The sequence below is a fragment of the Sminthopsis crassicaudata genome, chromosome 3, assembly GCF_048593235.1.
Source record: "Sminthopsis crassicaudata isolate SCR6 chromosome 3, ASM4859323v1, whole genome shotgun sequence".
Taxonomy (NCBI): Eukaryota; Metazoa; Chordata; class Mammalia; order Dasyuromorphia; family Dasyuridae; genus Sminthopsis; species Sminthopsis crassicaudata.
In genome coordinates, this window is record NC_133619.1 from 544,434,725 (window position 1) to 544,723,082 (window position 288,358).

At 34.6% G+C, this 288,358-nt stretch overlaps 3 protein-coding genes across 14 annotated transcripts; 2 read left to right on the forward strand and 1 right to left on the reverse strand.

Annotated features, from left to right (window-relative positions):
• The first annotated feature begins 5,255 nt into the window (after positions 1 to 5,255).
• On the forward strand, positions 5,256 to 125,808 carry MTMR2 (myotubularin related protein 2). 5 transcript variants are annotated; one of them, XM_074304463.1, is made up of 16 exons: positions 5,371 to 5,568; positions 18,320 to 18,482; positions 51,189 to 51,294; positions 75,189 to 75,264; positions 78,263 to 78,357; positions 78,482 to 78,592; positions 80,010 to 80,111; positions 81,371 to 81,454; positions 92,686 to 92,835; positions 93,696 to 93,884; positions 106,386 to 106,571; positions 110,590 to 110,796; positions 117,858 to 117,950; positions 122,223 to 122,336; positions 123,139 to 123,315; positions 124,381 to 125,808. In XM_074304463.1, the coding sequence occupies exons 2-16, from the start codon at positions 18,478 to 18,480 to the stop codon at positions 124,540 to 124,542; spliced, it is 1,857 nt and encodes a 618-aa protein (XP_074160564.1). In that variant the 5' UTR covers positions 5,371 to 5,568; positions 18,320 to 18,477; the 3' UTR covers positions 124,543 to 125,808. The 5 variants fall into 5 exon arrangements, with proteins under 5 accessions (XP_074160562.1, XP_074160565.1, XP_074160566.1 ...); XM_074304462.1 differs by lacking the exons at positions 5,371 to 5,568; positions 18,320 to 18,482 and adding exons at positions 5,644 to 5,740; positions 6,128 to 6,208; XM_074304461.1 differs by lacking the exon at positions 18,320 to 18,482 and having other exon boundaries at positions 5,256 to 5,568.
• CEP57 (centrosomal protein 57) lies at positions 117,842 to 183,085 on the reverse strand. 6 transcript variants are annotated; one of them, XM_074304468.1, is made up of 14 exons: positions 182,830 to 182,999; positions 171,428 to 171,584; positions 150,945 to 151,124; positions 150,265 to 150,386; positions 145,824 to 145,940; positions 145,252 to 145,329; positions 137,357 to 137,464; positions 133,469 to 133,546; positions 131,601 to 131,845; positions 130,354 to 130,498; positions 128,523 to 128,733; positions 122,574 to 122,691; positions 120,037 to 120,115; positions 117,842 to 118,094 (listed from the first exon to the last, which is right to left on the reverse strand). In XM_074304468.1, the coding sequence occupies exons 2-12, from the start codon at positions 171,546 to 171,548 to the stop codon at positions 122,672 to 122,674; spliced, it is 1,425 nt and encodes a 474-aa protein (XP_074160569.1). In that variant the 5' UTR covers positions 171,549 to 171,584; positions 182,830 to 182,999; the 3' UTR covers positions 117,842 to 118,094; positions 120,037 to 120,115; positions 122,574 to 122,671. The 6 variants fall into 6 exon arrangements, with proteins under 6 accessions (XP_074160569.1, XP_074160567.1, XP_074160571.1 ...); XM_074304466.1 differs by lacking the exon at positions 182,830 to 182,999 and adding an exon at positions 182,193 to 182,445; XM_074304470.1 differs by lacking the exons at positions 117,842 to 118,094; positions 182,830 to 182,999 and adding an exon at positions 182,193 to 182,445 and having other exon boundaries at positions 120,042 to 120,115; positions 131,601 to 131,725.
• A 98-nt stretch (positions 183,086 to 183,183) lies between these two features.
• On the forward strand, positions 183,184 to 207,646 carry FAM76B (family with sequence similarity 76 member B). Of its 3 annotated transcripts, none has more exons than XM_074304474.1 (10): positions 183,184 to 183,615; positions 184,362 to 184,426; positions 184,770 to 184,824; positions 185,802 to 185,957; positions 186,717 to 186,916; positions 190,086 to 190,133; positions 190,732 to 190,812; positions 191,475 to 191,610; positions 194,319 to 194,420; positions 207,519 to 207,646. In XM_074304474.1, the coding sequence occupies exons 1-10, from the start codon at positions 183,529 to 183,531 to the stop codon at positions 207,546 to 207,548; spliced, it is 960 nt and encodes a 319-aa protein (XP_074160575.1). In that variant the 5' UTR covers positions 183,184 to 183,528; the 3' UTR covers positions 207,549 to 207,646. The 3 variants fall into 3 exon arrangements, with proteins under 3 accessions (XP_074160575.1, XP_074160573.1, XP_074160574.1); XM_074304472.1 differs by lacking the exon at positions 207,519 to 207,646 and adding an exon at positions 196,133 to 199,006; XM_074304473.1 differs by lacking the exon at positions 207,519 to 207,646 and adding an exon at positions 196,133 to 199,006 and having other exon boundaries at positions 191,478 to 191,610.
• The last annotated feature ends 80,712 nt before the right edge of the window (positions 207,647 to 288,358 follow it).

Genomic DNA, 288,358 nt, shown 5'->3' on the forward strand with positions numbered 1-288,358 from the left:
CTCTGAAAACTGCTTTAAGGAAAAAAACTTTTCCTGTCAGTTTAAAATGGCCAAGTTCCATTTACTTACAAATTAGTACAACAGGTTAAAAAGTTTAAAATCACAAGCAAATTTTCAAATAATCAATTCCCAAATTTCTTAATCATTGTTCTTAAAACAATCAGCAAAACAGACTAGGAGATTTTTTCAGGACCCCTGACCTCGGAGAGAAGTTTGTTTCACCTTGAACATTTTTCCCTCCCAAAATCCAAACAGAGCTTCTCTAAACTTCCAAGCCCACTTAGTGCCTTCTCTGCCTAGATATTTCTTTAAATGTTAGCAGACTGCTAACAAACTGCTAAGTTTGATTTAGTTTATTTGTTAACATTGTAAGTTATGTTTTATGGAGTTATCTAACTATTCACTATATTGTGAATCTTAAAAGTTTTGAAGAGAACTGGAAAGAATGCAGGTGATTTATGAAGGATTCATTTCAGAATCATACCTAATATTCTTAATCAAATGTTTGTTTGTTTTTCTTCCTGAGTTTCAATCAGATAAGGTTTTATGACCCTCTACTCTAGTAGGCTCTGAAAACTGCTTTAAGGAAAAAAACTTTTCCTGTCAGTTTAAAATGGCCAAGTTCCATTTACTTACAAATTAGTACAACAGGTTAAAAAGTTTAAAATCACAAGCAAATTTTCAAATAATCAATTCCCAAATTTCTTAATCATTGTTCTTAAAACAATCAGCAAAACAGACTAGGAGATTTTTTCAGGACCCCTGACCTCGGAGAGAAGTTTGTTTCACCTTGAACATTTTTCCCTCCCAAAATCCAAACAGAGCTTCTCTAAACTTCCAAGCCCACTTAGTGCCTTCTCTGCCTAGATATTTCTTTAAATGTTAGCAGACTGCTCTTCTATAGTTTTCTATAGTTTTTTTTTAACTTTCCAAACTTTCAAATCTTTCAATCTATGTTTTTATTTCTTCCTTTCTCTCTCTTTTCTTCCCTTTTCCCCACAAGACTATTACTGTTAGCCAGAGAGAGAGAGAGAAAGAGGGAGGTTTTTTTTTTTTCCAACTTCTTTCCTTTTCTGAGCCACTCTTGAAAGAATTACTTCTCTGAATACATTCCACTTCAATTAAGCCTGATATTTTTCTAAGCCTGCAATGCAGAGGCTGAATTCTTATCTCTTACAAGCTTGCTAATTTTTAACACAGAACAAAATGCAAAGCAAAAAAACATATACACACAGATACATGCAGAGCTCTATTTTCACTTTTTCCATTAAAAAAAAAAATTCTGTTGCTTTTGCTTACAAATTAGTGCAACAGATTAAAAATGGGCAATTTTATCTTAAATCTTTAATGGGGCTCTTCAACCAACAGACGAACAATCATACCAGAAACACGGGGCAAGAACCACAACCAACAGAACAGACAATAATCACACACAGACAGAACACAGAACACATATTATCAGGGAACCAGATTAGATTGGACCATCACACAGCATGCTGTGGAGGTCAACAAGAGCTTTGATGTTGCGTCCAACTTAGCCACTTGTTTTAGGAGCACTCACCAGACCAGGCAGGTGGCTGCAGGATAGTCAGGCAGCTGCCAGGGCCCCTCAAGATTTTATTAACCAGAACTGGCTTTCAGGATGCTCTATGCCAATTTTGAACCAAATTCAAAAATTTGGGTCTCACTTGCCTGGTCTGCAGAAAGAGATTTCTGGAAACTGGGGCCGAGGAAGGTCTCTCGGTGGCCACCTCCTAGGATCCATAACCTCTTTTGCCCTACAGGGAGGGGGACTGGCTGTTAGACTGAGCCAAAGGCTTATCTCGGTGGGACCTCCAAATGAAATGGACAGACATGAGATAGACAGCTCTGACCAAATTATTCAATTTCATTTATTAGCTGGCTGGGAACTGATCCTGCTAGACAGGTTAGTAGAGATCAACCCCGAACCTTTAGTGAGGTGCACTTTTAAGCCCATTTGCCACATCCTGGTACAGCTTTGTGGTTACAATTTTTGGCAATCACTGACACAGTTTCTCATTTACAATGGGGAAGTGTCTGGATGAGAGTGAGCACACAACAGAACCTTTTTGCAATGTAGACACCTACTTCTCAGAAAGTCTAAGGTCTTATGAACCAGGGGATGGGGCCCGTCTGAACATAACATTTCCCTTAATTTAGTTTAAGCAACATTTTCCTATAAGCCTGAGGCCCCTTGACCCAGGGATGAGGGGGCCAGATTTTGTCCACTTCACAATAAAGTGCTATCTCAATATTTGCTAAATGAAAGAATGATCTCTGGGGATTACTAGTATTACAAATTATTCTGTAATAACTTGGCTAGAGAATGAAGGGATATCTGACAATTCAGTCTACTCCTTTCTTCTTACCTTCTATTCATTTACCTCTTTGACATTATTTGCTATGTCTTTGCCATCTAAATTTGTTTTCATTATTATAGATTACAACTTGAAAGATCCTTAGGAGTCATCTAAATCAAGCTCATTTAATAGATCAGGAAACTGAGCTTTAGAAAAGTTAAATGACTTGCCCTTGTTTATATTGTGCATGCAATAAGTAGCAGTCAGATTTATAACTTAGACCTTCTGGGCTCTAACTTTTTCACTCAAAACTTTTAGTGATGAGCAGCATTTGGTAAACCAGTGTAATGCATCTAGATATGTAAAAAAAAAAAAAAAAAAAAACTTTTAGGGGGCAGCTAGGTGGCGCAGTGGATAGAGCACCAGCCCTGAATTCAGGAGGACCAGAGTTCAAATCTGACCTCAGATACTTAACACATCCTAGCTGTGTGACCCTGGGCAAGTCACTTAACCCCAGCCTCAGGGGGGAAACCCCCCCCAAAAAAAAAACCCTTTTTGATTTGCAGTAAATGTTAAGTGTTAAGCTGTTTAACTTAACAGTTTGACTAAGTCTAGATTGCAGTTCTGTAATTTTCTAATTTGATTGTCTATTCTAAAAATGACCTGGGATATAAGACCACGAAACAATTGAGAATAATTCTGGGGGAGCAGCTAGGTGGCACAGTGTATAGAGCACCGGCCTGGAATTCAGGAGGACCCGAATTCAAATCTGGTCTCAGACACTTAACACTTCCTAGCTGTGTGACCCCAGCCTCAGGAAAAACAAACAAACAAACAAACAAACAAAAACCAAAGAGAATAATTCTGGGTTTTATGATTGACAAATGAAAAAGTTGTTGTTAGACAAACTATGAGAAAAGAAAGCTATGATCAAGTGGCTTTCTCCCAGATACACAATATAGAAATGACTAAACCAATAAGAAATTTAAAGTGAATCCAACTTCCAACCCAAATTTATTAGCTCTGACTTGCTCTCAGAAGATGTTGAACTGATTTCCAATCTAGTAGTCTCTTGGAAACAGCAGATTATTATAGAAGAAGATACCATTTGAAAGGCATTGATACTCAGTGGTTACAGGGTTCTCAAAGTGCTGCCGCTGAGGGTGTTTATGCAGCCGTTGGGCTATGGCAAATGGGCTGAGGGCGGAGCCAGAGTGTGAGCTTTTGTTTTTACTACAGTCGGGCCCTCCCACAGCCTGCGGACAGTGACCTGGCTCCTATTTAAAAAGTGTGAGGACCGCTGGTACAATATCAAATGTTATTAGTTTTGTCCACATTTAGAATGGAATCAGTAACCAGATCTCTTTTCCAGAGCTCCTTGGTTTTCTTTCTACATTATCTTTTCACAAATAGGGGATAAGGTCTGGGCCAGAGATTTCATTGATACACAAATTAGGAAACTCCCTCTACCTAGGCAGGTTAGCAATTTCTTTGTTTTTGTCTTAGATTTCTTGGAGTGACTAGCCCCAGTCTCCTCAGAACCAGTATTTTTTCTTTACGCAATGCTGGAAAGGACCTTGTGGGACTAGATGGAATAACAGAACATGGTAGCAGTGACTTCAGCCTGAAGGGGAAAAAAGTGAAAAGGGGAAGGAGTGAGGCAGGGGGAAGAAGTGGAAACAAATACTAAGCTATATTCTGAATTCCCAAAGCTGCATGGCACAAACAGGGTTCTGACCGACCAGTTCCTCCACCCATCACAGTGCAGTAAAGCTTTTTTTTTTTTTTTTTTTTTTTTTTTTTTTGCCAACTGCGGAAATAAAAATCATACTCCCGAATGGTCACCTTTTATTCATCAGCAAGCTGCAGGGTGGAAGGGGCAAAATTCTTTGTGTTTAAACACAAATACATTCAGTATTAAGTATATGCCGAACAGAACTACTCGGTCTGGATTATGGATGTGTAGTTGTGAGCTCAGTTAATTTTTGTGTCTTGTTGACTTTATACTAGTAATGGAAGTTTAAAAAAAAAAATCAGCTGCCCAATAAAGTACTTTTGGATTAAAAAATCACGATGAAAAAATCTTCCTATCATGAAAGTACAGGTCCGCTGTGCAATTTTCTGACAGTAATAACAGCTTTCCCTCATTATCACTTCAAAAGATGAAATTTCAACTGTTCACTAACAGCCGAAGGCTGCATCGGCGGTGCTCTTCTCCCTCTGGCTTCCTGGGCCGGGTCGGAAGAAAGTGACTGAGGGCAGCGCGCTCCCGGGCCCACAATCAATGCCTGGCTATCTCCCGGCCTTCCTCCTCGGGGAAGGAGCCAGGAACAGTCTCCCTGAACTAGAGACGGCCCCATCCCCAGGATGTATTAATTTTTCCGTGCATCACTGGCGTCCTCCCTCTCTTGTATTGCTTTGTGGACAGGAGATTAAGAAGAGGCAGGAAGGACGGCGGGCACCAGCGCGGAGGCCCGGGGGTTTTCTCCGGGAAGTTTCTTCTCCACGTTTCTCCTATTCATTCCATGTTCTCCCTCATCAAGCCCGACCACTCATCCCGAGTCACTGAGGCGGCGCAGTTCATGCTATTTTGCGTTCTTGTTGGATTGTCTCAGTCGTGCCCCACTCCCCCCGCCCCGCGGGAGGGTCTCTGGGTACAAGTATTGTAGTGGTCTGCCTTTCTTCCGCTCATTTTTCACAGAGGAGGACACTGAGGCAGAGGTCACACCTAAGTGCACGTCTGAAGCCAGGCTGGAACTGAGTCCTGGCTCCTGGCCGCGCACCGAGCTACTTCGGACGCCTCACTTCAGTCCAGCTACACGATGTGATCTTTCTCAATCCCATTCCCGCTTCTTCCCCGCTCTTCCCTCACTCGGAGCCACCCCCGTCCCCTCCCTCCCGGCGCTCTCTTTCCCAGAATGCCCCATCCTCCTCGCCAAGGCCTCGCTTCCCACCTCCCACCCGCAGACGGGAATCCAGGGGCGGGGATGGGGAGGGCGCTCCGGTGGCTCCCCCCTCCCCCCCTGCAGCCCCGGCTCTCTCGCGGTGCAGTCTGGGCGAACATGGCCGCTTCCTGTCTGCGGCGGGGCTGGAAGGCTCGGGACTGACCGCGGCTCCTCCCGCAAGCTGCCGTTGCCGCCCAGCCTCGCACTCGCCTCGGCCGCGCCATGGAGAAGAGCTCCAGCTGCGAGAGCCTGGGCGCCCAGCCCGCGGCCGCGCGGCCGCCCAGCGTGGACTCGCTGTCCAGGTGAGTGGGCGAGCCGGCGCCGGGAGGCGGCGGGGGCCGCCCAGCCCCAAGGAGCGCGGAACCCGGCCCGGCCCCGCCGCCTCCCGCTGTTCCGCCACCTCCCGCTGCCGCGCCTCCGGCCCGGCCCCGCCATCCGGGGGTCCAGGGCGCCGCCCGCCCCCCGCTTCCCGGGGTACTTCTCCCTCTCCTGTTCCCTGGCAGGGACCCTCCCATGCCAGCCTGGGCATCTCACACATTAACAAGCCCTTCCGTCCTTCCTTCCCCATCCCTGTCCTCCTTCCTTCCTTCCTTCTTTTTCCTCCTTTTCCAGCGTCATTCTTTCTTTCCCATCCTTTTCCTCCTTCATTTCTTCTTCCCCATCCCTTTCCTCCTTCCATTATTCTCCCCTATCGCTTTCCTTCTTCCTTCATTCCTTCTTTTTCTTTGTTTCCCATCCTTTTCCTCCTTCATTCCTTCTTTTCCATTCGTCCCTTCCTTCTCCTCGCGCTCTCCCAAGAAACTATTTACCCTGCTTCTGTTAAGGGTTGTCATGGAAACTCCCTCATTTTCTAACTCCCAGGCGCAAAACTTAGATTCTTGAGCATCTTTGACCCCAGAGGAAGTGAATGGAGAAGGGAAACCCCTTTATAGAATGTATCAGGTAGGAAAATGAGAGGGCAGTTTTCCTTACCCTCGGTCCCCATTTGATGGTCTGTGTAATTGATAAGATTTTTGTTTATTTCGAAATTTTGGAAATGTGAGAGAAAGCCTTAGATTAGTGAGTTGCAGATTTCCAGAGTTTTTTGTGAAAAATAACTGATAGTTATGGATCATTAAAATCTTTTTGTGTCTTGAGATAGTTTTTTTTTTTTAATGGAAAACTAATTAAAACGATACATTAGTTATATTAATTATAAAAAGGTTTGGGAACAACCAGTTTGCAAATGGATCATAGACATTATAAATTAGGATCCGAATTTTAGAGCTCAGAATTACATTAGAGACTAGTTGGTTCAGGTCTCTCATTTTACTGCAGAGGAAGGGAGACCTAAAGAGGCTTGCCCAGAGTTAATAAGTAGCTGAAACAGGATTTCAATTGATGTCTTCCTGATTCGAAGTCTAGTGCTTTGTCATTCTATTTGCTTGTGGAAAAGTGGTGCAAAAAATGAAATGTCAGATATTAAACTGTGCATTTTGGAATTTTAATTCTGAAATTGTTCTGGAGAGTAAGAACTTATCCTTCTTTGAATTTGATTAATTTTTTCAATATTAGCATTACGTATGTTTAAAAATAACTTTAAAAATCACTAATAACTAATAAAATATTTAGAAATATAACTGCAGATTTAAAAGTTACAGCTACATAGGCAATATACAGATTCCAACTGTAGTTTAGAATTACCTAGATTATGATTTACTTTGTGTAGTACTTTATAGCTTATTACCTTATTAGATCCTCACAATTTAGCCTTTGATGCTTACTATCTATTAGAACTTGGGCAATTCACAGTTTTCCTGTGCCTTCAGTTTTCTGACTGGCATGGGTTATCTTTCTATTCACATGAAACACATCTGAAGGGTTAACCTAGATGGCTTTGAGTTCTTTCCAATTCCATCTTTTTGGTCCTATTCCCAAATTGTAAATATGAAAACTGAATTTCAATGAAATTCAGTGAACTTGCCCTTGATCTTACAGCTGGTAAGTGTTGGTGGCTAGATCTTAACCTGTCTTCCAAGCTATGCTTTTTTGAACAACTACAGTCTTTAGTTGAACCTCATGTGTGCATATTTGTTTAGTTTAAAAAAAAAATTTTTGATGCTTACCCACCTGGAAGCTTGAGGTGTAAAGCTGCTTCAAAAAGAAAACCCTTTGCTATTCTTGATAGTGTTTAAATGAGTAGAACTTTTGTCTGGGTGTAATCCCATAGAATCCTAAATTTTCAGTTAAGGGACTTCAAAGGTTATTAAACTCATCCTTTATCTAAAGTAGCCCTCTTTACAGCATACTCAACAAATGATGATCCAGCCTTTATGTCTGACAACCTTCAGCAAGAGGGAACATACTACTTTCCAAGGCATCTTGTTGTACTTTTGGACTACTCTACTTGTTAGGAAATTTTCCTTTCATGAAGCCCAAATTTCTTTTGTTGCAAAATTACTCCTTGTTCTGCCTTTGTGGGCCAAGCAGGGTAAATTTAATTTTTTTATCCATGTGAAAGCCCTTTAGATACTTCTATACAGCTTTCATGTCTCTCAAGTCTTTTTTTTTTTTATCTTGCTGAAAATTCTTTGTTCCTTCATTCATGTCCCTTTATCTGAGGCCTTTCAGTGTCCATTCTCTGGACATTTTCTTTCTTTTCTTTTCTTTTCTTTTTTTTTTCCTGAGGCTGGGGTTAAGTGACTTGCCCAAGGTCACACAGCTAGGAAGTGTTAAGCGTCTGAGACCAAATTTGAACTCTGGTCCTCCTGAATTCAAGGCTGGTGCTCTATCCACTGCACCACCTAGCTGCCCCTCTGGACATTTTCCAACCCATCAATATTCTTCTTAAAATGTGGTGCCCTGAAATTGAAAACAACTCTGTAGATATAAACTAATCAGGGCAGAGCACACTGAAACTATTACCTATTTAGTACTGAACACTATGTTTCTCTTAATGTAGCTTAAGATCAGATTAGTTTTTTGACTGCTGTCATTTTATGGACATATTTTGAACTAGCAGTTCACTAAAATACTTATATTTCTTTTCTTTTTTCTTTTTTTTTTTTTTTTTTTTAAAGAATTGCTATTTAGCTATGCCTCCCTCATCCTGTACTTAGGGTTGAAAACAGACTTCCTAAGTATAAAACTTTATTTATATTTACTCCTGTTTTATTTCATTTAATTTTATTTGGTCAAATTTTTTATCCTGTTACGATATTTTTGGAATCTGGTTCTGTTATTAGTGTTACCCTTCCTAATATTATGCCTTCTGCAAATTTGATGATTTCAATTCAATAAATACTGAATATCTACTATATGAAAGGCACTTTGGGGCTCTTGGATTATACAAGGACAAAAATAAAAAGAAAACTATTTTGGCTCTCACGAAGTTTATGCTCTATGGAGTGGGGGGATGCATCATGGACGTGGAAAGTAGGCAGGAGAAAAGACTAATAATTACAATTGGGAAGATCAGGGAAGACTTCATGAAACATGTGACAACTCAATTGAGCCTTAAATGATGTGTTACTATGGGCAAGTCACTTAACCCCGTTTACCTCCTTATTTTTAAAATGAACTGGAGAAGGAAATGGTAAAGCACTCAGTATTTTTGCTAAGAACATCTCCAATTTGAAAAGAATTGGACATGATTGAAAACTACTAAAGAACAAAACTACCACCACCTATCATCTTAGAATATTAGTCATGATGGGGTTTTTAAAAATTTTATTTCTTAGTACATCATTGTAGAACATATTGCTTAAATGACATAGTTCAGTGATAACTTTCATCTTTTCATAACAAAATGTTAGGATTATCCCAAACAGAAAGCTCTTTGTGTTTACAACTGGTTTTTATCTCCTGTCCACTCAAATGACTATAAAAGGGTTTTTTAATTTGGATTTTGATCTTGAGAAAATAACTCTTCAGTTCTTCTTAATATCCTACTTCTTCCCTTGTCCCTTCTCCCCCCTCCCCCCATGTAACCTTTCTGTAAAATGTTACATACTTAACCAACTATTTAGTGTCCAAATAACAAATTGATTATTATTTGAGTAATTTTGAGTATTTGAATAATTTCTGAGTAAGGACCATAAGTAAATTAAATGTATGTAGCATAGTTACTAAGACCAGTAGAATGTAAGCTCCTTGAAGGGATGGTCTATGTCAGTTTTGTCTGATAAGACAAAATTGATATCCTAGCTCCTAGCATAGTTCATTACATGTTATGAATATGTGTTCTTTTAATTTTCTTATAATATCACTCTATGTCTAAGTCATGAACCCATTTCAACTTTATCTTGGTATAAGGTGTTGGTTTAGTGCTTAGTTTCTGCCATACTAATTTCAGATTTTCCCAGCATTTTTTTTTTTTTTTTTGTCAAATAGTCTTTGGGTTTATGAAACATTAAATTCCTATAGTCATTGACTGTTTTGCCTGTGAACCTAACCTATTCCACTGATTACTCTTTCTTAGCCAGTACCAAATGATTTTGATGTCAAGCAGCCACTGGTTCTTGAGGAAACAAGTCCTTTTTGATTGGTAATAACATACAACTTCAAGATTCAGGCAAAAACAACTCTAAAAAACAAAATCTTCCAAACTCTCTTTTTAAGCAGTCCTCTGATTCTGTGAAATACTTGTATCCTTCTTAGGTTCGACTCCCAGAAATATCTTTGAACTAGCTCTCCTACTGGTGCTTTTGCTTTTGATAAATATAGATCTTGTTTCATCTCTGTAACATCTTGTAATTTATTTTCTTTTATTTGTAGTTGCCCTCCCTGCCCACTTCTGCCTCTTTTGTCTTTCAAACTTCCATGTGTTAATTCTGGGGAGAGTCCATCTAATATAGTTCCATTTCATTTTGATCAGTTTTGTAGTTTAAAAGATTTTATACCCCAAATGAGAAATAGTCAAAAGATATGAACTATTTTCAGATGAATTAAAAACTACCTGTAGTCCTATTTAAAAAATGCTCTAAATTACTATGGGTTAGAGAAATGCAAACAGAAACAATTCTGAAGTACTACTACATACCTTCCAGATTGGTCAAGAAGACAGGAAAAGATAATTATAAATGTTAGAGGGGATGTGGGAAAACTGGGACACTAATACATTGTTGATGAAATTGTGAATTGATCCCATCATTCTGGAGAGCAATATGGAACTATGCCAAAAGAGCCCTCAAATTGTGCATACCTTTTGATCCAGCAGTGTCCCTCTATTGGGTCTGTATCCCAAGGAAATCATAAAGGAGGGAAAAAACCCAATATGTGCAAAAGTGTTTGTAGCCCCTCTTGTTGAGGTGACAAAGAATTGGAAAATGAGTAGATGCCCATCAGTTGGGGAAATGGCTGAATAAGTTGTGGTATATGAAAGCAATGGAATATTATTGTTCTATAAAAATGATGAACAACCTGATTTTAGAAAAAGTCTGGAAAGATTTAAACAAACTGATGCTGAGCAAAACAAGCAGAAACAGTGCATAGTATGCAGCCAGATTGTGCATTGATCAACAACGAAAGATTTGATTGTTAGTGCTTCAGTGATACAAGTCAGTCCCAATAAACTTTAGATGGAAAACTCCATCTATATGCAGAGAAAGAAATGTGGAGACTGAATGTAAATCAACTTATGCTATGATCATTTTTTTCTTTTTCTTCTCATGGTTTTTCCCTTTTGTTCTGATTCTTCTCTTCCAATATGATTTATAAGGAAATGTGCTTTTTAAAAAATGAATGTACATATATAACCAGAAAATTAAATTAAAAATAGGAAAGGCAGAATATCTAATGCATTTCAGAAAGATGCTATCTAAAAAAATTGTAAAAAAATTTTGTAGTTCTAGAGGGAAGAACAAGGACTAGCAGGTGAGAATTATAAAGAAGCAGAACTCAGCTTAAAATTAATAACCACGTAATGATTAGCACTGCCCCCAGTATGGGATGGGCTGCCTTGTTGTAGTAGAAAGAACACTGAATTAGTTTCTCATCTGTTGAAATAGGGATAACAATACTCTCATTAACTTTGTCACAGAATTGTTATTGAGAACTTAATAAATGTGTACTGAATTGAGCTTTTATGAGATTCATAATGTATTCTTTGTCACTGGAAGCAATCAAACCTGGATCACCATCTGTCATGTATGTTGTAAGAGGGGATTGCTACATGGAGTAGGAAAGAAAGTAAAATTTCCAAGACCCCTTATTACTTTGAATCTTGGATTCTGTGGATCATTACAAATTACATCTACAAGTTACACTTGCTCTTAGATCTGTCTGTTGGAAAAATGTGTATATACATGTGTTGCACACCTATAAAATAAAGAGCTGAGTGAAGGAAGTGACTAATGATACTTAGTTTTCTGATAGAAAGTTTTAGGTTGCTTGAAATGTTTTTGTCAATTAATAAATATGCTTTTTTTCTTTGAACTTACTGTTTAATTCATTGCACATTGAAGTGTTCTTCATTTTTTTTTCTTGCAAATGTGCTTGGAGAGCACTATCTGAATAAAGCAACATTCTGACTTCTAATATGACTTAATAATCTGTTGAGGCAGAGATTATCCAAATATCAGAAAATGTTCTTTTATCAGCTTCTCTTCTTTTACCAAAAGGATTTGTGCTCTGAGTTGGGTGTTTTTTCAGTTGTGGTAATAATTTGTGATGTTTCATGTACACATTTTTGTCTTTTTCCCTTGTATTATTGGCAGCCAATCTGAATTAGTGGTGGAATCAGTGTTGCCTGGAAAAAAAAAGTGAAACTGACTATTTTATGTAGGAATTCAACTAATGATGTTGGCATAATTACTACCATGTTCCACTACTGAAGTTATTTATGGACTGAGGATTAATTTTACTTAATCAAGGATTGTTAAAAGATTTTTAAACTTTATTGAAAAAAATTTAATAGTATAAAATTATTGTTGAACAATAAACAAAGTTATAATTAGTAAAATGATTTACCAAAGTATATAACTTAATATGAAGTTGAAATTGTGTCTCAAGATTATAATGTCTGAAACTGGATTTGAAGTCAGATTGTCCTGATTTCAGGACTGATGTTCTATCCATTGTACTACCTAATTGGCTACTATCTTTTCAGTGTTACATGTTACTCCCCACTATGAACTTTACATTTCAGCTACACTCATTTACTTACTGTACCTCACACATGACAATCCATTACCCAGTTTTGTGGATTTTCACTGGTTGTTCCCCATACCTGCTGGAATGGTTTCCACAGCATCCTAAAAGTTTCATCTTTCCTCTGAAGGAAGCCTTTTCCATTTTCCTTTTTGATCCCCTCCTTTCCCAAGTCCCATTCCTATGAGATTATCTTTCATTTACAATATATGTTTTGTATGCCCATAGTTACTTGCTTGTTGCTCCCTGTAGTAGAATGTGAACTTGAGAGTAGGGGAAATGTTTTTCTTTTCTCTTCTTTATATCCTTACCACTTAGCACAGTTCCTGGTACAAAGTAAGCACTTAATAAGAATAAGTGCTTGTTCTGGAAATTGAAAGGATGCCCACCAATTGGAGAATGGCTGAATAAATTGTGGTATATGAATGTTATGGAATATTATTGTTCTATAAGAAATGACCAGCAGGATGATTTCAGAGAGGCCTGGAGAGACGTACATGTACTAATGCTAAATGAAATGAGCAGAACTAGATCATCATAATAAACTTCAACAACAATACTACATGATGATCAATTCTGATGGATGTGGCTCTCTTCAACAATGAGAGGATCCAAATCAGTTCCGATTGATCTGTCATGAACAGAACCAGCTACACCCAGCTACACACTTTTTCAACTCTTTCTGTTAATGTTTGCTTGCATTTTTGTTTTTTTCTTCTCAAGTTATTTTTACCTTCTTTCTAAATCAGATCTTTCCTGTGCAACAAGATAACTGTATAAATATGTATACATATATTGTATTTAATATACACTTTAACATATTTAACATGTATGGGACAACCTGCCATCTAGAGGAGGGGGTGGAGGGGAAGGATGGGAAAAGTTGGAACAGAAGGTTTTGCAAGGGTCAATGTTGAAAAGTTACCCAGGCATATGTTTTGTATATAAAAAGCTCTGATAAAAAATAAAATAAAAAAAAATCAAGTAAAAAAAAATAAGTGCTTGTTGGCTGAACTATCATAATTTGTTTTTTTTTTTTTTTTTTTTTTAAAGCAGATTCTTAAGGTAGCATTTTCTTTTCTGAAGTTTGAGTAATAGAAACCAAGAGCTCATGGTTTACATATGTTTACTAAGAGCTGGTATGCAATGGATAGAACCCTGTGCCTGTAGTCAGGAATACCTAAGCTAAACTTTGACTTTAGGTACTTGGTAATTGTGACCCTGAACAAATCACTTAATTTTTGTTTGCCTCACTTTCCTTGACTTGTAAAATTGGGATAATAATATCTATCTTGCAGGATTGATGACAGTGGAAGGTGTATAGTAGAGGCTATATAAATGCTTATTTTTTTCCCATTCACCCCATCTTAAAAATAGGTCCTTGATGAATTGTGTTAAAGATTTTCTTAAGTATTATAACGAAACTGTTCTATGAGACAAACACCTTCTCCAATATAATTTGGATTTCAGTCAGGGGAAGGAAATAACTTGGCTACAGATGTCCAGAAAGTGTTAAGTTTATCTTGAAAAGCTGCCAAAGCAGTGCTCTTTTGAAATCATGCAGGCCAAAGGTTACATGTGACTCAGAGTTTGTCCAATGGAAACCTTCAGTTCTTAGTGGATACTATTTTCCCTTTTTAAGAAAAATAGATTTAAAATTTGTGAGGAACCTCATGATCTTAACAAAGAAAAAAGATGTTAAGTTTTATTTGTCAATTGTAGAGAAGCTCTTAAAAAGGAAATGGTCAGAGATATTGAATAATTTTTAAAAAATAATGTCTGATTTCCGTAGTAAATCACATTGAAAACAGAACTCTGAAAGACGACCTTTTAATGAGAATAACCTGTTTCTAATCCTATGATTATATGATACAGTTAATTAATATTTATCCATTTTAAGGTGTTTCTATATAAGATTAATAATTATTCATCTTAAAGTGTTTCTATATAGTATGAATTTTTTTCATCACTAGAGACCACTAATGAGCAAGCAGAGTTATTTTTCCACAGCTGAAGCACAAGGGACATATTAGTAATTCAATTTGTAGTTTTCCTTTCAAAGTGTCTTGGAGTATTTGATGTGATATTTTTGGATAATTAAAAAAATTATTATGCTTTTTATTTTCAAAATATATGTATAGTTTTCAATGTTCACTTTTGCAGAACCTTGTGTTCCAACTTTTTTCTTCCTTCCAACCCTTTTTCTTAGACAGCAGGTGATCCAATATGTGTTAAACATGTGCAATTTTTCTATACATATTTCCACAAATATTATCATGTACAAGAAAAATTAGACCAAAAACAAAAACAAAAAAAAAGCGAGCAAACAACATCAGAAAAGGTAAGAATACTATGTTTCAATCCATATTCAGTTCCCACAGTCCTCTTTCTGGATTCAGAAGGCTCTCCTACAAATCTATTGGAATTGACCTCAATCACCTCATTGTTGAAATGAGCCAATTTCATCAGAATTGATCATCATATAATCTTGCTGTTGCTGTGTATAATATTCCCTTGGTTCTACTCACTTCATCTAGTATCAGTTCATGTAAATCTCTTCAGGCCTCTCTGAAATCACCCTGCTATTTTTTTTTTTTTAGAACCATAATATTCCATAACATTCACATGCCATAATTTATTCAGCCATCCTGCAACTAATAGGCTCCCATTCTGTTTCCAATTCCTTGCCACTACAAAAAGGGCTGCTATAAACATTTTTGGTATATGTAGGTCCTTTTCCCTTTTTGATGATCTCTTTGGGATACAGACCCAATAGAGATACTGATAGATTAAAGGGTATGCACAGTTTGATAGCTATTTGGGCATACACAGTTCCATATTGCTCTCCAGAATGGTTAGATCAGTTCACAACTTTACCAACAATGTTATCAGTGTCCCAGTTTATCACATCCCCTCCAACATTTATCATTATCTGTTCCTGTCATCTTAACCAAGGTGTGTAGTGGTACCTCAGAGTTGTCTTGCTTTGCATTTCTTTAATCACTAGTAATTTAGAGCATTTTTTCATATGATTAGAAATGGTTTCAACTTCATCTGAAAATTGTCTGTTCATATCCTTTGATATTTAGCAAGAATACAATGCCTTGTATAAATTTAAGTTACATCTCTGTATGTTTTAGAAATGAGCCTTTATTAGAACTTTTGGATATAAAATTTTCCCCCAGTTTTCTGCTTCCCTTCTAATCTTGTCTGCATTAGTTTTTTTTTTTTTTGTACAAAACTTTTTAACTTAATATAATCAGAATTATCCATTTGCACTTCATAATGTACTCTATTATTCTTTGTTCTTCAAATTTGCTTTTAGTATCACTCTTTATGTTTAAATCATGAACCCATTTCGACTTTATGTTGGTATAAGGTATTAAATGTTGGTCAATACCTAGTTTCTGCCATACTATTTTTTAAATTTCCCAGCAATTTTTGTCAGATAGTGGTTTATCAAACACTAGATTACTACAGTCATTGACTATTGTGTCTTGTGAATCTAACCTATTCCACTGATCAACTATTATTTTTCTTAGCCAATACCTAATAGTTTTGATGACTGCTATTTTATAATATAGTTTTAGGTCTGGGACAGCTAGGCTCCTTCATTTGCAGTTTTTAAAATTAATTCCCTTGAAATTCTTGACCTTTTGTTTCTGGTAAGTTTTTCAGGTGATTCTAAATATACTATCATATCATCTGCAAAGAGTAATGATTTTGTTTCTTCATTAACCACTTTAATTCCTTTAATTTTTTTCATGTCTTATTGCTAAAGCTAACATTTCTAATACAATATTGAATAGTAATAGTGATAGTTTCACCTTGTTTCATCCCTGATTTTATTGGGAATTCTTCTAATTTATTTCATTACATAGGATGCTTGCTTATGGTTTTAAATAGATGCTGTTGATCATTTTAAGGAAAACTATTCATTCCTATGCTCTCTAGTGTTTTTTAAAAAATAGGCATGGAGGGGCAGCTAGGTGCCACAATGGATAGAGCACCAGCCCTGAAATCAGGAGGACCTTAGTTCAAATGTGACCCCAGACACTTAATACGTCCTAGCTGTGTGACCCTGGGCAAGTCACTTAATGCTAATTGCCTCAGCAAAAAAAAAAAAAAAATGGAAAAAATAAAAGTAGGAATGGATGTTAGATTTTGTCATGCTTTTTCTGCATCTATTGAGATAATCATATGATTTTTGTTAGTTTGGTTATTGATTTAATCAATTATGCTAATAATTTTCCTAGTATTGAATCAGCCTTGCATTCCTGGTATAAATCCTGTTTGGTTATGGTGTATTATCCTGGTGATAACTTGCTGTAATCTCTATGTTAATATTTTATTTAAGATTTTTTTCATCAGTATTTCATTAGGGAAATTAGTCTATAATTTTCTTTCTCTTTTTTGACCCTACCTGGTTTTGGTATCAGCACCATATCTGTGTCATAAAAGGAATATATAAAACTCCTCTCCATATTTTTCTAAATAGTTTGCATATTATTAGAATTAATTGTTCTAGGGGGCAGCTAGTGGCACAATGGATAGAGCATCAGCCCTGAAGTCAGGAGGACCTGAGTTCAAATTTGGTCTAGACACTTAATACTTCCTAACTGTGTGACCCTGGACAAGCCACTTAACTCCAAATGCCTCAGCCAAAAAAAAAAAAAAAAAAAAAAAAAAAGAACGAATTATTTTTTAGATGTTTGTAGAATTCACTTGTAAATTCATCTGGTTCTGGGGTTTTTTTCTTAGGGAGTTGATAAATAGTTTGCTCAATTGGTTTTTCTAAAATGGGATTATTTAAGTAATTTTTCCCTTTTCTGTTAATCTGGGCAGTGTATTTGTAAGTGTTCATTTCATTTAGATTATCAGATCCTAATTATTACTCTAATTTCCTCTTCATTTGGTGGAAAATTCATCCTTTTCATTTTTGATACCAGCAATTTGATTTTCTTCTTTACTTTTTCTAATCAAATTAGCTAAAAGTTTATCTATTTTGTTGGTTTCTTCATAAAATCAACTCTTAGTTTTGTTTATTAGCTTAATAGTTTTCTTACTTTCAATTTTACTAGTCTTTCCTTTTATTTTCAGAATTTCAAATTTGGTATTTAATTGGGGGGTTTTAATTTGTCCTTTTTCTAGCTTTTTTAGTTGCATATCCAATTTATTGATCTTCTCTTTCATCCAAGTAAGCAACTAACAACATAAAATATCCCCTAAGAGCTGCTTTGGCTACATCCCATCAATTTTGGTATGTTGTGTCATTATTATTATTCTCTTTTATAAACCTCAAACCTTTTTATTTGGAGAAATGATCACTCAGGAACTGCTTAGTTAAAATTGTGCTCTTTTTAATGTATATAATGATGATAGTAACAACAATAATGATTAACATTTATATGCCTATTGTATTCCGGGCACTATGCTAAGTGCTTTACAAATATCTCATTTTATATAGAGAGAATTGACTTAAATTTATAAGAATTCAAGCCATTCTCCAATTGATAAATGGTCAAAAGATGTGAACAGATAATTTTCAGATGAAGACATTGATACTATTTCTAGTAATATAAAAAGGTGTTCTAAATCTCTGTTGATCAAAGAGAAATGCAAATTAAGATAACCCTCAGGTACCACCATATACTTCTCAAATTGACTAAGATGACTGGAAAAGATAATGACGAATGTTGGAGGGGATAGGGAAAATTGGGACAGCAATATATTGTTGGTGGGCTCATGAAGTAATTCACCCATTCTGGAGAGCAGTTTGGAACTATGCCCAAAGAGTTATCAAACTGTGCATACCTTTGATACAGCAGTGTTACTACTGGGCTTGTATCCTAAAGAAATCTTAAAGGAGGGAAAGGGATCCACATGTGCAAAAATGTTTGTGCCATTTTTTTTTTTTTTTTGTAGTGTGGCAAGAAACTGGAAACTGAGTGGATGCTCATCAGTTGGAGAACAACTGAATAAACTGTGGTATATGAGTGTTATGGAATATTATTTTTCTATAAGGAATGATCAGCAGGATGATTTCAGAGAGGCCTGGAAAGACTTGCATGAACTCATGCTAAATGAAGTAAGTAGAACCAGGAGAACATTGTACATAGCAACAGCAACATTATATGATGATCAATTCTGATGGATATGGCTCTTTTCAACAGTGAAGTGCTTCAAGCCATCCAATGTTAATATGATGAACTGAGCCATTTGTACCTAGAGAGAGCACTATGGGACTGAGTGTAGATCACAACATAATATTTTCACTTTTTCATTGTTTGTTTGCATTTTGTTTTCTTTCTCATTCTTTTCCTTTTTGATTTGATTTTTCTTGTGCAGCATGATAATTGTGGAAATATGTATAGAAGAATTGCACATGTTTAACATATATTGGATTACTTGCCATCTAGGGGAGGGGGGAAAGGGAGGGAAAAAATTTGAAACACAAGGTTTTGCAACGGTGAATGTTGAAAATGATCTACATATGTGTTTTGAAAATAAAAAGCTTTAATAAAAGTTTTGTGAGACAGTAAATGCCAAAAAATGAAAAAACAAAACAAAAAAACTAAATATCTCATTTTATTCTTACAACAAATATAGTGTCTAACATAGTACCTGGTATTTAGGAGGTGATAAATTGCTTGATTTGATTTTATCTCTAAAAATTATTAGTTACTCTATTGTACTTTTGTTATATTAAAAATTCTATTAGAATGTTATCAGAAATTCTTTTCTGCATTTTGTTTTTAATAGCTTTTTCATTGATAATTTTTAATTATTTTTTTTTTATTTCCAAATGTGCTAGTCAATTAAATTTCCCTCTCTTCTTTGTGTTTGTTTTCCAGTGCTCACTGGAAAATAAATCACAAAAACAAATCTTGTAGGTATCTACAGTTTGAAGTGTTCAGAAAAGAAAAGATTGATACATTTTCTGGTAGCTAAATTCTGTTGCCTAATATATAAAGGTTCTCTATCTACAATATCAGTTTCTTTTCAAGTAGCCCATGGTCCTAATTCCATAGTATTTAGTTTTGGTTTCAGTTATGTCTGACTCTTTGTGACCTCATGAACTGTAGCATGCCCATCCTTCTATCCTTCTCTCTCTCAAAGTCTGGTCAAGTTCATGTTCATTCTTCCCATGACATTATCCATCTCACCCTTTGCTGCTCCCTTAATTTTGCCTTAAGTCTTTCCCAACATCAAGTTCTTTTCCAATGAGCCCTCTCTTCTCATTATGTGGTCAGAGTATTTAAGCATCAGTATTTGACTTTATAATGAAAACTCTGGATTAGTTTCTTTAAGGATAGACTGATTGATTGCTCCAAAGTCTTCTCTAGCACCACCTTTTGAAAATACCAATTTTATGGTGTGTCACTTTCCTTATATAGTCCAACCTCACAGACATATACTGCTACTGGAAAAAACCATACACTTGAATAAATGGATCTTTGTTGAAAAGGTGATTTCTCTGCTTTTTACCATACTGTGCAGATTTGCCATAGCTTTCCTTCTAGGGAGCAAGTGTCTTTTGATTTCATCACTACAGTCACCATGTGCAAGGATCTTTGAGTGTAAGAGTATAGAATCTGACAAGGCTTCCTTATCTTCTCCCTCTATTTGCCTGGAAGCGTGGGGACTGTTTGCCTTTAATGTTAAGCTTCAAGACAACTTTTATATTCTCTTCTTTCACTCTCATCAAGATGATTCTTAAATTTTCTTCATTTTCTGCCATCAGAGTGGTATCATTTGCATATCTGGGATTGCTGATATTTCTCCTGGCCACCTTAATTATGACTTTGGATGCATTCATCATGCCATTTTGCGTGATATGCTCTGCATATAAATTAAATTTTTTTTAAAAAAGATGACAATAGGACTTCTGGCCAAGATGGCGGCGTGGAGGCAGACAGCTGCTTGAGCTCCGCGTTTTCTCTCAGGACTTACTTCATGACAAGCCTCAGAGTTAATGCTTGACCGGAAAAGAAACCCACAAATAATCACCAACAGACAACATCCTTGAAATTCGTCAGAGAAGGTCTGTGTTTGCTCGGGGGAGGGGACGAACAGACTGGGTGCAGACTGAGGGCAGGCAAGCCAGAGCCAGACAGACAGCTCACACAGCTCAGATCGGAGGGAGGGAGGGGTCCGATCTCTGCCATTTCTGCAAAAAGACTTTTAGCCCAGTGTGGATATTCCGTCTTGGCAGCAAGCCAGGAGCAGCAGAGAGAGTGTAATCACCACTGGAGGTGAAGAATAAAATCCTGGAAACCTAGCATCTCTCAGACTGGCCACTCCCAACCCCAGCCTGGAGTGACTCAGCCCCTTCTCAGAGCGCAGACTCAGCGCAGCCATCGCTGTCCTGTTAGTGGCTCTCTGCTGCCCTACCCCCAGTCTGTAGAGAAAATCCATTAACACCATCCAGCCCCATCCCCCCCAAAACAGACCAATTGTTTCTCTTGTCAATTTGTTTTCTTCAATTCCCCTCTTGACAAAATGAACAAAAAATTCAAAAAGGGCTCTAACCATTGACAGCTTCTATATGGAGAGAGAGCAGACTTCAAACCCTGAGGAGACTAAAAGCAGACTGTCCCCAGAGGAATCCCCTAAGGGGGATATGAGCTGCTCCTCAATACATAAGACTCTCATAGAGGAAATCAAAAAGGCTCTCACAAGAGAGCTAGAAGAGAAATGGGAAAAGGAAAGGGAAGCTTGGAAAGAGAGCCTGGAGAAGTTATACAGAGTGGATAAAGAGATCAAATCATTGAGAAATAAAATTAGTGAATTAGAAAAGGCAAACAACTCCAAGGAAAACAGGATTAGTGAATTGGAAAAGGTAAACAACTCCAAGGAAAACAGGATTAGTGAGCTGGATAAAGAAATCAATTCTCTAAAAAATAAAATTGATAAAATGGAAAAAAATTCCATAGAAGAAAAAAACTCACTTAAAAACACAATTGGACAATTAGAAAAAGATATAAAAAAAGTGAGTGAAGAAAATACATCATTGAAAATTAGACTCGAACAAGTAAAAATGAATGACTCAAGGAGAAACCAAGAGGTAGTAAAGCAAAACCAGAGAAATGAAACAATTGAAAAGAATGTCAAGTACCTTATTAGAAAGAAGTCAAAGAGGTAAATGGAATACTAGAAAAGTTTGATATGATAGATCTTTGGCGAAAGCTAAATGGAGACAGAAAGGAGTATACTTTCTTCTCAACAGTTCATGGAACTTATACAAAAATTGATCATATACTAGGGCGTAAAAACCTCAAAATCAAATGCAGTAAGGCAGAAATAGTAAATGCATCCTTTTCAGACCACAATGCAATCAAAATTACATTTAATAAAAAGCCAGGGGAAAATAGACCAAAAAATAATTGGAAACTAAAGATTCTTATACTAAAGAATGATTGGGTAAAACAGCAACTCATAGACATAATTAATAACTTCACCCAAGAAAATGACAATAATGAGACATTATACCAAAATGTGTGGGATACAGCCAAAGCAGTAATGAGGGGAAGTTTTATATCTCTACAGGCCTACTTGCATAAAATACAGAAAGAGAGGGCCAACGAATTGGGCTTACAACTAAAATTGCTAGAAAAGGAACAAATTAAAAACCCCTAGACAAACACAAAACTTGAAATTCTAAAAACAAAAGGTGAGATTAATAAAATTGAAAGTAAAAAAACTATTGAATTAATTAATAAAACTAAGAGTTTTGGTTCTATGAAAAAACCAACAAAATAGACAGATCTTTAGTAAACCTGATTAAAAAAAGTAAAGAGAAAAAGCAAATTGTTAGTCTTGAAAATGAAAAGGGTGAACTCACCACTAATGAAGAGGAAATTAGAAAAATATTTAGGAGCTACTTTGCTCAACTTTATGCCAACCAATTCGATAACTTAAATGAAATGGAAGAATACCTTCAAAAATATAGCTTGCTCAGATTAACAGAGGAAGAAGTAAGTAGTCTAAATAGTCCCATCTCAGAAAAAGAAATAGAACAAACTATTAACCAACTCCCTAAGACAAAATCCCCAGGACCAGATGGATTTACATGTGAATTCTACCAAACATTTAAAGAACAACTAACTCCAATGCTATATAAACTATTTGAAAAAATAGGGAATGAAGGAGTCCTACCAAACTCCTTTTATGACACAGACATGGTACTGATACCTAAACCAGGTAGATTGAAAACTGAGAAAGAAAACTATAGACCAATTACCTTAATGAATATTGATGCTAAAATCTTAAATAAGATATTAGCAAATAGACTTCAGAAAATCATCCCCAGGATAATACACTATGACCAAGTGGGATTTATACCAGGAATGCAGGACTGGTTCAATATTAGGAAAACTATTAGTATAATTGACCATATTAATAATCAAATTAATAAAAACCATATGATCGTCTCAATAGATGCAGAAAAAGCATTTGATAAAATCCAACATCCATTCCTACTAAAAACGCTTGAGAGTATAGGAATAAATGGACTATTCCTTAAAATAATAACGAGCATATATTTAAAACCTTCAGTAAACATCATATGTAATGGCGATAAACTTGAGCCTTTCCCTGTAAGATCAGGAGTGAAACAAGGTTGCCCACTATCACCATTACTATTCAATATAGTACTAGAAACGCTATCCTCGGCAATAAGAGCCGAGAAAGAGATTCAAGGAATTAGAGTAGGAAATGAGGAAGTCAAATTATCACTCTTTGCAGATGACATGATGGTATACTTAGAGAACCCTAAAGACTCTGCTAAAAAGCTATTAGAAATAATTCAGAATTTTAGCAGAGTTGCAGGATACAAAATAAATCCACATAAATCCTCAGCATTTTTATACATTACCAACACAATCCAACAAAAAGAGATACAAAGAGAAATTCCATTCAAAATAACGGTCGATAGTATAAAATATTTGGGAATATATCTACCAAAGAAAAGTCAGGAATTATATGAGCAAAATTACAAAACACTTGCCACAAAAATAAAGCCAGATTTAAATAATTGGAAAGACATTCAGTGTTCTTGGATAGGCCGAGCGAATATAATTAAGATGACAATACTCCCTAAACTAATCTATTTATTTAGTGCTATACCAATCAGACTCCCAAGAAACTATTTCAATGACCTAGAAAAAATAACAACAGAATTCATATGGAACAACAAAAGGTCGAGAATTTCTTTTTTTTTTTTCTTTTCTTTTTTTTTTTTTCTGTTTTCTTTTTTCTTTTTTTTTTCTTTTTTTATTATTATATATATATATTTTATAATATTATCCCTTGTATTCATTTTTCCAAATTATCCCCCCCTCCCTCTATTCCCTCCCCCCGATGACAGGCAATCCCATACATTTTACATGTGTTACAATATAGTCTAGGTACAATACATGTGTGCAAATATCATTTTCTTGTTGCACAATAAACATTAGAATCCGAAGGTACATGCAACCTGGGCAGACAAATATTAGTGCTAACAATTTACATTCACTTCCCAGTGTTTCTTCTCTGGATGTAGCTACCTCTGTCCATCATTGATCAACTGGAAGTGAGTTGGCTCTTCTTTATGTTGAAGATTTCCACTTCCATCAGAATACATCCTCATACAGTATTGTTGTTGAAGTGTACAGTGATCTTCTGGTTCTGCTCATTTCACTCAGCATCAGTTGGTTTAAGTCTCTCCAGGCCTCTCTGTATTCCTCCTGCTGGTCATTTCTTACAGAGCAATAATATTCTATAACCTTCATATACCACAATTTACCCAACCATTCTCCAACTGATGGACATCCATTCATCTTCCAGTTTCTAGCTACAACAAAAAGAGCTGCCACAAACATTTTGGCACATATATGTCTCTTTCCGCTCTTTAGTATTTCTTTGGGATATAATCCCAGTAGTAGCGCTGCTGGGTCAAAGGGTATGCACAGTTTGATAACTTTTTGGGCATAGTTCCAAATTGCTCTCCAGAATGGCTGGATTCTTTCACAACTCCACCAGCAATGTATTAGTGTCCCAGTTTCCCCACATCCCCTCCAACATTCATCATTATTTGTTCCTGTCATCTTAGCCAATCTGACAGGTGTGTAGTGGTATCTCAGAGTGGTCTTAATTTGCATTTCTCTGATCAGTAGTGATTTGGAACACTCTTTCATGTGAGTGGATATAGTTTCAATTTCTTCCTCTGAGAATTGTCTGTTCATATCCTTTGACCATTTATCAATTGGAGAATGGTTCGGTTTCTTATAAATTAGGGTCAGTTCTCTATATATTTTGGAAATGAGACCTTTGTCAGAACCTTTGTTTTTAAAAATATTTTCCCAATTTGTTACTTCCCTTCTAATCTTGTTTGCATTAGTATTATTTGTACAGAAACTTTTTAGTTTGATGTAATCAAAATCTTCTATTTTGTGATCAATAATGATCTCTAGTTCTCCTCTGGTCAAAAATTCCTTCCTCCTCCACAAGTCTGAGAGGTAGATTATCCTCTGTTCCTCTAATCTATTTATTATCTCCCTCTTTATGCCTAAATCATGGACCCATTTTGATCTTATCTTGGTATATGGTGTTAAGTGTGGATCCATATCTAATTTCTGCCATACTAATTTCCAGTTTTCCCAACAGTTTTTTCCGAATAATGAATTTTTATCCCTAATGTTGGTATCTTTGGGTTTGTCAAAGATTAGGTTGCTATATATGTATCCTTTTTTGTCCTTTGTATCTAATCTGTTCCACTGATCTACCGGTCTATTTCTTAGCCAATACCAAATGGTTTTGGTGACTGCTGCTATATAATATAGCTTTAGATCAGGTACACTTAGACCACCTTCCTCTGAGTTTTTTTTCATTAGTTGCCTTGCAATTCTCGAAAAGGTCGAGAATTTCAAGGGAAGTAATGAAAAAAAAATTAAATGAAGGTGGCCTAGCTGTACCTGATCTAGAACTATATTATAAAGCAACAGTCACCAAAACCATTTGGTATTGGCTAAGAAATAGACTAGTTGATCAGTGGCATAGGTTAGGTTCACAGGGCAAGATAGTGAATACAAATAGCAATCTAATCTTTGACAAACCCAAAGATCCCAACTTTTGGGATAAGAATTCATGATTTGACAAAAACTGCTGGGAAAACTGGAAATTAGTATGGCAGAAACTAGGCATGGACCCACATTTAACACCACATACTAAGATAAGATCAAAATGGGTCCAAGATTTAGGCATAAAGAACGAAATCATAAATAAATTGGAGGAACATGGGATGGTTTACCTCTCGGACTTGTGGAGGAGGAAGGAGTTTGTGTCCAAGGGAGAACTAGAGACCATTATTGATCACAAAATAGAACATTTTGATTACACCAAATTAAAAAGTTTCTGCACAAACAAAACTAGTGCAAACAAGATTAGAAGGGAAGTAACAAATTGGGAAAACATTTTTACAGTTAAAGGCTCTGATAAAGATCTCATCTCCAAAATATACAGAGAATTGACTCTAATTTATAAGAAATCAAGCCATTCTCCAATTGATAAATGGTCAAAGGATATGAACAGACAATTTTCAGATGATGAAATTAAAACTATTTCACTCATATGAAAGAGTGTTTCAAATCACTATTGATCAGAGAAATGCAAATTAAGACAACTCTGAGATACCAGTACACACCTGTCAGATTGGCTAAAATGACAAGAACAAATAATGATGAATGTTGGAGGGGCTGTGGGTAAACTGGGACACTGATGCATTGTTGGTGGAGTTGTGAAAGAATCCAGCCATTCTGGAGAGCAATCTGGAATTATGCCCAAAAAGTTATCAAAATGTGCATACCCTTTGACCCAGCAGTGCTACTACTGGGCTTATATCCCAAGGAAATACTAAAGAAGGGAAAGGGACCTTTATGTGCCAAAATGTTTGTGGCAGCCCTTTTCATAGTGGCTAGAAACTGGAAAATGAATGGATGTCCATCAATTGGAGAATGGTTGGGTAAATTATGGTATATAAATGTTATGGAATATTACTGTTCTATAAGAAATGACCAACAGGAGGAATACAGAGAGGCTTGGAGAGACTTACATCAACTGATGCTGAGTGAAACGAGCAGAACTAGGGGATCATTATACACTTCAACAGTGATACTGTATGAGGATGTATTCTGATGGAAGTAGATATCTTCAACATAGAGAAGAGCTAATGCAATTCCAATTGATCAATGATGGACAGAATCAGCTACATCCAGAAAAGGAACACTGGAAAATGAGTGTAAACTCTGAGCATTGGTTTTTTGTTTTGTTTTGTTTTTGTTCCCAGATTATTTTTATCTTGCGAATACAATCCTTCCTTTGCAACAACAACAAAAAAATTCGGTTCTGCACATATATATTGTACCTAGGATGTACTATAAGATATTTAATTTAATATGTATGGGAATGCCTGCCATCTAGGGGAGGGGGTGGAGGGAAGGAAGGGAAAAACTCGGAACAGAAGGGAGTACAAGGGATAATGTTGTAAAAAAAAAAATTACCTATGCATATGTACTGTCAAAGAAAATGTTAGAATTATAAAAATTAATAAAAAATAAAAAATTAAAAAAAAATAAATAATTATTTGAATTTTAAAAAATAAAATAAAAATAAAAAAAGATGACAATATATAGCCTTGTTCTGCTCCCTTTCCAATTTAAATTCCCTCTTTGGTTCTGTTTCTTCTTGGCCCACATACAGGTTCTTCAGGAGACAAATGAAATGATCTTATACTTCCTTATCTTTGAGGACTTGCCACATTTTATTGTGATCCACTGAGATAATGGCTTTAGTATATCAATAAAGCAGAAGTAGATGTTCTTCTATTCCTTTGCTTTCTCCATAATACAGTGAAGATTGGCAGTTTAGTCACTAGGTTCTCTGCTCGTTGAAAACAAGCCTGCTTTTCTGATACTTCTTGGTACACATATTGCTGAATCCTAGCTTGCAGATTCTTAAGCATAACTTCCCTGGCATGTGAAATGAGTGCAGCTGTACTTCAGGATTGGGATGCAAATTGACCTTTTCTAATTCAGTGGCCAGTGCTGTTTTCCAAATTTGCTGGCATATTGAGTACAGTACTTGTAACTTCTTTATCTTTTAGGCTTTTAAATAGTTCAGCTGGAATTCCTTCACCTTTTTTTAACTTTATTAGCAGTATTTTCTAAGGCTTACTTGATTGTGTTCTGCTGGCTATAACCAGATTAGTAATCACATCATTGTGATTATAAATGATATAGGATCTTTCTTGAATAGTACTTCTGTGTGTTCCTCATCTCTTCTGCTAAGTCCCTATCATTTTTGTCTTTTATCATGCTATTTTTGCATGAAATATTCTCGTTATCTGTAATTTTCTTGCAGAGATCTCTTTTCTTTACTATTCTGTAGTTTTCTTCTATTTCTTTGCATTGCTCATATTTTTTACATCATGGCTTTCAGGAAGCCCAGTAATCCTTAGATTGTGTCTCCTACATCTATTTTCCAGATCAGTTGTTTTTCTTAGGATATATTTCATATTTTCTTCTATTTTTTTTCATGTTTTTGATTCTGTTTGACTGATTCTTGAAGTCTTATTGAGTCATTCACTTCCATTTGTTCAATTCTAATTTTTAGTGTATTGTTACCTTTCTGAGCTCCTTTTGCAATTGGCCAAATAAATTTTTTTGTTCATTGCATTCTTTTTCCATTTTTTCCATTCCTTCTTGCCATGATCTCATTTCATTTCCCCATTTTTCTTCTCACTCTTTTAAGATCCTTTATACAATCTTCAAAGAAAGCCTTGTGAAATGGGGACCCACTCATGTCTTTGTCTTTGGGGCTTCTTCTAGAGTTACTTTGCCTTTAGGAACTTCAGGATTTGAGTTCTGTTCTTTTTTCCATAAAAGCTGTCTATGGTGAGAGTTATTTTTGTTTTTTTACTCATTTTTTTTAAGGCTTAAGGTCTGTTCAGTGCAAAGGAGCAACAGCTGCTTTAATTTGTCCTGAGGCAGTTCTGCTTATTGATTTCCAGTACTGGGTAATGGCGCCTAGGACCTGCAGTTCTTCTGGGGCTCAGTGGTTTACAATTTGTCTTTTACAAAAGGCAAATCTGCCAAACCACCTGCTTGCAACAAGGACAGAGTGGCCTAAGTAGCTCATAGAAAATCCCCAGGTGTGTGGAAGCTTCATTGCTCTGACTCTGCCCCGGCTCCTTGACCCAGTCTCCCTGTGCTGCAGTCTAGGGTCCTCCGACTGTCCCCTTGCTCCTTTGAAACAGAGTTGATCTGATGTTCTTCCAAGGTATCTTCTTCTGGAAATGTGTTGTACTCCAGATATGTGTGGATTCTGTGCCTCCAAAACTAGTTTAGAGGCTTAATCTGCTGTTGGGTTGAGAGAAGGTCAGAGGAGGTCACAGAAAGGCAGGTCTGCTCCCCTACATCTTGGCACTACCCCCATGCATTGCTCATTTAAGAAAACTTTATCTCCTCTTGTTATTCTCTGAAATTCTTTTCAGAAATCTTTCCCTTACTCATTTCCCTTAACTATTTGTAAAGCCTTATCAGACAGCCATTTTGCTTTTTTCTTTTTGTTACCTCCTATACAATATCGTGTACCTCTATTGATAGATTTTTAGGCACTCTACAGATCTAAGCTCTTAAATCTATTCATTACCTCCGCTTTGTATTCATAAAGGATATTATTTAGTTCCTTTCTATATGGTCTAATGCAGGGGTTCTCAAACTACGGCCTCTGGGCCAGATGCAGCCGCTGAGGACGTTTATTAGGCCTGCTGGGTTATGGCAAATGGGCTGAGGGGTGGAGACAGAGTGTGAACTTTTATTTTTACTATAGTCCGGCCCTCCAACAGTCTAAGGGACAGTGAACTGGCCCCCTATTTAAAAAGTTTGAGGACCACTGGTCTAATGGTTTGCCCTACTTTTCTCAATTTGCCTCTGAATTTGCAATAAGAAACTCATGATCTGAGCCACAGTCAGCTCCAGGTCTTGTTTTAACTGACTATATATAGACCTTTGACTGCAAAGTATATAATCTGTTTAATTTCTGTATTGACCATCTGGTGATTCCCATTAGTAGAGTTGCCTTTTGGTTGTTGAAATAGTTTTTTGATTATGACTAGCAATTTTTTTTTTTTTATTAAAGCTTTTTATTTTCAAAATATGGGCATGGATTTTTTTCAACATTAACCCTTGCAAAACCTTGTGTTCCAATTTTTCACTTCTTTCCCCCTCCCCTCTCTCCTAGATGGCAAGTAATCCAATATGTATTATTATGGTAAAAATATATGTTAAATCCAATATATTGCATACATATTTATATAATTACCTTAGCAAATTATTTTGACAAAAGTCTCTGCCATGGTTCTTTTGTATTCCAAGGCCAAATTTGCTTCTTATTCTAGTTATATTTTGATTTCTAATTTAACATTCCAATGTCCTATGGTCAGTGTGACATCTTTTGTATGTAGCTTCATAGATAGAGCTAACTGACTTTGACCTTGGCAATGGTGATTGTATTGTATTACTATAAAATTGAAAGTGTGACAACTTTGATTTGAATAGATATCATTCAGTCATTTTTGAGATTGCATCCTGTTCTGCTTTTCTCATCCTTTAATTAACTATAAGGGTTACTTCATTTCTTCTAAGGTTCTCTCCCACAAATCCCCTGAATTAAATTCATCCATTCCAGTCCATTTAAATTCATTGACATTCAATATATCTCTGTTTAATCTTTCTATCTCTTATTTGACCATATCCAACTTATTTTAGTTCATAGATCTAATATTCCTGGTTTCTGTGGAGTATTGTTCTTTGCAGCATTGAACTTAACTTTTATCACCAGATGTATTTGCAGCAGAGCTTTCTTTCAGCTTTGGCCCAGCCATTTCATTATTATTGGAACTACTTGTCTTTGTCCTCTGCTCTTATCCAGCAGCATATTGGATACCTTCTGACCTGAGGGGCTCATCTTCTGATGTCATCTTTTTTTAAAAAATCATTTTAGTATAAAATGATGCAGTGATGAGAGATGTGGGAATTGAGGTGGGGAATCCCCTGTGGTCAGCGTAGGTCCAATGCGAAAGAATTTGCAAACCAGAAGAGTCTGAGTGGCAGAAAAGAGATTTATTGTTCACTAAGAAGGAGGCTTTCTTAGTAGGCAAATTCCTAATTAGGAATTTGGTAAAAGCATTTAACAGACCCCTCCCTGGTCATATGGGCATTGTTGGCCAGGGCTGGGAGCTGTGTGGGCTAATCAATAAAGGACTATCAGAAGGAGATCTCCAATTAAATAAAATCACTTAATTGAAGAGTTTAGAAGACTTTTCCCAGACAGAGTCTACGGAACCCCCGAAGGCGATCTGGGTTACCCCCAAAAGATCTCAGTTTCAATGGAGGATGATTTGATCAAGATCTCCAATTCATTGAAGCCTCTTAACGTGGGTCTGGGAAAGTATGCTTTTCCCAGGGTTTGGGAGTATGGGGTGGGGGTGGGGGGCAGAGATTACATCATTTTTCTCAAAAAGATCTCAGTTTACAACATTATCCATGGGGTTTTCTTGATCGAGATACTTGAATGATCTGCCATTTCCTTTTCTAGTATATCTCCTTTTGTCAGAACTCTTCAGTATGACCTGTCTTGGGTAACCTTATGTGGCATAACTCATAGTTTCATTGAGCTACAGAAGCCCCTATGCCATGACAAAGCAGTGATCCAGGGGAGAATTCAGTAATGCAGAATTCAAAGACTTCTTTATTTTGATTCCAAAATAGAAATAATATGCTGGAATTTTCTAAAAAGACAATTGGTATTTCAAAGTAGGAATAAATTATCTTTAACATTTGGGCAGTAGATTGAAGGAATTTTCTTCTTTACATTATCAAACATTGACTATAACCTTTAAAAAGTCATCTTCTAAAGAATGCCTTCTTGCCTTTCCCAAGCATATATTTACAAAAGAGAGGAAATTTTAATAGAGAGGAAAAAGAAGCTTGCCGATTAGTCTGCAGTAACCCATTCTTGTCAAGGATTATGGAATTTGATTATTTGTGGAAAAAGAGAGGTAGTGTAATGTACCTTTCTCTACCATGCAGAGAAAAAGGCTATAATATGATATTGTGGATAATGTTTTGAGTTGGGTGTCAAAAATACTTGTATTCAGATCCTGCCTTTTAAAAAAAATCTAAGTTGTGATTTAGTCTTATACTGAGGAAGTCTCAGTTTCTTCTAAGCAGAGGATAACAACAATAGTAGGTAGCATTTATACAGCACTTTGAGCTTTATGTAATGCTCTCTGCATTATCTCATCTGATCTTTACAATAGCTTTGTGAAATGAGTGTTATAGTCCCTTTTGTGCCTGAGAAAGCTAAGCTCAGAACTTGTCATAACATTGGGATAGAATTCAAACTCTTCCTGACTTGGTCTAACACTTTGTCCACTGAACCATCTAACAGAACAGAAGGGAGTACAAGGGATAATATTGTAAAAAATTACCTATGCATATGTACTGTCAAAGAAAATGTTATAATTATAAAATTAATTTAAAAAAACAAAAGAAAACAGAACCCTACCAAAAAAAATCACTTTTCCAAGTCAAGAATCTATGTATCTTTTCTCCAGAAGATAGTGAATCAAGTCTAAATTATTTAATTAAGTTCTAAAGGCAGTCACTATTGAGTAAAGTGGAAGAGTTGTAACAGTTCCACTGTTGGTGGAACTGTGAATTGATCCAATCATTTTGGAGAACAATCTGGAACCATCTAGCTGCTTATATATTGGAGACCTTTGATCTCATATTCTTCACTTTGGGGGCAGCTAGGTGGCTCAGTGGATAGAACACCAGCTCTGAAGTCAGAGTTCAAATCTGGCCTCAGACACTTAACATTCCTAGCTTTGTGACCCTGGGCAAGTCACCTAACCCCCCAAAATAAAATTCTTAATTTTGCAACTTCTTTGTATGTTACTTTAGGCCAAGTCATTGCAAGTAGCATCTTAGGTTCATGTAAGGAAGTAAAGCTCAGTAAAATGATTACCACTCTTTTTTTCCTTCACTTTGATGAAGTTAGTGGCAGTCATAGAGTTGTTAAAATCCCCTTGTGATATGTGCACAGTTTCTTCATGAAAGAATTAATGAAACCTGAAATATTAATTGGCAAAAATGAAAGGTTATTTGGACAAGAAGCCAGTTCTGCTAAGAGACTGATTTCTATAGTGGCAAAGTCCTATTAGGGAACTGGAGGCTGACACTGAGAAGAGAATGCCTTCTCAGTGGGCAGGGTCCTGGCAAGCTGCTTGGGACCTTGTGCAAGGAGTGAGTTTAGAAACTGTCCTTTAAAAGGAGTCTTAAAGCTTCATGTTGAAAAAGAAGCCAAGGTTTCCAGTCCTAGATGCTTATCAATATCCGGCTCAGATTTCCTATTGGAATTAACAACACTTCAAAGGAGTGCCTTTTGACCAGGATTTCTAATTGAATCAAAGAGTCTGGCATCCCCAAAAGATATCTTATCTGGGGGGAGACTCCAAAAGGGATCACAGATCAAAAGAGAATACAGTTTCAGAGTGATAATCTTAAAGGGAACACAGTTTCATTAAAGGGAACAGTTTCCCTCCTCCTTCAACTTGACTGAAAAGGGAGGGATTTCATGGTAAATAATGACAATAATAATAATGATGATGAAATCTGCCCTACTTATTTCTTAGCTTAATATCACTTTCCATTTGTGACCAAAGGAGAACTAGAGATCATTATTGATCACAAAATAGAAAATTTTGATTACATCACATTATAAAGCTTTTGTACAAACAAAACTAATGCAAACAAGATTAGAAGGGAAGTAACAAATTGGGAAAACATTTTTATAGTTAAAGGTTCTGATAAAGGTCTCATCTCCAAAATATACAGAGAATTGACTCTAATTTATAAGAAATCAAGCCATTCTCCAATTGATAAATGGTCAAAAGATATAAACAGACAATTTTCAGATGATGAAATTGAAACTTTTTCCACTCATATGAAAGTGTTCCAAATCACTATTGATCAGAGAAATGCAAATTAAGACAACTCTGAGATACCACTACACACCTCTCAGATTGGCTAAGATGACAAGAACAAATAATGATGAATGTTGGAGGGGCTGTGGGAAAACTGGGACACTGATGCATTGTTGGTGGAGTTGTGAAAGAATCCAACCATTCTGGAGAGCAATCTGGAATTATGCCCAAAAAGTTATCAAACTGTGCATACCCTTTGACCCAGCAGTACTACTACTGGGCTTATATCCCAAGGAAATACTAAAGAAGGGAAAGGGACCTGTATGTGCCAAAATGTTTGTGGCAGCCCTTTTCATAGTGGCTAGAAACTGGAAAATGAATGGATGTTCATCAATTGGAGAATGGTTGGGTAAATTATGGTATATGAATGTTATGGAATATTATTGTTCTGTAAGAAATGACCAACAGGAGGAATACAGAGAGGCTTGGAGAGACTTACATCAACTGATGCTGAGTGAAATGAGCAGAACTAGGAGATCATTATACACTTCAACAGTGAAACTGTATGAGAATCTATTTTGATGGAAGTGGATATTTTCAACATAGAGAAGAGCTAATGCAATTCCAATTGATCAATGATGGATAGAATCAGCTACACACAGAGAAGGAACACTGGGAAATGAGTAAACTGTTAGCATTTTTTGTTTTTCTCCCCAGGTTATTTGCAACAATAACAACAACAACAACAAAATTCGGTTCTGCACATATATATTGTATCCAGGATATACTATAACATATTTATATGTATGGGAATGCCTGCCATCTAGGGGAGGGGATGGAGGGAAGGAGAGATAAAATTCAGAACAGAAGGGAGTACAAGGGATAATATTGTAAAAAATTACCTATGCATATGTACTGTCAAAAAAAAGTTATAAAATTAATTTAAAAAAACAAAAGAAAACAGAACACTACAAAAAAAATCACTTTTGCAAGTCAAGAATCTATGTATCTTTTCTCCAGAAGATAGTGAATCAAGTCTAAATTCTCTTTTAATTAAGTTCTAAAGACAGTCACTATTGAGTAAAGTGGAAGAGTTGTAACAGTTCCACTGTTGGTGGAACTGTGAATTGATCCAATCATTTTGGAGAACAATCTGGAATTGTATCCAAAGAATTATAAAACTGTATATAATTTTTGACCTAGCAATACCACCAATAATTCCCAAAGCAATTAGGGAAAAAGGAAAAGATTATATATGTTTTAAAATATTTAGAATAGCTATCTTTGTGATGGCAAAGAAGTAGAAATTGAGGGAATTGAGGAACTAAACAAGTTCAGTAGGACTTTTACACAGACCAGTGCAAGGCAACTTCGACTTTCTGTTGCTAGTCAGATCTTCTGTCTGCCATGTGGAAAGCCTTTGGTAAGAAGAGGAGCAAACTGTTCTCTAGCCTTCTCTGAGAAGAAAAGTGGCTCCTTCCACTCAGTGATGAATATCTGCTACACCTGCTACATATATCTGTTAATCCAAACCTCCTGAGATTCCATACCCCTGTAGATTATCATCTAAATCCCATCCCTCATTGCTTGCGCCTAATTCTTTATTCCCATCTATTCAACCCTCCCATCCTAAACACCCAGGCATATACCATTCACTTCTTTCATCGTGTCCACTGCCCTTTATATTAATTTTTTCCTCTTCTACGCTCAGATTCTAGCTATCACTGAATCCTAGCTCCCTTAGTCTCCCTGGCTATCCTCTCCAAAACTGGCTATACCTTCATTTATTCTCCAAGGCTTACTGGTTGGGAGACAGGAGTTGAAATGTTTCTTACTCATAATTGCCACTTCCAGGTTTTTCCTCTATCTCTATTACTTTGTGATCTCTCCTTCTTTGAAGGATATGCAATTCATATCTACCATTTAATCAACATTGTAGTGTCTTTTGCCTTTAGATCTTTAAGATACTCCCTTTCTTTCTCAATCAGCTCAACTGGATTACAATGTTGCTTCTCCCCAACTTTAGTCATCATACTTGAGGATTTCAATATGTATATTGGCTCTCCTTCAAAAACTGTAATCACCCAATTCCTCAATCTACTCATTTCCCATGACTTATTCCTCCATTTTACATCAGCCACATACAAACAAGTGATCATATTCTTGATCTTTTCATCATCTACAGATGTACCACATTCATGTTCAAGAGTGCTAAAATCCCCTTATTTGATCATAATCTCTTGTTTTTCCACTTGTCCTTTTGCCTAACCAAATTCTATTCTTTTTCCACGTTGTGTCCTTTAATCTAATTTGACCCCTCAATTCTCTCCTTTTCAAAATTGTCTCCATTATCTCCCCTGTCCCCTCTGTAGTAGCTATTCTCCCCTTTTTTCCCTCCATTTTAATCATATGATGAACTAGTTCAACTCTACATTGTCCTCTTTTGTAGATCCTTGCCCTTTTACCATATCTGGCTCTGACAAGTCTCTATCTTCGATTGTTGTCACCATCTGTTGTTGCCTTTGCTCCTACAAATGTGCTCTTAGAAGGAGAAAAAAAATCACAACAGTTTTGATTGGGTTCACTACAGATTTATTTTACACAACCTAAATGGGGTTTCACTGGCTTTAAGCAATCTTTCTACATTTTCCTTATCCCACTTACCATACAACTCTTACAAATCTTTTTATCCTTTCTCAAATCTCCTGGGGTCCCTCTACCATACAACCCTCTCAGCTGAGAATTTTGCTTAATATTTTATCCCTCTTCCCTAAATGAGACTATTTGCCTTAAGTTCCTTGTCTCCTCTCTTCCTCATCTCATATCACTTATGTGCCTTCTGTTACTACCTTCACCACTGTATCATACAGAGAAGTGGCCTTACTCCTTATCAAGGCCAACCCCTCTGTCTGTACAAATGATCTCTTTGTTTCCCCATCTCTTCTAATAAATTTCCCCCTCCTGTCATTCTTCTATCACTTATCTTCAGTTTCTTCTTCTGTCTATGTTTCTCTTATCCTCAAAAAACTCTCACTTTATCCTTCTATCACCTCTATTTCCCTGTATTTTTCCTGCTCTTTGTGGCTAAACTCCTTAAAAAAGGTGTCTATGAGAGGAACTTCCATTTTTTTTCTCCATTCACTTCTTAATCCCCTAAAATCTTGCTTCTGACCTGATCCCACTAAAACTGATCTCTAAATTTCCAAGTCCAAAGGCCTTTTCTGTATTCATTCTTTACCTTTCTACACAGCCTTTGGCACTGTTGATCACCCTCTTTTCCTTGATTCTCTGTTCTATGTTTTTGTGACACCACTTTCTATTGGTTTTTCTCTTATTTATCTGACTAACTGTTCTTAATCTCCTTTGCTGAATCCTCATCTGGGTCATAGATTCCCTCCAGGGTTCTCCCTTGTGTCCCTTTTTCTTCTTCTCTATACTTGAGCTTCTTAAAAATGTGGGTTGTGACCCTATATGAATCTCATGACTAAATGTGGGGATTGAAAAATTATTGTTGATTGTCAGTTAATGTTTGATTAGTATACCTATTTTATATAACCATATACCTGGGGACATGTAAAAATTTTCTAGGTAAAAATGGATTGTGAGAGGAAAAAGTTTTAAGAAGCTGTAAGCTATATTATTTCACTTAGTGATTTTATCAGCTCCTTTGGATTTAGTTACCAAGATGATTTTCATGCTTATTTCACCTGGCCTGTACTGTAGTCTCTTATCTCTAACTGCCTATTGGACATTTTGAACTAGACATCCTGTAGATATCTTAAATTAATATGTCTAAAACTGCTCATTATCTTTCTCCCTAAACTTTTCCCCCAGCTCCAAAAATTTCCCTCTTCCTCCTAAGAAAAAGACCATTCTTCTAATCTGTCATCCTCACAACTCAGGTATCATCCCTGGCTCCTTACTATCTGCCAGCTCCTCCTCCCCCATTCAATCCCCTGCCAATGCCTGTTTTCTCCTCTCACTCTGCTACCACTTCGGTGCAGTTCCTCATCACTTCACATTGGTACTACTGCAATAGCCTCCTGATGGGTCGGTCTGCTAGCTGTGGGTCTCTATCAACTCTAATTCATCCTTTATTCAGCTGCCAAAGTGATTTTCCTATGTGGGTGTAACTGTATAACTGCTCTACTTAATAAATTCCCTATGGCCTCCAGGATCAAATATAAAATTCTTTGGTATTCAAAGCCTTTTGTAATTTGACCTCCCTCTCACCTTGCCAGTCTTCTTATCTCTTACTTTCAACCACATATTCTTTGTTCCAATTAACATTGGCCTCCTTTCTGATCCACGAATAAGACACTCTTTAGACCTCAAGTTTCTCTGGCCATCCACATGCCTCACTCTCTCTTCATCTCTGCCAGGTTTCCCTGGTTTCCTAACAGATTCATCTTTTTCAGGAAGCCTTTCTTCTATTCTCCTTAATTATGGTGTCTTCTCTTTGTTGATTATTTCTTCATCATTTGTATGTAGTTCATTTGTATATTCTGATTTGCTTGTTTTCCTGTAAGATTTTGAGCTACTTGAGGTCATGGACAATCTTTTACTAATTCTTTTTTTTCTCCAAAGCTCAGTATATTGCCTGGCACATGGAAAGCACTTAATGAAAGTTTTTTGACTGAATTTTGGGTTGCTGTGGACAAATTATCCTCATCTACTAGCCTAGCTTTTGATGATGATACTATACTTAGGTACACTGGTCCTTGGAAAGTAGATATAGTTTGTGGTTTTTTAAATGCTAATAACCACAAGGCTTGAGAGTGGTGAGATAGGTTTTTGTTTTAATGGACTCAGAAGTTTTAAAAAGCTTAAATTCCACACACACACACACACATCTGAAATACCTTTGACAATAATGAAAAAGGACTAGATTAAGTAGGGATTTGTCATAGTTGACAATTATCAAAAGTGTTAATGAAAATAAATCTTAATTTTGTTTTCTTTTACTCTGAATGATAATGTTCAACTAATATTACAAAGTATAAATTTCATATAAAACATGTGCCCTCATAGTTGATATATCATTCTTCAAACATAGGCTGTCTCTCAATTACAAAATCCCAACTTAAAACATGGACATCTCTGGTCCTCAAACGTTACCTAAAATTATTAGAATTAATCCAAAGTCTGAGTCCTCTTGACATCTCCATATGTTAGTATTTAACATTAGCTTGAACGTATCTGTGAATTAATAGAGAATTCGTTGCCTTTTGAGTTAGCCCATTTAGTATTTAGTAAGCTTAAATATTAATAAGTTTTTCTCTCTCATATATTGAATAGAAATTATCTCCTTACAACTTATACCCATTGGTCTTAGTTCTGTGTTAGTAATTGTGTTACTGCTCTACTTAATAAATTCTCTATGGCCTCTCGGATCAAATATGAAATTCTTTGGTACTCAAAGCCTTTAGTAATTTGACTTACTATAGGGTACCAAGCAGAATAAATCTAATCTGTCTTCAGTGTGATACCTCTTTAGGTATTTGTGGATAGTTTTCATGTTCTTAAAAATCTTTGTGTCACAGATTAAATTTTCCAGGGTTCTTTAAACATGCTGATATGACATGATTTTGAACCTCTTTCTTTATTGGTTATCTTCTCAATTTGTCAATGTCTGTCCACAAATATAGCTTCTAGAATTAAACACAGTACTTTAGACATGCATAGACTTCTATGTTGTAAAACAGTTACTTTTTTATGAATGCTATCCTTTTATGCTTCAGGGCTCTGTGATTCATCGGTGTATGTTCTCCTTTCCTTGATGCAGATCACATCCCATTCTATAATTTAGTACAAAATCTTCTGAAGTTGCTTGAACAAAAAATTCACCATCCTGAAACCAATATATCAATGAGCCTTTCCAAACGTAGGCTGGTCATGTAGACAAACAAGCCAGAACTTATTATATCTCTAACTAACTAGATAATAGTGTTTTTGAAAAAGCAACTAGTGATTTTGTTGAAACTTTTAAGTACTGTAGGTAAGAAAAACAGTTGTAACATTTATCAATTATCTGTGTTGATAAAACTGAACAATTATGGGAAAAGATGCTTGAAATAGCATATTTCTTTTAAAAAATTTTTTTATTAAAGCTTTTTATTTTTCAAAACATATGCATGGACAATTCTTCAACTTTAACCCTTGCAAAACTTTATGCTCCAATTTTTCTCCCCTTTTCCCCATCCCCTCCCCTAGATGTCAAGTAATCCAATATATGTTAGACATGGTAGAAATATATATTAAATTTAATATATACATACATATTTATACAATTATCTTGCTAACCAAGAAAAATTACATCAAACTGGAAAAAAATGAGAAAGTAAAATGCAAGCACACAATAACAAAAAGAGTGAAAATGCTATATTGTGAACCACACTCAGTTCCCACAGATCCGCTCTCTGGGTGTAGATGGCTGGCTTCATCACAAGATCATTGGAACTGGCCTCAATCATCTCGTTGAAGAGAGCCACGTCCATCAGAATTGATCATTATGTGATCATCTTGTCGCTATATACAATGATTTCCTGAGTCTTCTCATTTCAGTCAGCATCAGTTCATGTAAGCCTTCCCAGCCTCTCTGAAATCATCCTGTTGGTCATTTCTTACAGTACAGTAATATTCCATAACATTCATATACCATAATTTACCCAACCATTCTCCAATTGATGGGCATCCATTCATTTTCCAGTTTCTAGCCACTATGAAAAGGGCTGCCACAAACATTTTTGCACATGTGGGTCCCTTTCCCTCCTTTAAGATCTCTTTGGGATATAAAAGCCCAGTAGTAGCACTGCTGGATCAAAGGAAATGTACAGTTTGATAACTTTTTGGGCATAATTCCAGATTGTTCTCCAGAATGATTGGATTCTTTCACAACTCCACCAACAATGTATCAGTGTCCCAGTTTTCCCACATTCCCTCCAACATTCATCATTATTTGTTCCTGTCATCTTAGCCAATCTGAGAGGTGTGTAGTGGTATCTCAGAGTTGTCTTAATTTGCATTTCTCTGATCAGTAATGATTTAAAGCACCTTTTCATATGACTAGAAATGGAATAACTTCTATTTCTTTTTTATTTTATTTATTTTTGCTGAGGCAATTGGGAATTAAGTGACTTCCCTAGGGTCACACAGCTTGGAAGTGGTAAGTGTCTGAGATCAGATTTGATTTGAGGTCCTCCTGACTTAAGAGTTGGTGCTCTATCCACTGCACCACCTAGTTGCCCCAACCTATATTTCTTTTCTTTTCTTTTTTTTTTTTTTTTTTAATTTTATTTTCCCCTCCTTCCCACTCCCTCCCCTAACTGGCAGGGAGTCCAATACATGTTAAATAGCCAACTATATTTCTTAAAAAGAAAAACTCTCTCTGTTTTTAAAACTGCAAAAGACTGCTTAAGTCTTTCTTGAAGTTAATACTGTTCATTTTGAGATTAAAATAACTGAATATTCCAAAAAAGCCAGGACACTGAAAAGTACATAGCTCTTCTTTGTGCAAAAGTAAAATTCTCAGACTTATGTGACTGCCAATTTTTGATGTTTGTTTTTTATTCACCATTTTGTGTGCAAATTTAAACTGTGTGTGTATGTGTGTGTGTGTGTGTGTGTGTGTGTGTGTTGTGTGTGAAATAGTACAGTTTATATTTTGATGGATGCTTGGTCACCATTGATGTGGTATTCCCATTACTCTTTTAGAGTACCTGACCATATCCTTTGTTCACATAACAATTGGGCAATAATATTATGTTTTCATACTTATTTTCTTATACTCATATACTTACAACTTTGTTAAAAATCTCTTTATCTTTGAGAAAAAACCTTTTATCTGAGAAACTTAAATTTCTTTGCTATTCTAATTTTGGCTACATTGGTTTTATTTGCATAAAATCTTTTTAGCTTAATATAATCAAAATTATCCATTGTACATCTCACAATGTGTGTGTTTCTAATGCCTTTGAGATAGCAAGACGTGAATTACTGGCCTGGGGATTTTCAGTGCATTTTTCATTAGGAGACATTTGTTCTTTAGTATAGATAAGTATAATGCACTACAAGTCAGCACACACACAACAACACACAGCCTTTTTGAGGTAGTCTAAGCTTTACTGCTTACAAGGGAATTCTGAGTATTGAGCCTGAGTTTGGGATGTTAATATGACTCAAACGAGTTTCATTAGTTAATCAAGAGCTTATTGAAACTCTTACAATGTGCCAAGCACTCTAGTAACCACTGGGATAGAAAGAAAGGCAAAACCACAGTTTCTCTTCTCAAAGAGCTCACATCTTTTTTTCTTTAAATTTTGTTTTCATTATTTGCCATTTTATTTTTCTTCAGTTACATATAAAACATTTTTAACACTTGTTTTTAAATTTTTGAGTTCTAGATTCTCTCTTTTTCCTTCCCCAATCCCCTCATTGAGAAGGCACATGTGAAGTCATGCAAAACATTTGTCATGTTTGAATAAAAAACATAACCGCTCCCCCCCCCCCAAAAAAAAAAAGCATCTCAAGAAAAATAAAGTAACCAGTTTTGCAACCAAAAAAATATATACAGTGTAAATAAGAGGTTATTTGGGGAGGTATTAGCTCTGGGAAAGGCCTTATCCAGAAGTTGAGATTTGAGATAAGACTGAATAGTGTTGTATGTGAGGTCTGTGTCACTGGATTACAGTGTGTGAAAGGGAGTAAATTGTGAGAAGATTATGAAGATAAGAAGGGACACGGTTGTGAAAGACATTAGATATCAAACAGGATTTTATATTTGTTCATGGAGTGGAGCTTATCAAGTATGAAAATCTATGTTTCAGGAAATCATTTTGGCAATTGGTAGAGGATGTAAGTGGGGAGAAACCTGAAGCTGGAAAATGACCCCTAACGCTATTGCAACACTCTATAGTCTTGAAGAGATCTTTGAGCCAAAGTGGTAGCTAATTGAGTGAAGAGGAGGGGATGTTTTATGTGAAATTGTGAAGTTAAAAAACTACAATACCTGGCATTACATGGAGTGTGTGAAAAGGAGATTGAGGAGGACACTGAAGTTACAAGTCTTTGCAACTCATGATGCTTACAATAATAGAGAAACGTGTATGAGGAAAGTATTTGGGAGAAAGATAAATTTTGTTTGAGTTTGAGATGCCTTTCAGTTTCTTTAAGCCTCAATTTTATCTGTATCTCATAGGGCTATTATGAAGATCTACTTTGCAGTGTATTAAGATAAATATGCATTATAATTAGAGGATGAAAAACTCCTCTTAATCATTAAGAAGGCCAGTTCTTTCTTCATTTCCCATTGTGCTATGCTCTCCTGGATTTCTTCCTTATACTCCCAAAATATCTTTATCCTAGAAGCCCATTTCAGCCCTGGACTCATTTGCTTGACTGATTGATTGACAGTAAAATCCCAAACCTAGGCTCAGTACTTGGAATTCTCATGTTGCTAGCAGTAAAAACAAAAAAGTAAACAAATAAATCCCAGGAAAACTTAAGACTATCTCAGAAGGGTTGTATATGGTCATATAAGATTGCTTCTGTAAGATAATATATGAATAATTCTGAAGAATTTGTTTTACTAACTTTTAGAACATAACTTGTATGATAGGAATTGCCTATATTTAGAGATAGATTCCCCTTCTCTATATTCCTAGACTTTAATGTTAGATCTATTTAAGAAGGAAAGTTGCATTTTTATATTTTGCTTTTTTAGTGGAATTAAAATTCTGACTTTAATAGTGGATTGAAGATCTGGATTCAAATGCTGATTTTTGTTTTTACTAATTCTATGATCTTGGACCAATCATTTAGGTTCTGTGTACCTCAAACCATTTTCTAGGGTTTGTCATCTAAGATGGAGATCTTCAAGGAGTTTCACATCCAGAGTTCCAGGCAGAAAGCAGCTATGCTTCAGTATTAATGAATTTTGATAGGATAATTTAGTAGAGGAATGATTCTTACTTCCAGAAAAAAATGGACTATTGCATTTGTTTCTAACTTTATATTCTTTTATTCTGTCATAGAAATGAAGATTTACATGAATCTAGAGAATGCTTGTAGCATGGTTTTTGTGGCTTTACAAAAATAATAATTTCAATGTTTCTTTAAATATAAGATTTTTCCTATGTGGTTTAAACATATATCAGAATCACCACCAAACACAAGTAATAAGAAATGAAGGGGAAAACTTAAGAAAATTGTAATTTAAGCCAATGTAGAAAATCAACTCAATCAAAAAAAGGTTTGTAATTTTTCAGAAACACATCTTAATGAAGTGCATATAGAATAGTGATTAGTACTGAAGTAATTAGTTATTTTTATAAATGAGGAATTTCATGTTCAAAGAGATTAACAGTGGTTTGCCCAAGATCATCATAGTTGGGAGAATTCAAGCCAAGATTTGCACACCCACATCCTTTGTTAAATTCAGTGAAACTAATATTGTTCCTACTCAAGACCTATCAGCTCTTCTTTGTGCCTCTGAGAAGCCCTTGTCATTGTAATTTACCATGTTGTTACCAACATCTCTCATATACATCTCTTTCTCTGTATCATACAGTCACCACTTTAGTGTAGACACGAAGAAATAAAAGTCTAGATTGTTGTAGTTGTGAGTTGTTTCCTTGATTCAGATTTTTCCCTACTCACATCCTCCACTTAGCTACCAAAGTGATTTTTCTGAAGCATAGATAAGTCTAATAATGTCACCCCTACCATGTTACTTTTTAGTTGCTCTTCTATAACTAATGCTTATCTGTTTCCTTCATGTTTGAGTTACCTGTTTAGAGTCACACTGACTTGAGTTCTTTTCAGATATAAATTCCTCAGTCTGACTTTCAGATTCCTTCCATTATCTACTTTATTTTCTCCAATCTAATATTTATTGCACACTATTAGAGTTGCTATTGAATGTTTTATTTTTAATTCTAGTTCAAGACTTTGGCTGATTGGCTTAATTTGTTACTTAAGAACCAAACATCAATTCATAAAATCTTAGGACTAGGAAGGGACATTAAGAGGTCACCTTTCTTGACCATATAGGGCAGTTCTATTTTATAGAAAGCAGGTATTTTCCTGACCCTTTCCAACTCCAGATAAGAGAGCTGTAGATGTTATTAGGATAAATTCAACATTCTTTTGGTCTAATAAGCAATAACATCATATTTATATATGGAGGACATTTACATATCTTTTGTCAGATTATGACTGTTAAGTAAAATACCCAAACACTGGCATGTTAGTTTATTAAAAAATAATTTGACACAAGCATTTTGCTGTGGGTATTTTAGCCCCTTCTTTGATCTTTATAGTATTTTAGCTGCATTGTTAAACTCTTCTTCCCCCCCTCCCATTTCTCCCTCATCACACCCCAATGAATTTCTTTTGCCAGGGAAAACATGGAGTCTTGTAAATGGTAATCAAAAATATTGATTAATTACCTTCCCCTTTTCTTTATTTTAATATTTTTCTTCCATAAATTTTAGTTATTAATTTGTTTTTGGAGGGTATTGTTTTAAAACCAACAAGAAATTTTCTCATGTATATAGTCCCTTGAATTTAAAAAAAAAAAAAACAAACAAAAAAAAAAAACAATTGTTTCAGGATAGCGTAATATTGCTTTCATTTCCTCTTTCTAGGTCTCCGTTTTCTCATCTTTAAGGTGAAGGGATTGCATCAAATGATCTTTAAGAGATGTTGGGTTCTGCTTTTCTAGCTATTCTGTAGCTGCTATTACAGTTTTTAATACCAGGAGTACTATTTTCCAAAGTGCTTTTCCATAAATCCTTTATTCTCACAACAACTCTCAGGTGGCGACTCAGGAAGATAATTGTTAGTCCACTTTTACAATGAGGAAACTGAAAGCTTTGAGCCCCAGAGGCAATTTAAACAACTCCATATCTGAACACGATTACCCTTTATAACATACCTGACAAGTGGTCATAATATTCTTTGTTCGCAGAAGAAATCCATTCTCTTACTGACTTGTCCAAATTCACACAGGTAGTAAGTGATGAATCCAGGACCAGAAAAGCAGCTCTTCAGATTCAGTACACTGCTGACTTCACTGTAACTTTCTCTTAAATTAAATTAAATTTATTTCCATTAGGTGACTTATAACTTAACCAGATTTTATTCTTAGCCATGAATTGGTCTTGATGACTGCCCTGGAAGCAAAATAATATAAACTAACCGCTGTCCTGGGCAATACATCTCTTAGACTAATGGAATTTTTCAGTTATCTTTAAAGCTTAAGTGCCAGTGTGCACCAGTTAGAAGGCTTTTACAGAGCTAAGGTTCTCTTTGTTTCCTTGAAAAATACTAAATGTGATGATATCATCTGTGAAGCCAACACTAGAGTCATTTTGTGTCTTGTCTTTATTTTTTCAGATTTGTTCATTGACAAATACATGGTGATATGGATAGTGTGTTTTTTTTAAAAAATGCTTATTTTAGTTTCTATTTGAATGTTGGATGTTTTCTATTTATGGAAACTTGAAAGTATTAAAACAAATCTTTTTGTGTCACAGATGCTGTATACACACTGTAGGCCTTTCATTGTTTTTAATAAAATTTGCAGCAAAATGACTAATAGAGCACAAACAGTGTTTATGACACTGCTGTCTATTGTGTAAGTATTGAGAGCAAAATTTGCATTCCTAGAAAAGCTTATTCAGGGTAGGAATGTGGGACACATTATTTATTGCTCTTGGGGAAACACTACATTTTCAGCTAAGGACATTATTTAAAAGAAGCTACCTTTGAAAAATGGCATTTCTTCCCTTGGAATACTGGAGTCAAGCTGAGTTGGCGATAGGAGTCTAAGTCAGGCAAGTAGTTTAGATACTATTTATACAAGTTGCAGCCAATTGTTTCTCTCCTCTAAAAAAAAAAATTCCTTACATTCGCTTCATATATTTACTAAAATTGGACTTTAATATTTTAAGGATTTTTGAGTTAAATGAATGACAACATTAAATTGTTTGTGTTTCTGATTTTTAGAGGTGCCCTTCCACTTTTCCAAAGAATAATTATGAATTGGTTGTTCAAAGAAATATAAAAATAGGAACAAAAATAAATTGATGACCTATTAAATAATATCAATTTTTTGCTTGTTATAAATTTTATATAAGCTTTTCATCCATTTTTGGTGTTGTCATCAAGTAAGTAGTAATAGTTCCAATAATAGATGAGCAAATTAATCTGTCTACTGCCTTGCTTAACAATGTGAGTTTCAATTTGGCATGACAACAACAAGTTTGTAAATCTCTGGAATGTAGGGAGACTTGAGCTCAGGAGTTCTGATCTGTAGCCAAACCAAGTGATGTCAATTCAAAAAAAAAAAAAAATGTATCTCTGGTGGCTGTATATTCATTTAGAAAATCACAAATTAACATATATTTGTTATATTTTATTTCTTTGTTAAAATTTCCTAATTACATTAAATCTGGTTGGGGGGAAGAAGTCATACTTAGGAGTTTTATGGCTTAGAGTTTGATCCTCTGCATTAAACAGATAGGTGCCTGGACCCCCAAGCCTTCTATCTGAACAAATTAATCCAGGGTGGAGATGCTTCCATACTCATCAGCACTGAAATTGGGCTTGTGAGTGGATGCTTTATTTATAGCTTGGTGAGAGATTTAAGCCCGAAACAAACAAGCAGAGCAAACCAATATACCAATATGTCTTTCAATAGGTTTTTGCTCTATTTGAATATGACCTAATATTTTCTTTGTATTGCTTTTTATTTAGTAGGAAGGAACTAATTAAGAAAGAAGAACCCTGAACAAAAATGTCATCTGACATACTTCAAAGCATTAAATAAGAAATTGGGCTTTAAATGATAAAGTTTTACTTTATGCCACTACAGATTAGATTCTAAAAGATTGTATACTCAAGGGGCATCAGGGTGGCGCAGATAGAGCACTAGCCCTGAAGTCAGGAGGACCTGAGTTCAAATTTGACTTCAGATACTTAACACTTCCCAGCTGTGTGACCCTGGACAAGTCACCTAACCCCAATTGCCTCAGGAAAAAAAACAAAAACAAAAACAAAAAAAAAGATTGTGTGCTCCAAGAACTTATTTGAAACTTGGGGCATATAATATACTTTACCATGGTTTAAGTGGTAAAGTATATTATATGCCCCAAGTTTCAAATACCATGGTTTAAGTGGTGGTTAGGTTCTTAGAATAAACCACAAAAGCTCTTTTAACCCATAATATAAGTTGCAGTATCATATATTAGCTATGAAAAATAGTTAGCAAACAATGTTTCAATACTAGCAATTAATCAAATTTAAAAAATAATATAACCTGAGAAGGGATAGTTGATTAAAATTTTTTTTCTTAAATCAATAGAATTAATTAGAGAATGAACATATAGAAACTGTTGTAGAAACTTTGAAGGGGACCTCTGGTTTCAGAGTATTTTGAAGTTGAGGACGTTATTCTTAGTATGTCTAACTGTGTCCTCACTGGCATCTTCTACTTGATTATAAGCTTCTTGAGAACAGGCACTATGTCTTAAGCTCTTTATCTGCTTCAGGCAGCTGGTGGTATAGTGAATAAAGTGGAGACCTGGGGATGGAATCAGGAAGACCTGAATTTATATCTACCTTCAGATATTTATTAGCTGTGTGTTTCTGAACAAGTCACTTAACCTATTTGCCTCAGTTTCTTCCATTGTAAAATGGGAATAATACCTAACAGTTATGAGGATAGAATGAAATGATATTTATAAAACAATGCAAATGTCTCAGGAAAGGAAAAGAGAAGAAGTTAGCAAAGAACCAAGGGCAAGAAGATAAATTTATAGGAAAAAGTTAAAGAAACTTGGTGCTTCATATCACTGAGAGGTGGAGTTGAGGGGTGGTCTGGTTCTTACTTTGTGTATTGGTTCAATACTAATAATTCTCTGGGCAGAGCTCAAGGGGGGAACCTTCCAGAAATGTATTTTTAGGTCTGAAGTGTCACTGGGTCAAGTGACAGACCCCCAATTTTGTTCTGTGCCTGCATCAATTTTAAGTACCTCATTATTATTATTCAGTAGTCTTAGAAAATCTGTTATTGCTGACCAACAGGCTGTTACCTGACAACTGGCAATATTTGTAGTCATAGCATCCTGGTCATATAGATTAAACTGGGGTAGGGTAATCTAGGTGAATATATCATTTCCAACTACATCCCTCTCAAGATCAAATGGCTTTAGGATTATTGCTACATATCCCATAGAAGCTGCACCCATATCAGTCTAAGAACACTTTAGTAAGCAGTGATCAGGAAATCAAAAGAGAAAACACAGCGGATCATCTTTTTATTCTAATGTCACAAATTCTATCTTCAGACAAGTAACTAGTATAGGAACTCTGGAACTAGGATAAACCCAGATCATAGATTTAGTATCCATATTTTCAGTGAGGCTGTTAGTGTTGAGACACCTAGAGCTGATCAAAGACTTATTCCCAAGCCTATATCAGGAGCTCTAGTTGTCCCAGACAGGTAGAGAATATATATTCAGTGTCCAGAGCTCAGATATAAACCAGCAGGGCAGAGATCCTCACAGCTAATCTGAGATGCAGCTTCTGGCCAAAGCAAGCAGATCAGAGTCTCCCAGAGGGACCAAGAATGTGGATGTCAGAAACCAGAAGTAGGTCGGTCAGTCAGTCTTCCAGAGCTCAGAACAGGTCATATAAATATAGGGTTCTCACAGAGGTTGCAGACTATTCCCATATCAGGCTGTTATGAATATTCCTAGCTAGTTTAGTAGCTCTGGGTTACCCATCTCAAAATCTCTGGAAGACTTATTAAACCAAAGACTATAAAGAACCATTATGACGTTAGAAATGGCCAAGATATAAACCTAGAAGAGGAGAATAAACTTCAAAACACCTATGTGTGTTGTAAAATAAAATGCAGTTTGCCCATAAGATCAATTAAATTCTTAGAAGTGATGCAAGAATTAAAAATAAGTTAGTGATACTATAAATGGGAGCAATAAAGAATTAGAAATGAGAGTTATGAACAAGTTAGAAAATTAGCAGTTTAGCAAACCTTACAAAATCTTACCAAAGTAACAGACTCCCTGAAAATTAAAATAGTCCAAATAGAAGCTGAGGAGAGAAACACCACACATTGCAATAAATATGTATAGTCAAACAAGCAAAACAATTTCTCACATTGGCTATGTTCAGAAACACATTTCACTTTGTATATCTAGTCCATTGTATTTCAGGAGACACTCATTTCAAACATCACTCCTCTAGAATAATGGTTGATCACTGTATTGATCAGAGTTTTAAAAACTTTCAAAAAACTTTAAAAATTTTCAAAATTACTTGTTTTTCTTATGGTTAATATAAATTATTCTCCAGGTTCTATTTATTTCTCTCTACATCAATTCAAAGTGAGACTCAAGTGATTTCTGTTCTCCCTACTTCTTTATTATATACACTTCACCTTATGCCCTCCCTGATTATGTGAGATAACTTCTTTCCCATTCCTCCATTTTTCTTATTTAGAATATCCTCCCTCCTTCCTTTCCCTTTCTCCTTCCCTCCCTCTGTTCCTTTCTCCTTTTCTTTCTCTTTCCTTCCTCTTTCCATTTCTTCCTTTTCTTCTTGTCCCCCTCATTTCTTCCTTCTATCCTTTCCTTTAAAAAAAAATCATCAAAGCATAACAAAATCATTCTTAGGTCCTCCATTTTATTTGACTTCCACTATGACTCTGGACATTTTTACTTGCTGCCCCTATGCCTGGAATGCTGTCTCTTCTCATCTCCATCTCCTGACTGAAAGGCAAGGAAGTTAGAAAGTGGAGATGAAGGACAGAGTTTCTCCCATCTTTAAAATCTCATCTTCTTGGAAGCCTTTTCTAATCTACCCAAATCTTACTCCCTTTTTTTCCGAGATTTTCTCCAGTTTATCCTGTGGGTATCTTTTTAACAATAATAATTTGCCGTTTGTCTCTATCATTATATTGTGAAGATTCCTGAGAGCAGACTTATTTTTAATCCTTTCTTTTTATCCTCAGCACTTAGCAGATATTTAATAAATGATTATTGATTTGTCTGAATTGACTTGAAGATTAGAGAGAAAGGAGGAATTGATAATATTGGGGTGATTGGGAGGACAAGATGGGAGATCAATTTAAAGGTATGTAGTAGGAATGGCCTTGGAGAGAAGAATCATCTCTGGAATAAATGAACATAGTGGAAGGAGTATAGTCAAGGGATTCTAAGATTAGAAGGTGGTATATGGTCTGTTTCAGATTATTCATACTTATTTAAGGAGACATTATATTGAAATTTTTATTTTCCTTTTCAGTTTTTACAAATATGTATTTTATGCTCTAGAAACTTAGATATAGGGGGGAAAAAAATCATTGTGGGTTGGAATTAGTTTGGTTAGCCATCATTGAGGAGGTAGTTCTTGAAGTTGGCCTTGAAAGGAGGAGTTGGCAGAAAGAAAAAGGAATCCTATGGCAGGCATATATGATGTGATGTCTATAAAGTAGCATGTGGAAAGAAATGGAAATGATGTGTGGTAGAAGATATGAATAGTGTCCTGACAACTGGAAAAAAAAAAGTGTCCATTTTGGAGAACACAGATAGATGATCTTTAAAAGAAGAAAATATATGGACAAGGTGGGACTATACAATGGAATTGGAAAGAATATTTTAAAATTTTCATGCATTAGACATTGTTATCTATAATTTATACATCTTTCAAAAAATTTTTTAAATTTTATTTTCTGTTTTGTAGTGCCTCTACCTCTCATTCGGACCATTCTGTACATTTAAAATCAGCTTCTGTCATATCATCGGATTCTATTTCAACTTCAGCAGACAATTTTTCTCCTGACTTGAGGGTATGTATTCTAATTTTTAAAAATGAAGATGAGTTGGTTTAAATTGATTATTGATAGACATTCTCTCATGAGCAAATTGAACCAGAAAGATCCAACTTGCTGCCTGGGTGTGGCCTATAAACTATAGTATGGCCCACACCAGATTAAAATGGGATTGGAAAGTATTTAACAAAAGAATTAAACATACAATTCATATGCCATTGATCTAAGCTGTCTCTCTGAAGGATAGTGGGTCATTTGAACTTTGGGCTTGATCCTTGTTAACTCTATAACCCTCTATAAGCTTCTGAACCTCTGAGTTTCAACTTCTTAATAAGGAAATAATGATATCTTTAGTACTTACCTCATGAGGATGCTATGAGGTTCATGTGAGAAAATATATAAAATATGTAAATAAAAATGTTATTAATTTACAATATTCACTTTACATTTGTGAAAATTACTCCTTTCTTTTCTGTGAAGCCTTTTCTCTGCGCTTTCCAGCTGCTAGTGTGCTCTTTTTTTTCAATATCATTTTATATTGTGCTTATTTTTGTCTCTAATATGTCCCTGAGGAGATTGTAAGCTCCTATTTTGTTTTTGCCTATATTCATATTTCCATATGGGATGACTAAGATAAAAACCTTGAAGTTGATGGTAAAAGTGCGAATTTAGTCTTCCCAAATAAAAATTTCTGGAAATTTCTCTTTAAATCTCTAAATTACAAAATAGACTTCAATACTTGTAGTATATTACACATAACAGTCACTTCAGATGAATTAACTTATCATATAGAAAGTTTACTACTCTTATGATAAAATATAAAAATAATATAAAGCAAACTAGAATTTGAGAGAGAGAGAGAAATGATGATGAGATAGCCTTAATCCTTACCAAGATTAACTCTTCTATTTGTTCCAGCGATCCCACTCTTATCTTGTCTCCTCCAACAGATTGTCCCCTCTGGCATCTCTACTATTTCACTAATTTTCCATCTCTCCCTGTCTACTAATTTTGTATTGCCTACCATACCCAGGTCACCCCATCCTTGATAAAATCTCATTTGAGCCTTCCATCTTCTATTTCTCCTGACTAAAACCTCCTCAAAAAGGTTATATAACCACTTTTTCTCTTATTCTTTTCTTGACCAAACCCCTTATAATCTTTCTTCAGACCTTATCATTCCATGAAACTGCTCTCCAGAATTACAGATGATCTTTTAGTTGCCAAGTTGAATGACTTTTTCAATCTTCATTCTCCTTAACCTCTCTCCAGCCTTTGACATTGTTGATCCCTCTCTCCTTCTTGGTATATTCTTTTTGTTTTTTTGTATGCTACTTTCTTCTAATTTTCCTTCTCCTTATATAGTCACTCCTCTTTCTTTTTTGTGGAATCTTCATTGAGATCATGCTTACCATAAGTGTCCCTTAGGATTCTGTCCTGGACCCTCTTGTCTCTCAAAACTATGTCACTTGTGTCTCATCAGCTTCTGTGGCTTTAACTAGCATCTGTTTGCTGATCCTCAGATTTAACCATTTTGCCTTAATCCCTCATGTATTATGTTCTTTTTTTCTTATTTTACTGAGGAAGAGAAATTTAAAATTGCAGATTTACAGAATCAGACACTGTTAAGTGTCTGACAAAGAAATTTTTCTTTAATAATTCAAGTACTCTTCCAAACTTAGCTAATATTTATATATATATTAATATTTATAATTCATTGCTTCCTAAGCTAGCTACTTCTTTCTATTTTTGGATTGCTCTACTTGTTGGGAAGTTTCTTTTGACAGCAACCTGAAATTTATCTTTTTTTTTTTAATTGACGTTTTTTATTTTCAAAACATATGCAAGGATAATTTTTCAACATTAACCCTTGAAAAACTTCCAGTTTTCCTTTCTTTCCTCCCTCCCCCTCTCCTAGATGGCATGTAATCCAGTATATAAAACCCTTTAACACTTAAAATGGCATGGACTAATGAAATTTACCTTTCTATAGTTTCAATGAATTACTGATTTTTAAAAGTAAGATAATTTGTTTTAAACTCATTAGTACCTCTGATTAAATGAAAATGAACCTGAATTCCCCCGGGTAAAAGATAGCATGGATACAGTGCCTCAGGTATAGGGCTTGAAACCAATAAAGCCTGTGTTCAAATACAACTTCTGTCCTGGCTTTGTAAGCATAGGTTTAGTAATTTCATTTAGACTTTCTAAATCTCAGTTTCCCAAGCTATAATGTGGGGTGAGTATCTATTATGATAAGATCATTGGAAAGTTCAAAAGAGATAATGATATGCTTTATTTCTCATTTTATAGTATGGATTCAGATTGAATTAATATTTTACAGTTTGAGGCATCAAATTAAGGCATTCATTGATACTTAAATTGATAAGTGGGGCAGCTAGGTGGCACAGTGGATGGAGCACCAGCCCTGAAGTCAGGAGGACTTGAGTTCAAATTTGTCCTCAGACACTTAATACTTCCTAGCTGTGTGACCCTGGATAAGTCACTTAACGTCAATTGCCTCAGAAGAAAAAAAACAAAAAAAAAATTGATAAGTTCTCAGTATCATCAATAAAAATATAAAATGGAATTGCATTCATTTAAATTGGTATTTTCATTTATGTATATTAATATTTGTATTTGAAATATGTTTTTGTAATTCATATTAATGTAATATTATGGTATGTTTAATTTTAAAAACAAGACTTTAATTCCAGGCCCACAAATGAAATAGGATTACAGTTTATTTAGTTTAATTTTCAACTAGGGTAAAGTTACTATTTATATCAGATTTCTGCCCTATGGAATTGCAGAAAAAGAAACAAGAAGTAATGACCATTGGCAAAGTAATGACTTGTGAAAGCTTTACTTTAGCTTTTAAAACTACTTTACTTTTCAAGATGTTTAAAATCCTTGACCTTCTATTTATTTTTCTAATTATGCTAATTATAGAACATTCTGTTTTTATCTCACCTGCAAAAAAGAATTTTCTTATTATGAATTTCTACCCTCTATCCCTACATATTCTTCGTTTCCTTTCCTTATTGGATTTCATATACTGCCAATGCTCTGCTCTAGGCTCTTGTTTGTTTTCTATACTCTCTCTTTACCACATCCGCTCTTGTGGATCGAATTTCCTCTCTATGCTGATGATTCTTATATTTCTATATCAAACTTCATTATCTCTTCTGGTCTTGTCAACTACCTATCTATTGAACATTTTGAACTGGATGTGTTGAAAAAATCTTTTACCTTATATGGCTAAAACATGACTCATTATCTTTTCCTCCAAACCCACCCCTCTTTCTATTCTCTCTTTCTGTCTAGGATAACTTCTGGGTTTTAATCATTCAGATTTACAACCTAGGAATTATCCTTAACTCTTCTTTCTCTACAATCACCCCCATATCCACTTATTTGTTAAATCTTTTCAATTTTTCCCCCTCAGTATCTTTTACACTCATCTCCTCTCCACTCACATGCCACCATCCTACTTCTGACCCTCACCCTCCTTGTCTGAATTACTATAAAATTTTTCTGATTTTTCTCTCCATATATAGTCTTCCCTCTTAAATCCATCCTCCACATAGTTGCCAAAAGGATACTACTCAAATTCAAATCTGATCATGTTCATGTTACTTTCCTTATAAAGAAGCTTTAGGGACTCTCTATTGTCTCTGTGTCAAACTTTTTTTTCCCTTTTTTGCTGAGTCAGTTGGAATTAAGTGACTTGCCCAGGGTCACACAAGTAGGAAGTGTTAAGTGTCTGAGGACAGATTTGAACTCAGGTCCTCCTGACTTCAGGGCTGGTGCTCTATCTACTTCGCTACCTAGCTGCCCCCTTGTGTCAAACTTCTTTTTAATCTTTTTAAATTTTTTTTTTCCAATTACATGTAGAGATAGTTTTCAACATTCATTTTTTTTTTTTTTGGTAAGATTTTGAGTTCCAAATTTTTCTCTTTCTACACTTCCTCTCAATTTGATGTAGATTATTCATGTGCAATTATGTTAAACATAAATTTTTACAATCAGTCATATTGTGAAAGAAACCCCCCCCCCCAAAAAAAAAAAAAAACAAAGAAAGTGAAAATAGAATGTTTTGATTTGCATTCAGACTCCATTAATTCTTTCTCTGGATGTAAAAAGCATTTTCCTTCATGAATCTTACTGGAATTATCTTGGATCACTGTATTGCTGAGAAGAGGTAAGGCTATCATAGTTAATCACTGTACAAGGTTGTTGTTACTGTGTAAATTGTTCTCTTGGTTTTGCTCACTTTACTCATCAAAAGTTCCTGTAATCTTTCTAGACTTTCCTGAAATCTGCCTGCTCATCATTTCTTGAAGCACAATAGTATTTCACCCCAACTTTATTCATTTAGTCATTCCCCAGTTGATAGGCACTCCCTCCATTTCTAATTCTTTGCTACTGCAATAAGAGCTAATATAAATATTTTTTGTACATGTAGGACCTTTTCCCTTTTTTATGTCCTTTTTGAGATATTGACCTAGTAATGGTATTGCTATACCATGGGCATATGTAGTTTTATAGCCCTTTAGGCATAGTTCCAAATTGTTCTTCATAGTGCTTAGATCAGTTCACAACTCCACAACACTGCATTAGTGTTCCAATTTTCCTTGCCAATCTGAGAGGTGTGAGGTGAACCTCAGAGTTGTTTTAATTTTCACTCCTCTAATAAAAAGTGATTTAGAGCACTTTTTTCATGTTACTACAGTTAGCTTTAATTTCTTCATTTGAAAACTGCCTGTTCATATCCTTTGACCTTTTATTAATGTGGGAACTACTTATATTCTTATTAATTTAACTCAGTTCATTATATATTTGAAAAATGAGGTCTTTATTAGAAATACTTGTAAAATTAGTTTTGTGTAAAACTTTTAAAACTTAATGTAATCAAAACGATCATTTTTCATTTCATAGTGCTTTCTATATCTTGTTTGTTCATAAACTCTTCCCTTCTCCATAGATCTGATAAGTAAGCTAATTCTTGCTCTCCTAATTTGCTTATGATATTATTCTTTTCTAAGTCTAAATCATGCATCCATTTTGACCTTATGTTGCCTAACCCTAATTTCTATCACTGTTTTTTGATTTTCCCCACAGTGTTTGTCAAATAGTGAATTCTTATCCCAGAACCTGAAGTCTTTGGATTTATTAAATAATAGATTATGGATTTATTAAATAATAGATTACTTTAAACATTTACTATTGTGTCTTGTGTACTTGCTGATTTCTTTTTAGCTTTAAAAGTACTTAATAGGATGGTTCTAATATGTCCAGCTTATTATACAATAATCAATAAATTAGTCAAAGTCAGTAATTTATTAAGCACTAAGTATGTTCCAGACCCTATGTATTTTGTATTCCTAAGGATACAGAGACAAAATTCGTAGTCTAACACTTCAAGGATCTTATATTTCTATTGGGAGAAGAAAATATGTATACTTACAAGTAAAGTATCTCACTTTAGATGGAAAAGTAGGAGCTAGGAAATCAGAAAAGACTTCCAGAAGTGGCACTGCAGCTAATGTTTTTTTCTAATTTAACAATAAGCTTAACAAACATGAACTTTTTAATATACAAAGAATAATAGAAAAAGGATTGTGTATGAAGCTAAACTTTGGTTAAATACAGTTTTTAAAATTGCTTATTAAATTTAATATGCAATGCAGCTTTAACAAGCTAGCAAAATTGCTTGCTTGTTTATGTCCTCTCTTGAATTTTCTGTTTTCTAAATTCTTGAAGTAATAATTCAAGTGGCAGAGGGGTGGAGGGAGAGTATTCTAGAGATGGCAGTTGACAGGAATGGGAGCATGGAGATGTGAGATGGAACTTCATGTATGAGGAATGGCAAGTAGGCCAATATGGTTGAACTGCAAAGTAATGGAAGGGAATCATGTGTAAGAAAGCTGGAGAAGTAAGGGGGAATAGATGTCATTAGAGACTTGAGTCAGGGAAATTAAATAAGAGGATATTGCAATTATCCTGGCAAGAAATGGTGAGAGCCTACACTATGTTGGTGGTATGACTGGGAAAAAAGAGACTGTATTGAGATATTGTGGAGATAGAAATGATAAAATTTGGCAACTGGTTAGATATGTTGAATGAGTGAGAATAAGGAATCAAAATGAAAATGTCAACTGGACAAAACCCACCCCTCAAAATGCAGGAAGTACAAGCTGAGTTGAAAGCAAAAGAATTATATTAGAAGGAAAATCAGACACTAGTGCTGAAGCAACACAGTACAAAGTAAAATGGAAAAATGGAATCTATGGTGTAGGAGAGATGGAGACAGTTTATACTTGAAAAACCCCAGTGGGAAGATTTAGGGAGGAATTAGGATAAAGAAGGGACAGTCTTTCCCAGGAACAGGTTGGACACAGAAGCAGGAATGGTTGACTGCAGGGATGGTTTAGTTTGGGGTGCACAGGGGCAGCTAGGTGGCGCAGTGGATAGAGCACCAGCCTTGAATTCAGGAGGACCTGAGTTCAAATCTGGTCTCAGACACTTAACACTTCCTAGCTGTGTGACCCTGGGCAAGTCACTTAACCCTAGCCTAAAAAAAAAAAAAAAAAAAAAAAATAGTTTGGGGTGCTCAGCTTAGTAAAGTCAGCCAGTAAAATCAGCATAGGTGTCTGGGCGTGGACAAGACTGGTTCACTATAGCCTCCTGATTGGCTCCTTTTACTTTATGTCCAGCTTATGTCATTTCCAGTTTGAAGTATACAATAGGCAGTTGGTTATATAGGATTGCAACTTATATACTTACACTGGATATTAAGATGTAATTATTTTTCTACATATAAACAATAATTGAACCTGTGGAAGCTTCTGAAGTTTACCCCATGAGTTAATGCAGGGACTGGTGCCACAAGGTTGACTCACAATCAGTGACATGGAAGATCAGTTGCAAAGAAAACTGAAAAGTTGGCAGTTAACTAGTTAAATTCAAAAGAGGAGGGTGTCCAGGAAGAAATTAAATACTCCAGACGGAATCAAGAAGAATGAAAATATAGAAAAGTTCATTAAATTTGACAATTAAGGGATCATTGCTAACTTTGGAGCGATTGCTTTCATTTGAGTGATGCAAGCTAGAAGCCAGATTACAGAGTGTATAGAAGAATAAGGAAAAGCACTAAGAATAAATGGTTTTTTTTCAAAGATTTTTTCTGAAGAAGGAAAGAAAAAGATGAATATTATTTGATAGGGCTGTTAGAATAAGGGATACTTGGTTGTGCTTTTATGTAGCAGGATAGGAATGAGTAGATAATGAAAGACTGAAGATTGGAACAAGGAAATGATAATGGGAACTATTTGATGGAACATTTTAGGGAAAATGTGAGTTTAGCAAGCAAATACATCAAAGTTTCTATGTTTCATCCAGATTTTGTTAATAAGGAAGTTTAGTGCTACATTGTTCAGAAGGATTTTTCTGTGCTTATGTGTAGGTAGATGCTTATTCAACATTGTTTTCTCTATAGCACCTAACACAATCTATTCCAAAGAATTTTAAATGAATAGATTTAGTCTAAGATGATAATATATTTTGTAAATAATATTTTTACAAGCTGCATTAAACTGAGCTTTAATAGGCAGAACCTCTTTTATAACACAAGGCATTTTAAAAAAGATCTATACTTTCTTGAAAAACTTCAGTGATACAACCTTTTAAAAGCATGTCACATTAAGACTATCTTAACAGATTTTCTGATTATGCACATGATGTCTTATCAAAAGATTAATGCATTTAAGTAGATTGACTTTTAAACATTAATTTTTTATTCATAGGGTTTATTGGATATACAGTGACAAAGTACTGTTAGTATGGGTTGTTAGCTGGAGCAAGGGCAGTCTTTTGTCAAACTATATGTGAAAATATTATTGAGGTATTAATTAAAATGGAATGTTACTCACATTGAGTTTTTCTTTTTTTAGTTAGCTTAGCTTACTATAAAAAGAAGTCTTATACAGAGAGATAATAGTAGATGTGTTTCTGAAAAGTCAGATATCTCAAATTGTAGTAAATCGAATCATATTTTTTCTCATTGTCATGTTGTGAGCCCTAAAAAATAGAGTATTACTGTTCAAGGCAAAGTGCTTATCAGTTTTATAAATTTGTACATTAGACTTTTCCTACATTTCTGTTGTAGTGATCTGTTACAATTTTGTGTCCATATCTATGTAATTCTGTTGCTCAAATTACAGTTCTCTTTTGCAACTTATTCTTTAAAGTTACCAAAGAAATTGGAACCTTATATGAATTTCATAAACTTATTTTTTCCCCCTTTTTTTGGACAAATCTCTATAAAATCGGGCTTTTGAAAGCTTTGTAAAAAGATCGTTTCCTTTTTTTTTTTTTTAACCTGATCCTTGATCTTAATTGCAGTGTCCTTCCAAAATGCTGATGTTTGATAAAGTGATAAATTAAAATCAGTTAACCAAGCAATATTTTTTGATACTGTGTAAATTCTGTGAGTAGAATTCAGAATTGAAAATGGAAGTAGCAGTATCTTTTCTTTCCTTTCCTCCTTCAGGATAGATGGTCTGCTTGATCTCACAAATGAGATATTTGATAAATAGTGAAATACTTTGGTTTTTGTTCTTAACCATCTGTGCCTATTTTAAAATACTTAATAGAATTCAGCCAGGCAGGGTGCTTTTCAAAAGATGTTATACTTTGCATATTTTTTCTAGAAAGCAAAGATCAGATTAAACTGGATCATTTCTTTGAATGTATGTTAATGAAAATGGCAGAAGCATGTTCTGAAGAATCAATATGTAAAACTCATTAGAAACTTCATCATTATTCATGTTTGAAAGAAAATAAAAGACCATAATTGTCTTTCTGGCTATGAAATGATAAAATCACAATATTTCCATTTATTGCTTAAAATCTTTCTAACATTTCAGTTTCTATTTTGTTTTAATTATACTATGGAAGAAAAATAGTATCAAGTGTGATTATAAAATTGTTCAAATTAAATATGGTTAGCATATTGTTAATTTCAAAATACAAATAAACTTATGGTTTTCCACAACACTGAATGTTTATTCTCTGTTGTAGTGCTTTCCTTTTTCTTTTTTCTTTTATTTATTAATTCATTATTTATTTATCTAGTTATTTATTTATTGCTGAGGCAGTTGGGGTTAAATGAATTGCCCAGGGTCACACAACTAGGAAGTATTAAGTGTCTGAGGTCAGAATTGAACTCCGGTTCTCCTGACTTCATGGCAGGTGCTGTATCTACTGTGCTACCTCGCTGCCCCTCTGAAGTGCTTTTCAATTAATACTCCTTGTGTAGTACTGGAGAAACTGAGGCAAGATAGAGATTAGAGAGTTTTTTAATATTTTATTAATTGGAGAGTTTAATTGACTGGACAGGACTTTGTCTCAAAGTATCCAGTGATGAATGGGGGAATGAAAAACCCTTTTATAGCTTTTCAGACAAAGAAAAGAAGAAGAGTGGGAAAAGTTAGAACCATTTGGTTTTGTCAGGATGGGGGAAGGCTATAAATTCTTACTAAAAGCCAGAGTCAGGATGTTTGAATAACAGAAGTAAAGATGTCAGTGAAGTATCCGAGATAGTTTTATCTTTTGGAATATTTTGGAGGGGCAGTGTCAAATTCTTGAGGGCAGAAGGAGCTAGGAGCCAGGAAGTCTGATCTGCTCCTCATCTCCCATTGACAATTTATAACCTTAGAGCAAATGGTCCTCAGTCTTAATGAACTAGGGGGTTTTACAACTTAAGGGACTGAGGCAGAACAGTTAAGGAAACTGAGAGAAAACAATTCAGGGAAACAGTCAGGACAATAAGGGAAACTAGTGGAGGGAAACTGAAGTAGAACAGCTCAAGGAGACTGTGGCATAACACTTGTTTAAATAAATGTGAAAAGTCATTTATGTTGTGTGAACAATTCAGTTATAAATCTATTTAGAAATATGTTGGGATGAAGGATTTATCAGAACCAAATCATCAGAGGGAAATTGAATGACAGTCACTGATAAAGTGAAATATCATATGGAAATTGTAAAATATGTTGTTTATCTTGAAATTGATAAAGTTTTTATTTGGCATTATACAAAATATTCATCAAGAGAACGACGTGAAGGATGCTTGTCTGGGTCCCAGTCATGTGTGGATTCTAATACATCCTATTCTGTATGTGTGAGACATTATGTGAGTTTTATGGAGCACTTATGAAAATTAAATGAGACTATCTTTAAGAAAGAATTTTAAAATTATAAAGCACTGTAGTGGTATAAGGTCATGGTGTGTTTTTTATATATATATATATATATAGTAATAGATAACTAAAACAATCTAAGATGAGAGGACTATATTTAAGAGTAATTATAGATAAATTGATGCCCAAGGATATTAATTTGCTCAAGGTCTTACAAGTAATAGCCATAAAAATGGTAGTATTTCATATTGGGAAGAAATGTCAGAAATCATTCAAGTATTTATTAGATGCCTATTATATGCCAGTCACTTTGCTAGGCACTGGGGATACAAAGACCGCAAATGAACCAATTTCTATTCACAAATACTTTTTAAAGTGAGAAATAAGTACGTTCAGAATAAATATTAAGAGTATAAGTGGTTAAATGCAAAATAGTTTGAAAGGAAGGGCACTAAATGTATCATTACATGTTTCTCTTCTCAGTTTGTTAATGAGCTAATAATCTTACAAATGATCTGATTCACTGGATTAGAGAATATACCAAGATTTTGATGAACTATAGAATTTGTGAAAGGCAATGGATAAATGAAATGGAGACATTTATGTGCTAGGTGAACTATAAAGACTTTTTTTTTTTTAAATCTTAATGTATATTACTTTGAAATTTTTTGAGATTTGTGTAGAAACAATTCTGAGTTGCCCTAAATGGGATAACATATTTGTTTCTCTTATGGATACCTGACAAAATTTTTAGGTAGAAAGAATTGGAAACTTTTAGGATACAGATTTTGCTTGAATATGGAAAAACTGAGAAATTGCCCCAGAATTTTAAAAAAGTTATCACCACCATTATCAATATGGTCTGAGAAAAAAATGTGAGACACCTAATGATTGCAACAAAGATAGTATTTTGTGGTTTGTCTAAGCTGCCTCTGGATCATTTCTACAATTTTATATTACTATAGTAAAATATGCTCAACTAAGCCTATAAGCACTTAATTTATGATGAACTAATGGATTGAAGAATGGTTGTAAATACTATGCTAATAGTATTATATAATAAATATAATAAATCATTATTATCCAGTTAGAAATGATAAATATTAAAAATTCAAAGAAACAAGATATCTATGAAATGTTGCTTAGTAAAACTAAGCAATATATACATAAAGCCTGAAACAATGTACATGAAAAAAATTCACTAACAAGAAATTTAACTCTTAAGTAATTGAAAAACCAATGATGGTCCCATAAAATAGATAATGAAACAAACTTCCTTATTGCAGGGTAAGAGATGATTAGGACAGAATATTTGCATTCATGTCAGAAAGATTTCTATCACAGAATGTTTTTGCTTAATTGCTTTCTTTGTCACAAAGGAGGAAAGAAGGGCTATGAAATTACTTTCAGATAAAGCCATTAAAACTAGATAATTTATATAAAAAAATAAAAATGAGAAATTGGACCAGAGACCTTAAAGGAGAGTTTATTTTTATCATATTATCATTATTGTAATTCATTGGATTGTGACTTCTTAAGAAGAATACAATCTTTTGTTTCTTTTTTGTTAACCTAGTGCTTGGCATCATGCCTAGTATATAGTAGGTACTTAATAAATGTTTGTTGATTGATTAATTGATTCAGAGCTATAATTTAATCTGAATGGAACTCCAGGTATAGAAATCCCCTCATTAATGCAGTCAAGAAGCTTGCCTATACCTTATTGTTAGAGAATTTTTGGAACAAGAAGGCCTTCTTGGAAGGATGTATATGCTAAGACTAAACTTGGAGACAATAAGTTCATGTGCAAGTCATTTAACTTCTTAGTACCCTCAGATAGTACCCTAGGTTGTTCCATAAATATCTTAAATTTGTTAGTCAATAGTAGACAATTGTGTTAAGTGTTAGAGATATAAAGAAAGGCAAAACCAGAATCCCAGCCCTCAAGAAACTCACATTCTAATGTGTTCAAAATAAAACTCTTTATTTTCTCTCTTCCAGTCTTTTCCTCTTATCAACTTGTTTATTAGATCACCCAGATTTAAACTGCACTTCTCACTCTTCCTCATCCCACATACCTAATCTGTTGTCAAAGATTGTCATTTCTACCTAAATAACATCTCTTATCCATTTCCCTTCTTTTCACTTACATAGCCATCATTCTGGTATAGACCTTATTACCTTAAGGCTGGATTTTTGTAGACTTTAAATTGATCTCCTGCTTCAAGTTTCTTCCCAATCCACCTTCTATAACAAAGTGATTTTTCTAAAGTGGAGGTTGATTATGTTAATGTTCCTCTTCTTTCTTGCTCCAGGGTTTTTTGGGCTCAAGATCTGATCTGTCTCCATCTGGAACAGAGGGGAAATGATGGTCAAGGTAGCAGTAATGGTGATGTGACTTGTGACTCCTTGTTAACCCAGTATCAAATAGACCTGCCTTATTCCTTTTCTCTTCTACTTAATCTCTGTCCTTTTGCTAAACTAGTTTATTTGCTGTTCTTTGTACACAACAGTCTATCTTCTGACTCTTCATCTTTTCACTTTTTACCTGTGCTGGATGGGAAGTGGTAGTGATAGTCAAGAGCTGGGTAGAGGTCTATATGAATTTTCAGATTTAGGAGATGACATGTCAAGTCAAAGACAAGCAGGTGATTGAGTTTGGCTGGAATGTAGAGTGGTAATGAGGAGTCATAGAAAATAACAAGTAAAAGCTGGTTGAATTCAGATTATGAATGGCCTTAAATGTCAGATTAGGGAATTTATATTTTTATCTTAAAGGCAATAAGGAGCCACTGAAGATTTTTGAGCAAAGAAATGCTGTTGTAAGACCTCTGGTTCAGGAAAAAGTATTTTGGCAGTTTTGTAGAGAATGGTTTGGAAAGGAAAACAGTTGGAGATAGACCAAGAGGCCTAGGGTTTATGATAGAGATAGCATGTATAGAGAGAAAAGAATGAAAAGAGATGTGGACATTGAATTGGCTTACATGGCAACTATTTGAATACGTAGTTATTATCTTCTTCTAGCCTTCTAGAAATCCACTATTTCTGAGGCCACCTACCTACTTTGAGAGAGCTCTTGTTAGCAAGTATGTCTTTGTATTGTATGTCCATCTGCCCTTCTAGTTTTCCCCCATTTATTCTTCATAATTCTGCCTTCTGGGGCCAAGTAGAAAAAGTATACTCTTCTATCTATGATCCTTCTTTTTGGAACTTAAAATATTTAAAAACCACTCCCATCATGTCCTTCAAGTTAAACTCTTCTAGTTCCTTCAACTAATGCTTATTATATAACATAGTTTTGAGAATCCTTATCAATTTGCTTGTCCTGTTTTGGAAGCTCTGTAGTTTGTCAATATTCTTCTGTAGGAAACAAAATTCTGAAATCCAAATAAGGGCACAGTAAATGTACAACTTCAGCGTAAGTGAAAGAGTTTACTAACTTTTAATATGTTCTTGCTGGAAGTGGGTATGAAAACTCAAAATGAGCTCACACATATATTTCAGGAGTAAGAGCATAGTCTTTTATTCCTGATCCTGGCCATGAAATCCCTCCCTCATCTCTCTTCTTGCTAGGAAGATGAACATTTTTTCCTAATCCTCCTACAAGGTGCACTCCCTTAATATGTTCCCCCTCATGTTACATACATTTTATGACTTTAAAAATGAGCTTTAACTCCTTCTATGGAAAAGAGGTTACTATTTGTGAAGTAATTAAGCATGTATACTCTAGTTAAGCTATGGCTTTTGTCCTATTTTCAGCTTTTTTTTTTTTTTTAAACTACTTTGTTTTGTATAGTTTTACCTAGCTTCAGCTGGTTTTAGATGCTCCCTTGCTCCCTTCTTTCACTACTTCCGGTTTCAGACTTTCCATTTTCCTCCTATGGAAACATAGCTGTTTGCTATTTCTCATACTTCCTAAAATATGATACCCCAAGTTCATTACAATGCTGCAGTTGCATTCTGATTTAGACATATTAGAATGAGACCATTACTTTCTTCATTCTGGACTAAGTCCATTTTAAAACAACTTATTATGTAGTATAGGTTTTTTTTCATGCCTGACTCATATTGACTCGTTCTAGTCTCTTAAATTTTCAGATTTTTTTCACACAAACTCTAGTCTGCTTATTTTTTCCCCTTATCAAACTAGTCTACTTAATTTTTTTGAACCCAAGCATAGGACTTTATAGAATAAGTTTCAGTGTATCCCAATGATTTCATTGTTCAAATCTCTACAGATATTTTTGGACCCTGACCCTATCATTTAAACTGTTACTTATTCCAGTTCACTAGCCCTGTAACTTAAATATGCTGACTGATTGTAGGCTAGCAAAAACTGAGCAATTTTATTTTCTTACCACCTCAGCTCTAACATCTTTACATATTTCAGTTGCACTGTTTTTTCTCTTGCTCTGACAGAAGAGAAGGAAAACATTTTAGATACCATAAAGCCATAGAATTTTAGGGTCTTAAAGGGACCTCAAAGAACATTTATTCTATTCCCTTCATTTTATAGAGAAGGAAAAGAAGAAAGACATTCTAGGTATCATAAAGTCAGAATTTTAGGGCTGGAAGGGACTTAATTTTACAGAGAAGGAAAATGAAGCCAATGAAGGTTGAATCTCCTATCGAAAGTGACACAGCAGTAAAATGACAACTGGAATTAGAATTCAGGTCTTTTGTCTTAATCTTGTAAATGTATTTCAACACCAATAGTCTAGTACTTTTTCTGTTACATTACACAGCCTTAAAAGGAAAAGCCTTAGCATAAATGATCACAATGAACAGTCAATAGATATTTCTCCTGAAGTGAATGTTGTGCATTGGAATTGGTTGGCTAGAATGGGGCAAATTTAGAGGACTTTTTTTAGACAGACACTTTAGAACTTGATTTGTTAGATTATAGAGACAGACTCATGGTAAACTATGAATGTAAAATCAAGACTTGAAAGAGTCTCAAAATATTATCTCTTCCAGTGTTTTCATTTTTACAAATGAGGAAACTTAGATCTAGAAAGGTTAAGTGACTGAATCTAAAATCACATGCTGATGGAAGGTCTTTGGCATATTTAAACCCTTCATAATATGATTAAAGGCTGTTTTTCTGAGCTGACCAATTATAGTTTTATCCAGTCTATTTCTAGCCAAACTATTCTTGCTGTTCTTCTCTTCCTTCTTATATGGCATTCCATTTCCTGGCTCCATGATTTTGCAAAGACTTTCCTACATTCATAGAATGCTTTCCCTTCTTTATTTCCCCTCTTGGAATACCCAGGTCTTTTCTGGGCTCAAGATTCTTCTTTACCTCCTTTCCCCCTTTTCCTTATTTAAATATAACATATATTATCTATGAATATGTTGTATAATCTCATTAGAGTATAAGCATCTAATTTAGGTCAGAGAGTATCTCAAAAAATTAGGAAAAAAATTTATATCCCAAGTACCTAGGAAAATGGTAGAACAAAATGGTGGAGTGCTCAAAGATAGAGAAAAATATGTAATTATAAAGATAACAAAAGTTGGAAAATGGTTCTTATCAGGGAGGGAAGTCATGGTGAGAATTAATTATTTTCCAGATTGAGTCAGAAGAGAGAGATGTTAAGATAAAAGATTGTGATTAGAATAGGAAATTTCAGAGTTTAGATAGTGGAGGCAGAATGCATATTTTGGATAATGAGATGAAGAATAATATAATCGTTATTTTGGATCTATTTGACCAAGAAACTAGATTCTTAGAAGAGACATCTGTATGTGTATTAAGGTCTTTAATTACATGGGTAGGTATTAGAACAAATATGAGATGTTGATTTTTGAAGAAGGAGGGACTATAATCTGGATATAGATGTCTGTAACCAGGATTTTTTGGTGTAGCTAGGTGTTTACTTTTTTTTCTTTTTCTTTTTAAATAATATTTTTCCAATTATTTATAAAGTTAATTTTTGTAAGACATTGAGTTACAAATCTTCCTCCCTCTTTTACCTTCTCCCTCCCCAAGACAGCAAGCAATCTGATACAGGTTATACCTTTGCAATAATTTTAAACATATTACCTTATCAGTCATGTTGTGAAAGAAAAATTAAAACAAAAGGGGAAAACCGCAAGGAAAAAAAATAAACAACAAAAAATGTAAAAATAATATGCTTAGACATTCAGGAACTATAGTTCTCTCAGTGGATATTGATGGCATTTTCCGAACCAAGTCTGTTGGAATTGTCTTGGGTCAATGTGTTGCTGAGAAGAGCTGAGTCTGTCATACCTGATCACATAATCTTTCTGTTACTGTGTACACTGTTTTCCTGGTTCTGCTAAGGTCACTTATCATCTTGTAAGTCTTTCTAGGATTTTCTGAAATCAGCCTGCTCATCAATTCTTATAGAATAGTAATATCGCATTACATTCATATATGTCAATTTATTGAATCATTCCCCAACTGATGGGCACTACTCAATTTCCAATTCTTGGCTACCATAAAAAGAGCTGCTACAAATATTTTTACACTTGGGGGTCCTTTCTCCTCTTTTATGATCCCTTTGGGATACAGTCTCAGTAGTGTGTAGCTAGATATTTCTTAACCTATGTTAAAAAAGTAGTGAGAAAGAAACTTTCTTGCTTTACTAATGAACTTAAACTATTAAGAAAGTTTTTGTGTTTCTCCATTGCAAATCATGGTAGCTTTTGGTTTATATATATACTTTTGATCATATTATAGAATGGTCCTTCCATGTCCATATTCTTTTATTGTAAACAAATAATTGTGGCATTTTGCTAAAGGCCTTTTCACTTTCTATTATTAATAAAATTAAGATTTTTGTTTTTTTAAATGAATTTTATTGATGAAAACAATTTTTCCCTCCAAATGTTGAATTCTCATTTCCTGGCATAGATTGGATTTGGTTTTTATACTGTTTCAGTGTATGCAGTTCCTATGGTTTTTCAGTATTCCAAGCAAGAATTATAATGAAAAGAATATTTTCTATATTCCTTCTGTCTCCATAGACTCCCACATTTCTTGCTATGTCTTTCACAAATAAAATATTAAGCTTTTTTTAAATCAAAATATTTGAGGATTTCTCCAATTTCAAAATAGAGATGTCATTCATTTCAAATTATATTTACATTAGAATGAACAATATTGTAGTTCTTTTGCTATTTTTTCAATAGCTACTGCTAGGGGGAAAAAAGCATTTTTGAACTCTACTTATAAAGCCCTCCTAGGAATTTTTGTAAAGGTTATAAAAATAACCCTTTTAGGTAACTTCTATAGTATTGAAAATTGTTGCCATATTGGGTTAGTTCATGTGGAAATTGTCTCTCTGATATGAGAGAAGATGCATAAAAGGAAGAAACTTGATGTAAAAGAGAATATTCCTTAATGGGCATTTATAAGCGCTATCTAGTACTAGAATAGTTATTACTAAACCTAATTTAAGGTTCATAGTTTAGCATCTTGGAAACATAATATGATAGAATTCAGTTTAATAGATAAATACTTTTGAATATTATCTTTTCTGGCATAATTTATAGCTAAATAATGTAAATAAATGAAAATTTGGCTTGTATTGTAATTATTGATTTTTTTTTTCTTGCTCTCGACTTTTTCCTTCAAAGAAATCTATTTTCCCCATCATGCAAATCATCTTTGATTCTTCCCTTTTATTTGCCTTTCTCTCATTTTTAGTCATAATAATAATTATTGGAATTTGTATAGATTTGCAGAGCTTCCTAATATATATTATCTTGTGTTTCATAAAAACTATTTGAAGTAGATAATATAGGTATTAATATCCCCATATCATTAATGAGAAAACTGAGCATCAAAAAGTTAATGACTTATCCATCTATGGTTATGCAACTAATAAATGTGAGGCACTATTCAAATTCAGTTCTTTTTTATTTCAGTTCTAGTGACTTATCTATTACAAGGTACTAATCCTGATATTTAATTAGGGTCAAATTCTGTTATTATTTCTTTGATAAGCATGCTTATATCCCATTCCTGCTAGCTTATCCTTAATACAGGGCTCTTATGAAAAAACCTATTAGAACATCTTTTCCCCTATATCATCCATTATTTATATAGCCATCAAATCAACTTCTTACATCTCAATTCTTAAAGGTCATTTGAAAACCTAATTTTCTACTCAAACCATAGATCTCTAAAACTGGTTCCTCTGTACTTTTAGATAGATTTCCAACTGCTTTTGGATATCCCAAACTAGTTGTTCAGAAGACATCTCAAACTCAATATGTATAAAATGGAACTTAATATATTTTATATTCATCTCTCCTGCCCTTATTGTAGAAGGCAATAATATCCTCCTAGTCCATCAGGCTCACAATCTAGGAGTCATCCTGTACTCCTTACTGTCTCTTACCCTCCCATCCCTCACCTCTAACCCTCCCTATTCAAGCTATTGCCAAGAGCTGTTGATTTTACTTTTGAAACATCTTTTGAATGCATCCCTTTTTCTCCTATGAGGCTGCTTCCACTCTGGTAGAGGCCCTCATCATATCATATTTGGATTATTCTAATACCCTGTCAGTGGATTTGCCTGCCTTAAGTCTTTCCCCACTCTACCCTGTCTTCCGTAAAGCCACTAAAATAATTTTCCTAAGGCACAGATCTGATCTTATCCAGTCCTCCTCCATTCTCAATAAATTCCAGTGGCTCTCTATTGTATTAGGATTGAATGCAAAATTCTCTTTTTGGCTTCAAAGCCCTTCATAACTTAGTCCCCTCCTACCTTTTCAGTCTTCTTTTTCTTTACTCTTCATTATGTCCTCTTTGATCCAGTGATAATGACTTCCTCAGGGAAGGCTACTACTTCTGATGTGAGGGCTATCAAGCCCATTTCATAGCTGCTTTCCAACTTTGGTGTCTACTTAACTCACACCTGTGGCTCTAATTAGTATATAGCATGCATAGTAGCCATTTTGGCAGACAGACTAAACCAGGTTGAGGATAATAAAGAAATCTCAGACATTTAAGAGAGTTATGGGGGTATCTACCCAAGTATGTAAAGATTTCCCTGATAGAATGGGAGGATGAGAGCAATTTGTTCCTATAGCCATGAAGATGGCTCAAGCAGGTATTATGGAGTGCTTAGAGTCTGGTTAGACATTGAAGACATAAAGTCATCCTAAACCATTGACAGTCAAATTAACTTTTATTTGCCACTGGACTTTGATGCCAGGAAGAAAGAATGAGATTGAAGACTTCATGCAATTCTGTGTCATTTAATCCAATTTATGTGTAAGCCAAAAGATATCACCTATAGCATTTTGCTATTTTTATCTACCTGAAAGTTCTGTGGTAAATTCTTTGTACCATACCTACTGAATAGACCAAATCAGATATTATATTTATATCTCCTGGATAATAAATAAGAGCTAGCGTGATTGCATACAATTCATTCTGCTGAGTGGACTGAAAAGAGTTCTGACTACTCTCTTTATAGTTAAGTCATGAGAGTATACAACACAAATGTTATGTTTGTATGCATCTCTAAAGATAGTTGGTCCTTTAAGAGGAACTTTAGAAACCTTTTCTTCAAGAATCCATTGCCAATTATGTAATAGTCAGGTTATCTTTAATGGAGACCCGTGTGTAAAATTTGGAGCTGTGACCAATAAAATTTGCCACTCTGGGACGGTTTCACAGCATACATTAATTTGCATTAGTATAAAAGATGTATATCTTGTTAGGTCTTATCCCAGATAATTGTACTGCTTGCTTAATGGTCTTTAGTAAAATTCTAGCCATAAGCACTGGGTAAGGAGTAAGGCTTTGTTCTGTTTGTGCTGTGGTGGGAGGTTTACCCACTCTATCATACTGTCTCCCTGATGAAGGACTGCTGTGGGTGCCTCTTGTGTAGCAAAAACTGATATTTCCAAGGGTTTTTGAGTGACTCTTTCAACCACATTGGATAAAGTCAGTTCAACTTCTCTCAAGCCTCTTGAGCTTCTTTTGTAAGCTGGTGTGATGAGTTTGAAGCACAGTCTTCCCTTAAAATGTCATATAATGATTGTAATTGATAGGTAGTCAAGCCTAACCCTAGCTCATCCATTTTTCCTATCAATTTCTGAAAGTCATTTAAGGTGTTCAACTTCTCTGTTCTTAAGGAAAGTTTTTGTACTGTAAGCACCTTAGGATATACATCATATCCTAAATATTGAAAAGGAGCATGCCTTTGAAATTTTTTCTGGAGCTATGTGCAATTTGTAGTTCCTTAGTGTTTCTATGGTCTTTTGTAAACATGCTACTAATATTTGCTACTCGGGTGCAAATATTATCCATGTAATGTAATAACATTATTTTTTGGTAATGCTTTTCTTACTGAAGTAAGAACAGCAGCAATATACATTTGACAGTTATTAGGGCAATTTTTCATTCCCTGTAGAAAAACTGTCCATTCATTGGATGTCCATCAGTTGGAGAATGGTTGGGTAAATTATGGTATATGAAGGTTATAGAATATTATTGCTCTGTAAGAAATGACCAGCAGGAGGAATACAGAGAGGCCTGGAGAGACTTGCATGAAGTGATGCTGAGTGAAATGAGCAGAACCAGAAGATCACTGTACACTTCAACAACAATACTGTATGAGGATGTATTCTGATGGAAGTGGAAATCTTCAACATAAAGAAGAGCCAACTCACTTCCAGTTGATCAATGATGGACAGAGGTAGCTACACCCAGAGAAGAAACACTGGGAAGTGAATGTAAATTGTTAGCACTAATATCTGTCTGCCCAGGTTACATGTACCTTCGGATTCTAATGCTTATTGTGCAACAAGAAAATGGTATTTACACACATGTATTGTATCTAGGTTATATTGTAACACATGTAAAATGTATGGGATTGCCTGTCATCGGGGGGAGGGAGTAGAGGGAGGGGGGAATAATTTGGAAAAATGAATACAAGGGATAATATTATAAAAAATAGATAATAAAAAAAATTAAAAAAAAAACTGTCCATTCATATCTTTTATAAAGCTCTCTACACCTTTCTCCAGGTTCCATCTCTTTTTCCCTCCCTCCCCAAAGATCCCTGAAACCTCCCAAGACATCTTGGGGGTTACCAGCTAGATTTCCTTCTTAAGGACCATGCCTTAAACCTATTTCACTCTGGCTCCTGTTAATTGGACAACAATATGTCCCAGGATAACGTTCAATTGGTCATTGTTTGGACTCTGATTGGCTTAAAGTGAATGTAAATAATAAATCCTGAGGATCTTCTCTCCCCAGATTGATTTTGTGTGTGTGTGTGTGTGTGTGTGTGTGTGTGTGTGTGTGTGTGTGTGTGTAACTATGTAAAAGAGGCCATTTCTTGCCTCTATTCTTACCTTGATCACTGAATGGGTGTTACAGCCTCAGTCAAATTGAGACTTGTTGATCTTCCTTAAAGTAGCTTAAAAAGGCCAAGGTCTCCCTCTGTATCCAGCACTGTCTTCAGGCATCCTGTTCTATATCTGGTCAGTGGACCCAGCTAATTCTGGAGGGGAAAGTGAAGCGTGTAACCTTGCATAGCCCTTCCTCACTAAAATCTGACTTGCAGGTCAAGGCATCCTTTCTCTGATGTCATAGTCCTCTTTGAGCAGAAAGAACAAACAACAGAATCCCATCTAAAGGAATCCTTTCCTAAACCCTCTTAATAATTCTAGTGTGTTCCCCTCTATTATTTCCTGTGTTTATCTTGTAAATGGTTTTAAGAGTATAAGCTCCCTGAGGCAAGGTCTGTCTTTTGTCTTTTTTCCAGTATTTAAAACTACCTGGGACATAGTAGGTACTTAATAAATTTTAATTGATAGACTGGTCTGTTTGACTTAAAGCTAGTACACCATAATGCTTTCTGTATTTCTTGATTAATTGGTTTTTATTAACTATTTTCATTATTGAGTTTTGGATCAAAGTTTGTAAGTAACTTATCCAATTTTATTTTCTTAGATTCATGCTATTGCTGAGATCTTTTTGGATTCTTCTTTTGTCCTAAAATATGTTTAATATTTCTCTCAGCTCTAGACCCTCCCTCTTCCTCTTGCATGGACTATTGTAGTAAACTTCTGTTTTTTTTTTTTTTTTTTTTTTGCCTCCAGACATTCTCCCCTGTAACTCATCATTCACACAGATACCAAATTGCCTTTTTTAAGCCTAGGTTTGACCAGGTTGCTACTCTGTTAAGAAAGTACCAGTGGCTCCCACTTTTCTTTAGGCTTAAATGTAACAACCTTTTTGATACTTAAAGCTCTTCATAATCTGAACCTAGCCAAGTTTTTTAGGCTTGTTACATATTACTCTGCTTTGTACACTCTGATTTCTAGCCAAATAGGCAGTTTTTATTCTTACATACGTGACATTTACAACTTACATGACACTGACCTTTGCAATACATGACATTTCATTTCTTGCCTTTGTTGCACAGCCTGTACCTCTCCTTCCATCATACCAGGAAACCATCTTTACTTTCACCTTTGGCATGTTTAGCTTCCTTTTAAGACTCATTTCAAGTGCTTCCATATAGGACCAATGCTAATTTTCCCAACTAATAACTCTCTTCCTCCTTCACTTACTTTAAATATGTTTTATATTTAGTTATCTGCATTCAAATAATTCCTTCACAATGGAAGGTAAATTTCTTGATGGCAGGGATTATTTCTTTTTTGTTATTCTGTCCTAGTGCCTTCTCTTAGTTATGTATAAATCTAACAGAAAAATAAATAAAAGCAAAAATATTGAATTGAAGAAAATGCTAGAGAAATTAGAATGAAAAGGACTTATGGCATCTTCTAAAAAAGATTGGTAAAGAATATATCTATTTCTCAGCATCACATGGAACTTTTGTAAAAGCTAACCATGCAATAGATATTGCAAACCAGTATAAAAAAGATATGTAAACACATACTTTGCAGACCATATTGCAATAAAAATTGTATTCAGTTCAGGACTTACCAATAAGAGACAGAGACTCAAGTGGAAATTTAACAGTGAAATCCTACATAATGACTGGGTTAAATTATCTGTCATAGAGACAATAATTTTGTGAAAGAAAATTTTTGAAAATTAAAATTCTTGATATATTTCTCCTTAGGGGAAAAATTATATCCCTGCAAATGTACATTAACAAAACAGAATGAGAGGATAACTGAAAATGCATTTTTTAAAATTAGAAAGCCAACAAGTAAAAAACAAACAAAAAAGAAGAAATATAAAAAATCAGAGGAGAAATACATAAACTGGAAATAAAAAATACTATGGAGTTGATAAAACTAAAAGCTAATTCTTTCAAAAGATAGGAAATTGAAAAGTTTTTACCAATCTGATTAAAAAGAAGCTGACAATCACATCAGCAAAATAGCAAGTGAACCAGATGAAATCACAACAACAAAACCTGGAGAAAAAGAATTATCAGTATATGTGTGTATGTATATATACACATATATACTTATATGCTAATAAAACTGAGAACACAAAGGAGGAATAATTTCAAAAATTAAAATATCCCAAATAGCAGAAGATCAAATAGAGATCTTAAACCAGTTTTGGAGTGGTAAATAGAACCAACCAAAGGAACAACCAAAAAGAAAGGAGGGGAAAGAGAACAAATAAACAAAAAAATCCTTAGGGATTAACATGAAAATTTTGTCAAAATTTTAAATATTGTAAGTATCAATGTTTCTTGCTTTCCTTTATCTACCTTTTTGATCCAGGTCCTGAGGGAAACTAACAAATTAGCAGAAATGGAAGAACCACCTTTGCTTCCAGGAGAAAATATTAAAGACATGGGTATGTAAAGATGGCTTTTATAAATTTTACATTTTTTTGATTGATTAACATACAGTATTTGAAGTTTTGCAAAGCACTTTATATATATATATATGTGTATATATATATATATATATATATATATGTAATTTTATTTATATCCTCAGAATACAGAGAATGACTCCACTGTCACAGAAATACCACAATTAACTAATAGTAATATTTTCAACTTAATAATATAGCCAATGAGCCCATACTTCGGCCTATCCATATTTATCATGTTAAAACTATTAGAAAATAGAAAAGTTGGATTATGCTCTGCCTCCCCTTTTGGTTGCTTTGCTTTCTTTGAAGGTAGCCAGACTTTCTGACATAATTGAGATCGAAAAGACCATTGTTGAAATCTTGACCAAAATGGTGGATTCTAACTTTGAGCTAAGGTACCTTAGATACTAGTTGTCACTGTCTTTTACTGCTCCTTTCTTATTTATACCCTTCCCTTTGTTTTCTTTTCTCAGAAAACTGCATTATCTAATTTATTAGAAGAAAATATTCACTCTCCATTTTTAGCTACCTAGACTTTTTGGATGGGAGTTAATTCAGTATTTTATTAAAAGAATATTCACTTTACATCTTTGACTGGAAAAGAGATCTAAACCACCATGTAACTTCAGTGCTTTTACTTTACTTGTTATATCCTGGGTAATTCTGTAAATTAGCTTTGGTAAAATAAAATATCTGTATTAGGGGAAAATGAGGTTTTTCTTATTTCTCAGCTGAAGCAGGACCATACATGATGTATTCATTGTCATTTTGTAAAAAGCATTTATTAAATTGCCTAATTCTGTATGGGATACAACAGGAAGAAAAGAAAATTGAAAAGAAGAGAGAGAGTATATGATTTCCTTAGCTGCATATCAAATTTGCACATGACAGAAATGGGATAAAAAAAATGTCAAAAAGCTAGAATTATGAGTTAAACTAAGAGGATCAAATTTATAAGCATTACAAAATTACATATTTTTAAAAATATATGCCTACATAGAAATTTACATAAAATAGACTTTGGATATTTTTGCTCCTTTAATCATTTGCCCATATTCATGTTTCTTTAAAAATTACTGACAGTTTATCCAAGAATAATTCCTGTGAATTCTTTCATCTGTTAAGGTGCAGGCTAAGTAATTTGAAGTCCTTGAGATTAGATTCTCATTTTCTACTCATCTGTAGTTTTCCCTGCTAGCCATTTTTGTTCTATGCTTCCCAGCCCAATAATCATTCTTCTTGATGGAGAAAACAGAAGTAAAAAAGTAGACTAAATTCAACAATGTGTGGTAGTAAAATTAATTAGGTAATGGGATTTTGAGCATTTGAAAGATATGATTCCCTTTTCACTGACACAAATTGGATTTCCCTCAAAAATTTATCTGGTCAACTTTTTGGGAAAAAGGCTCTTGACATTTATTCAGGGTTGTCCTTGATGAATGACACACAGACCATTGCCAAACATTACCAGCTTAATAAGAATTATTGGAGCTTGGTTCTCTTGCTATAATTTTTGAGAACCTAAGGTAACTTCCATGCCAAGATTAAGTGTAAAAGTATGACTTTATTCATATTATCATCATTCATAAATAAAACTTTGCATTTCACATAGTGTTTTCAGAGGAGAACTTTCATAGACCTAACTCATTTGATAAAATTCTGGAACCTTTTTCATTTTATGCAAGAAGAAATAGGAACTCAGAGTGATTTGTGACTTGACCAGTATTTTGTATCAAATTAATGGCAAAACTGAAGCTAGACTAGGAGAAAACATAAGTTATCTTCAGATATTTGAAGGGCTATGACATACATAAAGAAAGATGAGACTTGTTTAGTTTAACAGTTTGTTTAGTAGTGAAGATCAATTAATAGAAATAAGATTTTAATTCATTTTAAAAATAATAGTCTTAACAATAGAATGATCAACTTTATTAAGCAGTGTTATAGCAAAGACTAGATAACCACATATCATAATTGTTGTGGAAGAGATTGCACAAATGAAAGGTTGGACCATATAGACTTTTAAGATACTTTGGCTAATAAAGATTCTGAGTGAAAGGCCATTCTTTGTGCTTTAAGAACAAAAAGCAGACTCCCATTAAGTTTTATGTTCATGAACCAATGAGAATGAATTTTTTTATAATAGCTTTTTATTTTTCAAAATATATTCAAAGACAGTTTTCAACATTCACCCTTACCAAACCTTGTGTTCCATATTCTTCTCACTTCCTTCCCACCTTTCACCACCCTTAGACAGCAAATAATCTAGTGTAGATTAGATATGTGCATTTTTTCTAAATATTTCTACATTTATTAGGTTGCATAAGAAAAATTAGTCAAAAGGGAAAAAATGAGAGAAAAAAAAGCAAGCAACAACAAAAAAAAGATGAAAATACTATGTTGTGATTTATATTCAGTCCTCATTGTCCTCTCTCTGGATGCAGATGGCTCTCTCCATTATAAGTGTATTAGAATTGGCCTGAATTACCTCATTGTTGAAAACAGCCATGTCCATCTTAGTTGATCATCACATAATCTTTTTTTTATTATAGCTTTTTATTTACAAGATATATGCATGGGTAATTTTTCAGCATTAACAATCGCAAAACTTTTTGTTCCAATTTTTCCCCTCCTACCCCACCTTCTCCCAGATGGCAGTTTGACCAATACATGTTAAACATGTTAAAGTATGAGTTAAATGCAATATATGTATACTTGTCCATACAGTTATTTTGTCGTACAAAAAGAATTAGACTTTGAAATAGTGTACAATTAACCTGTGAAGGAAATCATAAATGCAGGCGGACAAAAATAGAGGGATTGGGAATTGTATGAAGAATCATCACATAATCTTGTTGTTGCTGTGTACAATGTTGTTTTGGTTCTACTCACTTAATATCAATTCATTTAAGTCTGAGAATGAATTTTTAAAAAATCCATATGATTATAACTTGTGAACTTTTTTCATTTTCAGCCAAAGATGTTACTTATATATGCCCATTCACTGGGGCTGTACGAGGAACTTTGACTGTTACAAATTACCGGTTATATTTCAAAAGCATGGAAAGGGTAAGGTTTATATAATAGAATCCTGATCTTGATGTTTCTAATTAAATTATTTTGTTTTGCAGTGAATATAAAATTGTTTCCCTCAGTTTTAGTGAATAATAGCTTTTCTCCCTCTAACCCTCAGGACCCTCCATTTGTTTTAGATGCTTCACTCGGTGTGATCAGTAGAGTAGAAAAAATTGGTGGGGCTTCTAGTCGAGGTGAAAACTCTTATGGACTTGAAACTGTTTGCAAGGCAAGTTTACTTATCTTTCTTTGTGAATGAGTTAATTTTGATTTGAAATTATTTCATAAGAATAGCCATTTTAGATCTACTTTATGACATAATTGAGTTGTATTTTTAATATGCTCCATATATACTATTTTATATTTTCAATCTTCTTTGATAATTATTAGAGAGAAGCAGCATGGTAGGGCCTTAAACACTTAGCAGCAGATGGTGGCCCAGGCTAATCACTTAACTTTTTTCATATGATTTGTACTTGTTATGGGCCAGAACTCTTGTACTAAGGGATTACAATTAGGGAGAAATAGGCTTTTTAACGCAACAGAAGGGCAGTGTCCAGTGCAAGCAGCTCTAATGTAATTGCCAGGTGATGAGGAGAGATCTAGAAAGTGGTAAATGGAAAGGACTAGATAGGTTAACTGCTTGGGGTCCAGGCTAGCTTTCTTGAGGCCTTTCAGACAGGCCTTCATCTAAGTGGGAGGAGCAGTAGGACAGCCACCATGGTGATGTGAGGTGGAGTGAATGTCTCTCTTTGGCTCCAAGAGCTTGAGGTCCCGCCTCCAGTCCTCTTGTCTTCTTTGGCTCTGACCCTGGCTAAGTTTGTCCCAGCTTATATGCTTTATTCTAATTACATTATCATAGATGTGAATCTTGTGGAACTATATTAAGTACTAAGTACATGTACTGAACTAGAGAACTGTTAATCACCATGCTAAACTAGATAATCATTGTCTTATCAATTCCACTGACTTAATACCTTGTAAGAATCCTTGTTTCAACTACAAGAGTTCTGGCCCATAACATGGGCCAGAGTACATAACATATAGTCATTTGTAAAATAGGGATAACAACAGCTTCTTCATAGGGTTGTTCTGAAGATCAAAAAGTTAATATATAAGGATCACTATATTAGCAATCATATTTTAAGTTACAGGGCAGGTGTCAATCTATGACAACCATAATCATGAGCTTTGACCTGAGTGAAAAATGCTTGCTTGAAGACAATAGTTTGAGGTGATCCCTAATTTTGGGGCTCAGTCTGACTTTATAGCTGATCTCGCCTTTGTCTCTAAAATAACATTGCCACCTGCAATTGAAAATCTTTCTATTTTTAGCTTAACTATTTTTAGAATTGGATAAAGCTATGCATGGAATTAATGAAATAGATCCATAAATAGTATCAGTTCCCCCTATTCCATCAGGAGGATGTTAGATGAAAAGAAAATACTGTTGAAAATGAATGTCAGAGAGGATGTAATGTACAAGAGAAGTTAAAAGAATTGGGAGAGACTCCTGAAGGAGCTATTCCCATTAGGGAGACTTAATGAGAAAAAATACTACATGATTTTGATTTGTATCATTTAGAATGCTAGGCTTCAGTTTTTAAAGCTTTGTTTAACTGATTTAGTTCCTAAATCTTTTCTAGGATATTCGGAATTTACGGTTTGCTCATAAGCCCGAGGGACGAACTAGAAGATCTATTTTTGAGAATCTAATGAAATATGCATTTCCTGTATCCAATAACTTGGTAAGATGTATCATCTGTGACAGACATTCATATAGTAATTACTTTAAGAGTTTGTGATGCCATTTTTTGTAGATTTTATTGACAGATTAAAATAGCTTAATAGATTTTGTCACTCGACTACTATCATCTTCAAGATTATAACAATCTATTGATTGCCAAATCTGATGGAGTTTTCTCAGTCCTTATCCTTTTTGACCTCTGTCACTCTCTCTCCCCTGGGTTGTATTGTTTTTTTTTTTGTTTTTTTTTTTTATATCTACTCCCTTTTTGGCGTTTAAGATGACATCAGTGTCTCTTTTCATTAATCTTGGGCAACTACCACAGCTCTGTTCTGAAGCTTTTTCTTTCTATATTCCCTTTATCAGAGATCCTATCACCTACCATGTTATCATTACTATATATGATGACTCTCAAAGTCTGTATATTTAGTCCTGGTTTCTTTCCTGAATTTTAGAGCCATATCATCAAATGCTATTTGACATCTTTAATTAACTCTGTCTTATAGACATCTCAAAGTTTCAGACTCATCATGTCCAAAAGAAAAATTTTATTCACCCAAACCAAAACCTTTTCCTTTCTTCCCTATTTTTATCAAGGACACCTCAATATTTCCAGCTATTCCATTCTCAACTTGGAGTGGCCGATCTTATGAGGAGCCCTCCAAACTTTAGGTGGTCAGTCTTCAGGTAAGGGATAGATAGCTCCTTTCCAGGTCTTATCTAGAAACTTGGGCTTATCTTACCTTGTGATTTATAGGCAGACCATTCCGATATCCAGTTTTACTTCCACCAGAGTGTAACCTGAATGAGGATTTTTTTCTGAGAGAAAAATAGAAATATCTTTCTCTTCAGCGTTTTTTTGAGATGAAAACTAATGTGCATAGTTTTAAAGTTACAGTAAAAATGAGAAACAAGTATCCATTTATATACTTTTTGATAGAATGTTTACATTAAACATATAATCTCCTTAAATAAATTTGTAACACCTATGATGTTATGCATTAAATTTAAAGAAATTCCTTTTTACACACTTTTTATTACTTAAAAAAGATACTTTACAAACTTTTTGTCTCTATAGTTCAACAAGAGGTACTAAAATAAGGCAAGTACCTAAATGCTTTTTGATATACTTGTTATGTATTTCTGATAAGATGTGTTGAGAATGATGATAAAAGAGCAAAAGTTTGTCATATGTGCAGTTGTTATAATAAGATAAATGGTAAATTTTTATAAGAAATTTACTATTACTACTTTTTATAGCCTCTCTTTGCATTTGAATACAAAGAGATATTTTCAGAAAATGGATGGAAGTTATATGACCCTCTTTTGGAATACCGAAGGCAGGTAAGCGCTTCTCTTCATTTTGAACTTGATTAATGCAATAAAAAACTTTTCATTTAACTAGTAACTAATAATCTTGGGCCATAATTTAGGCCCATCAAGAGATTTTTATCTGCTTTTCTAGATCTTCTGTGAATCTTTGTTGACCTAAGCCAAGTTTTAAAACAAATATGGTTCTTTAAACATATTGCACAGTTTTTAGATTAAAAGATATGATTTTGAAATTCAGAATTGTTCACCTAGATTATTTTGATTCTATAATTTATATTCTGAGAAATATTAAGGGAAGGGAAGGGAAGGGAACTCAGAGGCCATCTTCTATAACTTTTTGAAATATCCCTAAAAGTAGGTATCTAGGCAAAAGGAAGACCTTCCTGGCTGGAGGACTTCACTATTTGTTGAGGTAGTATATCTATTTAAATTTTTGATGGTTCTTATTATTTGTAAATTTTCCCTTAAATTGAGTCCTATTCTGCCTCCTTCTTTACGTCTAGCTTTTTGACTTAATTCTGTCCTCTGGCATTAAGCAAAATAGCTATTTGTTATTACAAGAAGGATATAGTGGATAAAGTATTAGGCTTGCAATAGGAAGACCTGAGTATGACTCTGGCTTCTGATGTGTGTGATCATGTGATCATGGGCAAGTCATCTAACTTTTCTGAGCGTCAGATCAGCCATTTTTCATTTTCTGGACTTTGTCTCCATGGGTTTCCGTTTCTTTCCTGGCTCATGGCCCTTATTTGCCATTGTTGAGTTCTTCCTGAAATTTACATTTTGAGGAAGGGCCCAAATCAGCCCTTCCTCATTCTCAGGATTTGACAGTGTGTCCTCTAGCAGATACTTCCCTCATCTACTTCCTTACAGATTTCTTTTCTGTATTATCTTCTCCTCTTAGAATTGTAAGTTTCTTCCTTTTTTTTTAAATTTTTGTTTTTATTTAATAGTTTTTATTTACCAGATATATGCATGGGTAACTTTACAACATTGACAATTGCCAAACCTTTTGTTTTAATTTTTCCCCTCCTTCCCCCCTCCCCCAGATGGCAGGTTGACCAATACATGATCAATATGTTAAAAGTATAAATTAAAAGTATAAATAAAAGTATACAATATATTGTATACATGTCCAAACATTTGTTTTGCTGTACAAAAAGAATTGGACTTTGAAATAGTACACAATTAGCCTGTGAAGGAAATCCAAAATGCAGGTGGACAAAATTAGAAGGATTAGGAATTCTATGGAGTGGTTCATAGTCATCTCCCAGAGTTCTTTTGCTGGGTGTAGCTGGTTCAGTTCATTACTGCTCTATTGGAATTGATTTGGTTCATCTCATTGCCAAAAATGGCCACATCTATCAAAATTGATCATCATATAGTATTGTTGTTGAAGTATACAACAGTCTCCTGGTCCTACTCATTTCACTCAGCATCAGTTCATGTAAGTCTCTCCAGGCCTTTATGAAATCATCCTGTTGGGCATTTCTTACAGAACAATAATATTCCATAATATAATTTATTCAGCCATTCTCCAATTGATGGTCATCCACGTAGTTTCCAGTTTCTAGCCACTACAAAGAGGGCTGCCACAAACATAGAATTGTAAGTTTCTTGAGAGCAAGGATGTTTTTCCTTTTTGCTTGTATTTGTATTCTCATTTCTTAGAGTAGTGCCTAGCACATAGTGAGTAGTTAATAAATGCTTGTTGACTTGATTTGCAAAAGATATTCTCATATGTATTCTGTCAAATGATAGCTCTGAACCAGTGAACAAAAGGATCTGTAATTAAAAGAATTCAGCAAATTAAGTTTTCTAGACAAGACTACCAAATGAAAATAATATGATTAACAAGGATTTATTAAGTGCCTAATATGTGCCCTGCGTTAAGATTTTGGATATACAAATACAAGAATGAAATAATTCCTGCCCTCAAGGAGTTTATAATCTCTAGGAGGAAACATGTTCAAATATAAATGAATGCAAAATAAATATGAAGTAATTTAGGGAAGATTTCACCAGCTTCTGGAAAGATCAGGAAAGGCTTCAGGTAGAAACAAGATAGTATTCAAGTTGAATTTTTCCATGTCACTAGTTTCTTTTGTAAGACAAATGACACAAAATAATGAATATTTGACTACTCCTATTGAATGAGGACAGCCTGTCCTTAATAAAGGATTGACAATAGATCTCTTTCAAACTCATGTATCAGCTACTGTTTTTCCCCATAAAAAATAAGAGCAAAGTGTAAGGCCCTAAAACAGTTAAAAGTACTAATTTTTCTCTGTGTATACTCTGTTGAATGAAATAATATGTACAATATATTTTTCAGACCTTAAAGTATATTGTAAATGCTACTGCTGTTACTGCTTTCTCCTCCTCCTCCTCCTCCTCCTCCTCCTCCTCCTCCTCCTCCTCCTCCTCCTCCTCCTCCTCCTCCTCCTCCTCCTCCTCTTCCTTCTTTTCCTCCTTTTTGTCCAGGTCCTTTTACTCTCTCCTTCTCTATTCACTATATTAACTAGCTGCCCTGCTCTTTATTTCTTAATCCTCTCCAGAGCAATCACCTCAACTAAGTATGTTCAAGTACTTCCATTGCAAAAAAAAAAAAAAAAAATGGATCCTGGCAATTGTATTCATCTTCTATACTTAATTCTCTCTATTATTTATATTTTTCTTTCATCATCATTTAGTTCTGTGGTTCATAGTTTCATATATGGTTGTCATACACTGCAAATCAAATGTTCACAAAGAAATAATAAATTACTAGCATCTATATAGTTCTTTAATGTTTGCAAAAATTACAAATATTTCCTCATTTTATCCTTGTAACAATTCGTGAAGTAGGTGCTATTGCTATCCCATTTTACAAATGAGGAAACTGAGGCATACAGTCATTTGCTAGGTGTCACACAACTAGTAAATGTCTTGGGTGGAATTTGAACTGAGTTCTTCCTGACTCCAGATCCAAGCTTTATTTCCTGTGCTATCTAGCACTAAGACAGGGAAAGAGAAATGTAGAAAATAAATGAGACAGAATTCTCTGTCCTATTGAAAAAGCCAGTTTGCTTATTTCAGCTGGCCTCAGTCCCTTATTCCAACTAGAAATGGACTGTGATAAGTGTTACAGCCTCAGAGCTCTGCCCGCTATCTTTTGCTTAAGGGAACATCTGTATGATAAGAAAAGGAAGAAACAACTTCTGGCAACCAGAGGCTACAAATTATTCCTTGGTGCTAGTTTAATCTTACCATGAGGAGAGAAATCATTGTGGAGAGAAGGACCAGAATAGGTGCTAAACAGCTGCTATCAATAGCCAGATGGGTACAGAAGCCCTGCAAATGGCAGCACCTCTCTGACCACTGGTTCTGCTTCTAGCATAGCTTATCATCCTGGTTGGCACTATCCTTGTCAAGATGAAACCTCACAGCTGGTCCTGCAAGTTATAGCCACAGTTATTGAAGATCCAGAAAAGAAAGGTCTTCTGTCAAAGTCATTGGCATTGTTAAATGATTCAATATCAGAAACTAATTTATCAGTGTTAGTGTAAAATAGGATATATATATATATAAATAAAGAAGCATTACCATATGCTTTGTTGTTGTACCCTAAGGACCATGGCATGACTTTTTCCATCTCACTTGAAGATGAAGCCTTCCTTGTATGTTGTTTTTGCTCATTAGAATATGAGCTCCTTGACAGCAGAAATTGTCTCATTTTTCTATTTGTATGCTCTTATATATTAAGTACTTATTTTAATCTGTATTTATTCTTTCCCACCTTTCCTCAGATTCCTGTGTACTGTAGAAGAGTATATCACAAATAGTTTTGTCCCAACTTTTTTCTATGCCACCTTGAAAAATGCTTCTTTCTAAGAACATTTTATATCTGGCTGACTGAAAGCTTTTGATTTGGCAATCTTATTTTAAGGGGTATTGGGGGTAGGGAACACATTGGTTGGAAGTTGAGTCAAAGTCATTTTACAGTCACCAGTTTTGAAGTATGAGGAAGATATATCTGTGAGAATAGGAGTTGGGATAACAATCCTATGTGTAAAGTAGTCCTAGTGGTATGGAACTGAAGGCACTAGTATCCTGGTTAAATCATAAATCTGAAGATTTGAGTTTATAACAATGTGCAACTAATTATCCAACTAATATTTGTTAAAACTTTCCTCTCGTAGTTATATATTGTTTCATAAGAAAATAAAAATGACAATACTTTTTGATAAGTTATCTTAAACTTAAAAAGTTGTTTAAACATTATAGACACTATAGTGACTAGACTATTCAATATATTAAACTAGTGAAAAGCAGTCAAGCTATAAATAAGAATGTTAGTAAAAATGTCAAATATAGTGGAGTGCTTTAATGTAGTACTTCTTTAGAAGTGTGTATTCTATCAAATGTATCATTACTTGTGAAAAGTTAGTGGACCAAGAGATTAAAGATAACCCTACCTGGTAAGGCTATTATATATAACTTTAAGATAGAGTAAAAGCTTAATGCTTTTTTTTTGGTTAGGATTCTTACAAGGTACTTATGCACTGAGTTCAAAACTTTAAAGGAGTTTACACCTTTAAAGGAGCTTACTCATTGGTCCTTTAAGGAGCTCCCACAAGCCCATTCTCTGGGAGGATATAAGGAGCCAAGATTCAGTGGGGAGAGTCAGAATCTGGATTGAGTCAAGGAGAAGACTTCCCAGGAGAACTTCAGGGAAGCTCGAGGACATTCAGAGCCAGGATTCAGTGGATTCACAAGTCCAGGAGATTCACAAGTCTAAAGGAAAAGCCTGCTCATGGATTTCCGGGAGATTCACAACTAGGATTGACTTCTGGGAAACACACAATCCCACACTTTTGGAGGCAGAGTCTGATTCATTCCCATGTCTACCTTCGTGCTGGCTGGAGGCTTTGGATTCAGAGGGAGCTAGACACTGAAGCTGGCTGGAGACATTCTGACAAGAGCTCATCGGGGCTCTAGGAAAAGATTCAGGATTTTGTAGGACACAATAAATGATTTGGACTTTAACTCCTGGCTGTATTTTGGGAATATTGAACTGAACTAAAGTCAAGACTGCCTCCAGAGGCCCCCCAAGAAACTTGCCCCAAGAGAACAATTACAACTTTGAGAAAAAAGAACATCACATTTTGGAGCCCGAACGTGGGACAAATAAAATCCTGATTGCAGTGGAAAAGCCTCCGATCCAGATCTCAGTGGAGAAGTCTCTCTGACCCAGAAATAAGGGTAAGTAAAACCAGGAAATTTTGTTAAAGAGCTAAATTAGAATTTCAGCGAAATGGGGCAGATATTTAGAAAATAGCCTTCTGTTTCTGTTCAAGAAAAATGTTTAGAGAGCATTGTCAAGGTTATGAAAAGCCAAGGATTGATTATAATTTTGGAGGAGGTCACTGAACTTTTAAAAACTGTGCAGGTCATAAGTCCTTGTTTGGAAAAAGAATTGGATCTAGATGAGTGGGAATTAGTAGGAGAGCAAATAAATGAACACTACAATTCCAATCCAAACTCAATTTCCAAAGATACACTTCATACATACAGTTTAATACAAGTGGCTTTAAAAAGTGTTAGACTAAAGAAAGAAAGAACAGGAGGAGGAGGATTCAACCGAACTAGATGAAAAGGATGAATCAGATAACAATGGAGTTAATTATAATTCTGAGCAACAGGAGCATTTCCCATCTCCTCCCTCAATTAACCCTTCATGGGTGAAGGAAGAAGGAGGAGGGAACGAGGCAGTGACACAAACAGAATCGCCTGTGAATCAGCCTATGACAAGATTAGAAAAAGCATTGGTTAAGGCTAAGAGAGAAGGACAGGATGTAAGTGATTTTATAAATGCATACTCTGTGATTGAAGAACTTGACTCTTCAGGTCAAAAAAGGAGAAGATACACTCCTTTTATTTGGATAAAATTAAGGATTTGAAAAAAAGTTGCATGCTTTATGGGGCTACATCCTCTTATGTTAAGATGTTGCTGGATAGTTTGGCTTATGAAATCCTAACCCTGAACGATTGGAAATCCATAGCTAGAACATGTTTAGAACCTGGACAAAACTTGTTGTGGCTTTCAGAGTATCATGAATTATGTAGGGCTCAAGTCAGATGCAATAGGCAAACAGGAGTTAATAGACAAATCACTTTTGACCAACTAGCAGGGGAAGGTCAGTATGGAGAGAATTCAGCACAGATTAATTATCCCATAATAGTGTAGGAGCAAATTTCTAAGGCTGCAATAAAAGCTTGGGGTTCTCTCCCAGAAAAAGATGAAGGTAGAGCCTTCACAAAAATAGAGCAAGGCCCCAGTGAACCCTTTGCAGATTTTGTGGGATGTTTGCAAACTGCTGTCACAAGAACCATTGGAGAAAATGCAGCTACAGAAATAATGACCAGACATGGCAGAAAGGGATTACTTGATCAATCAGCCAAAAAGCAATCAGATAGTAGAAATAGATTGCAATTGGGGAGAATACAGGTTTTTTTAAACCAACAGGGCTATGTCCAGTGCAAACAGCTCCAATGTAATTGCTAGATGATGAGAAGAGATTTAGAAAGTGGTAGATAGAAGGATATTAGATAGGTTAACTGCCTAGGAGAGAGGGTTTGCTTGTATTTTTACAGACAGAGAAGCAAACAGATGGAGAAGGAAACAGAAGGGTGGCAACAAGCACCTGGAGAGAGACAGAAAAAGAGAAAAATCTGGAAACAAAGGAGAAGACCTAAGAACAAAATCTGCAGAAATCATTGGATTCCCTAACACAAGATAAGACTGTTAAAAGACTTGAAAACCAGGAGGGATAATTGGATTCCTTGAGATGAAAAATTGTTGATGAGATTATTGCAGGACTTCAAAACTTGCAGGAAGTATTGGATTCCTGCACAAAAACTAATGGACAACGGATTCCTTTTGGACTATTTCTAGGACTTATGGATATGTATAAATTCTCAATTTATGATTATTTGATCATGTTATTTGTTACATTACTTCTAGCCTGTGTTATGTTACTATGTGTTTATGTAATTTATGTAATTATGTATAATACCTCTCATATTGATGGACTTATGTATACTTGTTTTAAGGTCATGATCATCCTATATTCTAAATCAAGAGAAAAGGAGAGATGTTAGGATTCTTACAAGGTACTTACTTATGCACTGAGTTCACACCTTTAAAGGAGCTTGCTCATTGGTCCTTTAAGGAGCTCTCACAAGCCTAGGGAGTATCCAGAAGCCCATTCTCTGGGAGGATATAAGGAGCCAAGATTCAGTAGGGAGAGTCAGAATCTGTATTGAGTCAAGGAGAGGACTTCCCAGAAGAACTTCAGGGAAGCTCGAGGACATTCAGAGCCAGGATTCAGTGGATTCACAAGTCCAGGAGATTCACAAGTCTAAAGGAAAAGTCTGCTCATGGATTTCCGGGAGTTTCACAATTAGGATTGAATTCTGCGAAACCCACAATCCCACACTCTTGGAGGCAGAGTCTGATTCATTTCCATGTCTACCTTGGTGCTGACTGGAGACATTGGGACAAGAGCTCTTGGAAACCAAAGAGAGAGGAAGGCCTCTAAGAAAGCTAGCCAAGCCCCAAATGAAGGAGACTAGACTTGAAGGAGAAAATAAAGGATCCAGACTCTTAACTCCTGGCTGCATTTTGGGATTATTGAACTGAAACTAAAGCCAAGGCTGACTCCCCAGAAGTTCCTCAAGAAACCTGCCCCCAAGAGAACAATCATAACTTAGAGAAACAGAGCATCATTTTTTTTTTCTTACTGAAACTCTTTTGAGGCTATTCTTTCCCATGTTGATTGACTTTATAGCTCTGATGGCAAGATTTCTGTTATATGAAGGTCACTGATATAATCCTTCTCTGCATATAGTTTCTATTCTAACTCTCAAAGCCTGTTTCCATGTCTTTCCACTCTGATCCATTTTCCATAGTATTGCCAGATTAGCTTCAGTATTGAAGTTTCAGTATTAGTCATGTCACCTGCTTGCTGGAAGATATGCACCAGGTTTCTTCTGTTGCTTACCTAAAAAAATCCCAGAAAAAAATCCTTAGCTTGGTGTTTAAGACTGGGCAGTTTGGCTTCATCTGATCCCTTCAGTTTTCTTTCTCACAGGCTTTTTTTCCCAGGATGTTCTTTGTTGCAGTCAGAACATTCTCCAGTCCTTGCTTAGAATCATCTTCACCAAATTCTCACTGTCTCCTCCTTTGTACTTTTCTTATTATCTTATAATATGTCCATCCTCTGGACTACCGTGCCACTCTCTCTCTCTTGATACCCTTTCACATCTTCATTCCTTTTATTTTTATTCTTTTGTTATCTCTCTTGCTAGACTATAAGCTTTATGAGGGGATGGGACTGTTATCTTTGTATTGCTTGCAGACTTCATTTCTTGAATGAACGAATAGCTGGTTGGTAATAATAATGATGCTTTGTCTATTTGGTTATGAAGTTAATTTTGCAAAAATTTCCATAGTAATAGCACATACTTTAACTGATCATGTTCACCCTGGCATAGTTTCCTTAATGAAAGTGACTAATTAGATGCTATTTGTAATGCAAATAGCAAAAGGAGAATATAAGTGAAGTGACTTGAGTTGTGTAACAGATTTCTTCATAGATCAGTTTATTAAAGACTTCAGTAGATCTTCAGAGATCTGTTATACTGGCACTCTTTTCCCTCCCTTCATTGTTATTCATTTAGCAGAAATTACCAACTCTCCTTTTGTTAAATGTCATAATCATCCCACATGAAAAAGTCACTTCAAGTTTTTAAATCACTCATCAAAGTAACACAACAATATAACATCCTATATCTTGAAGGAGTTAAAAGGAGGTAAAGGAGTAGGCATGATAACTGTTACTTTGTTACTATGTTTAAAGTACTAATTTTCAATTGATAATTACCTGCTTGTTAAAATTTAATTTTACCTGTAATACAGGTAATACAATCTTCTCTTTGTTCCACATAATAGGGTTCTTACCTGAGTGAGCTTTATGATTTAGTCTATAGAAGTCAAAAGATTAATAGAGGAGGAAATTTAAATCATAAAGAGTTAAGGTTATGTGCTAATGGAAGAGTAAACATGAGACAAAATTTAATGTTGTATAGATTATAGTTAAGAAGGGGTGAAAACATTGCTAGGATTGATGTGAGTATAGGGAAGAGGTCTTAGGTGATCTGAGCAGCATATATAGACTGGATTTTTTCTTCCAGGATATTCCTCCTCTTTCTGTCCCTAATCATCCCCACTCCTAGGTTGAATCTTCCACACTTTGCCACTGTGTCTTCTCAGGGCTCTCAAAGTAATCCTGAGGGTGTCTTTTCAAGTGATATAATTCATGATTTCCCACCAAGGTGTATTCTGTGAATACTGGTTTATATTGGTTAATTGGGCACACTTGATTAGCTTTTAGATTTAACTAAGTTGGTTTTTACTAAGACTAGTTGGTACAAAATATCCCTCCACAAATCTTTGACACATACTTCCATCAGTGCATACAGAATCAAGGGGAAAGTGGACTTAAGCTCAGAGAGCACATATAATAAAAAAGGGGTAGCAGAAGTAACTGATAAATCTTGATCCTGAAGTCCTACCCCTCATGCCTTTAGTGAGATACTGATGAAGTTCTCTTTGGTATGGTATAGTACTTTTCTCAGATCCTCATAGAATTCTGGAGCTATCTTTTACATTGTATATATAGTGTATCCTCAGTTTCTGATGCAAATCTGATGCTGTATATAATTGCTATTCTCGAGATGATTCCATGAGGCTGATGAGAAGTTCCAAATTCTCCAGTTCTCTGAAGTTCAAAGGCTTTTCTGGTCAGAGTGGAAGGAGGAGACATAGAAGCCAAGTTTGGGATTTTCCCTTTCCCCAAAGTGATTCCTTTTCAGCTTTGACTAGAATATTTCTCTTTTCTCCAAAACCAGATTTTTGAATCTTAGATTCTAAACTAGCTTGGCAGTTTTATAAAATTCTTAGAAGACATAAATAAGTTTCCTTAACCAAAGTTGAAATGTCCTTAATTAGTTCCATGGAGATATTCTCACTTGCTAAGAATACCAAAGCTATGTAGTGTTAGTCAATTAACTCATTCTATCCTCATCCTTCTACTTCATTGACCTCTTGGTACTCCTGGTATATAACTTGAAGAACACTAACTTACAATAGAGTACTTTTTAGTAATCCCCTTCTCTTTTACATGGTCATGATACCAGTGAAGCAGAATAGTAATTCTAACTGGTCAAAAATCTGATTTATTTTGAGTCTTTAAGAAAAAAAAAAAAGCAGTAAAATATATAGAGCATTTTGTAAGCATAAAGTGTCATATAAATGTTAGTTATTATCACTGGACAGCAGGGTTCGTGTAATTAGCTAGAGAATATAGCAGTTTTATGAATGATTTTATTGACTTTATTTTTTGTTTTGGTTTCTCCCATTTGTTAGAAGGAGATGTTAAATATGAATGATCTTATTAGACAGTTAAGAATTAGCCAATGTATTTAAGCATGTATATAACATGTTTATAAATTTAAAAACAGAAAATAGTTTAAAAAATGAAAACTTAGGAAATTACCTTATTGTTAAAAGTGAGATGGTTTAAATTTCTTAGTCACTTCCCATTTTCCTATAACTATGCTTCCTTTTTTTCTGCTATGACGTGGATTCCTAACATTTTCATTAGCTATTTAAGATATAGGAGTAAGAAATCAATAAGTTAAATAACTGCTTTAGCTGGATGTGAGTAAAAAAACCAAAAACTATTAAGCACAATCCTTAACATTAAAGCTTGAAGACATAAAAGTTGTCTAACAATCTATTTGGTAAATAAGACCTATATGCAGAAAAGAAGCTTTTATAACCAATTAATTAAATGAGAAAAATTAACTAATTTGTAAGCTCGCTGTAATTTTTAAAAAAAATTTCCTAGTAGCACTTAACACATAATGTACACTGAGTTCACTTGGTTGAATGAATGGCTATATAATCCATTATTATCATTATGAAAGAAAAGATGTTATAAATTTCTAAGTCAGACTTCATAAATCTAAAAACCAAGCTAATATAGACTTGTACTCCTCTCAATAGATGAGATGAATATAAGAAAGGCTGTCTTGAATGTAAATAATCCAAGGCTCAGGATTCGTCTGTTAACTTTTGTTTTCTTTGGAACTTTTTGTTAGGTAATAACTTACCAACTGTTTTATTTAAAATGTAGGGAATTCCTAATGAAAGTTGGAGAATTACAAAGATTAATGAACGTTATGAGCTATGTGATACGTATCCCTCCCTTCTGGTTGTGCCAGCAAATATTCCAGATGAAGAACTGAAGAGAGTGGCATCTTTCAGATCAAGGGGCCGGATCCCAGTAAGTTTGAAGCTTTGATGTGGTTTTGTAAATGCCTTTGTACTACACATATTACCAAGACTAAAAAATGGTAGAATTTGAGATCTTGCACAAAACGTAAAACAGAGCCAGAGAAGGAAATTAAAAGTAGTTGTATCAGTAGGACTTTTACTAAGTAAGATATTGGGGAAAAAAAGTTATTTATAAAAACTAGAACCCCCCCCCAAAAAAAAGTCCTTAAATTAAAGTAACAGTCTGGGAGCACAGTATTGTTACTGCTAAATTCTATAGAGAATTGCTAGCATTTTTCTTCAGAAATAAAGTTAGCCCAGTAAATTATTCACAATTTCTTTATTTAGAATTCATTCTTTAGTCTTAGTGATGCATCTTCTTCCCTTGAGCCCTAGATCTGTTGATGAAAACTATTAAATGACTGTACAGATTTATATTGAATGACTGGATAATGCAATGTTACTTTTCAGAAAGATCAGATGGAATAATTTTTTTAAAATTAAGTACAATATATTCACAGTATCTGAAGTCCTTACATTTCAAAAGCTTCATATGCATGGGGAAAAAAAGGAAATCTGAGACTAAGACTGTCTTATTTCTATTTTTTATTTTGTTTTATTTTATCTTTTTTTTTTTTTAATACTTTGTACACTGCAGCACAGCTGTGACTCTCATAAATTAGTAATATATTAAGTTGTTTTCTCTCTGTCAGTTTGCCTGGAAAAATTGTATTGAACATCTGCATTCATGTTTTCATAGGTAGAGTTTGGCTTTGGTTGGAAAATTGAAGTTCAGAGCATAGTACTTTAGAGAAAATAGGGAAATATATAAAAGATTTGTCCCTTATTTTCCTCCATACTCTGTTTAAGGTTTTATCATGGATTCATCCTGAAAGCCAAGCAACAATCACACGATGTAGCCAGCCTATGGTTGGAGTGAGTGGAAAGAGAAGCAAAGAGGATGAAAAATATCTTCAGGCTATCATGGATTCTAATGCTCAGTCTCATAAAATCTTCATTTTTGATGCACGACCAAGTGTTAATGCTGTTGCTAATAAGGTAAGATTATCTTTCTCTCTCTCACTAGGTAAACTATAATAACTATATCATGAGTTGATGATGTTTCAAACATGTAATTTTAAAGCATTTAAGAAGCATTAGAGTTAGAAGTGTTCTGTGCTGTGTAGTCTTTTTCTTGATTAAATTTGAAATTTGAGTAACTTATTTATATTTGAAGAATCACATTTTATATATTTGAAGAATCACTTATTTTATATTACCTGGATGTATGAAACTATAGTTTCTATATTAGCATTATAAGAGTAATTATATATAGTAGATCATTTCCCTAGGAATACATCTTTGGGTCCTCAAAAGTCACCCAAATCAGAGATGACTCACTTATAAAAGCATTTGTTTCATCTTGGGGGGAAAAAGATTCCTTGTTGTAGGTTCCTTTAGTCTCTTGCTTTTTCTCTCTAATGTTTACAATACTAGAGAAATGAGGTTTATGCATTAATCATCAAATGTTCTATTTAACTAAGAGTTAATGATCAGTAGAACTTCCCCTTCAACTGATATACTGTGAGGTTTTACTTGGAGTTCATGATGCTGAACTTAGAAGCTATTAAAGTAAGACTCAATCTTCCTCTTTGATGCTTTCTGTTTGGCTTTTCAGCTGCTAATAGGGAATGGGAAAGTTGTATAGGCTTGAAGACAGGCAAATATATCACTTTCAAAAGAGGAAAGGAAGTGAATTCTTCAAACCAATGAATCTGGCAAAATTCTAGAATATGTTTTAAAGAGATGATTTGTGAGCCAGTAAAGGGAAAATGATGCTGTGTGACCCTGGGCAAGTCATTTACCCCCAATTGTCTCATCCCCCCCCCCCAAAAAAAAAAAATGATGATTAAGCAAAAGTTGGGTAATAGAGTTGAATATAGTGTCATTTCTCTATTCCTAGAATGTGTGCCTTTCTTTCTTTTTTTTTTGTTATAGCTTTTTATTGACAGAACATATGCATAGGTAATTTTTACAACATTGTCCCTTGCATTCACTTCTGTTCCAACTTTTCCCTTCCCTTCCTCCACCCCCTCCCCTAAATGACAGGCAGTCTCATATATGTAAGTATATCTTAGATACAATATATGTGTACAGATCTGTGTAGTTCTCTTGTTGCACAAGAAAAATTGGATTCAGAAGGTAAAAATAACCTGGGAAGAAAAACAAAAATGCAAACAGTTTACATTCATTTCCCAGTGTTCCTTCTCTGGGTGTAGCTGATTTTATCCATCATTGATCAATTGGAACTGAATTAGATCTTCTCTTTGTCAAAGATATCCACTTCCATCAGAATACATCCTCATACAGTATTGTTGTTGAAGTGTATAATGATCTCCTGTTTCTGCTCATTTCACTTAGCATCAGTTCTTTTAAGTCTCTCCAGGCCCCCCCTCTATATTCATCCTGCTGGTCATTTCTTACAGAACAGTAATTCATACCACAATTTATCCAATCATTCTCCAATTGATGGGCATCCATTCAATTTCCAGTTTCTGGTCACTACAAAAAGAGCTGCCACAAACATTCTTGCACATATAGGTTCCTTTCCCTTCTTTAAGATGTTTTTGGGATATAAGCCCAGTAGTAGCACTCCTGGATCAAAGGGTATGCACAGTTTGATAACTTTTTGAGCATAGTTCCAAATTGCTCTCCAGAATGGCTGGATTCTTTCACAACTCTACCAACAATGCATCAGTGTCCTAGTTTTCCCACATCCCCTCCAACATTCGTCATTATTTGTCATCTTAGCCAATCTGACAGGTGTGTAGTAGTATCTCAGTGTAGTTAGTTTGCATTTCTCTGATCAATAGTGATTTGAAACACCCTTTCATATGGGTAGAAATAGTTTCAATTTTATCTGAAAATTGTCTGTTCATATCCTTTGACCATTTATCAATTAGAGAATGGCTTGATTTCTTCTAAATTAGAGTCAATTCTCTATATATTTTGGAAATTAGGCCTGTATCAGAACCAGTTTATTGCTTCCCCATTAATCTTGTTTGCATTAGTTTTGTTGTATAAAAGCTTTTTAATTTGATATAATCAAAATCATCTATTTTGTGATCAATAATGATCTCTTGTTCTTCTTTGGTCACAAATTCCTTCCTCCTCCACAAGTCTGAGAGGTAAACTATCCTATGTTCCTCTAATTTATTTATAATCTCGTTCTTTATTCCTAAATCATGAACCCATTTTGATCTTATTTTTGTGTATGGTATTAAGTGTGGGTCCATGCCTAGTTTCTGCTATACTAATTTCCAGTTTTCCCAGTAGTTTTTGTCAAATAGTGAATTCTTATCCCAAATGTTGGGGTTTTGGGGTTTGTCAAACACTAGATTGCTATAGTTATTGACTATTTTGTTCTGTGAAACTAACCTGATTCCACTAGTCTATTTTTTAGCCAATACCAAATGGTTTTGGTGACCGCTGCTTTATAATATAGCTTTAGATCAGGTACAGCTAGGCCACCTTCATTTGATTTTTTTTTTTTTCATTAGTTCCCTTGAAATGCTTGACCTTTTGTTTTTCCATATGAATTTTGCTATTTTTTTCTTGGTCATTAAAATAGTTTCTTTGGAATCTGATTGGTATAGCACTAAATAAATAGATTTGTTTAGGTAGCATTGTCATCTTTATTATATCTGCTCGGCCTATCCAAAAGCACGTAATATTTTTCCAATTGTTTAAATCTGATTTTATTTGTGTGGAAAGTGTTTTATACTTTCGCTCATATAATTTCTGACTTTCCTTTGGCAGACAGATTCCCAAATATTTTATGCTATCGACAGATATTTTGAATGGAATTTCTCTTCATATCTCTTGCTGTTGGATTTTGTTGGTGATGTATAAAAATGCTGAGGATTAATGTGGACTTTTTTTTGTATCCTGCAACTTTGCTAAAGTTGTAGATTATTTCTAATAGCTTTTTAGTAGAATCTCTAGGGTTCTCTAAGTATACCATCATATCATCTGCATAGAATGATAATTTAGTTTGCTCATTACCTACATTTATTCCTTCTTACCTCTTTCTCAAGTCTTACTGCCGAAGCTAGCATTTCTAATACAATATTGAATAGTAATGGTGATAATAGGCAGCCTTGTTTCACTGCTGATCTTATTGGGAATGGTGCCAGTTTATCCCCATTACATATGATGCTTACTGATGGTTTTAAATAGATGCTCCTGACTATTTTAAGGAAAAATCCATTTATTCCTATACTCTCAAGTGTTTTTATTAGGAATGGATGTTGCGTTTTATCAGATGCTTTTTCTGCATCTATTGAGATGATCATATGGTTTTTTGATAATTTGGTTATTGATATAGTCAATTATGCTAATAGTTTTCCTAATGTTGAACCAGCCCTGCATTCCTGGTATAAATCCTATTTGGTCATGGTGCATTATCTTGGGGATAATTTTCTGTAATCTTTTTGCTAACATTTTATTTAAGATTTTAGCATCAATATTCATTAGGGAGATTGGTCTATAATTTTCTTTCTCTGTTTTCAACCTACCTGGTTTAGGTATCAGTACCATGTCTGTGTCATAAAAATAATTTGGTAGGACTCCTTCAATCCCTATTTTTTCAAATTGTTTACATAGCATTGGAGTTAGTTGTTCTTTAAATGTTTGGTAGAATTCACATGTAAATCCATCTAGTCCTGGGGATTTTTTCTTAGGGAGTTGATTAATAACTTGTTCTATTTCTTTTTCTAAAATAGGACTGTTTAACCAATTTACTTCTTCCTCTGTTAATCTGGAGAAGCTATATTTTTGAAGGTATTCTTCCATTTCATATAAGTTTTTGAATTTATTGGAGAGTTCCCTTTTCATTTTTAAGACTAACAATTTGATTTTCCTCTTTCCTTTTTAAATCATATTTACTAAGGGTTTATCTATTTTGTTGGTTTTTCATAAAACTAACTCTTAGTTTTATTAATTCAATAGTTTTTTTTTAACCTTCAATTTTATTAATCTCTTCTTTCATTTTTAGAATTTCAACTTTATGTTTGACTGTGGGGTTTTAATTTGTTCCTTTTCTAGCTTTTTAAGTTGCAAACCCGATTCATTGACCTTCTCCTCTATTTTATACAAGTAGGCCTCTAGAGATATAAAATTTCCCCTTATTACTGCTTTGGCTGTATCCCACACATTTTGGTATGACGTCTCATTATTGTCATTTTCTTGGGTGAAATTACTAATCATGTCTATAATTTGCTATTTCATCCAATCATTCTTTAGGATGAGATTATTTAGTTTTCAATTATTTTTTGGTCTATTTTCCCCTGGCTTCTTATTGAGCTCTCACTAGGTCTTTTTTTTTTCCATTCATTAAAATATATATATATATATATATATATATATATATATATATATATATATATATATATATATTTTTTTTTTTTTTTTTTTTTTTTTTAACAAATCCACATAAAGAGAGTTTCTAACATTTACTTCTTAAGATATTTTGGTTCTGAATTTTTTCCCTCTCTCCCTTATATCCTCCTCTCTAAGACAGAAAGCAATCTGATACGAGTTAAACACCTCATTCAGTCTTTAAACATTTATTAGCTGTATCTGCCAAATGGTCTAGGCTACTAGAAGCAGCTCCTTTAACATGTTTTTGGTTTGCTGTGGCCTGAGAACTTCTAAATATATAACATTAGGGTAAAGGTTGTCTCTCAGCCATGCTGCAGAAAAGAATAGCTCCAGAAAACAAATGCAGCTCTTAAATGGTAATGGAGGTCCTTCTCTCTGATCAAGTACAGAAAGTGAGTCTTCCCTGTAGTTGCAGGACAGATCACTCTCTTATGAACAGGTAATTCTCTTAGAGATTTCTACTTAACAAAAGAATTGAACTTTATTCCTGGGAATTTCATTCCCTACAAATGCCAATGAGGTGGTTGAAACTCCATGGATCTTTCTCATTGCGGGACCTCTGAAGCTATTTTATTCCCACAACTTTTACTAGAAGCAGATCTACACTTGACTGAATTCCTTTCTCAGTTGTTGTCTTATGCCTTCTCTGATGAGTGTGTCTGACTCACACAAGCACTTCTCAGGGCCATTGAGTACTCCAAGCCTCATGCATAAGAGACAACAACATTCATGTTCTCTCTTCCAACCTTTCTGTTTTTCAATTACACTGACCTAGACAGTTCTCAGCTCCTCCAGAAGTTGAGCTTGCCTCTATGAAGGTTCTTATTTCTGTATTCAATCATGTGTGAAGCCATGAGACTTCACTTTTTGCTTGGATCCTTATGAGCACCAGAGCATGACTTTACCTCCTTGCAGGTGATAATGCCAGTTTTTTTTTTTTTTTAATTTTATAATTATAAATTTTTTTTTTGACAGTACATATGCATGAGTAATTTTTTTATAACATTATCCCTTATATTCATTTTTTCAAATTTTCCCCTCCCTCCTTCTACTCCCTTCCCTAGATGACAGGCAATCCCATACATTTTACGTGTGTTACAGTATAACCTAGATACAATATATGTGTGTAAATCCAATTTTCTTGTTGCATGTTAAGAATTGGGTTCCGAAGGTATAAGTAACTTGGGTAAAAAGACAGTAGTGCTAACAGTTTACATTCATTCCCAGTGTTCCTTTTCTGGGTGTAGTTGTTTCTGTCCATCATTGATCAACTGGAAGTGAGTTGGATCTTCTTTATGTTGAAGATATCCACTTCCATTAGAATACATCTTCATACAGTATTGTTGAAGTGTATAATGATCTTCTGGTTCTGCTCATTTCATTCAGCATCAGTTGATGTAAGTCTCTCCAGGCCCCTCTGTATTCCTCCTGTTGGTCATTTCTTACAGAACAATAATATTCCATAACCTTCATATACCGTAATTTACCCAACCATTTCCCAATTGATGGACATCCATTCGTTTTCCAGTTTGTAGCCACTATGAAAAGAGCTGCCACAAACATTTTGGCACATACAGGTCCCTTTCCCTTCTTTAGTATTTCCTTGGGATATAAGCCCAGCAGCAGCACTGTAGGATCAAAGGGTATGCACAGTTTGATGACATTTTGGGCATAGTTCCAAATTGATAATGTCATTTTAATGTGGTACCTCTTATTTTCCATGATCTTCAGATATCATTGTCAGTAGTTCAGCAGGCCCATCTCTTATCACCTTGGTCCTCTCCTGTGTCTTGTTTTTGTCTCACATTTAATACATCTTTCTTTCACTGTACAGATTTTAAGTTTGTTTTACCCAACTGCAGTTGTATATTATTATTAGATTATCTCAATTTTTATTACTTTCCCCACAATGCTTAGCAACCTTAGAGGAGTAACAAAAACCTGATAGTAAATATTGACTAGGATGGGGACTATTAATTGGGTAATGATAAGAAGGTTAAGAGAGTAAGGTATAGTGCAATGACTAGGATATGAGTAAATCATGTAAGTGTCAAATCATAGAATTTAGGCTTAGTATGGAAGCACATAAAACCAGAGTAAAGGAGGAGTTCTAGGAAGATTGTAAGAAGGTATCAAGGTGCTAGAAGGGAAAAGAAGGAAACAAGGATTTAAGTGTGTACCAGATAGTATACAGAGTGTCCAGAATACAAATCAAAGCAAAAAGATAGATAATTTCTTGTATTATTCTGGTTGGTTTTCTGGAGGTCTTTGGACCAGCCTTTGTTTCAGCAGAGTAATTACCATGAGAATAGCTAGAGATAAAGTCCAAAAATCTTTGTCTTTTAAAGTCTTTTCTCCTTGCCTGGAGCTCTGCTAACTTTTTGGAGGTACTCCTGAATGTGTCTTGGTTTCTGTGGGGGAGGCAGGAGGACCACCAGGAAGGTCTGTCTTGAAGTCTGTCAGTCTAGGAGCTTGTGCTCCAGCCTCAAGTCCTCTATCTTCCCCAAGTCTGTTCTAGGCCCCTTTGGTCCCCTTCCAAGTCTATCTCTGGCTAAGTTTGTCCCAGTTTGTGTGCAGTATACTGAGTATAATTATCACTATCATTATCATTATATCCTAGGGAACTATTATTTGTTGTAAAATTAAATTACTGAATTAGAGAACTATTAATCACCATGCTAAACTAGATAACCATTGTCTTATCAATTCTACTGAGTTAACACCTTGTTTAAATCAATCATACAGTTTCAGCCTTCTACAATCTCTGTTCATAAGGAGCTGTGAGAGGAAGACAGCACACAGACACATGAAGTGAGCTGAAAAGTGAAAGAAGATATCTATTGTGATATCATGGATTTGAAGTCTAGAAAGTTAGGAACAGGGTCAGGAAGAAAATGAAGGAAGACCATCTTATGTCCTGCCATAAAATGAAGGCTTCAGAAAGAGCTCCCCAATAAGAGAAAGGGGAGGCAGCCTTATGGAGGGACTTTTTGGGAGAGTAGATTGTAGGAACAATAGGTTCTTTTGAGGGGAGGCCCCATGTTCTGAGAGAAATTCTAGGATGAGCCAGCTAAAGTAGAGGCATGGTTTTACAGTGAAAACTGTCCAGATCTATTAGAACCAGAAGGAAATGAGAACATAGAAAATTCGCTGGTTACTTCCTGAGGGGTGGGGGGAATAGGGTGAAGAAAAGTTGTAGGAACATCAATATTATAGCTAAAATTGTGACTTTCCATGTCAAAGAAAAGATACTACAAGCAAACAGAAAGAAGCAATGTATATATCAGGACCATAGCCAGCATATCACACAAAACCCTAGCAATCCTGATATTAGGAAGACCTGAGTTCAAATGAGGTCTCAGACACTTAACACTTTTTAGCTTAACACCTGGGCAACTTAATCCCAATTGCCTCAGCAAAAAAACAAAAAACAAAACAAAACAAAACAAAACAAAAAAAACACAAAACAAAACCCTAGCCGCTTCTGTTGTAAATGAGAAGAGTCTGAAATAGTCATGGTCTTAAGAGGGTGATAGTCTGCACCAAGGGAGAACTGCAAGTGATTTTGTATAGAGATCAATAATTAGCCTTGGTAGCTGATTAGGTATATTGGAGTGGGAAAGAATAGGTTATAAACTTGAATATTGGGAAAGATAGTGGTGCCTTCAGAAGAAATTTGGAATTTGAAAGACACAGATTTAGGAGGGAAGGTACTGAATTTGATTTTTATATGCTGAATTTGAGATGGCTCAAGGACATTCAAGTTTAGAGGTCTTAACAAGCAGATGGTAGGTAAAATAAATTTGGAGCTTAGAAAAGATGTGGCATAGATTTCTGAATTATTTGAATAGAAATAATTGGTCCTGAGGGAGATGTAATTATCCAGAAAGAGGACTTGGGAAAAGAAGAGGGCCTAAACATAGTGAGTAAGATGTGGATAATAATAAATAATCCAGCAAAGAATACTGAGAAGCAGCAGTTGATTTGATAATATCACTAAAACTAGAGAAAGGACAGAGCCAAGATGGCAAAGTGGTAGGAAATAGTATGGGTTTTCATCCACCAAATCTTCCAACCACCAGACCAAATCTTGTTAGAGAAATTCATAAAAAGTCATAGCAAGTCCTTTGTCTAGCCCAGCTCAGTATAGGAAAACAGAAAAGGAAGTTTGCAGATTACTGGGACAGGTTCAGTCCAGGAACACATTGATTGCAGTCAGGAAGAGGAAGGACAGAGCCAAGATGGCAAAGTGGTAAGAAATAGTATGGGTTTTCATCCACCAAATCTTCCAACCACCAGACCAAATCTTGTTAGAGAAATTCATAAAAAGTCATAGCAAGTCCTTTGTCTAGCCCAGCTCAGTATAGGAAAACAGAAAAGGAAGTTTGCAGATTACTGGGACAGGTTCAGTCCAGGAACACATTGATTGCAGTCAGGAAGAGGATGGGTACCAGAGTAAGAGGACGCCCTAGACCCAAATTGGGCAGGCAACAAACCACACCAGAGCTTTGTGACAAGAACAGGGATGAACTGGTAGCTTGATCACCTTTCTATTTCTGAGTTACAGATCCCAGGGTAAAATGAATTAGCTTTATCACTTCTCTAGTTCTGAGTCATAGATTCCAAGGTAAAATGAAAAAGGGACCTGCACACAAGGGTGGCTGTGGTTATTGTACCACGAAAGGAGGAAAGGAGCCAGCAGCAGCAGTAGTAGTATGGTTCAGATCCCTTTCTAGCATCAAGCCCAAACTACAAAGGAATAAGTGGGACTAGATTTTTATGAAAGGGTAGCCTATAGTTGAATCAATAGAACTTTCCAGTTGGTAGATAAGAATGGAGTCTAGCAACAGAATACTTTTGCAGTGATCCAAACTCAGGCCATGAACTTACAGAGCTTAAACCAGGGGGATGAAGAGAGTTGTAAACCGAGTTTCTCCTGGATCAGAGCAGTTTGAAAGCACTGAAAGCTTGCAATTTTCTAGCCTGTACCTGATATCTTGGAAAAACACAACACTCAGTACCCCAAGAAAGTAGCAGTAGGACCATTTTAAATCTTTTCTTCAGAAGTGTGGCAAAGCCCAGCCTTAGCATCAAGGTTGACATTAGTAAATAAGCTGGAACAATGAGCAAACAAACAAAAGAAGCCCACCATAATGAGCTATAATGGTGACAGGAATGCTCACGACACACAGAAGAAGAGAGAATAACTCCTCAAAATATCTACAAATAATGACTTGGAGCAAAGCACAGCTTAGTCATCAACTCAATTAGAATTTCTAGAACAGATGATAAGTTAAGAAGTGAGTTTAATAATATTTAAAAACATAAATGGAATAAGAATGCTAGGGAAAATTTTGGAAAAGAAATAAGAGCAATAGAAAATAGAATTAGAAGGAAATAAACAGCTTCACGTAAGAGGTACAGAATCTTACTCAAAAAATGAATTCTCTGAAAATTAGAGTGAACCAAATAGAAGTCGATGAGGCAACAAGTAATATTAAAGTCAAAAAGACTAAAAAAAAAAAAAAAAAGAAAAAGAAAAAAAGGAAAGATAATTCATAACGAAAATAAGAAAACTTACTTGTAAAGCAGATCAAAGAGAAAACATTGAAGAATCATTGGATTCTGTAAATATCATCACCAAATTAAAGAAATCTTAAAATGAAATTACTCAGATCTCTTTGAGCCAGAAAGCATAGTGGAAAAAATGAGAAAAAATTTACTGGTCACCTCCCAAAGAAACCCTAAAATGAAAACTCCTTGAAATAGTCATACCAAAATTCACAGTTTCTAGGCCAGAAAGAAAACAGTATAAACATCCAGGAAATAAGATTTCAAGTACTAAGGAGCCATGTCAGAATCATACATGATTTGGATTAAAGGAGGGATTAGTCCCGAATAAAACAAATTAAAGAGGTATAAAAATATAACTATTTTTGAGGTGGCAAAGAAAGGGAATCTAGAGGAGTCTGACTCCCTATAAGTTGGGGAATGGTTGAACAAGTTATGGTATATAAATGTGATAGATTATGCTTCACTCTTAGCCCAATGATTAACCAAGATTCCAGGAGACTTCTCTGATAGAGAAATGAAGGACTCAATATACAGAATAAGATAATTTTCATTTTTAAAAAATATGACCAATAGGGGATTTGACCTGATTGACTATAAATATTTAGTTTTTCTCATGTTTTCAGTTTGGGGGAAGTAAATAGGAAGGCAAAAGTTAGAAGATAATCTTGGCTGATTAAAACAATTAAAAATTTTTTTAAAGTTAAAAAAAAAACTGATGGAGGGGAGAGAACTTAGGAGTAGGAGATGTTCAGCATTGTTAAAAACTGCAGCAAATTCAAAAAGGAAACTGAAGAAAATCCTCTGGATATTTCATTTATGAGATGAATAGAAGAGTAAGTGGAGTAGAAGTAAGAAGTGGAGACATTAAAGGCATAAAGGAAGGAAAGGGGGGAGGAGGGGAGAAAAGAAGGGAGAGAGAAAAAGGGAAGGGCAGAGAAGGGCTAGGGGTCTCCTCTGTGTCAGGAACTTTCTCAGTGTTTATGAATTTTGCTTCATTTAATCTTTGGAATACTCCTAGGAGGAGATGCCATAATTATCATCCTTATTCTCCATGAAATTGAGATATATATAGAGCTTAACTGATCCAGGGTCAGTTAGTCAATTTCTGAAGTTGCATTTGAACTTAGATGGTAACCATCTATCAGCAGTCACCGAGATGGAGAGGTCTGTCAGGAAATAGTTTTAAAGGATGGCAAGGCCGAGTGTAGTTTTTGTTCTTGTTTTTTAAAGGGTGGAAGAATCTTATTGATATATATGAAAGAGGGTGTGTGTGTGTGTGTGTGTGTGTGTGTGTGTGTGTGTGTGTGTGTATTTGTCTTTGTCTGTGTATATCTGTGTGTTGAGAAGACGGGCAGGCGGGCAGGTAAAAGATAAATTTCCGGGGGAGACAAGAAGCAATAGAATCAAAACAGGAGTGTTGATTGCCCTTGGTGAGGAGGACCTCACTTCAGAGACTAGAACAGAGAAAAACAGAATGGAGATGTTGTCATTTGGTTTTGATATATGTAGTAAGGAAGAAGAGGGAGAGCAAAATTGAAAGCTCTCTAATGAAACAGGAATTAGTCACTTGCATGTATATGATGTTTGTCCTTCATTCTCAAAGATGATCATCACATCAGGGAAGTGATGCCATGACAAGCAAATGAATGTATACGTAGGTATGATTGAATGATTAAAGGGAGGGCATTCTGGGTAGGAGAAATGGCATATTTGAGAATTCTGAGAGAAGCAGGCAAGTCTTATGCAAATGACAACAGATATGTTTGAATTGAGGAGTAATGAAGAATAAGATTGCCAGGAGGATTAGGTAGTTAGTAAGGATATTGGAACAGGCCTTTTGAAAAACAGATTAGCTATTCAAATGTGTTAAGTGGAAGGAGATGGAAAAGGAGAGAAGGAATTAATTCTACTCTGAGAGAGAGAAATACAAATGTGATGGGTTAAAACTAAGAAAAAAATTGAACTTAACATTACCAAAGAAATGAAGGTTTTTTATCTGCAGAATAGGTTTTCCAGAGACAGTGGAGATATTTCTGAAACCTAAATTACTCTCTAGTCCAGGAAAAGCATAGAAAAGGGTATATAATAGTCCTTGCAGTCTAGCATTTCTAACTGGATGGAAATGTCCAGCATGTAACTAGTGATGCAGCCCTGAAGATTAAAAAATGACTCGAGGTTGGAGATACAAGTCATTTGCATGTAAGGGATAATTGAAAGTAACAGGAATGAATAAAAACATCAGAAAAGGTGCTGAGGGAAAAGAAAAGTGCTAAATCTAATACTTAGAGGATCCTTATATTTAGGGATGAGAAAGGAATAGCAGCCATTGAAGAAGAGCAAGGAACTAGAATAGTGTAGGAAGCAAAAAAGGAGGTTTTCAAGAAAGTGTCTTTCAAAAGATGAAGACTGAACCACTCACACTTTCTCATCTTGTTACCTTAATGCTAAGCAATTTTGTCTTCTCCTAATTGCTGTTCATTGATGTTAAATATTAAGTTGGCTGTGTGTTCACTCATGATTTCTTGTGATGTCTTTTCTTTCTAGGCTAAAGGTGGTGGTTATGAGAGTGAGGATGCATATCAGAATGCAGAACTTGTTTTTCTGGATATCCACAATATTCATGTCATGAGAGAATCATTAAGAAAACTCAAAGAGATTGTGTACCCCAACATCGAGGAAACTCATTGGTTATCTAACTTGGAATCTACACATTGGCTAGAACATATTAAGGTAAGGTCTGGGTTTTTATGGTCTGAATGTACCAATACTAGTAGTGGTTTTATTTATTCTTTTATCTATCTTGTTCTCATGTAGTTGGTTCCGAATTTATTGTAATTCTTAAACTAGTCAGCTAAATGGTCAGTGGATAGAATACTGGACTTGGATTCAGGAAGACCGAAGTTGCAATTCAATTTCAGCTATTCACTAGTTGTGTTACCCTATATAGGTCACTTAACCTTTCTCAGTCTCACTTTATGGTGATAATAGCATCTTAATTAACAATATTATTGTGAGGATCAAATGAGGCAGCACTTGAAATATGCTTTGCAAACCTTAAAGTGGTAAATAAGTGCTGTTAATTATTTTTAAACTCAAGGGAAAAGGTAGTTTTTCTTTGGAAGATCAGTTTTAGCTTCTATTGTTTAGGTGAAGGAGATGCATTCCTTTAACCTGTTCATGCTCTTCCCTTCTGGAATAACCTTCATTCTTGTTTATCTGTATCCTTTTTTTTTTTTTTCCTAAGACTTTGCTAAAGTGCCCACCTCCACAGCACTGTTCCCTGTTTTCCCAGTTTATGTTGATCACCATTTCTTTAACTACTATAAAGTTCTTATTGTTTGTATGGTTCTTTTTTGGCCCTTATATACAGCTTTATATTCTTTTCTCTTTTGTGTATATCTTGGTAATAGAATTTAAGCTTCATATATTTCACATATTAAGAGCTCCCTTAGTATTAAGCAGAGATGTTAGAAACAATAATAAAATGTTTAAAAGTGAATTGAAGATGAAACTTGGGCAATGAAATTTGAGTGTTTAATAGTTTATTTCTGACTCAAATAATGAATGGGTCGTCCAGGGTGGACCAGTTAGAAGAACTGTTGGTTCTGGAGGTAGGTTGAAATATTGCCACTGATGCTGTGTGACCTGGGGCAAGTCAGCAGATCAGGGGCCTATTTCCCCTGCAAAATAAAAATCTTAGAATTATGGCCTCCTGCCTCTTCCATTAAAACTGTGATCTTATCATTTTGTAAGTATGAGTTAACATAAAGTAGTTATGTTAAGTAACTGAACTCTCTTAAGTTGGAGCCCAGGTTCAAATGGCCAATAACATATGTCCAAACAAAACTAGACTACTTCAGCTTCTTTATTAATATTCAGAAAGAGAAATCTCAGAATCTTAGAGTTGGAAGGGAGCCCAGAGGCCATCTAGCTCTAGCTAAAAGAACAAATCCTCTTTATCCTATACCAGACAGGTAGTCATCCATTATCTCCTGAGGCAATCTGTTCCTTTTTTGGCACTCTACTTAGTTTTCCCCATATAAATCTATCAATTTGCAATTTGCCCCCATTGTTCCTGATTCTGATTTCTAGTGCCAAGTAGTAAAAATCAAATCTCCCCAATATATGCAAGCTGACTCGTGACTGCCACAAGAAGCTGTCGTGGTCTCCCTAAGTTTTCTTTTCCACACTAAATGCTTTTCTTTCCTTCAGATCAGAAATGTCCTTCTGGTTTGATTTACCTAATTGAGAGTGCAAGGTTTAGGTCTCTCACTTTTATAGTTTTGCTGTCTATTTCTTCTTGCAGCTCTCTTAACTTCTCCTTTAGGAATTTAGAACCTATAACACTTGGTGCATATATGTTTAGTATTGATATTGCTTCATTGTCTATGCTACCCTTTAGCAGGATATAGATTCCTTCCTTATCTCTTTTAAGAAATGTCCTCCTGGCAGCAAGCCCATGCTGGTCTCATCCTTGGCAGAGGTTTAGAGAGATGCCTTTCAGTCTCATGCAGGTCCCTTGGCCTATCCTCTCCTCTTTCAGGGGACTCTTAATGTCTACAATAATAGGGAAGAAATGCTAATCCATTAGTTCCTTTCACTGGTCCCCTCCCCTTGACCTGCCAATAACACCCTGAGAAGACACTATCCTGAGGCTGAATGTTTAATGTTAATAACTTCCCTGAAATCATTTGGTTGTGACTAACAAACTTCCATCTGGTCAAAACTTTCCCATCCCAGTGATCCTGAACCTCTGATCATCATTAAACTCTATTCTCCACCCTCCCTTTTTATTGCTCCCTCAATCTAGTCGCTCAATGTCACTCTCCAATGCCAGCCATACTTTTTACTGTGTTCTCTAAAATACATGTTCTATAAGTAAAACTTTCATATTTAAATCTTTATCTTTCCCATTCCTTTCATCTTCTGGCTTAGGGAATTTAGACGTTCCTACATAGAAACAGCTAATATACTAGCTTGAATCATTTCTAGAATCAATTGTGCACTCACTACAGTTTTTTTCCCTCTAACCTTTACATTCCTCATGAAACTTCCTATGGTTCTTCCTCGCCCCGCTTAGAAAAAAATTGAAGCCAATCGCCAATAGTTTCCTCTTCTACCTTTCTCCTTCAATTCATATCTCCCAGTTGTTTTCTGTCACTATCTCTGCCTTTACCCATTTGCACATCATGAGGTAACCCTTCTCCTAAGGCAAACCTCTTCACATACATGTGATTCCATTCCATCCCATATTCTTCAGAGTACCTCTTGTGTCCTAATCCCTCCTCTCCTCACTTTATTTCCAAACTGTCCTGGTCTCCTGGACACTTTCCTAGTACCTACAGACATTCTCATATCTCCCCTGTCCTCAGAAAATCGTTGCATCATCCATCAGTCCCCACTAACTTTTTTCTGTCTCTGTCCTCTCTTGTGGCTAAACTCTTTAAGAGGACACCTACAATAGATACTTCAACTTCTTTTCCCCATCACTTTACTGTTGATTTTCTGCCTTCCAACCTTATCTTTCAACTGAAATTCTTCTTTCCAAAGTTACTAGAGATCTCTTAATTGCTAAATTTAATGGAATTTTTTCTCAGTCATTATACTTCTTGATCTCTCTGCAGTCTTTGACATTGTTGATCTTACTCTCCTTGATGTTTTCCTCTTTCCAAGTTTTGATGACATTGTTCTATCCTGATTCTTCTCCTACTGATTTGTCCACTACTTTCCAGTCTCCTTTGATGGGTATTCATTTAGATCATACTTGCTAACTGGGTTTCCCACAAAACTGTCTTGTACCTTCTTTCAAGTATTTAATTAGGAAATCTCATTAGGTCTCATGGATTCAATTATCTCTATGCTGATGTTTTTCAAATCTATTTATTCAGGACTAACTTCTGTTGTTCTCTAGTTTCATATTTTCAACTGCTTGTTGGACATCTTAAACTGGATATCCCATACACTTTTTGTTCTTCCCCAAATCCTCCTTCCAACCCTATTGCTGTCAAAAGGCACGTCTATCCTACCAGTCATCCGGGCTTGGAATCTAGAGGTCACCCTATTTGCACTCTTTCAGTCTTAGTTATTCTGTTTCCAAATTCTGTCGATTTTATCTTCTCATATAGTCTTTTTTCTGATGAAGCCACAATCTTGGTGCAGGCCCTCATCATCTCATTCTGTGACTGTTGTCATTACTTGCCAATTGGTTTCCCAGCCTCAAGTTTCTCCCCACTCCAGATCAGTCTACACTCAGTTGCCTGTAATCTTCCTAAAATACAAGTCTGACCATGTTATTTCTCTATTCAGTAAAATTTAGTGGGTCAGACAGAAAGAATAGTAAGAAATGATTTGTTAGTATACTAGTTTCTGTTGATTTAGGTGCTTCTGAACAGTTTTGAAATTAAAAGATTGTTCTTTTATATCAATTCTTCTTGTACAAAATTTATCGTTAAAACAAAACAATGCAGACATTCCGATCTTCTAGCCTTTCATTCAAATTAGTAGGATCTGAATTAATGAAGTTTTACCACATTTAAAAGTAAGATTGTTTGGTGCTTTTAAAGACTTTCTCATGGGTTAACATCTTTAGAATACCCTTAGGAAAGGATTGGTTGGTAATACTTCTCTCATTATTACAAATGGCAAACCTTTTATCCTTAAGAATTCTACTTCATATTACCAATAAGAACTTTGACTCTATTTATTGTTTTTTGTTTTTTTTTTTTTACTCCTAAACTTGTCTTTTAAGCTCATTCTTGCTGGGGCTCTTAGGATTGCTGACAAGGTAGAGTCAGGGAAAACCTCTGTGGTGGTACATTGCAGTGATGGATGGGACCGAACTGCTCAGCTTACTTCCTTGGCTATGCTTATGCTGGATGGTTATTATCGAACTATGAGAGGATTTGAAATTCTTGTGGAAAAAGAGTGGTTGAGCTTTGGACATCGATTTCAATTAGTGAGTAAATAAATGTCCTTTTTTGTTTAAAATGCATATTTTAATTGGTTATTTGACTCAAAGGTCCATATATATCCATTATCACTTGTTCTGGAAAGCATTTGTTTATTTGAATTTGATATTCTAATCTGGGACTTGGTTTTGTTAATCTACATTGTTTATAAGAGTTTCATTTGTGACATTATAGGACTGTACTAACTCTCCAATGCAAATTTTGGGTCCAACACCAGATTCTTATGTGTCTTATTACTGAACATATGTGACAATCCAAAGCCAAACTATAAGCATAAGTCCAGGATTAATTTTCATTTCTTAGAATTATTAATCTATAGCAACAGCTATTAATCAGATTTGATATAAACATAAATACAAGAAAAAAAAAAACACTTCACAATCCTAAAAGGATGAATGTTCTTTAGTTTGATTCAAAGCATTTGTCCATATAAGTATTGTTCTTATAGGCATAGTCTAAAAAATTTAGGCAAAGCCTAAACCAAATTTTTCAATAAGTATAATTTTCTCTCAGATTGGAAAATAAAACCCAACATCCAAGTACTTTTTCCTTCATCAAAGACCTACTTCTATCAAAGATTCATCTTGATTGGAAGTTTATTATTAGCAAATCACTAGAAGATTAGCTGTTAGATCATTTTTTCATCTATAGTAGTAGATGAATTTATGAAATGTTGAAGATTGCAACCCAGCACTGAGGGAATTGTGTATCTTTTCAAAATATCTAGTACTGGGCAAAATTGATAACCATTGTGTAGAAATGAAAATTTTTAGCTGGTGTTCAACATGACTTCGTAAGCTTTACACTTCATTTTAGTGATTTCATTGGTGAGTCCTCTCTCCATTAATGTGGATTCCATTTCTTCTGCTGCTTCTTATTCTGTGTGAATCCCTAACATTGCCTTTTGACGGGGCCTTTGCCTACCTCTTTTAAAATGTCAGATTATTAAGGTAGCATCTCTTATTTATTGTATTCCACTCTTTTTTTTTTAAATTAATTTTATAAATTTTTTTTTGACTGCACATATGCATGGGTAATTTTTTACAACATTATCCCTTGCACTCCCTTCTGTTCCAAAATTTCCCCTCCTTCCCTCCACCTCCTCCCCTAGATGGCAGGCATTCCCATACATATATATCCTAGATACAATATATATGTGCAGAACTGAATTTTTTGTTGTTGTTGTTGCAAAGGAAGAATTAGATTCAGAAGGTAAGAATAACCTGGGAAGAAAAACAAAAATGCAAACAGTTTACACTTATTTCCCAGTGTTCCTTTTCTGGGTGTAGCTGATACTGTCCATCATTGATCAATTGGATCTGAGTTAGATCTTCTCTATGTTGAAGATATCCACTTCAATCAGAATACATCCTCATACAGTATCATTGTTGAAGTGTATAATGATCCCCTATTTCTGCTCGTTTCACTCAGCATCAGTTGATGTAAGTCTCTCCAGGCCCCTCTGTATTCCTCCTGCTGGTCATTTCTTACAGAACAATAATATTCCGTAACATTCATATACCACATTTCCCCAACCATTCTCCAATTGATGGGCATCCATTCATTTTCCAGTTTCTAGCCACTACAAAAAAGGCTGCCACAAACATTTTGGCACATACAGGTCCCTTTCCCTCCTTTAGTATTTCCTTGGGATATAATCCCAATAGCAGCAATGCTGGGTCAAAGGGTATGCACAGTTTGATAACTTTTTGGGCATAATTCCAAATTGCTCTCCAGAATGGCTGGATTCTTTCACAACTCCACCAGCAATGTATCAGTGTCCCAGTTTTCCCACATCCCCTCCAACATTCATCATTATTTGTTCCTGTCATCTTTGTATTCCATTCTTGATACATATCTTTTCATATGTGTTCTTGGTGATATCTTTTTTATTGTTTTTTAAATTGAAGTTATTTTTGGCAATATGCTATGTCATTCTTATGCCTCTCATATACCTCCATTTAAGACTTGAAGTTAAAAATTAGGATTTTGTGATAACAAGCAGTCTCTGTAGATTTCTTTTTAAATAATAATCATCCATTAAAATTATCACTACCATAATCAGAGGCAAATATTGTATTGACATCTACTTGGCATTTTGCAGTTTACAAAGTATTTTTATGTATTATGAAGCCTGGGGGCAGCATAGGTGTTACTTATTTCCATTCAGCAGATTAAGAAACTGATTAAGCTCCGAGTCAGTCATGCAATTAGAAGTGGGAACTTGGACTTGAACCCAGGGCTTCTGATTTCAAGTCCTGTGTTCCTAAATTAATTGAATACTGCTATTTGACATTTTATAAAAAGAACCTAGAAGGAAATGAACAGTGGATAGAAGAGTAGACTTGGAATCTGGACCTCTGAACCAGTCTTTTGGCTTACTCTCTGCCTTGGTTTTCTCACTTGAAAATTATGTTAGCACCTAGTTTACAAGCTTGTTCTAAGGATGAAATAATATATATAATATGGTTTAAAAACTTTAAAGATCTATATAAATGCTGTAATAATAATTATTATTATTTGGACCTTGGAAAGACAAATAAATCTGGGCTGGCCCACATTCCCAGTGCAAAGTTAGGGCCCATGTATAAATACTCTCTGCTTTAAAGGCATGTGATAGTTTATGGCCCACATAGGTATTTTACCCAGTATAGTCAACTCTCAGTAAAATTTAAAATGCTAAATTTGAGAGACAGTTTTTACATATAAGTTGAAATTACATATAAGTTGAAATTATCATCTAATCTGATATTATACTAAACACTCAATATATGAGGAGGATAAAATGTTTTCTTTTCTTGCTTTTTTTTTAGACTAAAGTGCCTTGTATTTTGGCTAATCTTTAGGTACTGGGATTTCAAGAACAGTAGGGGTTCTTTGAGCCTAGTTTAGATAGATCTATATACTACTTTCAGTCCATTTCATTCAGCATATGGAATGCCTACTTATTCCCAACACTGAGAGCAGGAACTTTGGGGGATTTTAAAAAGCATCATAAAGATCTCCCCCCTCCCCCAACCAAAAATTAAACTCGAAATACAAAAATTAAAAGGAGAAATCAATAAAATTGAAAGTAAAAAAACTATTGAATTAATAAATAAAACCAAGAGTTGGTTTTATGAAAAAGCCAATAAAATAGATAAACCTTTGGTAAATTTGATCAAAAAAAAGAAAGAGGAAAATCAAATTGATAGTCTTACAAATGAAAAGGGGGATCTTTCCACCAATGAAGAGGAAATTAGAGAAATAATAAGGAGTTACTTTGCCCAACTTTATGCCAATAAATTTGATAACTTAAGTGAAATGGATGACTTCCTCCAAAAATATAGGCTCCCTAGATTAACAGAGGAGGAGATAAATTGCTTAAATAGTCCCATTTCAGAAAAAGAAATAGAACAAGCTATTAATCAACTCCCCAGGAAAAAATCCCCAGGGCCAGATGGATTCACATGTGAATTCTACCAAACATTTAAAGAACAATTAGCCCCAATGTTATATAAATTATTTGAAAAAATAGGGGATGAAGGAGTCCTACCAAATTCCTTTTATGACACAGACATGGTACTGATACCTAAACCTGGTAGATCGAAAACTGAGAAAGAAAATTATAGACCAATCTCCTTAATGAATATTGATGCTAAAATCTTAAATAAGATATTAGCAAAAAGACTTCAGAAAATCATCTCCAAGATAATACACTATGATCAAGTAGGATTTATTCCAGGAATGCAGGGCTGGTTTAATATTAGGAAAACTATTAATATAATTGACCATATTAATAATCAAATTAATAAGAACCATATGATCATCTCAATAGATGCAGAAAAAGCATTTGACAAAATCCAACATCCATTCCTACTAAAAACTCTTGAGAGTATAGGAATAAATGGATTATTCCTTAGAATAATCAGGAGTATATATTTAAGACCGTCAGTAAGCATAATATGCAATAGAAATAAACTGCAACCTTTCCCAGTAAGATCAGGAGTGAAACAAGGTTGCCCACTATCACCATTACTATTCAATATAGTACTAGAAACGCTAGCCTCGGCAATAAGAGCCGAGAAAGAGATTCAAGGAATTAGAGTAGGAAATGAGGAAATCAAACTATCACTTTTTGCAGATGACATGATGGTATACTTAGAGAACCCCAAAGACTCTGCTAAAAAGCTACTAGAAATAATTCAAAATTTCAGCAAAGTGGCAGGATACAAAATAAATCCACATAAATCCTCGGCATTTTTATATATCACTAACAAAATGCAACAGCAAGAGATACAAAGAGAAATTCCATTCCAAACAAATGTTGAGAGTATAAAATATTTGGGAATTCATCTACCAAAGAAAAGTCAGGAATTATATGAGAAAAATTACAAAACACTTGCCACAAAAATAAAATCAGATTTAAATAATTGGAAAGACATCCAGTGCTCTTGGATAGGCCGAGCGAATATAATAAAGATGACAATACTCCCCAAACTAATCTATTTATTTAGTGCTATACCAATCAGACTCCCAAGAAACTATTTTAATGACCTAGAAAAAATAACAACAAAATTCATATGGAAGAATAAAAGGTCAAGAATTGCAAGGGAACTAATGAAAAAAAACTCAGAGGAAGGTGGTCTAAGTGTACCTGATCTAAAGCTATATTATATAGCAGCAGTCACCAAAACCATTTGGTATTGGCTAAGAAATAGACCGGTAGATCAGTGGAACAGATTAGATACAAAGGACAAAAAAGGGTACATCTATAGCAATCTAATCTTTGACAAACCCAAAGATTCCAACATTAGGGATAAAAATTCATTATTCGGAAAAAACTGTTGGGAAAACTGGAAATTAGTATGGCAGAAATTAGATATGGATCCACACTTAACACCATATACCAAGATAAGATCAAAATGGGTCCATGATTTAGGCATAAAGAGGGAGATAATAAATAGATTAGAGGAACAGAGGATAATCTACCTCTCAGACTTGTGGAGGAGGAAGGAATTTATGACCAGAGGAGAACTAGAGATCATTATTGATCACAAAATAGAAGATTTTGATTACATCAAACTAAAAAGTTTCTGTACAAATAATACTAATGCAAACAAGATTAGAAGGGAAGTAACAAATTGGGAAAATATTTTTAAAAACAAAGGTTCTGACAAAGGTCTCATTTCCAAAATATATAGAGAACTGACCATAATTTATAAGAAACCAAACCATTCTCCAATTGATAAATGGGCAAAGGATATGAACAGACAATTCTCAGAGGAAGAAATTGAAACTATATCCACTCACATGAAAGAGTGTTCCAAATCACTACTGATCAGAGAAATGCAAATTAAGACCACTCTGAGATACCACTACACACCTGTCAGATTAGCTAAGATGACAGGAACAAATAATGACAAATGTTGGAGGGGATGTGGGGAAATTGGGACACTAATACATTGCTGGTGGAGTTGTGAAAGAATCCAGCCATTCTGGAGAGCAATCTGGAATTATGCCCAAAAAGTTATCAAACTGTGCATACCCTTTGACCCAGCAGCGCTACTACTGGGATTATATCCCAAAGAAATACTAAAGAGCGGAAAGAGACATATATGTGCCAAAATGTTTGTGGCAGCTCTTTTTGTTGTAGCTAGAAACTGGAAGATGAATGGATGTCCATCAGTTGGAGAATGGTTGGGTAAATTGTGGTATATGAAAGTTATGGAATATTATTGCTCAGTAAGAAATGACCAGCAGGAGGAATACAGAGAGGGTTGGAGAGACTTAAATCAACTGATGCTGAGTGAAATGAGCAGAACCAGAAGATCACTGTATACTTCAACAACGATACTGTATGAGGATGTATTCTGATGGAAGTGGAAATCTTCAACATAAAGAAGATCCAACTCACTTCCAGTTGATCAATGATGGACAGAGGTAGATACACCCAGAGAAGAAACACTGGGAGGGGAATGTAAATTGTTAGCACTAATATCTGTCTGCCCAGGTTGCATGTACCTTCGGATTCTAATGTTTATTGTGCAACAAGAAAATGATATTCACACACATGTATTGTACTTAGACTATATTGTAACACATGTAAAATGTATGGTATTGCCTGTCGTCAGGGGGAGGGAATAAGGGAGGGGGGGTAATTTGGAAAAATGAATACAAGGGATAATATTATAAAATATATATATATATATATAATAAAAAAAAAAAAAAAAAAAAAAAAAAAAAAAAGATCTCCCCCCATCCTTAGGGAGCTTATAGAATATTTAGAAAGTTAAAAATGCATCGAAGGTGGCTTCATTGAGGAGATGGGATTTGAATTGCATATTGTAGGAAAAGAGTGGAAAAAAAAACATTCTAGAATGGCAGAAGGGACTGAATGAACAAATGTATCAAAGTAACAGTTAACATGGCATAACGTAGGTGGTAATGAGACTTCTTTGGCTCAGGTCAAAGATGTTGGAGAATGTTGGGAAGTTAGGTTGAATAGTAAGGATGGGGGCAGATTATCTAGGACCTTCAAGAGATTCTTGTATGCTTTGGCTCTACAGGATCTCACTTAAAAGATTGTCTCTAGTCTTACCTTCTGCTCTTTGCCCATTGGATCTCAAATTGACCAGGGTACATGAGAAACATTTATAAAAATAGACCAGATGTTTTAACTTTTTTTTTTTTTTTGCTCTTTTGAACTTAAACCGTTTAATGGAATTATTGCCAGAAGAGCATCTGGGACCACTGTTTAGAATGGCTCATGTCTTTTTAGCTTGTTATAAAAGGGCACTAAATATGGAAAGATTCCTTAGAAAACAATTTGTATTTCAGAGGCAGGAAAGGTTAGTCTGTGCCATGCCAAATATGCTTAAAGAAATAGGCCCCTTTAGATCACTACCTTTTTCAATGACCTTAATAAAGTTGCTGTAGATTATTGGATTAGTAACCCTCCTTCTCATAAGCAGTGTTTTCACTTGTCAGTGCCAAGTACAGTCAGGACTATCTCATTGGTTACTGGAAACTGGGTACTCATTTTTTACTATCTTTTTCTTTGCTTTAGAGAATTGGCCATGGAGATAAGAACCATGCAGATGCAGACAGATCACCTGTTTTTCTTCAGTTTATTGACTGTGTCTGGCAGATGACAAGACAGGTAATCTCCAGGATATTTCTCTGAACGTATCCTCAAAGTCTTCTGCTTGGAAATGAAAGAGATGTAGCCACTGATTGCACAGCCGAGTTGTATGTGAAATAGAAAGTCTCCCATCAGGTTTTTGGATGTTAGGACTATTACTCACTGTCACATTAAGAAAGCAACAAATCATTATTCACTATAGTGTTACACACTTGACACAATACTGTTTCCATAAACATTCAGTACCTTTTTAAAATTTCCAAGATGTGATATTGTCACCTTCTTTGTTTTGGACAATGTATTAAATAATTTGATTTTTGGTTGCTCACTTAAATAAAGCAATTATCTGGATAATTCAAGCAAATAAAACCCAATATGACTAAGTAAACCTATTTAAAAAAAAAAAAGTTTTTTGACCCAAAATACTGCAAGGGTTAATGGCCTAATCCTGCAGATCCTTTTGGATGTGTAAGAATAATTGTAATTTTATCAACTGTTACAAATTAGTTTATTTAAAAGGTTTATTAAAATTCAGTAACATTTTAAGAAAGGTCCTGAGAAACCTATATAATTTTCAATAACATGAAACAACAGGATTGGTGGTCCTTGACATACTTGACACAGTATGGCAGAAAGCAGACTTTTTCCAGCTGCTCTAATAATATGAATTAAACTTCTTGTAGAAGAAAACATCGAGAACACCTCATTATAAACTTTTTGGTCTTTTTGCTATGTGTGTATTTACAACTTTTTTTTTTTTTTTTTTGAGTCTAAAGACTACCTGATAAAAGACTGCAGGATGAACATGGAGCATTATAATCCTGGAAAGTCTTGACTGGCTTTGAGCCAGTAATTCACTTTTTATATGCTTGAAGGAAATGGCATTAGTGCAAAGACATAGGACTTAAAAGTGTTAAGTCCATAATTTATATTCAACATTATTTCTTCACCTTAGATTATCTTAATTTTAAGATTGAGTAGGAAGTTGAGTTATTACTATTAATAAAATAATATGAGGGATGACTTCAAATTATTATTATTTTTACAAAAATCAAAAACATAAGCATAAACGAGTATTCATTTAGCAGAGCAGAAAATTTAGAGCTGGAAAGAAACTGCAACTCTCAATTTTATAAATGTTAAAATAAAGCCCATTTTGAACATAGTGAGTGGCGTGGCCAAAGTTACACAGGTACAAGGTAGCAGGGCCAGGATTCAAATCCAGGTCTTCTGATTCCAGATCCAGTGTTGGTGTTTTTTTCTCTGCATTCGTTTTGGGAGGCTATCTATATACACTTATTCCAGTGATGGTCAAAACATTTTTGGAGCTCTTTAAAATAACCTTCAGAGCAAATTTGTAAGTCACACAAAAAATGTAGTTTCATTTCTTCATTAATCACTTTTTTAGTTTTAAAAATAAATCATAGAACTATTGAGTTGGAAGGAATGTCAGACATCTTCTAGCCCATTCCCTACCCAAATTATGAATCCCCTCTGTAAACTTAATAAAGTCATTCTGGTGTCTACCTTGAAGAATTTTACTGATGAAAAAATCATCTCTTCTGCCTTATTTGAAAGGAGCTTATTCCCATTTTTAGATAGCTCTTAATGGTCAAGTATTTTCTTATGCTAAAGTTGAAATATACCTCCCAGTAACTTCCATTAGTCTGAACAAGGCTTATCTTCTTCCACTTGATAGTGGAATATTTAATGTTGTGTCCTTTCATCTCCATCCCATTTGTTCCGATGCCTTTTTCATATTGAGGGTAAATATTGAGTACTTTTATCCCATGGACTTTTGAATGTATTTTACTAGCCTGATCAGCCTTCTCTGGACATATTCCGGCTTTTCAAATGTAGGATTCCAGAATCAGACATAAACAGTAGTCTTGATTATTTGACCTGAGCAACAAAGTAGAATATAGTAGGACTAACACTGTCATTATTTTGAACGGTATTATTAGTACCTACTAAAATGTCATCAGTTCTTTACCTGTATTAATAGAAGCAATGTTCAGAACAAAGATCAAAGAATATTATGTTTTGTTTAGACCTCATCTAGAATATTCCTTCTTAAATGCTATCATGCAGTTTGATTACCCACCTTATGTACCACACTTGACAGTGACTTTTGCTGATTCCAAAAACCAAATCCGCTTCCAAAGGATATAGGCTTGTTAACACTGAGGATATTGAAAAGAATGTGATTCAGGTTTTGAAAAGGCAAGTCCCGGAGTTGAACTTAATAGCTGCTTTGATCAGTGGTAGTAGCATTATTGCAGTAAATGTATAACCTTCTAAGATGACTGTTTTAAAGGGCTAACACATTGATTTGAATGTGTAGGTTCTATTATATTTGTTAAAAGTCACATTACTTATTATCACACTTCTGTGTGGTTCTATTTAATTCCACTGTTGAGGTCTGTATTTCTTCCTTTTGCCTGAAAGTTTTAGGTTTTTTCATTTAAAATCAAACTCATTCTTTACTCATTTGAAGCATATGTTACAAAATCGCAGGGAGAAATCAGTTCAAATTTTGTATTTCTTTGGTAACCCTTCAAACAATATCCAGTGATTGTTTCATTTCAAACACCTAATTATGTTCAAACACTAACCTGTTTTGTTGATCTGTTAACATTTTTTGGAAAAGAGTGAAAAATTTATTAAGATGAGTCAAAATGCATCACTTAATGAGATATTTTGTCCCCAAGTTTAGACACTTAGGATCTACTAACAATTGATGATAATTGATAAGATTTTAAATACTCAAGAAACAAAGAAAACACATTCATAGAAATATAATAAAATCCATAGTAGCAGATAGTATTCTTCTTGCTTTGAGGAAACTCCCCCTAAATCATTTTTGTTCTCAGAATGATGTGGGTAGTTTTGTGAGGGAAGATAATTCTACTGAGCAGGGATAGGGCACAGACAGAATGAAATACTGCCAGTCGACAGGTAGTCATACTTTGATGGAATTCTTTTTCATAATGCTCCCTGAAAATAACAAGGCTTTTGTTGTTGGTTGTATTTTCCTCCTCAGCAGTCTTTCTATTGTTCCTCCCTTTCCCCACTCACCGTTTTTTCACACACTCGGGGGCTCAGAGGCTTATGGAATATTTCTTGTCAACAAATTGTTTGCTGACTTTCCTCTATTGTCACAATCAAGAAAATTTTAACCAAAGTTGCTTTTAATCTTTAGCCTTTTATTCCCTTCTCTTGGGTTCAGGCTATTTTCCTCCTCTTTTAAAGCAGGAAACTAAGAAATCAAAACTGTGGAAATATTTACTTTCCCCCAGATTGCCATGTAATAATTTGGGAAATTCCATTTAATAGTACTATAATCAGCACAATCCTAAACAGAAACTCCAAATTAATTTTACAATCTCCCAATGGATAGGGTGATTTAATATGACTTCCTCTACACTCTTTATTGGTTCTGTTTTTCTTTGCTAGAGACTGAAAATTAATTTTTTTTCAAAATTCAGAATATAAGCAGCCTTTTTTTTCTTTCCCTGAGGCAATTGGGGTTAAGTGACTTGCCCAGGGTCACACAGCTAGGAAGTGTTAAGTGTCTGAGGATTTGAACTCAGGTCCTCCTAATTTCAGGGCTGTTGCTCTATCCACTGCACCACCTAGTTGCCCCCAGCCTAACTTTTTATCTCGAAAAAAGGGAGTAAAGTTTCTTCTGCTGCCAATTTATAGAAGATTAGAGTGAATGATTAGCATTTTGTGCCACTTTGGCAAAATGTGTGTTCTTAAAAGAAAAGTAGGCTGACTTGTGAAAGTATCCAAAAATGAACATTTGGATGTTTGCTTTGATGCATTGTGATTTTCAAAGAATGTAGTTGATATTTTTATGTAATTACTAGAATTAAATGTACAGTTTAGACAATTAAGAAAATTTCTATTTACTCTCTCTGATTTTGCACCTAACTCATCACATTGTTTATGGTAATTTTGGCAGAAGGATGTTAGAACATCCAGAAATATTGAGTGTATATAAACACAGTGGTCAAATCCAGCAATTCACTCTCAGGAATTCCTCACTAAACATGTAAAGGAGACTTTGGCAGAAATTGCTCTTCAGAAAAGTGATGATTTTTTTGTTTTAGAAAAGAGCCAGCTAGATAACATTAAGCTATGCTAAAGAAATAACTTTGATTATTTTTCAGCTTATTGCTTTATTTATAAAGCCATCACAACAAATGTCTTAATTTGCAGAAATTGTTTTTTCTGAAAAAGATCCCTAAAGATTTTTTGTTTGCATGTGCATTATTTTGTTTGCAGTTTCCTACAGCATTTGAATTCAATGAATATTTTCTGATTACCATTTTGGACCACCTATACAGCTGTTTATTTGGAACATTCCTGTGTAACAGTGAGCAGCAGAGAGGAAAAGAGGTAAAATACCATGAATTTCCACAGCTGATGGACCATCTCCACTATGTCCTTTCCCCCTATTACTTGGGAGTCTTCACTGTATTTCAGCTGAGCAGTTAATATTATAGATCATATTTGTTGCTCAGTTCTTCTCCTTAAGCCATAATATTATCACTTTCTTTCATAAATCTGGATGTGGTTTAATTTAAAAAATTCCTATCATTAGCCTGAATGAACCTGTTTTGTCAGCCTACATACCGTTTATAAGCAGAGTGGAACAGTTGGCTCATGGGTAAGTGGTAGCATGCCCCCAAGAAATGAAATAAAGTGGTGTCTTCCAAGTCCCGCAGTGTTGACTACTTGTGGTATGGCAATCCTTCAAGGCAAATGTGGAAAGTAGTGTTAGAGAAATACTCTATTTTAAACTATTACAGGGTAATCATGAATCATTTTGTGGCTCATGTGAAACTGGAAATTAGGAAGATTTTTGCTTATAATCTTAAATGTTTTCCTGTCCTTTTCTTTTGCATGTCCTGGGGGTACTGAACATCTTTCATAATAGATGCCTTTCTCCAGACATTAATTTTAATTCTAAAAAGAAATTGTAATGTTACAATTTTTATCTTTTTACCTGCAAAATCTTTTGACTTAAAGAGGCATTCATATTATTTATGAAGTACTTTTGACTGAGAATCCCTTCTGCATTATGAACTATTTATATTTCCCCACTAAATTTTTTTTTATTTTAATGGTAGTTAATTTATTACATATATATACACATACACAGTTGCATATTGCTTTAAAAAAATTTTTTTTTTCACAGAATCTTCCCAAAAGAACTGTGTCACTGTGGTCCTATATAAATAGCCAGCTTGAAGACTTCACTAATCCTCTATATGTGAGCTATTCCAATCATGTCCTTTATCCAGTAGCTAGTATGCGCCACCTAGAGCTTTGGGTGGGATATTACATCAGATGGAACCCACGGATGAAACCACAGGTAAAATTTATATGCTTGAGATTTTTCATTTAAAGAATTTTGATATATCCCCTTTAAAAAAAAAAAGTGATTTGGACTTATATGAAATGAGAAACGTTACAATTGCTAAGCTACTTTTAAAAATGTTACATAAAATCTCATGAAATTCCATTATTTTTGAGAGAATTTTATAAAAACAAAAATTTTATTAAAACAAAAAATGCAGGATGTAATTTTAGCTAGTCTTGTTTTTTTAAGTTTTTTTTTCTTATGCAAGTAACTATAGCTAACATGTTCTATGGATAAACAATTTGCAATAGACCATATACTGATCTCATTAGCTTGCAAGGATTCAGTCTGTGAAAATAATCTCCAAATAAATATTCATCTGTGGTCTCAAGTGCCCGTTGGACAGCTTAAATAGGATATACCTTTCATTACTATTTGAAACTCACTTTGTCTAAAACGGAATTTCTTACCCATATTAGGTTCCTTTTTTCTGACAATGGTATAAACTGCTGGGTCAATTGCCAAGGCTTGCATATTCTATATTTCTCATTTTCATTCCTTTATCTTACATTGCCTAGCATCTTGGTCTTATCTGCACTATTGCAATAACTTGTCTCCTTGTATCCATTCTGTTTTCCAGTTCCTCCTGCAGAGGTATATTGATAGGTCTTGCAAATCTTACATCATTCTCCTACACAAGAAGCTTCAGTGCCTTCCTATTGACTGAATCAAATATAGCCACCCTTTTGTATGGAAGAGTGGGGGGAATGGCACCAGCATTTAAAATCCTTCAGTCTGGTTCTTTCTTGGCTTTAGACTGCTTTTCTATTATGTGTTTTATGATGGTCTAGCCAGACTAATTTGCTTTTATTCCCCATGTTGTTACACTTTTTATTTGTGCCTTTCCCTAAGTTATCCTTTACTTGGGTATGGTTGGAATGCTCTTGACTCTGTCCTAGCTTTAAGGCTCAGATTGAGCCCGTTTTCTTAATATTGAATTTTTTTTTTTCCTCAGGGAAGTCACGTTGTATCTTTGTAATTCATGTACAACTGACTTTTGTGATTTTTTTCTCATAGGAGCCTATCCACAATCGATATAAAGAACTTCTTGCTAAACGAGCAGAACTTCAGAAGAAGGTGGAAGAACTACAGAGAGAGATCTCTAGCCGCTCAGCATCATCCTCAGAAAGGGCCAGTTCTCCTGTACAGTGTGCCACTCCAGTCCAAACTGTCGTATAAAAAAGCCTTTCTTTTTGGCAAGGAGGAACTTTTATCACTGATTCCCTTATCATGGCAGCTTTTCTTAGTAGATTGTCTTCTGAATTTAGAACCCATTTGAGAGAGCTCTCGACCACTTTATTTATTATGCCTCTCTCTAGGGTGAATTAGTACTTTAGTACAGCAAGTATGTTATTTAAAATAACCCCCCTATGCAATTACTTGATTATGTTCTGATAACACTAATCTCACCAAGATACCTACAGGCTATTAGGATGCTCACCCCCTGGATCCATAATGGGAACAAGTTTGTTTTTAAAGGAAAATACTGCTTTGGAAATTTAACATTATCTAGTGGAAATAGTATAAAAGTTGTCATTAGTTCACACAACTGAATGGGGCAAAAGTAGCCTACGACAGAGAGAATAGTAATTTCATAAGAATATTAAGGGAACATTGAGACTTTAATGGCATCACAGGGCTGTTGACGTTAAATGGTGGGCTACCGAACTCCCAATTTAAGTTTTGCCTATTAGAAATAGTTGGCTTTTGTCCTCTCATAATCTCTTCTTTTGCCCCTATTTATTTTTTTATAATGTGAAAGATACCAAGTTTTGAGGCTATTATGGGGTAGTGACAGCCTCAGATTATTATTAAACATTATCATAGTGCAAGATTTATCAAGGTTCTAAAATGAGGCCTTATGAAAAATATGGACTTTGAAGTTCATTTGACAACTCTTAAGTTTGGTAGGAGATGTGGGTAAATTTTATTAATTACCAGAAATAGGATCATGAAAAGATCCGGATTTTTATGAAATCTGTCCCACTTTGGTTCTAATACTAATTTTTGTGTCAGAGGTAATATTCAAGATAACTGGTAGGTATAAAGCTACAGTCAAATTCTTGCTGGGACTGACATCCTTCTTACTCTTCCCTTCCCCCCCTTATATATACAAATAGTTTGTGAGATCAGTGATATACTCAAAAATTTATACCAGTACTTTGTACTTTTCCTCCCATAATGAATCCAATAATTCTTCTGAATGATTTAACCTACCGACCAAAGAAACTATTTTGCATGTAAAAACATGTATTTATTACAATCTCAGTGCAAAATAAAGGTAACCTTGACTTCCTAGTCGGCTATAGTAAGATTTCAGCACTGGTATAGCTACTTGACTATCTGCTGTCTACTAAGAGCCATGTAATGTACTGTAACAAAAACAAGCTTGTTGCCCCTTCTTGGGTCTTTAATTAAAACAATTCAACTGACTTTTAAACTTTATGCAAAGTTGTCTGTCTCATTTTGTACAAATGTGCTTATTAAAATACTTTTAAAAGAGGAAGAGCTACAAAGGCTTTATCCCATCCCACCCCCAGTAACTGATCCAAGCATCCTTTTTCCCTAGAACACTAGACTACCTTCCCTTGTTTTTTGTTATTTGCAGCAACAGGTGATATTTATATAGTGCTTTATAGCAAGGTTTTAGGTTCTAGAAGCATTTAATCCTTAAAAAACCCTGTGGGGTAGGTGGTCTTATATAGCAGATTAAAGAAAACTGGTTCAGAGTTTCACTAAATAGATATGGGGAGGGGGGGGGAACAGCTGCAGGCAATGGAAAGGACTCCTAATACTAACGTTTTCAATCACCTATTAAATCTCTTTATCAAATAGTTTTAAACCTGATTGATAGAAAACAACAAAAATGAAAATCATTTCACACTGACAGACAATTTCAGTATAACTGCCTAGTCACTTTGGCTGTATGTTATCAGAAAGCACAATATTTTACTTTTAGGACACTGTTCTTATCATTTTCATGGATGAGACAATCATCACACTGTGTTCCATTTCAGTGTCTTTATGCAAAAATTTATCACTCATCCAATCTTTCTAACTCTTGTAAACTATATGAAACGAATGAGAAACCGAGTTAAGAATCTATCATCTGTTCCAACTTACAAGGTAGATTTTCTGTCACCTGAACAATTAATTTGCACCCTAGTTCCATCACCCAATCAATAGTGGGAAAAAATTTTATGACCAATAACTCTTGAGCACTTTTAAGGTTTTCTAAGTAGTTTATAGACATCCATTCCTGTTTGGTCTTCACAACAACCCTGTGAGGTAGGTGCCATTTATTATCGTTATTTTACAGATAACTGAAGTGAAGAGAAATTAAGTGACTGCTCATAGTCACACTATTGACAAAGTTCTTATTCCATTTAACTAATTCATTCATAGGAATCCATTCTTCATTGGTTTCCTCATTGGATATTGCAGCCTGTAATGCTGAATTCTAAAAATATTTTAATTTTTAACAAAACTTGTTACCAGTAAAACTTCTATGGAGTTTATTATGAAGGTATTTATTAACCTATTGGGTTCATGGGATGGGCCCACCAAAGAGAAAAAACCATGATTACTGGAAATAGAACAAATGTGAAATGTAGATAAGTTTCCATAAAGGTGGTACTCCTATACTTAGCAACTCAGAATTTTAGGCAACAGTTTTCAACTGTTGAGATGCATACTTAAATTTTATCTCATTTTATTAATGCTTAGGCAATACCATTTTTCAATGTTTACTATAGGAACCCCCCCAAATGTCTAATTTTGTCACTCTTCCTAATCATAACTCAAATTTTATGTTTCTTTGTTGTTGACCCTCTTTTCTACTCCCCACCTCCCCTCCTGAATCAATGAAAATCAATGAAGTCTAATATAAGCCTGCTGCTGAAAACTTTAAGGAAAGTTTCAGCATTTCCTTAAAAACAAAGCTGGTTTTATTGACTTTAATGGCACATTTATAAAAAAAAGTTACTATATTTTTATATATTCCAAAATAGGAAGAATTTTTTTACATCATTAACATAATAAATAACAGTCGCTGTGTACAGTTTATTTTGTATATGTACAGAACACTAATAAAGGTGACTATCCAAGGTGTGCATAACTATTTCAAGATTAAAAAAAAACCACATTGCCAGGATTAAATGGCATGATTGAGTCGGCAAAATTTAAAAATAGCAGTGTACATGCTTTTCTAATACCTTTCACCCCCTCCACACTTTCTCCTTTCCATCCTCCTCCCACCCCCCAAGTTGGTTTTTCACTTTATTCCTATATCTCATTATCTATTTTCACATTAAAAAAAAAAAACCACACCCAAAAACCCACAGGTAAATTTTTTAATTATGCTAACCTCATGTTCTATTTATAGGCAACAATCATAAATGATTATTTGGATTTGGATTTTTCTGGAATGAAATAATAACTTCCTTTTGTTATGATGGATAGAAAAGCAACACTAATCACACTTAAAATTTGTTAGAAACAAATTGTATGTTTTTGGTTTAAAAAAAAAACAAACAAAAAAAAAACCCTGAATTTTTTTTTTAAACTAATGAGAACTATAATGGGAGCAGAAAAAATAATTGTAATCATTAATGGGCAAAGTTCTACTCTACAGTGTGAATTGGCACAAATAAATCAAAAGATATAAATTCAGAAAGCCTCCCCCATCAGTAGCAAAATAAAGTACTTTTGGGGGAATGGAGATGGAGAAAATGCATTGGGATGAGGTTTGTTAAGACTTTTTTTTCAAGCAGACAATGCTGATAACTACATGCAGGTTTTTTCAGCCTTATGTTCAGACAATTTAAATTTTAATTCAGGTATAGTAGATACTATTTTAAAAAACATCCACAAATAAAAACCTGGGAGTTTGTTTACAAAGCACATTGCACAAGTACAGCAAGATTGCCAAAGGGAATTTAGTAAAAATGTGGCTTGTTTCCAGTAAAACTCTTGATCCTTTACTGGAGCTGTTTAAAACAGGGAGCCCTAAATATTGATGCTGTTGGTCCTCAGCACAGCTATTAAGGCCCTCAAAAAGTATAAGAATATGCTGTTTTTTAATATGAGCTGTCAACCTGTGACGAAATATAAATTATATGAATAAAACATCTGACCTAGTACCAATCAATATTCCCAACCTAGGTTATCGTTTTGAATGGAAGTCTGTATGGTTTGCATTTCCTTCAACAACTGAAGATTTCGACGGCTTTTCTCTCCAGGTTTCCGTTTGACAGAAATAGAGTCCTTTTTAGGGAAGCTCCCAATGGTTCCAGAAGAGAGCTTGCTGTTGCTTTCTTGATCCTCCAAACACTTTTTGCTACCCTTTAGCTCCTTCATCTGCCTCTCCAGCTGCAGAGCAGCCAAAAGGAAAAAGGAAGATCAGTGTTAGCATTTTTCACTTTATTTTTTGTCTTTTACTAAAGTGTTCCCAAGCCCAAAATAATATTATAAAGCAATCCAGTGTCACTAAGACCATTTATTTTAAGCATTACTACAAAAGGATTTTCCAAACTATTTGTTCCAACCTCATTAGTTTCCTGTAGGATTATAAGAAAATGGGGAAGAATGCTATTCAAAGATGCTGTTGGTATATTTGTGTTCTTTCTAGAAGAATAAAATCTACTAATTCTTACTTTGAATATGCTCATTTTCATAACCACTTAATGACTTATTTAAATACATAATTTTCAGAATCTATTGAACTCTGATCTGAAAATATGACTACTGAAAGCAGAGGTCCTTCAAAGCTCAAAGATTTTAAAACCATTTTGAAATGTGTGATATCTTCTATTTTACAGTCTATTTAATTTTTCATACTATAAATAGTTAGTGGGAAGGATTCAAAGGATGAATCTCATTCCCACCATTCATATTCCTAGAATCTGAAAATAAAGTGACCTGCATCTTCATCCAAATGATGACCAAGGGGCATGCTTCTCTAATTAAAATTAAAACTCAAAGTATACTGGAAGAAATAGTGTATATCCAAAACATTAAGGCTTTTTTTTGGTATACAAATTTTCCCCTCTGAAGGAATAAGTTTCAGTGGCTGAGATGAAAGATTTGGCACCTAAACTCTTCTGGAAGAATGATTGAACATTATTGACAGCTCTAACTACAGAAAGAGCTTTTAGATGCTTTGGCTAATGAACATATTACTGTTTATTTTGGAGATGGACTAGGAAGGCTTGAAGGACACTTGCAGTCCTATGGGGATTTTCATTTTTTTTTAAAAGTCTAGTATTCAAAGTAAAACATTTTAAAATATTACAATCACATATTAAAAGGTAAAGATGTGCAAATACAAACCTGCTGCCATTAACACTTGCGTCAGAACAAGAAGGTGAATGAAAACAAGTAGACAGCATTGGCAAGAAGGGTAAAGGAAGATAGAAAAAAAAGTGATGTAGGAATAAAGCCAAGCAATTATAACACTGCTAATGCACTCCAAGAAAATACAAGAGACAGGAGTTCGGGTTTCGATAAAATAACTCCAGAATGCTACATCTTAGCTAACCTGATTTGTTTGCCTCTTTAGAAAACATTCAACTTAGAAGGTAATTACTTTGTGACCATTTAAATTAAATGTTTTTATATTTCAGGACTATATCTAGGATGAAGTGTTCTTATGTCTAGGAACTTGCTAGCTCTTGTATTACTGCAATGTAGTCCAGAACATGCACAAACCCATACACATATCCACACCACCTCTTTTTTTGATGAGACAATTGAAACTGTCTCTTATTAAGTATGTGAGAATGATCTGAACCCAGGTCCTCCTGACTTAAGGGTTAGTTGCTAAAAATAATACCAATAAATTAAATACACTTTTATCATTGAAGTACAGCAGTTATTTAATGAGCTCTTGAAAGAGGAAGACATCCTGTTGATCACAATATACAAAACTACTTTTGCCTTCATCTAAATAATGTACTAAAAGGCATTTTTAGTGGAAGTAAACTGACTTACCCGGGACTGATGTTTTCGAACTTTCGTTATTTGATTAGCCTTAGCTTCCATCCTTTCCACTAATTCCTCAAGTTCTCGCTCAAGGTCTTCTTTCAGTTCATTAGGTGGTGTTTCCTGGATAAGTTTGGTTAGCTGTTGATGATCACTTTAAATGAAGAAAAACAGGGTTAACTATATAATTTTATCTTGTCATTTATTCACTGGTACTCTGTTGTACCAACTATTAAAGACTATTCAAAATAAAATTTAAACAAACTTTGTTGTTTAAATGATAGAAAAAGGGAGGATTTTTTAACCTATAAAATGTTGGATCCTCCTTTAAAAATAGAAGATCAAATTTATAAACTTTAGTTATATCTATTTAATGAAATACTATGTTTTCTAAATGAAATCACTAATTTTGGAAATTTAAAGCAATAAAAATAACATTTAATAATCTTCTTTCATTTGATCCTCATAACAACCTAGGAAAGAAAAGGCTATTATTATACACATTTTACAGTTGGGGAAACTATGGGAGACAAGAGGTTAAGTGATCTGCCCAGGGTCTCACACAGTATCTTAAGTCAAATTGGAATTCAGGTTTCCTGATTCCCAGAGCCTAGGACTCTATCCACAAGGACACCTTGTTGCCTCTTTTCTAGCAAAAGTTTAATATCCATGGATAGTTATAGTAACAATACAAATTAAAAGCCACTGTGCAAAGAAAAAGTAGTAAAAGGATATGAATAAATGCTCACAGCCTTTGAAACTCAGATTCAGTACTAGGTAAGTATTTTAACTATGCCCCAAATCAATAATTTTTAAATTAGCAAGGAAACTCATATGAACTGACTCAAACTGATGTAAGCAGAGCTGGGAAACATGACTACAATAACGTAAACAAAAGATGATAACAAAAGACATGAAACTGAATTTTATTGAAATAAGATAAAACTTCCTAGAACCCTGTACCACTTTCCTTTTTTTTTTTCAGTTAAGAATAGTACAAAGCATAAAATCCTGCAAATATAGTTAAGAGTAAGCTGACCTAATTTGTTTTTTTTTTTTTGTTTTGTTTTTTTTAACAGAACTATTCTTCCCAAATACTCCTGTTCTTTTTCATTCTTTGTTATAGGGAAAGTTTTTGTGGATAAGGAAATGAGGAGGGACATAAGGATTAAATCTTTAAGATGGACAAAAATTTCTTGAGATATATTAAGAATGTGAAAAGAAAAAATATCAAAATAAAAAAAATAGTAACTTACAAACTCATTTGTCCAAATTCATCCTGTAATGTCTGTAAGACTTCAAATAGTTCTTCATGACAGGTGGAGGAAGAAGAAGAGGATGATGCTGATAACCTTCTGCCTTTACCATTTCGAGGAGTCCCCTGCTTTGCCAGAGGAACATTGTTGACCACACGGTTATTGCATAAAGCTTTATTATGTTGCTTCATTAAATGTAAAACATGTTGTACATTGGCTACCACTGCATGGCTAGGGGTAGTGGACTTAAGGGAAGAAAACAGAGGGAAAAAAAGAATGTATTTATGACTATGTATTATAAATTTTAAAAAATATAAATTAAATCTTTTTTTATACATTAGAATGATTTTTCCCCTTCCCCCCGCCCTTAAAACATTAAAACTTGGTAGAGGTAACATGATGCCTAACGGTAACAGAACTGTTGTGATGATCAAATAAAAAAATGGGCAACTAGAGTGATGAGAAACAATTAGAAAGATTAAATAAAAGCACCTTAGACATTATACATATGACCCTGGACAATTCTCTTCATTATTTAGCCTCAGTTTATTCATTAGTAAAATGGAATTAACAGTCCCTATTCTTAAAGAGTTGTGAGGATCACATATAGAAAGTACTCTGCATACCTTAAATGCTTAAATAAGTATTACCTATAATAATGCAATGATGGATGTTTCCTCTACGAACTTTCCCTGGATAATATTTTATCAAAAAACAGTAATAAATACAAGATTTTGTGTTCCAAAAGCAGCAGGTGACTATCTACAGAAGTACCCTATGCCTCGAAGGAAAAGCAGACCCTACTAAATAGGAAGACATTAAAAGCAGAAGATATTAATATATATATGTATAGCAGGATAAGCTATTTAGAATAGGAAGGAGTCTGAAAGGCCATCTAATAAAAAAACACTATTTTACATTAAAAAATACTGAGGCCCAGAGAAGCAAATGACTTGCCTACAGTCAAATAGCTTCTAAGTCTTTGAGGCAGGATTATGAGAACACAGATCTTCCTGCCTCCAAATCCAATTCCTTATTATATCATGCTAATTCTAGATTGGTGGTTCTTAAACTTTTTTTTTTCTTGCAACATTTAGCAGTCTTATAAAACCTATGTGCTCTTTTTAAAAGTAGTGCTTGTAAATGCATAAAGTAAAAATACACAGAATTCAAAGGAAAACCAATTATATTGAAAGTTATAAAAATTTTGTAAAAAAGACAAAAAAAACAAAACACAGAACCCCAAGTTAAGCATTATAATTCTAGATGAAAGGATGCAGAACTTAGCTTGACCATAGCAAACTAACAGAATCAGAAGAGATTAAAGCAGAAAAGATATATAGTCCAATATAAAAAATGGACTAGAAATAATTTGGAAGCATAACATGCTTCTTGACAAGTGCAGAGATTCGAGGTCATTAAACTCTGATCTAATCCAATCTTTTTAATTTTACAGAAAACAGGTTATCTGCCCAATATCACAAAAGGAACAAAGTTGCAATGTCAGAAACTGAACCCAAGTCTACGTCCAAATCTAGCAGGCTGCTGCTCTCATCATAATGGGTCTAACTTCTCCCCTTGCTTCCCCCTTTTATATCCTATCCTGCAGCATTGCCTAGAATTCTACTAACTAAGGGTTTTCTTCCTTTACATTGTGGATTTCTTTCCCTTTCACTCTTCTAGTTCCTGTTTTCAGGATACATCTCTGACATAATCCTCAGAAGCAATAGCAAGAAACAAACAAACCAAAAAAAACCACCATTCTGGTAGACCAGGTAAATTATAAGTTCTAATGAAGAGATATTGGCTTCAAAAAAGTACTAGGATTTCAGCAAGAAAACACAAAATCCTTTTCTTATCCAACTCACCTTTCCAGCTACAAATGGCATGTCACCCAGGCACAATCTATAATGTGGCTGTACATGAAAATGATTCCTAGGAGATTTCTGGATTAAAAAAAAAAAAAAAAAAAGACAATGAACCATTTGTTCATTTGTCACCAATTTAGAGTTTCCTACATTATACATGATTAAACTAAATCTGAGTTATTCCTACTGGATGGCTTGCTTCACTCTTTATTGGATGCTAGCCTAACATTTTAATGAGTTAATATGTATTGCATCTAAAGTGTGGGAAATTACACAGAAAAAAAGACTGTAAACTACTCAAGAAGCATTTAGCTGGTGGCACAGGACACACATGGAGACACATAATTTAAGATTTAGAAAGCATCATATACAAATGCAAATTAATGTAATGCTAAGCTGAGTAAACAACTGCTGAGGGAAAAGTTAAGGAGTGAAAAGATATTTTTAATAAATTAAAAAATTTTAGATGATAGTTATAACCAAGGATTTTGTAATTATTTTGATATTTTAAAAACACCAGCATTCCAAGTGAAGCTAATCTACCAAAGCATACAATTTGAAGTTTCAATTAAAAGCTGTTGAATCATTTCAGCCATGTCTAACTCTACGTACCCATGAATTTGGGGTTTTCTTGGCAGATATACTAAAGCAGTTAATCATTTCTTCTTTTCTAGATCATTTTACAAATGAGGAAGTCTGAAGCAATCAGGGTCAGAGTTACTAGTGTCTGAAACCCAATTTGAACTTGGGAAGTTGAGTCTTCCTGATTTTAGGCTTGATATGCTATCCATTGCAAAACTTAGTTGCTCAAATCAATTTTAAAAAATGACATTTTAAAGCTATAATAACTACTTTAACGGCTGGGAGGTATATTCAGTATCACAGATGGGCTGTTTAAATATATTAAAATGAAAATAGTTATCAAAGTTAATTTACAGTTATAATGCAATAACTAATCAAAATCTATTTCAAAAAACAAAAGAGCTCTAGAATATCATGGAAAATGGTGAAAACACATCCAGGCATTAAACAATATTATTAAAAAGCAATCATGAACACAATTCTAGTTGTTAGAGAAAGGGAGGAGAAAGGTCAAGAAAGAGGGAGAAAGAGAGAGAGATTGAGTAAGCAAGAGCATTTGAAGCATGAGCTCAATGGAACAGAACAGAAAAATAACCTTGCCTTAAATATCAACACTTTATACTATATTCTACATATTTTAATTTAAATATCTGTGACTTCTTTTTAAAGATCATATAATTTTCATTTTAAAACTTTTAAATACATGATATTGCATTTATTCAGCAAAAGCCACCTAATTCTAGCCCCAAATTCTAATTTAGATCAAAGCAAAAGAAATCAAAACAAGCATATATAGTCAATCAAAACAAGTTCCACATTGATCATGTCCAAAAATTGTTTTGTCCAAAATCTACACTCTAATTCTTTTATCTATCAGGAAGTTTCATCAATAGTTCTCTGGAATCAGTCATTACACTGCTAAGAATTCCCAATTTCTTCAGAGTTGTCTGCCTTTAATAGATCATTATCATCAAATAAACTATTCTTCTGGTTCTATTTACTTTATTGTGCTTAATTCTTCCTCTAATCCTCTTCAGCAAAATAATAATTCACCACATGTATACCATAAGTTTTTTAAACCATTACTCAATCTATGGATATTTCTTCAAATTGCCATTCTTTGCCACCTTATAAATAGCTACTGTAATTATATGAGTCCGTTTTCCTTAAACTATCCTCTTTCTAATTTCCCCTATTTCTCCACTGAGTAAAATGTATTTTTGTTTCTAATTCTGAGTGAATGTATTCTTTCCTTTTTTTGACCAGTTGTGAAGTTGAATAACTGTTTGTATAAATGTCTACTTTCCCACCCTAATAATTATCCCAAACTATCCTTTCCTTCCCCCTCCCCCAGTGTATTCTTTCCTCTCTAAGATTTTTATTTTCAAAATATATGCATGGATAATATTCAACATTCACCCTTGCAAATTGTGTTCCAATTTTTTTCCCTTCCTTCCCCCCAGATGGCAAGTAATCCAATATATGTTAAACATGTGCAATTCTTCTATACTTATTAATTCACAAGAAAAAAAATCAATCAAAAATGAAAAAAAATTAGAAAACAAAATGCAAGCAAACAACAACAAAAAGTGAAAATACTATGCTGTAAACCACACTCAATTTCCACAGTCCTCTCTCTGGGTGGTTCTTTTCATCACACCACCATTGGAACTGGTCTGCATCACCTCACTGTTGAAAAGAGCCTCTTCCCATCAGATCTGATCATCGTATAATCTTTCTATTGCCCAGCACAATTTGTTTCTAATTATTTCACTAACCATCAGTTCATATTAAGTCTTTTCAGGTATCTGTGAAAGCATCCTGCTGATCATTTCTTATAGAACTATAATATTCCATAACATTCATATACCATAACTTATTGCTATTTTCTTGGGGTATAGAGGTTTGTGCCATTACAAGATCTAAGGGACAAGGCTAGGATCTAAAAGCTTTCAATGTACCCAAAATAGGCTGATCCAATACAAAGTCTGATTGCTGTCTCTCTGGTTTGAGTTCTCCAGGTTACTGGTATTCACTCTCTCTCTAAACAATGGAGTGTTCAATATACAATATACTCCCAGCTCCACCAATTTTTAGTGTTAAAAGAGTCTCTGCCTATTCTGCTTAAACTGAGCTGGGATAGACAAATGATTCATTGTGACTGTTTTTGGATTTCCCCATTAGAACTTGGTCTGGTGCATTTTCTAGATCTACTTGGAAGATTTTTATGAAGAGGAGTTTATTACTGATTCCTGCAAATTCTCCATCTTGATTCTGTCCAAATCATGCATCTTTTACAGCTACAAATACATTTAACCCAACAAGGTACAAAAAAAATTACAAAAAAAAAAAAAATGAAAAGCATTTGTAACAAAATCTGTTAACAGATTTCTATCAGATTTCTCTGAACAAGTTCAGTTTGCAAGATATATAAACAGTGAATACATACACACACAACTAATATATAAAGTGATCAAAGTATATATGAACAAAGTTGTCAAATGAATAGTAAACTAGACAAGAGAAAATGTTTATTATTATAAGTGAAATGCAAATCTAAACAGCCCAGAAGTTTCTATTCACAGTCTTAAAAAAAAATGACAAAGAATGGGAAGTCAGTGTTGGACAGATTATAGAAAGATTACGGGAAAGCAATTTGAAATTATGCAAATATAGTGAATAAATGTCTATACCCCTTTCATCCAACAATTCCATTACTAGGATTATACTTGGGAGGCCATGGTTAAGAAGTCCCCAAATATACAAAAATATTAATAGCATTTTTTGTGACAGCTAAAAATTGGAAACAAAAATGAATACCCATAAACTGAGCCATGACTAAATAAATTGTGGTTAAGTGAATCTAATGGGATATTACTGTGCTATAAGGAATGATAAATGTGATTAATATAGAGAAAAGCATAGAAAAATCTACCTAAACTAATGTAGTAAAAAATAAGAACCCAAAATAATATAAGCAATTACTGCAACAATGTAAATGTAAAAAACCCCACACAATAAATCAAGATTTTAAAATTATGAACAAAACATGGCTCAAAGGAATAGACTCTCAATTTTTATTTTCTTTTGCAGAGATGGGAGAAGTCTGCAAATGATATACACTAAATATATTTTCTCATTTTTATTTTTCTTTATCTTTTAAAAATATTATTTGCTATATGAGTTGGTTCTTAGAGGAGAAAGAATACCGGAGAAATTTGTGAAGATATAAAAAAGACATGGATAAAAACATGTTTTTAAAATAAACATACTTATATTTTTAAATAAAGACTACTAAGGTCCCACCTTGTCTGGCTGTTTTGTTTTCTTTTTCTTCACTCTTCTTGCATTGGGAGGATATGATGGTATTTTCTCCTCAAACAACTGTCTATTTGTTTCTATTCCAGTCTGCAACTGGGAAAAATATAAAAGATTAGTTATTTTACAAAGAAAAGTAGGAACTATTCATATAAAACTGGGACTTGCTGTCTAAAAACTAGAAAAGTCATTGACAATATCTGACAATCAGGTACTAAAATTGATCAAATAGGCAGCAAAGGAGGATGTGAACCAGTTTAGAAATTTCCCAGTAGGGCTTTCCCAAGATAAACTTTCATTTAGGCCACTGATTTTATCAAAACTTTAATCTTCAATTAATTAGAACATTGATAAAATCAGTACCCAATTTTAACTGGAATATTAGGTTGGGTGGAATTCCAAAAGTACTTGGTAACCTATCAAGGACTCCTTATAGTTCACAAATATGAATACAGCTGGCCTGTCAGCATATTAAATTGAGGATATAGCCACAGAAAAACAGGATGTCAATTTCTGCAAGATGGAAGATGAGAGAAGAACAAAGTTGGGATGATAACTGGAATCAGGAATTCCCATTTCAAAATCTACAAGGACAAGTCACTTAACTTTTCACTATTATAGGCAATTCCCTTAAGATGATCTAAGTTGTTGTCAGTGAAGGTTATTTCCTACTGCAATGAAATCAAGGATTCTGGGAAGATGAAGTAGCAGTCAGAAAATTTCAAGCTCTCCAGATTTTCCCAACAAACAGAACAAATTTGTGCCTCAGGATGAATACAGACTGGTGAAAGACAAAACTTAGAGCAGAACAGACTTGGGGATAACCTAGAAGACCCTAAGAAAGACCCCAGGCCAGGATTCAATCAGTGTGAAAGTGAATACCTCCTCCAGGCTAGCTCTATAGAAATAGCAGTAGAGAACCATAGGGCTATTTGGATTTGGCTGATGTCTCAAGCCTGAACAACAAAACTTTCACCTCCTGGATAGGAACTGAGTAAGGGAAGACAGAGAACTGCTGATTAAAAATGCCAGATCCATCTGTGGAGCTTTTGGTTTGGGATTTCAAGTCAAAGGGGACAGCTGAAGTGACCTACAGCCACTATTCTCTCATTCCAGGAGTAGAGGTGTTTACACTACTGGTTCTCATCATCATCATAAACATAAACAGGCAAAAAAGAAAGAACCCAACCATAGAAACTTACTACGGGAATAGGAAAGACCAGGATTATCTTCAGAGGAGGATAGTGAAGTAAAAAAAGCATCTTTTACCCCAAGAGTAACATTAAATGGCTACCTGCCTAGAAAGAATTTACAGATTTCAAAAAAAGATTTTAAAAATCAAGTGAGAGAGATTGAGGAAAAACTGGGAAAAAAAAAAGTACAAGAAAAACAAGATTATGAAAAAAAAAACTAGAAAAGGATATATAGAAAGAAGAAAATTATAAATATAAATAAATAAATAATTCTTTGAAAATTAGATTCGGGCAAGGGGAGCCCAGGGAAATTACAAGAGAATAACAAGAAATAACAAAACAGAATATAAAGAATGAAACAGAATGTAAAACATTTTATAAGAAAAACAACAGGGCAGCTAGGTGGGACAGTAGATAGAGCACTGGCCCTGAAGTCAGGAGGACCTGAATTCAAATCTGACCTCAGGCACTTAACACTTCCTAGCTGTGTGATCCTGGGCAAGTCACTTAACCCCATTACCTCCACAGAAAGACAAAGAAATAAGAAAGAAAACAGATCTGAAGAACAGTTCAAGAAGAGAAAATAAAGGAATAATTAGATTAGCTAGAAGCTGTGACCAAAAAAACCCACTTAGACACAATAATGCAAGAAAATTGTCTTAAGGGATAGGTCATTAAGAGGAAAACAGACAGAAAAAAAAAAAAAATCCACCAATCACCTCCTCAAAGAGATTCCTTTGTGAAAAAACACATAGGAATATTACTTAACAATTTCAAAACCCCTAGTTCAAAGAGAAAATTTTACAAGAAAAAAATAAAACTAATTCAAATTACTTTGTAGCTACAATTAGAAATGTAAAGGACTTAGCAACCACAATTAAAACACTGCACATCCTAGAATAATATATACTGGCAATTAAAAGAACTAGGTCTGTAGTCAAAAATATATCCAGCAAAATTATCCATAATACTAAAGCCAAAAAATGAGCACTCAAAGAACTTGCAAATTTTCAACCAAAACACCAAACAATATAAAATTTAACACACAAGAGTCAATATCAAAAATTAATTTCAAGGAATACAATATGGATGAATAAACTATTTATGTATTGTGCATTGAAAGGTATACTACCTATTTAAGACTGACATTTGTAATTGGATAGCTCAAAAGAAAAATTGGGAAAGAGCTGAATATGATCTGATTCTAAAAATCAATACTATCTAGGAAAACATAAAAATAGTAATTTTGTTTCACAAATGAAGAATTGATAAAGAGACATTAGGGGGAAAGAGGGCTTGTAGTTCTGAAAATCTACTCACATTGTGAATGGGTTAAGTAGAGAACACTACATATGTAGTAGGTCAGAAGTACTGAGAAAGCCAAAGGAGGGCTTAACATGAGCAATCATGAACTGTGTTCTCTTCTCTGGCTGTCATATGAATGATGAAAGACAATCTCATTAAATTTGAACATCTGGGGATTATACTTTTTTAATCATGAAGAAACTTAATACTGCCCATAAGGAACCTGTAAAGACTCATTAAAGACCAGACAAGACCAGAAACTAAAGGATTTATGAATATATGCCCTTATTTTACTTACTCATACTGATTTAAAGAAGGTATTTCACTAGAGAAAGTAGAATATAGGAAGTTAACAACCAACTGGCTAAGAAATTGGGATTGGAAGAAGAGAATTTACATTTTTGGACCATAGTTTTAAGATATAAGATGGATGCATTCCTGGCCAAAATATTATATATATTTGATGAGGTGAAGATAACACGTCTGATGTCTAATATGATTAAGAGGGCTTTATAATGAAAAAGATTAAATGATGCTTGAAATGTTAGGAATCACAAAATGTGTGTTTAAGCTAAGTTGAAGGCAAGAAAAGATCAGAGGAAATAGTACTACTGTTTAAGGTGCATGAGATAATTAAGCTATCCTTTTTTGTTTCATTTTCATTACCAAGAATCTTAAGACTACCAAAAACAGAATACAGTTAATAAGGAATTTAAAGTCCAGAAAAGTGATAGAGTAGTAGATCTAAAAATCCCTCATAAGCTAAAACCTTCAAATCTAGCTGTATTATGCCTATGACTAAGTTGTAGTTAAAAATATAAGAAACTGCAAGAAAACAAAAAAGTCCTTAAGACTGAAGATCTAATGTAACAATTTTCAAAGTAAAAAGGATAGTGAAAGGACCTACAACATGAGAAATTATTAAAAGAGGCAAGGATTTACTCTGCAGAAGAGTTAATCAGGACATGATAGCTAACGTTAAGTCCTTGAAGAATAGTCATGTAGGGGAGAGATTTATCTTGTTTGTAGAACCCTCAGATCTATTTGTCCAGCCCGTAACCTCTCTCTTGACTTCCATTCTCACATCTCTAATTGCCTACTGAAGATCTCAAATTGGATTTCTTTGATTCATGTTAAACTCAACATGTCCAAAATGACATTAGTTCTGAGTTTATCCCTCTACTATGACCCCTGCTTTTTTTTTTTTTTTTTTTAAACTAGTATCACAAGATACCACCATCCTCCCGTGACTCAATCTTACAACCTAGGTGTCATCCTTGACTCTTCTCTCATCACTCATATCCATTCAATTGTCAAATCTTGCTACTTTTATCTTAACCTTTAAGGTTCACAGAGCACTTTATATTATGTACATATATATAAAAAATAAATACATAATAAAAATTAACAACATAATTACATAAAATATATGTTAATTACATTAATCTCATTTGGTTCTCACAACACCTCTAAGGATAAGTATTTGCTACTCTTGTCAGTTTTACACTTGAGGAAACAAACTGATGGAGGTTATATATGACTTGCCAGGCACATTATAGACAATAACTGTTTGAAATGCAGGTTTTATGAGTAGGTCTTTCTGACACTATCTTACTTTGAAAGCCAACTATTCAGGATGTTCAAACATTAAGACAGTTTGATACTTAAATAGCATTTTAAATCACACAATCCTATTATATTAAACATAGTGAAGATCAAAAAAGGGGAAATGAGGGACTATCACTACATAGCAAAGATAACTAGGATATCTAGAAAAAAATGTGTTGACACAGAGGGTAATGATAGGGAACACTTCAACTATATGGAAATCTGCTGGATGTTCCTCTTCCTCTTTGCTAAAATCAGAACAGCTAATAAATACCTAACATATAATTTAGGAACATGCTGTTTTGGAAATGATTCTGACTGGAAGGTAAATTTATTTGATGCAAGAGGCAAAACCCTTGAGATTTTTTTCTTCTTTCATAGTTCTGGGATTAATACAGATTGAGAAAAAAAAAAAAATCAGAAAAGTATAGAATTGGAAGGTGAGGGGGAGGGAAGGGAGAGAGGAGAGACAAATATAATGTGTCCTAAGAAATCCCTGCAAGTGACACTTTGCAAAGCTGGAAGGAAAAAAAAAAAAAACCCAACACAAAATGGATGGGGGTTCTCCCAATATGGCACACTCATTTCAACAAAAATTCCCCAAAGCACTAGACTAATTAAAGAAATCCATTAACAAAGTACAGTAATTGACTTCATCTACTCTAGAACAAAAAGTCCACAGGCTTCATCCAAGTGCATAGGACCAGCCAGAAAAGCTAGAACAGGCAAAACAGATTGCAATTCTTCCAAAGAATCAGAAATGTACTGAAAAGCTCTGTTACTTTTAGAGAGATGTACTAGAATTTCCCTGAAAAAGTCCCAGTGATGTCAGGAACCTTAGAACAACCAGATCAATAGGAAAGATGTCCAGAGGGATTTTGACCAAAGACATCAGTTCAGAGCCTCTTTACAAGGGTAAAGGTCCAGTGCTTTGAAAAATAAGAATACTGGATGGGGCTAACCCAGAAAGGTGGAATTCAGTTAAGGAATTATAATCTCTTTAAAATTGTTTGCTGACCTCTTAATTGACAAATATAATCATCTTTTTTTCAATTCTTATCATTCTTAACCTTTCTGGATCCTGTGATGGTCTAAATCATCATATCTCAGTAATTTCTTTCTTGATGATTTCCTCTTCTTTTACTTGTCTGACCACCCTTTCTCAAGTCTCCTTTGCTAGATCTTCCATCAACACCAACTACCTTTTACATATCTTGAATTGGCTATCCCAAGGTTATCTCAAACTCAACATGTCCAAAATAGCATTCATTATTTATCTGTCCCTAATGCTCCCCAATCTTCCTAATTAATTTTATCTTTCTAGTCAACTACTTTCAATCTCAATGTTATCTTTAACCTCATTTACTTACTCCACATAGCCAATCTATTGCCAAGTTTCCCCCTTTCTTTCTACTGACATTGCCACCAACCTCATGCAGACTTCTCATCACCTGATGCTTGAACTACTGAAATAACCTTCTAAGTGGCCTACTTGCCAAGTCTTTCCAGTCCAATTCTTCTGCCACAGAACTGCCAAACTATTTCTGATTTCCTTAAAGGGCAATTCTGATTATATCAACTCTTTATTCCTGTACCTCTGGGATAAAACAAAATTCTATGCATTTAAAAACCTTCACACATTACTGTCTATTTTTTTTTTTTATTTCTTCCTATTTCTCTACAATTCAATGATTCGGATCTTCTTGCTATTCCTTGCACATGACATTCAATATCTTCTATGTCTGTATGCCTTTTCACTGATTTATTTCTTATACCTGGAATTCCCTTTCTCATATTACCTCTGCCTCCTGGCTTCAAGACTTTTTATAGAGGAGGCCTTTTCTTGTCTCCAGATTGCAATGATAGTCCCTAAAGGAGAAATTAAAAGGCAAGGAAAAGAACCAGAAACTAAGACAGTGCCCAATAATAGAAGAAGAGCTAAACAAATATGGTGTATGAATGAAATGGAATATTGTTGCCTTGTTTAAAATGATGAAAGATGCTTTTAGAGAAACATGAGAAAACTTGTATAAGCTGATGCAAAGTCAAGCAAGCAGGACCAAGAGATCAATTTATATTATTAAATAACATGTTTAAAAAAAAAAAAAAAGATTTAAAATCTTTGGTTAGAGCAATGATCAAACATGAACCCAGATGATGGTAAAGCATGCCACCCATCTCCTGACAAAGAGAGGTGAGGTCATCTCAAAGTGCAGAATGACACATACATTTTCATCCAGGCTCCTATTCTAGGAGGGTGATGCCTTGGTTAGAGCCGAGAGTAAGGAAAACCTGAATTCAAAGCTGGTCACAGACTCTTGCTATGCGATCCTGGGCAAATCATTTAATTGCTGTATGCTTCAATTTCATCAATTATAAAATGGTGGTGAAAACAGCACCTCAAGGGGCTGATGTGAGGATTTTGAATGAAATAACAATTATAAATCTTAATATGGTGCTGAATAAATGCTTATTTCCCTCCCTGTTTAGACTTATTTTTCTTACTGTCAGAAAGGTGTTTTTTCTTTTGTAATGAGAAGATAGGGCTAGATGAGAGATATTTGTGTAGGAAGGAGAAGGTGGAGCAGTGACCAAAAAAGACAAAAGTATGTATCTGCAACATTTTTTTAAAAAACGCACATAAAGAAAGATGCATGGACAAGTCAAGACTGCTTTCAAAGTAATATGTTGAATTTATTAAACACTTAAAAATATCTGATGGTTTTACATACAATCCTCTTTTGTGTTCTACTATACCATGTACATGGAAATACTTTTTTTGGTGTTTAAATTCAGAATCATTTTTTTTAAATTGAGTGAGGAAAAAAGAAAAAGAAAAAAAGGTAAGCTACAAGCTTCATTTCCTAGTTAGACTGCTTACTCCTTGGAGATCCAGGTAAAACCTAAGAGACACATCAAGAAGTTGGCCAAGATGGATGAGACAGAATTTTCTTAGGGTCAGTTTCTTATGTGATATCTCATAGCTAGCTTTCCTTTGTCCAGAGATAGACTATAGCCATGTTCTTTAAAAAACTTGTCAGAATATTACTTCTTGTAAAATATTTATAGTCTTACGAAGGAGGAAGAAAACATTCTAATAGGTCAGACAGCTGAGGACAGTAATTCCAAGAAAGGTTGGAAGGTAGCCCAAGAATGGCTTTTGAAAATTCTTGACAAACTTGAAAATGTTCTTTAAAACTTCTACTGAAAAAGAGTTTAAAATTTCAGCAACCATCAGGTATGTTGGAAAAGCTTGAAAGACTGAATGGCAAGATTTCCTTAAAAAAAAAAAAAGTCTAAAATGATGGTTACCTTGTTACCAATTGGTACATTTAAAGGGACAAACCCAAAACAAGGCTATATTTCAATAAAAACTATAAATACAAACCAAAGCAGTGTTTCCATATGGTTATTGATGTATGCCTACATCTTTATTTCATCAAACTACTGAAATTGTAAATTAAAAAGCCACTGAATCATTCTTTATGACCTAATTAGATCTGAATTCTGTACTCTGCTTCTATACATATAACTTCCACTAGAATCTACATTTGGCTGTTCATAGTATTATAAAAGTTCTAGCAATACCCTTACTACAAGAGACAAACATCTTTTACTTAACAAGTTGTAGGTATTAACGTTTAAAAGGTAAGTCTTTTATTGTTTAACTGTTATACACACTCTCTCTCTCTCTCTCTCTCTCTCTCTCTCTCTCTCTCTCTCTCTCTCTCTGATTTTTAAACAAGAGTAGAATGTACTTTTTAAAAGTTTAGATACCTGGGCTGCTTTTTCCTGCATACGTTTTCTTTCCTGTTCTTCTTCACGGAGTTTTGATTCCAGTTCTTGCATTTTTTTCTAGTAATAAGTACAAAAGGATTAATAATGAAACAAGAAATTGGATCTTCTTCACACTACCCACCAATTTGTTTTTCTACTGGTGATGGATGGGTCTCTGCTTTGATCCCTCTATATTCTTTCTTTATGATCAATGGCAGGCATCTATATAAGACTTGATTAGATTATGAGTGTAACTTATGATCAAGAAACAGAATTTTTCTTTGTGTAAAGGTAAATAAGTGGCCCAATATATAAAGTCACAACTGGGATCTTAGTATTATTGATAAAGAACAATAACCAAAAAACCCAGGGAAAACCTTGTTAAATATATTTTTAAAGTATAGAGCTAAAAAATGTTTCTTCCAACATTCTTAGAAAGCAAATCCTAAACTAGGGCTACAAAATTTCCTTCTGTTAATATCCTTTATATTCCATTAGTTAGAGAACTCTTATTCAGTAATACCTTTAAAGAAAATATTATCCTAATGAATAATATAAAGTCATTTGCTCACCTCTGCAAGAGCCTGCATGGCAGTAAGTTTGTTATATTCCTGCTCAAGAATATCCAGCTTTTCAAGTTGGTTCTCAACATGCATTTGACCCTGTTGCTGGTCTCTCTCTATCAAATCCTGGAAAAGAATGTACAGACCACAAAGTCATTTCTATGTCCTAATGAGTAAGCCAGAATGAACAGTGCTATGATATATTTTAAATGAATTATTTAACAAAAAAATGGTATAAAACATATGCTTTCAATAGTTTCTCTCCACATAAGTCAACAACTTAAGGACATTTTTGTTCTGATTATTTCATCACTCTTCATATAACTATATATGAAAAAAAAAAAAATCTCTTTTTCATCCCAAGTTTTTAGGGGACGGAAGAGGTTTGAAAACATTACTTCCAAAAGAGATTAGACCAATTCAATAAATATTTACTGAATTCCTATTATGAGAGGGGCACTCTGCTAAGTGTTAAAAGTAGAAATACATGAGTGATAATCAATGGCCTCAAGAACTTCACATTCTACTAAAAGTCAACATGTTTACAAAGCCAGGCAAATACTAACGACATGGGTGAATTAGGAAAGACTCAAAGTGGCAAATGAGGAGAGAGAATAATTCTCTTTTTTTATTGATTGTAAGGCAGTAAAGCAAAGGGATGGAAAGTGAAAAATAGTCCTAAGATGAGGTTTTTAAGAATCATATTCAAAAAGATTCTTGAATGTATAATTCATTTTATATAAATAGGCATTATTTTAAATATGATTTGGCAGTCAATGTGGCATAATGGAAAGAAATGGAAATGCCAGTTATAGCTCTACTTACTCATCCTATTAGCTTAGATAAGGAATTTTGCCTCTCTAGGTCTGAATTTCCTATGTATGAGAAAGAAAGGACAGGCTTAGATAACTTTTTCCTTAAAATTTTACATTAATTCTAATTGGAAACCTTATAAAATATATTAAAATGTTGTCCCATCTTTTACATTGAAATACTTTTATGACTTTCTATATAGCAGGTGTCAAAATTCACAATACTCCCTAGGGTTGCCTGAACCAGATTAAAATATAACTGTGAAATACTTAACAAAATAAACAAAAATACAATAAAATACAAAATCTTTACATTTTAAAACTAAGTCAAGCTGAGGCCTGCAGAGACTCTTATGTAAGGTTTAAAGACATTTTGAGTTTTACACTATTCCTCGACAGAGCTATTAGAACAGCAGCTTTCTCAATAATCTTGCTAATATATTATTAGGTTCCAAAAAACTAAATTACTTCATTCTTCAAGTTCCTTCCAGTGGCAACCTACATTACTTAATGAATTAAATCCAACCTCCTAAAACCAGTCTTAAATCCATTAGCCCTAATCCTTTCCTTTTCAACTTCATTTCTCAGTATCCTCTACTAAACAGTGTGATCAGAAACAGGTGTCCCTTGTCAGTACTGTAGTCCTTTACATAGTTCCAGGGTGGTGACAACTGATCATAATCAGGGTGGTTGTGAGGGAGCTACCTGTATAAAGAGAAAGGAACTACAGAACTATATCTATGTGGTTCTGAACCCAAAAGGAAAAAAAAAAAAAAAAAAAAGATGCATGATGCAAGCAAGTTTATGCTTGTAAAAATGAAGTTTTGTAAAAATATTTGTGAATTTGTTCCAGAAAGTTCCAAAGCAACCTCTCAAATGTGAGATTAGAAAATTGTAAAAAAGGAAAAGTGGCTAAGTTCTCCTTCTACCTTTAATACTCTCCCAAACAAACCTCTCTAGTTGCTAGTGCTGCCAGGCTTTTCAGCAACCATTAAAAGTTGTACTCTGCTGAACCATATCATTATACTGTTTTAAATTACTTGTTGTCACAAAAAGTGCTGTGATGAATATTTTGGTATATGTAGAATTTTCTTCCTACCAGTTAACCTCATTGGGATATAATCCTGGTGATGGAAACACTGGGTGAAAAAATATGCAAAAACAAAATTGCAAAAACAAATGAAGAAGATGAATTGTGTGTATATACTGAAATATATTGTATATATATTTACATATATGCATACATACATACACACATATATATATAATGTATGTATTACATATAATATATTGTAAAATATACTGTATATACATTATGCATATATCTATCTATCTATCTATCTATCTATCTATCTATCTATCTAATATATATATATTTTTTTCATTTATTTTGAGTAGAGACTATTGCAGTAAACCAAGTGAAAGGTAATAAGTACCTTAACTAAAGTGAAGACCACATAAACTAAGAGGAGGAGACAGATGTGAGAAATGCTGTAGATATAGAAATGACAAGATTTGACAATTGACTAGGTATATGAGATGAAGTAGAACAAGTAGACGAGGATGAGGTTATGAACATGACTTGGGAGGAATAGTATTGCTCTTGATAACAGGACAATTCTAAAGAGAGGTTAGTTTCAGGGGAAATACTATTTTCATTTGATATGTTGAAGTAAAAAGTCCATCCAATTTAAAATGACCAAAATCTTATCTGTATAAAAATGATAACTAAATATGTGGAAGCTGAAGAAATTACTAATTGAAAGAGTATAGAAAAGAAGGGGAGTGGGGGGCGTTCACAGTACCTTGGGATATACCTAAAATCAGGAGGCAATGAATCAACAGAGGAGCAGTATACAGAAAATCTAAAAAGAAGACAATACTCAGGGGGAAGAGTATCCAGAAATATATATATATAAGAAATAATCAAACACATGGTCTGTATGCTCAATGGAGGCCCCTTCTGAGAGGATGATGAATCAGATTAAAATATAATTGAGGAATATTTAACAGAATAAATGAAAAAACAAAAAAAGATAATATTTCATTTTAAAATTAAGTCAATATGAAGTTTACAATACAACTTGGTGGTTGCCATTTCTATTTGAGCCTGACCATTGATCTAGGTGGTCAACATTATGATATTCTACAAGAGGTCAAGAAGAATAGGAATTGAGCAAAGGCCACCAAAGGTGGTCACTAAGAAATTATTGGAAAATTTGGAGAGGGGAATTTGAATTGATCGATCAAGTCAGAAGAACTTACAAAGAGAAATTGAGGAAACAAGTGAAAGAAGAAGCAAAAAAATACAGACAGCTTAGCTGAGTTTGGTTTTTAATGAGAGAAGATATGAATACAATAAGATCTATTGGTTTGTTATGTACACACATATGTGCTTGAGGATCTGGTAGGAGAGGAGACACTTGAACGTGTTTTATAAACAGCAGGGAAGAAGTAACAGTGTCTTTTCAAACTGGGAGAATAAAGAAATGATTGTAAGACATTCTACTAAGGGATTAGGGAAAAACAAAGTAAATTTCAAGCCCAAACAATCTGTGGCATCCAGAAAACAGTACTGTTCTGAGAAGAAATTGCCCCTTAATTTGAAATGTCCCTCATATCATTCTATTTACTTAAAATATATTTTCTTTCACCTCCCATATCATGAATTCACTATTCAAATTTTATCAAAATCATCTGCCTCTCCCTTCCATGAAGTTATTATTCCCAGTTTCCCCCCCTCATCAAAATTCTTATTTTATTAAAAATACTTATTATTTTAAACATTCATTTGCATACTTAATATGAATTATTTATGGATGTTTTAGGTCCCTATTGCCAGATTTTAATTTTAATAGCAAGGACCATTTCTTTATATATCCCTCAATATTTGAGCATTGCAAACACTTAATAAATGTCTGTTATTAGTGCACTGAATAAAAAAACAAAGCTCTTTAGTCTGATTATCATAGTGTATTGGATAAAAGTAAAATTTCTCAGTCAAGCATTTAAGAGTCTCCATAAATCTAGTCCTAATCTACATTCCCCAGAATCCCCAAAGTAAATACACTACTAGTGTAACCAAAATAGTTTCTTCACTACTCCTGTAAAATGTCACACTCAATTCTGCCTTGATGTCTTATGAGATCCTTATGTAGTCTCCTCCACCTGTTTTTCATTAATTCAAGTTGTGAAACTTACATTCTAACTTTTACTTATACTTTTTTTTCTAGTACATACAGATCCTTTTTTTCTTCCAAACTGGTAATGTTTGCTTGCACTTCCAGCTTGCACTGAGAATAGTAATGCTCTTAAATCCTATGTGTGTTGCTACTCATTATTTACTTGTAACTTTTAAGAAGAACTTAGTAAGCACTTAGCACAGTTCTTGTGCTAAGAGCTAAGATAGTTTTCATAGCATTTGAAAACGTGATGACTGTCTATAGCAGTTGTTTGTTGAATACATGAATATGTGAAAACTAAAATGAAAACTTTTCAAGTTCTCTTCCATTTTACTGCTACTGTTAAAAAAAAAAAAAGCATGAATTTCACAAGAATAATTCTCATTAAGGAAAAAAGATTATAGTGTTAACTACAAGTTAACAGCTGTACATTTTTGGAACAGCACATGGTTCTACCTGTTTTTCCAAGACGGTTGTCCTCTCATTTTTTGCATGCTTTATCATGTCTCTCATGTATTCCAATTGTTTTTCTAAAAGATTACATTTACTTTCTGCAGCTAATAGTTGGGATGTAAGTTCTAAAGGAAATAAAGAAAATCTGGTATTAGTCCAGTTGTCTTGAAACAATTTAAATATCAGTGATGAAACTGGAGCTCCTATCACCTTAAATACTAAGAAGGTCCCCAAATGCTACTAGAAAGCTACTTCAAAATGGCCTCAGGTCATCAGTATTCTAAAATCCAGAGTTTATTAAACTTTTTTATAACTCCTTTTTATCCATTACATTTTTACATGATCCCAGGCATTTAAATATGTAAAACAAGTATAAGAATCAACACTTATTGATAATCACAATTGCACAATTCCCATATTTAGTTACATATACAGTCCCATAAAGTCATGAACTATATAGTTGAAAAAAACTGGGTTCTAATAAGGTGGCAACAGTTTTACAATGTTTGATAAATAAAATATACCTGGTTCATTATAATTCCAGAATACTTAGATAAAACCAGACTACTAATAACTACTAAGATTCTATGGAACTTTGTCAAGGACTTTACAACAAACCCTTGGAATAAGGTTTCAAATTATGACCTGTGATGTTTATTAAAATCATCTTAGTTCAATCAAACCTTGATTATGTCTTGACTCTTCATTCCTTGAGTTCTCCCTTTCTTGTATTTGTTCATCCAGCACTTTCTTGTATTCACTTGTTTCTCTAGACAAAGTTTTCACACTTTCTTCTGCTTGAATCCGTTCAAGTTCTAAACGTCGAATCTTCTCTTGAAGATTCTTGAGTGCTGAGAATATGGCTGTTAAATCAAAACATTTTGCCATTAGAAAACACTAATACATATATTTGAAAGTAATGAACTCTTACAAGTATGGCTGATGTGTATTCAATAGAATAATCTTTGGGTAGAGTGATCTTTCAGCATTACTTTCAATTTCTATACATCTAGTGTCACAGTGTCACATAGTATCTATCAATAGTGCTATTACTCACACATTGAGCATTAACCAGTACTAAAAAAACCAAAAACCAAAAACCATTTAGGAGCTAGATCCTAGCTGAAGTTGTACTAGTCATTCTTACACAAAATTTCAGAGGAATTGATTTTTTTCCCCAGATTATGTAACATTCTCACAAAGTATCTATCTGTCACATGCTTCCTTTTAAAGATCCTATCTGCATATATTACCACCTCTTTGATGATGTTTTCTCTATTCACCTCAAATCAAAGATTGGTGAGGCAACTTAGCACAGGGTAAAGATAAACTTCTAGGTAAAATGATTTTTATGTAAAACCAATCTGCTTGCTGATGTGGGGAAGGGAAACAGAAAAGGAGGAAGGAGCTAGCACATAATTCAAAGAGACATAGAGGCCATGGACAGAGAAATAAAAAGGAATAGGAGCTAAGGCCAGTCATGAGGGGATCTGCCTAGCTGGAACTGAGAGGAAGAACATGTAGAGCAGAGGATACATGAAGTAGATAGGCACAGACATAGAGCAGATGAGCAACATGCTGGGAGTGGGATCAAATATTAGGTACCTGAGGGCAAATGGCTGTAAGACGGACCTGAGGACCAGATATGCAGGTGGATATAAGAATGGGGCAAAGGTCTCCTTTCTTGGAACAGGAAATTTCAAGTCAAGCCATCTCTATGTGGGCCCATGTAATATGAAATTATGCAAATTGATAATTGTCTATATAACTGTGTACTAGTCATTGGATCTTTTGGGGATTAAATTCCTTAACTGCAGAATAAAAGGGAATGGACAACATAACTTTTGATATGTTCTCTGCTCTAGACTAATGATTTATGATGATTCTCTCCAGAGCTTAGTTCATTTAACATACCTCATAACACACTGTGTACAACATTCATATATCTTACCTGTTCCACTTTTATTCAACTTTGTATTTGGCATAGTACCTTAGGGGCACTAACTCCTGAATGAATGAATTAAAGATCTATTTTGGGAATAGAAAAGTCTTGCCATCTTAGCATGGGAAGCATTGGATCTGGAATCAAGAGAATCTAGGCTCAATTCTTGGCTCTGTTATTTACTAATTGTGTGGCAATAAGAAATTCACAATCTCCGAGTCTTCTGAGGATCCTTGCTTGTAACATGAGTTATATTACATAGCCTTTAAATTTTATTTTTTTAGCTCTAAATCCATGATTTAAATTGCTATGAAAATAACTTCTTTTCTGTCTAAAGGGGGCATTCAACACTTGGTTAAATGTAAGAAAGTGTTTCCTTAGTGTTGTTCATATCTTCTTAATAATGCTATCCATCTTTTTTACAGAGTATAGAAAAGCCATCATTAAAAGATCGGTTTTCATAATTTATTATTTTAAGAAGTGGAGATATTTAGGCAGTGAATTTTCTTTAATTAGGCTACAAGTTTGGTTTTTCAATAAATCCCATTGAAGAATTTAGTTTTACATAAATCAGATATTTCCTAATTTGCAAACAAGGAAGCTAGCAGATCATCTTGTTGTAGCAATAGCAATCAATGGTCAAGTGCTATAAATTACAAAAGCAGAATAACTGATAATACAGTTGCCTGACTGTAGGTACAAAAGAAAAGGGACAGTCAAATTATCAATTCATTTGGTCATTTTATTTTGACAAAATGCACAGCATATTCAAAGAATTTAAATATCTGAGGGGCAGAGCAAGGGAGTCAAAAACAGGGCCTGAGTTCCCAAATTCCCTTCTAAACAACTTTAAATAATACCTTAAAATGAATTATACAGCAGCAGAACCCCCATAAGAACAGGGTAAAACACTTTTTCTAGGCTAAGACAACTTAGAAAGTCAGCAGGAAAGGTCTGCCTCCTTGGATGAGATTACAGTCCAAATGCAACCAACATCTCAGCAAGCCAACAGAAGGCAGCATTTCAGCTAATTTGAGGGCACCTGAATCAGCAGTGCTACTAGAGCTCTCGCCACAGATAATACAAAGTTTGGACAACTGGTCAGAAGATTACAAAAGTTCCCTTGGCTAGCACTGGGGGGGAGAGGGAGGACTCTATTACACACTACCCATACAAGGATCTTTCAAGATGAAGAAGAGCATGAGCACATCAGAACTTGTGGCCAGAGGAGAGTAAGGACCCTGGTAACAGTTCCAGGGCAAGAGAATCCTTGTAGTTGGCTCGCAGACCTGGGCAGTAAACACAACTCTCCTTAGATCATACCAACTTGTAAGAACTAAAAACTTACAGATCTCCAGATCTATGAAAATAAGCTGCACTTGAGGACACTGTATCTTCCACTACAAGAGCAGAGATTTGACATAAAGGACATAAAGTTACAAGTTAAATGTATTGGTCAACCTGCTATCTGGGGGAAGGGGTGGGGTAAAGGAAGGGAAAAGTTGGAACAAAAGGTTTTGCAATTGTCAATGCTGAAAAACTACCCATTTATATCTTGTAAATAGCCTGGAAAAATAAATCAACAACAAACCGACCATAGAAAGTGTTATGGTGACATGGAAAATCAAAAAATAAAATCCAGAAAAAAGATAACAAAATCAAAACTACAACATCTAAAGCTTCAAAGAAAAATGTGGATTAGTCTTAGACCCAAAAATGTTTCTTAGATGAACTAAGGAAGAATTTTTAAAAGCAAAATTTAAAAAGCAAATGGGGAGGGGGGGGGAAATGGGATAAGAAATGACAGCGATGCAAGAAAATCATGAAAACAAAGTGTCATGGTGCAGTGGATCAAGCACCAGCTCTGAAGTCAGGAGAACCTGAGTTCAAATGTGGTCTCAGATACTTAATACTTTCTGGCTGTGTGATCCTGGGGCAAGTCACTTAACCCTAATTGCCTCATGAAAAAAAGAGTCAACAGCTTGGAAAGGAGGAACAAAAAAAATACTGAAGAAATGATACCTTAAAAAATAGAACAGGCTAAAAGAGGCACACATGTCACCAAACAGGAAAAATCCTTAAAAAGCAGAAATGGTCAAATGAAAAAAAATATACAAAAATTCACTGAAAAAACAACTCCTTTAAAAGCAGAATTGGCCAAATCAAGAGGTACACAAACTCAAACAAAATAATTCCTAAAAATTTAGAATTAGAAGTTAATGACTTCACAAGATATCACAAAACAATAAAATAAAGTCAAAAGAATGAAAAAAAGACAATATGAAATATGTCACTGGAAAAACTGGAAAATAGTTCCAGAAGAAATAATTGAATAATTATTGGACTACCAAAAAGCTATGATCAAAAAAGAACCTAGACATCACCTTAAAGTGAAAAGTGCATTAACAGCTTAGAACCAGAAGATAAAATGAAAACTGAAACAATTCACTGATCACTTTTTAAAAGAGATCCCCCAAATGAAAACTACTAGGAAAATTACAGCCAAATTCCAGAGGCTCACTGGTCAAGGAGAAAGCAACCAGAAACAAACATATCAAGTATTACAGAGTCATTGTCAGGATAACACAAGATTTAGCAGCTTCTACATTAAAGGACTAGTGGGCTTAGAATATGATATTCTGGAGGACAAAGGAGCAAGGATTAAAAAAACTAAGAATTCCCTACTCAGCAAAACCAAGTATAATCCTTCAGAGGAAAAAATAGATATTCAACAAAATAGAGGATTTTGAAATATGCTTGATGAAAAGACCAGAGATGAATGGAAAATGTGTTTTTCAAATACAAGACTAAGGAGAAGCAAAAAAAGATAAATAGCTAAGAGACATCATAAGGGATCCAATAAAGTTAAACTGTTTACATTTTTGTATGAAGGATGATACACATAATTCCTAAAAACTTTAATCATTATTAGGGTGTTTAAGAGATATAGGGCAAGGGTATAAGTTGACAATGATAGGATAATACAAAAACAAATAAAGGGGTGAGAAGAAAAATGCACTGGAAAAAGGGGAAAGGAAGAAGTAATGGGGTAAATTATTTTGCATAAAAGAAGCACGAAAACTTTTACATGAAAAAGAAAGATGGGGAAGGAAGGGAAACTTACTCTTATTGAAATTAGCTCAAAGAGGGAATATCATACATATAGATTAATGCTCTAGATGCTTCCTTTTAAAAGTTCAAATCATTTACCTACCTTATTTTTGAATTCTTTTAAATTTGTATTCCTAAGTTGTGGAGTATAAATCAGCCTGTGTTTACTACTATCACAAAATTCAAACTGATAATATTAATAACTTCTTTTGCAAGCTTCTTCCACTTACTTCCCCTGATTGTATTCAGTTCCATGATAGTAATTTCCTTGATAATTTCTCTATTTCTCAAGGATCTAAAATATATTAGCTGCTTTAGTCACCATTATTATTACATCTGCCCGTTGAGTTTTGTCATATGTATCAAGAACCTGTCATTGATTTCTTTCAACTGGTTCTAAGAGCATACTTACACTACATTACTTATTTCTCCATCCTCTAATCTTTAAGTCAAATGTCCATCATATTTTCTGGCTCAGGTTCATGGATTTTCACACAGGTGAATATCTTCTTGAAGTGCAGCACTGGTTCACTACCTCTTCCTGTATGATTTGTGGCTATTTTGAACCTTTATTGTTATATATCAGTCATGAGTCACATCTCAAGTCTCTATGAGGTCAAATTTACCTCACACCATTAAGACTAATAGATCACTCTATTATCCATATACAGACATTTGAGAGCAAGAGTATTATTTTTAAATAGCTCTGATAGTTTGCAGCATAATAAACATTCTTTCTTTCTTTCTTTTTTTTAAATTAAAGCTTTTTATTTTCAAAACATATGCATGGATAACTTTTCAACATTAAACTTTACAAAACTTTGTGTTCCAATTTTTCCCCTCCTCCCCTAGACAGCAAATAATCCAATATATGTTAAACATACCAATACATGCATATATATTTATATAATTATCTTGCTCCACAAGAAAAATTAAATCAAAAAGGGAAAAAATGAGAAAGAAAATAAAATGTAAACAAACAACAACAAAAAGGGTGAAAATGATATGTTGTGATCCACACTCAGTCCCCTCAGTCTTCTCTCTAGGTGCAGATAGCTATCTTCATCATAAGATATTTAGAATTGGCCTGAATCATCTCATTGTTGAAACGAGCCATGATCACTGTATGATCTATAAACATTCTTTCTAACTCAGATACTTTTTTTTTTTTTTTTTTGGTGAGGCAATTGGGATTAAGTGACTTGCCCAATTTATAGCTAATAATATGTCTAAGGTGGATTTGAATTTAGGTCTTCCTAAGTCTAGAGTCAATACTCTATCCACTGTGCCACTTAGCTGCCCCAATATATTCTTTCTGAAGTGACATTCCTTTACTTCCTTATCTTATGCCATTGCCTAGAAATCCATTCCCATTTTCTAAGACCATCTTCTTATAGAGTTGTTCACTGCTCATTCTTTTCTAAAGTACCTAGCTTTATCAGTCAGCAGTGATGAAACAAACACCAGCAATTCCTCTAAAACCTCTGTTTTCCTGCCAATGTATTCATATTCCCTAGAGATTTTTTCAAATTCCTTCTGATATCATAACTTATTCTTAAATTAATTATCTTTAGTTAGCAGTTCTCAGGTTTACAAATTTGTGAATATCACTACAATGCATGCTAGGGAAAGCCAGTAAGAGTTCTAATCATCTAGATCAGGTGGAAACATATCAATCACCACTATGTAGTCTACCATTACAGTATACTTTTCCAAAGATCAGTAATGTTCTTACTCTTTGTGTTATCTGTAGATTCTCCCTTAAATTTTGTGGAATATGTGAAGCTACTTCTTCCTCAGAAGGCCCAGTCATAGATGATAAGAGTCTAGTATTTAATACAGGACCTTGTACTCATTAGGTAACTAAAGTCTTTCCATCTCTAAACTTCTATGATTCATTCTTTTCTGTTATAAGAGCTCATAGTCCTACCATTTAATAATCAGTTCTAGAATTTTGTCAAGCTCACAAGGAGATTCTAAAGTCACACAATGCCCTTAAATTTAAAAAGAAGAAGAAGAAGAATGGGAGATATTTACCAATCACCTGGTCTTCCTAGATCTTGCTCTTTGTCAAGTCAATAACAACTGATTAAGAGACTGTGTGTGTGTGTGTGTGTGTGTGTGTGTGTGTGTGTGTGTGTATGCATGTGCCAAGCCCTATGCCACAATAGGAAGGGCTTTAAAACCAAACAGAGGAGATATATACATACACACATACATACATATACATATATATATATATACATACATACATACATATAATAACAAATAATATATATGTTATAAAATAGGAGGGGATGAAAGGGAAGTGACATGGTCAGAATTGTGATCAATCTGATAGCTGAGAGGGAAGAATGCATTGGGAATCAAGAGAAATTAATTTTGAAGGCTGTCATAGGAGTCCATACATGAGGGGAATAGGTCCTGCACGCAGTAGAGAAGAGAAGGGAGTATATACACAAGATATAACTGTGCAATCAACAGAACTAGGTAATTGATTGGATATGAAGGCAAAGCCTGATAAAACTGGGAAGATGGTATCCTTAATATCCTTAATTGTAATTGGGAAATTAAAAGGAGGAAGAAGAGGGTTGAGGGAAAAGATACTGAATTATTTTTGTAATATAAAATTTAATATGAATTCTACATATACTGGGAGAATAATTTTAATTAGACATTTTTCTTTAATTTAATCTAGACATGTTCTGGTCAATCCTGAGCTTCACTGCTCTTAGCTGTGTTCGTTCTATTTTGTCATAACTGAAAGTCAACTTCTTTAGAATTATCTGATTTTACCATATTACCTGGTTGTAAGCGGCAGAATAATTTTGTGTTCTTAACATGGATTTTAAAGGCTCATTTATTGTCTGAGGTATTTTTCTAAAGTCTTTATTATTCTTTCTAAGATCATTCCTATAAGGATCACCTTTTCTACCTTCTTTGTCTAAGTTGTTCATCATTTTACCTTTTCATAATAGGACATTATTCAGTATTAGGTCAGTATTAATTGAGAGGGCATTATTACAAATGTTGCAGTCACTTAGTATTTGGATTTAGGAGTTGCAGGGAAGAGAAAATCTGTGAATCAGACACTGAACTCACTGAGCAAGGAAGGAAAATATCCTGATGTTTGACAGATCCTTAAGAACCCGGACTTGGTAGTAAATATAAATGCTGTGAAAGAAAGTAGAGGTTGCTGAGTGATAGAGATAGAGAGTTTAGAAGTGACAACAGGGATAGAGAATACCAAATTTTGCACTAGAAGCAGGGACTGGTGATGATTTTAAAGAGGGATGTGAAAGAAAACAAAGTATAACCAGTACTAAAAAATCCATCAGGGATACAATAACATCAGGGGAGAGTCAGGGTATCAATGAATGCAATAAGAATGAAGAAAAAGTTGTTTTATAAGGCAGAAAACATAACTTTAAAGTAGCCATTCCTATCATCCTTTAACATCAAGTTAACAGTCTATGATAATATCTTCTTTTAAAACAAAATGAACAGCAAATGTAGGATAATGATGTCCTGACTTAAAAAAAAATAAATAAAATGTGGGACTAAAAGCTAAAACTTCAAATTAAAATAGTTTGTCTTTAAAATGGCTACATTTTGGGGCAGCAATGGATAGAGCACCTGCCCTGAATTCAGGAGGACCCGAGTTCAAATCTGGTCTCAGACACTTAATATTAATACTTCTTAGCTGTGTGACCCTGGGCAAGTCACTTAATCCCAATTGGGAGGGAGGGAGGAAGTCAAAAAATTAAGCACCCATTTAGGATTAAGTTTAAAGAAAAATTCTAGAATTATATTTTTAAAAGTGACTAAAATGTCCAGTTTCTTACACCCAGAAATCCCACCACTAGGCAAATAGAGATTCAAGATTTCAATAAGTGTAGCAGAATAGCAAAGGTAAGTGACTTTTTAACATGTGACAGAAAGGAACTAGAAAACCATGAAATCTATGAAAAATGTATTCAGAAGCATGGGAAGATTAATGAACCCCTTTCAAAATGATATGATTAACATCAGGAAATAATATACAAAAGAACTATAATAATAATAAAGTAAAAGAATAAAAAAAAACCTAAATTACTTTTTCCTTTAAATAACTTATTAATCTTTTGTTTTAATATGATCCATATGTCCTAATATATTTATCTTATAGGAACCATTCTTCATAGTAAATCCTCATAGGAGGTTGGGAAGAAGACATTTATGTCACATCATTATAAAGAGATGAGAGAAAAATCTACTTCCCTTTTTTTCTTTGCAGTTGTAGGAGACTTTGAAGTTGAAATTGTCATACCTTGTTGATATGTTGTTTGGTTTTGCTGAACTTTTCTCCACCATTCCTATTACCCCTATCTAATTCTCCATTTCATAGGATGGTTCACTGGCTAAAAGGTTAAGAGACACACACTTATGTGCGCATGTGCATGGAAATAAAAGTGATAAACAAAAAAATACTGATAAAAAATTTTAAAACAAATTCTAGAGTATATAAAATCTCTTTGTATCATAAACCAAACATTAAAGATCATCTAAGACCCAATCTCTCAATGGTAGATTTCTAACCAATTCTCTATCTAAAATTCCCTCTACAATAGCCTATCCCCCAATCCTACTTTTCTTCTGCCCCATTTTCTTTCCTCCATTGCTCTAGTGTCTGACAGTGAAATAGTTCTTTTCCTTAATAACCTTCTACTTGAAAAATCTCATTTTTATAGTAGTAGAAAATCGAAGTTCCTTCAAAAATCTCTCCTTCCCTAATATAACCTTCAATTTCAGCTTATTATCTCTTTTGCTAACAAACATGTCCAGATCTCCATATTCAAAACACATTCAGCACTTGAATTTGACCATCCTTTCAAGACATCATATTCTATATAAAGAAACAGGGACAATAATATATACATTTATAAAGCTGTGCAGTGATCCAACCATTTTGAGAAACAATTTAGAATTACAATAAGAAAAGTGGATTAAAAAGTCCATAACTTTTGACTCAGATTACATTAACATTTTCTTTTTTCTTTTTTTAAAAATAGTTTGCATAATACTGGAATTAACTGTTCTTTAAATAGAATTCACAAATTCATCCGGCCTGGGAAATTTTTTCTTAGGAAGTTGACTAACAGCTTGTTCCATTTCTAAAACAAGACTAAGTAATTTATTTCCTCTCCTGATAATCTGGGCAATCTATATTTTTGTAAGTATTCATCCATTTAATTTAGATTTATCAGACTTATTGATATATAATTGGGCAAAATACCTCCTAATTATTGCTCTAATTTCCTCTTCATTGGTGGAAAGTTTTCCTTTTTCATTTTTGAAACTAACAATTTGATTTTCTTCTTTCCTTTTTCTAATCAAATTAAGTAAAGGTTTATCTATTTTGTTGGTTTTATCATAAAACCAACTCTAAGTTTTGTTTATTAATTCAACAGTTTTCTTATTTTCAATTTTATTCATTTCTTTTATTTTCAGAATTTCAAATCTGGTATTTAATTGGGGGTTTTAATCTGTTCTTTTTCTAGTTTAGTTGTCCAATTCATTGACCTTTTCTTTCTCTATTTTATGCAAGTAAGCATCTAGAAATAGAAAACTTCCCCTAAAAATGGCTTTGCCTGCATCCCATAAAATTTGGTATATTTTCTCATTATTTACGTTCTCTTGAATGAAAGGAGGTGATGGGTGAATGCTTTCAACTATTTTACTTTCTGGTTATAGGACATTAGGGCAGTTTTCCTTGATGATTTCTTGAAAGATAGTAATAAACCTTATATTTCTCTCCTAGATCTATTTATCAAGTCAGCTGTTTTTCCTAGGAGGTATTTTTTATTTTCTTTGATTTTTTTGGTTTCCTTTGACTCGTTCTTTAAGTCTCATTTCCATTTGTTCAATTCTAATTTTATTGAGTTTTTTTTTTAATCTCCTTTTGCATTTGGCCAAATGAACTTTTAAATGAGGTGTTTTGTTCATTGGATTCTTTTTTCATTTCACAAATTCTGATTTTCAACAAATCAGCTTCTTTTTCAAATCAAATTTTAGAATTTCTAACCTTTTTTTTCAAATCTATTAAGGAGTTATATATGCTTTTTTTCCATTTTGTCAAATTTTATAAGGAATTTTTCCCCCATTTCACTAAATCTATTTTTTTAAGGAGTTTTCTTCAGATAATTTATGTGTTTCCTTTCCAAACTCTCTTGCAAAGTTCTTATTTCCTCCCCCCCCTTTTTTTCTTCTCTCTTTTAAGATCCTTTTAAAATTCTTCCAAGAGAGATGTCACTCTTTGGGGCTTTATCTAGAGACAATTTGCCTTTAGGATCCGCAGGGTATGAGTTCTATTCTCTTTTCTCCATAAAAGCTATCTATAGTCAAAGTTATTTTTGCTTTTTTGCTAATTTTTTTAAAAGGTTGAGGTCTGCTCTTAGGGCAAAAGTGAGATTGTCCTAAGCTTCTTCTACAGAGTGGATTTACGCTGCCTTGGGCTGGTACTGCTGACTTCCTTAGGGAGCTGGGTGGGTGTAGCTAAGTCCCATGTTATTCTGGGGTTCAGAGCTCATTATTTGCATTGCAAGTTTCACAGCTAATCTGCTGATCCGATGGCTGGTAACCAAAAGAGAGCAGCCTACACTGCTGTATTTTGTTTAAGAGTCTCCTGGAGTTAGACTCCTCACCACCTTGGATCCTGTCTCTGTGCTGCACCTGTGCCTGGCCCCCTCCCCTCAGAGGCCCAATTGAAACAGAGCTTTTCTGAAAAATATCTTCTGCTGGAAATGTTACACTCCAAATATTTGTGAGTTCTGGCACTCCAAAACCAGGAAAAGTTCAGATAAAGACCTGTCTACTTTCCAACATCTTGACTCTGCCCCCCCCCCCCAATACCTGTAACTCTTAAGAATCGAATCTCTATTATAGCAATTAGAAAGAACAACTTTATAGACTGGGGGGAGGGTACGCATTTAAGTTGATTTTTATGTGATGATAAAATTTTAAGGGGTAATAAAAAGATTATGCTGAAAGGGGAGGCAGAATGGCATAAATTATATCACATAGGCTCTCTTCTACAATGAGATGATTCAAACCAGTTCAAATTGTTCAGTAATGAAGAGAATCAGCTACACCAGAGAGAGAACTATGAGAAATGAGTGTAGATCACACAACATAGCATTTTTACTCTTTCTATTATTGTTTGCTTGCATTTTTATTTTCCTTCTCAGGTTTTTTTTTTCTTTCTTTCTAGATTCAATTTTTCTTGTGCAGCAAGATAACTATATAAATACATACACATATATTGGATTTAACATATACTTTAACATATTTAACATATATTGGACTATCTGCCATCTAGGAGAGGAGGTGGGGGGGAAGGAGGGGAAAAGTTGGAACACAAGGTTTCGCAAGAGTCAATGTTGAAAAATTAACCATCCATATGTTTTGTAAATAAAAAGCTGTAATTTAAAAAAAATTATATCACATGAAGAGTTATAAAAGATTTTTTACAGTACAGTGAAAGAAGGGAGAGAGTGAGCATTGTTTGAACCTTACTCTTATTAGATATGGCTCAAAGACAGTTTGGCTAGAGAAATTGAGCTTACCCTGTATGGAAGTAGGAGGGGAAAGGGAAAAGAAAAGAGAAGAGGGTACTGATAGAAGTAGATGGGGAAATGGCAAAGAAGAGGGAGGAGATGATAAAAGGAAAAGCAGACTGGGGGAGGCAATGGTCAGAAGAAATCACTATTATATTATTCAGCATTTTTATTAACTTAAGACACTGAAATTCAGATGATACAAATATGTCTATAAAACAATGCTACTAATATCTAAGAAATCAGTAATAGAATCCATAGACTAGCAAATTAAAGGCATAATTCATTTTTTTTAAAGATAAAATAAATTATAGTGATAAAATATCTGGGGTTCGGAGAACAGACATTTAGTGAAATTTAGTGATGACTCTTTATTTAAAGAAAAAGATTATTACCACAATGAAGATTTAACAGAATTTAGTTCCAATTGTAAGAGTAGACTGAAATACTACTATGCTACTGGTCCTTATTAAAACATTATGACTATTTCAACTGTCTATATTTACAAAACATGAAAGCATCAAAGAACAGCAAATTCTGAATGAGTGGTCAACTCGTTATTAGCTCAGAAAATTAACCAAGTCTAAAAGTAAATGATACAAGCTATGGGAACATGAGCAAAATACAAGATTTCATAGGTATATTTACTTCATCTGCAAATAGGGACAGTGATAACTGCTGTTAACAGTTTTTTTGACAATGGATTAAAATCTTCAGTTAATTTAAGTTCTGAGTTTGGCCTTTAAAATGGGGCTAAAACATGAACTCAAAAAGGCTGGATAGATAAATGAGACAGAGAAAGGATAGAAAGACACAGACTTAATTTTCAGAGAAAGACCTATGAACCTGTATGATTCCCTTGGGGAATTACCTGAATCAAGCAAATGGCAGAAATATCCCTTTCCTGTTATATATTCACGTGTAATATATAGTTCCCAAGAAAAAGTAGAACCTAGGAGAGGATTACAGGAAGGTGAATATGAAAATTCCAGATTTCCCCCACAAGTTAGACAAAATAACACCCTAGACTGAATGAACAGCAGTAAAAAATAAACAAGAATTATGGTAGAAGAATGGTCTCTAGTTAAACTAGAGGATATCCAAAGATAAGTTCCAGGAGAGAGGTTTGGCCCCAGTGAAATTAAACACCTTCAGGCAAGCTCCACTAAACCAGCAAGCAGCAAATCCTGTAGCTAAATTGGGAGGTAGCTTGGCCCTAAGGTGCAGGAGTTTTCATCTCCCTGACAGTGTGAGGATTCTGGTATCTGAGGAGGGGAAAACTGAGGGAATCTTCTGCTGATAAAGGACACCAGACACAGCCATGGGCAAGAAGGAACCATCACACACACAAGCTGTGAGGCAAGGATGCTGTTGGCTATGGGAATTTATAAGAGGGCAGAGTTCTTGGTTTCAGTGACAGGTCAGAGGAGAACTGAAGGAAGACATGAGGCCACGTGCACCAACCTCCACAGTCCAGAACTAAATGTGATTACAATAACAACCTCCTATTTAGAAAATGAAAAGGCATAGGAGAAAGATCATAGAAACCAACCATAGAAAGTTATTGTGGGAATAGAACAAATCAGAATTCATTTTCATAAAATAGTGAAGCAAAAAAAGCCTCTGCTAAAGAGTATCATCAAATAGTCACTTGTCCAAAAAGAATTCATAGAAGAACTTTTAAAAAATACTTTAAAAAACAAATTGAGAGAGATTGATGGAGAAAAAAGGAACAATCTAAGAAAAATAAGATTATGAAAAGAAAGCCAACTGGGAAAGGAGATCCAGAAACTTAAAGGAAAACAACTTGTTGAAAATTAGAATTGGACAAGGAAAAAGTAGTGAAGGGACTAAGATATAATAAAACAAAATATAAATAAAAAATAATAGAATGTGAAACATTTCATAAGAAAAGCAACTAATCTGGAGAAAAAGAAGAGTAAATATGAGAACACTTTATATCAAATTGTTTTTTTCTTGTTGCTTGTAATATTTTCTCCTTGAGTTGGGGATTTTGAATTTGGCTATGATATTCCTGTACGTTCCTCATAGAATCTTTTTCTAGTTGTGATCAGTAGCTTTGTTCAATTTCTATTTTCTCCTCTTGTTCTAACACTCCAGGATAATTTTCTTTAATAATTTCTTGTATTATTGTATCAAGATTCTTTTTTTGATCATAGCTTAAAAAGAAAACAATAATAGAACAAAAGAATTGAAGCTGTAGCTGAAACAAAGTTAAACATAATCCTGAAAGGAAAAAACAAAAAACAAAACTGAAATTCAATGAATTGCCAGACTTTAAGGATTTTGTGACAAAAATTCCTTAACAGAAAATCTGACATATAAGATTCAAGGGAAATATAAGGTAAATATCAAAGACTATTTACAAGTAACTCAATAAAGATAAACTATTTAATATGCAGAAATGTAAACCATGTAAAGATTAACATTGGTAATTGGGTAGTTTAAAATAAAGATTAGAATAAGTATAACATGATTATAAATTGCAAAACCATGTAGGAAGATAACGTGATTATCTAATACAAATGAAATATGAAAAGAATTGACACAGGAATTAGATGGGCAAGAAAGTTGATAATTCTGAAATTCTACTCTCCTCAGGAATAGATTAAAGAAAGAATAATACATTTATATCTAGAAGGGTAGAAAAGTCTTCTAAATTCAAGAAGAGATAAGAGGCTAAGGGGATAGGGTAGAGAAAGAGGATGAGAGAAGGATTTTTAGAGGGAACCCATATCACATCAAACATGGATTAAATAGAAAGTATACACATTTAGAAAGGTAAAAGTCTTCTAAAATACATAAAGAAATAAGTTGTCATCTTAATTATATTCTCTCGGCCTATCCAAGAGCACTCAATGTCTTTCCAATTATTTAAATCTGACTTTATTTTTGTGACAAGTGTTTCGTAATTTTCGTAATTTTGCTCATATAATTCTTGACTTTCTTTTGGTAGATATATTCCCAAATATTTTATACTATCGACCGTTATTTTGAATGGAATTTCTCTTTATATCTCTTGTTGTTGGATTGTGTAGGTAATGTATAAAAATGCTGAAGATTTATGTGGATTTATTTTGTATCCTGCAACTCTGCTAAAATTCTGAATTATTTCTAATAGCTTTTTAGCAGAGTCTTTAGGGTTCTCTAAGTATACCATCATGTCATCTGCAAAGAGTGATAATTTGATTTCCTCAGCTCTTATTGCCGAGGATAGCGTTTCTAGTACTATATTGAATAGTAGTGTGATAGTGGGCAACCTTGTTTCAGTCCTGATCTTACAGTGAAAGTTTATAGCCATTACATATGATGTTTACTGACGGTTTTAAATATATGCTCCTTATTATTTTAAGGAATAGTCCATTTATTCCTATACTCTCAAGCATTTTTAGTAGGAATGGATGTTGGATTTATAAAATGCTTTTTCTGCATCTATTGTGATGGTCATATGGTTTTTATTAATTTGATTATTAATATGGTCAATTATACTAATAGTTTTCCTAATATTAAACCAGCCCTGCATTCCTGGTATAAATCCTACTTGATCATAGTGTATTATCCTGGGGATGATTTTCTGAAGTCTTTTTGCTAATATCTTATTTAAGATTTTAGCATCAATATTCATTAAGGAAATTGGTCTATAATTTTCTTTCTCAGTTTTCAATCTATCTGGTTTAGGTATCGGTACCATGTCTATGTCGTAAAAGGAATTTGGTAGGACTCCTTCATTCCCTATTTTTTCAAATAGTTTATATAGCATTGGGGCTAGTTGTTCTTTAAATGTTTGGTAGAATTCACATGTACACTTTCTAAAGAGCTCCTTCAATCCCTATTTTTTCAAGTAGTTTATATAGCATTCCATCTGGTCCTGGGAATTTTTTCTTAGGGAGTTGGTTAATAGCTTGTTCTATTTCTTTTTCTGAAATGGGACCATTTAGACTACTTACTTCTTCCTCTGTTAATCTGGGTAAGATATATTTTTTGAAGGTATTCTTCCATTTCATTTAAGTTATCAAATTTATTGTCATAAAGTTGAGCAAAGTAGCTCCTATTGTTCTAATTTCCTCTTCATTAGTGGTGAGTTCTCCCTTTTCATTTTCAAGACTAACAATTTGCTTTTTCTCTTTCCTTTTTTAAATCAGATTTACTAAGAGTTTGTCTATTTTGTTGGTTTTTTTCATAGAACCAACTCTTAAGTTTTATTTATTAATTCAATAGTTTTTTTACTTTCAATTTTATTAATCTCACCTTCTATTTTTAGAATTTTAAGTTTTGTGTTTGTCTGGGGGTTTTTAATTTGTTCCTTTTCTAGCAATTTTAGTTGTAGGCCCAATTCGTTGACTCTCTCTTTCTCTATTTTATGCAAGTAGGCCTGTAGAGATATAAAACTTCCCCTTATTACTGCTTTGGCTGTATCCCACACATTTTGGTATGATGTCTCATTATTGTCATTTTCTTGGGTCTTCACCCAAGAAAATTATTAATTATGTCTATGAGTTGCTGTTTTACCCAATCATTCTTTAGTATAAGATTCTTTAGTTTCCAATTATTTTTTTGGTCTATTTTCCCCTGGCTTTTTATTAAATGTAATTTTAATTGCATTGTGGTCTGAAAAGGATGCATTTACTATTTCTGCCTTACTGCATTTGATTTTGAGGTTTTTATGTCCTAGTATATGGTTAATTTTTGTATAGGTTCCATGAACTGCTGAGAAGAAAGTATACTCCTTTCTGTCTCCATTTAGCTTTCGCCAAAGATCTATCATACCAAACTTTTCTAGTATTCTATTTACCTCTTTGGCTTCTTTCTTATTTATTTTGTGGTTTGATTTATCTAATTCTGAGAGTGAAAGGTTGAGATCTCCCACTATTATAGTTTTGCTGTCTATTTCTTTTTGCAGCTCTCTTAATTTCTCTTTTAAGAATTTAGATGCTGCACCATTTGGTGCATATATGTTTAATATTGATACTGCTTCATTATTGATGCTACCCTTTAGCAGGATATAATGCCCTTCCTTATCTCTTTTAATTAGATCAATTTTTGTTTTTGCTTGATCTGAGATGAGGATGGCTACTCCTGCTTTTTTGGTTTTGCCTGAAGCATAGTAGATTCTGCTCCACCCTTTTACTTTTAGTTTGAATGTATCACCCAGTTTCAGGTGTGTTTCCTGTAAACAACATATAGTAGGATTCTGACTTTTAATCCAGTCTGCTAACTGCTTCCTCTTTATGAGGGAGTTTACCCCATTCACATTTATGGTTAGAATGACTAATTCTATATTGCTTGCCATCCTGTTATTAACCCTTTCTAAAGAGGTTTTTTTTTTTTTTTAATTTAGTTAATTATTGTGCCTCTCCATTTGATCAATTCAGCTTTTTAAGTCATTCTTCTCATTATTTTTTTTGTACCTCCTTTACTATTTAGCCTCATTTATTTTTTAAGGTGTTTTTTTCTCCAGTATTTTTTTCTCTCCTTTACAAAATTGTTGACTCATTTTTCATAATTTTCTTGAATCCCTCTCATTTCTTTTCCCAAATTTTCCTTTGCCACTCTTACTTGGATTTTCTTTTTTTTTTTCCTTTTTGTTGAGGCAATTGAGGTTAAATGACTTGCCCAGGGTCACACAACTAGGAAATGTAAAGTGTCCGAGGCCAGATTTGAACTCACGTCTTCCTGACTTCAGGGCTGGTGTTCTATCCACTGTGCCAGCCAGCTGCCCCTCTTACTTGGATTTAAAAAAAAATTTTTTCTTGGAAACTATGGATATGTCTGTTAGAGCCCCTCCTTGTTCTGAGACTTCCACTCAGGACTTTGACTCAAATCTATGTATGGACAAAGCAACTTAGTCCCACCTCAGTGCTAGCAAAAAAGACATCTGTAATTCCTTCTGACCCATTGTTTTATCCCCTTACCTTACAGAATTCTGGAAATAGTTGCTGCTGCTACTGATTCAGTGTCTCCAAGGTCTGCTCCTGGTTTTCTGGGGCCAAGCACAATCTGTTGTGCTACATTGTACTCTACTCTCAACCTGTGTAATAGACTTTTGCTACTGAACTAAATTCTGTCAGTCTGGAAAATTGTTTTACTCCATCTCTTTGTGGGTTCTGCTACCCTAGAATTGGTTTATTTCAGTGAATTCGGAGAGGTTTGGGGGAGAACTCAATCAAGTCTCTGCCTTTACTCTACCATCTTGGTTCCTTAATAAATAACTGCTGATTGATTTTTGCAAGCCCCTGCCTCTCCTTACTCTCAGTTAAGAGAAGGAATTCCAAAGGTTGCTATAAATTTGTAGGTTCTACTTTTTCCTCTATGTTCTTCCTTCCCCCTCCCCCTCTATTATCATACATATATACACATTCAGATATATCTATGTAGGACCATTCTACGCTTGTTTGTCCTCTTTTTCTAAAGGTAGATAACATTTTCCTTCATTAAGTTCGAGTATTTTCATATTTTCCTGAAACCACTCATTAATCATTTCCTATACCGATACTCCAACCTTATACCATTTAATTATTTTAAATCGTCAAAACCAACATTGAGTAATATGGCTGACATATAATGCTTTACCTATTTTTTTCTTTTGGATAAATTTATTTTAGCATTAACTTTGAGATTATGATTACCCTGCTTTTTTTTTTTTATTAATTAATTCTACTCTCATCTTAATTATTGTTTGTGTATGTAGACAAACCTTTAGTAAATCTGATTAAAAAAAGGAAAGAGGAAAACCAAATTGTTAGTCTTGAAAATGAAAAGGGAGAACTCACCACTAATGAAGAGGAAATTAGAACAATAGTTAGGAGCTACTTTGCTCAACTTTATGCCAACCAATTCGATAACTTAAATGAAATGGAAGAATACCTTCAAAAATATAGCTTGCCCAGATTAACAGAGGAAGAAGTAAGTAGTCTAAATATTCCCATCTCAGAAAAAGAAATAGAACAAGCTATTAACCAACTCCCTAAGAAAAAATCCCCAGGACCAGATGGATTTACATGTGAATTCTACCAAACATTTAAAGAACAACTAACTCCAATGCTATATAAACTATTTGAAAAAATAGGGATTGAAGGAGCTCTTTAGAAAGTGTAATTGGACAAACAAAAAAGGAAATACAAAAGCTCACTGAGGAAAATAATTTTTTGAAAATTAGAATTGAGCACATGGAAATTAACGACTTTAAGAGATATTAAGAAACAACAACAACAACAAAAAAAAACCAAAAGCATGCAAAAAAAATAAAAGACATGAAATATTTTCCTGGAGAAATGATTTGGAAAAGAGAATTTAGGAGAGATAATTTAAAAATTATTGGACTACTTGAAAGCCATGATCCAAAAACAAACAAACCCAACCCCCCAAAATAACTTAGACATCATTTTTCAAGATTTATTAAGAAAAACTGCCCTGATATCCTAGAGATCCTACATTGAAAATACTGCAAGCAGCCAGAAAGAAACACCTTAAATATCATGGAGTCCTACTGAGGATAACACACAATTTAGTAGCTTTTACACTGAAGGATCAAAGAGCTGGGAATATGATAGTCCAGAAAGCAAAGGAAGTAGGATCACAATTAAGAATCACCAATCCAGAAAAACTGAGTATAATCCTTCAGGGAAAATGGTGAAATTCATGAAACAGAGGACTTTCAAGCATTTGTAATGAAATGACCAGAGCTGAATAGAAAAATCTGACTTTCAAATATTAGACTCAAAAGAAGCACAAAAAGGTAAACAGGAAAGTCAAATCAGAAGGGTCTTAAAAAAAGTTTAATTCCTAAAACTGTTTAATTCCTACATGGGAAATGTTCTGTGACTCAGAAGAACTTTTTCATATTTTTGACTCAGAAGTCAAAATTTCATTTCATAATTAGGGCAGTTTGATAAAGTATGTATGTATAGAGGGCACAAGTATGAGCTGAACATGAAGGGATATCTAAAAAACTTTTACAGTAAAGGAGAAAAGGGAGGAAATAAGGAGGAATGAGTGAACCTAATTCTTATCAGAACTGGCTCAGAGAGAATAATATACACAAATAAGTATAGAACTTGGATATTTCTTTAATAAACGATGTGACCATGAGCAAGTCATGTTACTTTTCAAAATCTCAGTTTCCTCATCTATTAAAATGAGAGTTGACCCAGAAAGTCTTTGAGGTTCCTTTTAGCATAGAACTATGACCCTAAGAATGAAAGATAATATTTATCTACCACTTGTTTTAGATAACATTAAGTATGTATAAGTGTATTTTGGTAAGGGATATTAAACTAGAATAACACCCTTACATCTACATCAGAGCTAAAATTATAGTCATTATATAAATCAAAATGCTCTTTTTTAAGAAATGAGGCTTTGGAGGGAAACAGAAAATCTTAAAACCAAGGGAATTTCACCCTTTCCCATTAATTATTTTAATGAAAAACATGACTGACTACACAATTTTAATCCTGATTTAATCTCAGTTAAAATCAAGATTATTTGCCTACTTTACCTCTGCTATTGCTTTCTGGATAGGCACATGTTGGTTTTTGCGGAGAGCGTCGTATATCTGAATTAAGGAAAGGCTTATCAGGTGGATAGACTACATATGAAGATGCAGACAGTCGAACCATGGCTGCAGTAGACAGAGGTGGTTCAGGTAGGATGTTCTGAAAAATGAAAGAGTTTAAGTTTAGTTAATGATGAATGATTAGTAAATATTTTTAATAGAGCTTGTAAGAATAACAATGAGTTTTGGCAATAGTAGAACTCAAATTTGTTCTTCAATCTGCTACCTCTGAATACTGTAAAAATAGTTCAGCATTCTCATTTCTAGTGCAAAAGAAAACCAATTATTTCATGCTTACCAATATATAATGACATAAGTACTACAAAAGCAAAGGAAAGAAAATTTAATTAGTATTTTTGGATGTCTTAAACGACTTGTAAATGTTTAAACTATAGCTTATATATGCTATTTTTATTATCATATTTATTAAAAGACAAAACACAATTTTAAAAAGACTACAATAATCAACCCTTTGAGTATCTATTATGCACAACACTGCAAAACAAATTTAAATAGTTCCTACCTTCAACTAATCAATATAGTTAGAAAGACCATCAAGATAATCAGACAATATTAAAGTTTGCTGATATCTCTTTGTAAATTCTTAATCTTAAAGAAACACTAAAAACCACACATCTTGTTTTCTCCAGCAGACAGACCTATCATCTCCACTTTTTACTAATCTTCAATCTTTGTACTGACAAACAGTGACCATGTTGGTCAACCCCAAAATAAACAATAGACAAATGGCTAGATAAATGAATAAATATGTAACACTCGGTGCTCTGAATTTTTTATCTTACTATCAAGGAGGTAGCTATTATTCCTTATTTAGCCCTCTAGGATTGTTTTAGATGCAGAGTTCCTATTTCCAATAATTAATTAACAAAAAATTAAATTTCTTGAAATGTTTTGTCTAGACTCTTTTTATGGCCATTGCATTCAAATAATTCAATGGATTTTAACTTTTTTCTCCTGGAAAGGAAATTATATCATAAAAAAGTGTAAAGTGGTGGTATTACATCTCATGAAGAGGCAAAGGTAACCTATTATATCTGAGAAAAAGAAAGGAGGGAGATGAACATAGTGTATATCAATAGACATATTCCATTTATGGTGAAACTTCTTCCACTTCATTGAAAAGTGAAAGGGAAGGAGTAAGCTAAAGGGAAGGGAATACAGAAATTGTGAGGAAAAGGGGTAAAATAAGGGTAGGAACTTTAAGGTGGAGGAGGGATCCTAAAAAGGGAGGGCTGTGAAAAGCAAGTGGTGTTCATAAGTTTAATACTGGGTAGGGGGGTAAGAGGGAAGGAAAGGGGAAAAGCATAAGCAGGGGTTAATAGGATGGCAAGCAATATAGAATTAGTCCTTCTAACCATAAATGTGAATGGGGCAAACTGCCTCATAAAGAGGAAGGGGTTAGCAGACTGGATTAAAAGTCAGAATCCTACTATATGTTATTTACAGGAAACACACCTGAAACAGGGTGATACATTCAAACTAAAAGTAAAAGGGTGGAGCAGAATCTATTATGCTTCAGGCAAAACCAAAAAAGCAGGAGTAGCCATCCTCATCTCAGAGCAAGCAAAAACAAAAATTGCAAAACTATAATAGTGGGAGATCTCAACCTTGCACTCTCAGAATTAGATAAATCAAATCACAAAATAAATAAGAAATAAGTCAAAGAGGTAAATAGAATACTAGAAAAGTTTGATATGATAGATCTTTGGCGAAAGCTAAATGGAGACAGAAAGGAGTATACTTTCTTCTCAGCAGTTCATGGAACCTATACAAAAATTGATCATATACTAGGACATAAAAACCTCAAAATCAAATGCAGTAAGGCAGAAATAGTAAATGCATCCTTTTCAGACCACAATGCAATCAAAATTACACTTAATAAAAAGCCAGGGGAAAATAGACCAAAAAATAATTGGAAACTAAATAATCTTATACTAAAGAATGATTGGGTAAAACAGCAACTCATAGATATAATAACTTCACCCAAGAAAATGACAATAATGAGACATCATACCAAAATGTGTGGGATACAGCCAAAGCAGTAATAAGGGGAAGTTTTATATCTCTACAGGCCTACTTGCATAAAACAGAGAAAGAGAGGGCCAACGAATTGGGCTTACAACTAAAATTGTTAGAAAAGGAACAAATTAAAAATCCCCAAACACAAAACTTGAAATTCAAAAAAACCTTTTTTCTCCTTAATCTGTTTTCCAGTAGTTTTTGATACAAGATATGTTTTCTTTTGTTTTTAATCTTTTGACTTCATTTTAAAATTTGTCTCATGGAGTTAAAGGCTTCTATTTGATCAAATTTTCTGGGAGTTTGTTGCTTGGATAAGATTTTATACCTCTTGTGCCAAGCTATTAATCATCCTTCCAATTCTTTCTTCCATAGTTCTTTTCTCCTTTGGGACATTCATTGTTAAAAATATTTTTAAACTCTTTTTTTTGAAAGCTATTGCCTCATCTTTTCCAGGAATTCTTGTTGAGTTTGAGCTCAAAGCATGCTTTTCTTTGAGGCTTAGTCTGTAGATGCTTTAAGAATTATGTCTTCTGGGGAGGGAATGGAGGGAGGGGGGGGGATGAAGAATACAAGCCATTCCCCTAGTGATAAATGGTCAAAGGGTTACGATCAGACAAAAATATTTGTAGTCATATGAAAAAAGTGTTCTAAAACACTATTGCACTATTGATCAGAAAAATACAAGTTAAGACAACTCTGAGGCACTACTACATACATCTCAGTTTGGCTAAGGTGACAGGAAAAGATAATTATAAATGTTAGAGGGGATGTGGGAAAACTGGGATACTAATTGTTGATGGAGTTGTGAACTGATCCAACCATTCTAAAGAGCAATATGAACCATGCTCAAAGGCTATCCAACTATATATACTCTTTGATCCAGCAGTGTTTGTACTGTGTCTGTATCCAAAAGAGATCATAAAAAAGGATAAAGGACCCATATGTGCAAAAATCTTTGTGGCAGCCCTTTTTGCAGTGACAAAGAACTGAAAACTGCATGATGTCCATCAATTGGGGAATGACTGGATAAGTTATGTTATGTGAATGTTATAGAATATTATTACTATTTTTATAAGCAAATGATGAGCAGGCTGATTTCAGAATAGCCTGAATTGATGCTAAGTGAAGTGAGCAGAAGAGAACATAGTACATTTGTTGTGGTCAAATGCTTTGCTAAAACAGATATAATCTGCAGCATTTCATTGTTCTATTAATCTAACAAGTCTGCAAAAAAAAAAAAAAAGACAATGAGATTATTATCTGTGTAATCCAATTTTTAAAGATGCAGTACCATTTTTTTGGTCTTTTTATCCCTAACACTTAACACAGACTCCAAGTATGTACTTAAAATGCTAAGTGACTGATTCCAATACTCAATCTTAATCTATCTATTCTTGTAAGGACATCAAGGTATTTGGAAAAGACTTCAGGCAAGTACTTGCTTTTTTACTGTCTTGGCTCTGCCTTCCATCTTTTTTTTTTCTTAAGCATTGCACTTCTTCAAGAATAATAAAACTGTTGCCTATATATAAGCAATTAAATGAGAATTGGCTGACTTGAGATTCATTAAGGGAAAGTATCAGAATATTGGTTTTCTTAGGATAGATTTCAGCATCGACAGTTGCAAAACCTTTTGGAGAAGAACGTTTTAAAAACCAAAACTGACCCAATGGAACAGGAGGTACAAAACTTACTGAAGAAAATAATTCCTTAAAAAATGGAATTGAGTATATGGAAATTAAAGATTTTATGAGAAATCAAGAAACAAAACAAAGCACCCCCAAATGAAAATATAAAAGACAATGTGAAATATCTCACTGGAAAAACAACTGACCTGGTGGTAGGTAAAATAATCCAGAAGACATAACTTTAAAAAAATTATTGGACTATCTGAAAACCATGATGTATTTAAAAAAAAAAAAAGAAAGAAAGAAAGAAAAAGAACCAAGACATAGAACCAGAGGGGACAATAGAAATTGAAAGAATCTACTGAGCACTTCCTGAAAGAAATCCTAAAATGAAAACTTTCAGAATTCCAGAGCTTCCAAGTCCTAAAGAGAAAATATTGCAAGCAGCCAGAAAGAAACAATTCTCAAGTATTTTGGAGCAACAGTCAAAATACCATAAGATTTAGCAGCTTTTTCATTAAAGGACTGGAGGGCTTAAAATATGATATTCCAGAGGACAGAGGAGGTAAGATTACTCACAAAGAATTAAAGGTCAAGAAATAGACTGAGAAAATGAGCAAACAAGAAAAAAATTCTGGCCAGAAGTTAACAAAATCAAAGCTCCCTCAACCACAGCCTCCAAGAAAAATATGAATGAGTCTTAAACCATGGAAGAGCTCAAAAAGGATTTTGAAAATTAAGTAAAGAGGAAAAACTGAGAAGAGAAATGAGTGGGATGCATTCAAATGATAAATGATCAAAAGACATGAAAAGTTTTCAGAACAGAAGTAATCAAAGCTATGTATAGCCATATTTAAAATAGCTAGAATTCAATATTGATTGGAGAATTGCAAATTAAAACAATTCTGAAATTCTACCTCAAACCTATTAAATTGGCTTAAAGGACAGAAAAAGAAATGATAAATATTGGAGGGAATATGGGAAAAATGAGACACTAATGCACTCAAATTGAAGTTGTGAGTTAATCCAATCATTATATAGAGCAATTGGAACTATGACCAAAGGACTATAAAATGATGCATGCCCTTTGACCTAGCAATACTACAACTGGGTCTATATCCCAAAAAAGAAACAGAACTCTGTGTGTGTGTGTGTGTATGCGTGTATTAGTTCTTTTGCAGGGAAGAAGGGCAAGGTAAAGAATTGGAAATTGGAAATATTTTAAAAGAAAAAAGATAACGTGTAAAGGGCTAGAAGTGAACAAATGGCACTTGGATAAAGGAGAACATGAGACTAATTGCCAATTGGACAATTCTCTATTAACATGTTTGAAGGATGACCCTCCCCAACTATTCTACCCTGGCTGGATTGGTGGGACAAAGAAGGGGAAGTGACATGAGTGGGTGGAGTAGGAGGAGGAAATTGAGGCATTCTCCAGGCCCTTTGAGAGAGGAAGGAGGTGTGGAGATTGCTAGATATAATCCCCTGACTGCCACTGCAAAAGACCAAGAATAAAGACTTTTGATTATCCTGACTCTGCCTGATTTTAAGAGATCCAGGATCCCAACAATAAGGGCTGGTTGTATGTGCTTCTCTATTATCTGCACAATGTCAAAAGAAATTAAAAAAAAAAAAAACCTTCACTATGTATGTGGATCCACTCTATGGAGGCTTCACAGGATAGGATAGAAGATGAGAAACACTGAGGAGCCACAATCTATACCTCTGAAAGGAATACCAACATTAGGGAGCTCAAAGACCCATTAAATTATTTCTTACAAAGCCCTAAAATATTGTAAAAATTCAATTATTAATTTATTTAAACAAATATAGCTCTTGTCCTTCTATGCTATTTTACTGGTCATTTCTTCTACTCCCACACATTTAATTATCACCTCTATGGTAATCATATTCATGACTATTTGTTCAGCCCTAATGTCTCTACTGGTTTCCAGTCTCACACCTCTTTAACTTCTTATTGAACATCTCAAAATTTGATTCCAATAAACATGAAAATTCAAAAAAATCCAAATCTTAACTCATTACCTTTCCCCCATACCTTTTTCTCTTCCTAACAGGTTTTATCCTTGACATTTCCTGGTCTTTTCCATTTTTTCATCGTCTGATGATTTTAACTCTCATTTAAGTCTTTTGGTCTTCTCTGATACACACCCTCACCAAGCTCTATTATAATGCATTTTGTTGGTTGGTTTCCCTGTCCTAATTCTTTCCCAAAACAAGCAGATGAGGTGAGATGGAACTGATGTCAGTCTGTATTCAATTAACAAAGTGATCTTCTTCAAACCCTGCTCTGGCCATGTTACCCTTCCTATTCAATAAATTCCAGTGGTTCATTATCACTTTCAAGATTAAATATAAAATCTTCTACTTGGCATTCAAACCCTTAATTTAGCCTTAAAACCCCACCTTTTACCCTTCTAGTCTGTGTTGCAGTGACACTGGTTTTCTTGCTGTTCTTCACACAAGATATAATGCCTCTGATTGCAGGCATTTTCATTTGATTATCTCCAATGCCCAGAATTCTCTCAAATTTCTGCCAAAATCTCACTTTCTATAGGAAGTCTCTTTTACTTCTAGTGCTTTCTTCCTGTTGATTATCCCCAATTTATCCTTGGATATCTTAATTGTATATTTGCATTGGGTCTCTCCCATTAGACTATAAGTTAGAAATATCTTTTGTTTTTCATGGCACCATAGACCATTGAGCATGAAATGGAGTAAGGAGACTGAATTAAATTTGACCTCTGACGCTTATTACCTGAATAACCCCTGCCAAAACATTTAACCTCTGTCTCAGCTTCCCCATCCATAAAATGGAAATAACAGTACTAGAGCAAATGAGATAACTGTAAATGCTTATCACAGCACCTGGCATATGGTAAGTAATAAATACTGTTATATTAACCCAACACTTAGCTTGATGCTTACAACATAGCAGATACTAAATAGTTTAATGACTATATAAAGCATGATGTGGGATGAAAAGCATATGAGACAGATCCCCTTCTTCTAGTTTGAACTAATTATTAGGAAAGATAAGACAGATAGCTATATATGCTAGTCACACAGCTATAGAAGGCTAGAACCTAATCAGGAAAATGCTTCACTAAAGTGGAGATTTCAACTTGGCTTTGAAGGATAGATTTTGGTGGAGAAAAAAGAAAGTGCACGAGTAGGAAAGAATAAAACCCCTTCAAAAATGTTAGCTAAATTAACTAAAGTTAACTAAATGATGTGACTATCAGTAATGAGCAAATTTCCCCAAGTGTGTCCTAGTTATTTGATCAAGAGATTTCACAGTATAATAAAACACAGAACTAGAAAACTCCTTGGAGATAATCTAATCAATTCACTCATTTTATAAATCAAGAAACTAAGGCCCAGAGAAATAAAATATTTTGTCCACACCTGAAGATGTGTTTAGTGATTGGACCAGGATTCAAACTCACCTCTTTAGTCCAAACCCAGTGCTCACTTTCATAATGTTGATACCCTTGATAAAACTGGAAAGAACATTAGAAATCACAACCATGATGTTAGGTTCTCTAGATCAGGGTTCACACCTTTAAAAGTTTACACCTTTAGACTTCTGAAAGGGAGTTTACACTTTTAAAGAAGCAAATTCATTGGCTGTAGGAGTTCCCACAAGCTCCTGGGAGTACTCACAAGCCCATTCTCTGGAAGGATAAAAAGAGGCAACATTGAGCCTGGAGAGCAGTCTAGACTGGGAGAAGAACAAGACTTCCCTGGGAGAATTTCAGGGAAGCTGGAGGAGATTCAGAGGATTATAATTGAGAGACAATCAGGACATTACATTATACTTCTCTGTACAAAAACACACGCCAGCAGTATCAGTGTTGACAGAGAGCAGAGGCAACTTCCATTTGGATTCATGGGCACATCATATCAGTTTTTCAAGATCCCCTCAATCTAGACTGAAATTGCTTTCTTCCTTTCTACCTTCCCTGAGAATGAGCCGAAATGAATTCTTTCTCACAAAGAAGCGCTTTTTTCTTTCTTTCCCAGGCATTTTAAGAAGCTCCGATACATGCCCCATGGCATTTTCCTTCTTATTTCAGTTTGGGATATGGTAAAAGGGTTCAGCTTGTGCTTATTGCCTCTTTGTTCTCTAGCATTTTCTGGTGCTTAATGGCTGATTTTCCAGGCTGCAGCTATCAAAACCCTCTGAACTCACTAAAAAATGCCCCGATAGCTCAGTTGGTAGAGCATGAATCTCAGGGTCATGGGTTCGAGCCCCACGTTGGACGCCAAAATGTAATGTCCTGATTGTCTCTCAATTACAATCCTTCTCTGGGAGGAGGTTTCTTTTCTGTAAAGCCTTTTCTCTGTGAGCAGGTTTCTTGGGAGGCTTCTGGAGCCTCCAGCCAGAGCGAAGGTAGAATCTCGAATCCTCTTCTTCCTGAATCCTGGCTCTGAATCTTCTCGAGCTTCCCTGAAGTTCTCTGGGAAAGTCTTGTTCTTCTCCCAGTCTAGACTGCTCACCAGGCTCAATGTTGCCTCTTTTTATCCTCCCAGAGAATGGGCTTGGGCTTGTGCTTGTGGGAACTCCTACAGCCAATGAATTTGCTTCTTTAAAAGTGTAAACTCCTTTAAATGTGTAAACTCCCTTTCAGAAGTCTAAAGGTGTAAACTTTTAAAGGTGTGAACCCTGAGCTAGAGAACCTAACATCATATTATTCTTCATTTCACTCAAGATGAAACAATTAATGTCCTCATAGGGCAAAATTAGAGGCAATAGATGTTAGTTGCAAGGACTCTTAATAAAAAGTATGGTGAAATACTTCCTAACAGTTATGATGAGTTGTATGAGAAGGTAGTGGTTTCTCCTTCACTGGAGCTCTTCAGTTAAAGGCTGGTTTACACTTATCGGTTATATGTTAGTGAGATTCTTGTCTAGATATTGACTGGACTACATGGCTGTTCAAGTCTCTTCCAAGTCTGAAATTCTGTGATTCTGATTTTGACATTAAATAATCATAGAAGTTTAGAACTGGACAGAGAAAACAGGCTATAAAGTCCAAGGTATATCTGAGAAAAAAAAAACAACTAAAATATTAAAGACAGGCCAATCAATCAAAAACCACTTATTAAATACTTAATATATGTCAAGTACTATGTTAAGCACTGGGGATTTCAAAAGATAGACCTTGCCATCCAAAGAAATACAAAGCAAGTTATATATAACTAATGGAAGGCAATGGAATTAATAGGAATTGGAGAGACAGTAAAAGGTGGGATTTTAACAGGGGACTTAAAAACAGCCAGGGAAGTCAGTAATAGGAGTAGAGGAAGGAGAGCATTCCAAGCATAGACAAAGAAAATGCATGGAGCAAAGAAATAGGAGTGTTGTTTATGGAATAGACTAATGTAATAGGTTTAAAAATGTCAGATAGTAAGGTGTAAGAAGCATGGAAAAGCAGGAAGAAACTAGGTTCCAAAGGGCTTTGAATGTCAAGCAGATTCTATAACAGGGGTGAGGAATCTTTTTTTTTTTCTTTTGCCAAGGGCCATCTAGATTTTTCTAACACCATTTGAGAACCATACAAAATTATTAACTTATATAACTTAAAATAATGGGAGATGCAACATTACCTAGCTTTCACTCATCATTACCTGCTGCTGGTTGTCAGACATTTCCCACCTCTGTCCTAGAAACAATAAAGAGCCAAAGGACTTTATTGGAGAAATGGATGTGATCAGACTTGCATTTTAGGAAAGTCACTTTAGTGGCTAAAAGGAGGACTGGAGCAGGGAGACTTGAGGCATGCAGATCATTAGCATGCTATTGCATCCATGAATGGGTAAGATAAAGGTCAGCACCATCGTGGAAGTGTCAGAGGAAAAAAAAAATCAGCAAATTTGAGAAAAGTTGCAAAGGTGAAATGGACAGCCTTTGATAGAAGATACTTTGTAAGAATGTCCATTACTTCCTAAAGCAGCTCATTCCATTTTTGGATACAGTTAACTGTTAACTGTAAAAGCTCTTTTCTGTAGTCAAATGTAATGAGCCTATTTACAACTTATATCTACTGTTTTTAACAGAACTGAATGGTCATTCAGTTCTACATGATAACCCTTTACAGAATTCATAGACTCACAAAGCAGGGCTTCAGAGGCTGAGGCCTTTATTTCACAGATGAGGAAACTGGCCCAGAAACATAGTGAGTTGCTTAATGTCACATAGGAAATGAATAAATGACAGAGCCAGGATTCAAGTTCAACTCCTCCAATTCCAAATTCAGTCTATTTCCACTGCATCTCACCACAACTAAGCTAATTCTTCTCTGTTTTAGACAACTACTGTCCTTCTCAGTAGTATTCAAAACTGACTGCAAATATGCAATGGCCAGTACAATCACCTCCCTCATTATGGATGCTTTTAATGAGACTATTAGCTTTCTAAATTTCCCTGTTAAATACGGCAATTCACTTAGTTTGAGTTTGGAGACCACTAAAAGCCCCAAATCTTTTCTTAGGCACACTGGTGTCCTGACATGTCTGCCTCATTTTACATCTGTGAAACGCATTTTTTTTTTTAAGTCCAAGCCTAAGATTCTATACTCATTTCTACTCAGCATCACATTAAATTCTGCCATTCTGACAATATTCCCGTCCTCTAGGCTGGGGACGTCAGGAGAACCCAGGTCTCCGTGCACTGTAACACGCAGTAATTCCCCTGGCGGCTGCAGGGATTACCTAACTCAGGATCCCCATGGGAGCCAGTCCCGATATTAAGAGCTGGGCCCGGGGATGCCAATAAGGGAAAACCCTGGCGGGCCAGAGGTCACCCTCACCTCCGGAGGCCGGGATCAACCCAGGGAACCTGGAAGCGGGAGACGCTATGGAAGGGTGGAGAGAAGGGAAGAAAGAGCTGGGGAAACTCGGGAAGCGAATGTGGCTCCCCGGGAATCCGATGAGACCCAGGCAAGGGGAGCCAAGGCCGCAACGGGCGTAGGGGCGTCCCTGGCCCAGTTCGAACGCAAACAGTCCCTTACCGAGCATCGAGAATAACTTGCCGACGCCGCCATCTTCCAGCCTGCCCGCAGGCTCCTCCTACTGTGAGAGCAGCCGAGGTTCACCAGCCCCGCCCCAAAAATCGTGCCCCGCCCACAAGGGGATGATTCACCCCACCCGGTCGGGGAGCCCGGGCCACCACCGAACCAGCGGCGGGATGAAAACCAGGGGCAGGGGAATGTATCTACAAGTTAGGAAATCTGCAATATATCCCACCCCCAGCGCGCGTACACTACGCACATCGAAAGGACAACAAACCCGGACCGGCGTCACAAATAACCAATCAAAGAAGAGGACATCGTCCGGGAGTGGCGGTAGGGAAAGAATCCGCCCCTTCCCCAAGATGACGCCACAAGGTGTCGGATTGAAAACTAAAAGGGCCAATAACAAAAAACTCCAATGGAGACGCAAGGAAAGAGCAGGACTGCCTTGAAGAGGGCAAAGGAAACCTTCCCGGGCATTATTTTGGATTGGTGTCTTAAAATTGCTATCCTAAATAGATAAATCGAACTGAAGTAAAAGGCCTTGGGAGGACAAAATATCCCGACTGCCTTCTCTGCTCGGATTCAGAGAAGAGTCTGACAATGGTTGGGGTAGTTCTCAGTGGGACGTGCTTACCAAGAACGACCCAATGACGAGGGAGTATAGAAGGCGCTCAAATTACTCGGTCCAATTGGAGTCAAGAAACACCGAGTCAGCAGAGCAGGAGGGAAAAATCTTTGGTGGGCATTTATCCAATAGGATTGGAGAGTTCTCCCCCAAACACTGGATTGGCCACTAGCGAGCACACACTGGTTTTTGGCCGGGGAAAGATTTTTAAGTGAGTTTCGCGCGCAGACCGTAGCGAACTGTTATTGGCTAGTGACCTTCTTCCTTTGTGGGGGCTCTGTGCGTATCCGGGGTGAGGATAGGGGAGTGGCGCCTGAGTGACGTGGAGAAAGCACCAGCCAATCCGAATGAGAGCAGAGAGAAGGAGAAGGAAGCGGATCAGTCGCCTCGCAGCAAATCTACACCGCGACTCCCCGTTTCGTCTCCCTCCGCCGCCGTCGGGGCCTAAGAGGGAGCGGCCGGGAATCGTTGCGGGGCCGGGAGGACGGGTGGCTAAGCAAGGCGGAGGGAGACGGCTGTGGCGTTAGTGTTTAGTCCGCGGCGGCGCTGTAGTTGGGTCCTAGCGCGGAGTCGTAGTGGGCACGGGGTGGGGGTCAAGGGGGGAAGCTTCGGGAGGAGCGCGCGGCCGGGCCCGGGTGCCCAGGCTACCCCGCAGTCCCCCGCAGGGCTCCGTGTTGCAGGAGGCGGCGGAGGAAGAGGAGGAGGAGGATGGCGGCCTCGGCCTTGTATGCCTGCACAAAGTGTACTCAACGCTATCCCTTCGAGGAGCTCTCCCAGGGGCAGCAGCTTTGCAAGGTCCGTGTGCGCCGGGCGGGGTCTAGTGGGACGTGGCCCGGGGAGAGGGCTGGGTGTCCCGCGCTCCGCCTCCTCCCTCCCGTAGCCGGCGCCTCGGGGTTTGGAGTCTTAGGCTCGGAATTCGGCGTCTGGGATCTTTCTCTCTCTGCACAGGGTGGGGCGTGAGGGGAGATCGCCTCCCGCCTGGTGGCCCGAGATCTCAGCCCGATCTCGGAGGGGGCTTCTGGGGTGGGGCTGACCCCCGAGGCTGCCAGCCACCTGTCTCCTGCAGGAGGTATTTTTGTCCTGGTTCCCTGCCCTTTCAGTTCTCCCCTTCTTGAATTTAGGGATCACTTTTAAACCTCTCACGAGGGAACTGAAGGATGAGCTGTCCTGCACAGAAAAACAGTACGACTGAGAATTGGGATCTTCTCAGATCCTAAAAGCAAAAGTGATCATTTGTAAGCAGCATTGCAAAAGAGTGAAAGCGTTTTCAGATGGTTACAAAACCTTGAAATTGACTCGACCAGGTTGCCGTCCTGTTTAACCCTACTAGTAACATATAGAAATATAATAAACACAAAGAAACCCACTTTCCCCCTAAGGAATTAGGGTATATTTCACTTGAATAATTACATGGTAGAACATAATATCACTCTACCTGCAGAAACATAATACATTATTTTGAAATTATAGAGGTTTATTCTTCCCCCTTTGCAGAAGAAACTCGGCTATATGCTAAACGCTGCTGTATTAATTTCTTGCAGGAATGTCGGATTGCACATCCTATTGTAAAATGTACTTATTGCAGATCAGAATTTCAACAGGAGAGGTTTGTATTTAAATAGTTAAAATCTTTTAGATATCCTAAAACTTTTCTCAAGGATGCCCTTTTACAGGCAATAATCCCAATTTTGTGATTATTTCTTATAAAGTATTGACTTTCTCAAATTTATTTAAGTTGAAATTTTACTAGTAGGACCAAGAATTTATATTGAAAAACAATGTTTATTTTCATAAAACATCTTTGAAGAAATATAAGGTTTGAGCTATTTCTGATCTATTACTATCAGCTGTATGTGTTCATCTGCATGGTATATCAGCGGCTTAAAAGTTGTATTTAAACTTTCAATTTAAATTTATTTAAATTCTGGCATGTGAATTTTTTTTTACAGCAAAACTAACACAATTTGCAAGAAGTGTGCGCAAAATGTGAAGCAGTTTGGGACAGTAAGTCTGTGCCTTACTTACATTTTCACTTTGTCACTGAAGAATTACCTGTCAAATATTTCTTATTAAAGACAAAGCATTTACATAGAAAACATGTTTATTTTGGGTACATAAGTAGTTTCAGCACACATCTGAAATCATCACTTCATAAATTTAATTAAATGTAGAATAAACAGATTGAGGAAATTGTGCTCTCTGCTGTGAAATGAACAAATTTTATGTCCATTTTAAATCTAGTTTGTGAAGCCATACTTCCTGGGGGAAAAACATTTAAATAAATATATTACTATTATTTATGCAGAAAGTTGAAATGTGCTTGTCTTTCTTTCCCTTCAAACTTTCGCTTTTCATGAGAAAAGTATGAAGGATTTGACTTCAAAAGCCTTTTTATGGTATATATCAATCAGCACAAATTTTGTCTAATCTTATATACTTAGATTTATTGTAGTATAGTACAGGACAGTCTGTTGATGTTTATTATGAGGACTTTAGGTGCTACAAGATTCTAAAATGTTTTCTCTTTAAAGAAAAATGAAATTATGTTTGAAATTATATGAAATTTAGTTTGTATGCGCTTGTACAGATTTTTTCAGAACTGATTCTGGGGTATAACTCTTGAATTAACATGACTTCATTTAGTATGAGTAAGAAATTGGGAGTTTGCATTTATCTTTTTTTTTTCACATTATTTAGTACTTAAAAAAAACCAACTGTTTTAGTATTTTAAGTACTTTGAAAATGTACACATTTAGTACTAAAAAAAAAAAAAAAAATTAGTACTATTTCAGTTTTTTCAAGGAGTAACAGTGGGCTCATAAGTTCCTAAATAAAATAACATTGATGGGTTGTTGAACAGATAACTGTTGAACACTTCCCAAATGTTAAAAAAGAATTTGATTTTTACACTGCAGTATTATAAGGATTGTCATCATTGAAATGCCTAAAGTAAAGAAAGTTGTTTCTTTTCTCAATTTCAGCCTAAACCTTGTCAGTACTGTAATATCATTGCAGCGTTTATTGGCACAAAGTGTCAGCGTTGCACAAATTCGGAAAAAAAATATGGACCACCTCAAACCTGTGAACAGTGCAAACAACAATGTGCTTTTGATCGAAAAGAGGAAGGAAGAAGAAAGGTAATTTTTCTATTTGTTCATGGTTCTATGATATCCAGAAATATAATCATATCGCTCATTTGAACTCAAAGTGGAAATAATAGTATTTGTATATTTCTGGGTGACTGATTCAATTTGCAGCCAGCCCCATAAGCATTGTCAAGATGGCATTGAATTCAGGAGTCAATTGATGTTTAGTGACTTGTGTAGTTGGAGAGGTTTCTTGAGTCATTTTTTAGTATAAATGTTTGTATATCCCAAGATGTTTTCTTAGTAGTAATAACATTTCTTCTTTAATATAGTTTTGATTTTATGTAGATTTGTAAATGGATCTCTTTCCACTCTTTCAGTCAGAATTGAGAGTTCTACTGTTATGAAAAATATATAGTGTTTTATTAGCTAATATATAATGCCCTCAAATAAATGTTAATGGCATGCATGGCAGTTAGTTTCTGCTGATAGTTCTATTCCTAAATGAATAGAAAATTAAACTTACAGGAACAGGAGGAAGAATAATTTGCCCTTAAGGGCGCACTAGATTCTCATTTCAAATTTAATTACATAAAAAGCTAATCAAAAACTAAACTACAATGCAATGTTGAAATCTGTCTGAAGTTACATTAGACTGCCTATTTTTAAATTCCTTATAAAGTTCTGTTTTCCAAGTTTGAGAATAATTTTATTTAACCTTTTGAAAGCCTTCCTTGAGTTTTAATCAATTTCTTAAGAGATTTCATTTAGGACCTATTTGATCTAATATAAATCTTCTTTTTCTAAAAGGTTGATGGAAAACTATTATGTTGGCTTTGCACCCTGTCTTATAAGAGAGTTTTACAGAAGACAAAAGAACAAAGGAAGAGCCTAGGTTCTTCACATTCTAACTCATCCTCCTCATCACTTACTGAGAAAGACCAGCACCATTCAAAACACCACCACCACCACCACCATCACCACCATCGTCATAGCAGTAGTCACCACAAGTAAGTATTTAGGATTACAGTATATTCAGTATAATTCAAGATTTCCCTCAGCACTTAGAAGAAAATATCTCAGTGATATAATTTAATCTTAATCTTTCTTGTCTGTTTGAGTATTTGCCTTGTATACTTAATTTCTAGGTTATAAACACTTTAAAGAGTATAGACAGTGTCCTCCCTATTGTCCCCACCCACCATCACCACCTTGTAACTTAATATTTTTGTATTGAGATCTTTTTTTTTAAACCAACCCTTATGATTTTAATGATATGGCTGAGAATAATTTGCTTTTAGCTAATTCTCAAATCACAGATTGAAAAGGGAAGTAAATATAGGATAATATTATAAGAACAGTATGTTAACAATTGATCAGTTCATAGACTTGGGCTGTCAGAAGCTTGAGTATTTCCTTGTTTTATATACATTACTCTGGACTCAACATTAAGATCATTCTCAAAAACAGCATATGAAAACTACACATCAAAACACAGAGTGGGGGTGGTAATAAGGAGTTTTAAAAAATAAATAAAATTTCTTCCGTAAATAAAAACTTGAACATTTTAAAGTTTTTGTGTTCAGGTTAATTCCTAATTTTTTCAGATGTTGACTGGTAAGTGTACAGTCATTTGAAAAGTATAACCAAAATAGTTAGGAAGGCAATGGAAGTATTGGAGGACATTAAACTATGAAAAATCACAATTTTACCTAATAGCAGTATTGCTACTTTTAAAATATATATTTGCATGAACTTTATACCCAAATAAGGGAAATACTTCCATTTTTTCATTGCATTTTTTTAAAATTGGGGAAAGATGCAATACTATATCTTTTTTAAAACTATTTTTCTATTTCTAGGCCTTTTGACAAAGTAAAATTATCTAATCTTTGTACATCGTATCGTATATGAAAACAACATATGAAAATCTAAATGATAAAAGACTAGGGAATGAAAAATTTACATTCTAAAGACTTTGCATTTCAAAATTTACTGCAAGCTTCCTTCAAATGTTTTCCTAGGGTGGGTATTGAAGATAGTTTGATTTACCTCCTCTCACCACCTCCCTTTCCCTCCCCCAAAAAAAAATTTATTAGGAGAACATCATAATGGTTAAAAAGATATCTATATATAATACTTATTAGAAATATGGCCTAATGAGTAGAAAAAGGAATTAGATTGTGCAAGAAGTTATTTTGTAAAGTCAAATTTATGTTCCATTTGTTTCGTATTTCTATTTAGTTAAAAGTGGTTTAGAGATTAGAAAAGAGGCATTTTTCTAATAGTAAAACATTCTGAATCAGTATGAGATAAATTGAAGAATTGAAACTTAAAATTAAAACTTTCCCACTTGCCTTAAATTTTCACAATCCTCCTACGCTTTTCCCATAGAGCTGTTTAGATTTAGGGGGCAAAGCATGAAAGTCTTACTTGGTTTTACTTTTTTCTGGGTGGTAGGAGAATGTGAACCACAAATAGAGAGTTGTCTAAGTGCTTTGAATACTGGTAGCTCAGTACCAGAATAATTTTCTCCCTAATCTATTTTAATAGATGTTCTCAGGATAAGATACAAGGGAAGAACTAGTTTAATAAAGTTCAAATTCTATGAGACTTATCAATTTTTTTCTGTGATGGAATGATAGGTCTTGTAGAGTAACACAAGGAAGTTGATGTTAATAAGATTTAACTTCATTGAGGTTTTTGATTTTGTCCCCCAAGAAATTCTCATCATTAAACTGGAAAAAATATGGTCTAGACCTCCCAACTATTAGGTGAGTACACAATTGACTATAGGGTCCTGTCTTTAGAGATAACTAAAACAATAGATCACCAAAAGGTGCATGCTAAGTAAGTTTAAAGCAAAGACTAAGTTGAATCCTCAAATTCATAATCTAGTGAGATCATAATTCTCAGAGTATATGGAGAATAACACATTTTTTCCCTGTTTTTAAAGATAATGTGACTGGTGTTACTTTGTCTGTATTTTGAGTGTGGCCAGAAAAAAAAAACAAAATAATTATTGCCATGCTAATACAAGTAGATTCTTTTGTTTTGATGTTATAACCAGTTTGCAGAACTATACACAACTGTGTCTTTAAACCTATGGCTTGCTCTTCACATTTGCTCAAAAAGACCCACCTAATTTCTGATTGCTGCCTTCCAGGTTGGTCTGTATGCCACTCTCTTTTCCCAGCAGTTCAGTAAGGACACATGCAGAATAGTGTACTTGAAGAAAAACTAAAGTATATGAATGCAAGATTGTGAAGGACTAGATATGTGTAAGTACAGCAGAAAAAAAGTCCAAAAGTCATAATGAGTAACAAGCTAACCGAGTTAGCACTGTATCATAGTGGTTTAAGAAGTAAGAATATACTATGATATATAAACAGTATTATAAGTTAGAATTGTGAACTCTTTCACTATCCCAATTATGGTCTTAATCTTTACTAGATGAGTATATTTAGTTTACAATACTAATGGAAGATGTATAGAGTATTGGGAGAATTGTTTAGGAAAGAAAGGAAAAGTTAGAAGAATTAGAGAAACCAAAATACTCTGTTTGGAAAGTTTTTTCCCCCTTGAGGATGATTGATACTTTCCAAACTCCACAGAACAAAAAGGTGCCAATTTAAAATATAGCAAAAGCAATTTATAGTCAGAAAAAATTTCTTCAGGTTCAGGATTTTTACTGAGGCATGCTTTAATCTTTAAAATAGGGTAAAAATCTCAACTGACAGATGGTTAAGTCTTAACCATTATAACTGAAGTTTTAAATTGGTGTTTTTCAAACTTTGAAATTATAGTACCCATCTAATGATTTTCATATTCTTAAAAGGCCCCATATTAGATTTTAGTCTGGAGAGGATGGAACAAATACATGTTATAAAGACCTCTCCATTACTGTGCTTTCTTTCCAGGAACCCATAAAAATGCCTGGTGAAATTGTTTGACTAAATTATTTTTCATGGTTTCTTTCATAAATTAAACTGAAAAACATAAGTCTAAAAATGGTATAGACAAGTACAGGATTACAATTGGCTATCTTGCAATTTTCATTCTGATAACTTAAATGAATCTCGGCTGACAAAAACATTCTGATAAAAGTTTAATTTTGTTTTCCTTTGGTAACAAATGTTATTAATAGATATTATTAGATGTTAATTGTGTGTATTTCAGAATCAGCAGTCTGAGTCCAGAACAAGAGCAAGGACTGTGGAAACAGAGGTAAATATTTACCATATTTTGAACTATTTGAATTTGGTATTTTTTAATATTTTTAAATGGAACTGAAAAATCTAAATTGCCTGAAATGAAATGAAAATGAGAATGGGCTGAAAAATCTATTGTATTTCTTCATTTTCCAAATGAAAGGAAACTAGGGTACATTGAGTTTAGATTGCTAGTTAGAGACAAACTGGGATTTTAAATCCTATGAACTTCTGATTTTCAGGTCTTATATTTTTTCGGCTTCTCCCTAATCTCTTCTTCTGCTTCTGTTGTATTTAGATTTTTAAAGGTTATACGATACCTTCTTTCATGTATCTTGTAGAGAATTTTGTACCTTCTGCAGGACACCTTTCACATTTTTATTTTCTTCTGCTCTCAGTAATTTTTTTTTTTTTCAATTGTCTCCACATTTGAAAAAGTTTCTGGGGACAGGGGCTATATTTTTGCTTTGTTATACCAAGCACTCCACACAGTGCCTAGCACATAGTAAGCACTTTAAAAATTGATTGATTGTAAATTATACTTATTTTTCAGATTTACTGTTGATATTTTTGTTGCTATTACTCTGTACTTAACATTTTTTATTTGATTTCAGCCATAAAACTTCTGCAGCAATTCAGAATGAAACTCCAAAGAAAAAACCCAAACTGGAATCCAAGCCATCCAATGGAGATAGGTAAAATTGGATTTCTTTAGTGCTATGAAATTTCAGCCCAAGAGAACAATGATGGTTGATAGTTGCATCTATATGATAAAGGAAAGTAAATTAATATCCTTCTTTATTAATTTTCTTATATCACATAGGACAGTGACCATAATCAATTGGATATTTTTAAATGAAAACTTAATAGTATGAAAATGGTACTGTTTCTACTGCCTTGTTTAGACAAAAAAAAAAAAAGACAAAAAACTTTTTTAAAATATAAATAATTTGGAAAAGGCCACATACTTTCAAAGAACATTTTCTAACTGGTACCCCTCAGACAAATGAAAGTTTGGACTCAATAAGTATTTTTAAACTTTTAAGTTTTGTTAGAATAGATTTATTATATAGTGCATTAGCCAAACATTTACTGATATTACTGTACAAATTGGCTGCGTATTGCTTTACGCTAGAAATATTGACCCCCTAAAAGCTAATACTGAATTATATTTCTGCAGGTATTTGTAATGTGTGCCATTAGTAAGGTAATTTGCCAGTTGCATCCATTTCTGTCAGGTACATATTTTTTTGCATTAGCCTTAAGGATGTTTGTGGAATTGTCTTAATTTATGCATTTTGAACACATGCTGTTTTTCTTGGACTTCTTTTAATTATATTTTACTTTTTATTTTTAGTAGCTCTATAAATCAGTCAGCAGATAGTGGAGGAACTGACAATTTTGTCCTTATAAGCCAGCTGAAAGAAGAAGTGATGTCACTTAAACGTCTCTTACAACAGAGAGACCAAACCATTTTAGAAAAAGATAAAAAGGTGAGAATATTGCACTATTGAAGTCAGTTGAACTGTTATGTCTTAACTCTTATTTGATAGTTGCAAATCTAAGATTCGACATTCTCTGACAGTATTTATCATATTGTTTACTGGTCATTTGTACATGATTCTGGATGAAACAGCAAGGCCTTTGATGGTTTTCCTTGGAACCAGCATCAGTAGAGAAGTATAAAGTTTTCTTTCTTTCTTTCTTTCTTTCTTTCTTTTTTCCCCTGAGGCAATTGGGGTTAAGTGACTTGCCCTTTAAGTGTCTGATTTCAGATTTGATTTCGGGTCCTCCTGACTTCAGGGCTGGTGCCCTATCCACTGCACCACTTAGCTGCTCCTAAAGTTTTTCTAAAGAACTAATTATTTTGACTTTTAGTGATCTCTCAATATTTTCTTTCAAAACAGACACATGCATGCATTCGTGCACATGTATTTTAAATGTCTCATTTTGCCTTAATGAGTGCACCTCATTCTATGGATGGAAAAAGAGCATTATGTGTGAATTTAAGCGAGTTTTTTTAGAGCTTTTTGTTTGCAATTATTTACATTTCTTAATCTGGCCAATGAGGCTCAATAGTATAAAAATCATCCTCCTGGAACTTTGTCTGTACAGGAGTCAACATAGTAAATTGTGTTGTAGATTCAGGGTATTCTGCTATAGGTAAATATACATGAATGTGTTACTTAGAAGTGAAATCAGAATAGCATCTTAAGGTAGTTTCAATTCTTTTTAATTAATGTGTTAATGTGGTTTTATCATATTTAGGTAAATTAACATTTCTTCAAAATTTGCATTAAATTTGAACTTATTTCTGTTTTTTAGTACACTAACTTCAAAAAGTATAGTTTTAGTTTAGCATATTACTGTATTTGTATGAATTATTCTCCTTGAATTTACCTAGAACAATTCTTAAGCTGCCATTATATCTCTTTGTAATCCTAGAGTCTTCATTATCAGATGTTTTAATATGCAAACTTATTTCATAAAAATCCAAATATAAGCAAAAATAAATATATGGTGATTACTGGTTACTTGATTGACAGTTTTAAATTATCGGTGTTCAGATGTTTTTTATATCCAACTCTTCATCATCCCATTTGGGTTTTTGTTGGCAAAGAAAACTAAAGTGATTTGCCTTTTTCTTCTTTAGCTCCTTCCTCCAGATGAGGAAATTGAGGCAAGCAGGGTTAAGTGACTTGCCCAGGGTCACACAGCTAGTAAGTGCCTTAGGCCAAAATTAAACTTGGATCTTCTTGACTAGAGGCCCAACTTTCTGCCCACCAATCCACTTAGCTACCACTATAAAAATTCTTATATGTGCAAATATAAATATGTAATAATTACTTGTTATTTGATAACCAATTTTAAACTTTTCATATAGATTAACTGAATAATTTTTAAATTAGGGAAATCTCTTACACCTTTTGCTTGAAAACGGGGTATCACTTTTTATGTCTAATTAGAACATGAATTAAGAGGTATCCATTTGAAGACATGTAATCTCAAAGAAAGAAAAGTGGAAGTGAATTTTTAATTATTGTTTTGGATTTTTACAGCCTTATAACATCACATCAGTGCAGATATTTTAGTTTATTTTTGTTTATAATTTTTTCTCATAATTTAGCAAGATGTGATTGGCATTTTATAAGTCATCAGTGTTAAAATCATGTTTGCAAAAAAAGCATGTATATTAAATATGATTCACCATATACAAATGTAGGAATACTCACTGGTATTCATTACTGTGAATAGATTAATAATCTTGGTAAAGTGGTTTGAACCAGTAGATCAGAAAAAGGTTTTTTTTTTGTTTTGTTTTGTTTTGTTTTGTTTTTTAATCCACAACTGAGTCAAGGATTTTAACTAGGTAGAATATAGGACAGTTCTTTTTGACTGTCAATTTCTCTATTATTTTTCATCATCCGTTTATCATCTTTTAAGTAATTAAACGATAGTGCTGCATTTTATAGCACAAAGGGTTGGATTTTAAAGGTAGGATTTATACATTAGGGAATGCTTAATTTTCTGTGGATGAAAATTCTATTGTTATAATAGTTAAAATTGAAACATTACCTACAACTAGCTTCCTTCCAGCTTGAAGATGTGTTTAATGCTCTTTTCCAACCTTTTGTTTGAGCAAAAATATCAAATAATGATGAGCAAATTACAATGGAATTTTTCGAATTATTGGAAAAATAAGCTTTGATTATAATGTTCTTTTTGAATAATGTAAAATTTAAGTCGTTTTTTTCTTTTTTGGGGGGGTGGTAATTCCTTTTAAAATGAATAAGGAAAATCTTAGGTCAATGTTGGAAGTATTTCCCAGCATCTATGATATGCTTGAAGTATGCTGTATAAGTTGTCCTGCTTGTAAAAAGTGCCAAAGTGCTGTAAGATTTATAGTGAGCCATATAAGGTCCCTGAAAGCAGGTGTTGTTGTTTTTTTTTTTCTAAGCCTTATTGCATACTTAGTTGTTGCCTTGAAATTAAAATCCATTACTAATTTATTATTTAATAACATTAAAATTGATTAATAAGACTTAAGTATTTGTGAACTGACAAAATACTTGGAAAAAAGAATAACTACATCTTGGTATCCATTGAAATTGATATTAATCACCACTTTGAGCTATATAATTTTGAATAATGCTGTAAAAAAAACTAAATGCAATTCATATATATTGATATATTTTTTTAGTTAACTGAACTGAAGGCAGACTTCCAATACCAGGAATCTAATTTGAGAACAAAAATGAACAGTATGGAGAAAGCTCACAAGGAAACTGTGGAACAACTACAGGTAAATACTTTTTTTAGTGTACAGTTTACTTTATAAGTTGAAGAGAGCAAAAAGTACAAATTATCATATTCATTGATTTATATCTTTTGTAAGTATTTATTTACTTTAGGGACATATGTGCCCTATCTTTATCTCTCTTCTTTCTTTTTTCCATTGTTTTTCCCTACTACACAGTATTGTAGATAAAGAGCAGGGGAGGAGGTTGTTATAATTCCAGGTTCCATTCCACAATTTATAAAGTGGGTTGCTTAAAGAGAAAATTGTAAATCCAGAGTTCATGCTAAAATTGTCTAGGTAATATTTCAACATGGAAGAAGACAAGTGATAATTTATTACCAGGTCCTTATTCCAGGTCTTCATCTAGCTCTCTTTACCATCTGGACAATTAAGTTAGGATCTGAATGCATGGGGCAGATCTTTCTCCTGCAGAACCCTGAAAGTTCCAAAAACCTGTTGTCCTATTTTCTCAATTATTATCTTCCATGTATTGCATCGTTATAGTCAAACTTCTTTGTTAGACTTTCTGACTATCTTTACAAGGTTACATTATCACTACCAATGAGATGGTTTTTCTTAAAGTACTTCTCACCCTTCTAATGTTTTGCATCTGGATTTTCTAATAAAGTTAAAAAAAAAAAAAGATTTTAAAATCAGCTAATCTTTCAGAATAAGCTAGTAAGGAATTTAGTTAAATAGTAAGAAATTTCAGTTTACTGATATCTTTATAGTTACTTTTCAGTCTTAAAATTATTGGGGTTTTTTCTTCCCCCATTTTCCACATACCCATGCACAAACAGAAGATACATAGAACTATTTGGGATTTTTAATTTTGCAAAGTTTAAATTGATAAGATCTAAAACCCTAATTACCATTGATGAGAAGTAAGAAAAAAAAATCAAAGTATTGAAAGAGTTTTGGAGTGTTGAAAGGAGGGGACCAGAAGTGATAAGATTTTGAATTTCTTATAGGAGATAAGCATAGTTTCTCACATAAATTGAGTTACCAGGGTATAGTAAATATTTTATGAAAAAGCTTTAAGATAATAGAAGATTGAATGCATTTGAAGAGGTAAAGAAAAAAAGTCACTTGAGAACAAGATGGGGCCAACAAATTGGGTAACATCAGATAAAGGTCATAGTTGAAACCAACAAACATAGTGAGTAGTATGTGGGCTTTAGGTTTTAACATTTCCAGCACCCAAAAAAATTACACAAAATACTACTTTTGTTTGATCTAGTGTTCACAGTGAGGATGTATTCATTTGTGTTTCGAAAACATGTGGTATATTCTGTAGAAGAGAACCAGACTGAGTTGGAAAACCTATTGGGCCAGTCTTTTCACAGAATCTATTTCTTCATTTGTAAAATTGAGAAAAGATAGTATTTGCCTTGGGTCTCTCAAGAATTTTTGTGAGAATCAAATGAAATGATATATATGAATGGGCTTGAAAAATCATAAAGCATAATGTGCAGGAAAATAGTGTTGATTATTAACATTGTTAAAGAGAACGGTAAAAGTCTACATTTTCCTAGTCCAGTCCATTCTTAAGGCTAATGAACCATGAGTTTCTACATTACTTTTGAAATCTTTTGCAAAGTAAATTATAATGTTTCTATTGTTTATGTAATATTAATGGAGTTATTCTTAGTTTTTTTTTTTTTTTTATTACAAAAACCTTATTTTTAATCACAAGTGTTTTTTGTCTACTACAGGCCAAAAATAGAGAACTACTCAAACAGGTTGCAGCATTGTCGAAGGGTAAAAAGTTTGATAAAAGTGGAAGTATATTAACATCACCTTGAGGAAATAATTATATTCATATTTAGTGTTCTGCTTAAATTGTAAATTCAAATAATTCTGTGAAGCCCTTAAAATTCTGTGTAGTAGAAAACATATTTTTGCACACCAAATGAGTTGGCGTGTTTCCTATTCACTTTTGTAACTAATGCAGCATTTTTTTTTTAGTTGTCAAAATATTCAAATAAAATACTTCAACTGGCTTGAAGAATCTTTTTAATTTTTTGATATCCAAGAACTTTTTTTTGCCAGCAATAGTATTAAAACAGTTATTAAAGGACAGAAAATAATGCTCTTTTAAAAGAACGCAACATGCAATAAATAATAGATGTTTTTAAGAAGTAAAAGCAACGATTTCTTTGTTTGACACTGCTAACTTCAGATGATCCGTTTTCAATTTTAGGCATATATAACTTTTGGAATAAGGAATATTATGGACACTTACGTTTTTGGCAATTGTGTTCTTTTACTTTCTATTGAAATATGGTAAATTTGGGAGGGAAATCATGGTGCTTTTATTAAATGAAATTCAGAAATACATGTAAATATGTTTTAATAGTTGCATCATTAGTAGTAGTTAATGAGTAGCCTAGTATTTTCATTATTTTGATAGGATTTAACATTTATTGTACAGTATCCAAGATAAAATACATGTTTTTGTTTTGTAAAGACTACTGTAGATTTTTACTTACAAGTGCCTTTTTGCCACCTAATGTTTTTATTTATAGGAATGCTGGTCTTTTGTACATAAGGTTTTGTTTTTAAGATCATGTTTAATAAATGTTTGTATATAATGCATATGTACAGGAGACATTAAAAAGAAAATGCAAACTGCTAGTGAGATTTTTGAGGTTGTATTAAGAACTAGCAACAATTAGTGCATATACGTTTTTAGGTTGTTGTGATTTGTGTCTGTAGAATAGGGGATGGTATTGGTCCTATTATTTTGTCAATCATTTCCCAAAAGACTTCATTTTAAATCTTTTGACAATATTATATTTTAATTCTGCCACAGTGAATCATATTTGTGTGCAGAAATATGCATGTCTAGCTATATATATAGTTCCACATATTTCTTCTTAGTTGAATATTAATATTTTTTAAAACATCTTTACTACTGTTTTCTCTACTTTTATCTGATTAATAGAATTAATATGTATAGTTACCACTGCATAATTGGATAAATTCTAAAGTTTTCTAAATTTCCTTTGAAGCTATTGTTTATTTTTCTTTGTATAAATTGGAACTTCAAATAGACTCCAGTGATGTTTACACATCAAACTGTCCCAATGTCTTAAATCATTATTCTCAAAAGGATAGTATAGGATGACGTATGTATTATGTTAGTGTAAATTACATATATTGGGCCTTTTTTAAAAATTAAAAATAATAATAATAATTTTTGAGCCTTGAATGGAATTGGTCTGCTTTAAAAATGTATCACTTCAGCCTTTTACTTTATAAGCATTAAAAATAATCTGTCTCTCTATTGGGTTTACTATTTACATACAATGAAATCAGCACTTCTTGCCCCTAATATTTTATAGGTTAAACCAGCTCAACTCTGCTCTGGGCAGACTACTTGTGCTCACCACATTCTTATTACTAGACATATCATTGTAAAAATTTTTAATGTTTTAAAGTATCTAAACCAACATTTTAATTTTATTGCCCTTAGAAAGGTTGGCTTTTTCAAATACAGTTTGTGGGTGGTACTAGTCTTTTTGAAATGACTGGTGTTTTAGTAGCTTATTCCTACAAATTTTTCAATATAGAATCATACTCTCATTCTTTAATATGCCCTATTTAGAAGTACAAAGTTGGGGTAGTTTTCAAGTAAAGCATATCCCGAATATTTCTAACTTGAAAGTAAAAGCATCAATTTATTTCCATCAAGTTTAATATATATGTGTGTGTAAATATATGTGTATGTATATATGCACACATACATATATAGTTACATTAAGTTTAATAGTTTTCATAGGTTAAATACACATACTGTGCTTTTAACTTAGCAGAAAATACAAGTTGTACTATACTATAATGCATTTTAATGCTGAAGAGATTTACTAAATCAAAAAGATGTTTTATTTTCATTTAAAATCTTTCATAACTGGTATTTTTCCAATTTCATATCTATTTCTCATTCCTTAGGAGTAATTATAGTTTTTAAAGCAAACCATCCATTTTAGTAACACTCAATAACACACGTTCAAACTTGTGAAGTTGCTGCAATTTAAAATTTATTTTTATTTTTATTTTAAGGGACACCGGAAAATTCAATTGATTATGTCAGCTTTGTAAATTCTAATGCTAAAACCTTTTAGGGGCTTCACAGTGTTTAGTCCTAATTTAAATATGCCCTTTTTCTTTTTATTCCATGACCTCATTTTAAAACTTAAATTTTTAAGATTGTAAACAAATACATTGAGTTCTAGACCAACATGTCTTGGATCTGTAGTGTATTGACAAAATGGCCTGATGTTCTTTAACTGTGGATCTGTAAGGAGATAATATTGTGTGCTGTATTGTGCTTTTTAGCTTGTTTTCAGCTGTTCATTAGCATTGACAAGTGATAGCCACTTTGGCTCAAGTTATTTATGTACTTTAAGCCTGTTAATATTGCAGTCCTTTTTAGATAGTATTGGTCTAAATATGCATTTTGCAGTGAAGCTGTTGAGCTGTTCACATGTATAAACTATTGAAATACTGTACTTGCACACATCTGACTGTTGACATTTTGTACTTTTTTCTAAATCAAATATTTCACAATAAAAACTTTACAAAAACATTATCGTCTTTATTTTTTTTTCCTTCTTTCCCCAAATTGAAGACTGAGTTCAGTTCTAATTCTAAATCATTCATTATAATATTGACCAATAGATTTTTTCAAATTTTTATATTTTTAAAATTTTGTTTTAATTTTTTCATATATATTCTTGCCACTTCCTTAACTTAGTGATATGTAGTGAGACATCCCTTATACCAAAACTAATTAGTATGTTAAGTCTGTGTACAGGCTGCCTCTCATCTATGCAAAGAATTGAACAAAAGAGTCATCATAGTTCAGTTTTTATTTTTATCTTTTTTTTCCCCATTTTCATTTGTTTATATTGTTTTTCTTTTTTTTACTTTATACCAATACATGATTCTGGTGGTGGTGGTGGTGGGGTTTCCACTTTTATATAACAGTAAGATTTATTTACATTTGTGTACCATAATTTTTAGCCATTTCTCAAACTATGGGCATCTTGGCTTATATCAAGACTTTGCTTCTTGGGGATATTTTCTCACTATGGCATGTGACCCAAATGGCATTAATATTTCAGTAAATTTTTTTTAACCATGGTTCAATTGCTTGTCCAGTTACTAGCCACAATAGTACATTGTCTCCAAAGCCCATCCAACTTTGTATCTGTCCTCTGCCAATGTGCTCAGTGTCAAGAAATCTCAGTTGTTTTATTTGCTTTTCTTTATAACCCCTTCACTGCGTTGATCTATTTAGTTATTGTTTTCAGTTCATTTGAGAAGTGTTTTTCATATTTTTTGGTCACTTATGCATGCTAGAATAAATGGCATTGGGTTTTATATTTGTCAATTCCATATATGATTTAAAGTGTCAAATCCTTATAAGATGTACTTAATGCAAAGATTTAACTATCCTCACTTCTACCCCATACCTTATTGACAGCTTTTTTTATTCTTAAATCAGAATCATAAATCTAGAGCAAGAGTACATGAATCTTGAGTATGGATTTTGATGGTGATGAAGGGGTGTTCATGAACTCAAGAGGAAATAAAATTACATAAATGTTTCCATATTTTTTTAATCTACTTAAAAATTTTCTGAAAAGTAATTTAAAGGCTTCACTAGCATGCCACAGAAGTGTATGACATAAAAAATATTAAGAACTTTTGGTCTAGAGCTTAGAGGGACCTCAGTCTATATGCATTTCTCATTTTATAATTGAGGTAACACTAAGAGATAATGGATTGAATTAAGACTTTCAATTGTACTAAATGACAGATTGAGGGTAGAGGTAAGGGTTGAAGATTATTGAGATAAAGAATTTGGTTGATGAAAGAATGGTGTAATCACAATGTAGTCAGTAGTTTTGGGAGTGATGGAGTGAGAAAGATCAACTTGGAAGTACTGAGACATTCAGGTAGAGATAGCAGGCACTTGAAAATGGGCTAGAGATTTTGGGTTGATTTAGAAGTCATTTGAGTGATGAGTGAAATGGTAGTGAATAAGATAACCAAGGGAGAAGTAAGGGGGAGGCCCCAAAATATGGAAATATAGCAATGTTTAAAAGGGAGGGGGAAAATGAGCCAAAAAGAATGTCTGAGGTAGAGGACATGTGGGGAAGAAGGGTTCCAAGAATCAAAGTCCAATGATAGTCAACAATGTCAAATATTCTGGAGTTGTCAATATGGTTAAGGACTGGGGATAAGGCTTTAGGTTTTAACAGTAAAAGGAATCAAGAACTGTTAAGAAAGCAATTTGAGAAGAGTGATAGGGTCAGCCATCTAGAGCTAAGATTTTAGAGTGGGTAAATTCCTCCCCAGTCTTCACATCTGGCATCTTCCTCATTGGGAGTGACAGAAACTGCATCCTATCTTCCCTCCCTCTGTGTGTATTTGAGGCCTGTTGAGCCTGTTCCTGCCTTCTTCCTGGAGAAAAATTTCATTACATGGGAATCCTTCCCCCTATACTAATCCCCTTCCTCTGAAAGATTGCCACCCTGGGGCCAAAATCCTTGGGTTATTGGTAATTTACTGAGCTCATTCATCAAACTTTAATAAAGACCCACTCTCATGCCTTCCCCTATCAGTGATTAGAAACTCACTACTATCATTATTCAAACTCAGTTTTCCATCCCTCACCGCTCTTGCCTTTATTTCCATCTCAACTAACACCAGCAATATTCTACTTTAATGTTATCCACTCTGTGCTGTGTTTTCCAGAATGTCTGATCCATAAGTAACAAATTTGCCTATGTCTGAAATCTTATTTTTTCACTCCATCTCACAACTTTCTTGAGTTTCATTCTGTCACCCAATTAAAATTCTGATAGTTTTCTTTTGACCTCTAAAATGTCACCCTTCTTTCCTCCTGTCTTTTTCTCCTGAAAAACTTAATTCATTGTATATATTGATATTCCCTCAAACATCCTAACTTCCCAGTTCCTAAAATTATTTTTCATTAACCACTCTTGTGTCACCATCAGTTGTACCTCTTTTAGTCCATAAACTTAAAAATTCCCTTATCTGTTCATATTATCCTTCCTCCTCTCTTGTCTATCTCCTAAACCCTATTGTCCTTGCTCCCTGTGACCTCCAGTCCCTTGGTTCCTTCCCAGACCATCACCCTTGCAACGGCTGCATTCTTCCTCCTTTCTCATCTTGAACCCTAGAAAAAGCAGTTAGATAGTCTATCTCCTCTCTAGTCCAGGATGGGGAACTGGCTACCAGCTGTTTAAAGCCCATGAACTGAAAGCCAGGTACAACAACCTCCTACAATTTGAGTTCTGTAAATTGATAGTTTTGTATGGCTTGTGACTGATTTCATAACTGTCCAAATGACCCGTGGCAGAAGAAAGGTTCCCCACTTCTCTGTAATCCCTTGTACTTCTATCACTGATGTTGGCTCACCAAATCTCATCTTTAGATGACTCCCACCTTTGCGGCCTTTGTTCCTACTCTTATGCTGCTGACTGAAGCCTCAGAATATAACAAAACCATGCTAATTGAATGCAGTACAAATTTATGCGTAATCTCACCTGGCCCTCTGTGTTTCAAGGCAATTCTCAATGGATTCATTGACCCACTCACCAGAGTGGCTTTTCAGAACCTTTCTGGCTCTCTGCCCCATCATCTCAGCTAAGGATCTTGTGTCATATTTAACTGAAAAAAATGAGGTCATTTGATGAGCTGTTTCTTCCCCTCCTCAAATGATAACTTCCCAGGTGGTTTCTGCAAATGTTTCCAAGGCAAACCCATCTATGTGAACACGTGATCCCATTCCAAACCATGCTTACTCTTTCCATCATCCTTACTCTCTCATTTATCTTTAATCTCTCTGTCTACTATTTCCCTATTGCCTACAAACATGCCAGAGTTCTCCCCTATCCTTAAAACCCTTTCTTGGTCTATTCAACCCACTAACTTTTGTCCCACAATTCTTTGTGGCAGACACTAGAAATATTGATACAAAGAATGAAACAGTGCTTATTTTCAAGGGAGATTACTTTCTAACTAAGTGCATGAATTAATTATCCCTTGCTCTTGCCATGCCACTAACAAATTTTTTTATCTTTTTATTTTAGTCTGATGTTAGTTAACTCTTACTCCATTTCAAAATTCCTTTTTTTATTTTAGAGCTTACTCATACTAACCATGTACCTCTCCATTGCTCTCTGAGTGCTACTCATAAATCCTCCAAAATTGTAGTATTCCATGACTTAACCATACAACCTTGATAGCACTTTTTTTTTTTCCAAGAAGTTTGGAGTCATTAAAGAAATTTATTATTTTCCTTCTGTTTGATTCTGGGCCCAGCTCATTGTCCATTTGCTATGTTTGTCAGAGAGAGAGAAAAGAAAGAAGAGGAGAAATAGAAATAAGCTCAATGGTTTGCCCATTCAATGGGATGTCATAATATAGATAAAAGACATTCTTTATTCACTTGATCTTTTCAGTGTGCATAAGCCAAACCTTTTGGAGTGGTTGCAAAAGGCTTTTTCATATTCTAAGAACTAGCAACCAGGATGATGTCATTCACAAATGGTATTCTCAGAAAGAACTACCTCACTGTCCACTGGAAATTCCATTTCAAGTTGAAGTCTGTGTTGAATCTCCTTCATCCCAATGGCAATCACCGTTGGCAAGCATGCATTTTCCTGTTTAAGATAGTACCTGATGTTAATGATCAGGAGATGGATAATTAAATAAGGTTATTTCTGTTGTTACATCTTTTAAAGAATCTTCTGACACATGGATTGGGACACACTTGTGGAAGAGCACCTCTAAGGTGATATTTTATTATATAGAACAAAGTACGTTTTCATAATTAATTAAAAATAAGTACAGCGAGGTCTTATCTCTTCTTTTAGTCAATATATGATAATAAAAGTTGTAGTGTGTTGTGGAATATCACTTGAAAAAGTTTGTTTGATCTATGTTAAGGCCCTCTTTGAAAATATCTTGTGTGTGTATCTAAAAAAGATTTTGTGTAAATAGGAAAGTAGACATATATATATATAGGTCATTAGTTGTTGATGTTTCCTCAATCACCCTTCCTCTCCCAGTTCTAATGAAGTATGAGTTTTCCACAAACTTGATTATCTTCTCTTTCCCCACTTTAAAAACTGGATTAAGATACCTTTACAGCTGTCTCCCCTCCAGCTTGTAACTCCTCTATGTATATTTGGTTTCCTCTATCTGCTTTTTTTATCTTGATTCTCTTGAGTGTAATTTCTACTTATTCTATGAGCACACTTAGGATTGTGATGTTAGGGTTGCAATATAGTGAATCTTTAGTTCTTGATGGAGAAAATAGTTTCTGGATCATTTCTATTTTCCTTCTGTTTGTCCTTTGAGTGACCTTGTTAGATTGGATCTCTTACCAAGGCCTTTTAAAACTAGTTTACTGCCACTGATTCTCTCTGCCTTATGAGATGGTACTGCCTGTAATCATGTCTATTTATAAGATTTTACAAATGAGCTTATTTTCTAAATTGATGCTTTTTTTTGGCTGCCATTATTATCTGGCTTGCAAGTAAGTCAAGTGCTTGCTAACTAAGGTATTCTTTATACTCTTTTGGTCTCTTTTAGTAATTCATTTATATTGGTTAAACTTCTATATTAAAATTATTATCAGTACTAATTGTCATTTCCGCTATTGGGTGTGCTGGAGTCAGTTCAAATCATCTTGCAAGAGCCAATTGTTAAATTTTCAATTTAGCTCTTACATCTCTGAAATTGGTAAATGATACAAATCAGGGCTTAATTTATTATTCAGCTGATTTTTTAGACTTAGGCAGCAATGAAGAAAATGTTAGTAATGAAAATGAAACTTAATGTTATATGTACATTTTTTTCCAGTGAGTTGTTAAGCACACTATTGTCAATAACCCATTTTTGTGATCATTTAGATTATTTGGAATTGAGTTTGTTTCATTTGTGGGACATAATTTTCTTTATTATTACTCTTTTTTATCTTTTACTATTTTTAATCTTTGTTCTAACAAATTGGTGTTGCAACTACAAAGATAGCTAATTCAGGGATAACTACCACATCAATAATGTCTTTTTTCTATTAAAACATAATCAGTTCCATTTAAAAATGATATTTCGTGTTCACCATATCCAGCCTCTACCAATTCTTTTCTCAAAGGAAGCATTTGTGATATAAAAGAGTGAGACTTCTATGTAGCCTATACAGTCTTTAGCTTCTTGTTTTCCTTTTTCTTGAATTTTTTGGCGGCAAATTTCTTACCGTCTAAACTTTAGCATTGAAATTAAATATAACTAAATATAAAAATCATTGTAATTTAACTTGAGATGTCTTTTTGAACTCTTTATAGAATTTCTTTTTCTTTTCATCTTCTGTAACTATTGTTTGTGTCTTGAACTGCAGTTATTTTTATAGCAATCTTTTTTGTAAATAATTATGAGTACTGCAGTATGAAATGACCAAAATGCTCTATGGAATAGTGGAATCTCTAGGCATATGATAAGATCAATTGTATCAACCTCCATGCTTTCATATTATACTTGGCCACAAAATAGACAAGATATGCTATCTCCTTGGTAAATTTTAAAAACTTTAAGAACATAGCATAATTTTCAAGAAATGAGGGTGACAACCAGAAATTTTAGAGGAGGTAAAAGGATAATAATTCATAAATAATAATTCATAATAAATTCATAAAACATAATGCTTTTTGTTGCATTATCCAAAATCGTGATTGATACTTTTACTTTTTTTAATTCATCACTGTAATTCAAATAAGATTTTAAATTGTGAGGTCCCAAGCTGGAGCACCCGAGTTCTCCTTTTCTAACTAGTTTCTTGGGTGCAGCTTATTAGTCTGGACACACAGAAGTTAGAATACCTTTCATTGTCTTGAGTTAAAATTTGGAGCTAAGATTCTCACTGTGCTGAATTCAATTAAGGTGTCAACAGATGGCAGCAGAGAGCAGCTCAGTGAGATTACTTGCAGAATTCAACGGAAAGGGTAGAACAACCGAGGACATTGACAGCTCCACCAGGCTGCATCCAAGGCAGAAAAAAGGCAGCTATAAGTTGCCTGCCTCTGTGCATTCCTAGTTTTTGTTCCTTTTCCCAGTGTAAGTGCAGTAATAGCTTTTGTTATTACTGCACTTCATTGTGCAAGGGAGCAATCTTTCTTGTCACTTATTTCATTACAATAGTTAATTAAATGTGTTTGACTTGAGTCAATGTGGCATCTGCTTGTCTGCTAAAGAGAACACATAGATGACTTAAGATTCAGGCTCCAATACTTATAGCTTTGTGACTGAGTTATTCTGTGCCTCAGTTTCCTCATATTTAAAGTGAAATTGATATTACTTTCAATCTCTTAGAGGATTATTGTGAGGAAAGGATTTTATAAACCCCAAAGGACTCTAATAATGGGAATATTTATATATTCTTCATGAATTATTGATGATTTGGAATTTAAATTCTGAATCTAATCGATCTTTCTACAGAAATATTTCCATTGAATTTATTTTTATTTTTAAAATTATTTTTAAGGAATACATAACATTGAACAACACTACTAAACATTACATTATTAGTAACTATTATATGGAAATAACTTTCAGTGCATAAATTATCAAAACCATTTTTTCAATTGTCCCTAATTCATCCTGAAGATTTTGTTTGATCATTGTCATTTAATTTTCTTATCTAAGAAAGTTAATGTGTATCTTATCCTTCTGGTTTTTTTTTTTTTTTATTTTTTCATTTTTTTAAAGCTTTTTTTTTTTTTATCAGATTTCTTTGTATTCCTCAAACTTTCGATCTTAATTGCATCAGAGTTATTACATTAGTACACTACAATTTGTTTATGCCCATTAGTAAAAAGTTATTTTAAATGGGATTTTTGGGGGGGTGCAATTACATTTAATAATGCATTGAAAACCTTTTAAATGTAGTTCTTTTTGATTGTTGTTTTTATAACAATTTTAGCTTCTATTCTCCTAAAGAGTGCTCAGGTTAGATTTATAAGAGCTAAGTTAGAATCCTGGTTCTATCACTTATTGTCTTTGTGACTTTGGAAAAATAACTTTGCTTCTCTGGGCCTGTTTTCTTTTCTGCAAAATGTGGGGATCAGATTATATGATTCCATCTTTTGCTTATTTTTTTTGATTATCATGTGAAGGCTATGTTTAATATTTTCCCATTTGTTTATTTATAAGATCTTTAAGCCTTAGCATAAATCAGTTTTTACAGCTGTCATGATTTCTTTTTGTATCCCCAGTGACTTTTTTTGTATCCTTAGCTTCTTACACATAGTATATATTTAATAAATGTTTAATTGATTCTTTTTTCCCCCTAAGGCAATTGGGATTAAGGTACTCGCCCAAGGTCACACAGCTAGGAAGTGTTAAACGGCTGAGATCAGATTTGAATTCACTGTCCTTCTGACTTTAGGGTTGGTGCTCTATCCACTATATCAACTAGTGGCCCCAATTGATTCTTTAGAATAAAAATAGCCCAGTTTTTCATTCAATAATCACAGGAATACCAATTTTATTTTTCCAATATTGTTTTCTTTTTTATCTTTCTATATATTTCTTATTCTTAGAGAACAGTGTTTCCACAATTATTACTCTAATTGAATTTACATTATGACCTAATCATTTCACATTTCAGCATGTCACTGCATACTGTTTGATCAGTCTAGTTTTTGTTGTTGTTGTTGTTGTTGTTTTGTTTTGTTTTTCGCAATGTAGATGCTACATCTGCCATCAAGTCATTATTACTTTGGATACCACTATTACTGCCATTCAGGGACTTCTGATGAGGCCTCTAGACATTCGAAATGCATAAAGAAGTCAAAAAACCTCATTTATAATCAAGAAAATACAAAATACAAAAGGTCAAAAGCTGCCAAAGATCCCTGTAACAAATCCTCCTTGTTAAGCCCATGTTCTATATGAAGTTACTGTGTTATCAGGGTAGAGGACTGTCTGTTACTTTTTGGTCCTTATTACCTGGACAACCAGAGTCAAGAGATTCCAACAAGAAATTCTTTCTTGATTTAACAGGTCCCCAGAGTAATCAGCTCCTCTCACTAAGCAACCAATTAGGGGATTCTCTGTGATGTTACATATAACTGGGAACTGGCTTGCCTTAAATTTCACATGATCATCATGAAAGACTACTGAGTTAGAAGCTCCAAAGTAGGGTAAGAAAAGGCTACTGCTGCTATCAAGTTTTGTTTTTTTGTTTTTTTTTTTTTTTAATTTCATTTAGTTTTATTTTTGTGCAATTAGTTATTCTGTCATTTGGTATAATAAATTTAATATTGATATTGAATTTGAATATTCATTATCTTTGTTGTCTTTAAACATAATGATTTTTTCTCTTATTGATTTTATTTTTATTGTTGCATTATCCAAAATTGTGCTTGATACTTTTGCTTTTTTTAATTCATCAGAAGCATACCAACTTTTTCCCCCTATTACTCTCATTTAAGCTCTATATGTTTTTGTTTTAGGTTTTTTTTTTTTTGTTTGTTTGTTTGTTTTTTGTGGAAAATTACTAGTGTGATGAGCAAACTAGTACCTTGTAAGTTTATGTTCAGTAATGTTAGACTAAAATGAGACAAGTAGACATTTAGTAATTAGCAAAAAGAGTTTACTTAGTTATGGCATGGAAATATATTCAATAACCTCACTACTTCGTCTGGTTAGAAATTACATCCCATATTCTTCCCACCTCTTTACATAAGAATTATGTCTGATCAGTCAGGTAAGTTATGGCAACTTAAATGATCTTGGAACATCTGACAGATGTTCTGAAAGATCCTGGCTCCCCATGGATGGGCCTTTTATATCCTTATTTAACCAGGAAGCCATGTTAACAAAGCCAGAAGCTACAGAAAATGTAGGTCAAGGGAAGTGCAGTTGAAATCTTACTTTCTTATTCCTTGTGCCAAGTTCCAAAGGCAGCTTTATTGACATTTTAAAAACAGCCTAATTCATATTGTAGGGCGAAAGAGGAACCCTTATAGATAGTGACCCTATTACCGCTGAGTTCTGTTTTATAATTCATTTCCTATCTTTATCACTGTCATTTTATGGCTGAGTTCAGTATAACCATTACCATGATTGTACACCATTATAAAAAGTAATTTGGAATTATGCAAAGAAAGTGGCTTAAAATGTCTATACCTTTGATCCCTCAAGTTCACTGCTAAGCATATACCTTAGGGAGAAACATTTAAAGTAGCACTTTTTGTGGCCTAAAAGAATTGGAAACAAAGTAGATACCTTTCAGTTGGGGAGTGGCTAAATAAATTGTGACAAATGAATGTAATGAAAGAAATTATGAATATGATAAGTATAAAAAAGTCTGGAAAGACTTCTGTAAATTAATCAAAAGGAAGACAGAGCCAGAAAAACAGTATAACAATAACTACAATAATATACATAAAAAAAGAAAAACAATATAATAGTTAAAATTGACTTCCAGGAAATTATAGTAATTAGGATTAGCCCCAAAGAAGAAATGTAAGAATATTCACTTCTTGGTTATGGAATATGGCAGATAATGTCATATTTTTTGATTTTTTCATTATTTTTTGCAGAACTCTTTTGCTTATGGAATATGGAATTATTTTTTGCAGAATTCTTTTCCCTACATCTTTCATTTTCTAGATTGTGTTTTTTGGGTAGCTTTTCTTTTCTCTTTCCAAGTGTTCCATGGGCTTTGAACATAACTGTTCTCTTTCTTCTTTCAAAACTCTTTAAACAAGATGATACTTCCAAAGGACAATAGCTGGGGCTTTTTTTTTTTTGCCCAAGCCACATATTACTGTGGATTATAGTCTACCCTACTCTTTCCTCCATTTCATCATCTTTGTTTGGATTTGAATTTCTTAATCCCCATGTGACACTGAGAATGATGAATCAAAGAAAAGAATAATAATCAAGCACCTACTATGTGCTGGGCACTACATGAAATTTAAATACAAGGTAATATGTAGGGAAGCAACAGCAGCTAAGGAAATCAAACAAAGCCTCACGTAGAAAGTGACCTTTTTCATATTTATATTACTTTATCTTTTTCTCAATAGTATTTTATTTTTCTAAATACCATGCTTCAATCCGCATTTAGTCTCCATAGTTTTCTCTGTGGATATGGATGGACATTTTCCATCCCAATTATATTGAGATTTTCTGGAATCAGTGTATTACTGAGAAGAGCCGAGTCCATCACAATCATCACAATCTTGTTACTGTGTATGATGTTCTAGTTCTCCCTTCACTCAGTTTCAGTTCATGTAAGTCTTTTCAGGCTTAGAAAGAGACTTTTAAATTCAGCTTTGAAGGTAGCCAAAGAATTCTAAAAGATGGAAGTTAGGAAGGAATGATTTCTAAGTTTGGGGGACAGTCTGTACCCAAGTCTGGATATGAGAAATGCAATGTCATGTGTGAGTAACAGCAAGAAATACAGTTTGACTTTATCATGAAATACATGAAGAGAAACAAATAATCATCTTAAAGTAGATTGAACCCAGTTTGTGAAGGGTTTTCAAGACAAAACAGTTTGTTTTGATCCTATAAATGATAGGAAATCCTGTAAGGGAACATTGTGATCACACCTGTGCTTTAGGGAAGATCACTTTGGCAGCTGTGTGGAAAATGGACTGAAGAGCAGAGTGATGTGAAGTCCCATTTCCACAAATAGGAGACCAATTAGAAAAGCTAAAGCAAAACTCTAGATGAGAGATAATGAAGACAAATTCCCTGCCCTCTATGAGGCTCAGCTTTTTCATCTGCAAAGTGAGGAAAGAGGAAATGATCTTTTTTGAATCAAGAGGAATTTTAGGGATTTACCAATTGCTCCACTAGGGGGAGTGTTACACTACAAAATACAATTGTTTTTCATTAATGCTGCAGTTATCAAAGTGAAGGGGGGAAAAAAAAAACAATCCTCCAGGCCCTTCTCTGCTAGAAGATGCTTCAGTTATATATGTTGAAATTCATCTCGTTTGCCAACTTACTAATTAAGCAGCACATTACACAATTGTCATTAGGATGATATTTGTTTTTAAACTCAGTAAAAACAATTTTTTAACATACCATCTGTTAATTTTAAAAGGGTGAGATTTTTAAAGAATCAGTTTTCTTGAAAAAAAATCAATATAAAGGACATTTTACTGTCTGCCTTAAAGCACTCTTTCCTTTCCACATTGCCAGAGCAAATGTGAGAAACTAGGTAGGTCTATATCTACCTATCCAGGTAGGTGATTTGTACTGATGTAATTGCTAGAGGACTAGATTTGGAGGTAGAAAGACCGAGATTCAACTTCTTATAGGCTTTGGGATCTGGAAGATGAAGTTCCATCTACAGTTAGCAGGTTAGTAATTATAGTCCAGGAGTTGTGTAGAACCTGAAAAGGTAGAAAGTGAGGTGCCTAGTGTCACACAAACAATATATCAGGGGAAGGAGTTGAACCCAGGGATCTTTGTGATTTCTAGGCTAGCTCTCTATCTACTATACCCCACAGAAATTATTTACTCTCTCAGCTTCAGTTTCCCCATCTATAAAATGGATTAATAATACCTATAGTATTTACCTCAACATTAAAAGGACTTGGAGCAGCTAGGTGGCGCAGTGGATAAGCACCAGCCTTGAATTCAGGAGGAGTTCACATCTGGTTTCTGACACTTAACACTTCCTAGCTGTGTGACCCTGGGCAAGTCACTTAACCCCAGCCTCAAGGGGGAAAAAAAAAAAAAAAAAAAAAAACATTAAAAGGACTTGGCAACCTTAAAATTCTCTGTACATGTCAGGTATTGTATCTATCATTCTAATTACTTCTAGCCTTAAGGACCCTTTGATTCCTAACTCTGGGAATAATATAATAAAAGCTGGGAGAATAGCTAGAGAGTACATTGGACAGAATGCAAGAGTCAGGAAGACATGAGTTCAAAAACAACCTCAGACAGTTTAAGTGTGATCCTGGATTAGTTACTTAACTTCTTCTCTCAATCAGTTTCCTGTAAAATGAAGATAATAATAGTGCTTACCTTTCAAGATTGTTATGAAGATTGAGTGAGCTGATATTTGTAAAGCTCTTTGTAAACCTTAAATTGTTTTATAATTGCTAGGTTTTTTCCCCCAAGGCAATTAGGATTAAGTGACTTGCCTAGGGTCACACAGCTAAGAAGTAATTGCTAGTTCTCTTTACTATTGTCACTTTCTCTGTAGATTTGTTCTTAAAGATGAGGTTCCCCATTCTCTTAATTAGGCTCCCCTTATGAGTAGTGATCAATAGAGTTTTTCTTTATTCTTCTAAACAAAGTGAGATAGATAATGAAAAGAGGGGGAGGAAAAACAGGAAGGAAGAAGATGGAGTACTGCCAGATAAAAAAGATGCTGGAGAAAAATATTGTGCAAATATGCTCTGGGTTTCAGAGGAGTCCAGTGAAAATCCTTGCATGTCTTGGTTTTTTGCAGATGCCAATTTTTAAAGAAAAAACATTTTGTGAATCTGATAATAATGAATACTGCCACTGAGTCCTGACTGATAGCCATAATCATCTCTTTGCTGAGCTTTTCTCTAGAGATGGGACAAGATAATAGCTGGGTAGGTTGGACAAAGCTCCAAAAACAGACTGGACACATTGAGGAGTCACAACAAAGTGGAAAAAGCATTAATCTAGAGTCAAAAATATTTGGCTCTAAACCAGCTCTGCAACTAACTCTATAACTAATTTCTGTAGAAGGAGAAATGATTTCCATGTTTTGTTTTGTTTTGTTTTGTTTTCCTAGCTCTAAATACTACTGTGAGCCTATGATCTTTTCTTTATATAGACTAAGGCAAATTATAATGAATATATTTCATGAAACTACGTTGATTAGGTTCACTTCAAATATATGTTGTCTAAATAAATACCTCTCTACTACAAGGCGAGCTTTCCATTCCTCCATAATTAGTTCCCTATCCCACTCCCCCGGGCTGCTGGATTACAGTGGATAGAGCCCTGATGTAGAAATCAGGAAAACTCTTGTGAGTTAGAGTACTGTGGATAGAGTGTAGGAGTCAGGAAGACTTGAGTTCAAAAACAGCCTCAGGCAGTTAGTGGTGTGATCCTGAATGAGTTACTTAACTTTTTGTCTGAATTAGTTTCCTCATCTGTAAAAGGAAGATAATAATAGTGCCTACCTTAAATTGTCATATAATTGCTAGTTCTTATTACTATTGTTGCTTTCTCTGTAGACTTATTCTTAGAGGTGAGGACCCCCATTCTCTTTAATTGAGCTACCCTTATTAATGACCAGAAAAGTTTTTGAGCTTCAGACACTAGTAGTGTGATCCTAGCCAAGGATCTTAACCCTGTTTTCCTCCCAACTACTGACCTAACAATACTGTTCTACTCCCCACAATAGTTCTTCTAAACCTCCTCCTTTCTTCTTAGACTCACTTGTAGCTGTTACTTTATACTTCACCAAAACTAATTGAGGTCATTTATATTAAGTTCTTCCTCCAATCACATCATCCAGACATTCTCCCCTACTATTTCCTTTATTCTGCTCTCTGATAAAAAGGAGGTTTACTTGGCAAATTCAACTGTTCTACATGCACTCTTGATTCCAATCCCTCTGACTTCCAGTGGATTGTCCCCATTATTACCACTTCTCTCTTATCTTCCTTCTCTCCCTTTCTACTGGTTCCTTCCTCTCTACGTACAAACATACCATGTCTCCTCCTCCTTAAGAACCATCACCAAGCTATAAAATTTCTGTTTTCCATCATCTTTTATTTTTCTGCTCCTTTGTGGTTAAACTCCTTGAGAAAGAGATAATATAGATATCTATATTAGACACATCTATATTTTCCCCTTTTATTCTCTTCTAACCCTCTGTAATCTGTCTCCCAAAGTTACCAGTGACCAGTACCTCCTTCATGTGCTAGTTATGAGTTTGAAGTGAAATCATATTTGTAAAATACTTAATACATGACATCATGGTAGACACTATATAAATGCTCATTCCCTTCCTCATCTCCCTTTTAATTGCCAAGTCTAAAGTGTGCGGTGGTTGGGTTTTTTTTGTTTGTTTGTTTGTTTGTTTGTTTGTTTGTTTTTCCAAATCCTCCTCTTTCTCAACCTTTGCAGCATTGGATGCAGCTAATTATCTTCTTCTGTCTGCTGTATCATATTAGGTTTTATGACACTCCCCTTTCCTTCTCTAGCCTGTCTTTCCACTCTTTGGTCTCTTTTGATGGATCTTCATCCAGGGCACACCCCAAATCCATGGATATTCTGCAAGACTCTGTCTTGAGCCCTTTTCTCTTCTCCCTCCATACTATCTTGCTTGGTGATCTCATCAACTCTATTTGATTCAATTAATCTTTGTACAAATGTTTCCCAGGTCTGTGAATATGCCCTAACCTCTCTCCTGAATCCAATCATTCCATCTGAATATGTTGAATTTGATGTCCAAAAATATCATCACAAAGATTAAATTGAATATATCTCAAACTGAACTCATTAGCTTTCCCCATCTAAATATAGTTTACTGGAGTAGTTTTCCATTTCCTTCTCTTGCTTGTTTGACAGAAGAGGAAACTGAGGTAAACAGGATTAAGTGACTTTTCCTGGGGGTGGCATTATCCTCCTATGGGGGCAGAAAATGTTAGAAGACATTCAGAATTCAGATGGGGCAAGAAACCTTCCTTCTCGAAAAAAGCACAAAAAGAGGCACATGCTGTTAAACACATGGCTAACATGTTGGTTGTTTTACTTGATTGTTCCTTTTTATTATAAGGGAGGGCCCTGCTATAGTGGTTATCAGATGAACATAGTGGGCTTTTGAAGAAATTAGTAAAGAATTTATGATCATTTAAAAAGTCATTTAACATGAAAAGAAGTCTAATGGCTTCACTGGCTTTTGTCATTTGTCATTCCTATCTGAGTTCTACCGTGTCCTTTATGTCCAACCTTACCTACCTACAACCATTCCCTGGGCTTCTCTGATTTCCCCCCTCACAGATGCCCTACCTCTCATCATTCCTTGACTTTTAATAACTGAAAGAAATCTCCTTCCTACAGCATCTTAAAAATTATTCACCATCCCTGAAGTTAGAAGGACGTGAGTTCAAATTTGATCTCAGACACTTAACAACTTCCTAGCTGTGTGACCTTGGGCAAGTCACTTAATCCCAATTGCCAAGGTCGGGGGAATATATATATATATATATATATATATATATATATATATATATATATATGAATATAATGATGGGATATTCAGCTTACCATCAGTGATGAGGAAACTCCTTGGACTCTGTCTCAGGGAAGGGACCCCACCCAAGTTTCATCCTCATCTAAAAACCCATTGAATTCTATTCAGATTCTAATCCTGGCTGAAACCCAGCCAGAAACCAACCTGGGACTCCACTCACAAACCCCTTCAGATTGTCCAGAGTGCCCCCTCCCCCCTATTATAAAAAGAGCCAAAGTGGAGTCCACTCTCTGCAGAAGTCTCAAACATGGCATCCTTACGCAGGCCATGTTAAGGATTTCTGCCCACTGGTGCCAGCCCTGGCTCTGGTATCTTTCTACCTTTTAACCTTACTTCCAAACCCCACAATAAACCTCTTTTATCAATCTAGGTTTTGGGGTCTGTAAATTCCTTTACAGAGAACTCTTGCCCCACTACTAGACCTCATTTAACTCTGAATCCTTGAGCCGAATCCAAAGGGGTTGTGGGGGAGCTCTGTTTGACGCCCTGTACCCCGAATCTGCCCTAATTTCATTTAGATACCCCCTTATCTAGTTCTTATCATTAGGAATCAGCAAAGAGGCTTTCTGATATGCTCAAGACTGAAGCCATTGTAAATGCTGCTGGTTTCTTTTATATGAGGGGGAAAAGGGAGAGTTCATTTTATTAGCTAACCATATGGACAAAGATGGTGACAGAAAAGGCTAATGCTCAGGTATATCTGAATTGTTAGTGTTTTGTGTTACCTGTGGCTCATCACTAAGGATAGATCCTTTCAACACAGTCAAGACAACAAATCTAATGATCCTTTCAAAAGATTCAAGTCAACAAATCTGTAAGCATTTATTAATCACCATGTTAAGCACCAAGGAAAAATAAAAAAAAAATAGTTGTCCCCTTTAAGGAGCTTACAATATAAAGGGAGAAATAATGCTATGACAACTAAGTACAGACAATATAAACAGAGTAGCTAGAAGTCCTGGAGTCAGGAGGACCTGAGTTCAAAACCAGTCTCAGATGCTTGCCAACTGAGTGACCCTGGACAAATTGACCCTATTTGTCTTAGTTTCTTCATCCATAAAATGAGTTGAGGAAGGAAAGAGCAAACCACTCCAGCATATTTGCAAAGAAAACCCCAAATGAGGTCATAAAGAATCAGACACAACTAAACAAGGACAATAGTGAAACAATAACTTCCTCCCAAAGACTTCCTTGTAGCTCTGAGAATTCAGAACTTTCCACCTAACTTCATTTTCTATCACTTACTCAGCTCAGTCTTGACTTTAAGAAGTTTATTAGCTTCCTTTTGGGTAGGAAGCTTCTGGAGCACAGGGAATATCTTTTCATTATTTGTCTCCACTGCTCAGCACAGTGCTTGGCACATTGTAAGCACTTTAATTGATTAATTTACTTGATGTGGTCTTTGTATAAATCATACTTTGGGTTCTTTGATGTGACTTGAACTAAATAAGACCAGAGAAAGCTTTTGGGGAGCCCTCTTCTTGTGGGGGTAAGGGAAAGGAAAGGGAAGAAGTGGGGAAAGCATTTATTAAGCATTGACTATGTGCCAGACACTATGCTAAGTATGATCCTTTTAGATTTCAGAAAATTTGCAGAGATAAAGAGATGTAACTGTAGATTCTACTGACTGAGTTTGTATTAGCTAGTGAGCTCCTTTATTTTGTGAGCAGATTATTCTATTCCTAGTAAAGGGTAAGACATTTTGAGTATCTTATTTGCATGTAAAAAGAACAGCAGGGACAATTAATTTGTCCCTAGGGCAGAGATTTATCCTTAGGCTTCTTTACCTTTTTATTAACCCATCAATTTGCATAGAGAAAAAAGAAGAACCTTAAGAGTTTTTTGTTTTGTTTTGTTTTTAAAGGCCAAGTCTTGACTCCTAAAATTGTTAGGTTATTATGTCCTTAATCTGGTAACATACTAGCCTGCAGAGATAAAGAAATGAGAAGTGTACTGGTTGGTCACTATAAATCAGGGTGAAGTCTCCCACTAAGGGAGCCTAAACCTAAAACAGGAAGAATTGTCACGGAGAAGCTAATGTAAAAATGATCTCCCACTTTCTCCCAGTGAGACAACAAGCCTCAGAGCCCTGAAGACCTGAAAGAACTGGGTACACTCTCACTGCCGGTATTAGGCTCAAGCAGAGAAGCTTGAGGCTGCAGGTGGTCGATTACTGCTGCCCACTGCAGAGCAGAGATACCCATTCGTGGAGATTTTTCAGAGACAAAGGATGTCTTATGGCAGTTTTAGAATAATCACTTGCTTACAAGTGTTTACCACAGGTATTTTCACTACTAGTAATAGTGGGATAATGTGTTCCAGACTTGTGTGTGTAATTAAAGAGCCTCGTTTGTGAGGTGAAGATTTAGAAGGATGGCTAGATTGGGTCCCCCACAGCATCACCCCTTTAACCTTGAGAGCAGGTGATACTCTGGAAACTTAATTCCTGAGTTCAGGTACAAGTTGAGGAGGTACTACATGTGAATAAGAGAGACATATTTTTATTTGTTTTCATAGTTCTTCTAATTGCTTTCTTCTCTATAAAAGGAAAACCAGAAATTGTTTTTTTTTTTTTTTTTTTTTTTTTTTTGTTTTTTGTTTTTTAAAGAATCCAGGGCTTCTTGGGTTTTTCTAACAAACTGAAAGGAGAAAAAACAATAGAAAGGAGGGAAAAATGGACTTTAGACATTTTAAAAATAAATGTTTTCTAGTGGTTTCCTTCAAATGGCAATACTGAGCAAATAGAAGAAGCTGTACCTCAGGAATCTGATGTCCCAGGCTGCTCTGCTTGCTCCTATGGTTACCATGATGTTATCATAACCTCTGAGTATGGATGGCATTAAGCTATCTATAACCCAACCTATAAATATCTAGGAGCTTGGGGTGTAGAAATGTTTGCTTTGCTGTTTTTAGAATGCAAGTATTATTTTTTTATAAATAAAAATTTAAAAACCTATTCATTTTAGCCAGATTATCAAAATATATTCATGTATTCCTGTCCTTTTAACCATAAAAGAATGATTAATTAGTCCATCAATCCACAAGCATTTATTATATATATCCTAAGTGCCAAGAATTTTGCTATGCTTTGGACATTCAAACAGAAAGAATGAAATAATCCTAACACATAAATATAAACACATGCAAAATAGTTCAATATAAGATAGTTTGGGAAAGAGAGCATTAGCTATTACAGGAATGGGAAAATGCTTCATACAGAATATGGTGTTTAACTGGGACTCACAAAGTAAAAGTGAAGAAAAGAGAAGGCCTTTTTTTCAGACAATTGTCTAGGACAACTATTACAAAGGCAGAGACCAGAAGTAGACTGTTGTGGGTGAGAACAGAGAGAAGGCCAATTAGGCTAAATCAAAAAGTAGTAGGAAGGGGAATAATATCTAGTAAAATTGGTAAGATTAAGGGGGGGCCAGGTTGTGAAGAGCTTTTAAAGCTAAACAGAAGATTTAAAATTTTTTATGTATTTATATCATATATTTATTTTTATATTTTATAGACAATAGGGAGTCACTGGAGTTGATAGAGTAGGGGAGTCATATGGACAGAAATATACTTAAAGATCATAATTTGGGTAGAAATGTATAAGATGGATGGAGTGTTGAGAGACTTGAGACAGGGAAAACAATTAGGAAGCCATTGCAATAATCTAGGTAAAGGTTGATGAGAGTTTGAATCAAAGTGGTAGCTATGTGAGTAGAGAGAAGGGATTATATATGAGATATTATGGAAGTAGAAATAGTACAGTTTGACAACTTATCTGCTATGAGGGGGGGGGGAAGAGAATGAAGATTCAAGGATAATGACAAGATTTTGAACCTGAAAAACTTGCAGAGTTTTAACAACAATAAGGACATTTAGAACATAGATTTTTCTTTGGAATAAGGATAAAGAGTCCATTTTAGGACTTATTGAGACTGAAAGGTCTCTAGAAGGTCCATTTTGAAGTATCCATTAGCCAATAGGTGATTGGGACTGAGGAAAAGAACTAAAATCAATAAATCAGTATGGAAGTCTTATGCATGAAAATGGTAATTACTCCTGTGTTAGTTGATGAAATTACTAAGAGAGGTTGTCAAGAGAGAAAAGAAGGTGACTAAGGAGAGAACCTTAAGAAATAATCACAATGATGGGATGTGAGATGGATGGTAAATGAACAAAGGAAGCTGAGTAAGTACTCAGACAGGTAGGAGAACCATGAAAACCCAGATAGGAGAAAGTATCCAGGAAGAAAGGGTAGTCAAAAGTTTTAAGGGCAGCAGATAGGTCCAAAAGGGTGAAACCTGAGGAAAGACCATTACATCTGGCAACTCAGAGGACATGGATAACTTTGAAAAGAGCACATTCGACTGAATGGTAAGCCAGATTGAAAGGAATCTGAAAGAACTGAAAGAGAGGAGGCAATGGGTACAGATGGTTTGTCAAGGAGTTTGAGAGAGGGATGGTAGGACTACAGAGAATTTTTTGAGGTTGGGAATATTTTTGAAGACAGTAGGGAAGGAGTAGGGAAAGATTGAAGATGGAAAAGATAGAGAGGATGATTGAAAGGGAACTCTCTGGGAGATCACAGGAGTGGATGAGATCAAACACATGTGGAGACAGATTGGTCAGAAACTGAGGGAACTTTCAAATCATGTCATTTCCCTCTTTAGGTTGGGTGAGAGAGTGATGTATTCCATCACTGCCCTGGGTATCCTTGTACTTTGGATTGAGAGGCCATCATCTCTGGGCTATTAGGCTGTGTAATGTCCTTTTCCATGGCTTCTGGGTGACTGAAGGCACGTGGCTATTATATGCCTTACCCTAAGACAGCTATTAATGGCTCATAGGAGGTGACCTATACGACAAGAGTCTGCTGCAATCCCTAGCTCTGTTGTATGTTCTTTGTTCTCAAAGAGAACTTCAAGAAGGCTGTGATATGCAAGTCAATTGGATGTAAGTGAGGGAGGCTGGGCAAGGTCCTCTGTCTCACTTTCCTCTCCTGAGCCATCTGGGTCCAGTGGCCAGATATGGATCGGGACAACTGGAGATAGTGCTGGATGCAGTGGGAGACCCTGGCCTTTTTGAGCTAAGATCTTTAACTGGTCTCAATTTGACTGAATTAATGCCATTCACCTAAGCAGTGAGACAGAAGATCAAAAATCCTAGCCCTGCTGAAAGACCAAAGGAGGAGAAATTATGTGAGGAACCACCCAATAAAATCCAATAATCATTTATTAAGCATCTACTGTGTTCCAGGTACTATGCTAAATACTGGAGGTACAATTAATAAAACAACAATCCCTGTCTTTAAGGAGGTTCCTCACAAAATCCTCATCCTACTGCAGTATAAGCCTTGGAGGCCACTTCCATCTGTGAAAACCATCCTCTACTAGAAGTCATTATACATACCCCTACCCTCCTTAGGAAGACACAATCAATCTCAAACGCTTACTCTTTGTTAGTTTATCAATTTGACCCGGGAAGTCTCCCGATCAACTAATCCCCTATACTGTTGTTTGGTAAATAAATGCCTTTCGAATTCAGCAGAGGTCTGTATAACTGAGCTCTGCCTCTTTTTATTTACTAGTTGTAGTTTGAGGGAATTTTAACTAGGTTTTCTAGCTAATTAATCAACAAACTTATTAAGCACTTCTTAGTACTTTATGCCATTGAAAGGTTAAAAAGTGAAAGCCAGATCCCATTTAAAAGCTTTGTGTCTGTTGTAAAGTTGCTGCTATTCAGTGAGAAAGGAATGGAAAGTATGCTATATCAGAACATTAAGATTTAAATCCTGGCTCTATGACTTACTGCTTTATAAATTGTTTCCCCCAATGATTCTCTGAGGTGGATATTTCAAATGCTGTTATCTGGTACTCATTTGTTTAGAAAGGCCAAATAAGTTGCCCAAGTTTTGTAGTGGGAATTGAGACTCAAACTGCAATGTTCCTGATATTTGGTCTTGCTGAGTGGTCTTGCTAGCCTTGGGTAGGGTTATGTAAAACTAAGGTAATGCAAAGCCTTGAATACTTCCAGCTAGAAAACAAACAGAAAAGAAACCAATAGACAACAAACAAAATTAAAGCACTTTACAACTTAATTATCCAGAATTGCTCAGGAATGAATGAGTTCTACTATTGATTTTCTTAATAGCTAAAGTTTAACCATTTTAATACTGTTTTTCTTTCTGTCTTTCTTTTATTTAAATGGCACTCTGTAAAATGCATCACACACTCCCCTACACAACCTGGGCCAAAATGAAAAACTACCATAGGCTGAATGTATGCTTTGGGGCATCTAATTAAATCAGAGCTCAGGAGCCCCCCACTGTTTATTTTACTGGACTAACTGGAAGACACACTATTCAAGTCAAAAGACATTTACTTAAATAGGAGAGCAAAGTAAATGACTAGGAAAATTCCTCTCTTCCACACAGGGTTATACTCTTTTACAGGTTACCGTAAAGAAAAAATACATAGAGAACTTCTCTGGCTAGGGTAACAAATATGGACAAGGAACTTACATGCAAAGGTCACATATATGGAGAAAACATATGCATAGAGAATGTGTACTTAGGCGACATGTCAGAGAGGAAACGTGTAGATCACAATATGGAGCCAGAGAACAAACATGGCTAGGAATTCACGTAACCCAGCTCTTCCTTCTTTGGCATCCCCCACTGGAATACCTCCTGCCTCTTCCTTAGGGTATGTCTTTGATTCTAGTTCTCATTTGGTGATATCATGAGGCTATGAGCTGCTTTCTCTTCTGCACACCTTTGACATCTTCTTCTGGTCTATCTGTTCTTCTGTGAAGCTATTGGTACCTTGGCCAGTTATTCTGTTAGTTTGATGCTTCTCTGCTGGTTATCTACTTAATTAAAGCTATTATATAGGCTTTTCCTATGGGGGAGGAGTCTGTCAGCTATTTTAGTCTTTGGGGAGGCTTCAGCTCTTTTGTGATTCATTTCCATAGCCAATATGAGGAATACTAACACATTGTTTTTGTTCAGTGGTTTCGAGTCCCATCATGACCCCATTTGGGGTTTTCTTGGCAAAGATACTAGAGCAGTTTGCCATTTTCTTCTCCAGTTCATTTTACAGATGAGGAAACTGAGGCAAACAGGATTAAGTGACTTGCCCAGATCACACAGTCTTTTTTTTTTTCCCCCCCTGAGGCTGGGGTTAAGTGACTTGCCCAGGGTCACACAGCTAGGAAGTGTTAAGCTCTATCCACTGCACCACCTAGCTGCTCCCAGGTCACACAGTCTTTAAATCTCTGAGGTCACATTTGAACTCAGAAAGATGAGAATTCTTCACTCTAGGCTTGGCACACTATCCACTGTATCACCTAGCTATCTCTCTAAGACACTAAATCTTTTAAACATCTTTATTTCTGCCCAGCATTCCCCTTGCAATACCATACAAATTACCCTTCCGGAGCTTCATTTAGCAGTTTTGGCTTTTTCCTTACCTTCCTACCTGTCCCAAATTTATCACCCTTCCTACAACTGACTCATTATTATTATTATTATTTTTGCTGAGGAAATTGGGGTTAAGTGACTTGCCCAGGGTCATGCAGCCAGGAAGTGTTAAATGTCTGAGACCAGATTTGAACTCAGGTCTTTCAGACTTCAGGGCTGGTGCTCTATCCACTCTGCCACCTAATTGCCCCTATACCTGACTTTTAAACAGAATATGCCTAACCCAATTTGTTTTTATTTTTAAATCTTAGTTCCCTTACAACTCCAATATTTTATAATTATGAACATCAGAACTTAGAAGTAGAAGAGACCTTAGTAATCATCTAGCTCAATCTCTGATTTTACTTGGTTTTCTTTTAGAACTTTAAAGTGATTTATTTTTCAAAATACATACAAAGATAGTTTTCAACATTCACCTTTGCAAAACCGTGTGTTCCAAGTTTTTCTCTTTCCCTTCCCATCTCCTCTCTCCCTTAGACAGCAAGTAATCCAATATAGGTTAAAAATGTGCAATTCTTCCAACTGCATTTCCATATTTATCATGCTGCACAAGAAAAATCAGATCATAAAGGAGAAAAATGAAAAAACAAGCAAGAAAACAATAAAAATGTGAAAATACTATTTGCTATTCTAAAAATAACTGTAACCATAAGCTGAATCATCACAGACTCCATGTGATACCTAGGAATTTGTTTTCCTGAAAAAAAAAATTCTTAATGTCAGCACATGCTGGGTTCTCAAAAGTTTATGCAGCATCTTGATCTTTGGGTAATGTGAGGTGACTTGCTTTTGGAAAAAGCACTTGTCAAATCCAAAGTCAGTATACAGCTGAATTTTGGTATATGAATATAACATAATACTATTTCCTATAAGAAATGATGAGCAGGTGAATTTCAGAAAAACTGGAAAGACTTAAATGAACTAATACTTAGTGAAGAAAGCAGAACCAGCAGAACATAGTACAAAGTAACAGCAACATTGTGTGATGATCAGCTATGATAGACTTAGCTCTTCTCAGCAATACAATGATCCAAGACAATTCCAAAGGATTCATGATGGAAAATGTTTTTCACAGCTAGAGAGAGAATTGATGGAGTCTGAATGCAGAGCAAAGGGTATTATTCTCACTTTATTTTTTCATGTTTTTTTTTTTTTCTTCTTTTGGTCTGTTTCTTCTCTCAGAACATGACTAATACAGAAACATGTTTTATGTGATTGTACATATTTCTATATCTAATTGCTTACCATCTCAGAGAGGAAGAAGAGGGAGGAAGGGAAAAATTTTGGAACTCAAAAAAAAATTTTAAATGAATGTTAAAATTGTCTTTATGAATAACTGGAAAAATTATAATACTATTTAAAAGGAAATTTTTTAAAAATTCTTTTTGCTTATATAATTTTATAGCCATTGTTTACTTCATCTATTACTTTATTCTGTATCATTTCATATAGATCTTCCCATGCTCTTATAAATTAATAATACTACAAATGTTTCTGTTATTAACACAATTTTAAGGGAACAAAGAACATGTACAGTCCTTTACCAATGCTGATAGAATAAATGAGACTATTCTGTGAGATAGGGTACCCAGGAGGCACAGTGGACAGTGTGGTATTGAACTCAAGAAGACTCATCTTCCTAAATTCAATCTGGCCTCAGACCCTCATTAGCTATGTTACACTGAGTAAGTAACTTACCCCCATTTACCTCAGTTTCTCAGCCATGAATGTGTTAAAGAAAGAAATAGTAGACCGCCTCACTATCTTTGCCAAAAAACAAACAAACAAACAAACAAAAAAAACCATATGATGCCATAAAGATTCAAACAGGACTGAAATGATTGAACAACAAAAATGCCTTGCATATTTCAATATACTTTATGAATTGTTATTGTGATCAGGTAGCATAATACACTGAAGAAGTCTCTAATAAAACAACTCTGAGCACTGGATTCCCAGCTCTGATCACTGACTCAGCTCATCTCCATGACTCCATAGTCAGACTCTATTTGTGTTTCTGTAGCTACACAAGGCTGATGGAAGTAGTTGTTGAGGGATAGTGAGGTAAGGAGACTTATCTCCTTCCCTTCCTTGTTATACAGTCACAAGGAGAAAGGTACATAGCGACCTCAGCTGAAGAACTCCTCCTCCATAGCTAACTCTTCTTATTGTTCACAGCCCACACAGCTTCCCAGTGGCTCTAATGTCTACTTGTCTGGTTGAGATCCTCCTTTTTTGTTCTAGGTAACAATAGTAAGGACATTTTGTCCTTGGGGCACCTGTTAAAATACAAATATGTTATCTGGAAGGAAAGGGTGACTTGGGGCCATTGATATATCATTTATAAGATTAGTTATTAGAAATAATACATTTTGATATCACTTGTTCCTCATCTTCTGCTTCCTCATCTTTATAATGGAGCACTTCTCAGTGACCTCTAAAATTCCTCCCAATTCCAATGATGAGGCAACATGTGTGTAGGGTTTGGCTTAAATATTTTTTGAGTCCTGTTTCTGACACTTAATAACCATAGAGAATCCGCTTAAAATTTTCAAACCTTAATGTTTCTTTATGAGTTGGAGAAAATGGCATTTTATAGGGGGATTGTAAGAAAAGCATTATGCAAATAATAAACATTTAATGAGTTACCAGCATCAAAAAAAAAAAAAAAAAAAAAAAAAAAAAAAAAAAAAAAGGATTAAGGAGCTTGCCATGCAGCTGGGAATAGGCCAGAGACAAAGAATGGGAAGCTTTTGACCTCCAGGGTGAACCTTTGCATTTTCCTCATTCCTGGATTTCACTGCCTCCTCACTTTTACCCTTTTAAGAGCCCTAACTTCCTTCAAAGCTTGTCTGAAGTGCCATCTTTTTTCTTGCTTTCTCCAGTTTTTTGGCCCTATCTACCCTTACTGCATTATTTTAAAATTTACTATACACATACATACACACATGTAGTATTTACTAATGTAAAACATTATTATGATTGTTTAAATATGGAGGCTAATTCAAGAGTACCAGATCTGAGATCTAGTCCATCTTTATAGACAGTCAGTAGCAGTAAGACTGTACCTATACCACTATCATGATAGCTGGGAGAAAGAGGAGGAAAGGTCCTAGCAATCTCTTCTCCAGGCCAGAACATTATCTATCTGCTATCGCTCAAATATCTCCAGTCTAAGAATGAATAGATTCAGCAGGAAACCTGCTTTTCTGATCACTCATATGGGACAGAGTAACCCTTAGCTCACTCATCAGCTTAGGCCTTTTCTAGGAAACAATAGTTACACAAAAGTCTTATCATAAATTACAATGGTGAGTAATTCATTCAAGCAAAATGGTAAACAGAATTTGGAGAATGTCCTCTACAGATTCGTCTACAATTATGGTTTTAGAATACTAAAGAATACAAGACTAAATAAGCTCTTCTGCTCTGAGCACCATTACATTTTAGTTCTTATTAGGAGAGAGGGAACATTCACCCCAGGGAAGGTCTTCTCTCATCATCTTAGAATAATAGGCCCTGAAGTTAAGGAACATAATGGAACCTACTTTTATATATGCTCATTGTTTGGTAGACTTCAGTCCAACATCTCCCTTCACACTATTTCTTTTTTCTCCACATATTTAAAAAATCTCTCCTAATTTTTTCCCCCAAAATTATCTTGAACTATCTTGAATGGATTTTTGGCAGTCACTCTCAGCATTCGATTAGCTATTCAGGAATCATATTTATTTCCTAACACAGTGTAGTCCTTTAGAGAATTGCTCCCATGCCTTCAAAAAAAAAAAAGTACACATATAAGTGTGTGTGTTACACTTTTTTGAGGGCAGGGATTGCTTTTTGTCTTTTTTCTTTTTGTCTATGTAAAATGAGGTTGTTGGACTAGATCACTTCTGAAATCCATTCTAACTATATATAATCCTATAATTTATAATCCTAAATGGATGAATGAATAAATGTTTGACATGGGGATGGGGAAATTTTGAAAGCACTGGATATAAGGCATTGTATGACATATTTTACTTAGAGTCATCTCTTGCTTTCCTAAAAGACTGGTTGAGTGGGAAAGAAAAGATTGCTCTAAAAAGAGACCTTTCAAAACCAATCTTCCTGAATGAAGAAAATGCTTTCTTAGCTTAGTGAATTTCAGACAGTGATTAAAGAAATGGTCTATGAAACACTAGCCTTGGTGTAGGGCCAAGACGATCCATTTTTGATTATGGCATGGACTTAAGTAAGTATATCTGTAATAAGGAATTATGTGAACATCCCCAAATTCAATTGCATGTTTATTACTTCATAAATCATTGGTATGGGACAGGTTTGTGTTATCCATCACTGTGGTTCTGATGTACTGCTCTCTTTTTGTGGGTTAGGGGAGTGGGGACTGGTAGAAACTTCCATCAGAGACGTAGCGGTTTAAAGTCCCCTCACTTACGGTGTCCCTGATTAATAAAAGTACTTCCCATTTCTACAACATATTAAGGTTTATAAGACACTTTCCTCACAATAAGCCTATGAGATAGAATACTGTATCATCAACTCCATCTCATAGCCAATGAAACAAACTTGAAGGAATTGAGTGACTAGCCCAAAGTCACACAGATTAAGATCCAGGTTCCTGACTTCCAGCTAGTTGTTCCTCATTATAATAGAATTCATTCTTGGTCCTTCTCCATCTTTACTTCTTAACTAGTAAATGGAAAGTGAAATAGAGGGCAGAATTCAGAGACACACAAGGTTGCTCACAATCCTTTTGGGCCACTGGCACTTACTTTAGAGAAATACTATTGTAAATACTATTGCACTCATTTCCCTCTTCCTAGATCAAAGTGACTTGATTGTCAGAACAGTAAAATGTTATGATGCAGAATAACTGAGAGAATACATCAAGAATTCTCGGTTTTGCCAATGTGGGTTTACTTCCATAGATGTTCATCAAAGTCTTTAGAAGGTCTTTAAAAGTTGCTGTGACTAAAATGTTGATTAGCTGGCTGTCTACTTGGAGTCAGATGGTTTCCAAACTCAATTAAGTTGTGCCTTTAGGATAGATAAAGCCACAGTCTGCATGGGACTCATACTTGAAGCTTTCCTAGCTTAATAGACAGACAGAACTTATGTTTTTACCAGAATGGTCTCCTCTAGAACAAGGCTTCTTAAACTTTTCCCACTTAGTCTCTTTTTGCTTAAGAAATCTTTACATGACCCCAAGTATATAGGTATATAATTGATAATAAATCATAATTTTGCAACCCCCATAGAAACCCCCATAGACAGACATGAACCATAGTTTAAGTTCTAAACCATAATGAGACATCAAAGAAGGACTTTAGTGAACAGAGAAAATGGATTTCAGGGGGAAAAAATTACTTGTTAGAGGTAAGAAGTCCATACTTACAGAGAATACTGCTGGGGTTGCTGGGAATAAAAACTGTTTAGAGAATGAAGATTAATGCAGAAAGGGAAGAGCAGTCTACGGTTCTTTTTAATCTTAGAGATCTGATAGGAGAAAGGATTTTTTTTTTCAGAAAATGAGGACTAAAGGGAAGAATAATTTGATGCCCACCAAGCTAGTTGTCTGTCTCTATGATATCAACTAGAGATTAACTAGGAATAGCAAGCTCCTATTTAAAAATGTAGCTAGTTCTTCAATTTTCAGAAAGCTGAAGGTCCTCTTTATCACTGACCTTTTGTAGATAGTATTGCTTTTCTTTTCCTTTATTGAGGGTTAATGTGGAGTTTATTCAATCAGATCTTTTCCCCTTCTCCCTTTCCCCCATTCCAAGAAAATTCTTTCCTTGGTTCAGATCCATGTTATATTTCCCAGTTATTCAAACGTCCTTGCATATTTAGAGTGAACGTTTCATTGAAGTAATAAAAGCATGGTGAAATCAAAGAAACAATAAAGTAAATAACTTTCTTTTCACCTACTCTTTCACGAAACCACAAGCTTTAATCCTACAACCTAATGACTTTATTCTACCCAAATTCCCAAGCAAGGAGGGGAGGGGGTTGAGCACAGCTGGAGTTGAGGAAACCCACTTTCCCATTTCAGCATAGAAGACACAGTATCTGTATGGCCTGGAATTACTTTGACTCATCACAGGAATTAGCTTGCTGTGGTCTTCAGTCAAGCTCTGCTCAGAAGCAGTATTTGGAATGGGGACAGCTAGAGCTCCCAATGCTGTCTAATTCTTGGATTTTCATGCTAAATTTTCAGCCCAGGCTTAGATCTGGCACTTGCCCAGATAAATTCATAACTTCCTAATTAAAGTCTCAGCACAGGTAAACAAAAAACATAGATTAAGATGGAGGACATTTTAAGCATTGGAGTGATTTGTGTTAACAAACTTTTGACAAATTCCCATTCAAGCAACATTAAGTAAATGTGTATGTGTGTGTGTGTGTGTGTGTGTGTGTGTGTGTTTTTGCCCCAGTCAGATCAATTTGATTACTGAGTTCAAACTAAGTTTATGGAATTCATCTTGACCTGATTTCTTTTTCTTTCTTTCTTTCTTTCTTTCTTTCTTTCTTTCTTTCTTTCTTTCTTTCTTTCTTTCTTTCTTTCTTTCTTTCTTTCTTTCTTTCTTTCTTTCTTTCTTTCTTTCTTTCTTTCTTCCTTCCTTCCTTCCTTCCTTCCTTCCTTCCTTCCTTCCTTCCTTCCTTCCTTCCTTCCTTCCTTCCTTCCTTCCTTCCTTCCTTCCTTCCTTCCTTCCTTCCTTCCTTCCTTCCTTCCTTCCTTCCTTCCTTCCTTCCTTCCTTCCTTCCTTCCTTCCTTCCTTCCTTCCTTCCTTCCTTCCTTCCTTCCTTCCTTCCTTCCTTCCTTCCTTTCTTCCTTCCTTCCTTTCTTCCTTCCTTCCTTTTTGAGGCAATTGAGGTTAAGTGACTTGCCCAGGGTCACAAAGCTAGGAAGTGTTAAGTGTCTGAGACCATATTTGTACACAGGTCCTCCTGACTTCAGGGCTGACACTCTGCCTTTTGCTATGTTCTTTTGCACATGTTGTTGCTATGTGTGCTAATATGACTTCTTGCAATATTGGTTAATAACCTGCCTTTTGCTATGTTCTTTGCACATGTTGTTGCTATGTGCTAATATGACTTCTTGCAATATTGGTTAATAACCTGTTCTCTGGCAAGCTTTGAATATTTGGTGCTATTTTATATAAGTACAGGTATTAGGTGGGTCACAGTTGCTTTTTTGAGGGACTACAACAAATTTTAAACAGTGGGAAGAATGTAAAAAAGCCTTTATACAGTAAGGCTTGATCTGGTCTCAGAGAGACTTTGGGAATTATATATGCTAATATGAAATCAGGTAGGATTTTCCCCATACAGTAGGAATTTTTGGAGCTTTTTTTCAGAGGAGAGAGAGACACATAAGACACAGGAATGGGAAAGAAGTGGCAGTAGGTCTTTCCCTAGAGCAGCAGTACATTCTCAGTGGTTGTTGATAGCAACATCTGCAATTTCTTGCCTCAAACTAAAGCCTACAAGAGAATTCATGAGATCTACAATTTAAAGAGACAAGTGGAAATTGTAAGTTTGTGTTTTTTAAATTGCAGGTATTCACTCTGGTATCTGGAATACTGAAACAATGGACGGAAGGATTTGGTCCTTATCTCAACTTTAGGTATGCATTTGACCTTAACTGTGCCCTTTTATTTTGTTTAAGAATATATCTGACTGATTTAATTTTTTCTATTTTTTATTTTTTTGGTGAGATAATTGGGGTTAAGTGACTTGTTCCTGGACAAGTTAATTGCTAGGAATTAAGTGCCTGAAATAAAATTTGAACTCAGGTACTCTTGACTTGAGAGCCAGCACTTAATCCACTGCCTCTCTAACATCATTTCTTATAAAAACCTGTGATTGACCCTGATTTTTCTTTTCTTTGTATCTCATGACTCATGATATGAAGATATAGGATAGCTTTTGGAAATACATAGGCGAGAGGGAGCTCTCCCAGAGCAGAAAATGTTTACTCTCTAAATGTCCTCATGAACAATTCATATATTTTAAAACAATACTTCCAAGGGCATAATTATGAGGAGCTTGGGGCTTTGAAAACTTTTTTTTTTTTAAATCAAACATGGGCCTTGCATAAAGAACTATTATTACACCTGGATGTTTAGTCCTAGGAGAATGGGGACTAAGTAGAAATATCTGTCCTTAGACATAAAAGCAGCTGCTATCAGACAGGTTGAGACTTAAGGTCTTCAGAAACAACGTGCCTGAGAAGTCTGCGTTTCTCTGGCTACCTCCTCACCAAATCAGGAATACTTATACTGATAAGGAAATTTTTTTGAGAAAACTGACCTCACTGACACAGTTCACAGCCCCTGAGAGTTAACTATGGCCAAAAAATATATACTGTTTCTCTGCCAGTATGCAGATAAACAATTCTTTCAAACTTACTTAGGCTAGTCTTCCCACAAGAGACATACAGTTCATCTCTGTGACTGTACTTGAATTCTTTCCAGCTTGATAGCTTAAGGTCAGGACTGTGTTCTGCTTTTGTATTCCCCAGTGCTTAACAGTGCTTAGAACAGAGCACTTAATAAATAAATGTTTATTGACTGACTGATTGATACTAAAAGAAGGCAAAAGGTATAACAGAAGAAATCAGAAATAAAAAAAAATGCTTCAGTGCAGATGATATTGGCCATTGAGCTTACTTGAGATGGACTGAAGGCATAAGTGCTTTTATGTTCCAGCATAACATCTAACAAAATTAGAAACTGATCTCATCAGTTATAGGCAAAGATTTCATGTGCTCTTTTGTCAGTGCTACTTTCATAACACACAATAACATTATTGTTAACCATGGCAGGATAATCATAAAAATCCTAAGATTCATAATCCTAGATTAGTTGAAATAAGAGATGTAATTGAAAAACTACTTAAATAATACAAGAGAAAAATTGAAGGTTATGAGTTTCACTTAATGCAAAGTTAAGAAATCTTTCCAAAGAATGAAAGAATCAGTAAATATAATACTGGTACCCCAAATAATTTTGAAGAGGATACTGGGTGTAATTTTTTTTAAATTTTATTTATAAATTTTTTTGACATTATATATGCATGAGTAATTTTTTTATAACATTATCCCTTGTATTCATTTTTCCAAATTATCCTCTCCCTCCCTCCACTCCCTCCCCCCGATGACAGGCAATCCCATATATTTTACATGTGTTACAATTTAACCTAGATACAATATATGGGTGTAAATACCATTTTCTTGTTGCACATTAAGTATTAGATTCCGAAGGTATAAATAACCTGGGTAGATAGACAGTAGTTCTAACAGTTTACATTCAATTCCCAGTGTTCCTTCTCTGGGTGTAGTTGTTTCTGTCCATCACTGATCAACTGGAAGTGAGTTGGATCTTCTTTATGTTGAAGATATCCACTTCCATCAGAACACATCCTCATTCAGTATTGTTGTTGAAGTGTACAGTGATCTTCTGGTTCTATTCATTTCACTCAGCATCAGTTGATGTAAGTCTCTCCAAGCCTCTCTGTATTCCTCCTGCTGGTCATTTCTTACAGAGCAATAATATTCCATAACCTTCATATACCATAATTTACCCAACCATTCTCCAATTGATGGACATCCATTCATCTTCCAGTTTCTGGCCACTATGAAAAGAGCTGCCACAAACATTTTGGCACATGCAGGTCCCTTTCCCTTCTTTAGTATTTCTTTGGGATATAAGCCCAATAGCAGCAATGCTGGATCAAAGGGTATGCACATTTTGATAACTTTTTGGGCATAATTCCAAATTGCTCTCCAGAATGGCTGGATTCTTTCACAACTCCACCAACAATGAATTAGTGTCCCAGTTTTCTCACATCCACTCCAACATTTATCATTATTTGTTCCTGTCATCTTAGCCAATCTGACAGGTGTGTAGTGGTATCTCAGAGTTGTCTTAATTTGCATTTCTCTGATCAGTAGTTTTGGAACACTCTTTGATATGAGTGGATATAATTTCAATATCATCATCTGAGAATTGCCGGTTCATATCCTTTGACCATTTATCAGTTGGAGAATGGTTTGATTTCTTATAAATTAGGGTCAGTTGTCTATATATTTTGGAAATGAGACCTTTGTCAGAACCTTTAACTTTAAAAATATTTTCCCAATTTGTTACTTCCCTTCTAATCTTGTTTGCATTAGTTTTGTTTGTACAGAAACTTTTTAGTTTGATATAATCAAAATCTTCTATTTTGTGATCAATAATGATCTCTAGTTCTCCTCTGGTCATAAATTCCTTCCTCCTCCACAGGTCTGAGAGGGAGACTATTCCCTGTTCCTCTAATCTATTTAAGATCTCATTCTTTATGCCTAAATCATGGACCCATTTTGATCTTATCTTGGTATATGGTGTTAAATGTGGATCCATATCTAATTTCTGCCATACTAATTTCCAGTTTTCCCAAGAGTTTTTTCCAAATAATGAATTTTTATCCCTAATGTTGGTATCTTTGGGTTTGTCAAAGACTAGATTGCTATAGATGTATCCTTTTTTGTCCTTTGTATCTAATCTGTTCCACTGATCTACCGGTCTATTTCTTAGCCAATACCAAATGGTTTTGGTGACTGCTGCTATATAATATAGCTTTAGATCAGGTACACTTAGACCACCTTCCTCTGACTTTTTTTTCATTAGTTCCCTTGCAATTCTCGACCTTTTATTCTTCCATATGAATTTTGTTGTTATTTTTTCTAGGTCATTAAAATAGTTTCTTGGGAGTCTGATTGGTATAGCACTAAATAAATAGATTAGTTTGGGGAGTATTGTCATCTTTATTATATTCGCTCGGCCTATCCAAGAGCACTGAATGTCTTTCCAATTATTTAAATCTGACTTTATTTTTGTGTCAAGTGTTTTGTAATTTTTCTCATATAATTCCTGACTATTCTTTGGTAGATGGATTCCCAAATATTTTATACTCTCAACATTTGTTTGAAATGGAATTTCTCTTTGTATTTCTTGCTGTTGCATTTTGTTAGTGGTATATAAAAATGCTGAGGATTTATGTGGATTTATTTTGTATCCTGCAACTTTGCTAAAATTCTGAATTATTTCTGACAGCTTTTTAGCAGAGTCTTTGGGGTTCTCTAAGGGATACTGGGTGTAATTAGAAAACAATTTCAAAAAATCACTTTTTGAATTTGATAGTATGAATCCAACTACCAGGCCAAGTATATCAAAACAATATTTGCTTTTAACTATCACAAACAAATGTATCCGTCTACTATATTAAATAGAAAGTATGAGAATATTTCAGGATTTTCTTACATCACTAATAAGCTGTGTCCATTCCCCTGATAAAACAACAAAAACAAAAACAAACCATGGAAATAAAAGTGGATCTAACAAGCAAAACTTCTAAGGACTATAGCAGGAAAGGCTTTAGAAGAGTTACTGAAAGATATTAGAATATGACATTAAAATAAAAAATACATAGTAAAAAACTTGAATATTATACTGCTCAATTGAAGAAAGGAATTTAAAAAATAAAAAAAACTTATTAGGCATTTTAGGTTATTTTAATCAGCAATTGAATTAATCAGCAAAAAGTTAAGAATATGCAAGGAGTCAAAAAACCATAAAGAATAAAAAGCTTGTTCATAGTGATTCATGAATTAAGAACAAAATATTTTTTCAAGATGTTTGTTGATAGGATGTTGGAGGTTTCCTGTGGTGTCAGAGGTGAGAAAAGAAATGGTACTAATAGGATGAGAATAGGAGGAAGTAAGGAATAAGGCTTTTAGATGTTTGTTTTTTCCTGAACATTGTTCTGTCCTTTTAGTTCAATATTTTTGGTATATTTAGAGACAATTGATGTCTCTGCTGATCCTGGTCCATTTCACTTTTATTGTCATTCCTCAGAGCTGTGCTGGCTCTTTTATGCTTTCTTGTATGTGGACAGCTACCAGAACATTACATGAGAATCATCATGGACCCACATTGCTTCTTAACCTGACACTTCAAACCCTCTATTATATAATACCAATCTATCTATCCAACTTTATATCATACATCCTCTTCTCATTATTCTTCACTCTATTATTCAAATACCACCACCTTTTAATGTCCTCATATCAAGGTCTATCTCTAAGTCTAATTTTTTAATGTTTTTCCAGTCTATCCCAGGCTGTAGTGATCCTTCTTTTATTTGTACACCTTGCCTTTATTATCTATCCTGCTCATTTGGCAATCAAAAATTATATAATTCTATATTTTAAGTTATGTGTGTGAATATTTTTCCTGACCTAGTTTATAAGCTTCTGAATTATGTAATTTATACTTCCCTTGCACCGTATCTACAGAAGAATATATGGTAACTCAATAAGTGATTTTTGATTTGGTTTTCCTGTTTTCCTCATGAAGACCAGATAGTGGTCCACCAAATAGTGGGCTTTTACTTATATAGAGGAATTAGCTCATAGTACATTTTGGGAAGCTTCTTAGACACTGTAAATGCCAGTTATTAAATTAGTTAGACTTTGAATTATCTGGGAAAGAATCTGAGCTTCCACAAAAGACTCTAGATTCCAATGGCTTACAGGTAAGGATGTGCTATAGCCAGCTTGAACCATCTCAGTTGTTGAATTTTCTTTTTCTTTTTTAAAATGAAAGCTTTTTATTTTGAAAATCTACAGATGGATAATTTTCAACATTAACCTTTGCAAAATCTTGTGTTCTAATTTTTTTCACTCTCTTCCCCCCATCTCTTCCCCTAGACAGCAAGTTACCCAATATATATTAAACATGTGCATTTTCACAAATACCATGCTGCACAAGAAAAATCAAATCAAAAAGAAAACAAAATGCAAGCAAACCAGTTGTTGAATTTTCAATGTGAACATTTATACCTAGAAAATCAGCAAATGCTACAAATCATGCCTTGATATATTATTTTAGTGATTATCTAGACTGAAAAAAATGCTAATTTATAAATTAAATTTAAAAGTGAGTCAGAGAGCCAATTGTTAAATATTAACCAGCATACCCCTGCTTACAGATTAGTCTTATGAGTCCTCTTTAGTTTCTAGGCTCCCAAAATTTGCATGAGTTTCCATTGCATAGTGGTAACTAGGATTGTGTCATGATTGCCATAGTAATGATTGTATGGTTTCTATAGTAACTACCTTAATGATAGAAAGGGCGTTAAGGAGTTCACTGTTGGCAACAGGCGTGGGAGCAGAGGAACACAGATGGTTGTGCAAACCAGAGATAGGTTTTGGAGACATTTAAGCTAGGTTCATGCTGAGGTAAGTGCTAGCATACAGTTGCCAAAATGCCTTATCTAATAGGCAGTTTTCAAAAAAAGAAAACCAAGCTATCAGCCACCATGAGAAAAAAGTTCCAAAATTACTAATAATTAGAGAAATAAACATGAAAGAAACTACTTTATACACATTAGATTGAGAAAAATGACAAAAAAAGGAAAATGGCTAACATTGGAAGAGCCATGGGTAAACATGTACACTGATGCACCTTTGGGGGAGCTATAAATTGGTCCAGCTGTTCTAGAAAGTGATTTGGAACCATGTCTCTTAAGTCACTAAAGTGTAACTTAAACTCTTTGACCCAGCGATACCACTGCTAGTCCTATTCTCACAAAAGAGATGAGAAAAAGAGGAAAAGGATCTACAAATACACAAATAGTTATATAATATATTTACAGTACAAAATTAGAGACCAAAGGGGTGCCCAAAAGAATATCTGACAAATCATGGTGTTTGAATATGACGGAATATTATTATGCCACAAGAAATGATAAAAGGAATGGGATCTAGTAAATCTGGAAAGATATAATAAGTGGATGCTGAATGAAGAGAGCAGAAATAGGAGAACAAACTATTTTATAGCAACATTGTTGTTCATTTGTGACTGACTCTTTGTAGCACCTTGGACCCCTTCTATCAACCACCATACCCCAAAGATTGTTCAAGCTCATGTTCATTGCTTCCACAACACTGTCCCTCTCATCCTCTGCTATCTCCTTCTCCTTTTGTCTTTAATCTTTTCCAGTGCCAGGAGCTTTTCTAATGACTCCTGTTTTCTCATTATATGGTCCAAGTATTTAAACTTAGCTTCAGTATTTGTCTTGAGTTATTTTCTTTAAATATTGACTGATGTGATTTTTTTGTTGTCCAAGGGACTCTCAAAAATCCCCTCCAGCACCAATATTCACAAGTATCAATTCTGCAGTACTCAGTTTTCCTTGTAGTCCAATTCTTAGAGCCATAAATTATGACTGGAAAAACCACAGCTTTGACCATGTGGACTTTGTCAGCAAGGTGATGTCTCTGCTTTTTATTTAATATGTTGTCCAGATTTGCTATAGCTTTCCTTCCAAGCTGCAAATGTCTTTTAATTACATGGACACAGTTGCTGTCTACAGTGATCTTTAAGCTCAAGAATATAAAATCTGATTCTGCTTCCATTTCTTCTCCTATTTTCCAGGAAGTGATGGGACCAGTTGTCATGATCTTAGTTTTTTTTTTTTTTTTTAATAATAGCTTTTTTATTTTCAAATATATGCAAAATTAGTTTTCAACACTTCACTCTTGCAAAAACTTGTTTTCCAAATTTTTTCTTCCATTCTTCCCCTTCCCTCCCTTAGACAGAAGTAATCCGATATACGTTAAACATGTTCAATTCTTTTATACACATTTCCACAATTAACATGCTGCACAATAAAAATCAGATCAGAAAGGGAAAGAAGAGAAAGAAAACAAAAAGCAAGCAAACAGCATAAAAAATAAATAAATAAATGAATAAAATACTATGTTGTGATCCACATGTAGTCTCCACCACCCTCTTTCTGGGAACAGATGCTCTCTCCATCATAAATTTATTGGAATTAGTCTGAATCACCTCATTTGTTGAAAAGAGCCACGTCTATTAGAAGTGATCATATGGTCTTGTTTTTTTTTAAGCTTGAAATCAACTTTTATACTCTTTTCTTTTACAAATAAGACTTTGAGAACAATGTATATAGCAAGCCTGAGTAGGATATAGATGTTGAATTGGTTCTATTTGTTCCTGAAAACCCTTTATTACCATCATATTTGACAAAGTATTTCACAAAGATTTCCCAAGACAGATTTTTTAAAGTGTTCAAAGAAAGAATAATTAATAAACAAAAGTCCAAAATTTGACAGAGAGATCTGCTCAAGAGTTATAAGATATTTAATTTGATAATACTTGATACATTTATCAAGTATTTATCATGTCCAAGGCTCTGCAGAGGAAACTGGGGACAACAATAGAAAAAGATGGTCCCTGTCTTTAAAAAGCTTATGTTCCTCTGGAATTAACTTCTGAGAAGGATTTTAGTTCATTTCAAAAATGAAAACTGATCAATTTGTCCAAGTTTTTCATTTTACAGATGAGCGCACTCAGGCATAGAGAAATTATTTGTCCAGGATTTCACAGGTAGGCGAGCCAAGAGAATAATCGAGTCTTCGGAATCCATATCTTGCAGTGTCTCTATCATACCATATTACCTAAGTATTACCTTGGTCAAGTCAATTAAACTCTGTATGCCTTATTTCCCTAATCTGTAAAATTAAAAGATTGGATGAGATAATTCTCAAAGCCCTATTTAATATCTAATTTAATACCAAGATCTCATTAGCTTAATTCACTGTTATTCTTATGAGATGCTTTTGTGATGGGCATCATGCAAAATATCCCTAAAGTCTTGCTATTATCATCCTGACAGAATCTCTTTCTGTGTGGAGTACTTGGGGGGAAGATCTTTAATCTTCAGAAGTTGTTCAATTGTGGATATAAGCCTCTGGTTATACAATTTGCCAACTCTGGACACTTAAAATTTCCAATCTGTGTTTTTAGATTTAATAATCTATTCCTTTTTTTCTATTTCCGGGTGCAAGAGGATTAAGATACTTTGTTCTTTCCCTTTCATAAGGGGCTCATCTGTTCTGGAAAAACATATATGGTCCAGACTGAGTTTAGTTCTGCTACAAAATCCTTTTCAACCACTTTTTGGATCATTATATCAGTACTCAAAGGTTTGTTTTATATTTAGGGTCCCCAAAATAAGAAATAAAGATACTCAATGTACAATGTGAATCAGATACAGGATAGCTATTTATTTCCTTTACACAAAAGAAATGTTTAATTTACATAAGATTCATAAACATACACAGACAGAAAACTTAAGCTATGGTAGAAGGAGCAACTACTAATATCCCTATCTCATGGAATTGGTTAATTCCTTTTCTTTACTTTAAAAGTATCATTATTTTCCTTGATAATTGGCACTGATCAAGAGACCTAGGATCTCTAAGCTCTCAAACTCTCACAAGGTTGCCTCCAAGACTGGACATGTCCATTTTGGGATCGCTGTTCAGGTACCTATATTTAGGAAGAAAGCACAAGTCGAAAAAGGCTGTCAACAATCCAGATTCAACTCATACAGTTGAGCCTTTTGCTTTAATTATCACATTCTAGTAGTTCACTATTTTTTCCAAAATAGGGGGAAAGTCTTGGGTTTACTCATATCTCTCCAGAGAGAATTAAATAGTCTTGACAAGCTTATTATTAAAGAAAAAAAGAGAAGAAATGAGAAAAGGTGTGTTATTTCCCTTTAAAGATCTACTGAGTCATTAGTTTTTCTTTTCAGAGATCAATAAGGAGCTGATTCATTATCCCTAAAGTACTGGAGTCCTTCAATGCTTAGTTATAAGTAAAAGTTTCCAGGGGCTTTATCATTACTCCAAATACCCAAGTACTGAGCTGGTACACATGGTGGACCAGAAGCAGGTCAGGCAGCTCTGTGCCTTCCCTGATAAATATATATATATTTTTTTAACTAAGAAGAGACGTGACTGTTAACACCAATCAAAAACAATGAAACAGAAGAAGGAAAGTTAATAAATCAGATTTGGAAATTGCAATGTGGGGTATTTATTCCCAAATAAAAAGAGAGTGCCAGATTATCAGATTTTCTATTTGCTGCTGCTGTGGGTACCAAAAAATCCCAAGAGAAATCAGGACTATTTCCTTTCCTCCCATCAGACCCAGAGCTTATCATTGTTCTTCAAAATGCAATTCTCTTAGGTTTTTCTGAAGGGTATTTTCCTGACCTCTTTCCTGATTTGAAGTATAATTCCATCTGGTTACAATTGAGGATACTAGACAGAATGAAGAGGAGCATCTCCTGAAGAATTAGATACAATATCTATCTATCTATCATCTGTTCATCTGTCCATCCATCCATTTATCTGTTCATCTATTTATTCATCTATCCATTTCTGACACACCATCTTTTTATCTATATTGATTTCATCTCTCTTATCTCTATGTATTCTCTCTCTCTTTCTGTGTGTGTGTGTGTGTGTGTGTCTGTCTGTCTGTCTGTCTTTCTGTCTGTCTCTCTTTCTCTGACTACACTGCATGGCCTTATTGGAAGAAAGAAGTATGTTTGATCAGGCTGAGATTAAACCATGTAAATTCATTACAAAGCTGGAGCTAAGTATTTGCTCAAAGGCAGAGGCTCCCAATGGAATAGGTTAATGCAGCAGTCTGTGGAAGGATCAAGACAAATGGACCCTTGAGAGAAAGAAGACTAGAGCATCTTTCTGGAAAAACAGGTAAGATAGATATTTGATCTTGAATTATTGGCTTTGAACTGACATGGTTCTGCTCTTCCTGGTTAACATTTATTCCTCCAGATAGTAACTTCTAGACTTGAAGGAACTTGGGTCTGTCAAGAGGAGTCCTAATCCCCTCAGGGTGTAGTTGTGGTCCTCCCTTTTTAACATCACTATGTTAAAGCCCAGTTATACCGTATCCAGCTATGGATGATCAGACCAATATGAGTTCAGAATGCTCTGCCACAAGTTGGACACAAATAGTCTATCAGGTTATTGATTATTGTTATCCAGTAGAAAGTAAAAAACAAAAACAAAAACAAAAACAAACTCAACTCTTATAATTATGCTTGGAACATAAGAGCCAATTAATTAAATACTTACCAAAGATTGTTACCCAACAACATTTCCCTCTGTAGTTGGTAAATTTGGAGTTTAGCAAACATAAGAAAAGCATTAAGTGAAGGAAAACTAGGAAAGGGTGAATGTGGAAGTGTTATGGAGGTCTATGTTTAACCCCTGTGACTTAAATGACCTCTGGGGTACCTTCTAGAGGTAACCAGTTCCAGCATCCTTTTTTTGGCTGCCATTAGAACTGCTTTAGATAGGAACCTGTAGACTTTCTTTGAGTACTTTAGAAATTAGAAGTTACCTACTTAGCAACCACATTTAGAATTGAATCTGTCTCTGGGTTGGACCAATTGGCAGCTCAGAATTCCATATTCTTGCTACCTTAAAAACAACAAACCTCAAACTTTTTTTTTTGATGTTTTACCCTTTGCTGCAAGTAAACAGGCAAAGAAATTCTAAGAATTGTGCAATTAAAATAGTTATTCTAGGCCCCCTCAGTGAAAGATGCAAAGATGGTCAGCCTATGGATAAAGACTGCCCAAAGCAAAAGACCAGATCATCTCCCAGAAAAGTACTTTCGTGAACAGGGAGACTGCCTCCAAAGTGCAAAGATGTGTGTTTGTAGATAGTGACTAAGTTTGTTTGTAAGTGGGAGGCAAGCACCCCAGATGGCTAGAAATATGCTAATATTGGACAGCCTTCCTGATGACTGGTATCCTGAGAGTAAGGCAGATGTTTCCTCAAAGGAAAAATTGTCAAGCATGTTGTTTGCTTGTCCCATTTGGTCCTGTCTTTTGGGGAACTATGGTGGCACAGGTGTTCCATATAGATAGATATATGCCATAAAAATGTGGAATCCTTAATTAATCCTGCAATCTATATTCCCTAATTGAGAAAAAGTATTAGCAATAATAAAGAGCCTGTGTTCTTTATATCTTGCCAAAGAATTTTACATGTATAATCAATTGATCAACAAGCTTTTATTGAGTTCCTATTATGTACCAGGAACTGGGCTAAGAAACTAAAAAGAAAAAAAGAAGAATGAAAAGATCTTTGATTTCAAGGTGCTGACATTCTGTGGGGAAAAGTGTATATATAGGTATGTACAAAATAAATAGATAACTCATATAGCCCTCATAAACTCTGGGGAATCCATATTCTAACTCCTACTCACAGATTATGAGTTTTGAATTCCTATAGATTGGCTATGACTATATGACAATTATTAAACACCTATTACAATAGGTCAGACATTGTGTTAAGTGATGGAGATACAAAGAAGAAAAAGAGATAGTCCCTGTCCTCGATGAGTTCAAAAAAGGAAGCACATAAAAGAAAAGAAGAAAGGTAACTGCTCAGAAGTATGTTGTTCTCTGGAGTGGAAGCAAAGCAGAGCTGCTCATGGAGAATGGAATTACCAGAAAAGTGAACTCTCTACAAAGAAAGGCTTTGGAAGTTTAGTGCTTCATCCTTTAGCTCTTCAGTTGGAGATAAGGAGCAATTGAGGTTGAGTAGAGAAGGTGTAAAGTATCCAAACCTGAGCCAATCTGCATGATGATGAGATTTCAGGTGATCAGTTTATTCTGTAGAAGAGGACACATTGTTCTGTGGAGTAGAATCCGATTTTTGAGGAGTCAGGGATGATTCTTTAATGTCTTTGACTGGAGCCCATATTGTTTATATCTCTTTATGGTTATCCTTTGAGTATCAATTTAGCCAATCAGTCTTAAGTAGCTTCTGGAAGAAGGGGATTTTAATAAACTGGTAAACAATAAGAATACTTGGTACAAACTTTGCCCCCTCACATTCTATCCCCAAAGTCTGTAACTCAAACACCTAGAAGGAAATAGTTCTGCTGTAATGCATGTTTTGAACATATGAATTTGTTCTAATGTGATTGATATAATTAGGAACATTTTGAGTATAACTAAAATTTTTGCTTCTGTGAAATTTCTTCCCTGAAAAAAGCTGAGAATGCAGAAAACTGCATCATTTTACAATTATTCACAAGCTGCCATCCTTCCAACGCCCACTTCCAGAAGCAAACTTCAGGTCTTTCTCAAGGTAAAATGTCCTATTTATTGGATATATTTTGGTACGGTACAAGCTGTGAGCAGAAAGAAGCTAATACTCCCCCATCTCCTTTTGCCATAGGCAAAGACTCCACCATTATTAATGTAGAAATTATATATTTCTTAATAATTTAAAATGTATAAAATTGTGCTGTCAATTTTTATTAGGTAACTAAGTGTTTTTTATGTCACTAAATGACATTTTTGAGTATTGGGCTCCTAAGCTCTATTTCTCTTATAAGCTCTGTGGTTTTTATTTCATAATTTTGCATAGCCCAGTGCTTTGAGAATACACACACACACACACACACACACACACACACAAATATATATATATATATATATATATATATATATATATATATATATATGCTGTGTTATAATTCACTGTACAAAATCCAGACAAAAGTGTGTTCAGTCTGAGAGAGTATCTTTGGCAAAAGAGTTAATAACAGCTCCTGGTTGCTAGGCATCTTTTTATCTCATTTGGGATGGGGGCAGTGACCAAGAGGTTTCCATATGCTCTTTGCTAGTTCCTTGTAAGGTAGTCTGATCGGTTTTTGGCTCCCAGGGCAGACATTGCTGCCAGATAACCCGAGAGTACAGTTTAAAACACTGATGGGAAGTGGGAAATTAAATATTCTCTGAACCCTTTCAAGCAAGAAGCTTTTCTTCTGAAAAAAGGAAGAGGAGAAGGAAACCTGGTCAAAGTTAAAACAGATAGTTCTATTCTTCTTTTCCATCCCAGATGGTTCCTCCTCAGGGATATGCTGGAAAACTATACTTGCTTCAGCTTCTTTTTTTCTAGCTAACTTGATGCTTTTGCTTGGTCTCAAGAAGGCAAACTAGGAAAGATGATTGATAGCTGTGGAAAAGTTCCATGAAAAGAAAATCAGTTTCCAAACAGTTGGGAGTATTCATAGTGGAATGAGTTTGTAGTGAACTCTCAATAGAAGTGTTAGACTGAGAGATGACAGATTCTTTGCTCATGGTGTAGAGGGTACTCTGAATCAGTACCTCTAGGCTCATTGATGTCTGAGGTTCTGACAACTCTGACATTTTGTGACCTAACGTAGAACTCTCTTTCTGTTCCACAGGAATAGCATGAGAAACTTTCTCAATGCTTTGGTGATATCTAGATAAACTATTATTTGCAATAACCATTTGACACTGTTGGAAAAAGGAGAGGGTATTCTGATATGACCCATTCTTGATGTTTCTTTTAGTGCTGATCTTTTCCTTCTGTGGATGTTCACCAGCCCCTTTATCTTTGAGTTCTAAAATTCTCGCCCTAACAACAGAAGCAGAAAGTTGGATTCCTTTTGCTACTTTTCTTCAGCTTAGTTGGTAGTGCCCTAAACAACAACAAACATTTATATAATCTTGTTTGTTCTCTTGATCACATTTCCTGATATTTCTGTTAGAGGAACAGGAAGTTTCCTCTCCAGGTGTAGAAGAAGCCAAAATATACAGAGAAGCCATCACATGACCATAATTTCTCTGCCTTTCACCTTCAAACTCCAGTAATCAGAAAACTGTATCTAGAATACAACTCCTGGGAAAATCTGTAGAATTCACAGAAAAACGAACAGCAAAGCATTCTGGGGGTTATAGTCTACAGAGAAAGGCAAATAAGACCTTAGTGACAGGTTGGCTCCATCTACATCCTAAAATCAGCCAGATTCACTACTTTATTCCCCTTTACTTTTTGTTCTTCTTGTTATTGTTAACTGAGACATTTGTATTATGGCAACTTTCCAAACTCTCTAATTTTTCAAAGATCACTTGGCAATGGCTCATTAATTATATCTGCTTGATATTTTAGTATCATACAATAAATATTCATCCAGTTTTGTGATTTGAACTCATTGAGGGCAATGAACTCATGTCTATAATTTCCTTCCAATTGTCATCCCCAGTTCCTCAAAGTATTTTCTTTATTTAAAAGCAAAACTCATGTCTGATGAATGTTAATATCTGGAAAATCAAAGCTAATTGGTCAGCAATTCTGGATTATGTGATTCCTTTAGTTATTTGATTACTTTCCTGTCATTAATTCTGTTCCTGTCTTTCTGATCTATTCAGTTGCATGTGTGGACCCATCTAGAATCAGGAGGAAGAGAAAAATAGAAAAGCCTATTTTAAGTAGAGTAAGGCTGAAAATAGGAATTGGAGATTACAAGATAGTATAGGGAGCCAGCTTCCCACAAGATAGGAGTTAAAAGGACATTTAAAGTCATCTGGCCCAGCTACCACACTATATAAATGAGGAAACTGAATTGTGAAACTGAAAGCCTAAGTTATTTCCTCAAGAATGTACAATAAACAAGTGGCACATCTGATGCTCTGACTCCCAAATCAGTTCTCTTTTAGTTACATGTACCACATTGCTCCCTTACCATCATTACCATCTACTATGGTATCCGAAAAATCAATAAGTAATTTTTCAAAATAGGAAGCTAATTTGTTTATAAAGTGACTGTTATATTATATACATATATATAAATATAATCAAAATTCAATATAATGATTTATTTATATTATCAAAAATTTCCTCACAAAGAGCCATTTATATTAAAAATAATATTTTCAAAGACAAAAAGAGAAAAAAAATCAGCAATACACTGAAAAAAAAACTGAAAATATGAGCAATGTTTCATACTCATGGATATCTTACCTCAACAAAGGCGTGCCATGCTTGTTCTTTTGCAACATTGGCTTTTGATCCAAAATATTAACAGGTTAGTGCAGATCTTCTAACTAAACAATATCTATACTTTAACAGAAATTCTAACCCAAAGAATGGAATAAGGTGAGGATTTTCAGAATTATATCCTTCAAATTACTTGTGTCGACCTTCTCAAATTTTGTGAAAGAATGATCCTGTGTTCATCAAAGGGCATCATTTATATCTCTTTCCTCATTTTCCCCTCATTTCACTGACCAATTCAGTTTTACACCAGTTAGCAAAGGCATTGGAATGATCTCAGCAACATAGAAGAAAAAGTTTAGAGGGAACTGAGATAAGATGAATAATCATGATATCCAGTCTAATGTTCCTATTTCTCTGGGAGATGCCACCATTTTCTTATGTGAACAAGATTTGCAACCTCTCAGTAATTTTCAGCTCTTCACTTTCCCATCTCACATATATCCAGTTCCCTAATCTTGTTAAATTAATCTCAAAATCTCTGGCACCTATTCCTTTCTCTCTACTCATATTACAACTACCTTAAACTAGGCTTTCATTGATTTCCTCCTGGATTAATAGAATAGTCTTCTGATGGGTCTTCCAGCAACCAGTTTGTGGCCTTTTCCAATGCATTCTCTACACAGATGACAGACTGATATTCCTAAAGGATAGGGATGAATATGTCACATCTTTGCTTAAGAAACTTTAATGATTTTTTTTATTGTCTTTATCTTAAAATCTAAACTCTGATATTTAATATAACTCAATATAATATAACTTAATAATATAACTTGAGACAGTTCTCAGGATAATTATAACTTAAGTTCCTTTCACATACTCAATGAATGGCATGCCTTTTGTAGATCCTATTCCCCCATTCCTGAAATGTGTTTCTTCCTCATTCTCATCCCCTACAATCCATAGTTTCCTTCAAAGATTAGCTTGAGTGCTACCTTCTATATTTGCCATTTCAGATACCCTCAGCCCCTAATTATTAATCAGTCAACATTTATTGTGTCTAATTTATGCCGTGTATTGTACTTATTTTGTATAATACATATATTCATATATTTTTGTATATTAAAACACATCTTATCTCCCTAGATAGACTGTAAGGTTTTTTAAGGCAGCAGTTAATTCTCATTTTGTCTTTTTGTAGCACTAAATAATGTCTGGAACATAGTAAATATTTCTTAATTGCTTATTGATTGATCTATTGATAGTTCAAAAATTTTTTTCCACTATACCACACAGACTTGCTTCTCTTAGTGAAATATAACTAACAGCATAAATTAGTATGATTTATATGCACAATGTGTCATTTCTTCGCCCACTATGAATGTTTGAAGACTCTTGCCTTTTCTTCAGCACCCTTATCTAGCACAAATGGATTTGGAATGATCCTAGAGATTAAGAGGATTGCACCAGGTAGAAAAATTGCTTTCTACAGAGAGAGTGAAAGGTCCTTTCCTTTTATATAAAAAAACTCAGTATAGTTTATAAGGGGCTAAAGAAAGCTGAATTTTATGTATTTTTGGATGAGAGATTATCCTTTGGGGAATGAATCAAAGCCAAAAAATACATTCCAATTTATGAGCCATTAAAATTGGATTAATTCTGATTCCAAAGATTTAGAATGTATCACTATTTAGAAATGATATACATAATTCCCACTGAGTAGAAAGTATAAAGAATAATAGTTCCTATTTATGTATTGTTTTATGGTTTACAAAGTACCTTTTTTTGTAATAGCCCTGTGGAGTAGATAATGCAAACATAATTATATGTATTTTCCAACTGAAGGAACAGAAACTTAGAGAAGTTATGACTTGCCCACAGTAACATAGGTTATAAGTCACAGAATCAGACACTCAGACTTGGAAGGGACCTTGGAGCAAAAAAGTGATGGAGCTAGTTTTCACTATCTTTCAGATATGATAGTTACATAAAGAGGTCTCATATGGCAAGGCCCCACATATAGCAAGGGCTATATCTCTTGCTTATAGCATGGGGGTGCCATGTGAAGGGAGACAGGTACCCTTTTTCTAAAGGAGATTTTAGTTCCAGCCAGGAGGGGAAACAGGCATTTTTTTTTAAGAGAGTGGGGGTGCCTGGAGAGAATTATATTAATCTGCTCCCTTAAATATTGCTAGTCTAGGGGATATGACTGGATTCAATCTAATTTTTTATTGCTATGTCATTTCTTTTGGGGGGAGGAGTAGAATTCCAGATTATATATTTAAGGCTTGACTTCTCTCCTACTAAATACCAGTTACATTATGAACACATAGAAAATCGCAAAGAATGCTTTTTACCCAAATTGTAGCAAAACAGAAAACCTGAGAACGTATACATAGGAGAATATATACCAGACTACAGAGGATAAAAGAGCTCTCTCGACGAAAGTAAAAAAAAAAAAAAAACTTAACTAAACCAAGAGAGAGTGTCCTGAATCTCATTTAAGGGGAAACTTTCTGAAGTCTCCAGTGCAGCAAACTGGGGATAAGGACATGAGGGAGACATCCAGCTCTCATGTCTTCTTAGAGTCTTTTTGTTCCACAGCCTGAAGTAGGGCTGACCCATTCAACCTCCTTTCTCGAATGAGGAAGCCAGAAGTGCCTGAAGCAACATAAAGCTAGAAGTCTCAAAGAGCACTAAGAACACTGACAGTCTGACATTGGCTGTCTCCTACATTTGCCAATTCCAACCTGGTCGTCAATAGAGAAAGGCATTCATCTTCATCAATAAGAAGAGAGTCCCATACCAATGGGCTTGGGACAGATGTTACAGTTGCGTTTTTTGTTTAAACATTTATACTTTTTACATGGCCACAAATTAGGGCTTGATTTATTGTTTGGTTGATTGGTTGTTAGATTTAAGAAAACATGAATGATGCAGATTAAACTTAAAAGTGTATTGCAGGAGTCAGTTCAGTGGATAGAGCACTGATCTTGAAGTTAGGAGAACTTGAATTCAAATTCAGCCTCAGATACTTGACACTTACTAGCTCTGTGACCATGGGCAAGTCACTTAACCCTGACTGCCTCATTAAAAAACACCACCAAGCCCATACAAAGTGTATGTGCCTATAGTAATGAGAAAAAGAAAAGAATAATAGGTAATGTTTTATAAAAGTATCATTTCTCACTTTGCAGATGAAAAGATGGCATACTTAGAGAATCTTGGAGAATCAATTAAAAACTAGTTGAAATGATTAATAAATTCAGGAAAGTTGAAGGATATAAATAAACCCACATACATTATCAGCATTTCTATATATTACCAACAAAGGAGGTAGCAAGAGATGGGGAAAAAATCCTTCTAAAATAACTATAGACAATATAAAATACTTGGGACTTTACTTACCAAGACAATTCAAGAACTATATGAAGACAGTTATAAAACAATTTCACACAAAGTCAGATATGAGTAACTTGAAAAATATTAATTGATCATAGATGATAAAAATAATGCTTTTACCTAAATTAATTTCGTCATTCGGGACTATAGCAAATTACCAAAAATTAGTTTATGGAGCTAGAGAAAAAACCAAAATCCACTGGGAAGAACAAAAGGTCAAGAATCTCAAGAGCATTTGTAAAAAAAAAAATATGACAGGGCTTGGCCCTGTCAGATCTCAAACTATATTTTAAAGCGATAATCATCAAAACAATCTGGTACTAGTTAAGAAACAGAATGATGATCAGTGGAATAGATCAGATACTCTAGATAAACCTCAAAATCCAAGCTTTTGGCTCAAGAACTCAATATTTGACAACTGTTGGGAAAACTGAAAAAGTTTGCAGAAACTAAGTATAGAACAACATCTCATACCATATACAAGGTAAAAATGGGTACATGATTTAAACATAAAAGGTGATACCATGAGCAAATTAGGGGAGCATAGAATAGTTTACATAGAATCCTGTCTGGATTAAGGATGACTTTATGACCAAACAAGAGATAGCACTGCAAGATATAAAATGGATAATTTTGATTTTATTAAATTTTAATTAAAAACAAAAGCAACCAAGATTAGAAGGAAAGAAGAAAGCTGGGGGAAAAGTTTTTTTCTTTTAGTAAGTATCTCTGATAAAGGTCTCCTTTCTCAAATATATAGAAAGCTGTATTCAAGGAAGGCTAGCGCACCTCTTTCTAGTATGAGGGCTTGCTAAACCCTTTTCAAGGCTGTTCTCATCCATTTTTGTTGTTCACCTGGAACTCAACTCTTACCTGTGGCTGCAAGAAGCTGTCCCATGCACAGTGGAAATACCTTAGTAAAACCATCTCTGCAGGTTGGTTAAACCAGGTAACTCAACAGGCTTCCAACCTATCAATGAGGAAGGGGGCTAATTAACCTAAACATAGGAAGACTTCCTCTAGAAGAAAAAAAATTCGTTCCAATAGCCTCAAAGATGGCTGAATTAGGTACTGTGGAGTGCTTAGAGCACACTAGACACCAAAGATGCCAAGGTCATCATGAATCATTTTGACTTTTGCCTTGAGATTGAACTTTAATAGTTCTAGAAGAGAAGGTGGGGCTGATGTCTCTGTACAACTCCACCTTAAATTTAATTCACATATGTGACAAGACATCCAAATGCTATTCAACTCCAGAAAAAAAATCTGATGGAGTCTGAATGCAGATCAAGGATCAGATTTTTCACTTTCTTTTTTATGGCCTGTTTTTTTTTTGATTTGTGTTTTACAACCTGACTAATATGGAAATGTTTTGCATGTTTGCACATGCATAACCTACATTAAATTTTTTACTGTCTCAGAGAGTGGGAGGGGAAAGAAGGAGGGAGAGAATTTAGAAGTCAAAATTTTTTAAAAAACAAATGTTAAAAATTGTTTTTACATGTAATTGGAAAATATTTTTTAAAGTGTATGTGAATGCATTTCTGCCTCCCCTCCTTTGTTGAATATTTATCAGCACACCCCTACAGTCTTCTAGAAATATTTCTTGAGCTCAGCAGGCTTTGGAATAAAGTGAGTCTGAAAGCCTAGTGTTTGGAAGCTAATAATAACAACAACAATAAGAGTAATCATTAATATAGCCTCTTAAAATTTACAAAGTGTTTTATTCATTATCTCATTTGATCCTCATAACACCCCTGCCTCAAAAGTCCTCTCTATAGCTGAATAGAACATATGGGAGCTCAGCCAGCTTCGCTTTCCCTTCAAGAGAGAGGCGAACCTGTTATATATTAAAGTAGCCTATTCTACACTTCAGTACCAAATTTGCCTCTTTCAAACTTTCACCCTTGCTCCTAGTTCTTTCTTCTGGGACTAAGAGGGGCAAATTTATAATCTTTCTGCTAGGATTTCAAATACTTGAAAGACAGCTATCTTTCCCCCCTTTTCATGCATTCTGGCTTTTTCAATTGATTCTCCTAAGGCAAGGTCTCCAGCCCCATCACCTTTCAGTTTGCCCTCCTCTCTATTGTCCAACTTGTCAATATGTTTCCTAAAATATTTGAACTAGTTTAATTTTCTTAAACTGGAATTTCTGGGTCAAATGCTTTACTAAAAAATAGTTAAACTAATTCAGGTTTTACTACATTCAGCTTTTCCCCTCTCTAAGCCATCTTCCCCACAAATGCCAAATTGATAAAAATCTAACCATAGCACTCTTTTTTCCTCCCCAAACTCCACAATCTTCCTATTGCCTCTAAGCTAAAAGTGTGTATTGTATTTAAAGCCTATAGCAGTCTGGTACCTTCCTGCCAATCTTTTTTAGGTTGATTAACATTATTCTTCACAAAGTTTTCCAGCCAAGTTTAAATAGTGTTCCTCTTATATGACATTGCATCTCATATGCCTTTCTTTCTTTCACGCTTTTAAAAAAAATATTTATTTTTGCTAATTACCTGTAAAGAAAAATTTTAACATTTTTTCAAAAAAATATTGAGTTCCAATTTTTTTCCTTCTCTCCTCTCTTTTTTTTTCTACCTGAGATATAAACAACTTGATATAGGTTATACATATGCAGTCATGCAAAACATATTCCCTTGTTAGTCATTTTGTAAAAATAAAAACAACACAAAACAAAAGGGGAAAAAAAGAGTGAAAATAGTATACTTTCATCTACATTTACATTCCATCCATTTTTTTCCCTCAAGAGGTGGATAGCAAAATAGGAGGTGAGCGGTTTGTGGCTTTTCCCCTCCATGTCCAGTAACTATCTTATTGACTCTCAAGGACCATCGGTGCTTTACTTTCTTTGGCCTCATCTCCAAAAATACCAAAAAATACTTATTTTTGTCCTTGGACTTTATAGCTAGCCTCAACTCATTTGGCATATTAGTGTTCCTGACATTATTCTTATAGGATTCTTTTATATTTCCCTTCCAGAACCTAAATTTACTCCTATCTGCTATTGTATGTTTTAAAAATATAATGCATTCAAAATGGATTAGCAACCCTTTTTGTAATGGTAAGGAACTAGCAATTGAGAGGATGCACATCAGTTGGGGAATGGCTGAATAAATTATGGGATATGAATGTAATGTAATATTATTGTTCTAGAAGAAATAACAGGCTGATTTCAGAAAAAAACTGGAAACTTACATGAGCTGATGCTAAGTGAAATGAATAGAACCAAGAAAACATTGTACACAGCAACAAGATTATATGATGATCAGCTGTGATAGACTTGGCTCTTTTCAACAATGTGGTGGTTCAAGGCAATTCCAATACACTTGTGATAAAAAGAGCTATTCTCATCCAGAGAGAGAACTATGGATACTGAATGTGGATCAAAGCATAATATTTTCACCCTTTTTAAAGGTTGCTGTAGCTGTTTATTTACTTGTTTATTTTTCTTTCTTGTGTTTTCTTTTTTTCTCTCTTGATGTGATAATTCTTGTCACCTTCTCTTTTCAAGGTAAAGCCCTCTTGATCAGATGCATTCATTCCAAAGGCAACTTAGAATCTACACATTCAACATCCTCTTTGCCAGAATCATATGAAAATATATTTTTAAAATATATTTTATTGGACTAGAATATGGCATTATCTGATTCTACAATTATTACTCTTTCCATTAAGTCATTCTCTCTTCTTTGTATTAACAGTAAGGAGATTCAGCTTGTGTTGTTGCATATAGTCACATTTTCTTTGCTTTTTGTCTTGAATAAAGGTAAGCAGAGGTACATAATCCAAACAAAATCACTTTATTAAAAGTTATGTATATGATTATTTTTGTCCATTTTAATACACATATTGATATTTTTCCCACTTACAAATAAAAATTCTTAACATTTGTTTTTAAATTTTTGAGTTCCAGGTTCAAAAGTCAAAGTCATGTTGCAAAAGAAAACATAAATTCTGCCCCCCCCTTAAAAAAAAAAACTTCAAGAAAAATAAAATTTTAAAAAGTGTGCTTTAGTCTGTCTTCATACATAATTAGTTCTTTCTCTGGGTATGGATAGCATTTTTCATCATAAGCCCTTCAGCATAGTATTGCAACACTATTTTGCTGATAAATAGCACTCATTCACAGCTGGTCATCCCACAACATTGCTATTACTTTGTACACAGTCCATGTTACTTGATGTATATAACTATTAACAAAACAAATCATACTGATCCCCTCAGTAAGGCCAGTGGCCTCAAGAAGTAGGAGGTACCCTCTTTTATTGACACACAGGAAAGAAAGAACATTACAACTGAGAACAGGTGAGCTGGCTTTTAGGGGTAGGTCATCTTGCCCCTCTAACAAGTAAGGAATGTTAATTGTTTTATGGGACTCATCTGCCTCTTGCAATCTTTCTAGGGTATCAGTACCACCAGGCTTGCTGTCCCCTGGGAAGAGATCAAATCTTCCCTAATTAATTTAAGGACAGGCAAATTTCACCATATCTTTTTGGGGGATGGTAAGCTAGTTGGTAAGTAAGTAAGGTTCCAGAGGTTATTGGCATGAATAATTAAATCTTTTCCTTTCAACTATACCTTAAAACTCACTTGGAAAGAAAACTACATTCCTGAACTTCACTCAATATTGGAGAAAAATAGCTTGACAAAATGGGGCAGTAAAACAGAATAGGATTGATTACATAATAGAATCAATTGTTAAATAATTTTAATTTTCTCAATTTGTTTACTCCTTAGTTAATTAATTACTAATTATATATTCAGATCATGTTATATCTCAATCTTTCTGGATAAATGATATTTTGCTGAACTAGGGTTCCATAAGTAATTATAGCCTACATCTTCAGACAAAATCCATATAAATATCAAAGGGGAAAAGAAAACCACTCATTTGTTTCCTATAAAGCACTCTGGAATGATCCTGAAATGAATTCTTTGGAGGAAGTATTTGGTCAGGCTACTTTCTATACTTCGCGTAGCAAGGGAGAAAGGCAGTGAAATCAGGAACTCTTTTCATTTACTTTCCTAAGTTAAAAAGTATTTGGAAAAGGAAAAAAAACAGGGATTTTAAATCTCAGAAAAGATGTTGTTTGTGTTGAGTAGATGTTTACACATATGTTAACTGAAAAAATTTAAACTACATCTGATGTTGACATTAATCTTACCCACAGAGAGTTTATTGTATTCTAGAAGACAGAATTTGGAAGAAAGATGATCAATTTGTTAAGATTGTCAAGATTATATTAGTATGTCAGTCTACTTTCTCCTCTTTAATTTCAGCACTTTTTCTGTCTGGTTAACACCAAGATTAATATTGTTAAGATTGGATAATTTGGGAATTTTGTCTTCAAAATCATATCTATTAATCATAGATACATCTTTGGTATTGATGTATTCAAAAGAAGTAGATAACTGTATCAAATGCTGAATAAAGGTTTAAAAAGGTAAGCATGGAGGTGCTTTCTTGAGCAAAATCTTCCTCCTCATGCCCAGTGAATTCACAACAATATATTTTTGTTTTCAATAAACATTAATTATGTAAAGAAATTTCTACATTTTGACTGAAATCCTGTTTTTGACTTGAATCCATTTTTTTTCTTTCAGTACTTTCACTGAACTGACCTTAAAGGTTTATAGAAAGTGTTAAAATAAGAAAATCTTCCCCATAGAGCTTCCATAAAAAGAATCATCAACAGTCTTTTGTTTAATAATTATACCTTATCTTTCATGATTCTTGATACTTATGTAAGTATGCTCTGCATTCATTATCTCATTTCATCTTCTTAGTAATCTGACAAGGTGGGGCAGGTATTATTATCCCTATTTAATGGACTAGAAAACTGAGCTAGAGAGCTATATTTAGAGACTAGCAGAGTGTAAACCAGGTCTTCTGACTCCCAGTTTATGCTTTTTGCAGTGGGCTGCAGTATCACACAATTTAAGCTATGATATATGAATCCTTCAGGTTTGGCCAAGAAGATTTTTATTGCATTATTTGATGTAGTACCTCAAGTTACTCTAGTATTCAGAGCATAATTCATTTAAAACAAAACCACAATGAAATATCAGAGTAAGGAAAGAAACAAAAAACATTTCCTTAATAAACCTCAGAGGCACATTTGAATTAAAACTATCCACAAGGTCAGTGAGAAGATTGGACACATGTAAGGAATGTAGAAGTACACATATAGGCAACAAATGTAGCCAGGTCATAAACATGATGGAGCGCACACATAGGAAATATGGACCTCCCATGGAGATACAACTTTAGGTTTCCAATGATGCAGAACTAGCTCTGTTTTAGCAGTGTCCTTATGGTGCTCCTGCAAGGTCAGTTTGCTCCCGATCTCTGCCGGATGCTACTCAGTTCAAAGTCTAGTCTCCCCAAGGTAAAGCTCTGCAGGATGGGGCTCCACTAGATTCACTTCTGCATGCTGATTAGCTGGAGCGTCTGTTGCCACTAGCTTTTGGCTCAGCTAAAATCCTTTACTATTTCTTCCTCAGAGAACAGATGCTGATAGACTTTCTTAAAGCCTACAGGTTCTTCCCAGTGCCTTTAGAAAAAGACAGAAAAACTTTTCACTAGAACCCACAAAAATCCTCCCCTTTACCTTGAGTCTTGACTTTTGAACTTTCCCAGGAGGAGAACAAAGAACAAAGTCCTCCCAACTGGTTAATGTCTGTAGCTTTATCTTTTATTTTTATTTCTATTCCTGTTTCATGGTTTTGGATGCTAGTATCAGAGCTGGCACTTTAGCCTCATATACCATCCAATTTTCTATCTATGAAGGTTAGACCATAAGCTCTGGGATTCAAATGCGGGGGACTATACTTCTAGGGCAGATGAGTAGTAGTAGAAAAAAAAAATCACAGAAACAAGCTCAACTTGGTCATAGCCTTTAGCTACATGCTTAACTACTTTCCTGGACTTTTTATATGTCTTTTCATGACTTTTACATGACTTTTCATGACTGGCCCAAAGATCAGAAGGGCTTTGGGAACACTCTCTTGGATCAGTACTATTATTGGAGGAACTGACTGCTGAATTTTCACAAACTACAAATAAAAAAGTTAGATTGACAACTTAAAACTGAGCAAAACAGAATACTGAAATTATCACACATTTGAGATAGACAATCAGTTATGATGATCAGAATTTACAGAGAATTGTTAGATTCAGAATGCTCCATTGTTGTTCAGTTGTTTCCATCTCTATGTGATCCCATTTAGCAGAGATACTAGAGTAGTTTCACTTCTTCAGCTCATTTTTTAGGTGAAGAAACTGATGTCCCAGCTAATAAGTGTTTGAAGTGCAACTGAGTTCAGGAAGATGAGTCTTCCTGACTATAGACCCAATGCTTGGCTCTACAGTACCATCCGGCCACCTGACTATAGTATGATGCTAGAATTTATGATAACCAAAAAGAGACCTGTAACTTAGACCAAATATTGCCAGATCCAAAGGGACCTCAGAGTTATTATGAAGGATCTTGTGAACACTGTTGTTGTGATCTGTATTTTACCCCAACAAAAAATTCAGAATGATTTAGTATAGTAAAATAAGTATTATAATTAGCATCACAAATATAATCAGTATAATAAATAGCTTCCATGTATTAGATAACCTCCTACATATATGTATTATTAAATATATATATAGAGAGAGATGTGTGTATGTATGTATATATATATATACATATATATGTGTGTAGGTCTATATAGATATGGATATGGACATATACATTTTGAGATTTAAAAAATAAGCAAAACTTTGACACAAATTTCATTAATACAAGGGATTCCCAGTGAGGAAACTCTGTATACCAATGAAGATCAATACATTCTGCAAGTTAATTTTAAAGATTTGCCCTTGTACAATGTTTTATAGACAGTATTTTTCAAAAGTCTGCTCTTAGCAAAGTCAGTTCCCTTTCCACTATGCTGTACTAATTTTATTAATAATAAACCACAAGTTTCTTTAAAAGAATTTTTGAAATCATAGGAACATTTTGCCATTATATATTTTCTCAATGAACAAATAGAAACAAATAGCATAGTTATTATTATTTGAGATATACAAAACTTTTTGGTGTCAAAAATTTTTTTGGTGTCTGTTTGAAAAAAAGTTGAGAACTCTTGCTGTAAACTAAAAAAAATAATATTTCATAAAGCTCAGGAAAAAATAGATATAATTTTATGCTCAGATTCTCCAGAGGAAGAAAGCTCTTGGATGAATAGGAGTCTCTCAAAAATGAAATTCTAATGATAGATTAACAAATTATCTCATTGAGGAGTAAATGGTGTAAACAAGTAAAAATAACAATGTGTCCACCCTGGAAATTTTCTGAATACTAAGATTCATCTCACAGTTACTACAGAAAGCAGCAGAGATGAGATTAGTAGAATCTGCAGCTTATAATTACACTATCATTGCTGGCATTAAACAATAGTATTCAGATGGGAGAAACCTGGTGGATTGAGAGCCAACTGCAACTCAGGAAGACGTGGATTCAAGACTTGCCTGTAGCAAATACTGGTAATGTGATATCTGGGAGAGAGATGATTGACTTTGTTTTCCATGCTCAAGCAGATTCAGGCAATTTAATGTACATGTTTTATTATTGTGCAGGGTTATATTGGTGGAAAAACAGTTGTTTTTACTAATTTACATTTCTCATCTATCCTCATCACCACCTCTGCCTACAGCTTTCTCTCCCAAGATAATACTTAAAAATATATGTCTAGACATACAAACTCTAAGGAAATAAGATGTATAATACAAAAGCCTCTGTAGAATTAAAAATAATTCAAAAAGCAAAGAAGAGGCACATGATAGGGGTAAAAAAAACTGCAACATGGAACCAACAAAGACCCCTAAGTAACAGGAAGAAAAGATGCTATTCAGAAATCGTGAGATAGAAAAAGATGGTTTGGTCATGTGACAAGAATGAGAGCAGATCAGCTACTGAGCTTCACTTTGCAATGTCAGAAGAAAATAAGAAAAGCTTCTATCATGTTGGGTAGATTCCCTAGGGCAAACTTCTGTGAGGACATGGGCAAGCATAATACAGTATATTAAAGGCATGGATGGGCTGCAATCTGTGTCATTGGAGAGAACTCCCAAATCTAGATGATCTCAGATCCATTTGAGTTTAGATATATGGATATTTATTTGTATATGACTAATATTCCTTAAAGGGTGTGAGGATCAGATAATACATGTAAAAGTATTTTATAAACTTTAAAGAATTATATTCATGCTAACATTTTTAATAAAATAACAAAACAATTAATTTTATAAAAATATAATATCTCATTTTAAATAGTAAAGTATTATTCAAAGCTCTGATGTTATTATATTTTTATTATGTTCATTTAGAAATCATTTGGGGTATATAATTGGGTATCCTACTGTTGTTGTTTTCATGTTAAATTTTAGGAAACTATTACACAGGAACTAAAAATGATGTTTAAAAAATGCTTGAACAAAAATGTTTGTGTGCAATCTAAACTAAAAAAAAAAAAAACTAAACTAAACTAAAAAAATCGAAAAAACTAAAACTAAATCTAAACTAAACTAAAACAAAAAAATCCAGATTATTTCAGTAGTACAAAAGATGACAAGGATGTTATATAGTTCTTTCTATCTGAACATGATTTTGCTTTTTTTTCCTGTAATTTAAAAACTTTACTCAACCTCATGTAAATATTAGGAGTATTTAGTGTGACATCTATTCAAATGATTGGTCTTAAATTTTTTGTGGGTCTTTTGTTATATCCAAGTGATTATGAGCAATAGGTGTATCTGTAATAATTTTCTGGTTCCTGGACAATATATATTTGTTGAATCCTCAAGGATAGTTTGGAGTTTATTTGTAGTGAAGGAGTTTGTTGTGTGTTAATTTATGGAACTTCTAGTGTATAATTCTGGCCATTTGACTTTGTTTTTCTAGATATTAGAAAGGAGCTAAATTCTTTTAACCTGCAACAATATGTTGTATAGCTTTTGCTGTTTTGTTTTTTTTTCCAAATCTGCACTAATCAATAAATCCAGCTTCTTAATCATTAATTCTTTATGATTTCTGGTAATAATTATTTGATTGATAAAAAGTTATGAACTCTTTTTGTTTCTGAAAACACATCTACTTGACATATATTTCTTTGTCAATGTATTTCTGAATTCATAGGGATATTGCCCATGGAGGGTCTTTTGATTTTAACCATATCAGAGATTCCTTCTGAAGATAAACTAGTATCAATTATATTTGATAAATCCAATAGAATACATTTATTATGAACATTTATTCTTGCCTGTGAAGTGGCATCATTTTGTCCAGAAGGTATTTCTTTAAGCTGTTTTGTTTTTTCCTTTTTAAAGCTAGAGAGCAATTATCTATCTTTTCTCTTTCTGTTGATGGAGGCATGGTATGGAAGGGTGACAGTTATTAATTTTTCTGTAGCTGCCTTGAAGTGATGATGGGCCTTGAGTTTATTTTTATATAGTGTGAGTTTAAAAAAGTTTCTAAATTTCAAGTAATATTTTTAAAAAGATCTTACTCTTCCAAAGATGTACATTAAAAATGATATTGAAAAAAGTGTTGATTGCTTTAAACATATTCCTCTTATTGAGTTTTAACTTGAGAATACTAATGTCTCTTGACCAACACAGCTGTAGTCTTCTCATTAGATAGCATTGGACTCTTATGTGTCTTACCTGGAGGAAATTATGATATTTTCAAGGTATTTCCTTCTTCTATTCATCCAATTTGACCTCTGTATCAAGTTCAAAATCTATTTTTTCTTGGCACACATTAAAAAATTACAAGTGCAAATAACATTTTAATATTATTGGAGAAAATTTTCATGAAATTAAAGAAGTTACTTCATATGTTTTTGGTGGAGCCATGTCACTTGATGTTATCTGTACACATCAATCTATCATCATTATTATTACCGCATTCTTTTTATTTTTTTGTGGAGTTTAGTGAGCAATTCCCCTTAAGGCTTTACATTGCTTTTATTCTCTTGAATCTTATATTCTGTGCAGGCAAATAAAATGACTTTTAAAAAAAATGAATGAGAGTAGTAAGATAGAAATTCAACATCTGTAAATTCACTGAAAGTAGCTTCAAAACAACTCCAGTAATAGGATGATAGGGATATTTATCTCATTCTGTTTCTATATGGTTCTGATTTTTTTTTTCTGTTAGTTTCTTATCTCTTAAAAGCGTTTTATTCCATGTATTTTTGAGACCGAATATTTAGTATGGTCACATCTATTAAAATGTTATTCTTAATTTATTATTATCATTACTTTTTTGGTTAATTTCTTTGATGTAGGTGAACTCCAGCAGGAAAAAAAAATCTCTCTGCTAATGCAGATAAACTCTCTTGAAGCTTAAAATATTAGGGAGTTTCTAGGGCACTGATCAGCTGAATTACCTAGGCTCACTCAGCCAATATGTTTCAGAGCTAATATATGAAGATAGTTTTTCTTGACTTTATGAGTGACACTCTATCCACTATGCCATGCTGATAATAATTTTTAAAATTTCAACCATCAAGTAATGAGTTAGACACTAAGTATTTTCATGGCATCTCTCACAACTGTCTCCTTTTCTCTACTCTTATGGTCATGACCTTCAGTCACCTCTCACCTGTGTTGCCAAAGACTCCAAATCATATTCCTAGTACTCTGAAGCATTTTCCAAATAGCTCTCTGAATCTTTTTTATAAAGCAAAAAAAAAAAAATGACCACATACCTTCCTTACTAAGAATCTTCTGTGGCTCCCTATTGCTGTTAGGATAAAATACAAAGATTTCAGTATGGTATTTTAAAGCCCTTTACAACATGAGAAGATCATAAAGGAAATGAGATGCACAAGTCTTCAGTAGTAAGTGACTTGCTGTTATTTCCAATTCCCATCTCTGGTAGTCTGAATCTATTATCATTAAAGTCACCCAGAATTATAAGCTTGTCCTCTTTGGGTGCCTTGATGATGAGAGTCTCCAACTCTTCATAAAATTTTTCTTTGGCCTCCTCAGGGTTCTTCATGGTGGGAGCACAGGCACGGGTGATGGTGTCGTGGCCTTTTCTGCAAGGGGCAATCTTATTTTTGTGAGCCTGTCATTTACTCCTGTTAGTAGGCATAAAAGTTTGTTGACTGTATTAGTTTTGGTTGCAAAATTGACAGCAGCTTCATGGGACTCACCTTCACTGTGGGCACTCCAGAAAAGTGTATCCAGCTCCAACTTCAATAAGAATCCTCATTTATGAGCAGAACCAGATCATTATACACTTCAACAACAATACTATATGATGATCAAATCTGATGGACGTGGCCCTCTTCAATAATGAGATGAACCAAATCAGTTCCAATTGATCAGTAATGAAGAGAACCAGCTACACCCAGCAAAAGAACTCTGGGAAATGAGTGTGAACCACAACATAACATTTTTACTCTATCTGTTATTGTTTGCTTGCATTTTTATTTTCCTTCTTAGGTTATTTTTACATTTTTTCTAAATCTGATTTTTCTTGTGCAGCAAGATAACTATAAATATGTATCATATATTGTATTTAACATATACTTTAACATATTTAATATGTATTGGACTACCTGCCATCTAGGGGAGGGGATAGGGTGAAGGAGGGGAAAAGTTGGAACAGAAGGTTTCACAGGTGTCAATGATGAAAAATTACCTATGCATATGTTTTGTAAATAAAAAGCTATAATAAAAAAAGAATCCTCATTTATCAGGGTGCTACTTGGATGTGGTATTTGCTGAATTCTCTCACAACAAGAGCTGTTCATCTTTCAGGTCTATTGGATTTCATGTTGTCTATAAGTATGTGTATATTCCATGTGTTAATGGTGAGTGGAATAAACTTTGCAGAAATTTTTGTATTTTTTTTTGTGTTTTAACTGCATAGTGGGATCCCCTGGCTATGGTAACAAGTCACTGCCATGCAGGAAACTCTATTGCTTCCATTTGAATTGTTTTAGGAATATTCTGAAGATCACGAGGCAGGAGAAGATACCAAACACTGAGATTCTTCCTTGAACTAACTGACAAACTCCTGCAATTTTGAGAGTGTCCTTGTATCACTTTATCTGACCACTTTATGAGCCCGTGCCCTGTGTGAGATTTCCATGAAATAATTCTTTTGGCAAGTATATGTTTGGCATATTGATATTTTAAATTCCAAAGGGTTGTACAAGAAAAGAATCAAACCTAAATTTCCGATATTTCAACTCTTAATATTCTATGATTTTATGTGTTGATTTCAATTTTGGATTTTTTTCATCTTTATCTGTGCCTATATAGACTTAATTTGATGCAGTCATGCTAAAAAAAATTAGCTATGTTACTTTGGGCAAGTCATTTAACTTCTTGGCATCTCTTGTTGGTCCTTTATAAAATGAAGCAACTGGGCTACTGATTTCTACTTTCCACCTCTGATTCTTAGAATATCAGTTTCTGGTTGTTTTTTAAATTTCTGTATGTTTTGTAGTTAATAGAATGGTTACAAAACTGTTCAAAATTCATGAATGACAATGGCAGGATTTTCCCAAGAGTAAGCTGTTATTTTACCATTAAAACTCTTAGCTATGGAATAGTTGTTTTAGGACTTCAAGAGATCTGGTATGGAAGTTCCATGAAAGGAATGTGTTCCTGAAGGATTTTTGAGAGTCTTAAATTATTCACTTCTCACAATTCCTTTGCTTTGTTTATCCCTATGATAAGACATATTCCTTATTTTTAGATCCTCATTAAACCAAACATGGCAGGTGTCTTCATTAGTTCTAGTTTTATTGAAATGCTGTTCACAGAGATAGAATTACATTTATTACTCAGTATTATTGCTAACACCTGCTTTGGAGGAGGACTCTTGAAAGCCTTTTAATAGCTAGATTAAGATGCTATCTCATACAGTCAAATCTCATTATCACAAATACTGTTGCAAAGGAACTATTACCAGGTGGACCAAAAAATGGCTGGCTGCCAGCTTACGGCAGCCTTTCAAGAAATCCTCCATCCAACCAAACTCTAGATAGTCAGCCTATATATTCAAACCATTCATATAACTCAGCCATAATAGGGTAGTCTCTCTTTAGTACAGTGCAGGAACCATACTATTACATAAGAAGGTACTTAATGCTTCTTGACTTATAGAATAGGGACAGTAATAATAATTTCATCTCCTCAGTTGCCAAGAGAATGGCCTCTATGGGTTATAGACATTAAGGATTGTTTCTATTCTATCCCTCTAGATAAGGAGGATATGAAAAGATTTGCCTTTTCAGTGCCCAGCGTAAATTTAGCTGAGCCTTATAAACATTATGAATGGACAGTTTTTTTTTTTTGTTTTGTTTATTGAAGATTTATTTATTTATTTATTTTTATTCATTTTTCCAAATTTTCCCCTCCCTCCCTCCACTCCCTCCCCCCGATGGCAGGTATTCCCATACATTTTACATGTGTTACAATATAACCTAGATACAATATATGTGTATAAATACCATTTTCTTGTTGCACATTAATTATTAGCTTCCGAAGGTATAAGTAACCTGGGTAGATAGACAGTAGTGCTAACAATTTACATTCGCTTCCCAGTGTTCCTTCTCTAGGTGTAGTTATTTCTGTCCATCATTGATCAACTGGAAGTGAGTTGGATCTTCTATATGTTGAAGATTTCCACTTCCATCAGAATACATCCTCATACAGTATTGTTGTTGAAGTGTACAGTGATCTTCTGGTTCTGCTCATTTCACTCAGCAACAGTTGATGTAAGTCTCTCCAGGCCTCTCTGTATTCTTCCTGCTGGTCATTTCTTACAGAGCAATAATATTCCATAACCTTCATATACCACAATTTACCCAACTATTCTCCAATTGATGGACATCCAATGAATGGACAGTTTTGACACAAGGAATGAAAAATAGCCCTACTATGTGCCAAATGTATGTTGCTGTGCTCTTACTCCAGTAAGAAAAGCATTTCCAAAACTAATGTTATTACATTACATGGATGATATATTGGGATGTGCACCTGAGGAACAAATGTTAGAAGCATGTCTACAAAAGACCATAGAAATACTGAGGAACTACAAATATCATATAGTGACAGAAAAAATTCAAAGACATGCTCTTTTTCGATATTGAGGATATGAAGTATACCCTAAGGTGCTTACGTACAAAAGCTTTCTTTAAGAACAGAGAAATTGAAAACCTTAAATGACTTTCAGAAATTAATAGGAGATATCCAATGAATGCAACCAGTGTTAGTCTTAACTATCAATTACAACCATTGTATGACATTTTAGGAAAAGGGTTTGGGGTGGGGAAATCATATAACACTTAACCTTACACTCATCTGAACTGGCCAAAAGAAGGAAGAAGTTTAAGTTTCATCTGAATTGTGCACACACACAGGGGCACATCCTTCTTCCCCCCACACACACTTGAGTACAGAAATAATATTTCATTCAATAGGGAAATATGAGGGAAAGGGAGAAATAGAAAGGAAACAGAGAGAGGGTAAATCAAAGGAGACTGACTTCTTTTCTCTGGGTCAAGGAGGTAGGAGGGAAAGAAAATTAATTTATTTGGAAAATAATTTTTTAATTAAAGTTTTTTATTTTCAAAATATGTATATGGATAAGTTTCAACATTCACCCCTACAAAACCCCATGTTCTATTTTTTCCTTCCTTTTCCCCCAACTCTTTCCCCCCGTTAGCAAGTGATCCAATATATGTTAAACATGTGCAATTCTTCTATACATATTTGGAAAAAAAAATTTAATTAAAAATGCTAATGATTGCCCCAAGACTATTTCCAGTATATCTTGTATATATCTTGTTTGAACTTAGTTGTTTGCTTCTTCTCTCTCCCATTATACTGTGAACTCTCAAAACAAGAAATCTCTTTTGTATTGTAAAAAAAGAAATTTTTTGTATCCCCACTGTTCAGTACAGTTCAGGAACCATACTATCACATAAGAAGGTACTTAATGCTTCTTGACTTATAGAATAGGGACAGTAATAATAATTTCACTATTTATATCACAGGAGAAAAGTACTTAAAGACTTTTTTGAGTATAGCTTCCATGCTCCACCTAACACAATCTGGGGGAAATAAGTCAAAGAATACCATGGTCACGGGATTGATGGAGAAAATTGAAGATGTAGAGATCCAAAGAAACAGGTTGGAATATGGGGAGTAATGTTCACTCGTGTCCAAGTCTTCCTGACCCCATTTGAGGTTTTCTTGATAAAGATATGGGAGGTATTTGCCATTTCCTTCCCCAGTTCATTTTGCACATGAGGAGACTGGGGAACAGGAATAGGCAAATGGCAGCCTGCTTATGGGAAGCTGGTGCCTTTTCATTCGCTGGCTCCTTTGTCAGGACTGTGATAGAGAAAGAAATTTCCTAAGACTTTGATCCATGGTATAAAGGTCCCTAAGTGGGGAAAATGCATGCATGCAACTGAGGGTGCTATATCACTACAAACACTAGGAAGTAAGACCATTTCTGATAGAGTTATGTCTACACAACTTGTGTTATTCTTCAGGGATGTCAAAGCAGAGTCCTGAATCATATTAATGGATAGATAGAATATTGATCAATTGCAGAATTTCTGTTGTAAAGAGCACTGGACAAATGTTACTACTGATTCATTTCTGGGGATTTCAAGTCAGGAGTAGAGTAGTGGGGGGTTGAGGCTGGTGGCTGAATTTCTAGGCTTTTAGTCTATATGTTGATAGGAAATTAATGGAATACACCAACTAGGTGAATTGGTGCTAACCTACTTTGATTCATTTTTAATATTGTGACTAAAACTACATATAAATATATTTTTGTAAGAAACTTACAGAAACAAGTAGAGAATGTGGTGATTAATTAATAATAAATTTGAACCACCACAGAACAAAGATAGTCACTAATAAGGTAGGAGCCAAGAAGGAGGGTATTGGAGTTTGCCTGTGACCACCTGGTTATCAGATTTTCAAAGTGGGTATTTTTTTTTACATTTCAGAAATCAGCAGATGCAACAAATCAGTGCTTGATTTGTTGTTTTGTTGATTGTCTAGATTTTAAGAACTGATGAAGACAAGGCTAATAATTCAGATTAAATGTAAAAGTATTTGGTTCATACAGTTTTCCCTTGGAGACCAAATAGCTAAACATTTAAGAAATGTTTAACTTGGGAACAAAATGTGATCTGATTTGAGAAAACACACTGTCTTAGACATATGGAACTATTATTACTACACATAAAAGGATTAGACATTCAGTTTCTCTGAGTCAGAAAGAAGCTTAGTATAATCATTACCCCTAAAATGCCTTCTGCTGACTGGATGTGACAGACAGGTCTGAGAACTTGATTGACGTTGTATGCTCTCTTCCTGACTGTTGGAGACAATCAGACACTGTTCATAGTGTTAGGGATACTTCTTGGTGTCTCATAAGTGTTCAAATGGTAGTTATAATTATTTTATTATTTACAATAGCAGTTAGTTTAACCATTATGATCTGATACTCATAAATTGGGGTCAGTCATTTGTCTACTGAAAATTCATGCCTTTTAACTCAAGTTCCTTTCAAATCATTACTTCTGAGCCTGTATGTAAGAACAGATAAGAAAAAAAAAAAACAAGACCAAATAATCCATCTATTTTCTCAGAGTCCCCCAAATTATTTTTTCCAATGAAAAAGAAAACATCCATTGGGCATTAAGAAATAGGCTGCAGTTCTAAAACATCCACTGCACAATTAACCAGTTTTTCAGAAAAGAAAACAATGATAGAATTAGAGAAAGAAAAACACAGATTATTTTCAATGGCTTCCCTTCTGAGAGAAGACATATCAGACCCAATTACAAGACCACGTGGAGTTGCTGAGACTTTTCTGCCTAAATACTTCAAACATTCAGAGCATGCGTTAGAGCTGGTTAGTGGTCAAAGGATTCACACAATATCTAACTGATGACCTTCGGTCAAACAATACATTTAAAAATAGAAAAAAGCAATGGAAATCTTTTTTTTCTTAGCTTTTCCGTTGTTGTTGTTAAAGATATTTGTTCTCTCTTATTGGCAACAAATAAGCTATGGGAGATTGTAGGTGAGAGGTCACCAATGCAGACCCAGGCTGTTTATTTCTTCCAGAAATGTTCTTTTTGGAAGCCCTGTCTCCAGCCAAATGAACCAATTTCTAGTTTAAACTAAGAGTGATATGTTTTGTATTATCTTCTATTTTCAACTCATCTGAAGTATTGCAAAGACATTCATTATTCATTACAAATAATTGGAATTCACTTTAACTACCCAGAAAAATCAGGCAGAATTTATCAGGAAAGTTTTCAACAGTCAAAATATCAAGTGTTCCACTTAAACTGTGAAAGTATAATATACCACAATCCTTTCTACCCATCACAGATCTAAGCTTTCCTGGCAGTGTGGAATGATCAAATATGTGCATAATGCATTCACACAACACACATTAAAGGAAGCAATGTGTCATCATCCATTAACAAGGATTTGTTTCATGGAATTAAAAGATCTTTGATCTGAGTTCTAGATCTGCCACTTTGAAATTGTATTACCATGAACAAGACACTTTGAATCTCAGATTTTTTGTCTTGTAAAATGGCGATAATATTATTTACACTAATTATAGTACAGGTGAGATAGGGGAATATGATTTGTAGGATATAAAGTTCTTCAGGAATATGAGCTAAATGAGACAAATAATTGCGATTAGAACACTAAGCTTCAGTGAGAAGTACAATGGGATACATAGAGATCAGGGACAAGGAAACAAGGTGGGATATTCTATGGGATAATTCTATAGGTACTTCCTACTCTGTATGCCCATCAGAAATCATTCACATTGAAACTCTCCCATCTTTTTACACTTTTAATGTCTCTACTTTTTTTGAGGGTACCATAATCTTTCCATACCCAGCATATGTTGTGTATATGCATGTATGCATGTATTGGATCATTCCACACTGTCAGGAAAGCTTAGATCTTGTGATGGGTAGAAAGGAAGGTGGAATATAATAATTCTACAGTTTAAATGGAACATTTGATATTTTGAGTGTCGAAACTTTTCTTGGTAAATTCTGCTTTAGAGTCAGTCATCCTTGATTCTTCCCTTTCTGTTACCACCCTCACCCCAATATCTAAGGTATTATCAAGTCATTCTACTTCCACAAAATGTCCTCCATTTGCTTTTGCTGCACTCATGCAGCCAACACTCTAATTCAGGTCCTCATCACCCATCACTAGATTATAGCAATGCATTATAATTGGTCTGTTGCCTCAAATCTTCTCTATCAAAATCCATTTTCCACACATCTGGCAAATTGATATTCCTAAATACTCTGAGAAACAAATCTAGGCCTAAAAGGAGGAAATTGCAAAGTTTAGGTATGATACAATGGGAAAAAAAAAAAACCTTCCTAATTATAAAAGCTGTCCAAATGTTGAATAGGCTACTTAAGGAAATCATGATTTCTCCCTCACTGTAAAGTTTCAAGCAAAAACTGGAGAACTCTTGTAAGATATGAGGTAGGTAGAATTCTTGTTCTGATATCATTTGGACATGTGGACTAGATGACCAATGGAATATCTTCCAATTCTGAGATGCATTTGACAAATTTGCAGATCATAAATTTGGAAGGATAACTAATATGTTGAATGACAGAGATAGTATTGAAAAAAAGACCTTAGTAAATTAGAACAGTTTTTTTAACCTGGGATTCCTGGACCCCCAAAAGGATGTTTCCCAGTTAGGGCTCAGAGGTCTTCAGGATTCGCTGGAGTATCTCCAATATGAGCTATGCTGTGGATTTCAAGCCAGCACTACATGAAGTACACATGGGGTGTACTGGTATTAAAGGAGGTCTAGCATCTGTGATGAGAGCTAGTTGAGCCCTTTTCAGGGTTAACCATTCACCTTTGATGTCCCTCTGGCACTCAGTTCTCACTTGGAGCTCCAAAAAGCTGTAAATCATCTTGGCAGATAGATTAAACAAAATCGAGGATAAGTGACAGTCCACAAACCCATTGAGGAGTTAGGGGTCATTTGCCCCAAGCACATGAAGACTTTCTAAGGGTTGAATGGATGGATGAAAACAATTTGTTCCATCAGCCATGAGGGGAGCTGAAGCAGACTCTGGGAGAGCTTCGAGCTTGGGCAGACATTGAGGTATCAAAGTCATCCACTGCATCCTGGGCCATTGCCAATCTCAAGACTTTTGTCTTACTGCTGGACTTTGATACTGGAAAGTTGGTAATTGTGTATAAGTTTGCTTCATTTAAATCCAATACACTCATGAACTGATACATAAATTCATGTGATCCTATTGGTTCTCTTGGAAATGAAGGGCAAACAACACCTGAGCTAGCGTGGTTTTGTTGATGGAACCTTTTTTCTGTACCTATCGCTTCTGGTTACCTTTTTTTGGAACAATTGTAGGTTAGATGAAAAAACTTAATATTGTTTGTTTGGATTCCCTGGTCATTATTTGACCTGGTGCCCGTTTTAGATCAAAGTCAGAATTAATGTGGGAGAGCTAAGCTCCACAGATAACTTTCACATTTGCGTCTTAAATTAGTAGTTTCACTTTGCATCATTTCATATGTTTTCTAATGATTATCTGAATTCTTCATGACATTCACATATCCCAATTGGTTTAAAGTAGAGTGGGAGGAGTCAGTGGACTTGGGTTCCAATGGTGTTTCTGATGCTTAATGCTTTCCCATTACCTCAGACAAGTCTTTTCACATCTGAAGGAGTTGGATTAGATTTAGGTTCCTTCCTGATTTAGATCTAAGATCCTATGATATATATATCTTAGGTTTTGATTTTCAATATAACTAAAAGAGAAAAAGATTCTACAGAAAAAAAAAGAGCACAGATGGATATTTCTAGCTATTGTAGATGTCTAAAGGAAAAAAATCTGCAACTATTGACATATATGGTGACCTTCTAATTTCTAGAAAATTTCTGGATCTTTAAGGTTATTGTTGATGAAAATAGAGGGGACCAAGGAGGTTTTTGAAGGTAATGTTCTATAATAGACCATATCTTTACAGTCATACAGCTAAATGAGAGAGCTATGGAGATTACATTTTGCTATCTATTAATTGTGGCTTTAAAAAAGCATTTGAATGAGCAAAGCAAAGTAGAATCTCAAAGACTCTGTTCAAACAAGGTGTGTCTGAGAGAAAATTATGCAGGATTCTATGACAGATGTACAGTGAGGTCCTTATTCAATGAATTAAGCAACAAGATGGTACAGTGAACAGAGTGTCAGAGAGAGAATCAGGAAGAACTAAATCCAGCTGCAGACACTTGATATTTGCAGTGACTGAACAAATCACTTAACCTCTGTCTCAATTTCCTTATCTGTAAAATGGGAATAACAACAGCACCTACCTCCCAGGGTTGATCCTTAAAACAATTGAGAGAAAAAAAAAATCTTTGCAGCAATTTCTCTGATAAAGGCCTTATTTTCAACATATGTTAGGAACTAAATCAACTTTGTGAGAAAAAGAGGTACTCCGTGATTGATAAATGGTCTAAGGAACAGACAGTTTTTAAGAGAAGAAAAAATCTAGGCTATCTATAGCTATATGAAAAAATTCTCCAAATCATTTCTAATTAGAGGAATGCAAATTAAAGCAGTTATGAGATTCTACCTAACACCTATTGGAGTGACAAATATGACAAAAAAGGAAAATGATCAATGTTAGAGAGGCTGTGGGCACATTGATGACTATTGGTGCAATGATGAATGGCTACAATCATTCTGGAAAACAATTTGGAATTATACACAAAAGTTACTAAGTAATGTGTGCCCTTTATCCTAGCTATACCACTGTTAGGCCTATATCCAAAAAAGATCAAAGAAAAGAAAAAGTCCTTTATGCACAAAAATATCTCTTTTTTTAGTGTTGGCAAAAATTTGGAAACTAAGGATATTCCCTCAATTGAGAAATGACTAAATAAGCTGATAAATATGGAAAACGAATGAATGTGGAGTCCTATTGCATCATAAGAGATAAGGGGATAATTTCAAATAGACATGGAAAGACTTTTATGGACTTATACAGAGTCAAGTGAACAGAAGCAGAAGAATAATTTATATCATAACACCAATGTTATAAAAATGAACATTTTGAGGACTTTTATAAACTGATGAATATGTAAGTAATCTATAAATATAAAATAAAAATGCATCAATGAAACTTAAAAGTGGAAAAAAACAACTATTGCCTTCATAGTGACAAAGTTCTGACAAATTTTCCATAGCTAATACTAAAAGAATTTTTAAGCTGATTTCCTCCCTCCCCTTTCCCCCAAAGAAAAGGTCAGAAGATCCTTCAGTTACTTTGCAACAGAGACATAGCCCAGACTTTACACTGTAGTTTATTTTCTTTCAGTGGATTTATCCTCTTCTTCCTTCCATTGATTATATAACTACTAGCTGAGTAGATATTGTTCATCGTTCATATTCATTCTCAAAAAGAACCACTGAATGATACCACAAAGGTTGTGACTTGACTAGCTTGTGAATTGTATTTGAGTGAGGCAGAGATGTACAAAATCATCAGACTTTCTATCTTCTTCAGGGTCACTGGAGTGCCCAGTAGCAAGACAAAGGTCAAGATGACCAGTGATTGCCCAAGATGCAGTGGTTGATCTTGGTCCATCTTAGTATATTTGTAGGCAGTAGGGAAGCAGGTAATGGATGAAGAGAGATCCAATAAAGTGGATAGGAATAAGGTTTGGACCTATAATTTTGCTTGTATAAGAAACACTAAGTGAAGAAATTCCTACCAAAGCAGGTTGATACTTTCTTTGCAATTTACAGTCTTAGAGAGTTGGCTAGAACATTGAGAAATTAAATAATAACAGCTATACTAAGAACAGCTAGGGTTTTATATAGCACTTTAAGCTTCACAAGATGCTTTTGTATATTATTTCATTTGATCTTCACAAAAATCCTGTGAAGCAGGAACACTGGAATCAGGGTTAAAAACATGGTTTGAATCCTGGTTTAGCCAAATGATTTTGGGCAAATTATTTAATATCTTTAAGTCTGTTTCCTCATCTTTAAAATGATAATAATATATTTCCTACTTATCTCAAAAGTTTGCTGAAAGGAGACATAAATTATAAAGCACTATGTAAATGTTAATTACTGTTTTTATTCTGAAGAATCTTAATTTTAAAAAATAGAATATTGGTAGGCCAATCTAACTTGAAACAGTCTCAAAAGCATAAAATATGATTTTAAAAGAAGGATGGAACTTTTGGAAGATGGATTATTGTTGCAAAAAATAATTGGTATCTGTTTAAAACCCCTTCCAACAGACCTCTCACTAACTTCTAGCCATCAAATCTCTCTATTTTTCTCTTTTGGAGGATTTTGTCGAAGTGATTTCTATAAGACCTAATATAAAGTTGACTCTCCAAGGATAGCAGTTCTGTGAGTTGTTTTTTTTTTATATATAACTGATATGACTCTTAGAATGCTATTCTTTAGTACAGGTTTTTAGAATGAACCTGTTTCTTGCCCAGATTAGTTGTGGATTTCACTGATCATTTAGAGGACCAAGGTACTATATTAATTTGATTAGCTATATCCCTAAAAACCAGTGATGCAAATGATGATTTTCAAACATCATTTCTCATATTGTGTTTTATTTGGAGATTTTACTAGCTCACAGAAGCCTGCTAATGAATTTTAGAATATTAATTATAATTATACCATTAAAATGCATATTTTATAATATAGAAATTTCATATATATATTTGTTATGTTGAATGGTCATATGTGAAGTGGTACCTCATGTCCTTTTAATTTACATTTCTCTAATCAATAATGATTTGTCATTTTCCCCCATATCACTATTGGTTGCTTTAATTTTTTTCTTTCCCAAGCCAACTGTTTATATATTTTTTTCATTAATTCCCTTGAAATTCTTGACCTTTGGTTCTTCCAGATAAATTTTGTTGTTATTATTTCTAGATCAGTAAAATAATTTCTTGGGAGTTTGATTGGTATAATACTAAATAAATAGATTAGTTTAGGTAGTATTGTAATTTTTTATATTTGCACAACCTATCCAAGAACACTTGATATTTTTCAAGTTGTTTATATCTGACTTTATTTGTGTAGAAAGTGTTTTGTAGTTTTGTTCCTGACTTGCCCTTGGCAGAGAGATTACCAAGTATTTTATACTATTGATAGTTATTTTAAATGGAATTTCTCTTTGTATCTTTTGTTCTGCTGGTTTTTTCCCCCTTTATTTATTTATTTATTAAAAAAAATTTTTTTTATTTTATAATTATAAATTTTTTATGACAGTATATATGCATGAGATAGGAGATAATTTGTAAAAGCTTTTAACACAGTAGTTGGTATAGAAGAGATTTTTTTTTTAAGGTCTTACATTTTATTTTATTTTATTTTTTAATTAATTTTATAATTATGCATTTTTGACAGTATATATGCATGAGTAATTTTTTTATAACATTATCCCTTGTATTCATTTTTCCAGATTTTCCCCTCCCTCTACTCCTTCCCCTAGATGACAGACAATCTCATACATTTTATATGTGTTACAGTATAACCTAGATATAATATATGTGTGTAAATCCAATTTTCTTGTTGCACATTAAGTATTGGATTCTGAAGGTATAAGTAACCTGGGTAGATAGACAGTAGTGCTAACAGTTTATATTCAATTCCCAGTGTTCCTTCTCTGGGTATAATTGTTTCTGTACATCATTGATAAACTGGAAGTGAGTTGGATCTTCTTTATGTTGAAGATATCCACTTCCATCAGAATACATCTTCATACAGTATTGTTGTTGAAGTGTATAGTGATCTTCTGGTTCTGCTCATTTCACTCAGCATCAGTTGAGGTAAGTCTCTCCAAACCTTTCTGAATTCATCCTGCTGGTCATTTATTACAGAGCAATAATATTCCATAACATTCATATACCATAATTTACCCAACCATTCTCCAATTGATGGACATCCATTCAACTTCCAGTTTCTAGCTACAATAAAAAGAGCTGCCACGAACATTTTGGCACATACAGGTCCCTTTCTGCTCTTTAGTATTTCTTTGGGATATAAGCCCAATAGCATCTGCTGGGTTTTATTAGTGATGTATAAAAATATTGAGGATTTATATGGAGTTATTTTGTATCCATTTGCATTTATTTTAACTAGAATTTCTCTTTATATCTCTTCTTACTGAAGGTTTTGTTGATAGCCTATAGAAATGATTATCATATTTTCTATTGCTTCTCTTGGATAGTTTCTTTTTTATATTCTGTATGAAAACCAGTATAGCTGCTATGCAGTAAGCCAGGCTGATAAATCTCTGTTCAGTTATATAGTGAAACTTGTGTTATTAATAGGGTCTTCTGTCAGATGTGTGAATGGTATCATTTGTTAAAGCACTATTATTCAGTATTCTCTAATATTTTGTATTTTTAAGATATATATTGGTATTTTCTCAAATATTCAAATAGTTTTTGTTATGTATGTACTGAGAACTTTTAAATTCAGAAATGAATAAAAAAATTTTTAGTGGAAAAATATGAACTCTATTTTTTTTGTAAAATGGCTAATCAGGATGACTCATCCTCTTATTAGTGCTGAATCACTTGCATCAGACTAGTCTCTGGTTGGAGCTCATTGCATGCCATTGTGGTTCTATTGATTTATAGAGAACAAAAAGACCATTCAACACATTTCTATTTTTACTTAACCACATATTAGAGATTGCTTCCAAATCTAAAAACTATCCAGTTTACCATTAGTTATAAGACTTCTTTCATACAGTGAACAATTACTTCTTCCAATACCACTAGCAGCTTGGCATTTTGATGAAGATAAATCTCATGATTCATATTGCAAAAATGAAGTCCAGCATGACAAAGGAGAATGGCAACATGATAATCTCTTATTTAAATTAACCTTTCTGTTATTATTTCCTCAAGAAATAACTCAAGGAGGACTACTTAATTTTGTTCAGTATCTATCTACAAATCAGGCTGGTTGTATGGCTACTAAGATGACAATATAATTGTTTTCTGCAACCCTCAGCAAACCAAAAATCTACAGTGCCACCATCCCTATCCTATCCCTACATTTGGCAAGTAAGTTAAAATATTTGCTGACTATCAGGATAATTTTGGGGGCTCTTTTGGTCTCTATTTTATTTACCTTTCCAAAAAAGGAAGCAGAATTGGTTTTGCATGACTTTTTAATGAAACCATTTTGACTTTGTCTGATGACTATTTTCCCCTATATTCTCAATAATCATTTTAATAATACATTTTAGAACTTTGTTGATAATTTAAGTCAAGCTTACAGGCTTAAAAATGCTATTCTCATCCCATTTTTTTAAAAAATAGAGGCAACATTCTCCCTTCTCCAATTGTATGATACCTCTTTTTTTCAAATCTGTTTTTCAGAGGTCAGTGACATTATTGACAGTTCTTTCAGTACCCTGGAGTATAGTTTTGTTGAGTCTGCTAACTTGAACTTCTCAAGTTCAACTAGGAGGCTCTTTTATTATCATGTTATTTATCTGAAATTTTAATTTTCTCCTAGCTATTTTGTGCTGTCCTTTCCAATGAAAAGATTATTTTCCTTGCTAGATGTATGGGAGACAGGTACATTTGATTTCATGGCAGGAATACTAATAAAAGTCAACAATTTGATCCTTTCCATTTAATATTTCTAGACTTTTCTGAAAATTTATCAGAGAAGCTTAGAAAAGAATTTATTTCCTCCTGAAAGCCATCATGATGTGGTGGATTAGCATGCTGGATTTGGAATTAGGGTGATTTGAATTCAAATCCCACATCTAATATTTACAAATGTTTTCCAAAGCAATATTATTCGACTTCTCTGGTATTCAGTTTACTCTTCTATAAAATAAGAGGATTAGGTTTGATGACTTCCAAATTCCCTTGTAGGTCATTGTTTATGATGCTATAATGCAATTAGGATTGAGGTGAATCTTTCTCAGACAGATTCAAAGAAAGTTTCATATATTTAGGGAATCCTACAGGGCAGCTTCACACTAAGGAGTGATAACGTATCACTTTTATAGAAAAAAATGGAGAAGACCTGAGAATAGCAGCAGAAGGAGGAAGCCCAGTCGATAGTAGCCATGGCAATGAAGCACAGTAGTAGCAGGGATGGGGCTTCAGCAAGAGCAGGTGCAGGGTACAGGAAATGAAGTGTGGGGTCCCTGGGTAATACCAAGGAGATGTGTGTGTGTGTGTGTGTGTGTGTGTGTGTGTGTGTGTATACATGTGTACATGCATGCCATATGGTTCTTAAGAGATAAAGTCTACTTGTATTTTTTTTGTTTGTTATTTTTCCTTCCTTGGTACCAGAAATAGAGTCCATGACTTTGGGGATTTCAAAGACTGGGAGAGTGAGCAATAGTGTATGTGTGATAAAAGAGAAAGAGAAGGTGTGTTTCATCCACAATACAATGATGACTCTATGCCCAGAGTACAAAATTCCATGGGATTTCTTCCTTTTTTTTTTCACAGATGAATGAGGATGCAAGAAATTGTACCTATTAGTGTATAGGGAGAATTAGGGCAAGATCTCGTGGTTGAGAAGTATTCCATTGGTCAATTTCCCCTTGTTAATTATTTTGCTATTCTGTCTTAAGTAAATACTTTGTTATTAGATTTATGGCTCATGCTTGGTCCTTGTGGTCAAGAAAGCTCTAGTGTGGGATTACAAAATAAATACAAGACCCATATAATTAACAAGGGCAAAGAGGTGGTTTGGTGGATAGAAGGTCTGGCCTGAAATCAGCAAAACTGATCTTCCAGAGTTCAAACATACAGATGAGAAAACTGAGACAAATAGGGTTAAGAGGGTTATCCAAGATCATACAGCTAATATATGTCTGAAGTTAGATTTGAACTCCGGAAATGACAAATCCACCTAGTATCTTGGCTAAGAAAACCCCTAATGGAATCATGGACCTGACTTAAACAACTGAACAATAATAACATAATTAACAATATGATTTTGAGTTTCAACTGGAAACTTGCTACATAGAGAAAATAGATAGAAATTAAGAACTAAGTAGATTTTCCTTTTCTTTATTGATTATCTGTATCCTATCTTTCTGGGTCATTATAGTCTTTTTTCAATGATATTTCCATATAGTTTAACAAAATGTGATGCGCCTTGTATGAATATTCCCCTTCATTTTCTCAGATGATAGCTAGACATGGAAATTAGTAGGGGGCAGTTGGTAAATTCGCGTTGTCAGTGATAAGGAGCTATTTCTGGGACAATTGTGATGAAATGTTATCAGCAACAATAACCATCACTAAAATATATAATATACATACATATACACATATATATATATATACATATATATATATAAAACTTATATAATTAAGCATTTTATAAATATTCTGTTATTTGATTTTCACAGGAATCCTGAGAGGTAGATGCTATTTTATAGATGAAGGAAACAGTGGCCAAATGACTTGCTCAGAGTGACACAGCTAGTAAGTATCTTCAAATAAGATCTGGTCTGCTTGACCACTTTTTCTCACTTTCAGCCAGACTCTGGTGGTATGATTGTTTTTGATAAGACTGGATATTAAGTGGAAAGGGACTCCTAGGCCTTCTCTGACAAAGGACGATGGCTCCCAAGAGATAAAGTTTACTTGTGGTTTGGTTTTGGGCTTCTTTGTTTGTTTTTTTATATACTTGGTATTAGGAGAAATAGAATCTATGACTTTGGGAATTTCAAAGACTGGGAAACCGAGCAGTAGGAATCTAGAAGTCAAATTTCAGGTTGGTATATTATCAGTACACTAAGAAAGCAAGATCAATTTTTGAGAGTGCTCTTTTGGACCCTAGAACAGAAGGAAGACTTAACTATCAAATTTTACACATTTACATGTAAATTTGGTAGAACTGATGCTATGTGGGAACCCATCTAAGTTCTAACCCCATCTCTCTAGGTGGTACACAATATTAGTGTCCAAGTCAAATAGAAGGACACAATACTCGTGTCTAAAATAGAAGGGGATTCCTATGGGCTACATACTGACTTAGAAAACTACAAATCATTGTCTATATTGTATTACATTTATATTCATTTTGTTAAACATTTCACGATTACAATTTAATCAGGTTTGCATGGTACTCAAGAGTTTTGTGGGCAGTTGGCTGCATGGGCCTGTGAGATTGATACCTCTAGTATAAAAGGACCATGCTTCAGAAGGTATTGAAGAAAATATATCTTTTCCACGTTACATTTTAAAGTAAAATCCCTTTATAAGAGCCCCCTGGGGTTAAATGGAACAAGGGCACTTGTCAGTGAGGCCGCTCAAATGTGGGAGAATATTGTTAGTAGTGGTTCTAGCCAATAGTAAAGGAGACATTCCCATAAACCTCTTAGGAGACCCTGAGAGAAAGATATATTCCCCCTCTCTCTTTCAGAGAGAGAAACCAGTGTGAACCACATCATAAAAACAATAACAAATCAATGCCTGACACATAGAAAGCACTTAATAAATGCTTCCCCCCCAAAACCCTTTATTGTTGCCTTAAAATTTCCCTTAGGGTTGTGTGGAGTCAGCATAGATAACTCTCACTTTATGCAGTAGATCATAAAATATATAGTTAGAAGGAATCAAAGCCTTATCAATTTAAAGCTAGAAGGAATTTTAGATATTATTGAGTCTAAATCCTCATTTTCCAGAGCCCCCAAAGGTAAAGTAATTGCCAGAGGTCATACTTACAATAATACAAGTGATAGATAAGTGGATTGTAGGTCCTCTGACTGTCATATTCTTTCCAATCTACTATGGTCCCTCCTTTATTTTACAGCAAAGGAAACTGAGATCAAGAGATTCTAAATGATTTGGTCAAAGTCATAAAGACAGAATCAGGACTAATACTCCTGTCCTCAATCTCCAAATCAAATTTCCTTCCATTCTGCCAAGTTCTTGAAAATAGTAATAATTAGCATTCATATATGTCCTACTATGTACCAGGTACTAATCTAAGTTTATAAGATACTTTGTAAATATTATCTTATTTTATTCTAACAACAATCTTTTGAAGTAGGTGCTATTATTTACCCCATTTTGCAAATAAGGAAACTGAAGCAAACAGAAGTTAACTGAGTTGCTCATGATAACATAACCAGTAGCAATCCAAGACTAGATTTAAATTCAGGTTTTCTCGACTCTACTATCCACTAGCCACCTAGCTGTTTAAAGTTTTTTTTACCAAATCATACTTTTATCAATAACCACAGTTTACATGTCCTAAGAGTGTTTACTAATTTGCAAATTTTAAGGCTCCATAAGATGGTAATTGTTATAAGTTGTTATTCTAGCAATTGTAGAAATAGAATAGAATAAAGATGAATTTTTGTCCTCAGAAAGTTTAAAAGGTTAGATATTTGGGTAAATAATAGTAAAGATACATTCCCTTGTATAAGAAGTGTATGGCATCCTGATGCTGTATTTTCTAGTAGAGGAATATATAATGAAGAGTGGACATGTAATATGAGGAAGAAGAAAAAGTTAGGGAAAGATGTGACCACTAGGTGGTGCTGTTATCCACCGACCTGATCCTATATCCTTGGAAGGATGGCAATGAAATATGCTGGCAGCTGTGCTGCTTAAATGCCTAAGTAGAAATGCTTTCTCCAGTCCTCAGAGAGGCCAGTGTCTCTATAGCATTCCTTACCCATTTCCTGAGTGTGTAGGAGCAGGATGACAGATATGCTTGGGTGGGGGCTCTCTGTAAAAGCATACAGTATATATATTTTTAAATTTTCTTCTATGTTAAACCATCCCTCTTCTAAGCACTCTTGTTTCTTTGAGGATTACACTGTCCTTTCAATAATTGAGGCTTCCAAACTCAGCATCCTCATCAGTTCCTCACTCTTACTCATGTCACATATTTGATCAATTGCCAAGCCATTAAATTTGCACTGATAAGACTTGGCACAATATCTCCATAATGCCTTTTACATCTCATTTTTTCCTACTCTCATGACCACCGCTAGATCACACCCTCATCAGCTCTCAAAGGGACAGTTGAAGTAGTTTCCTAATGGGTCTCCTGGCCATCTATCCTCTCTTTCTGGTTCATTCTTCACACAGATGCCAAAGTCTGACCATGTCTTCCCTTGCTCCAACTGCCATGGTCCCTTTTACCTCTGAACAAATACAGACCCTGCTGGCAGGTGAGGATTTGTATAAACTGGATCCAGGTTATCTTTTCACCTTTATTATGGTCAACCCAAGTCAAACAAGCATTTATTAAAAACCTATTATGTCCCAAGCTCTGGGAATACAAAAAAAAATTCAAGGAAAAAAAATTGAATCCTTACTCTCAAGTAGCTCACAATCTAATGAGGAAAACAACATGCAAAAAATTACGAACAAACAAAATACATACATGATATATTGGAGATATTCCCAGAAGAGGAGAGATAAGATCAAGGAAATATTAGGAAGAGCAGGACTTTAGCAGACACTTGAAGGAAGGTAGGAAAGTAAGAAGGCAAAAATAAGGAAGGAGATGGTTCAAGGCCTGGAGGGATAGCTGGTGAAAATCAATCTTGGGAGATAGAAAACTGAGCATTACTTCTTGCCATGCACTTCGCCCTACATCTAGACTGGTCTTCTTGCTTTTTCTCATGCATATAGTTGTATTTTCTATCTCTATGACTTTAACCAGGTCATTACCTATTTCATTCCCTTCTCACCTCTTCTTAGAATTTTAAGATTTCTTCCAAGTTCAGTTCAGTTATCACTTTCTGAATGAGATATTTCCTGTTCTCCATTACTTTGCATTTATTTGTACATATTTAATTAAATGTAAGCTGATGAAATGTAAGTTCCTTGAGGGCAGGAAATATTTCATTTTTCTATCTGAATCTTCAGTGCCCACTACAGTGTCTGGCACATAGAAGGTACTTAATAAATACTTTTGTATTAATTGATTAAATAAATTATATGACCACATAATTTTTTTTTATTTTTTATTTTTTTGCCTAGGTAACATGCATATAGAGAGTTGGGATTTAACAAATGTAAGATGGGATCAGAATCAGAGATTTAGCTTTATAGTTTTGAGCATATTGATTTTTTCATCTGTAAAATGAACTGGAGAAAGAAATTGCAAATGACTCTCCTTTATCAAGAAGACCCAAATGGGATTACTAAGAGTCAGACACACCTGAAAACAACTGACAAACAATAAAATAGTTTGAGTACTATTTAATATCTACCCCTAAACTAGAAGTGACAACAATGTCAATGAAAAGTTTTTTCCTGCATAAGTTGGTTAGGGTAAGAAGCTTATGAATGCCTACTAAGAAAAGGATGGGAAGACTCAACAAGATTACATAGATAATTGGATATGCTGGTGGTGGTGGTGGTGGTGGTGGAGTGAGTGAGTGTGTGTGTGTGTGTAAGTTGTAGGCCTGCATAACTGGAAAAATAGTGAGGAGCATTTTCTAGAGAGAAGATAGAAATGGTGAAGTTACAATAAAGAGTGTTTATTATTCTTCATCCTTCATTCTCAAAGAGGATCAATGGCATCAGGAAGATGATATCTGGTCTTGCAAATGACTTGGATTTAAATGAGACAAAGCTAAAAGAAAGGGTAGATTCAGAGCAAAGATGGTTAAGTCTGAGACTAGTAGAAAAAGAATCAGGAAAAAAAGAGTATTAGAAGGTCACAAATTCCAAGAAAGAAGAATCAAGGAGGAAAGGGATATTCCACAGTTTCAACAGCAGCAGAAAAGGAAAGGAGGCTGAGAGAAGGCCATTGGAGTTAGTAGTGGAATTTTTAGTCACTTTTTCAAAAGCAGTTTCAGTAGAGTATTAAGGTCAAAAGCCAGATTCCAAGGGACTGAGAAGTGAGTGGGTGGTGAGGAAGTTGAGGCAATGAGCTTAGATGCCTATTTATAAGAATTTGGCAGTGAAAAGGAGGAAAGATAGAGGATGATTGCTTGAGGGAATGTTGGGTCAAGTGAAGGTTTTCTAAAGAAGGGGGAGACCTGGGCATGTTTGTGGGCTGCAGGCAAAAAAGTCCACACAAAGCAAGAGGTTGAAAAAGATAAACAATAATTAATGAGACAATATCCCAAGTACAGAGGAGGTGGGAGGGCAGGGATCAAGGGTACAAGTTCAGGATTTAGCCTTGGAAGAGAGAAAGAAGGATTATTTTATCCTCTGTGATTAGAACAAACCTTAACCTGGAGTACAGGAATTTGTTTTATATTTTTATAACTTCATTTCAATAACTAACTTTCTTTGTAACTCTGTATTTTATGTATTTTCAAAAAGATATTCTGAAAAGGGTTCAATAGACTTCACTTGATTGTCAAAGGGATCAATGGCATAGACATATTAGTAACTCTGATTTTAGAGAAAATGGCTGATAGAGCTTTTGAGGTATAGAAAGGTGACACAAAAAGAGCCTATTATGAATGTCCTCAATTCCTTCTTTAAAATTTTAAAAATTGTACTGATTTCTTTTGTTTTTCTATTTCCCTAATCACTGAACATGTATATTCTTTTTCTTTGTCTAGTGACCTTTCTAATAGTAAAGAATAAAAAATAAAGGGAAAAAACAAACAACTCAACAAAACTCACATGAATTTACTGTTCAGTGTTCTACATTCATATAACCCCCCTATTCACTTTGATAAAGAAGAGAGAGATGCTATTTTCTCATTTATTCTTTGGGACCAAACTGGGTCATTATAATTACAAAGTGTTCAATTATGTTGTACTTTCTATTTATACAGTTGTAATCATTGTGGATGTTATTATTTATGGTTCTGATTACTTCATTTTGTATCAATTTATATAAAATCTTTTCATGTTTTACTGAATTTTGCATGTTCATAATTTCTTAAGATGCAGGAATATTCTATTACATATATAGCACAATCACTTGTTTAGACATTCTCCCAGTCAATGAATGTTCTCAATATTCTTGGCAAGGTTACCTGCTGAGAGAGGCAAGGAAGGAGGTTTGGAACAGCAGCTATGAGAAACAGAATGGAGAATTAATCAAGGGAAGAAAATAGTGGGAGTCTAATCAACCTGGAATATAAGATGATAGATTTGAAGGTAAAAGGGAGTTCAAAGACTGTTGAGTCTAATCCTTTATTTTATAGATAATGAAATGGAGGCACAAAAAGGTTAGTTGATTTGCTCAAGGTCACACACTAAGTGGCTGAGGTAAAATATAGGTTCTGGTCTTCCTGAATCCAAGTTCGTTCTCACTTTGCTACTTACATGCCTATGAGTTCATAATCTACTTGTTGTGTGACTTTCTCAAATGATAATATTTGGGAGTTATGGAACTGAGCAGAGAAAATAGATGGTGGGGGTTCTTCTCATGGACAATGGTAAGACAGAAGGGCAAGAGCATAAAAGGTGGGAGAAAGAATTGAATTAGCTAACTATTGGATCAAATCTCTGATGGGAAAAAAGTAAAGTTGGAATGGACTGATCAATGAGAGAACAGAATGGGGGAGCTGGAGGTCTAAATCAGGTCTAAATAGGTGAGATAAAAATGGAAAGAGAATTTTAAGAGTTATATAGTTTTAGGTCATGTTGAAGTCTAAAGTATAACCATTGCTATGATAACTGAGATAGTGTGAAGATGTAGGACATAGGGATTAAGGAAACTGATGAATTGTAAAGTCAGGGCATTTAAGGAAATAATATTTAAACCCAAAGGGTGAGGTCAGGAATTGGACTGGAGAGGGAGTCTGCAAGTAGGTACTGAACCAAACTTTGTTTTGAGCAGTGTTTTAATCTGGTTTGAGCAGCATTCAGAAGCATTGCTGCCTCAGTGCTATGTGTTTGACATCTTGGATACAGAAGGATGAAGTGAATCTGAACAGAGGGTACTGGGGAGGGATGATGGAAAAGGAACCCTCTGGAGACATTGCCAGGAACATAAAGCATGTTTATGTTTCTCTTGCTTAGTACATTTAGAGGGCATAGGAGAAGCAGCCAATTCCAGAGAGGAGGCAGTGGATGAAGCATCTTCTGGACAAAGTTAAGACAAACCCAATTTTTTTGTAACCATCACAAGATGGACTACAAGTGAGAAGTATAGCTCTAGGATGATGAGAACTCTATTGATAAAACAGATGTTCTATAGAGTCCAATAGAAGGGGTTGCACAGGGGAGGAGGACAAATACAAGATATCTGAGAAACTACAGGCTAGATACAGACCTGGTATCTAGGGAAAGGTGAGGAAAGAGACCAGGAAGAGGAAAAAAAGGCAAAAAGGAGAAATATCTACGAAAGGATCTCCAGTCTAATTTTAACAAAAAAAAATTTTTTTTTAGCAGTTCCTTACCAAGCTCTTGAGTGTTCAAATCAAGGGAAGTACTTGGCAGATTAGGTGGCCTGGGATAATTCTACCCCTGTTGAAGTCTTTTCCTAAGCTAATATAAAATATTGACTTTTAATTTTCTGGATAGCAAGAGTTGAGGTTTAGACTTTGTCTGCTGTGTCCAATGTGATTTTGTATTGGTTGGGTCCTGCCCATGCTCAATCCAAAAACACAGAGACCTAGTGAGCTTCTATGAACCCAGAGCTTTCTGGTTTAACTTGCGGTGACCATCAGAGAATCCCAGTTCTGATACTATATTGTTGCTAGTGAGAACAAAACTTCAACATTTTATTTTTATTTTTTTTTTACCAAGAGAAAAACTCTTTATTTGACAAGAATTGCTAAGAAAATTTGAAAGCAGTCTGACAGTGATTTGGGTTAGACCAACATCTTGTAACAAATACCATAACAAACACAAAATGAATATATAATTTTTATTATTAAAATTTTTTATTTTTCAAAACATCTGTATGAATAATTCTTCAACATTAACCCTTGCAAAACCTTGTTTTCCAATTTTCCTTCTTTTCCCCATCCCCTCCCCTAGGAGGTTAGTAGCCCAATATATATTAAACATGGTAGAAATATATATTAAATCCAATATATGCATACATATTTATACAATTAGCTTGCTGCACAAGAAAAATCAAATCAAAACCAGAAAAAATGAGAAAGAAAATAAAATACAAGCAAACAACAATAAAAAAAAAATGAAAATGCTATGTTGTGAATCATACTCAGTTCCCACAATCCTGATTGTGGGTGTAGACGGCTCTCTTCATCACAAGATCATTGGAACTGGCCTAAATCATTTCATTGTTGAAGAGAGTCATGTCCATAAAAATACATCCTCATACAGTATTGTTGTTGAAGTGTATAATGATCTCCTGGTTCTGCTCATTTCACTCAGCATCAGTTCATGTAAGTCTCTCCAGGACTCCCTGAAATCATCCCTGTTCTTATAGAACAATAATATTCCATAACATTCATATACCATAACTTATGAACATATAATCTTGAATATTAAATTTTATTCTGTAAAATGAAGAAGAGAATTAGATCAGGTAGATTTCATAGTGTGGCTAGGGGCATAAATTCTTTTTTTTTAAGGATACAGTAGCATTCCCTTATGATTTTTTTTTTAATGTTAAACATGTGCAATTCTTCTGCACATATTTCCACAATTATCAGGTTGCACAAGAACAAATCAAATTAAAAGGAGAAAAAAAATGAGAAAGAAAACAAAAAGCAAGGAAACAACAACAAAAAAGGTGCAAATATTATGTTGTGATCCACGCTCAATCCCCACAGTCCTCTCTCTGGATGCAGATGGCTCCCTCCATTACAAATCTATTGGAACTGATCTGAATCATCACACTGTTGCAATAAAAATTGATCATTGCATAATTTTGTTGTTGCTGTGTACAGTGTTCTCTTGGTTCTACTCACAGAAATAATTTTAAAAAGAAATTTACTTAGGGGTTGGAGAGAGACAGAGAGAGAGGAGAGAGAGAGAGAGAGAGAGAGAGAGAGAGAGAGAGAGAGAGAGAGAGAGAGAGAGAGAGAGACCGAGACAGAGACAAAGAGAGACAGAGAGAGATATGGAGGGAGGGAGAAAGAGAGAGGAAAAGGAGAGATAGAGACAGAGAGACAGAAAGAGACAGAGAGAGAGACAGAAAGAATAGATAGTTCCCTCTACAAGTTTTTCTTTGTGAAGTTACAGCCATCTGGTTTTCCTGAAGCATCTCTGAGGTCAGCCTGACTTCTATAATAAGCTTTTTTGGCTAGATAATTTTCTAGCCACATAAACCAGGTCCAAGCAGTATTAATAAATGAGTACTAGTAACTCACTATCCCTCTCCTAAACCATTTGAGGTTCTGGGGCCAGGCCTTGGCTTTTGCTGCAGCAGTACCTCCCCATCCGAAACAGAGGATATTAATACCTTTTCACATACGGACAAGGATCATTAGCAAGATCAAGCCGAAAAGTTACATTCTGGGCGATTTAGAGGTAGATCTAGGTAAACTGATATAATTGGCAAGTCTTCATCAGCTGGAATATATAATGAGAGTACTGGAGAGAGAGGTTATACAATTATAGTTACCAGATCTTCTGAAGCAGTTCTGGTTTCAAGAAAAAAATTTATAAACTTAATGAATTGGCCCAGAACTGAACAGAAGGAGAGTGGGTTGGATCTCTCAATATGTGATCCTGATCGCCTTTGGTAGATTGGGGGAAAAACATCATTTTTATGAAACCTGCCCACCATTTTTCTCTATAATGTAAAGATCTGTAATTTAAAAACTAATTTTGTGATATAGCGCTATAAATTGTGACTTCAAAGAACTGAAGTGTAGAATTAAACACTATATTTAAAATTGAATTTATTATCCCATCCCCAAATTCTCCCCTTTTTCTAATTTTCTTATTATTACTGAGGACGTCACCATTTACTCAGTCATCCAGGCAATAAACCTAGGTATTATCCCCAACTTCTCCTTCTTTCTAACCCCCCTGTATCCAAACTGTTACCAAGAAATATCAGTTTTACGGTTGTAATATCTCTTGCATATGTTTCCCTCTCTCTTCTATCACCATTACTCCCTGGTTCAGGCCCTCATCACCTCATACCTGTACAATTTTAGTAGCCTGCTTCTTGGACTGTCTGCCACAAGACTCTTCACACCCCCCAGTCCATTTTCTACTCGATTATAAAATTGATCTCCCTAAAGCACAGGTCACACCCCCTCAATGACTCCTTACTACACCAAGGACAAAATGGAAAATTTTCTTTTTGTTGTTCAAAGCTCTGTATAACCTACCTCTTCTCCATCTTTTCCATATACTTGTAAGTATACTTACAAGTGACTCACCCAAAGATCCTGGCATCCTTGCTGTTTCTACAACAAGAAAATCCATCTCCCATCTCTGGACATCTCCAGACAATAGTCCACTATGTTTGGAATGATCTCCCCCTTACATTCCCCTCCTGGCTTCCTTGGATTCCTTCAAATTCCAGTGAAAATCCTCCCTTCTATAGGAAGTCTTTCCCAATTCACTTAATTTGTTACTCTATGTTGATTATTTTCAATTTATCTTGTGAATGGCTTCTTTATATATAGTTTTTTCCTTATTGTCTTTCCCATTAGATTGTGAGTTCCTTGAGAGCAAGTGCCACTTATTGCCTTAATTTCCCCAGCATTTAGTCAATCAATAAATATTTATTAAATGCCTACTATGTGCCAGTCACTGTGTTAAGTAAGCAGTGAGGATTCAAAAGTAGGAGCCCACAATCTTATGGGAAAAGAAACAAGTAAGCAGAAATGTACAAAAAAGCTACATACATATAAATATAACAAACAGAAGGAAGGTATTAGAATTAATAGGGGTTGGGAAAGGCTCCTATAGATGAGACGATTTTAGCTGGGACTTACATGAAGCCAGAGAAGCCAGGAAGCCAGTAGGAGATGAATAGGGCATTCCAAGAATGTGGAAGTGCCAGAAAATGACCAGAAGCATTATTGACATGGAATGTTTTGTTTGTGGAACAGTCAAAACACCAAATATCAGGGGATCAAAAATACATGGCAAGGAGTAAGGTGTAAGAAGAATGGATAGGTAGGAGGAGGCTAGGTGATAATGGGCTTTGAATGATAAACAGAGGTTTTTACATTTGATCCTAGAGGTGATAAGGAATCTATGAAACTTATTGAGTAGGGATGTCCTTGGTTGGACCTAAGCTTTGGGGAAATCACTCTAGTGAATGGAGTATGGAATGAGAGGGACTGAGGCACACAGACTCACCAGTGGACAGCTGTGGTAGCCTAAGCATGAGATGATGAGGGCCTGCACCAGGATAATGGCAGTGTTGCAAGAGAGAACAGGATATAATTGAGTGATTGTCACTAAGATGAAATATATCTAGGTTGCAAGACTGGGTGACTTGGAAGTATAGTAATAAAGAAGTTAAGAGGAAAGGAAAGTTTTGGGAGAAAGATAATGAGTTCTGAGTTCTGTTCTGGACCAATTGAGTTTTAGATGACTATTGGGATTCCAGAATAAACTGTTTGAGAAGCAGTGAGAGATATGAAATTGGAGGTCAGCAGTGAGGTTAGTATAGAATAAGTTACTTTGAGAATGATTGGTATTGAGACAGTAATTCAATCCATGGGCGTTATTGATATCAACAAATGAAATGGTATGGAGGAAGAAAAGAAGAGGGTTCAGTGGGGTTAACATAGTACCTGACACTTAGTAGGCTTTTAAGAAATGTTTATTGACTGACTAACAAAGAGAAATGGGAAGATATGTGGTAGGTGCCAGATGGATTCAATACAAAGAAGGAAACACACAGGAGAAGTAATGTAAAAGTATGCCAAAAAAATATAAAGATGAAAAGGTGAGCTGGTTATGTAGCAAGAGCAAGAAATTTCTAATTGATAGCCCATGCATTTCATTAGGAGCCTCATGATTTTGCAAGAGAAAACAAAAAAGACACTCAGTACCTTGTATTGAACATCAGTG

What these genes read in the sequence shown, in the direction of transcription:
- MTMR2 (XM_074304461.1), top strand. Translation starts at nt 5,489, where the DNA reads ATGGAGAAGAGCTCCAGCTGCGAGAGCCTGGGCGCCCAGCCCGCGGCC. An exon ending in ATTTCAAAAGCATGGAAAGG is followed by an intron (nt 78,358 to 78,481) that starts GTAAGGTTTATA and finishes TCTAACCCTCAG; the next exon opens with GACCCTCCATTTGTTTTAGA. An exon ending in AGCAGCAGAGAGGAAAAGAG is followed by an intron (nt 122,337 to 123,138) that starts GTAAAATACCAT and finishes TTTTTTTCACAG; the next exon opens with AATCTTCCCAAAAGAACTGT.
- CEP57 (XM_074304466.1), bottom strand. Translation starts at nt 182,225, where the DNA reads ATGGCGGCGTCGGCAAGTTATTCTCGATGCTCG. An exon ending in TGCAGGAAAAAGCAGCCCAG is followed by an intron (nt 137,465 to 145,251) that starts GTATCTAAACTT and finishes TATTTTTCCCAG; the next exon opens with TTGCAGACTGGAATAGAAAC. An exon ending in GAATTTGGACAAATGAGTTT is followed by an intron (nt 130,499 to 131,600) that starts GTAAGTTACTAT and finishes CTTCATTTAAAG; the next exon opens with TGATCATCAACAGCTAACCA.
- FAM76B (XM_074304472.1), top strand. Translation starts at nt 183,529, where the DNA reads ATGGCGGCCTCGGCCTTGTATGCCTGCACAAAGTGTACTCAACGCTAT. An exon ending in ATGTGAAGCAGTTTGGGACA is followed by an intron (nt 184,825 to 185,801) that starts GTAAGTCTGTGC and finishes TCTCAATTTCAG; the next exon opens with CCTAAACCTTGTCAGTACTG. An exon ending in AAGCCATCCAATGGAGATAG is followed by an intron (nt 190,813 to 191,474) that starts GTAAAATTGGAT and finishes TTTTATTTTTAG; the next exon opens with TAGCTCTATAAATCAGTCAG.